Source organism: Bos taurus, chromosome 10 (assembly GCF_002263795.3).
Source record: "Bos taurus isolate L1 Dominette 01449 registration number 42190680 breed Hereford chromosome 10, ARS-UCD2.0, whole genome shotgun sequence".
In the NCBI taxonomy this organism is placed as follows: domain Eukaryota; kingdom Metazoa; phylum Chordata; class Mammalia; order Artiodactyla; family Bovidae; genus Bos; species Bos taurus.
In genome coordinates this window covers 54,571,317-54,799,581 of record NC_037337.1, presented here as the reverse complement: position 1 = coordinate 54,799,581, position 228,265 = coordinate 54,571,317, and the positions used below count along the sequence as shown (strand labels likewise).

Sequence of the window (228,265 nt, the reverse complement as noted above, 5' to 3'; positions counted from 1 at the left end):
AATCTCATCTTGTCATCACTTTACATAAAACTTCTCAATGGCTTCCCACTGCTATTACAATTAAGGCTAGATTTTTTTTTTCTGAACACAAACTATAAGGCTTATACAATAATTTCCACTGATTTCTCCAGCTTCATCCTATACCACTGCCCTTGCTCTTACTGTTCACAGACCTTTTAAAAGTTTCTTGCAACATTCTCCTGCCACAGGGGCTTTACAAATGCTGTTTTCTATTTCAGGAATGCTCTTCTCCCTACTCCTAGTCCAATTAACTCAAACTCATTCATTCTCAAGTATCTTTCTCCTCAGGGAAGCCTCCCTGTAGTCTACCTCAGATGCTGTTTTTTCATGTACTTTCCTTCTTAACTTCTCTCAGTTTGAAACTACATATTAATTTTTGTGACTATCTGATTACATTTTGTCTTTATTGCCAGACTTCAAAATTCATGAGAAAAGGGTTGTCTTGATTTTTATTTATTATTATCTGGCACATATTATGTGCTAAACAAACATTTTTTGGAATGAATGAATGAATTATATACTTGCTGAGAATTCAGTGTCAAAGTTTTAACCTTCTATAATTTTGTCTATTGATTACTTACGTTATACTAACTACTCTAAGCTTCCCTGGTAGCTCCATGGTAAAAAATCTGCCTACCAATGCAGGAGACATGGGTTTGATCCCTGGGTTGGAAAGATTCCCTGGAGAAGGAAATGGCAACTCACTCCAGTATTCTTGCCTGGGAAATTCCATGGACAGAGGAGCCTGGTGGATTATAGTTTATGGAGTCATAAAAGAGTTAGACAGCATCTTCTCTGGCAGTCTAGTGGTGACGACTCTGCTCTTCCACTGCAGAGGACACACGTTCGATTGCTGGTTATTGAACTAAGATCCCACATGCTGCACTTGGCAGCCAAAAGAAAAAAAAAAAAGAAGAGTCAGACAGGACTTAGTGACTAAACAAACTACTCTAAAGCTGGGGGGAAAAGATACATTAACTACTCATGTTTAAAGTGGTCAACTAAGTAATAGATTCCTTTAGCCAAATTTCTGCTTCCCTGATGGCTCAGTTTGTAAAGAATCTGCCTGCAATGCAGGAGACCCTGATTCAATTCATGGGTTGGGAAGATCCCCTGAAGAAGGGGAAGGCTACCCACTCCAGTATTCTAGCCTGGAGAATTCCATGGACTATATAGTCCATGGGGTCACAGAGAGTCAGACACAACCGAGCGACTTTCAGACAGAGACAAATTTCAGTCATATACAGTTTAGATGAATACATTATGAAATATATTATTTCAGACCAAGCATTTTCTCAGGATTCCTCCTGGATAATTGTTACTGAAAAATAACAAAGAAAACGATTGACTGGGCATATGTACTCCTTTTAACATATTCAGGAGTTTAGCAATACAAGAAAGGGGCAAGTGTCTCTGTAACTGTTCATCTTGATCATTGTCATAAAAACTTGACATACCCTTTGTAATAACCACAGACTTGAATTTAAGATAATCAAGGAAGGTCCTCAGAATCTTTCCTGGGACAGTGTGGTTAAAGAATTCATGGTTAAATGAGGTGCCTCCAGTGGGATGCCTGTGTCTGTGTCTGATCTTTGATTCTAAAGACATAGTGAGTCATGTACTTATGTGACAGCTGATAAAGCAATATGGCAAAGTAATATGGGAGTTTTGCCTTGTTTTGCTCTGTTTCTTACAGCAAAATGGGAAAAGAGGCAGATTTTTTTGAGGATATAAATACTGCCAACATAGGCAGACTGCAACACTGTGGGTGCTTGAGAAATTTTTTAAGAGCATGTGGGAATGAGAAAGATATGTGCATATTTGTGAATGAAACACAGCACAGCAGGACTACCTAAGGAACATGACAAATCTGGGTGTTAAAACAACAAACTGTAAATATGGAACAATTGTCATTTTTAATGAAATCTCTTTTAAAAGGCAGAAAATGTGCCAATTTTAAGCCTTTTTAGTTTGTGTGTGTGTTGGCAGGGAAAGATTGGGAAAGGGGAGGTAAGACAATGACAAGTTGGCACAGGAACATTTCGTTGAGTTCCCCCAGTTTTTGTACATTGAGATTTTTTTATGAAGATATAATTTATGTCATAAAATTCACCCTTGAAATATGTACCATTTAGCATATAGTATAATTCACTTTTTAGTGTGTATTAGTATATTCAGAGTTGTGCCAACCATCACCACGATCTAAATCTGAATATTTTTATCACCCCAAATAGAAACTCTGTGCTGATCAGCAGTCACCCCCTATTGTATTCATTGGTGATTCTTACCTGAATCAGTTATTACTGTCATAGGTGCAAAATGGTCATTTCTAACTCTGCCACTCCTCTACACTTCTTACTCGACATTCTAGTATAAGAAAGAGCTTGCCTTTCTCCTTTTTTTCCTCTCTCCCTCCTATCTTTCCTTCCTGTCAGAATTAACTTATTTTAGTCAAGGAATTATAATAGTAATTCATTATTCATTATACTATTCAATTTGTTCTAGATTTGCTAGTTGGAGCCCTTTGGGTGATTCCTGTAATCTTTTAAACATATCCCATAATTTCTTGAACAATTACTTTCCTTCTGACACAAGATGTTCCAGGATGAAATACTGTCTCTGCCCCAGCCCTAGATTTAGCAATTTTCCTCAAGAACCCCTGGTTCCTTTTCGTGGGAAATGGTATTTAAAAAACAGAGTGCTTAACGCACTCATTGCCAGTAAGTGTCATTGTTTATAGACCCTGGAAAAACGCAGTTTCATATGGTGCACCTACATACAGTAAATCATGAATTCATATCAATACATATGAATGCCTCCAATTCCAAGCCAATTTCACATGGTTCTTGGCTTTACCCCTTCCATCCTAGTATCTTTCTTCTCCTGAATTGAGAACCCTGGCTCCCAGAGTTCCCATATTTATTGTAGCTTTTGTTATAAAATAAGCAAAATGTAAAAGTACAGGTTTTCATATTCAAATGTCTATTAACAATGCATACAGATTATAAGTATATACACTCATGTATACATGCACAGTTTGAGAGTATATGGTCATTCGTTTGAATTTTAGTCAGGCTCTTTTTTCCCCAAAGTGTCAACCTCACCACTTGTTCCTCCACTATTATTTTGATGTCACTTCACCATGCTTTTGGATTGTAAAATTTTTGCCCTGGTTTTAAAGAATTATCTATTAAAGATGTATACTACCTAGCTCTAACCACTTTATAGTTTACACCTTACAAAGAAATTAGTAGATAGCTCTTATAAGACTGAACTGGAAGGAACTCGAAATGAAGAATGGTGAGAAAGAGAGCAGTAAGAATTGGAGGAAGTCAGGGAGGGTCTAATAGAGCAAAAGGCTGTTTTACTAATTATTAAAGAGGAGAGTGAAAAAGTTGGCTTAAAGCTCAACATTCAGTAAACGAAGATCATGGCATCTGGTCCCATCACTTCATGGCAAATAGATGGGGAAACAGTGGAAACAGTGTCAGATTTTACTTTTCTGGGCTCCAAAATCACTGCAGATGGTGACTGCAGCCATGAAATTAAAAGACGATTACTCCTTGGAAGGAAAGTTATGACCAACCTAGATAGCATATTCAAAAGCAGAGACATTACTTTGCCAACAAAGGTCCGTCTAGTCAAGGCTATGGTTTTTCTAGTGGTCATGTATGGATGTGAGAGTTGGACTGTGAAGAAAGCTGAGCACCGAAGAATTGATGCTTTTGAAGTGTGGTGTTGGAGAAGACTCTTGAGAGTCCCTTGGACTGCAAGGAGATCCAACCAGTCCATTCTGAAGGAGATCAGCCCTGGGTGTTCTTTGGAAGGAATGATGCTAAAGCTGAAACTCCAGTACTTTGGCCACCTCATGCGAAGAGGTGACTCATTGGAAAAGACTCTGATGCTGGGAGGGATTGGGGGGAGGAAAAGGGGAGGACAGAGGATGAGATGGCTGGATGGCATCACTGACTCGATGGATGTGAGTCTGAGTGAACTCTGGGAGTTGGTGATGGACAGGGAAGCCTGGCGTGCTGCGATTCATGGGGTCGCAAAGAGTCGGACACGACTGAGCAACTGAACTGAACTGAATTTTCTTTATGCTGATCTGAATATATGTATAAATACATGTAAAATAAATCAGTATGTATACTGGCTAAGTACCAAGACACCTGGATCCAGGTTGCCTGACTTCAAATCCTGCTTCTGCATTTGTTGTGTAATCCTGGGAGTTCCTTGATCTTTCTGTGCCTCACCACTCTCATCTACAATAGGGACAATTATAGCATCTACTTCAAGGGGCTGTTTTGAGGATTAAATGAGTCAATGTACATCAAGTGCTTAGAATAGTAGCAAGTGTATATAGGATTCTGCTGGGCTTTTTACAATAAGGTCTTTAATGTTTTGTTCATTTATCTGTGGTTTTGTTCATTTAGATTATATAGGTGTCCAAAATTATCTTTTTCATGTGGAAATTTCTGTGAGAAATCTTCTTAGGATTTTTATTTGAATTGCCTTAAGTATATAGACTTATTTGGGGATTTTGAAATTTTAAAAATAATGAATGTTCCTATCCATTAACTTGGGCTCTCTCCTTCTGTAAATAGTTCTTCAAATATGTCCTTCATCAGAGCTTTATAATTTTCTCTGTAAAAGGCTTACATGTTTGGTATGATATTTTTAATCCTTAATTACTGTTGATATGGTAAATTATACCTTTAAAAATTACACATTGTAGGGGTTTCTTGCTGATAAATGAGAACTCTATTGTATTTTGTATTTTGATCCTATACCCAAGAATCTTGCTTAAATCTTCTGTTTGGACCAGTGGTTTGTCTATAGACTTCTCTTGGATTTCCTATGTAGACAGTTGTCATATGCATGTAATGATAGTTTCTTCATTTACAATTCTACCCACCTAGTTCATGTGAGCTGGTATTGTTTTCAAGGTTCATCAATGCTGTAACATGTATGAGAACTTAATGTCTTTTTATGGGTGAATAATATTTCATATTCTGGACACACTGCATTTTGTTTACCTATTCATCCGTTGATGGACATTCGGGTTGTTTCTAACTTTAGTTATTGTGAATAAACCTGCAGTTAACACTGGTGTACAAGTATGTGTTTCAGTCTTTGTTTTTATTTTGGGGGGTATGTACCTAGAAGTAGAATAGGTGGCCCACATGGTAACTCTTTTTTTTTTTCATATGGTAATTGTACATTTAGCTTTTTGAGGAACCCAAATGGTTTTCCACATTGCTTCACCATTTTGTGTTCCTACTAGCCATGTGTGAGGGCTCATTATAGCCACTGTAGTAGATATGAAGTGGCATCTCATGGTAGTCTGATTTGCATTTCTCCTGTGACTCAGGATGTTGAACATCTTTTCATATTCTTGTTAGCCATTTGCCTACTTCTTTGGAGTAATGCTGAGCTGTTTGTATATTTTGGAAATTAAGTCCTTATTGGCTAAATCATTCACAAATATTTTGACCCAGTCCACAGGTTGTCTGTTTCATTTATGGTTTCCTTTGCCGTGCAAATACTTTTAAGTTTAACTAGGTTCCATTTGTTTATTTTTGCTTTTATTTCTATTGCCTTGGGAGACTGGGATCACTATGTTTTAAGTGGCAACAACATACAGGAAGATTTTTTCATCCAACCCTTAAAGTAGGAGTAATTTGTTTACTACAGATATAATTGTCTTTTTCCTACCATATTACTCTATTCTTTTTCTCAGGGTTATCTTTGCTTTTTTTTCCCCCTACTTCATTGTCTTCTCTTAAATTGATTGTGTCTTCATGTCCTTTTCTACCTAAATTAGTAGACTTAGAAATGGTAACTTCTGTATTATTTTAGCACTTAAATTTTTAACATAATTATTTTTTTAAAGAATGGTAGAATACTTTGGCTCTGCTCAGTTTTCTTTTAGCCTTATGGTTTACTCTTTCTAGTATTTTAGTTTAACCTTGTTTTAATATAAAATTCTAGTAGTATTTTGGTTTTATATAGTCAATGTTGATTTAGATTCACCCACGTTTCTCTCTTTGCTCATCATGAGTTTTTTTTAAGTTTTACTGAGATGTAACTTGTGTACCAGGGACTTCCGTGGTGTCCAGCAGTAAAGGCTCTGTTTCCACTGCAGGGGGCACAGGTTCGATCCCTGGTCAGGGAACTAATATCCCACATACCATGTGGTGTGGCCAAAAAAAGAAAAAAGGTAGTTCATATACCATGCCAATTAAATTATACAATTCAATAGTTTTTTTTTTTTTAGCATATTCACAGAATTGTTCAACCATCATCACAATCAATTTCAGAACATTCTCCATCTCTCCAAAAGAAACCTCATACCCATCAGTGATCATTTCCCATTCACTACGAGCTTCCAGTCCTTTGCAACCACTAATCTACCTTCTGTCTCTATAGATACATGTTGCTCTTTTAGACTGCCTTCATTCACTTAGTATTAAAAAAAAACCTCATGCTTGCTATAGCATTTAACAGTACTTAATTCCTTTATATTGCTGAATAAAGTCCATTGAGTTAATATACCACATTCCATTCATCCAGTCATGAGTTGGTAGATATTTGGTTTTTTTTCCACTTTGGAGCTATTATAAATACTGCTGCTGTGATTATGCCTGTACAAGTTTTTGTATGAACATGTTTTATTTCTTTTGGGTATATATATATAAGGACTGAATTGCTGGGTCATATGATAACACTATGTTACTTTCTGAGGAACTGCTAAACTAAGTAGTTTAGAGGCTATACCTTTTACATTCCCACCAGCAGTCTGAAAGGGTCCTAATTTCTCCACATTCTTGTCAACACTTGTTATGATCTCTTTAGTCATCCTAGTAGATATCGGGTAGTAGCTCATTATCTTTTTGATTGGTATCTCCTGCTTATTGTAGCTTTTTCTCATATACACTTCTCTACAGTGTGTAGTTCTATAACTCCACACTGTAGTTATTTTTTGTGTGTGATGTCTTAAAGATATTATCCCACCATCCTCTTGCTTCTTTTATTGAGAAATCTTCTTAGTGAAATCTATTAATCATTTTTTCCCTCTAACTTCCTTTAAATTCTTATCTTTGTCTTGGATGTTCTGCAGTTCACCAAATTCACATCTTGATGTGGGAGAAGAAAATGGCAATCCACTCAAGTATTCCTGCCTGGAAAACCCCATGGACTAGAGCCTGGAAGGTTACAGTCTATGGGGTTGCAAAAAGTCGGAAACAACTTAGCAACTAAACAGCAGCAGTAGAGACTCCTTTGCCTAGAAAAGCTTTTTTTATTGTTTGTTTTGTCCAGAGTTCTAGGTTCAGTTCAGTTCAGTCACTCAGTCATGTCCGAATCTTTGCTACCCCATGAATCGCAGCACGCCAGACCTCCCTGTCCATCACCAACTCCCGGAGTTCACTCAAACTCACGTCCATCGAGTCAGTGATGCCATCCAGCCATCTCATCCTCTGTCCTCCCCTTTTCCTCCTCCCCTCAATCCCTCCCAGCATCAGAGTCTTTTCCAATGAGTCACCTCTTCGCATGAGGTGGCCAAAGTACTGGAGTTTCAGCTTTAGCATCATTCCTTCCAAAGAACACCCAGGGCTGATCTCCTTCAGAATGGACTGGTTGGATCTCCTTGCAGTCCAAGGGACTCTCAAGAGTCTTCTCCAACACCACACTTCAAAAGTATCAATTCTTTGGCGCTCAGCTTTCTTCACAGTCCAATTCTCACATCCATACATGACCACTGGAAAAACCATAGCCTTGACTAGACGGACCTTTGTTGGCAAAGTAATGTCTCTGCTTTTGAATATGCTATCTAGGTTGGTCATAACTTTCTTTCCAAGGAGTAAGCGTCTTTTAATTTCATGGCTGCAGTCACCATCTGCAGTGATTTTGGAGCCCCAAAAAATAGTCTGACACTGTTTCCACTGTTTCCCCATCTATTTCCCATGAAGTGATGGGACCAGATGCCATGGTCTTCGTTTTCTGAATGTTGAGCTTCAAGCCAACTTTTTCACTCTCCTCTTTAACTTTCATCAAGAGGCTTTTTAGTTCCTCTTCACTTTCTGCCATAAGGGTGGTGTCATCTGCATATCTGAGGTTATTGATATTTCTCCTGGCCATCTTGATGCCAGCTTGTGCTTCTTCCATCCCAGCGTTTCTCATGATGTACTCTGCATTTAAGTGAAATAAGCAGGGTAACAATATACAGCCTTGATGTACTCCTTTTCCTATTTGGAACCAGTCTGTTGTTCCATGTCCAGTTCTACCTGTTGCTTCCTGACCTGCATATAGGTTTCTTAAGAGGCAGGTCAGGTGGTCTGGTATTCCTATCTCTTTCAGAATTTTCCAGTTTATTGTGACCCACACAATCAAAGGCTTTGGCATAGTCAATAAAGCAGAAATAGATGTTTTTCTGGAACTCTCTTGCTTTTTTGATGATCTAGTGGATGTTGGCAATTTGATCTCTGGTTCCTCTGCCTTTTCTAAAACCAGCTTGAACATCTGGAAGTTCACGGTTCACGTATTGCTGAAGCCTGGCTTGGAGAATTTTGAGCATTACTTTACTAGCGTGTGAGATGAGTCCAATTGTGCAGTAGTTTGAGCATTCTTTGGCATTGCCTTTCTTTGGGATTGGAATGAAAACTGACCTTTTCCAGTCCTGTGGCTACTGCTGAGTTTTCCAAATTTGCTGGCATATTGAGTGCAGAACTTTCACAGCATCATCTTTCAAGAGTTCTAGTTTAGAATTGCGGAAAACAGAACAATGACTACTGGAGTCATTGGACTGGAGAGACTTTGCAGATATTCAGACTATCTCCTTTTGATACAAAACCTTTATGGTATTTTTGTGTATTGTAAACAATGCATTTCATACATTCAAGATTGTTATAGTCTGTGTGCTTTCACTATTGCAAGAGTCCTTAAAATTGAATGTGAGATAATCATTTTCTTCTTTTACTCTCATTAGAGCCTTTGATAAAATTCTGAATACAACTCAAGACTTTCTTAATATGAAAAGAAAGACATCTTGGTGTAGATTTTTTTATTTTTAGACTAAGGATTATGCTTCCTGAATCCAAGGATTTCATAAATTTAGTCATATTCTTTTTGAAAATTGCTTAGCCTTCATTCTTTCACTTTAGAATGACTGTCAGATATATGCTGAATCTTCTGTTTATTTCTATTTTCTATTTATCTGTTGTGTTGCATCCTAGACAATTTCCTTACATCTTCCAGTTTTAGAATATTCAATGTAGTTGATACACTGTTAAATGGATTTTCAAAAATTCAACAACTTTTTTTTTTTTGTAATTTCTGGGAAATCTATTCATTTATGTTTTTAATGTACTTGTTCCCTTGTGGCTGAGCTGGTAAAGAACCTGCCTACAACGCAGGATACCTGGGTTCAGTCCCTGGGTTGGGAAGATCCCCTGGAGAAGGGAATGGCTACCCACTCCAGTATGGCCTGGAGAATTCCATGGACTGTATAGGCCATGGGGTTGCAAAGAGTCAGACACGACTGAGTGACTTTCACTTTTCTTATTTTTTGATATAGTTTCTTGTTCTCTTATGTTTTCTTTCTTTCATGTCCTCCACAGTCAGCACAATGTCATTTCGATAAGCTGCTGCTGCTGCTGCTGCCGCCGCTGCTGCCGCCAAGTCGCTTCAGTCATGTCCGACTCTGTGCGACCCCATAGACGGCAGCCCAGCAAGGTTCCCCATCCCTGGGATTCTCCAGGCAAGAACACTGGAGTGGGTTGCCATTTCCTTCGATAAGCTACTATTCTATTTTTCAGTTCCCCTTTCATTACCCAAATTGGGAGATTTTTTAAAAAATAATTCAGCTATCTTACAAAGTTTGTTTGGGTCATATTTTACCTGTTATTTCTAGATTTTTTAAGTGGAAGGACTTTCAATATTTCTCAATCATTTTTTATAATATTAAGAAACAATTTTAACTGAGTTAGAAATGTGTCTATCTGGATGAATCATAGCTTTTAGGCTATTTATTTCTAAGGTAAGCAGTCATCTACTGGAAAGGGAAAATTGCTCTTTCCTTGTTGCTATTCAATAAATGCCAGATGAAAACAATTCTAAGATGCCTTGCTGCTGTTGTTCAGTTGCTAAGTCATATCCGACTCTTTATGACCCTATGGACTGCAGCATGCCAGGTTCCCTGTCCTTCACTATCTCCAGAAGTTTGCTCAAACTCATGTCCAATGAGTCGGTGATACTATCCAAACATCTTGTCCTCTGATGCCCCCTTATCCTCCTATCCTCAATGTTTCCCAGCATCAGGGTCTTTTCCAGTCAGCTCTTCGCATCAGGTAGCCAAAGTATTGGAGCTTCAGCATCAGTCCTTCAAATGAGTATTTAGGGCTGATTTCCTTTAGGATTGACTGGTTGGATCTCCTTGTAGTCCAAGGGATCTGAAGAGTCTTCCCCAAGGCCACAGTTCAAAAGCATCAATTTTTTGGCACTCAGCTTTCTTTATAGTCCAGTTCTCACATCCACACATGACTACTGGAAAAACCACAGCTTTGACTATATGGATCTTTGTCAACAAAGTAATGTCTTTGCTTTTTAATATTCCGTCTGGGTTTGTTATAGCTTTTCTTCCAAGGAACAAGCGTCTTTTAATGTCATGGCTGCAGTCACCATCTGTAGTGATTTTGGAGCCCAAGAAAATAAAATCTGTCACTGTTTCCCCCTTTCCCCATCTACTTGCCATGAAGTGATGGGATCAGATGCCATGATCTTTGGTTTTTTAATGCTGAGTTTAAGCCAGCTTTTTCACTCTCTTCTTTCACCCTCATTAAGAGGCTCTTTAGTTTCTCTTTGCTTTCTCCCATTAGAGTGGTATAATCTGCATATCTGAGGTTATTGATATTTCTCCCAGCTCTATTCCTACTGCTTGGAGTTGACTCTATAATCATCCCATCGGAGGATATGAAAGCCATCACTTCATAAACTCAAAGTTTTCATTCTCTATCACCCAAAAGAAAAGTGAAAAGTAAAAGAAAACATGTCTTTTTTTCTTTTATTAACTAAGAAAAATTTTTATTTAAACTGTGCAATCAATCAGTATTTAGACAGCAGTTTCATAAACATTTTGACATTTAAACTTTTATTCATTTTTGGCATGACCTGTAGGATAGTATATAAACTATCCTGAGGATGGGAAAAGTAGTAGGCAATATTTACTATGATGCTAGAAAAAGAAAACAGACCCACATTATTAAGCAAAATATGTTTTAAGAAGACATTAAAAAGGTACATTCAAAATCAAGGCAAACATTTGCTTTCTTCATGCAATGGAATTCACAGAGCTGATCCCCTGAGTCAAGTATAAAATTAAAATAGCTCAGCTCTAGAGTCCATTAGCTAGTCTGCAAATGCTGCCCTTACAAGAAAATGGTATACAGAGTGAAAGGATCCAGAACACCCATGATATGAAACAATATACAGCTGGCTCCCACACTTTCATTTAATTCACATCTTTGAAGAAAATAGAAAAAAAAATCGCACATACATAGACATAAAATATTGTCCAACAACAGCAACAGAAAGACAAACTTTATATATGTCCTCTAGTCTACTGACAGGCTAAGACAATGTGTGTGAATTAAGGCTTTGCAAACTTCTTTATCAGGCTCATGTTAAATCATTGGTAATCATTTTCATTTGCAAAAAGAATACAGAATGTGGTAAAAGGGAGAAAAATGTTTCAGGTAAAAATTTTTAAGTATTCTTTGCTGTTATTTTTAAAGATAGTCCTGAGTTCTGATAGTTTTAAATAAAAACAAACTTATGTAACATAAATTTTAAAGATAAAATCTGTAAATTAAGACTATGTCTATATACCATGAACTACTTACAAGATACAAACGAGTAAATCAAGAAAGGTGTTCAGAATCTCATGGATTATACTGAGTGATATTTGCTGGTTCAAGAAAGTTAGGGGAAATATTTTCTTTCTCTAAAAAAAGGTAATCATGTAATTCTTGTCAATAAGCCTTAAAGGTTGACTTGAATAAACTAGAATTAGATGCCAGTATGTCTTACCCTAAAATTTATTCCAAACAGTTTAAAGAAATTTGGAAATGCCCCATAATCTTGAAAAAGTAGATCTGTTAGAGAAGAATCCTAAAAATGCACTCTGTCCTTACCCATCTATCCCTCTGGGGATATTTGACTCTCTCCCTAAATCTTTAAAAGCCAAGATATCAAAAAATAAAAGATTTAAATTAGGGTAAGACAATTTCATGTTTAGTACTTTCAAAAGCACTGTAAATCCCCCTGCTCAGCATATAGATTTACCTACATTAAAGATGAGTGTTCAAATCCCTGTCTACATCTTTTATCCCCTGCTTTCTTCTGGTAGGTTTTTTTGTGTTTTTTTTGGTGAGTATACAGAAAACGAAAGCATTTTTCATTTTAGCAAAGGCAAATGTAATTGGAAAGGCTGCCAGGTAAAGAAAGAAAAAGCTATTATGTTTCATAGCTGAATAGAAATGACTTTAGGGTTCTAATTATTTATACTTTTAAGTTTTCAAAGTACCACTGTTTCATTCTGCACAACAAAGTATGGAATAAAAGGAACAAAAAATGAGTTAAGGATTTTTTTTCCTACCAATTTTCAAAATGGTCAAGGACTAGAATTTAGGTGTGCCAAAGACTAACATTATACTTGTTCTACTATATGATTCTCCTTCAACTTTTCTCCCTCCTATATTAATTAGGTTGAATTCAAATAACACCTATGCTTTTCAGATCTAACAAAACAGGGATGACTGGTTACAGGTCTGGCTTTTTCCAGTTAATAAATTTCTACTTAGATTTGCGGACAACAGGAAAATTACAAAAAATAAAAATTTAATTCTGAACACCTAGTCTAATAAAGAAGTGCTTGAATAGTTAAGGGCTCCAAAAAACCGCTCCCAAAAAACCATATCAGCTTTCACACTCAGTTCTGATTGAAGGTTTCAAGGAGAAAAGAAGGGTGGTTAGGAGATGACAAAGAGTGAGTTATAGCCCCTCTAAACTCCTGTGAATAAATGGATGTAAGTAAGACAGAGTTCTCTCTGTTGGTTGGCTATGACTATGTGGACAGGTTGTGTTGACAGAGTGGAAGGTACCATGAGCCTAGGTAATTAAATATCATGTCTTAGCTGAGATAATGTATCACAGTACAAATACTGTAAATGATGCAGTTGGACCAACTTGGGTTTGTGTCTTGGCTAAGCACCACACTAGCTGTGATCTTTGGCAAGTCAGACATTTTAAACTACTTCCTGATCTCTAAAATGGGGATACTATTTACTCTGTAGAATGTAGCAATATGCATGGCCGAAGCATGTTTATGGCACATCACATATGCTCAGTAAATGGCACATCCCATATGCTCAGTAAATGGCACATCCCTTTCTAAGGAATAGAATCAAAAGTGGCTGAAAAATGACCAGCACTCTTAACCTTACTCATAATATCATCACGGGCTCTACCTCTTAAAGGAGAAAGCTTTATCTTGTTCATTGAAGAAGTGCTAAAACTTAGAATTATAAATTATCCTTCATATCTGAAAGAAGGCTTGATTGACATGACCTAGGAATCAGAACAAACTACAGCAGTGGAATCTAAAGCTTTCTAGGAAAAGGAACAACTGACATCAAAGAAGAATTACAAGAAAGATAAAATTTCCCAGGAGTTGTACCTGCTGATAAGGTTAAGTGGAGGCTCTAGCTGAGGCTCATGGAAAATCAAGAAGCTGTATCAAATTGAAAACCAAACAGTGGCTTGTGAAACTGAAGAAATAAGCCTGACTTAAAAGTCAGAAGGTGTGCATGTTGCAAAATGCTTTTAAAAGAACATGAAGAATGAATTTGAGCATAATTCTGTTCATCTACTCTGAATTCCTATGTTTGAGGTGTTTTCCTCCACTCTACCCTAACAATCACTCAAGAGAAAAGGACAAAGCTCAACTATAATAAGAACAGGTTTCAAAAATTTCTGATGAAATTCTGTAAAGTTAAAGCCAAATATTAGGAAACTTTGCTGTTAAACAGATGGAACTGAGATGTTAATTCACATATTCAAAAAGTTTAAAGTTGAATTGCTTTTGCAAGTGATTTGGAGAGAAAGCTTAATGTGTACATTTGATAGGCGATAAGCCAAGGTTTTCATACCTTTGAAATACTGAAGATCCCCAAGGGACACATGACTTCACACTTCCAATCTCTGTAATGCAATAGACATTTTATGGGGATCAGAGTTCTACAGAAATAATGTACCTGTTGTAAGCAAAATAATGGCCACCCACAGAAGTCCATGCTTAAATCCCAGGACTCTGAGTATGTTACCAGACAGGGCAAAAAAAGACACTAAGAATGTGATTAAGTTAAGAATTTTCAGATGGAGAGAGTACCCTGCTTTATCCAAATGGGCCCCATCTTATCAAGTGAGTTCTTAACATTCAAGAGCCTTTCCTGGTTAGGGTCAGAAAAAGAGATATGTTAATGGAAGTGGGTCAAGAGAGCTGCTATGTAGCTGACTTTGAAGACAGAGGGTGGGATCTACAACTTCTAAAAGCCAGAAAAGACAAGGAAATGAACTTTGATTTTATCCCATTGAGACCTGTGTCAGACTTCTGACCCACAGAACTGTAAGATAATAAATCTGTGTTGCTTTAAGGCCTTCTTTGTGGTAATTTATTATAGCGGTAGCAAGAAAATAATACAGTATTTGTCTGGTAAAAATGCAAGACTGTCATGTTAATCTTAAACACCTTCAAAAGCTTACCAGGGGAAATCGCCTGAGAAGATTAAAGCCTGCAAACATACACATTGCATTAGCCTGCAATCTTACGTCCTGAGCATAAATCAGCTTCACACAATTCTATGTATGTGTCCTTCTAAACATCAACAAAATTCACAATTAGACAACTGATTGTGTTTGGTGATCTCCAGAACCCTTTATTCTGTGCTCACAGAAATTATGTCCATTAAACCAAAGCAGTTTTATCAGAGACCCACGTGGCAAACTGTCAGAAACAAAATCTACAGAATACATGTTTAGTCTTAAATCATGACTCTTTCAATATTCTGGAACTTTTTTTTTTTTACATTCACTATTAAAATTTTACATTCAATGAAATACAAATGTATATGTGAATCATGACAACCACTGCTGAGGTGGAACCACATCTGGATATTCTAGCATAAAAAAAAAAACAAACCTTTCAAATCCATCTTTTTTGTGAGACTCAATTGTCTCCAAAGGTGTCTTCATGGACCTGAACAATGACCCTGAGTCGTCAACATGGGCAAGCACGATGTCCTTAACAAAGCCAAGACAAACCAATGCAAATCACCGTCATTGTTCCCAAGGTTGGCACCACTATTGTTTGAAGCTAAGGCAAATAAAAAGCACTTCCCCAAGGATCTAATTTCCCTGATGTGCCAAAGCTAATTTTTTAAAGCCACTTAGTGGATAAAGTTGTGTTCTTACTTTTAAGCTAATCAAAATATACAACTCTGTATTTCATGAACAAGATATTTGTTTTACCCATGGTTCCACTGAAGTTTGAAATAGCAAGCTCCCTTGCTGCAATTAAAATATGTCAATTTACGAACAACTTCAAAGAGCACATCTATCAAAGAACAGCCACTTGAAAATTGAAATGATTCATTTCCTTGTTATATCCCATTGCTCCCCAGACATGAGAACATCCTTGTTATTAAGTGACTGCCTCAAGCCTTCAGAGTAAACCAGAGTAAATGCTTTAAGCAGGAGGAAGGCTACACAGGCTGATTCAGGGGTTGCCACAATGCCCCGCAATCGAAGAGCCTGCTGATATTTCTGTTGACATCTCACACTCAAGGTGCTTAGGAAAGTATCACATCATTTGGCAAAAACATCCTGTGGTTGAATCAGCAGATTCAATGGAAAGTCCCTTTGTATGCTGTTTGTATACAGACTGAGTTCTGGAGAAAGAAGTTTGGTTGACATAGAAACAAGAAACAAATGTTAAATGTACAACTAAATCTGCCTATATGTGGAGGAAACCTTAAATTTATCTTTGGTTTTTTAAAAACTTGCTGATAAAAAGCACATGAATTAAAACACTGATAAATACCAATATAACTGTATTGCTTTTAATTATGTAAACTTAGCCTTTTGATACCCTTTGCTACTAAAGCTAGAGTCTCTATCAGCCTCTAAATAAATTTATCTCATATCTGCTCATCTTTACTTACTTACAGGCTAATCTATATACTTAAACGGTCTTTGGTATGAAAATACTGATGAGCAGAATCTTGTAATATTTGGCATAAAAATGACATGCATGTATTAGTATTTATAGCAAATAAGTCTTTGGAAAAGAAAATAGTTACTATTTGCATATTAGCCCCTTCAGAGTGAAACACCATGAAGTAACACCACTGTGAAAGATGAATGAGAACCTTCACATTTCAGTTACAATTTCATACTTAAGACTTCAAAGAAGCTAGCTTTGGCCAAGTAAAAAGAAGTCTTTGGTGTATACTAAATATCTTATTCAATGATACTAAAATATTTGTCTTTGGTGAAAAGATTTTTTTTCCTCTCCAACAAGTAGTTTCAACAATTTCAAAATACCATAATACTGTATAGCTGAAGATTTACTTGCTGAAGAAAAAAAATTACACTTGAAATTCTTTGGAACTATCTGCTGGTGAAGAACTTTTAAATGCTCTGGTAACAATAAGGTAGTTAAAATACTAGTCTAATTAACTATAATGATCAATATATCCCCTATTATTCTGGGTTAGTAACTACTTGTATAAGCTTCATACCTATAGATGTTTCTAGTTAATTCAATTTGGAGGGAAATCATAGTTGAATTTTCACTCTCTACTGAAACTTCTTTGGTAACAAGATTATTATGAAAAAATCTTATACAAGAACAAAATGAAAAGGTGAAAGAGTAAAAAACATACTGGTAAATAATTAGCGAATAGTTACAGCCTAAAGATCTACAATAACTATGGGCCTATTTATCAAAAACAAAACAAAACACTTTCCTTAAGGACTTCAAATTATCAATTTTAGGCTTTTAAAATGACTCAAATGAATAGCCTCCTAAACAGGATGGATGATGTTTCAACTTTATAGATTTTGTTTGCCTTTTAAGAAAAGTTAAAAAAAAATAAAATGAACTCATTGTACTCCTTCGTTTTAGATACTGATAAAAGTTGGCCCCACATACTTTCTACTTACAAGCCCACAAAGATATACCCTGTCAATGTGCCCATGCTTCCATGAGGCAGCTCAAAAGTAACAAAATGTTCCCTGAGTACAGGAAAAAAAAAATAACACTAGAATAACTTTAAAAGGAGGTAGTATAAACAGGAGCTATAAAGGCAGGAGCAGCATTTTTCCTTGCCTCAGATTGTTCACCTAAAGCTCTGCTTTTTTGTTTCGCCACGAAGCCCATACTTAGATAACTAAATGGAGGACTGTGAATTTAGTTCAGAACTGCATTAACTGGCACTTAATGGTGGTCTGCTTCTGAGCACATCCAATTTGGCACAAAACTACAGATTGGAAAACAACCAAAAAATGTTGTATCACCAGATACTGGGAAAGAAGATGACAGAGATGGGACTATTATCCAATAATATTTTTTGTCTTTAGAACACCATTTAACATGACCTCATCCCAGTCTATAAACAAAGGTTTCAAGGGGGGTAAAGATTCCTTTTAAAAAGAGGCTCAAAAGTCAGTTCCAGATAATTTGAAGAAATATTTTTTAAAGGATAAGGGGATCCCCTCTCTACACCATGGGTTTAATTCTTTTTCATCTCCCACTGCTGGGCACCTAATAGGTTACAGTCTTAAAACTCAGAGAAGGCCTATTCTGTGTGGCTAAGTAAACAGTTTATGGATTTCAAACCAGCAAGAGGATTAACTTACTACTGGAGTTAGCATTCCTCCTTCACAGCATCAACACTGAAGGAAGATTAAACAGAGTACCAAATTCTCTTAAGAATTCAAGAAAATACAAACAAGTTAGTAGAGCTCAGAATACTTATCCCTAAACAAAACCTGTACGAAAACAAACCCAAATACTTTTATAAAATACTGTACATTAAAACAGTTATTGATGAAATCCAAGAAACTCTTAAGGCAACTTTTGGTACTCTTATCCTGAACAACTTCATGAATATTAAAAAAGTATAAGGCAAAGAACTTCGTAATATATAATGGAAGGCACTGTTGCCGTGATAACCTCAAGTTCATTTTACTGTCTACTGTTGCATTTACCCTCATTATTAATATTTAATGAAACTTTTTTTTTTTTTTTTTACCCCTTTTGGGCTTCCCTGTTGGCTCAGATGCTAAAGAATCCGCCTGCAATGCAGGAGACCTGGGTCACCAAGCTGGGATTTATACAAAAGAAAACCATAAACTCTAACTTATTTTCTTTAAAAATCTGTTTTCTGCAAGGCGTTTTGCAACTAATTCTGAAAATGTTGAGGATGCTTTGCAAACTAAGACAGTGCAGACTTTGGCCAACCGTCAGGCAAAGGAACAGGTTGAAAAGGCACGGCTTCCAGGCAGGCTGAGGTGTGGGACACAGCAGATATAGCAGTCGGACTCTAATGCCCACAACACAGAAGCCCTTGATATAAGAGGGTTCCCTGTATGCTACTGAACAGTTCTGTTCTCAGAAGAGAGAGACTTTTTTCTGTGCTGGTCATTCAGTAGAGTCAACAGCCCACTTTTCTCTTCTCAGTGGTTTCAGTCCTTATAGCTAAAGGTGTTAAATGATCCAAACCCCATGCAAAGGTCAGTTTCTTGTTATTGTTTTAACTCAGAGCTTCAGATAAACATTCTTACTCACCTACCTATATGACTCCTTGGATCACACACATGACACATACAGCAACTGAAAACAAAACGCTACTAGGAAGTATCATCGTTTATGCAGCTGAGATCAACTACCACAACGAATGAGGTAACCAAGTTGTCTTCTGAGTTTGCCCTCTGGCAAACTGAGGTAGATAGTCAGCAAAGGGGCTTTCAAAAGTCTTCCCTTTGCTCCAGTGATATATTTTATAATCCAGTCAAACACCTTGACTGTCTTTTCACATTGCTGACAATGAAACATTCAAAATACGTGAGCTTAAAGATTAAAAAAAAAAAAACATTCAAAAAGGTGAGATACCCAATAAGATACCAAGATACCAAGAGTTTCACAAAAGGCTTTGGCTCCCTGTTCATTGTCCTTCGAACAGACTTAAAGGTGAGAATACCTGGATGTGGCTTTTCTAGATTGGAAAATCCTTTTTCTCAAAGCAAAGCCTGGCAGGGGCTGGCTGAGAAACTGAAGAGGAAGTTTGCTCAGCACCCGACCACACTGCAGTCTCTTCACACTTTCTCACCAAGGGGTCCCCACCCAAATCGCTGCCGGTGAAGGAACTTGGGGTTAGGGGTGTGGTACTTATAACTGAGGACAGGTGTATTTCATCATTGGACTCATGGGAGAACCTTCCAGAATCCCCAGTTTCGTGGCTGCCTTCACTGTTGGCTGAATGCTCAGTATCAGCTGCAACAACAAAGGGTCTTGGGAAGCTGGCTGTCTGACCTGGGGAGCTGGGGGAGTCTTCATCGCTGATTAGTATGGTAGTGCCTGGCTGGTAAAGGCAGACCGCTTGAGTAAATCTTCTTTGAGGCTAGGTAAAAATACATAAAACACCATCAGTGATAACAGAGTGCTCTGAAAACTAATAAATCTGGTTTTACATATTTCATATATTCTGAGATAGCAAATTGATGGAGTATGTGGGTGAAAAGTTCATCATCACGAAGGAACTGTCAATGGTTCTCCGAGCAGTGGGAACACATCAGAGTTACTGGGGCAAGTGAAGTGTCAGAAGGCTTCTTCAGTGGTTTGGATGCAGGCTCCTGCCTCATCCCTTTCTCCACTATCCCCCAGCTCCCACTGAAAACCACAGCTCTGATTACAATTCCAACTGTCATGTCAATCATCAATCCCCATGGCTTTCCATAGAGTCATGCCCCAAATTAATAAAATCATATCCAGAAAGAATACTGAAGTTAAAAAAAAAAAACATTTACATTTTCCTCTTTTTAAAATTATCATCTTACACACCATGAGTATTGAAAGAGTTTCCCCATTTAGGGGAGTTACCTGCTCAGCTTTTATCTTCTTAGAATCTTGGAAAAAGAGCCATTTTTTCTTAGGGGTGTTTTTAATTATAGGACCATAGCTATTAATTATCAGGTCAGTTCCTCCCTGTAGATATAAAAGGAAAATTTCAGTTTATTACAAGTACACAAAATTTTAAAATGTTAAAAGAAAAATATGATCACAGATATTATTATTTCTTCTTTTACACAGTGGCACACAACAAATATGGGGTATTTGTTAGTGATAAAAAAGATATAATAAGTTTATTCCTAAGAGAGAGATGCTGAAGTATTTGGAGTGAAGTGTAATAATCCCAAAATTTATTTTCAAATGACAGGAAGAACAAAAATATATAGAAGAGATACAGAATTATGAAAAGATACTGACAATTATTTGTGCATTTATTATTTTTCAAATTTTCCACATGACTGAAAAATTTATAAAGTATTTAGGCAATAAAAATAGACTCATAGGGCTTCCCTAGTGGTCCAGTGGCTAAGAATCTGCCTGCCAATGCAGGGGACACAGGTTTGATTCCTGGTCTGGGAAGATCCCACATGCTGCAGAACAACTACTGAGCCTGTGCTCTAGGGCCTGCGAGCCACAACTCCTGAAGCCTGTGAGCGAGCCTTGAGCCTATGCTCTGCAACAAGAAAAGCTACCACAATGAGAAGCCCACACACCACAACCAGAGAGCAGCCCCTGCTTGCTACAACTAGAGGAAGCCCACACGCAGCAATGGAGATCCAGAGCAGTCAAAAATAATCAATTTTTTAAAGTGCTATAAAAAAAATTTTTTTTTAATGAACCTGCATACCCTCAACAAAATGACAATAAACAGGGGATCAACTCTTGGGCTAATAATCCAAGGGAAGTCAGAGACCTGGCCTCTAAACTGACCTCTGCTTCACTCAGGCCCCCAACTGTGCTCTGCCTCCTTCACTTTAGATTCTCTCTTTCCCATGTCTTCCTTCCCTTTTCACTTCTCCTCAATCCTTTCTCATGTCTAGTTCTGAGTTAATAATAACAGAACAATAGTGTATTTTAGTAGTTTTGTGCTTATTTAAAGTTTTAGGTTCTGATGTTCTAGATTAGTTTGAAATAAGTTAAATGGCTTATGTTTGTATCAGATAATAAAAGCTAAATTAAGTTGTAACAAAACAGAAAACAGGAATAGCAACAATCAATTCACTATTATTTACCCATTGTATGTATCATATATAGCACCATGATAGCTAAATACATGTAAACTGCATTTGTTAAATTTAATTGTATAAAATTTAATATTGAAACTTCCTAAAATTCTGTTATATTTTTGATATTCTAGATTTTGGGGAAGGGTTAGATAAGAAGAATGTATGACAGGATTTGGCAAACTTTTTCCATAAAAGGGCAGATAGTAAATGTCTTAGGTTTTGCAGAACACACATGGCCTCTGCTTCATTTTCTCTTCCTCCTTTTTTGTCATCCCCAAACTATCCTTTAAAAATGTAGAAATTATACTTAGCTCAGGATGGCCATACAAAAACAGGCCACGGACTGGCTTGAGCTGGGTTACAGTCTGCAGATACTTTATTTATAACATGCTGGTTATGAGAACTATTTAATAATGCACAATATCTAATGCTGCAATGTGACTAAAAATAATTCTCAGTTGGTGTTCATAATGCTTATCACTGTACCACTACTACCCGCAGTGGGAAGGACATGAAATGACATCCTCCAATGACATTTCTTTACTGTATCCAACTTCCTAAGGCCATGAAGAGAAGGATCTTAAAACACCTATTCAGATACTTCATATTTTTTTAAATGTAATTTACATCTGGAATATTCTGATGCTCCATTTAGTTCTAAAATCAAATAAACTAAATTTAGAATGGATTAATAAAAAATGTTCCATCCAGTATACCCAGAACAATCCAAATTATAGTAAATATGGACTGATAACCTTGGTGCCCTTATTTGCAATATCTCAGCTCAATATGATCCAAACTAACTGAATTTAGGCTACTTGCTCATTTTTTATTTATCTTTTTCATCTTTTATTCTTTTATTTGCCCTATCTTCTTCTCCCCAAATTTTATGCAAGGAAGAATCTGAGTGAAATGGTTTCACATTTCATTATGTGGCCTATGGACATAATACATTTAACATATAATTTTTTGTTAAGATTTTACACATAAAGAGAAGATGAATGGTGGGAAAGATTATGCAGCACAACAGCCTGTTAGCTCAGAGTACCTTGGCATCGATGAAGCTATTTGGCATAATCATTGGCATCAATGACTCTTCATTTTCTATGGCTCCTTCCAGGTTCTTCCCCACTTCATTTCCACTGGCTCGGGAGGCACTGATACGAGGTAACTGCTGAGTTCCATTCTGGCCTGTCTTGGAGACAGTTGATTTCCTGAAATATTGAATGAAAAGGAAATCTTTTAAGTCCACAAGAAGAGAAAGGCAAATGTAACAAACTTGGTGAAATCTGGGACATTCACAACTTTGCAAACAATGGACTTCCTTAATGCTTGTTTATCAAATATCCTTAGAAATGATTAGATTTTAACTCCAACTCACTGATGCAAACTTTTATGATGGAAGAAAGATTCTTATTGTTTTTTGGCCCCAATGTCTGTATATATAAAATTACTTTTTACAAATACTTAGTAAAAACCTTAATATTTATTTACAAAGTACTATTAATTATTGTTGCTTATTTATAATTTATGTAGAAATTATAAATTTTAAAATCTACATGTTCTCCTTCAGGTCTGCAGATTTTCACACTAACAGAACAATTAATGATGACAAATTTATAGCAGCACTTCTGCAAGATCCGGGCATCACTAAAAAGATGTGTACAGAAGGATTTCATTAAAAAGTTCTTGGGAAACAAGAAAATTGAACAGTAAAATGAAACACACTTGTGCATAGTGCGTTTCTATGCACAAGTACCAAAAACATATAGAATAAACTCTGAAAAACCTCTAACAATAGAGAGTCTAGTGATGGAGATTACCTAAAAACGATGTGTATTTGACTTCAGTTTTTTAAATTTAATAGAGAACTTTAAGAAAATAAATGAAGGCAAAAGTCAAAATATAAAAGTTTAGAAACAGACAAATTCCCTGAATGCTGAGAATTTAGCTGAAGTCAAAATCACAGATAAAACTGCCCGACAAAGTTTATAGAGAACTAATCCCCAGGTATTACATTTCTTTTAATCCACGTCTGGAGAATCCCAACCATGTGTCCTGTGGTGGTGAGGGTAGAGCTCTCAAGTGACTCAGACATTTCAGGCTACTTAAATATGAAAATAGTCCAGGCAGTAAGGAATTCTCCAATCAGGAGATACATCAGATTAAGCATGTCATTAAAAAAAAAAAAAAAAGCCAAAGGATATACTTTGTGTTTCTCAAAATACCAAGAAAATGAAGAAACTAGGTCTTCATTTAAGAATATTTTGTTGGCACAGCAATTTTTTTCAAATGGTGAGAGAATAATCTTCCAAAGTAAGCACATCTCTCTAGCTGTAAGAACTCAAGTAATAAAACATTCATTTTTAAGTGGGAAAATCCCAGTTCCTCTAACAGGCACTTGATTTTGTTTCTGTGGTTACTGTAATTTAAATGTTAATCACCTCAACATCTCTAGCAATGGAAACACACCTGGCTTTACTTCGGTATATCAAGATGAGACCACAGATGAGGATGCAGGTCAAGGCTATACCAACACCTACAGCAATGCCGGTCATTGATTTTTGGTCCAGATGGTAATAGCCTGAATAAACTAGAAGGGGAAGTACATGTATCAGAATCAATCAAAAAAATAAATGACCCCATATATCATAATTCTTAGATATTACCTTTTCAATAATTTGTCTTCCTCTCATAGAAAACTTTTGACAGTATCCGTGTCTAACCAAAAAAGATGTATTACTCTTTTATCAGGGAACTTAAAATTGGCCTACCTTCTCATATTGAAGATTCTAAATATGAGTTCTAGATATTATATCAAATATGAACATCAGTTCAAAATTTATAATGCTAAAAGGCACAAGGCAAAGATGTTCCTTGATGGGTCAAAGATACCTTTCATGTCATATTACCTTAAAAGCAGAGCTGTATATTGAAGATAAGTTTTCATTATGTATTTTCATATAACAGTGCTTCTCAAACTTTAATGTGCACAAAAGTCACTAAAGGATACGTTAAAATGCAGATTCTGATTCACGAGGTCTAGGGTAAAGCCCATATGCAATCCTGCATGTCTGACAAGTTCCTGGGAGATAGTCACGCTGCTGGTCCCTGGACACTGACTAGCAAGGTATCTGAGAGCACATATGAGCTTTGCCCTCGGCTTTCCCTGATGATATGGCAGCTACTATGGCTACCTCCTTCCTGAGCTTAAATCTGACTGCCCTTCCTTTCTCTGTCTCTCTCCTCCCCAGTGTTCCCCTTAAGACATACACATTACTGAATGGCTATTCTCTGAAGAACTAAGTGCCCTTAATCCTGCCCAGTTCAGTTGGTATTTCCTCCATTAAAGCTGTCCCTGCCACACCCCGCATTACCACACAGGCACACCTCCCCAGGGAGGAAGAAAAGGAAGCATCTAGTCCTGTGTCACAGGGGCTCCTGCTGCTGCTGCTAAGTCACTTCAGTCGTTTCCGACTCTGTGCGACCCCATAGACGGCAGCCCACCAGGCTTCCCTGTCCCTGGGATTCTCCAGGCAAGAACACTGGAGTGGGTTGCCATTTCCTTCTCCAGTGCATGAAAGTGAAAAGTAAAAGTGAAGTCGCTCAGTCGTGTCTGACTCTTCGAAACCCCATGGACTGCAGCCTACCAGGCTGCTCCGTCCATGGGATTTTCCAGGCAAGAGTACTGGAGTGGGGTGCTATTGCCTTCTCCCACAGGGGCCCCAGTTTCCTTCAAAACAGAAGGACGATGCCCTGACTGGAGCGACAATGGCTCTTTAAAGATACTTTTTCCAACTATTTTCTGGAGACAAACAACTTTCTCTCTGGAAAGGTTGTTGTTGGTTTGTGTGTGTGTGTGTGCGCGCGCGCGCGTGTGTGTGTGTGTGTGTGTGTGGTGAAAACTCTTGATGAAAATCATGCTCCCTTCGCTTGAACACCGCAACTACCACTGCTGTTTATTTCCATGGACCTCCCTGGACGCCTACTCCCATCAGTTCACGGGTGGTATGGTTCATCTGTTTTGGTGGGTGCACAGCTGGAAGGAGAAGTTACTGGGACATAGTGATCCGAAAACTGCGGGAAATTCCGAGGTAAGTGTGTCTGCATGTAGGAGTGCAGACAGAGCCATGCAGCTTCACATCATGTGAACCTCACGAGCAACAATTCAAGGAGCTGAGTGTGGGTTCAGGGACATGGCCAAAGTAGGAGCAGAAATAAAGCACAAGGGAGCTAGAAAAAAACACGGGTATTTTCTTGTCTTTAGGAAAATCAGTGATTACGGCAGCATACAGACCTTTGGCATCAGCAGAATCTAAACGCTTGGGCCTCTGATTTGACTCAGGTGTTTCCTTTGGAAGAACTGCCAGCTCCACAGAATTTGAAAAAGGTCCTTCTCCTACCTCATTGGATGCAGATATCTTGACAATGTATATATTTCCTGCCACCAGGTTTTCCAGCAGAGCCATGGTTATTGCTCCTATAAATACATCAATTACAAATTAAATAAACTGTATCTTTTATTCGCTCTTTCACACATTCATGATCCTTTATTTTTAAAGTATTTTTCTGATTATAAAAGCACCACATTTATTGTAGAACACCTGTAAAATAATATAAATACAATAACAATCTCCTATTGTTAACATTTTGGTGTATTTGTGTGTGTGTATGTGTGTACCATACATGTGTGAGTACATATCTACTACACATATTTTTTTATCCTAGAGTTTCATTTAACACTGTGCCCATATATAATCCTTCTCTGTAATTTTAAGAGTAGCTTGTAAAAGCTGCATATATTTTTGTTTGTAATTTTAAAAGCAGCTTGAAAAGCAGCACTTTTTTTTTACTAAAAAATATAAACATATATATATATATAAAATGTTTTACTCTCCACACAGGTATGGATACAAATAGCATTGAAAGCATTTTATTATGGAATATTTCAAACATAGGTAAAGAGAAAATGACACAAAAAATTCAGATTCCACAATTATATTTTTAAAATCCAATATGAAGGACTTCCTTGGTGGTCCAGTGGTTAAGAATCTGCCTTGCAATGGAGGGGATGTGGTTCCATCTCTGGTTGGGGAACTAAGATCCCCACATGCCACAGAGCAACTGAGCCACCACAACTACTGAAGCCTGTCCGCTCTGGAGCTTGAGTTTCACAACTAGAGAGTCCAAGCAGTGCAGTGGAAGATGCTGCATGATGTCACAGAGATCCTGCGTGCTGCAACTAACACTCAGCACAGTCAAAAATATAAACATCCACTTTAAAAAAAATCCAATGTGAGACTTCTTGGTTTTTTCTTTTTTGGCCACACCTGTGGCTTGCTGAATCTTAATTCCATGACTACTGATTGATCCTAGGCCATGGCAGTGACAGCACTGAGACCTAACCACTGGACTGCCAGGAAGTGGATGAGAGCTGTCTTTTTGTTTCCTTTAGGAAATGTTTAAACCACTTACAGCAACTGTGATAGATGATTTTGTTATTATTTCTTAAATTAGAAACACAATTATTTCTGAAACTATGAATATGCTTTTCATCTTCCTCATTATTTTTTCAGATTTCTTGAATATAAACAGGTCAGAAAATGCCAAAGCTATGTATGAACCTCAGAGGGTTGAAGATCTAGATTAACTAGATTAACCCCAGATTAACTATCAAAATTACCACTAGCAACATGGCTGGCATCTACTTTTCTCCAGAAGTAGTTATCATTTGAATTTATATATAATCTTTGGTATTGAAGGGTATCTCCTCTGATGGCATGACTGCCAAGGATTCCTATCTGCTGCTGAGTCACTTCAGTCATGTCCGACTCTGTGCGACCCCATAGACGGTAGCCCACCAGGCTCCCCCATCCCTAGGATTCTCCAGGCAAGAACACTGGAGTGGGCTGCCATTGCCTTCTCCAATGCATGAAAGTGAAAAGTGAAAGTGAAGTCGCTCAGTTGTGTCCGACCCTCAGCGACGCTATGGACTGCAGCCTACCAGGCTCCTCCATCCACGGGATTTTCCAGGCAAGAGTACTGGGGTGGGGTGCCATTGCCTTCTCCGAGGATTCCTATCTGGGCACTCCTATTTCTTGAGGGGTCTTTCTGCTCTTGTCCTGTCATGGCATTTAAGTATTTTCTTACAAAGGGGCTCTCACCTTAGGAACTAGCCCTAATGTTAAGAAAACAGATATAAGAGAAATTCAGCCAGGAAGCTATTCCAGCACTGCATTGGTGGGTGGATATTCACAGGGAAACCTAGCTTCCTTATGGTGCTTTCTTCTCATTTTTTGTGATGCAGGGCACCCTTAAAATAGTTTCAGAGAGCTTACAACTGCTGGTAGTCCTCACTCACCACCAGCTCAGAGCTGGCTCCTCTAGTGCACTTGCTACAGTAGTATATTTCATTATGCAAGTGAAATGCGCCTGATCTTAGAGCTGAGGTCATGATTCAGAGGCTGCCTCTGCAGGTCACATGGAGGGAGGCAGCTGTACCAAGTGGAAATTTGAGGAGCTAAAGGTGGTTTGTTTTCCTGTGCTCTGGTTTCAACTTGGCCTGGAGAGAGTGTGAGCTACTTGAGCGCACAACTGTTGAATAAACAAACCAACCTCTATTTAGAATCAGGAAGAGTCTTTCCACTGTTAGTATTCTTAGGCAGGTGAATTAAAAAACAACAATGTTTGGGACATGTTACTATTAGCTAGGAGGAAGAAAATTTCAATTTCTTCACAGATAGACATGTAAGTAAATTGCTTCCAATTTATCATTATCATACATTTAATTTTAGAGAGCGTCTGGCAAAACCAATCACTACCTGAAATTAAAATTCACTTAATTTAAACATTGCAAGCGGATGAGCTGTGTGTGTATGTGTGTGTTGTGTGTATGTGTGTACACATGTTCCCCTTTCTTCCACAGAAAGTCTTCCTTATGAGCCAGTCAAGCCCAAGTACTAAAGTAATCTGACTGTCCCTGTATTCTTTCAGCAAACAGTCCCAATTCTAGTTGGCATGATTATTTCAATCTCTAGCCTTTTATATGCATCTGAATCTTTAACTCGACTAGGAGCTTCACAAACCAGACAGTGTAATGGGCTCAGCGCTGGATCAATGTTGATCAAATCCTGGCATGTTACCAACTAAGTAATTTGCAACTTGGGACATGTCACTGAACTATACTTTCCTCATGGGGGCAATAATTCCCACCTCATATAATTACTATCAGTTCAGTTCAGTTCAGTCGCTCAGTCATGTCCGACTCTGCAACCCCATGAATCTCAGCATGCCAGGCCTCCCTGTCCATCACCATCTCCCGGAGTTCACTCAGACTCACGTCCATCAAGTCGGTGATGCCATCCAGCCATCTCATTCTCTGTCGACCCCTTTTCCTCCTGCCCCCAATCCCTCCCAGCGTCAGAGTCTTTTCCAATGAGTCAACTCTTCGCATGAAGGTGGCCAAAGTGCTGGAGTTTCAGCTTTAGCATCATTCCTTCCAAAGAACACTCAGGGCTGATCGCCTTTAGAATGGACTGGTTGGATCTCCTTGCAGTCCAGGATTAAATAAACTACCATGGACAAGCGTCTGACACAAGTGTATATCATCAATGAAAGTAAGTCTTTTTCCTCACCTCTGATATTCCCTTTCCTTTCTGGAGGACAGAAAATTTTTTTCACATTTGCACAATTGAAGGTGGCTAGCATGATGCTTTGTTCACGATAACTCTCAGTAAATACCAATTGAACTTACATTAGAATATGAGCCATTTGTTATTAAAGGAATGTTCATTTAAAATATAAAAGCAAAGGGTAAGATTTTGTGGATGAAGAAAAGCCTCAGAATGCAATCTCATACCTTTCTCTCTTCTGTCAACACTAAGTGATTTTTTTCAATTCCAGAGTCTTAACATCATCTCCATACAGATGACTTCTAAGTTATATCCCTAGTCCATACCTCTCCTATGAACTTAACTCTCCCTGCTTACCCAACCTCTCTTACATCTAACAGGCATCTCCAATGTACTATGCTCAAAACTAAACCTGTGATTTCCTCCATCAACTTTGTTTCTCTTTTTTTTACTTACACACCACATCAACCTGTGGCAAACTGAGGAGACCGTTCTTTCAAAATATGTTCTAATAGCTTCTTACTACCTTCCTTCTTAATATCACTGTGAACTTGCCTGACAATGCAGGAGACATAAAAGACGTGGGTTCGATCCCTGGGTTGGGAAGATCCCCTGGAGGCGGGCATGGCAACTTACTCCAGTATTTTTGCCTGGAGAATCCCATGGAGAGAGGAGCCTGGCAGGCTACAGTCCATAGAGTTGCAAAGAGTCAGACACGACTGAAGCAACTTAGCACGCAAACCCCTACTAACTCTCACACGGACACCTGAGTATTAAATGGTCTCCCAATTTCAACTCTTACCTCTCTAGAGTCCATTTTTCAGGTGGGCTGTTAGGAGGCTGACAAAGAAATCCTTTCAAAATGTCAACGATATCAATGTCTTCCATCCCTCTTAGAAAAAGTCTATGGTCCAAAAAGTCTGCCTACAAGATCTTCTCTCGGCTACCTCCCCATCTCATTTCCCACTTCCTACGCTTCCCTTCACTCTAGCCTCCCTGGCCTCCTTGTTGTTCCTCTAAAATGTCAAGCACACCTCTATCTCAGGGTCTCTGCACTTCCCCCAGATATCCATATGGCTATGCTCAGATGCCATTTCTTTCAAAAGAACTTACTCACCAACTCCATCGCTTTGTTCTTTTCACTACTGTAGCTTTCTTCATAGCACTTATGACACTACCTGAACATATCTGTTATCTGACACATACACTCTAATAAGAAAGGGCCATTGTTCTGTTCATTGTGGTACTGCCGATGCCTAGAAGAGACCCTGACACATAGCAATCCCTCAATATTTAACAATTCAATAGGTTCTTAATATCAGTAGTCCAATTTATTCAGTAAATATTAAGTTAGATGAACTCCTTTATTGAAGGAAAGGAATTCTTCTTAATAGGAAATAGTGCATAATGTTTCTCAAACTTATTTAGTTATGGAACTTTTTTTTGGAAGCAAGGTATCTTTATCATCTTGGGAAACTAATCTATGAAGAAACTGCTGTAGTAGATAGTAGAGAATGATTTCTTACAGTGCCTTGTAGATTTTAAAATAACTGAGTACTCTGTGCTAATCTACCGCGTATCGGGAAGGTGAAGGCTGTCATTTCTGACCCACTTTACATTATCCACAAGCATACTTTCACCCTGCATTTGTTCTACACCATTTTACCACGTCCCATTTTAGCCACAAATATATGGTCACCAGGAACACTTTTTAAATGTTTGACTAACGAAAAAAACTTGTTCTACTTGGTAATAAATATGTGAATTACACATAAATGTGTAAAAACATAATATGTATAAGATGATTAATAGGTATATATGAAAGAGATACTGATATTCTTCCCTTTCCCCTCATATTTTTTTACACCATTACCTTTTCCCAAAGTTGCCATAATTGGGTACTACAAGACTACTTTGCTTTCTTTTTCTGTAAATGCCATGTTATATTCTTTGCTTTTTGTTTAGAAGTAGGCAACTCAAACTCTTTGTATTTTTCTCTCTGAAAAAAAAACCTCAATTACATTTTACTTATATTGTTTTTTTGTTCACTACAAATTACTAGCATTAGCTATGAAAAAGGTTCCCTACATTTAACAAAAAAGTTTTTCACTGATAACGTTTCTTAAAATTACAGAAGCAGCATAATGGCAAAAATGGATTCTCTCCTCTCCATGCACTATTATATAGTTAGAAGAAGTAAAAACCTCCAATTACAATCCATTGATGGTTATTGGGCCATCAGTGAGACAAAAATACTGCTTTCTGAGCCTTGTCTGAAACTGTCAAATGAATGCAATAAAAAGTACCAAAACAAAGTACTGTTTCTTTTCAGGTAGGTACATACAAAAAGGTAAAGGAAGTATGTGCTCATGAGATTAAAATTCTTCTATTAGTACTTACAAATAACACTCATTACATCAAGTTAGTCACTTGGACAAATGTGTCAAGAAATCATTTTGGAATTAATTTATAAAACTGAATTATGTATTTTAAGAATATGGTAGCCAGCTGTAGGATGAAGAGTCCTGCACAAATTACGCCTCTATCTCTCCATACCTGTGGGCAGTCTCTACCCACACTAAGCTAAGTATGGGCTTGCCTGCCAGTGGGATGTTAGCAAATGTGAATCAGGCAGAGGTCTGATTCTTTGTACGTGGAACATCCTACTCCCTCGCTCCCTGACTTTGGAAATCTCTTGATGTTTTTTATGTTACCCGCACTCCGTTGAAACTCTGAGATGGTTAGAGCCTCATGAGTGACCTCAGGAGAGACCAACACAAGAACTGCCCAGCTAATCCCAGGCTTAATTGCTGACTCCCAGAGTGTGAGAAAATCAAGTGGCTGAATTTTAGAGTGGTGTGCTATTTAGCAATAGATAACTGGAGAAGGCAATGGCACCCCATTCCAGTACTCTTGCCTGGAAAATCCCATGGACGGAGGAGCCTGGTAGGCTGCAGACCATGGGGTCTCGAAGAGTCGGACACAACTGAGCGACTTCACTTTCACTTTTCCCTTTCATGCACTGGAGAAGGAAATGGCAACCCACTCCAGTGTTCTTGCCTGGAGAATCCCAGGGACGGGGGAGCCTGGTGGGCCGCCATCTATGGGGTTGCACAAAGTCGGACACGACTGAAGCCACTTAGCAGCAGCAGCAGCAATGGATAAAATACAAAACTGTATTGTTAGCAGGTACTTATTACTTTCCAGGCTGTTCAGTAACTAGGAAATCATTACTTATTGGGGCATGTGCTTAGTGTATGAATATACAACTACTAGCTACAGTTACCCGGAGAAGGCAATGGCACCCCACTCCAGTACTCTTGCCTGGAAAATTCCATGGATGGAGGAGCCTGGTGGGCTGCAGTCCATGGGGTCGTTAAGAGTCGGACACGACTGAGCGACTTCACTTTCACTTTTCACTTTCATGCATTGGAGGAGGAAATGGCAAACCCCTCTAGTGTTCTTGCATGGAGAATCCCAGGGATGGCAGGGCCTGGTGGGCTGCCATCTTCGGGGTCACACAGAATCAGACACGACTGAAGTGACTTAGCAGCAGCAGCAGCAGCTACAGTTACCATTTATATGTTTTATAGTTACAAAAGTGTTATATATTAATTAATCCACATAAGTGATCTTAAAGTATATTCTCTTAATTGGGTAAATATTCCCCTTAAAAGGTAAAATGTATGTGGAAGTACTTGGCACTGTAAAGTGTTAGATAGCCAACAAATTTCCTTCTCAAAATTCTTCTTAAGCTTTTAATTGCTTGGAAAACTGTTCTTTTCCTAGCATGCATGTCTGAATTAAGAAAGTATCAAAATCAACTATGAGTGAGTGAAAGTCACTCAGTTGTGTCCAACTCTCTGCGACTCCATGAATACACAGTCCATGGGATTCTCCAGGCCAGGATACTGGAGTGGGTAGCTGTTCCCTTCTCCAAGGGATCTTCCCAAGTCTCCCACATTACAGGCAGATTCTTTACCAGCTGAGCTATATCTGAATTTAAAAAATTTTAAGTATCAAAATAATGAAACTATAATATTTATGTGATGACCCATCCAAAAACTTGTGGGACTTGTCCAAATGAAAAATTTTAAAAGGACATACTATAACAGCATGAAATAAGAATACTGAGTTCTAGAATTCATTTTTTTCTCAGGCAAAATACAGTTGGTATGAAAAAATTTAAATTCAATGTTCCTAAGCCTTAATCAACTTTTCCCTGTACTTAAGTAGACACTGTCTGGTATTCATATGGGTCAATTTATTTGCACATGGACCATTTTAGTAGTTGTACAAAGGTCTTCTCCATTAAACCAGGTTTTCTACCATTGTTTGCTACTCTAGTGCAAGACACACAACCACAGGAAATACAGTAGTATCTGTAACAATTCTTTCTTTCTTATCCTCTCTCTCCCTCTTTAGCTACCAAGTCCTGTTAATTTTATCTCCTCAGTGTCTTTCAACCTCTCTCTCCTTTCCATCTCAATCCTCACCACCTAATCTAGGCTTCTCTCTTTCCTGGACCACAGCAATCATTTTCTAGTCTGCTTGCATTACTCTTACCCCTACTTCTCCTCTACCAAACCTCTTCTATTCACAATACTCAGAGTGAGCTTTCTGAAGCATGAATTATGCTCATGCTTAAAGTATGTCAATGGCTTCCCAATGTCCCTAGAATAAAACCAAAATCCTTAGTCATTTGTTACTTCATAAATATAAATTCAAAATGAACTCGAGATCCCTCTTTCCCTTTGTTTCCTTATCATTAATAGTCTTACTTCTCATGCCCTTTGGTAAATTCTGGTCATACTTACCTTCTCGATGGAGGACCTGCCACTCCCCTGCAATCCAGGCCTTCCTGGATGCGTACAATATAGTATAACGCGTCACAACTGTTTCTGGCCCATCAGGAGGTCTCCATGAAACCAGAGCAGTGTCGTCCTCTATCAATGTCACTTTCACTCCAACTGGTGGGCCTGCTGGTGCTGTGTGCACATGCAGAAAATATTGTATTATTAGGAGAGAATGGTCACTAAGTTACTCAAATACCTGGATAGGTACAGATGAGAGTTAGAAACACTAGCAGCTGCTATAAAAACATCTCAAAATCACAGCTTGCACAGACCATTAGTGATACAACAAAATATGATGTTTCTCTTCTTTACCACAAGGCTAATTTTATTTTTATTATGTTTAAAGCATTAAAAAGAATATAAAGGACGTGGTAGATTCCTAGATGAGGAACTGCTGAGTCAAAAGTTGTCAGCATTTTTAGGGCTCTTCATACTGTTTTGCCACAATGACAACTAGAAAGGTTTACAGTTCTACACTTACTACTAAAATGCATATAATGTATACTTAACCTGATCTAGGAAGCCACTCCAGAGAAGGCAATGGCACCCCACTCCAGTACTCTTGCCTGGAAAATCCCATGGACGGAGGAGCCTGGTAGGCTGCAGTCCATGGGGTCGCAAAGAGTCAGACATGACTGAGCGACTTCACTTTCACTTTTCACTTTCATGCATTGGAGAGGAAATGGCAACCCACTCCAGTGTTCTTGCCTGGAGAATCCCAGGGACGGTGGAGCCTGATGGGCTGCCGTCTATGGGGTCGCACTGAAGCGACTTAGCAGCAGCAGTAGCAGCAGGAAGCCACTCAAGAAAATACTTTTGAGACTGAAATATTCAGTTATTCTCCAAATGCTGTGAATCAGTGAGTTTACAGAACAGACTTTAGACTAACACCTTATATCTACAGAAGGTAGGGAAGTCTTGGGATTTCAGCTGATCCCATGTTCACTATGAGCTAAAGATGTGAAGAGCTGGATTTGAGCAACATGTCTATATGGAATATTGTCAAAACCATAGCAAAACAGCCCAGTGCTCACTTAAATAAATATCCACTGTTTTCTCTCAACATCATTAAAAAAAGAGCTGCAATGGTTCTTAGAGATCATCTACACATTCACCCTCATTCTAGAGAAAAGGAAAAGCATGGAGAGATACACCATGTTCTTCAATTGGAAGAATCAATATTGTGAAAATGATAATAGTACCCAAAGCAATCTACAGATTCAATATAATCCCTATTAAATTACCAATGGTATTTTTCAAAGAATTAGAACAAAATGTTTTACAATTTGTATGGAAACAAAAGATTCCAAACAGCCACAGCAATCTTGAGAAAGAAAAACAGAACTGGAGGAATCAGGCTCCCTGACTTCAGACTATACTACAAAGCTACAGTAATCAAGACAGTATGGTACTGGCACAGAGATAGAAATATAGATCAGTGGAACAGGAGAGAAAACCTGGAAATAAATCCATGTACCAATGGTCAATTAATTTATGACAAAGGAGGCAAGACTACAAATTCTTGTAAAGACAGTCTCTTCAATGAATGGTGCTGGGAAACCTGGACAGCTACATGTAAAAAATGAAATTAGATAATTCTTTAATACCATACACAAACATACGCTCAAAATCAATTAAAGATGGAAATGTGAGACCAGACACTGTAAAACTCTTAGAGGAAAACATAGGCAGAACAGTCTCTGACATAAATCACAGCAGTATGTTTTTCAATCTGTCTCCCAGAATAATGGAAATAAATACAAAAATAAACAAATGGGACCTACTTAAACTCAAAAAAGTTTTTGCATAGCAAAGGAAACAATAAACAAACCAAAACACAGCCCACAGACTGGGAGAAAATATTTGCAAATAATGTGACTGACAAGGGATTAGTTTCCAAAGTTTATAAACAGCTCATGATGCTTAACATCATCAAAACAAACAACCCAATTAATGAATAAGCAGAAGACTTATAATAAACATCTCTCCAAAGAAGACATACAGGTGGCCAAGAGGCACATGAAAAGATGTTCAACAGTGCTATTAGAGAAATGCAAATCAAAACTACAATGAGATATCATCTAACACCAGTCAAAATGACTATTGTCAAAAAATCCACAGACGATAAATGCTGGAGAGGATATGGAGAGAAGGGAACATTCCTACCCTGTTGTTAGGAATGTAAATTGGTACAGCCACTATGTAGAACAGTATGGAGGTTCCTTGAAAAACTAAAAACAGAGCTATCATATGACCCTGCAATCCCACTCCTGGGCATATACCCAGAGAAAAACATGATCTGAAAGGATACATGCACTCCAGTGTTCACTGTAGTACTGTTTACAATAGTCAAGACATGGAAGCAACCTAAATGTGCATTGACAGAGGAACGGATAAAGAAGATGTGGTACGTGGAATATTACTCAGCCATTAAAAAGAATGAAGTAACGCCATCTGCAGCAACATGGATGGACCTAGAGACTGTCATACAGTGAAGTCAGTCAGACAGAGAAAGAGAAATATCATATGATATCCCTTACATATGGAATCTAAAAAGAAATGATACAAATGAACTCACTTACAGAACAGAAAGAGATTCACAGGGTTAAAGAATGAACTTGTGGTTGCTGCGGGGGAAGGATGGGAAAATTAGGATAGGAAAATTAGGGAGCTGGGTTATTTACACTGCTATAGTTAAAATGGATAACCAACAAGGACCTACTGTATAGCACATGGAACTCTGTTCAACGTTATGTGGCAGCCTAGATGGGAGGGGAGTTTGGAGGGGAATGGATATATGTATATGTATGGTTGAATCCCTTTGCTCTTCACCTGAAACTATCACAACATTGTTTGCTAATCAGCTATACCCCAGTACAAACTAAGAAGTTAAATTTTTTAAAAAAGAGTATGGCACTGGCACAAAAATAGAAATACAGATCAATGGGACAGGATAGAAAGTTGAGAGATAAACCCATGCACCTATGGTTACCTAGTCTATGACAAAGGAGGCAAGTATGTACAATGGAGAAAAGGCAGTCTCTTCAGTAAGTGGTGCTGGGAAAACTGAACCAGTACACGTAGAAGAATGAAATTAGAACACTCCCTAACACCACACACAAAAATAAATTCAAAGTGGACTAAAGACCTAAATGTATGGCCAGACACTATAAAACTCTTAGGAGAAAACATAGACAGGGACTTCCCTGGTGGTTCAGTGACTAAGACACTATGCTCCCAACGCAGGGGGCCTGGGTTCAATCCCCGGTGGGGTAAACTGGATCCCGCATCCCACAACTAAGACCCCAGCACAGCCACATAAATAAATAAAAATAATATAAAAATACATAGGCAGAACACTTACATAAATCACAGCAAGATCTCTTTTGACCCGCTTCTTAGAGTAACAAAAATAAAAACAAAAATAAACAAATGGGACCTGATTAAACTTAAAAGCTTTTCCACAACAAAGGAAATCATAAGATGAAAAGACAACTTAGAAGGAGAGAAAATACTTGCTAATGAAGGAACTGACAAGAGATTAATCTCCAAAATATATAAACAGCTCATGCAACTCAATATCAAAACAGACAACCCAATCAAAAAATGAGCAAAGACCTAAACAGACATTTCTCCAAAGAAGATATACAGATGGCCAACAAACACATGAAAAGATGCTCAACAGTACTGATTATTAGAGAAATGCAAGTCAAAACTACAATGAGGTATCTCTTTACACCAGTCAGAATGGCCATGATCAAAAAAATCTACAAACAATAAATGCTGGAGAGGGTTTGGAGAAAAGGGAACCCTCTTACACTGTTTGTTTGTGCTGCTGCTGCTGCTAAGTCGCTTCAGTCGTGTCTGACTCTGTGCGACCCCATAGACAGCAGCCCATCAGGCTCCACCGTCCCTGGGATTCTCCAGGCAAGAACATTGGAGTGGGCTGCCATTTCCTTCTCCAACACATGAAAGTGAAGAGTGAAAGTGAAGTCGCTCAGTCATGTCCGACTCTTAGCGACCCCATGGACTACAGCCTACCAGGCTCCTCCGTCCATGGGATTTTCCAGGCAAGAGTACTGGAGTGGGGTGCCATTTCCTTCTCCGTACACTGTTGGTAGTAAATGTAAATTATACAGCCACTATGGAGAACAGTATGGAGGTTCCTTAAAAAACCTAAAAACAGAACGACTATATAACCCAGTAATCTCACCCTTGGGCTTATACTCAGAGAAAATCATAATTCAAAAAAAATACATGCACCCCAATGTTCACTGTAACACTACTTACATAGCCAGGACATGGAAGCAGTCTAAATGTCCACTGACAGAAGAATGGTACATATATACAATGTGGTACATATAGACAATGGAATATTACTCAAAGATAAAGAGGAATGAAATTATGCCATTTGCAGAGATGTGGATGGACCTAAAGACTGTCATACAGTGTGAAGTAAATCAGAAAAACAAATATCATATAACATTGCCTATATGTGAAATCTAGAAAAAGAATACAGATAAACTTGTTTGCAAACCAGAATAAAGACAACGACGTAGAGAACAAACGTACGGATACCAAGCAGCAAGAGGGGGTAGGATGAATTGGGAGACGGGGACTGACATATATACACTAACTAGGTATAAAATAGGTAACTAGTAAGATTCTACTGTGTAGCACAGGGAACTCTACTCAATGCTCTGTGGTGACCTAAATGGGAAGAAAATTAAAGAAGAGGGGATATATGTATATGTAGAGCCGGTTCATTTTGCTGTACAATAGGAACTAACACAACATTGTAAAGCAACTATATCCCAAGAAAAGTTAATTTTTTTAAAAAAAGGAAATGCTGGGACTTCCTTGGTGGTCCAGTGGTTAAGAATCCACTTTGCAATGCAGGAGATGTGGGTTAGATTCCTGGTCAGGGAACTAAGATCCCACATGCAGCAGAGCAACTAAGCCCATATGCCAAAACTAGAGAGCCTGCGAGTTCTGGAGCCCACACCACAACTAGAGAGCCCTGCACTGGAACGAAAGAGCCTACATGCTGCAACTAAGACTCAAATGCAGCCAAATAAATAAATAATTTAAAAAAAATTTTTTTTCCAGAAAAAGGAAATGCAGGTTTAGAGACATGAAACATTTTAGCAAGTGCTATAGGTAAGCTACAGAATTGGTGCTCAGTCAGGTATCATGTATACTGTACTATGCACAGCATCAAGCTACTACTCACATTAGGTTCTAATATGGCCTCCTAATATCATTAAATTGAAGAAGCAAATGGCAACCCACTTCAATATTCTTGCCTGGGAAATCCCATGGACAGAGGAGCCTGGCAGGCTACAGTCCATGGGTTCGCAAGAGTTGGACATGACTTAGCAACTAAACAACAACATCATTAAATACATTATTTACTTACTTCCATTTTAAATTGCCTGGGTGCAGCCTTGTACATTATACTTGTTCTTAGAAAATGTAGCACCCCCTAAAATGACCCTAAATTTAAGTTCACTTGCTTGTGCAACACATTGAGAGGAAAAATGTTTTTACTATAATAAAGGAAAAGAAACTTCAAAAGTTAAGAAGCAACACAAATATATACAGGTAGACTGGTAGGTGGCAACCAGGGTAGATTCTTCTTCAAAGTGAGACACACACACACACACACACACATCAAATATGTAGGTAAAACCCACAAGGAGTTGCTTTCTTTACCTTCCGGAAGTGTAGAGTGGTAGACAACGGGGCTCCAGGGACTGGAAAGTTGATCCACATGCAGTCGAACAGCAAATTCATATTTGGTGTTTGGTTCTAGACCTTGAACCAACATGTGAGTTTCTGATCTATAATAAGTAGTAATAAAATTGTTAGTACGTTGTTTCTAAAAGATTGTATTTCCAATCAATATAGGTTATTGTTATTATTACCTCTTCATTTTCTTTTTAAAAAAATTAGGAATCTAATTTGACTGTTAAAATGCTATATTTGATATTATAGAAATAAGCCTAAAAGTGGCCTCTCCAAGAGGAAACTAGGAAATTAAGAGTATAAATATGTCCCAAATCAAAGGGATTTCCTCTGAAATACTGGAAGTCAAATCATTCCTTTAAAGCATTTTATGGGTTTCTAACTATAACCTAGCAAACAGAATAACTAGGTTTATTTTTTGATGTAATCTGAAAATTGTCTCGTTTCCTTCTTTAAAAATGCTAAGTTTAGCTGATTGAAGGTCATTAATATTGATAGTTTCTTGTCTAATTTTGCTGTGTGAGTCTAGGGAAACAAAAAAAAATCATTTTTGAAAATTCAGTTTCAAAAAATATGGTTCTCAGATTGAATATGTAAAGATGAAATCTCCCACCACTGTATACATAAAACAGGTCCTGAGACAACTGCTTACAGCTGAAGCTCAAGCTGGCTCAAGATGGTAAAGAAGGAAGTGTGAGTGGGGAGGAGAGCAAAGAAAACAACCATTAATAGAAGTTACATACGTTTGAAGGTACAGAACCAAAGAAGCATTCTGCAGGCCAACAGGGTTACAGCGGATGGTGTAGTTAATCATCTGTGCAGTGGTGAATGCAGGCCTCCTCCAATGCAGAAAAATGGAAGATGAGGTGTTAGCCTTCGCATAGAGATGGTGGGGTGGTGGTGGAGGAGGAACCATGCGATCACGAACAGCTATTGAAAAAGACAATATTACTTTGGCACATGGCGTAATATTTAATACAGAAAGTCGTAAAATGGTAAAATCGTAACACCCCTCCCTTTAGGTCTTCATTCCATCAAAGGTTCACAGTGGTCTAGAGATACATCGTTCAAACCTGAGCGACTCTTCCATGAGTTAGATAAGGAATTAAATATTATCAATACTTAAAATGTAAAACAGAAGCACAGAGGAGTCAAGCTACCAGCCAAAAATATTCAGAAAGCCAGCAGTAGACTTAAAAACTAGACTGACATCCTCTTTAGTAGCAATAAAACCAAACAGCTTTCAGTAGCAATAAAACTGAACAGCAACTGGAAGGAAACAATTAGCCTCAAGGTTAAAGGAGATAAAAGAAAATATATGTAGGTATTCAGGGTTATTTTCCTAGTTTAATTTCTAATGATCTCTTGCATGCAAAACTAAAACAGGTTCTTATGATTAAACAAGTCTCAAATAGTTACTGAGTATGTACTTGGTTCCAAATTCTATGTTGAGTATCCTGGAAGATACAAAAGTAATAAAACCATCAAGGTATCCAAGTAGTAAAGACACTTAAATTTAAAGAAAGAAGAGGAGAAAAAAAGAGGATGAGTCTTACACAGTGAAACAAGCTAGTGCAGCTCTTACTTACACACGCATCCCGGTGTACTAACTGTCTGATCCGCCTGGTAGCCATCTTCTATGCTGTTGTAAGCCAGCAGCCTCACATGATACTTTCTTCTCGGGTCTGTAAAGAAACCAACAGGTAATAATTAGTTCCAGTTTTCTAGATGGAAACAAGGGTTCTATAGATATTCTAGATTTTGGTTTTAAAATATTCTGAATGAGTAAAAGCTCTAAATAAAATGAAAATTTTCTCTCTCCTTGTCCTACACAATGACTCAGCAATTCACCTTTGCTACTGTGACTAGACAGTCACAATAATACCAATTAATAAAATTTTACTTTATTTAACCTTACTTCAAACAAAAACATTACCACCACTGTTTTCTCCCTTCCTCAAATGACCAGACATAGATTCTTGATTTTAAAAGCCTTGGGCTGACTGATGGATTCCTTACAAGTGGTTAAGCTACATAGTTTTCTGTTTAGTTATTTGATGGTAGTTAAGTTAAAAGCATGGAAATCAAACTGAGATTGTTTTCCCCCTAAGAATTACAGCTGTCATTCTTTAGTACCTTTGAAAATGTTTACACCCGTGTGTTAACTTTATTTCATCCTATGCCCTTTCCTCACACTCACATTTCAGGTGAGAGCTGTATTTATTAAGAAAGATGAGTTGGAGCTCCCTCTACTGGAGATCATTAACTATCACAATACAGAAACTAAAAGTCTGCTGCTGCTGCTGCTGCTAAGTCGCTTCAGTCGTGTCCGACTCTGTGAGACCCCATAGACGGCAGCCCACCAGGCTCCCCCAACCCTGGGATTCTCATACATATTAAACAAAAAATTTTTTCAGGTTTTTGAGGAATTAAGTGGTTAAAAATTTTTAAAAATATACTTTAGGAGATATTTATGAAGCTTAATGATATAAATACATTTAAATGTTAGTGTTTATGGTAACACCTATAGAATAATACTTGCTTAAGGCAAAAATAAACATTATTCAGAAATAATGTAATTCTTTCTTCCCCACATCTTCATTGAGGTATAGTTGTTTAATATACAAATAAAATTTATACATTATATATATTTAAAGTATATAACCTTGATGTTTGATATGGGTATACATTGTGAAATGATCACTATAATCAAGTGAATTAACAGATAGACCCATTACTTCACTATTTAACCATCTGTGTGTGTATGTATATATGTGGTAAAAACATTTAAGATTTATACTCAGTAAATTTCAAGTATACATCATTGAGAACTACAATCACCATGCTGTACATCAGACCTCCAGAACTTACTCATCCTGCATAACTGAAACTCGAGCCATCTCCCCATTTTCCCCACCCCTGGTAACCACCATTCCACTTTCTGCTTCTGAGAGTTTAAGTATTTTAGATTCCATATATAAATGAAATCATGTCATATTTGTCTTTCTGGCTTATTTCATTTAGCATAATGTCCTCTATTTCATTTAAGTCATGAAAATGGTAAAATTTCTTTTTAAAAGCTGAATAACATTCCATTGTGTGTGTGTGTGTGTGTGTGTGTGTGCCCCATTTTATTTTTCTATTTACCTGCTAACAGGCATTCAGGTTGTTTTCACAGCTTGTCTACTGTGACTAATTCTGCAAAGAACATGAGGATGTAGATAACTCTTTGAGGTACTGATCTCATTTCCTTTTGATATATACCCAGAAGAGGGACCGCTGGGTCATATGGCAAGTCTATTTCTAATGTATTTCTACATTATAATTCTCTAAATAATAATAACATATATAAATAAATCCATAGGAATTTCACAAAGGAAAACAATTATCCTTAGTAGATATATCAAATGCGAAAAAAACCTTAGAATAATATAATAAAAATAATTCTACACTGAATTCAAACATTTAAAATCCAAAAACAAGATGTGAAGTTTACTAAATTTTCCAATGTAATTTAAGACTTTGTATAAATATTTTTGAAATGGATGCATTTTAATATTTAATATTAAATGCATTAAAAGGATATCCTAAAACATAAAATTTTTCTGTTCTGACAAAATTACACAAGAAAAATGTATACAACTTAGAACATTTCTGTACTTTCTAGATAGAAAGGTAAGAAGACTAACATTTCACCATCCTATAGAGAATCTCTTTTAAACAAAACACTGTAAGACATATGTTTGTTATTCCTATTTTATAAACCATCATACAAAAGTGTTAAGTAGCATGTCCAATGTCACACAAAACTGAACCAAGAACTTGTGGATATTTCTATGACAAAAATACAGGGCATTTAAATTTACACAAATACAAGTGCCTTTGTCACAGTAAGTATGTCTTCTGATAATGCATTTTAAAACAGAAATTTTCAAATTTTATAAGATAATTATCAGAAAACATAAACACATTTGAGTTTCATCACTGAAATGATCTCTAATATTCAGCCCTGAAATTCTAAGATTCAAAAGGCTTCTGTTCAGATCAGTGGCTACTTAATTTGAATCTGTTTTCTTCTTTCTTTCTTCCTATTGCTGTATTCATTAGTCAACTGAATCCAGAGACCCACATTACAAATTCTCCCTGTGAATGGGTACAAATGTAACTCAATCACCTCTCTGCAGAAGTTCTTCAAACATATTGCTTTATCCTATCTCTATTCAATTAGAAGAGTACCTTTAGGACAGCCTCCTGAGTGTGATGTGTTATGCCAGAAGTTACGAGACATAGAAAAGGAAGGATGAAACAGCATTTGATGAACGCAGCTCACGTTCTCCCAGAGCCAGACACAGATACAGCTAACTCGCCTAGAAAGCTGATTTTTTTGAGGGTTATGAGTAGAGGTAGAGAGATTAAGCTTTTTTCCACTGTGCAAACAGTCAACCAACACTTCATAAACACCTCTCCGGAATGGTTACTTATTTTTAGCCCTAAAATTGATTCTTCATTTTCCTCTTTTAAAAAAGTGAGCTGCTTACCCCAAGTTTTAAACCCAGAATTAACCTTTTTTGTTGCTGCCGATCAGACAGAAGCAGCTTAAATGTCCTAAGAAGATGAGAGAACACAGTTGGTTCCTCAACATGCCCCACGCCTGGCTATTACCCACTCAGCACAGACGCCAGCAAGCCCTACACCAGAAGAGGCAGCTCTTCTGAGGCCCCCTGGAAACCATCCACGTGGCCAGAGCAACCATCTCCAGCGCTGGGCTCCTTCCCCTTCAAGACCATGTGAGGTCAGGTAAAGGTAAACCACAGACAGGCAAATAAGTATTCAATACACTGAGTAAATGAGATTCCTTTCTCTCCACACAAAAAAGATAAAACATGAACCAGGATAATTTTGGAAATTATTTTAGTAGAAAAAATTTTTTTAAGATATACTGTGTGTGTTAATCATTCAGTCGTGCCCAACTCTCTGCAATCCCATGGACCGTAGCTCACCAGACTCCTCTGTCCATGGAATTCTCCAGGTTAGAATACTGGAGTCGGTTGCCATTCCCTTCTCCAGGGGATCTTCCCAACCCAGGGACTGAACCCGGGTTTCCCCCACTGCTGGCTGATTCTTTACTGTCTGAGCCACTAGGACATACTATGCTACGCTAAGTCACTTCAGTCGTGTCCGACTCTTAGCGACCCCATGGACTGCAGCCCACCAGGCTCCTCCATCCGTGGGATTTTCCAGGCAAAAGTACCGGAGTGGGGTGCTATTGTCTTCTCCGAGGACATACTAGGTAGGAAAAATAATGTAAAGGAAAGGGAAAATCCATTCACATTTGTTCACATGTGATCTATTCTTCATGCTCTATAAAGAATCTTACTTTAAAAAATAAAAAATACCAGGCTGGGGACCAAGCTGAGCTGTGGGCCGCTTGCATTTGCCATGTATTCCTCTCTCTTAGGCTATAAAAATATGACTCCAATTTTAAAATCTAGTCGCTGTATTATTTTGGTTTGTGAATCCAGAGACCCCAGGAAAAACCTGGCTCATTCTTGTTTGTCAATTCGCTAGAAATTTCATTTCATCTACTTTTGTAAATTTAAGAGGGGACCCAAGGACCAGAAGACCTCAAATAACATTAAGATGAGCACTGTTGGTGTTTAGCCATTAAGTCATGTCCAACTGTTTGCGACTCCATGGACTATAGCCCACCAGGCTCCTCTGTTCATGGGATTTCCCAGGCAAGAATACTGGAGTGAGTTGCCATTTCCTTCTCCAAGGGATCTTTCCAACCCAGGGATCAAATCCACGTCTCCTGCTTGGCAGGCAAATTCATCATTAAACACCAGGGAAGCCCATAAGATGACCATAACCAGGCAACAAGTTACCAGCTAAGAAAGAAAACAGAGAACAGTTGCACAATTAACAAAATTAAAGATACAGAATAAAAAAATAAAATTTAGGACCAACATGTTAAGTACAGTTAAGTGCACACATAATGAACCTCAGCAAAGTAGCACAAGTCATAAAACTCTACAGTTCTGCAAAGACCCTGTGATGATACAAAAGGGACAAAGCAGAGACTTAGGATCAATGTTGTGAAATGCCCTGGGGAGCGAGTTTCCAGGGCCTGTTAGAGGCCTTCTTGAGTCAAGCACTGCCACGTATGTGGTGCTTGGTTACAAAAGACTCAGCAGACTTAAACTCTGTGGTTTCAGGGGAAACCAGCAGAGTCAGGAAGAGCAGCCACAAAGAACAGCACAGGCCTCCTCAAAACCCAGTGAGGGAAGGAAAATGAGAAATGGGGGAGAGAGCTGGTCCCACTTCCTTCAAAACTCAATACAAGGGGCATAGAAATCACTCCTCAACAGGGCTAATTTCTTAACTGATCCCAGGGGTGATAGGTAGCATATGGATTTATGGTTAAACTTGTCTAAAGCTTTAGCAATATGTAAAGATGAAGGGTCAGGAAAGGAAGCCCAAATTAATTTAACACATATCTGGCTAAACATTTTGATACTTAACTCTGGAGTGTCAGTTTAAGTTAATGTGCTCAAGATCTCAGCCAAATTAACCTGTCTTTATTAGGGAGTCAACTTGTGGCCAAAATTGAAGCTCTCCTTTCTAAAACACGACTACGGTTCTACCTTTTATTTTTTCTCCACTGGTCCTAGGACCCACCTCTCTTTCTTCGCTTTGTTTCATTCTTACTATCAGTTCTTCTATATGAGTTTGTTTCACATAAGGGAGAATCAGAACCAGAAGTCTAGCTGGCCAAGAAAGAGTTCACAGGTATCAAATACACATCTATCAAGTGTCTACTAAAAGTCAGGCACTTTACAGAAGACTCAAGGATTAGAAAACTCTTAATTTCAATCTGCCAACAGGGATAGACTAGGAAATGAATATGTGTACTGTTTACCAACTGTATAACCTTGAGTAAGTTTCTTAGTTTTCTAAGCTTTATTTTCATTTGGAAAACAGGGATATAATCACTTATAGGAATTTCGACAGTATTAAATGAAATCATGCCTATTAAGGGCTTTGTACAGTTCCTATAATTAGTAAAGACAACATTACTGCTGTCATTATGTGAGTAAAGTTGCCTGGGATAACAGAAAAGGCACTACCAAAAGTAGGGTGCACTTAAATTTGGGGATCATCTTGCTGAAGGCAAATGGATATGAAGGCTATTCGTTCATACAAGCAAGGTTCAGACTCCAGAATATCAGCAAATCAGCAATTAGCAGACAATGAAGCTGAGCTCTAACTACCCTCTGTCCTCATGAACATTCCCAGGTTTGCAGAGCTGGCAAAAGCCCTCAAATGTGTATCAGAGTTGTACACATATTGAAGGAGCTGTGTTTTATGTTTATGGCCACTAAGAATGCTTGCTGTTGTGGCAACCACGTCACATGGTGTATAGTCCTCTTAGTGTCAAATCCACCTTCACCTATGTCTTCTATATTAATTGAGTACGTTATCATGTGTTAACAAAGAAACTACCTGATGAAGATAAATGCTTAGGAAAGCGACTTAATAGATTTCTTCCCTAATGGAAGAACAGTAGATTGTTTCATATAAATGAAGTATGGGAAAATCTGAGGACTAGCATTAGATACATCAAGCAGATGGACACAACAAATTGATTTATTGTTAATTATATCCAGTTTTAACAGTTAGGTGTTTATTACCTTTCAGCGACAACAACTTGGAGCAAAAAAAAACAAAAACAAAGATCAGTACAATGAGACTCCTTGTAATGCACAGGTCTTTTAAAGATGCACAAAGATTAAAACAGAACCTGCTTTAATTCTATTCTAAAACCATATGATTTAACAACCATGCATTAATTGTATCTTGACACAAAATCTTAAGTAACCTACTGAAAGTGTTGGTAAAATATCACCCACTTTTCACTGCAACAGGTTTTCAAAGACCACAAAACAACAAAAAACCCCTGCCTTCTTCCAGGGTTTTACTTAAAATAACTTGCATTTCTCTTCTCTATCACTAGATGGCATCTGTGTGCCTGTAAGGACAAGGATGACTCATCTAGCTATTAAGGTGGGAGATACTCTGATACCCACTGAAACTGATGAAAGAGCAATTCAAGTCCAGGAAATGCGATACTGCTTTGACTGTGCATGCTAAGTTGCTCAGTCGTGTCCGACTCTTTGCAACCCCATAGACTGTAGCCGGCCAGGCTCCTCTGTCCATGCGATTATCCCAGCAAGAATACTGGAGTGGGTTGCCGTTTTCTCCTCCAGGGCAACTGCTTTAGTTTCACCATATTATAAAGACTTGATGAAATGCAAAGCTGGAGAAAAGGGAATGGGCTGCCCTGGATCAGTTTTTGTCATACCCAGAAGTATTTCATGTGAACGTTAAAAACCCTGTGAGCGAGGTGCTGCTTTTGTCACTTGTCCTCTACAGGGTGCTGAGACAAACAGAAGACAACTTATCTAATGGCTCAGCACTACTAGGAAGCTAAGAGATGGTTTAGCAAAAGGGTTAAGGGCTGAGATGTCAGACCCAGACAGCCTGGATTCCAATTTACCTTGGTCATTACTGTGTAACTTGGGAAGTTTATTTTCTCTCTCTTTACCTTTGTTAAAGTAATCTATATGATGGATGTGATGATGATAAAGCATCTCTCTTGAGGCGGTGAGAGGAGGACAGAAACTGATTCACTTGAAGTACTTAAAGTAGTGACAGTGTATAACATCAACAATAATAATAACCTACAAATAAAAATGATATACAGATAAAAATACCGATAGTAATAAACTAATTATTAGAAACAACAGCACTGACTATTCACTGGAAGGACTAACACTGAAGCTGAAGCTCCAACACTTTGGCCTGAAGCAAAGAGCCGACTCACTGGAAAAGACCCTGATGTTGGAAAAGACTGAGGGCAGGAGGAGAAGGGTGAACAGAAGATGAGATGGTTGGATGGCATCACCAACTCAATTGTCATGAAGCTGAGCCAACTCCAGGAGATAGTGAAGGACAGGGAGGCCTGTCATGCTCCAGTCCATGGGGTTGCAAAGAGTCAGACACAACTTAGTGACTGAATGACAACGAGAAGCATCTTATGACCCCTAATCCCTCTTCCCTCTCATGTAGAAGGGCAGAATGGTATAATGGTGAAAGGACAGACCCTGGGAGCAGATAAGACTACTTGGGTTCAGATTGAGTTTCCTCCTCTATAAAATGGGGATTAAATGAATTTATATACATAAAATGATTTGGAAAATGTCTGGCACTGAGTAGGTGCTTTTTAGTTCTAAATAAATAAATGCAGAGGAGGGGGCTGGTTTGAGAATTTGGGGATTTGGATTTTAATCTTGGATTTAGTAGCAGTGTGGCTGCAAAGGTAGTCTCCATCCTGGCATTCAGTTTCCTTGTCTTTAAGATTACGAAATTGAAATACTTCAGTTGCTCTCAAATTTGTTTAGGTAATAATGTACTAGGGGAGTTAAGACAAAGATACAAATAAGCACCATGCAAGATAGGAGTAACTGGTGCAAAGAGATTTGTTGGAACTCTAAGGGAATTAAAAAAGAGGGGAAGCTTACTAGTAGTTTGGGGCATGGAGAGGACACCACAGAAGTGCATCTGATCAGAATTTGACCTTTTAGTAGGCATGGGGAAAAAAGAGATGGAGGCAATAGAGTATAAACAAAGGTTTGGGGACAGGAACACTAGGATCAAGGATGAGTGATAAAGAAGTGCTCAGTATAGGGTGCATGAGTGAGGGTCACAAAGAAAAGTTGGGCTGGGGGTGAGATCTCAGAGGGCTTTGAGAGCCAGGCTAGACATTGCAGATTTTATTACATATACTTGGGAAATAGCTGACTAAATGAGACTGTTGAGAGAAAGGATGAATAAGAAGGAGTATGCAAGTTCCCGAGTTTCCAGCCTGGGTTGACCAACAGAAATAGAAGAGGATATGCTCGGTGGAGCCAGTGACATGCCAAATCCGAGATGCCAGAGAAGCACTGGAGTGGAGCTGACCAGCAGGTGACTGGAAGTGTGGACTGGAGCCAACAGTTAGGATGAAGAACCACATTCAGCAGTCATTCACACCGAAGAAGGGGTGTTACAGGACAGAAAAGACAGCAACGACTAGAAACTGAGGGCAGGGAGGGAGGTGGACTTGAAGACTCATGAGAAGAACGAGGAAAGTAAAATACCATGGAAACCAAGAGAAGGCTGGTTGACAATATCCAAAGCTGCAGAGAGAGCATCAAGGGTAAGAATGACATTTGGTTATCTAGGTCCTTTAACAGAATAAATTCATCAGAAAGGGGTGAGGTTAGAGGCAGCAGGAAACATGGAGTTAAGGAGCAAGGAAGTGGTGGGACATCTGAGGCAGAGTTACGAAGGGAATGAAAATGCATTATTATTATGATGTGTAACAATGTTAATAGTGGTATCTGGCTCTATATGGCAAAATTTTAATTACTTTGCTTCCTGTAACTGTTCTACAATAAATATGAACTGCTGTGATAATAATATTAAAGAATTGTTGGGAAAATGTAGTACCTTTTATATGTCAACAAACTGCTACTGCTAAGTCACTTCAGTCGTGTCTGACTCTGTGCGACCCCATAGATGGCAGCCCACCAGGCCCCTCCGTCCCTGGGATTCTCCAGGCAAGAACACTGGAGTGGGTTGCCATTTCCTTCTCCAGTGCATGAAAGTGAAAAGTGAAAGTGAAGTCGCTCAGTCAAGTCCGACTCTTAGCGACCCCATGGACTGCAGCCCACCAGGCTCCTCCGTCCATGGGATTTTCCAGGCAAGAGTACTGGAGTGGGGTGCCATTGCCTTCTCCGATATGCCAACAAACTACTATATGTTTATTTGCATTTATCTTAAATAATACTTACAACAACCCTATAAAATAAGAATTATTATTTTTATTTTATAAATATACTTCTATATAAGTAAACTGACTTCCCTCAAAAAATTAACCCTGAAGGATGGGATGGGAAGGGAGGTGAGAGGGGGGGTTCAGGATGGGGAACACATGTACACCCATGGCGGATTCATGTCTATGTATGGCAAAACCAATACAATATTGTAAAGTAAAATAAATAAATAAAACTGGGGAAAAAATTAACCATTTTTTTCTATATAAAATACCCGCCATCTATTTCAAATCTCTTTGATTCTTTAGTATGCTAAAAATAAGCTGGGCTTACTGTAAGTTCACTTAGTATATCTTCTACAACATAGAGTAGTTGGGCTTTTTAAAACTTGCTTTTATTGTCCTTTGGCTTCAATACTGTGCTTATGGGATATGTGATAAAATCAGGGGTCCGTGGTTTTATAATCACGGGTGTTTAAGAAATCAGAGAGCAAAATTTGAGTACAAGTGTAAAATTAAGAGAACACATTCTAAAGAATGTCATCCTCTCTACTGAGTGGTTTTATGACTTCAACCCTTTTTCTGGCTTGATTCCGGGTTTAGGTTATCTCTAAAATAGGCTCTGAATAAGTGGGTGATATTAATATACATTCAAAGTAATCAAATACACAATTAGGAAAAAAAAAAAAACAAATAATCATACATTTAACCAGTAAGGAATAAAATTTACTTTGAGGAGAAAACATTTACAGAGTTTCAATTCTTCTGGATTTTGATCACTATTCTACCCTTGGGGCTTCCACTGGCACAGATGGTGCCAGTGATAAAGAACCTGCCTGCCAATGCAGGGGACGTAAGAGACACAGGTTCGAAAGTAAAAACTAGAAGACTCACTTTGTAGGAAGCTCTTACACCAATACTTTCCCCAAAATGCTATAAAGACCAAGTGCTCTCTGACTGGTGATAAAGACAGATGGTAAAACTAATGGACACCATTTATGGATTCTTTCCGATGGTACTGACATTTCTAGAAGTTTGGCTTCCTGGACAATGCATACTAGAAGACAATTATTTACAAAGTATTTAGCTGGGGACAATAATAAGAGATAACATCAGGGTCATGAAAACCAAGCCTCTGTTTCTTCTGGCTGGGGCTTGCTGGTGAGGCTCCAGAAGCCTTGACAAGAGCCAGGCCCATGTGGACAGATCAGAGGTGGACAAAATTAAGGGAAAACCTGAGATCAGGACCATGAGAAAACTCATACTCCACAGCAGTGAGTCCATCTCTGACATTTCTAACATTTAAACCTCATGAAGACAATGAGTTTTATTACCCATCCTTCAATGGAAACTTATCAGGTGGTGGGAAAAATAATCCTCCTAGGGCCAGAGTAAGGTAAAGCAATCACGTCTCCTCTGGACAGCCCCCTGCCACTTGTTCAATTTACAGACAGCTTAATAAAACATCTTAAGAGGACAAAAAGGGTTACCTTAAAAATCACTATGTATTACTTTAAAATACTTACTTAAACCACTGCTAAAGAAAGCTTTGCTTATACTAGCAACAGTGTAACAAGATATCCTCAAAGGATTAAAAATAATCAAATAAATTAGAATACACATGCAAAGGTAATCTGAAAGTAGCAATCTGAAAATCTGCTGCTAGAAGGTCAATATATGAACACTGTATAAGTATGAAATGCTCAGAATAAGTGAGAAAGGTGACATTTTCAGGGATGAAACTAGTGTCTGGCCAAATGTCCATTTTTAATTTAATCTTTTGTGCTACAAGGTTTTGTGTGAGCCTTTTCAGACCCATTGTTCCCCTGTGGTTGGACTGGAGAGCTCCTTGGTCTGGATAGCCAGGGTGACTGCACTGCCCCCAAGCCTGTCCTTCTAACACAATACCCCCATATAATTATTCAGAGAAGAGGCCAGCAGTACGGACCACTGTGACACCTGGGTCATGGCCTCTGACACAGAATCTGGGGCCAGACCAAGTCTGGTCCAACAGCAGAGGAGCAGAAAAAATGCTAAGGGGGATGGGTGGGAACAGAAAGCAGAGTGAAATAACTCTAAAACGCCATGTTTAAGCAAAGTAACAAAAACACAAATCACATTTGAATGATGTGGTTTGCCTTCAAGTTATCTAAACTGTGAAAGACTAGTGTTTCTCTTCTCTCTAAACCATGTTGCAAATTAGGAGAGCAAGTCTCTTCTAAGAGGGGTTTCTTTGTCTTGTATTATCAGATTTATGTTAAGCATGGAAAAAGCTAGTTCACGAAGGTTGAAATAATGCCTTACATAAACGTGCTAGTGTTCTGATAAAAGCAAAGGACTTTTAGCTAAAACAATGCAAATTTTAAACCTATATTAAAAGTTTATTCTTTTGTTAAATTGAATTTCTGTAAGGGACTGTTAATCACAAACATAATTCACTTCATTTGAATTTAAATTTAAAGAAAAGGTTTCTTTTTGTATGATCACCATGCCAAGAATGTTATAAATTTGTTCTGTGATAATACAGAATATTTATTTGAGTGTAAAATGGATAGAATGGCAGATGGAGTGGGAAATCCCCCTCTCTCCCAACTTTCCTTAAGTGTTCTGCAGAATAGCTCTCTACGGAAGCTGTTGGTTGAGTATTTGTCTAAACTTGAAATGACTCAGTTCCTTTTGTTCTGTACCTCCTCGCTCCAAGGGCCTGAAGACAAATAACACCTCTCACTCCCAGTAAAAACATCCCCTCTCCTACTGCGTTTAGGATAATTTGGAAGAAAGTTCTTTGTATATGACGTGTGAGAATTAGTTTCCTACCAAAGTAAGTATCCCCTATTGTTCACCTCTATTTTAAAAACCTTCCCCAAAAGACTGGGATTGTTTAGCAAAATCCAGAAGTATAAGGCTTTCCCAATTATACTGTGATACTGATATTTCTTTCTTAATTATGTGATTTCATTTTTATATATCTATTAGATTTTCAAGACTTTAAAAATCTATTTAAAAAAATCTACTTTTCATTTTTGATAAATGTATTACTTAGGGCTCTCTGGATAAGAAATATTTGGGGTTGAAGATTTCTACTTCAATATTGCCATGAGTGAATCTGATTTACATCCAAACACTGAGAAAACAAATCTGAAAATGATACTGGAGACTCCAACAAACACAGTTTTTGATCTTTTATCTTCTTTTTATGGCATTCCTTTCCCTTTGGGAATTTCTGTGGAAGAAAATCACCTCAACTGTCTAATTTTGACTGCCACTGAACCTCTCTTACCAAACCATCAATTCATGGAATTATGCCCGTGGTTGATAATTCCTACAGGCTGGGAGGAGAAACAGAAAGACTCCAAAAGAGCAGGGGCTTACCTGCTCTGTCAGTTTCAAAATTGATAACATCCTTATAGGAGGAGTGTTAATAAGGCTAGCCCGACCTATATGTTCCTGAATAATTTAAAATGAATAAATGAATGAATAAAAATGAATAAAACAGAGCAATTGCCAATGACAAGAATTTCAAACACCAGAAAAGTGTCAGAATTTGGGGGGGAGCATTTTAAGAGGCTATAAAATTTTCAAAGGAAGTTTACTTAAAGTTGTTACAGAAAATGAAGTAAATTCCTTTATGTTGATATTTCTATCAAGAGCAATCCTTACCCCTACAAACATCCAAAGTACTTGACTTATGCTACTATACTTGGCTTAGCATTTGTTTAAGTAGCTGCTCTGTCTGCCAACACACAGACACTGTCTGTCTGACATACATCATTGCCTTACAAACAATATTTTTATAGACTGACAGAGAGAGCCTATTCATGACAACCACATTTCCCCTGAAGCCATGAAATAAATTTCCTTCCAGGACTAACATTTCTCCCTTTCACTGTCATGGGCTCACCATGCCATTTTGACCTTTTTGTGAGGCAACATGAAAATACAATCTATCATCTCCTGAACCACGGTGACTTGGTTGGAGGTGCAGAGTTTCATGGCAAAAACATCTGTGGCTTGATAACCATTCCTCCAAATCTCAGCCCTCGGCAATTAAAAGCATGCTTACAGGATGGGAGAGAAGCAGGTAGACAGCTTGAAACCAGTCTAAAATTTCTTCTCAAGTATGAAATGCAAGCTGGTGAAATATAAGCTTCATCAGTGATAGTGATAAAACATTATTGTGTTATTTATTTATACCTCCTTTAGAACTCACAAAAAGCACTGTTACAGCAATTTATTTCATCTTTGCTGAATTTATCACTTTGAAATTGATTTTGATGTTAACAGATAAGAGAATTCTGAGAGTTTTTTGATACAAGCAGGTGCAGGTCATTACCATGTTACTTGGCTATAAGTGGTCCACCCAAATTTTATATAAATCTTAAGTCTTTCAGGTACTGAAAGACACTGAAAATGTTTGAGAGTGCTTGGCAGTTATTCAATAAGTCTTTAAATAGTTTTCAACACATATGATAGAGAATTAGAAACAATTTAAGCATGAGGAATTAAACTAAAAATATTTTCTGGTAAATAAAATATTCAACAGAAGACCTAAGTTTTCTTACATTCAACCTGAACTATATTATTATAGGGAATTCCTTGGCGGTCCAGTGGTAGGATGCAGCGCTTTCACTGCCGTGGCTTGGGTTCAATTCCCAGTTGGGAAACTAAGGTCCTACAAGCCATTGGTGGACCACCCCCCCACACACAAAAGAGATACATGATTATAAATATCATTTTATAAATATTCCATGGATAGAAGAAACATTTAGTTGTTTAAAGAAATAATTTTTTTTTTTTAGTTCCTCAAATATGCTTTAACTGGAGGGGCTACTCTGCAGGATAATAAAGAATCTGATTTTCTGAACTTTATTTCTCAGTAGGTAAAATTATATTACAATGTATACCACTTGACATAACTTTTAAATATCCCACATATCACTAGAAAACTGTTTTATATAATCTGTTATTTCATAAGTGCTTTTGTTTTAACCATGTGCATAATCATTGCATAACCACTCTCAATTTGAAGGAACTGATTAACCACACAGCACAGGGCATTTTGTAAAGAATCTGTCTGCAATGCAGGGGACATGGGTTCAATTTCTGGGTTGGGAAGAGCCCCTGGAAGAGGGCATGGCAACCCATTCCAGTATTCTTGCTTAGAGAATCCCATGGACAGAGGAGCCTGGTAGGCTACAGCCTGTAGGGTCACAAAGAGGTGGACACAGTGAAGCAACTGAACACACACAGTGCTTTTTTAACCTTTTAAATTATTTTTTAAACATTTTGATGTATTTTTCTTATTTATTATTCTCTTATTTGTATGTGCATATGTACAAGTATACATATACACAGTTTTTCTTTTGTAATCAGTATACTTTCCACCTAAATACTTGAACGTGATTCCCCTGAGAACAAAGACATCCTCGCTTATATAACTACAATACCATTATTACATCCAGTAGATTTAACAAAAACACGATTTTATCTGATATATAGTTTGTTTTTAAATTTCCTACTGATAATACCCTTTACACCCCTCATCTGCAATTCCTAAATCCAACTAAGGATCACTGCTTCTTCATCTAGAACTGTTCCCTGTCCTTTTCCTATCTTTCGTAACAATGACATTCTTTGAAGAATCCTGTCCAGATGTTTTACAGACTATCTCACATCTGGATTTATCTATAATAATTGTTTCCTCATTGTCAGATTCAGACTAAATGTTTTTGGAAAGACTATTATACAGGTCAGACTATGACTTTAACATAGGGTTTTGGTTTTATTAAGGGAAATAAATCTTAAAATCCACATTTTTTGTAACTGCAAATTTGTTAGATTTCATAGTTTCACATAGGGCTTTCATAGTTTGAAATTTCATAGAGCTTCCCTCGTGGCTCAGCTGGTAAAAGAATCCACCTGCAATGCAGGAGATCTGGGTTCAATCCCTGGGTTGGGGAAGATACCCTGGAGAAGGGAATGGCTACCCACACCAGTATTCTGGCCTGGAGAACTCCATGGACTGTAGAGCCCATGGGGTTGCAAAGAGTCGGACACAACTAGTCGGACACAGGAGCGACTTTCACACACTCACATAGTTTCAAAAGCTTTCCTAACTCCAGAACAGTGTAATTTTCTTAGTGGGCAATTTTATCTCTATTATCTATTTATCTACGTTTATCCATATGAATGTCTGTAATGAACTCTAGCCTGACAAGACAATGCAAAGTACCAATACGGTTTTAGGTTCTTAAAAGATTTCCAGAAATATCTGAGATTCTGTGTATAAGTAATGCAAATACAGATTCTTTCCTTAACTCTCAACGACTCACAATGGAATGCCAATTTGTAATACACACAGCTTGAGAACAGCGTAAACGAAGAAATCATGGCCATAAAGTGTGCAATTCAGTCAACATGGGAAAGAGAATTAATATGATTGAAAGAAAATTAATACAATTGAAACAATCACTGTAATTTCTCAGAGTGGATATGTGCATAGAGAAATGGGCCCTTGAAAAAGAGTGTTCCAAAGTAGTTTCTATAGTTTTGTAGGGTCAGAATTAAGGCCCATCTGCCATGATTTTTCTTCTGAGACAAAAGGCCATTTTTATGAAAAGAGTGGGAGTGTATTCAAGAAAGGGAAACCATACTAAAAATCATCATACTTGGTCATCCAGATGAAGTACTGTTTTTTCTCATTATGATAAAATATATCTATTACAGAAAATTTATATAACTCAGACAAGCCAAAAGAAGAAATAAAAATAAAATATTCTTAAAACTAGCACCTAGAGATAAGCACTGTGAACACTAGTGTTATGTTTTTCCTTCCATTTCCTATCCATATGCACCCATATTCAGTATATTTTGTACTTTATAATTTTTTTCAGTTAATATACTATGGATAACTATTCATATTATTACATATTATCCTAAAAAATTCTTTCTAATGTCTACATTTATTCAAACTGTATGGATGTACCATAGCTTATTTTATTAAACCTCTGTAGTGCTTCCCAGGTGGCTCAGCGGTATAGAATCTGCCTGCCAAGCAGGAGACACCAATTCGGTCCCTGAATCGGGAAGATTCCCTGGAGGAGGAAATGGCAACCTACTCCAGGATTCTTGCCAGGGAAATTCCAGAGACAGAGGAGCCAGGAGGGTTACAGTCTATGGGGTCGCAAAGAGTCACAACTTAGCGACTAAACAACAACAAAAAACTGACTATTTCAGTTTTCTCCAGATTTTCACAGTTATAAATGACCCCATATACTACAGTGAGCATCTCTGTGGTTAAATGTTTGTGCATGTTTAGAATACCTTTTTATGGCAGGTTCTGTTAATGGAGTTGTTGGGTAAAAGAGTGTGTATTTATTATTCTACCCGCTTTTGGAGTTGCCTAATTATCTCTAGAAAAGCTGTGTATCAATTTATACTCCCACTATTAATATGAGTGGTTCTTTAATCCAAAACCCTCACTAACTCTGGCCTTATATCACCTATTTCTTTTTAATTTTGTTGAATTCTGTGTTTCTATATTGAGTTACTTCAAATCTCCCTTAGAAGGAAGTTAGGAGGTACATAAATTTTCAATAATGTCAAGCTAGATATATTTACATATTATACCAGGAAAGATGTATCAACTGTGATAAACAGGCAAAATGTGATGCCTACTGTCTGCACAGATTTCCTAAGTTATTGTTAACGTCTGGCATGCTGAGAAAGCTAAGATGCCGTTTTCACCTTCAGCTGAAGTATCCACTCTAGTTTCTATAATAAGTAAGTGTCAATAGAGTTATGCTATCTTAAGAAGCCTCTGCTTATAAGGCAGCCTACATTCTGAGATATTATACAAAATCTTTCAAGAGTTCAAACATCTCAAAATGGAAAAGTACAATATCAATAAACTCTGTCAGGATTATGATATCACAGCAGCTTATCCAAATCAAATGATAAGTCAAGTTGTTTAAATAGGAATATACCAGTATTTAGCCTGTTTTGATTCTCAGTCTATGACTATGGTTTATGCCATGCCTCCTTTAAATCTTTCATTATCCCATCCGGGTCTTTCACCTAGTTAACTTCTGTTATCCTTTAATCTTAATTCATTATCAATTTCTCAGGGAAATGTAACCAGATCCTTACTAGCAAACTATATAGTGTTCCCTATAACTTACAACTCTGTATACTTTTCTACCACAGCACCTACAAAAGCTTACAATTATTAATATAATTCATATGGTGATTTGATTATAATGTCTATTTCCTCTTCTTGTTGTAAAGCTTCATAATTTGGGTAGTTACTTAGAAATAACCAATTCTCTATTTTAGAATAGTGGTCTCCACATTTTTTTCATTTTACTCATTAATAATTTTTTCTAGCAAGCATACTCATATACACCCTTTATAATATATACATATGTGACTGTCCTTTTATATACATTATGAAACATACAAAAATACTTTTAAAGCGTTAAGATATAAAAATATTTTCCTACAGCAATGCCTGTCTTATAGCTCCCCTCTACCTCACGGTGTGTGTAATTGGTACAAAGCTTAACATTTCATTTGCACTAAGTTTTTTTAAGAACAAGCTTAAAACAAAAAACAAAACCCTCAAGTATAATTACTGCTATGCAGCAAATGTTTTTTTCTCTTCACTCTGAAGTTTCTTTCATGTGCTAATGTGGTATTTAAAAAACCTTCTCTCCTTTAACTTACTTAGATTTTTAAAGACCTCACACATCTAAAGATTCTTTACATTGACCAGAAATTTCCAGAGTGGTCTGAAGGTTGACAATTAATGGATAGCCCTAATTTAATTTCCTACAACAAGAGTTTTCCCTTCTGGAAGGAAAACTGTTTGCAATTCATGTAAAGCATTTTATCATGCTTTACATATTTTTAAAAATAAGAAGAAAAGGCTTACTGAAGTTTTTCCTTCATTCATAAAATTACCACTGGGAATGTTCTGCACTATAAAACAGTCAAGAGTTGATCAAAAATTATGAGTGTCTTCCTAATACCAAGGAAACATGGCTTTCATTTGTTACCATTTTAATGAGGTTTTATTAGCACATGTAGAAAGGAAGCAGAAAAGGTAACAGAAGATAAACTTAACAACCTTCAAAATATAAATACAAAGGGTTATAGAGAGTACTGGAATATTTTAGGAGAGAGATACATAAAGATTCAATGTAAAGAAGCTAGTTAATTATTAAATAGATGTAAACATCATTAGATAGTAAAAGTTTCTTCAAAGATCTTAATTTGTGTCATTTGGAATGAAGTTAAAAATTCTTTTTCTGTGGGGAGGGATAGATTGGGAATTTGGGATTAGCAGACACAAACTATTATATACAGGATGGATAAACAACAAGGTCCTAACTGTATAGCACAGGGAACTATATTCAGTACCCTGTGATAAACCATAACGAAAAAGAATATTTTAAAAAAGAATGACAAAGTGATATATAAAACTGAATCACTTTGCCATTCAGCAGAAATTAACACAACAGTGTAAATCAACTATACTTGAATAAAATAAAGTTTTAAGAATACTTTTTCGGGAGACAAACCATGGAACTAATTTTGTTCTCATACACTTTTTATATTTGATATCTGAAATAAAACTCGAGCACTTAACATACAGAGAAAGAAACAACTGGCAATTCCCATTCTCATCTGTATTTCAATAGCGCATTTTTTTTTAAAGCTTTCTGTTGTTCTGCTTTCCCTAAAGAAGAGATATCGCCCTAAAGAAATTTCAGGTGGAAATTTACTTTGAGGAAGGCAGCAGGAAGGGATATTTGCTGAGAATGAAGGAAATGGAGAAAGACACTTTGCTTCCTGCATCCCCAACTCTTTAACTACTGTAACATCAGACCTCATACTTAAGTGACATAAGACTCAAAACCGGAAACATATCACAATTGGTATTTCACTTCATAAACTGGTTAAAAAAAAAAAACAAAACAGAGCTACTTGAAATAATGGAACTTCCTTACCCTGCTAATTTTCTCCATCTCCACAGGGGCCTTACTTTATTTAGGATTCTTTTCAGTCAGGCATGAGAAGTGAGGCTCCACAAGTACTGTAAATCTTTACCCAGTGCCAAAGGTCAAAGGGTTATCTGTGCTATGCAGTTTTAGGGTAGATGATTTTCTTTATTCTTTTCTTTCTCTCCCCATTTTTTTTTTTTTTTTAAGAAAACAAAACATAGGCATATGAAACACACCAAGCTAATTTAGGTACTAAAAAAGTTCTTCTACCAATGAACCTCTTTCTCAAGAAAAGTACTAAATATCAACTTTTCAGGCATTTTACAAAGAGAAACCAGATGCAACCGAGTCCCCCCTTCCCACCACTATTGTCTGCTAGAAAACTTACACACAGCTGCTAAAGCAGTAAAACAACTTCAAACCTACAAAAGTGATGACCATTTAGGCAAATGCACCAATTTTGTTCCTGGAAAAAAAACAACTTTGCTTTATCTTTAAAAAAAAAAAAAAAAGGAGTAAGGTTTTTGTTCACAAATTACACCTCATTTAATAACAAGACAGATGTTTTTCACAGAGCTTTTCATGTTTTAGAGTATTTCGAAAGGTGATGACTATTCAAGATTAAGCATATAAAAGTCCAGGAAAAACCATCAAAATTCTTTTCCCAATTATTTTTTTTTGGTTTTGATACGGAAAGTTGAACCTTAATTTTTAAACAAGGAGAAAAATATTTAAGAAAATATAAGCATTTATTGCTCCCTTTCTTTTCTCTCACCAAAATGATCTTTTCTAAAGTGGGAAATAAAATTGAATGTAACATCCCATAAGGTGCCACTGATACAATTTTAAGATAATGCAATATACAGCACAAGAGTAAAAGGCATTTGTTCTTTAATGGGGCATTGTCATTTTAACACTCTCTGCAGTCCTCTGAATTTAAGAGGCAGAAATACAAATTATAACAGTATTGCTATTGCATTCAACTGAGTTACCAAAAAAATTAAAAAATGGCTTTCAAACACTGAAGAGCGCAAAATATCCTCTGTGATCTGCTACAATTCAAAATACAATTTGGAATTTGCTAGCTATATTTCTCCCATAATAAAGCAGCAATGATTTGCCTGATCCCTTTTGCTTCCTTCTTAATCAAAATTCCTTTATCTTTTGCAGCAAGTAAAAAACTGATAAATGTTTAGAATTATACCAAATTAAGAATATAGATATGATCTCATCTGAAATTTCAATGAGATTTGTTGAAAGTGCCTTACTTTCCTGAAAATGACCTTTCAGGAAAAACATTTCCTGAAAATGTCTTTCATTTTACAATTATGCTGACAAGTGGTTTCTTCCACTCAAATCTTTGTAGCTCAGACAAAAAATGTTGGGTCCCTTGGAGCAGGACAGCATCAGTGCGTAGGCTTAACTCCAAACTGTACAGCAGTGATTCACTATCTCAGATCTTCTGAAATCAAAACCATATATTAAGCTCCTAGAGACATCTCCACCAGAATATCAAACTTTTCAACCCAATACAAGCAAAACTGAACTAAATAATCTCCCACTTTTCCAAACCTGGTCTTACTCCTGAAGCTCTACTGCAGTGAGGTATCATCCATTCAGGACTCTTGAGAAATCAGTCCAACTTCCTCTTCACCTAATTAGATTTATAAGCAGCTAACAGCTACTAAGCACTTACTATGTACAAGAGCACTGTGTTGAGGGTTCAGCACGTTCTAGTACACTTAATCCTCAATATCCTGGACACTGTGCAAATTGAGGTTTATGGAGGTACAGTAACTTAACCAAGATCACACCAAGTGTGAGGACAGCTAGAATTCAAACCCTGGCCATCTCGTCTCAAGACCCTCATTCTTCTATTTTAAATTGAAAAAACTGACCTTTTGGTGGTGTATGGTTCTACTCAACACATGTACAGGTTTATGCAACCACCACCACAATCAGAAAACAGAACAATTTCATAGTATCAATGGCTCGTGCTGCATCTTTGTAGTTAACCCCGCTCCCACCCCTAATTTATGTCCATCACTGATCTGTTCTCCATCCCTATAGTTTTGACTTCTCAAGAATGTCATATAATTGGAATAATACAGAGTGTATTTTGAGAATGGATTCTTTCACTCAGCATGATGCCAGTGATATCCATCAACAAACTACTGCAAGTAGCCATAGAGTTCATTGCTTTCCTCTGCTGAGGAGTAACTCAACTATATGGCTATATCACAGTTTATTTACTCACCCAGTGAAGGACAACTGCTGTTTCCAGTTTGTGGGAACAGTAAATTGAGCTATACATTTTGTGTATAGGTTCTTGTGTGAACATGCATTTTCATTTTTCTAGGGTAAACATGTAGGATGGGACGGCTGAGTCACATGGCACAGGCATATTTAACTTCATTAAGACACACTGAACTGTTTTCCCGAGTGGCTGTACCATTTTGCATTCCTACAATAATGCATGAGTTCTAGGTGTTCTGTATCCATGTCAGCATTTGTTATTGGCAGTTTTGACATTTACAAATTTTTTAGTCATTCTAATGTGTACGCAGTGGTATCCTACTACAGTTAAAATTTTTTACTTTGCATTTCTGTAATGGCTAATGATGTTGTACATCTTTTCATAGATCCCTTAGGCATAATAGCTATACATGAAGGTCTTCCATCAGGCCCACATGTAATGAGTCAAGTTCTAAGCCCCCAAAATTTCACACCTGCCTTCTCTCCAATGAACTGTTTTAGTTTATCTTATTATTTTAGATTATTTCAACAACCATTTCATTGATTTCCTGTCTTTGGTAGCCCTCTCCTGGGCCCATGCTCACTGATTCTCTAAATCTATCCTTTACAGTATCATTACCAGTTATGTGTCTAAACAAGGCATGTCATTTTCTCACTTCAAAATTTGATGGCTCTTCACTATTTATTATACAATATAAGACAAAGACTAAATAACTTTTTATGGTATGCAGGGTCCTTAAAACACCAGCCCTAGTTAATTCCATGGTTTTAGTCTCCACAACTCCCACCCATGCAACCCATGATTTAGCCGTAACAAACCAATGAAGCTACTTCTTTTAATCTTTTTGTACATTTTGAGCTCCTATGATTGGAATGATTTTCCTCCACTTTTCAACTGGGGAAGTTCTCGTCATATAGTAAAATTAGTCATTTATCCTTCATGCTTACCAAATACTCTGATCACATCTCAATTTTATCAGCACATTTTCCTATAAACGCTGATAGGGCCTCTAGGCTGAAGTTAAACACTTTGGAGGCAGACATGCCATCTTACATTCAGGTTCCTTATGTCCAATCCAGCGCCTGGTGAGTATGTGCATTAGATTAATATATCCTAATTTTTTCATTTTAAAAGTAATAGGGAGTAACAGAGAACACACACAGAAACTTCTGAGAAAAATGTGTATTGTATTAACCTTAACATCAGAAAATTTGCATTTCTAACTGGCACTATCTTCCAGGCAATGTCTTCATGAGGAGTTATAAGAACTCACACAAGTCAAAACTGAATGTTGTGGGGATGGTTTCAATTTTGCAACTGATTTGCTGGTAATTAATTTACACTAATTTAATGGTAACTGCAGCTCATTTTCAGTAATTTCTAAATGGAGTTCAACTGATATGCAAAGCCAAAGAGCTTCTGTGTTATAAGCCTCCTAGTAGAGCCCAAGAGACCAGCCCCAAGAAAGCATCAGATCAGATCAGATCAGTCGCTCAGTCGTGTCTGACTCTTTGCGACCCCATGAATTGCAGCACACCGGGCCTCCCTGTCCATCACCAACTCCCAGAGTTCACTCAGAATCACGTCCATCGAGTCAGTGATGCCATCCAGCCATCTCATCCTCTGTCGTCCCCTTCTCCTCCTGCCCCCAATCCCTCCCAGCATCAGGGTTTTTTCCAATGAGTCAACTCTTCGCACGAGGTGGACAAAGTACCGGAGTTTCAGCTTTAGCATCATTCCTTCCAAAGAAATCCCAGGGCTGATCTCCTTCAGAATGGACTGGTTGGATCTCCTTGCAGTCCAAGGGACTCTCAAGAGTCTTCTCCAACACCACACTTCAAAAGCATCAATTCTTCGGTGCTCAGCCTTCTTCACAGTCCAACTCTCACATCCATACATGACCACTGGAAAAACCATAGCCTTGACTAGATGAACCTTTGTTGGCAAAGTAATGTCTCTGCTTTTGAATATGCTATCTAGGTTGGTCATAACTTTCCTTCCAAGGAGTAAGCGTCTTTTAATTTCATGGCTGCAGTCACCATCTGCAGTGATTTTGGAGCCCAGGAAAAATAAAGTCTGACACTGTTTCCACTGTTTCCCCATCTATTTGCCATGAAGTGGTGGGACCGGATGCCATGATCTTCGTTTTCTGAATGTTGAGCTTTAAGCCAACTTTTTCACTCTCCACTTTCATCAAGAGGCTTTTTAGTTCCTCTTCACTTTCTGCCATAAGGGTGGTGTCATCTGCATATCTGAGGTTATTGATATTTCTCCCGCCAATCTTGATTCCAGCTTGTGCTTCTTCCAGTCCAGCGTTTCTCATGATGTACTCTGCATATAAGTTAAATAAACAGGGTGACAATATACAGCCTTGACGAACTCCTTTTCCTATTTGGAACCCGTCTGTTGTTCCATGTCCAGTTCTACCTGTTGCTTCCTGACCTGCATACAAATTTCTCAAGAGGCAGATCAGCTGGTCTGGTATTCCCATCTCTTTCAGAATTTTCCACAGTTGATTGTGATCCACACAGTCAAAGGCTTTGGCATAGTCAATAAAGCAGAAATAGATGCTTTTCTGGAACTCTCTTGCTTTTTCTATGATCCAGCAGATGTTGGCAATTTGATCTCTGATTCCTCTGCCTTTTCTAAAACCAGCTTGAACATCAGGAAGTTCACGGTTCACATATTGCTGAAACCTGGCTTGGAGAATTTTGAGCATTACTTTACTAGCATGTGAGAGAGTGTAATTGTGCAGTAGTTTGAGCATTCTTTGGCATTGCCTTTCTTTGGGATTGGAATGAAAACGGACCTTTTCCAGTCCTGTGGCCACTGCTGAGTTTTCCAAATTTGCTGGCCTATTGAGTGCAGCACCTTCACAGCATCATCTTTCAGGATTTGGAATAGCTCAACTGGAATTCTATCACCTCCACTAGCTTTGTTCATAGTGATGCTTTCTAAGGCCCACTTGACTTCACATTCCAGGATGTCTGGCTCTAGGTCAGTGATCACACCATTGTGATTATCTGGGTCATGAAGAGCTTTTTTGTACAGTTCTTCTGTGTATTCTTCCCATCTCTTCTTAATATCTTCTGCTTCTGTTAGGTCCATACCATTTCTGTCCTTTACCGAGCTCATCTTTGCATGAAATGTTCCTTTGGTATCTCTGATTTTCTTAAAGAGATCCCTAGTCTTTCCCATTCTGTTGTTTTCGTCTATTTCTTTGCATTGATCGCTGAAGAAGGCTTTATTATCTCTTCTTGCTATTCTTTGGAACTCTGCATTCAGATGTGTATATCTTTCCTTTTCTCCTTTGCTTTTCGCTTCTCTTCTTTTCACAGCTATTTGTAAGGCCTCCCCAGCCATTTTTGCTTTTTTGCTTTTCTTTTCTATGGGAATGGTCTTGATCCCTGTTCTCCTGTACAATGTCACGAACCTCATTCCATAGCTCATAGGAGCCTCTTTATCCAAGACCTAATAAGTTCCATAAAACACTGTACTCACTGTATTCACACAGTGCTAAAATGAATGCTTTACAAAGAGTACTGCAACTCTCAGGGCCCATAATAAAGCTCAATAATAGCAGCTGAGTGAGTTAAAAAATATTCTCCATTTGAGTGACTACTAAATGCTCCTGGCTTCATGCTGTGGATTCAAAGAACAGTTTGTGTAATGGGTTTATGGAATCCATGGTTGTATTTCCTTTATTTCTCTGATCATCTAATTGGCACTGTAACAGTTACTGACCAAATCAAGACTAGGCTTTCTCAGGGGACAGAATATGTCATTAGATTTATGACAAGATGTCTCCTGAGTTTCCTCAATCAAAACGAAGGATAAATTAGAACACTTTAAGACAGTTATGGAACTGGCTTAAAGACAGGCATGAGCCAAAGGTTCAAATACCTTCCCCCTTATATGTTAAAATAGTTTGTTTTTCAGATATGTGATCAATATTACCTAATATTTTGTAAATGACTTTTGAAGAGGGTCTGCACAGTAAAAATTTCCAAATTTGCTGATCTGGTGAATATCAGATTTTTACAATTGTTGCTTGTTGTTGTTACAGCTGTTGCTTGTTGTTCAGTCACTAAGTAGAAGGCAATGGCACCCCAGTGCAGTACTCTTGCCTGGAAAATCCCATGGACAGAGGAGCCTGGCAGGCTGCAGTCCATGGGGTCGCTAAGAGTCGGACACGACTGAGCAACTTCACTTTCACTTTTCACTTTCATGCACTGGAGAAGGAAATGGCGACCCACTCCAGTGTTCTTGCCTGGAGAATCCCAGGGATGGGGGAGCCTGGTGGGCTGCTGTCTATGGGGTCGCACAGAGTGGGACATGACTGAAGAGACTTAGCAGCAGTGTCTGACTCTTTTATGATCCTGTGGACTATAGCTCTCCAGGCTCCTCTATTCATGGGATTTCCCAGGCAAGAATATTGGAGTGGGTTGTCATTTCCTTCTCCAGGGGATCTTCCTGACCCAGAGATCAAACCTGAGTCTCCTGCATTAGCAGGCAGATTCTTGACCACTGAACCTTGTGTAAAGTGATTTAAAGCAACAGAATAAGCTGTTTTCTAAAGGAATTTTAATTTACTGTTTGTGTACATGAAAATTGCCATGTATAGTAGGGTCTAGAGCAAACTTGGGAGTACAGATATTTATAACATTTCCGAATCAGAAAGTGAAAAGAAAGTTCACAAAATTTCCTCTTTAAGGGAAGAAGTAAGTTCTAAGCTGATTTGTGTCTCATTTCTCTATATTATATTCCACACACTGCAACAGAAAGATATTTCTAAACATGAACCTAATCAGGCCACTTGCTTACTTAAAATCATTTCATGGCTTCACACTGCCCTAAGGATAAAGCTGGAATTCCCTCACATGCCTTACCAGGAGCTTTCCTCTCCCATTTCACTCTGGTCATAGTAACATTTTAGTTCCTCCAGAACACATTTAGTTCCTCCTCACCTCCTGGCTAACCCACATAAACTCCAGCATTCCTTGAGTACTTCCAGGGTTCTGCTATCCCCTCTTTGCAAAGGTAACTTTACCCAGAAGCTATGAAGCTGGAGTTTCAGAACCCTTTATTTGCATGGGACTTCCTTGGTGGCTCAGATGGTAAAGCATCTGTCTACAATGTGGGAGACCTGGGTTCGATCCCTGGGTCAGGAAGATTCCCTGGAGAGGGAAATGGCAACCCACTCCAGTACTCTTGGCTAGAAAATCCCATGGACAGAGGAGCCTGGTGTCCATGGGGTCACAAGAGGTCTATTAAAGACCCTGTATCTATAGTATATTTTTATATTGCTTTAACCTATTTTATATTATTTTATCAGACCCCCATGAACTGTATCTGCCCCAGCACCTTTGCCTGGCTGAGATCTTCCTTTAGATCTCAACACAAATGTTCTCTTACTGAAAGCCATCCCCATTTTATCCCTCAATTAGGTCTGAGGTTCCTGTCAAATGCCATAGCAGCGATCTGACTTCCGCTATCAAGGAGTTCATCACACCTTATTTTAATTGCGTATGTAATTATTATTCTTCCTCCTAAGTTCCCCAAATGTATGATCTGTCTACATTAAATATGGTTGGGTTCTAACGTAGGGACCACCACATGGTGAACTTGGTAAATATTTGAGAATCAGAAAATGAATCTGTGAAGGAGTACTCAGTGGCAAACAAAATATAGGAATATAGGGCTCAAACTACAAGATTATACGTGAGAGCCTGTGACTCATCCACTCCTTGGATGTTTGGGAAGAAATGTACTGACTGAACGATGATAACCATGAAGGTCACATTTTCCTTATTATATAAAGGAAATCAACCCTGAATATTCATTGGAAGGACTCATGCTGAAGCTGAAGCTCCAATATTTTGGCCACTTGATGCAAAGAGCCGACTCACTGGAAAAGACCTTGATGCTGGGAAAAACTGAGGGCAGGAGAAGAAGGGGCAACAGCGGATGAGATGGTTAGATGGCATTACTGACTCAATGGACATGAGTCTGAGCAAACTCCAGGAGATAGTGAAGGACAGGGAAGCCTGGAGAGCTGCAGTTCATGAGCTGCAGCTGAAGAGTTGCTGTTGCGACCCACAAACAGTCGGACGTAACTCAGCAACTGAACAACATCAACAAGCTGAGAAGTATGGGGAAATGTGACTGGAAACAAGGTAAACAATAAAAAGCACAATAAACATGGACTAAACAGAGGTTCAGCAGTAACAAAATTAAAAACTATCATTGGCCTGACAATTATAGGCATCTAGAAGGCACAAAAATAAATTTATGAAGATTTCCAACAAGAATAACAAACTAGAACTAAGAGTTATTAAGTTATAAAAAACTAACATGGCTATTTAAGAAAAATATTACTGTACTAGGTACCAGTGTTTCCACTTTTATGTACATACTAGTCACCTAGTAATTGTGTTAAAGTGGAGACTCTGATTCAGTAGATCTGGGGAAGGGATGGGGAACCTGAAATTCAACATTTAAATAAAATTTCAAATTATGCTGCTGATCCTGGGACCACATTTTGAAGAGCAAAGACTATCAAGTCTACACCTGGAATTGCCAAACCATAGCAACATGGCCTACTGCCTCTGGGTAACCTGCCAGCTAAAAAATGGTTTTCACATTTTTGAGTGGTCAGAAAAAAATTTTAAACAATATTTTATGACACATCAAAGATTACATGAAACTCGAATTTAAGTCTCCAGGGACTTCCTTGGTGGTCCAGTGGCTAAGATGCTCCCAATGCAGGGGGCCCGGGTTTGATCCTTAGTTGGGGAATTAGACTCCACATATCCCAACTAAGAGTTCGCATGCAACAACTAAGAGTTTGAATGCAGCAACTAGAAAGTCTGCATGCTGCAATGAAGACCAAAGATCCCAGGTGCCACAACTAAGACCCACTACAGACAAATAAATATTTTTTAAAAATTTCAGTTTCCATAAATAAACCTTTATTGGACCACAACCAACATCCATACGTTTATGACTTTTCTGTGCTGCTTTGTGCTATAGTGCCAGAGTCAGGCATTTGTGGAAGAGACCATATGGCCCACTGTATTCATCTGTGTAGGCTGCCATGACAAAATGCCATGGACTGGATGGCTCAAACAATAGAAATTATATTCTCAAGGTTCTGGAGACTGGGAAGTCCAAGATCAACGTGTGGCAGGAGTCTATGTCTGATAAGAAGTCTCTTCCTGGCTTCTAGACTGTTACTTTCTCACTATCTCCTGATGGAGAGAGCACTCTGGTATTTCTTCCTCTTCTTATAAGGACACCAGCCTTATTAGATTAGGGCCTCACACTCATGACCTCATTCAACATTTATCACACTTTCAAAGGCTATGTCTTCAAATATAGTCACATTAGGGATTAGAGTTTCACCATATGAATTTGGTGGGAACATAAAACATTCAGCTCATAGCACCCACAAAGCCTAAAATATTTACTATCTGGCTCATTACAGAGAAAATCTGCCTAGTCCTGGTCTAGACCCTTGCTTCTCAAAATGGGCAGAAATACAAAAATTTCCAGCTTCACCCAGACATAGTAAATTTTAACAAGGTTCCTGGGTAAATTCATACACATATTAAAGCTCAAGAAGTAGTGGTTTCCACATCTAATGATCATGGAAGGTAACATGGGAAAAAATTTTTTTTAAATCCAGATTTTCAGACTCTATCCTAGGAGAAGATTTAAAATGGGAGAAGAACCATTTTAAAAACAGTTATGACAGCTAACATTTGTTGAGGACCTACAATGCAATTTACAATGCAATGTTAACTCTTATGTGTATTATGTTACTTAATCTTCCTAACATTCTAAAACAACTATTATTATTATCTCTATTGAGGCAAACAACCAGGATCTGTTAATAAACTGTGGAACTTGTAAGTTAAATTGAGGCAGTAGACACGAAACTTTGTCATCTGATGCTTTTCCTCTGTCAGTGCCAAGTGCTTCTGTACCAGTGTATTGTACATGATGTACTACTGGAAAGCCTGATTCCATTTGGGATCACAAAAATACTCCCAGAAGAGTTAAGACTTAACAGCTGAGCAAGATTTTTTCCAAACAGAAAGTATAGGTCTCTAATTTTGTCCAGAGAGTATAAAAAATATTTTAAAATGGAAGATTACCTTTCATCCAAGAAAAAGAATTTAAGAAAAGATAAACAGATGATTAACTGTAACTTTTGTATAGTTTTTACAGTTTCATTAACCTACAAACATTCTGTCTTTAGTTAGAGGTAGTTGCAAATTGTCAAACAAAAATCTTTTTTATTGTCTTAATGAAACAGTATTTTTTTTAGTAATGGGATGTTTTAGACGTGGAAGCTCCCATTTCTTTTGAGCAACAGGTTTTTTTAAGTTTTTTTTTTTTTTAATTTAAGTATTAAGGTTCTAAAATGTGATCTGAGTATCAATCATATGTGGCATTATTGGACAGTACAGAGAAGGAAATTTTTAAGATTTTCACTCTCAGTAAATTAGGAAAAAATATTTCACTATTCCCTAAAGTCTCTAACTGTCAACATGTTTTGTCTTGATAACAAATTAAACACAAAATTAAAAAATGATAACTTAAGAGATACTTAACAATGAAGGAAGTGAAATGCAACACTTTTAAATGTTCCCTTTAATTTGTACTCATAGTCAATTTTATGGCCTACATAGTAGGTGGTTTCCAAAGATCATTCCTTTAAGAAGTCTACTGACTTCAGTTAAATGAACTTATTTTGTAATTATTTGAAAAGAAACAATAAAAGAATGTAATCAGATACTGTTCAGAGCAACTTTTTCTACTAAAAGTGAGAATTACCTGTGGTAAAGCACAGGAAGAACTGAAGAGAGACAAAAAATGCGAGGCTATGTCCTCAAAGATCTTGCCTGTGGTAAATGACAGCAATAATGTTAATGGAATGTTTACACCAATCCTAAACATGGTCTGTTAACAAATAAAAGCAAAATGATCTCATAGAAACGAGTGCTGCATTACGAAGTCAAAGCTAATCTGGACAGAATAGTTAATGATATTTATGTTGTTGTTGATACATTACTTCAGCAGTGAAAGACTCCTGACATCTGTAACGGTATTTGGGCTAGTAGTTGGTATCAAAGCACCATATTATCTGAAATGAATTTATACACTAAAAGTCAGTACAGAATTATACAACTGAAATTATTCACCATTAGGAAGATTTTGTTATACAATATCATGTCTTTTTTACTCCATCTTAAGTGATGCAGTCAGAAACATGCAGACCAACCACATCATACGGATTTTCACCTGGAGCATACTTTTAAAGATTTTCTGAGTGTTATCTAAGCCTTCCTTGGCTGAGAGGGGTGAGGGAATACAGTCTCTGAAAAGACTTAGGCTTGCTTTAAAAATGTGACTTCCATATGTCATAAATTGCTGCTGCTGCTGCTAAGTCACTTCAGTCGTGACCAACTCTGTGCAACCCCATAAAGAGCAGCCTACCAGGCTCCCCGGTCCCTGGGATTCTTCAGGCAAGAACACTGGAGTGGGTTGCCATTTCCTTCTCCAATACATGAAAGTGAAAAGTGAAAGTGAAGTCACTCAGTCGTGTCCTACTTCTAGCGACCGCATGGACTGCAGCCCACCAGGCTCCTTCATCCATGGGATTTTCCAGGCACAAGTACTGGAGTGGGGTGCCATTTAATGATTCTAATTCTCCTAAAAACAAAATCTCTATTATAGTAAGGTTCACAATGAACTGTCTCTGATCATCATGCCACAAAATCTTGTTCTGCCTTGATGAAAGGAAAGATTACAACTTCCTCTGGTTAGATCAATTTGGCTCACTAGTGCTAGTTCTCTATTTTCTTTCATGAGATATGTAGCCCCACAACCAAACCCTGTTCTATCAGTACCATAGGGCAAGATAACACCCAGAAATCTAACTTAATTTTATCATGCTTCTACAAAAAATGGCTAATGGACTTGAAAACTACATTTGTGTTGCTGTATGGTAGAAACCATCACAACACTGTACAGCAAATTTCCTACAATTAAAAAAATTACATCATTAACCAGGGACTGTTTCTGGAGACTCCTACTCCTAGAGTTGGCAGTTCTAACTTTCAGTTCAGTTCAGCCGCTCAGTAGTGTCCGACTCTTTGTGACCCCATGAATCGCAGCACGCCAAGCCTCCCTGTCCATCACCAACTCCGGGAGTTCACTCAGACTCAAGTCCATCGAGTCGGTGATGCCATCCAGCCATCTCATCCTCTGTCGTCCCCTTCTCCTCCTGCCCCCAATCCCTCCCAGTTTCAGAGTCTTTCCAATGAGTCAACTCTTTGCATGAGGTGGCCGAAGTATTGGAGTTTCAGCTTTAGCATCAGTCCTTCCAAAGAACACCCAGGACTGATCTCCTTTAGAATGGACTGGTTGGATCTCCTTGCAGTCCAAGGGACTCTCAAGAGTCTTCTCCAACACCACAGTTCAAAAAAATCAATTCTTCAGCGCTCAGCTTTCTTTACAGTCCAACTCTCGCATCCATACATGACCACTGGAAAAACCATAGCCTTGACTAGACGGACCTTTGTTGGCAAAGTAATGTCTCTGCTTTTGAATATGCTATCTAGGTTGGTCATAACTTTCCTTCCAAGGAGTAAGCGTCTTTTAATTTCATGGCTGCAGTCACCATCTGCAGTGATTTTGGAGCCCAGAAAAATAAAGTCTGACACTGTTTCCACTGTTTCCCCATCCTTTTCCCATGAAGTTATTTCCCATAAAGTTCTAACTTTAGATTTCTCAAAAAGAGATCTCTAAGTTTTGAAGGTGTGATTTTGAATATTTTAGATCTTTACAATTGGTGTAAAAAACCTGCTCACTAATCAGGCTTGCTGTGAAATATTTAATAGCACAAATTCTTTGACAAAATAGAAGCTAAAGATGATCTAGTATCAGTGTCCTAAATGCTAAACTAAAATAGCACTATATAAGTAATCCTCCCCTTTTCAATTTCTTCTACACAGACAAAACAATTAAGAACAGTTTCTGACAATCAGCTTATAAAAAGTCCTCTTGTGATTAGAAACTCTAACTTCAGAATGTGAAGCCAATTTCTGAAATAAACAGACAATAAAAGAGGAACAAATTATTCCAATCAGCCTATTATCAGGGAGCACAACTGTGCTATTAATTTTGCTTCGGTTTATTGTATGATGAATGAAACAAACATTTTAAAATTCTATTTAAAACTAACTAAACACTGAAAGTGCCAAGGGGGTAAAAAACCGAAGTGAAAATAATCACTACAAAGATAACAAAATCTTGAAGAAAACCACAAACCACAATTTAGAACAAATCACATAAACGTTTAATCACAAGCCCAGTGCTTTTTATCCAACTCCCCCAAAGTAAACCAATTCCAATAAAATCAAACTGTGTATCTTAAAACCATTAAACCAGAACAAACTAGCAACATTAAAATACTTCCACTGCTCTGACAAAATTTATATCACACTAACAAATATACAAGAATCTTTTTAGCCGCTTTAAAAAGAAAACATTCTACATTTCAGGGAATGGAGCTTTGAGGGTTTAGAGTAAAATGTTCTAAAATAACTTTCAATATTAAGTACAATTAAATTTAGTTAATCAGATTTGGGAAAAAATTGAGGAGAAAATTAGACAAGTCAACTGAATCTTGGTTTAATCCTTCTTGTTTTAGGCAGTGGTCACATTCGCTACATTTTTTTAATCTAGTGCTATAATGCCTTACATAAAAAAGAATTTTAAATGACTGTTACAGCAACTGAAATACATGAACTCCTTCACCTATTTCTTTTTTTCAGAAACAAAGAACTATATATATTACTACGGACAGAATGTCCCAGTAACATACTTTTTTAATGAAAACTTAATTATCAGAAATTGAACAAAAAGGGCATCAGAAAGGGGATTAGTATGAAAATGAAATTTTGAGACCTTAGTTTGCTACTCAAACTGACATTGAATCAGCAAACAAAAGCATTTAAATTTCATTTCCAAGCCCACTTAGTAAATCTAGTTCCAGTTAGAGTATCTTTAATGTGCAGAAGCTCAATAAAAGCAAGTATTTGCCATGTAAGACATAGATAGTGTTCCCTTAACCTACTGCCCTTTAGACATCTCACTAGCTGTTAAACAGGCAGCTACTGCCAGATGCTCACGCTAAAAATGATCACAGATGGTCAGCTGTCCAGTTAACAGAAGATACTGCCCACCCCCAACAGCCAAAAGTAAGAAGGAAAGGAGTGAAAGCTGTTAACACTTGGTTGCTTAGTTGGGTAAACCCATTCGCTTGCTATAAGCTGGGCTAGGCCCCACGGTGACTTTTAAGAAAAGGAAAATGGGATCCCAGGACTCTAAAAATTAGAAGGCATCTTAAAGGTGATCTAGTTAACAGCTGTACAATGTGTGAATCTGTACAACTGCATCCCTGGCAGTCAACCATTCCAGCTCTGTCCCTGAAACTCCAGGGGTATGGAACGTGCCTCTAACAAGAAAGCTCTAAAGCTATGACAAAGTCCTCTGCCACCCTGCACTGCAATTACTCCAGCTACTCAGTCTAACTCCAGTCGGGAAACATGGGGCTATTTTAACAGATGGGGTATATGGACTATAACAGAATCATTTCCTATTTTTATACACTATAAAATGATTTTAACTGAATTACCCCAAATGGCATATGCAAAGGATCATACCATAAAAAAACGCAGGCAGTAAACATATGCAATTTATTTTTAAAACACAGGAAGAAATAAAGGTTTATAGGACGAAAGCTATTATATAGAGATTATAAAAGATTTTAACAAAAATCAATGGATCTTATATATATATATAAATGTATGCTATCTGCAGAAAAAAATTAAATTTTAAAGAACTGTTTTTAATTGGCAAAGTTTTAATAAAATGTTTCTTTAAACTTTTCACAAGCAGAGCATTACTTTTTTTTCCAATAAATTACTCATCTGTTTAGAATAAGCTACTAATATGTTCAAGAAGATTGCTCTAAGAATCTCCTGTTTTGTATCTTCAGTGTATTTATATTTCTAAACTATCAGTGAAGAAATTGGAGGTATTAAGCTTGATGTATGATTTTTCATCAACAATTGTCTCAAAGCCCGTTTCTTACTTGATACTGACTAAAGTTTTCCAGATGAAATGACATGCCTACGGAAAGGGAAGGCACCCTGAGAAAGCATGGCTAGAGATAACTGCTTCTGAGTGCTTGGCAGTAGGTTGGGCTAATGTCATCTGAGCATCAATGGCTTAAGGAAGGTCACCCCTGGAACATATGTAACTTCTCATCCTTTATAAAGCTGCATGACAGGGATCAACTGTGAAACTTATTTAACCTAATACAGATTCAATTAAAATCCAAAACAACAAGATTACAAGCAAAATGCCATCTGGGAAACTACTGCCAAGAACTGGAGGGTGGGGTTCTGTGTCCTTGGGTCTGAAAAGAGATTTGCACCACTGCTTCTTACTCACAGGGACTCTGGTCTAATGCTGCAAGGCCAGGGAAATGAAGCCTTCCTGGATGGGACCACTATGCCTCCTTCCTGCCCGCACACCAAAGGGTGGTCTGTGATGGGGAAAGCCAGAGTGCTTGTAAATGTCCAGTATGTGCAGAAGGGGCTGTAATAATCCAGTAGGAATTCAGCTGATGATCATAAACTTGCTGCTTTGTGCTTAAGGGTAAAAATCTACTCATGAGCAACAAACAGCTAAGTGTGCAGTCTACACCTTGAGTATCTGTTTATACTCATGCATTTATTGTAGTTGTAAGTGTCTTTATTATACCATCTACTAAACATGTTTACATAACAAAACCCTTTCACTGTGCAAAGATAGGATGAATAGCGAATAAAACAGTATCTTTCAGAACTCTGATGAACCCAAACATAAAATTAAGGGTTTTTTTCTTGAGTGTTTCTGTGTTAGAACTACATACAATAAATATTTACAGTTACATGATTCATATGTAACAGCGTTATTTTGTACATAATTTACATATTTTTTACACATGCAAAATAATATAGAGAACTCTTAGGCAATTTCTTTTTTTTTTTTAATTTGGTTATTTATTTGTTAATACAATTTTAAATCTTATAGTCCATTTACAATTATTACAGAATATTGGCTATATTCCCCATGTTGTACCATAATACTAGAGCCTGTCTTACACCCAATAATTTTTATACCCTTCTCTCCCCTACCCCATAGTGCCTCTCCCCACCACACTGGTAACCATTAATTTGCTCTTTATGTCTCTCAGGCAATTTCTAAGTTAATCTGATCATCTGGCATAACAATATTGCTATTTTCACATTTCTATTCTACATCCACCATACAGTCACAAGAATAGATCACAAGAGTGAGATCAGTATATCACTCCACCAGAAGTGAACTTCAGAAAGAAAGTCAGATGCCCAGTGCTGGCGAGAAGATAGAAAGATACATTGGCTCAGATGGTAAAGAATCTGCCTGCAATGCGGGAGACCCAGGTTCGATCCCTGGGTTGGGAGGATCCCCTGGAGGAGGAAATGGCAACCCACTCCAGTATTCTTGCCTGGAGAATCCCATGGACAGAGGAGCCTGACGGGCTGCAGTCCATGGGATTGCAAAGAGTCAGACACGACTGAATGACTGAGCACTTGTGACATTGTGCTGAGTCACTCAGCGGTGAGTCAAGGACCACTGAATGACTTATGCAGTAGAATACACACAGTGAGGTAGTAAAGTCACTTCTTTTCTTTTTATCACTAAGTCAGTGATTCTGCCTTATATCCAATAACTTTTTCTCCCAAATGGTCAGAGAGGAAGGAAAAAAGGAAAAGCACTATACAGGTTCACTCACCTAAACCACTGAGAGTGTAGAGAAGGCCACTGGTATCTAAGAAAATGGGTCCGTGCTCCTGCTGCCCCTCCTCTTTGTAGTACAGCTTGTAGCCTTGAATGGTTGCTGTATCCTCAGCATCTTGCTGCCACTTCACAGAAATGGTGGTACAGTTCAGAGGTTCCAAATGTAACTCTGGAGATTTAGGGGCTACAAAAATTCACCAGATGTGTATGTGTAAGAAAACTCCTAATTCACATGAAAACACAGGAGAGTGGAGAGCTCTCCATTCTAAATCAACAACTGCATAAAAGTTCAATTCCAATAATTACATTTGCCCTTCATATTAAAAATTACACAACGATATTAAACTTTGAGACAGAATTAAAAGTATAAGATACTACAGAAAAAAAAACTAAGGTATGGGGTTGGCCAAAAAGTTTGGGTTTTTCCATAACAGTGTATGAAAACCCAAATGAACTTTTTGGCCAATCCAATATATAAATAAGAACAAAATTATATTTGTGGATTTTAAGTTTTTTCAAAGAAGCAATATGTATTTTGTAATTTTATAAAATTTATTTTTTATTTGATGGATAATTACTTTACAGAATTTTGTTGTTTTTGCCAAATATCAAAATGAATCAGTCATACGTATTTCCTAATTTTGACCATCTAATTGTGATTAATCAATTAACAACAAAAAGCCCAGTCACATTACACTCCACATTAGTAAAAGAGGAAAAGGGTCTGGAACTTCCTAGTACTATGATCTTTCTATTAAATTGATGATTTGTTTAAAAATATATGATAGTGATACTGATTCATTTCAGTTCAGTCACTCAGTCATGTCCGACTCTTTGAGACCCCATGAACTGCATCACGCCAGGCCTCCCTGTCCATCACCAACTCCCGGAGTTTACCCAAACTCATGTCCATTGAGTTGGTGATGCCATCCAACCATCTCATCCTCTGTGTCCCTTCTCCTTCTGCCCCCAATCTTTCCCAGAATCAGGGTCTTTTCAAATGAGTCAGCTCTTCGCATCAGGTGGCCAAAGCACTGGAGTTTCAGCTTCAACATCAGTTCCTCCCATGAACACCCAGGACTGATTTCCTTTAGGATGGACTGGTTGGATCTCCTTGCAGTCCAAGGGACTCTCAAGAGTCTTCTCCAACACCATAGTTCAAAAGCATCGATTCTTCGGTGCTCAGCTTTCTTTATAGTCCAACTCTCACATCCATACATGACCACTGGAAAAACCACATCCTTGACTACTTTGTTGACAAAGTGATGTCTCTGCTTTTTAATATGCTGTCTAGGTTGGTCATAACTTTCCTTCCAAGGAGTAAGCGTCTTTTAATTTCATGGCTACAATCACCATCTGCAGTGATTTTGGAGCCCAGAAAAATTGACTGTTCTATTTCTTTGCATTGAGTGTGGCGGCTGTGCCAGCACAGGAGTTAATTAGGCCTCTATTAATAAATAACTTGGTAATTCAATTTGATTTAGACCCATGTATCTTCCTTTAATTCATTTTTTAATTGAAGTAATTGCTTTACAGAATTTTGCTGTTTTCTGTCAAATCTCAACATGAATCAGACATAGGTATACATATATTCCCTCTCTCTTACCTCCCTCGCATCTCACTCCCCATCCCACCCCTCTAGGTTGATACAGAGCTCCTGTTTCAAGTTACCCGAGACATATAGCAAATTGCTGCTGGTTATCTATTTTACATATGGTAATGTAAGTTTCCATGTTACTCTCTCCATACAGCTCATTCTCTCCTCCCCTTTCCCCACGTCCCTAAGTCTGTGTTCTATGTCTGTTTCTCCACTGTTGCCCTGCAAATAAATTATTCCATACCATCTTTCTGGATTCCATATGTATGTGTTAATATACAATATTTATCTTTCTCTTTCTGACTTACTTCACTCTGTATAATATGGACCCATGTATCTTTGAAGGATGTGCAAATTAAGCATAGATATGCAGAGTACATCATGAGAAACGTTGGACTGGAAGAAATACAAGCTGGAATCAAGATTGCCAGGAGAAATATCAATAACCTCAGATATGCAGATGACACCACCCTTATGGCAGAAAGTGAAGAGGAACTAAAAAGCCTCTTGATGAAAGTGAAAGAGGAGAGTGAAAAAGTTGGCTTAAAGCTCAACATTCAGAAAACAAAGATCATGGCATCTGGTCCCATCACTTCATGGCAAGTAGATGGGGAAACAGTGGAAACAGTGTCAGACTTTATTTTTCTGGGCTCCAAAATCACTGCAGATGGTGACTGCAGCCATGAAATTAAAAGACGCTTACTCCTTGGAAGGAAAGTTATGACCAACCTAGATAGCATATTCAAAAGCAGAGACATTACTTTGCCAACAAAGGTTCGTCTAGTCATGGCTATGGTTTTTCCTGTGGTCAGGTATGGATGTGAGAGTTGGACTGTGAAGAAGGCTGAGCACAAGAATTGATGCTTTTGAAGTGTGGTGTTGGAGAAGACTCTTGAGAGTCCCTTGGACTGCAAGGAGATCCAACCAGTCCATTCTGAAGGAGATCAGCCCTGGGATTTCTTTGGAAGGAATGATGCTAAAGCTGAAACTCCAGTACTTTGGCCACCTCACGCGAAGAGTTGACTCATTGGAAAAGACTCTGATGCTGGGAGGGATTGGGGGCAAGAGGAGAAGGGGATGACAGAGGATGAGATAGCTGGATGGCATCACTGACTCGATGGATGTGAGTCTCAGTGAACTCCAGAAGTTGGTGATGGACAGGGAGGCCTGGCGTGCTGAGATTCATGGGGTCGCAAAGAGTCGGACACAACTGAGCGACTGATCTGATCTGAACCAAAAGTTTAAATTGTTTTCAATTAAACCCATGATCTATGGAATATTTTAATTTTTGAGACAAAATTTAAAAATATAAACCTAAGTTAGATAAGACAAAGAAGAAAGATACTGTGTTATTCTTCCTTAATAGTCCACATTTACCTTTCACACTTGTAGCTTTGGGTGTCCTGTGTGAGGTCCACACTGAAGACTCTCCCAGCCCCACTCTGGTGGCAGCAGTAATCCTCACCAGGTAGACACTATCAGGTTTCAGGCCTTCCAAGAGGTGCTCATGAGTGGTCCCTGGGAGCTCCAGAACTTGGATGGAGTTTTCAGTGCTCAGGCGGAAGGAGAGACGGTACAGGACCACCTGGCCCCGCCGGTACTTGGCTGGGATGGGCAGCCAGGAGACGAGGATATCAGTGGGACTTCGACTTGTCAAACTAATTTCAGGAGGTCTCAGGGGAACTAGTCATAAAAGAAGGCAGATTGCTTATCAATATTTAGGATCAAAATGATCAACTAGCACACTAGTATTTACTGAAGTATCTTAGCAGCAGCACATCATATAATAAAGAACAGGTCCTTTCAACCCTGGCTGAGGCTTCCAGTCAAGCAGAGTGCAAACCAGAAAAAGGAAGGAAAAAATATTGAAGGGAGGATCCAGTGTGGAGAACCAAAGAAAGCAAGATTTTCATCAATGTTGCTGTGACTGTTTTGATGTTGTCTGGGATGAATATGAGCTTACTTAATACTCATAAAAAACATGAGAATATTTCACAATAACTTCACCAAGATGCCTTAAAACATAGAAAAGAGAATTACACAAGAATGGAGAAGCTGAGGACAGCAGGGTTAAAACCTGACAAATAATTTGAAGTGTTTAACAGCTGTATCTTAAAAATTAGTGTGACTTTTTTTATCCCCAACTATATCTCCATGCTGCTTAATATGAACACAATGATTTTCCTGTAAATAATCTGAATATAACTGGCACTCCAGGAAAATGGGTCAAGAATACTGGGAAGCAGTCTAATATTAAAAGTTAAGATGAGTTCTGGAGTTAGCCTCTGAGTTACTGAGTCCTCGTTATACCAATTTCTACTGTGTGTGATCTTAGCCAAATTAATTTCTCTGTGTCTAGGTTTCTTCATATACAAAATGGGTATGAAAACAATAGTTTCTTCTACAGGCTTTCCTACCTCAAGTGATGGAAACTATTTGTCCAACCGCAAAAGATGAAAACCCTGGTGTCACTCTTGACTCCTCCACACACTCCCCACATTCAATCCCGTGGCTCTATGACTTACATGGCCACCCCCATGGTCCCTGCACCATCACCCTCAGCCTGTATTGTCCCAATAGCCTCCTAACAGATCTCCCTGCCTTTGTCCTCATCTCTACCATTTAGTCTCAACACATTTGCTATTAAATTCCAGGTCAGATCTTGTCATTATTCTCCTCAAAATAGCTCCCATTTTACTCACAGGAAAAGCTAAAGTCCTCATTGAAGCTTCACACGAAACCCTATCCACTGATACTTGTATGGTTGGCTCCTCATTCTATGCCTCATCTCCTACTACTTTCTGCTTGTTCCCTCCACTGTAGCCATGCTTGTGCTTCAGGCCCTTAGCAATTTCTGTTTCCTCTCCTAGAATGCACATCTTTCAGTCATTTGCTTAGCCAGTCCCCATTTTCATTTCCTTTGTGTGTGTGTTAGTCGCTCAGTCGTGTCCGACTCTTTGCGACCCCATGGACTGTAGTCCATCAGGCTCCTCTGTTCTTGGAATTCTCCAGGCAAGGATACTGGAGTGGGTAGCCATTCCCTTCTTCAGAGGATCGAACCCAGTTCTCCTGCTTTGCAGGCAGATTCTTTACCATTTGAGCCACCAGGGAAGCCCCTTCATTTCCTTTAGGTCTTCAAATGTAACCCATGACAAGAGGTATCTCTGTCTGAAGACTTACTCCCCTTTCCTGCTTTCTTCCTTCTTCTCAACACTTACTACTATCTAACTTAGTATATATCACTGGGTGTTCATCTTATTTATTGTTCCTCTCCCTCTTCTCCCACAGTAGAAAGTAATAGTTTCTTCTTCCACAAGTTATAGGCCAATTTTTCATCTCTTTCATTCACTACTGAATACTGAATAACACATAGCAGGTACTCAATAAATATTTGTTGAATTAATGAAATAATAGGTAGAAAAGGGAAAACTAAGCATTTCTGAGTCCTTTACATGAACTCATGAATTCTCACAAAAACCCAGTGAAGAGAGCGTCCCTATTATTTATACTTTATAGCTAAGAAAACTGAGGTAGAGAGGTGAAATCACTTATCCAAGGTCACACAGCTTGGAAGTAAGGAAGTAGATCTAGAGCCTACATCCTCACGCCTATACTTTACTACTCTTATATAACAATGGTTCTTCTATCATAGGGCTAGGTCGGGATTAAATGAGCCACTGGAAGAAAGGTTTTTAGAACAGGCAGTGGTAAACATTTCACAAATATTAGCTGTGTCTGCTGTGTACCCTAGGAGACCCACACAGAGTAGAATGGCAACCCACTCCAGTATCTTGCCTGAAGCCTGACAAGCACAGGCTGAGGAAATGGGGGCAGGATACTGATGTGGAAACTGAAAAAGCAGTGTCAGAAGTCTGTATGTTATCCAGAAAACAAAATGAAATTTAATTAAACAAAAAAGTTGCAAAATAAGGAAAGGTTTAAAGGAGAAAACTTTGAGATCATAACTGAACTGGAACTGGCAAGTTTAACCAGTGGCTTGCTATGCTTTAGACACATTTTCTTCTATGGGGCAATACCTCATATACCTCATAAACCCAAAGCAACAGCAGCAGCAAACACCAGCCTGTGTTTCACTTTAGTTATACATGTCAGAGGCTGTTAAACATAATGAGATAACTAGAGAGGTAGGTCATGGTTCACCCTAAAACGGAATAAACTCAAATGTGGAATTCAGCGTCCAGATCAGTGATAATTTTTCCTCTAGTAAAAGTCTGAATTTATAAATAAACAGTTACACAAGTGGCATTACACAAATATAAGAGATGTAGGACTAAATGGATGAAGAGAAAGATTTGAGAATCATTTATATTAAAATGCTTTGAAAACTCAAGGAGGACCATTTCTTGAGGATGGATGAGAAAACATTTGTAAAGGGGGAACAGTGTAATTAAGTATATTTTAAATAATCCCCCTTTCACACTGTAGAGTACAAAAAATGGGCTATGGAGAGGCCCTGAAGAGCAAGATGAAGAGTCAGAGGAGGAGAATCAGTTCTATCAGGACTATTTTAACAGACAGAATTTCCCACCATTATAAGAATATATGGGCTTCCCCTGTGGTTCAGATGGTAAAGAATCAGCCTGTAATTCAGGAGATCTGGGTTTAATCCCTGGGTCGGGAAGATCCTCTGGAGAAGGAAATGGCAACCCACTCCAGTATTCTTGCCTGGAGAATTTCAGGGACAGAGAAGCCTGGCGGGCTACATACAGTCCATAGGATCACAAAGAGTTGGACATGACTGAACGATTAACATTTTCACTTTCATAAGAGTACATGGAGGCCAGCCCTCAAACGCACAGCAGTTCAACTTCCAATAGGAGATAACAAACTGAACAAGTAATACTTTCCTCCTTAAGCAGAATAAACACAAATTTTTCTAAAAATAAGCTATCTGATTTTATAAGAATATTTTAATTGATAGTACTAAATTTTATAAACTTTCAGTTTCAGAAATTCAATTCCTCTGGCCTCCAGTCTTTACAGACACTCAATGTAATTGTCATTACATTTATTCCTGCCTAGAGAATCTCACATTTTGTTTCACTCAGTAAAGAAAATAAAAAATTCTGCAATGCATTTACAATTTAAACTAGGAACTTGAAGAAATACAATGACAATTTTGCTATTAAAATTTGCATTATGTGTCTGAATTTGTTCAATATTTATAGCTCATGAAATTTAAAATTATTACTAAATCAGATGACCAATTAAAAACTGTATGAATTATAAACAAAAGTGCTCTTTATCCTTATCATATCCTGTTACTGTCAAAAATTGAGGGTAAGATCTAAAACGGTAAATTAGCCTGCTAGTTATCACATCTGGTTTTTTTTTTTTTAAACCAAAACCAGGATATTTTCTCTTAAAACACATATTCCTCTAAAGTTGTAAGAAACATATTAATGTTCATGCTTAGATATCTTAGAATCACGTTTTCTTACCATCCTCTAAAGTGTTCTGTATCACATGGTCGGACATCTGACTGGCCCCCATTGGCATATATGCCACAATGTAGAAAGTATAATTGCTGGCAGGTTCCAAGTCATCAATAATATAATGAGTGGTGTCGTTTCCAATGACTACTTGATACTCTTCATTATTTAAACCTAGATTAAATAATTGGTGTTTAAAAATTATGAATATTCAAAATTAAATTAACAAGATCATTACCATTTAACAAGACTACATACAGTCTTGTTATACACTGATCCTTGGATCTCTGTTATTTTTGTGACTCTGAAAAATGTGAATAGGAAGGTTTTTATTTTCTAAAAGTAACCATGTTTTGCTACAAGTTTTTAGCTTGAATTTTTCCTGAAGAAATCAAACCGAAAACAATTAATCTTCTCTAAACTTCATTTAACATCTAGTCAAAACCCATATCAGAGACAATGTACAGCAGTAACACAACAGAGTTTAATACTACAGAACACTGTAGTTCATAACAGTGTAAATCTTACTTGCTTAAATCACGGTTTCTTTTTTCTTTTAAACATAAATGGAGAGACAGTAGGGAACGTAATGGCTCGACTCTTTATAAAAATAAACCAAACCAAAAGTTGTCCTGCAAAAGGTCTCATTTTGCCCCTAGAGCTTCTATTAAATTTGACTGACACAAGTTGTTCTTTTATTTATACTAAAAGCAAAAGAACTGGGAGGCACAGAATGTGCTTCAAAACGTTTTGTTCCACTATGAGGTACCCACCCCCCCACGCCCAAAGAGGAAAAATACTCTCAGCAATTCTTAATAAAATATGCATGGCAAGATATAGAAGAGGATTTGTCTTTGTGGGATTTAATTCCTACAGAGCAAACCTGTAAAGTGGAACAAGAGCGCTGGCAGCTACTGTGTTTTGTGAACAATTCACAGTAAATGCACGTCAACTTAATCAAAACTCTCTAAGGACAGAGCCCCTTCTCTCCACACTGGATTTATAAACAAAACAGAAGGCAAATTCCACTATTAAGTTTTCCCACATTTCTGAATTAACTTGATAGCATTTTAATTAGACAAGATTACAGGCATTTCACAACAGACTAGCTAATGGCTCGTTAATTAGGAACGGCATAGTATGATTTCTGACCTACCAAACAAGGTCCTTGAGTTCAAATTAAAAAGCCTTGTGCTGCCTATGAATAGACCACTGAGCTGCATGTGGAGGCTCTAATGAAACAGCCATAATAGCGAACAAGAGTGGTCTCCACCAAAGCCAGCATTCCTTTTACCTTCTTAAATCACTAAAAAGGGTATTAACATACTCCAACATGCTTAGTTATCAGATTTTCATTCTTCTTGCTACTATGACCTCTGATTTAAATTCAAAATACTACTTCAAAATACAAAAAACAAACAACAACAAACCACCTGTTTCTACAGACAATTTTATTAGAGCACTATTCTTTGAAATTTGTTTGGAATGTCTACTGCATAAAAAGCAGACTTTGTGTAAACAACTAAAATTTGTAAACCTCTGCTATGGTTTCCACAAGAAATCAATAGTGAAATCTCTAGGATTTACAACTAGTTTTTCCATTTCCTCTACATTTTTTTGCTAAAAGAAAATATGAGGATAAAAAGGATTCCAGATATGGAACTGAATAAAAATTTAAAGACAGATTTGATTTCTATTTTTATATAATAAATGAGATATCAATAAAGAGTATCCTGCTCAATTTTTAAAGAGTTCTATGAGATTTCAGAAAACATTCAAAATATACAAAATCATATTATGGGGAATTTGAAAATGTTTACTTTCCCCCTTGAAAATAACATGCTGCAGTGACTAGAGTTCACCTTATTTTATTAAGTATTTACACCATTGTTCCTATGTGATTGCATACTTAAATTGGTATACTAAGTCTTAAGCAATTGATACCTTGGCTGAAATGAAATTCATAAAGTACACCACTCTAACTTTTGAGCAGGCAAAGATGGTACTTATTTCTAAACAGAAAAATCTTAAACTATCCTTAAACACGTAAAGAATCCACTCCAATATTCTTGCCTGGAGAATCCCATTAACAGAGAAGCCTGGCAGGCTATACAGTCCAGAGGGTTGCAAAGAGTCAAACGGGACTGAAGGGACTGAGCAGGCATGCATACACATAAGGTATACAATAATACAAAATTTAGCAAAAAACTGATACACAGATCATATAGTAATTATTTTTATTAAAAGAGGTAAATGCCACAGAACTTCAAAAATATTTTGTGGATTATGTAAAACATCATTTATATTGAAAACAAAGCCGTGACAGTAAGTAGCACTTAAAAATAAACACTTCTCAAATTGCTTACCTTCTGCTTTCATGTAGTGTACAGAATAAGCGATGACTTTGTCTGAATTGTAAAGTGGCCTCTCCCAAGCTAAAAGGATGGCTGAACTCGACATGGTTTCAGCATGCACATTATAGGGAGCACTGGGTCTGTCTTCTGACATTACTACAGTCAGTCTGGCTCTAGATAAAATTGATCCTTGGCTGTTCTCAGCCATGCACTGATAAATAGCATCATCTTCAGGAATAATCTGGTTAATTACCAATTTACTGAAGGAAGAAAAAAATTATTTCAATGAAACGTCTAAGGATGACATAAAAATAAAATTATGCTAAGTGCACTCTAAACTTTAAATAACAAGTTACTAAGAGCAACCTGTGTAACCAGCCCTACTAAAGAAAAACCTATATTAATTGTTTAAAATTACTCTTGTTTTTTGAGTCTATATAAGTAAGTATGTGTGATATCCAAATCCTTTTGTCTTGAGGTGACAGCTTGATCTCTTTTTTAAATTTGGCTTTTATTAAGGAAGTATATTAACATTAATCATTAATAGCATCTAATTTCTATAATGTTGCAATGTTACATAAATTCAGGTCAATAAAAATGTTCAGAAGTTTTGTTCAACATATGAGAACGGTACAAGAAGAGTCCTATTTACACTAATGAATTCTTAAAATCATTAAGTTTGAACTGTGGAGGAATGCTTAGAGACTTAACTATTTCCTTCTAAATTCTTCACTTTATGGAGCAAGGAACTAAGACTCCAAAGGGTTTACATGCTGCTAAAAATTTAGCTGGTGGCTTACCAGTACCAGAAGCCAGGTCTGGAGAACCATTCCAACTTTTATTATAATCTACCATGATCCACATATAAAATACAAATGGATTCTGGCATGCTGATATTACAGTCTTAAGTTAATTTCTTATTGTTACTTCAGTTTAAAATACCAATTTAGGTATTTGATGTTATAATTATAACCATTTCACATAAGAATTACTAAATCATTATGTTTTATCTAAAACAGTAGCAAAGTGACTTAGCCCACCTGTTGTACATTTTAATTCTACCATTTGAATGTATCTTCCTTCCATTTTTCAACCATGACATTTTGGGTGAGGGTATTCCTTCTGCCTGACATACAAATCGAGCAGTACCAGCTCGAGGCCTCGTTAAACTTTCTGGCCATTCAACAAATGAAGGAGGAGCTATTTAAAAAAAAAAAAAGAAAATATTTTTGTGGTACAAACACAAATCAGACAGTCAAGGAAGAGAACAGCAAATGATACAAGTCCCATCCCTGAAAATATCTGACATTCTAAGCTTCCTGCCTGCACTCTACATCTATTAAAATCTCTCTCTCTCTGGATGCCTTTCCTCTGCATTGCTCAGTTAGATGTCCACTTCCCACAGGCTTTCCCCATTGACACCAAACATACAAACACACTAAAAATATGTGTGCCATGATCCTAACTTAACTAAGCCCAACATACAGCCCTTGTGAATGCACATAGACAATAAATTAAAATTGTAGACTGGTCAATGTGTTTATGAATTTGTAGGTGGGTGAGAAAATAAAAGGGAAGCTTAACTAAGAAGGACCATGATGTTATAAAAGCAAACATGATGAATACTTCAGAGTGATCCTAGCCATATTTTAACACAAGGCTTTGATTTCCTCCTAAAATTCATTACTGGATTATAATATTTCATATCAACTTTCACATAAATGCTACAGAATTAAAGAAAAGTGGAAATAAGCTCTGAGGTAAAACAGCAAGTGTTAAAATGTAAGATTCTCCTAATTGCAGAAAGAAAGGAAACATACCCAATACAGTTAAAGTTGCCGTGGCAACTGTAAAGTTGCGTGTGCCCGGGGTAGTGGCCCGACAAACATACACTCCAGCATGTTGCAGCCTGATGTCAGATATCATGAGGTTACCGTTTCCAAGTACCCGAGTATTAAAGACATCAATGGACTTGTGATCTATTTCAAAGAGAATACTTGAGTTAAAACAATGTAATATACGATCTAAAATTTGACAGAAGATCACTATCCAAACAATCATTATCACAAAAGGTCTAAAATTTTCTATACTAAAACCTTTCATCTACACTCTGTAACTGCAGAAAGTTAAAAGCCATGTAACTGCCAAACATGCGTGTTGTATATAAACACGTTATCAATTTCACTAGTATGAACAAAGTTGAAGGAAAGTATTTTTTTTCCTCAGAAGACTTACCAAGACGGCTCCAAGAAATGATTGGTTTGGGATTTCCCGTGGCCACACATTCTAAAACAACAGTCTGATGAAGGGATGTTGTTATGTTTTGTGGACCTGCTACAATGGTCGGTGTGTGGAAGGACTTAGACTCCTTACCTTTAAGAGGGAAAAGGCAGGAAATGCGAAAATATTATAAATAAGATATAATAAATGAATTAAAATATCTATTCTGAAGTCACTTTTTTCCTTTTCTAAAACAACTTAATTGAGATATAACTCACCCGTTTGAAGCACAATTCAACTGCGTTTAGTACTTTTGGAGTTGTACAATTATTACCATAACCAATTTTAAAGCATTTTCATTACCCCAAAAACAAATTCCACTCTATCAATAGTCACTCTCAAAGCTCCCCATAGGCTGATAATCACTGATCTACTTTCTGCCTCTGGGTTTGCCTATTCCAGATATTTAATAAAAAAGGAATCACATCTTACATGGTCTTTTGGAACTGGCTTCTTTTCATTTAAACATTAGTTTAAGGTTCATTTAAGTTGTACCATGTACCACTACTTCATTTCTTTTTATTGAATAATAATAATAGATTAAATACTTAATTAAATGGATAAGATACATTTTATTTATTCATTCATCGGTTGATGGACACCTAGGTTGTTTCCGTAGAGATTCAAACATTGACTTAATACTTTCACAATCTTGTTGGGAATTAATGTGACAGTGTGGGGAATGAAGAAGTGAGAGAGTGCTTTTGTCTTTATGCTTCATACCAAGAAGCTAATAGATACCACCTCAAATTAAAATATGGCATCAAAAATTTAATTTCAGTTTCGATGTTTCTTAAAAAATTTTTTTAATCTTAAAGGATCTTTTAGGAAGTAATATCTCTTGTGAAGAGTAAACATTCATTTGAAGTTCAACAGTGTCTTTAGGACAGGTTTTTTCCCCACAACATTCAAGTAAATTTAATTATTTAAAAATAAAAAACTAGCATCTGTAATTCCATTTTAATAAAACACATTTCTTCATATTCATCTCTCTAGCTAGTTTCCCTTCTAACTATATTCATGTATGGCAAAATACATGAAATTATATACACTCAATGTTAACAATGATCACCTCTGGATATGGACTAGGGACATTTTAAAACATATCTTTGTACTTTTCAAGTTGTTTAATGTAAAAAAATGTATTTTACTTTCATAGACATTACTCTTTATAATAAAGCATGCATCATTTCTACAAAGGATAATTTTTCCTAAAACAACAGACAGAAAAACCCAAACTGGAAACAAATACATTTTTATTGACAATGGAAAAATTTGGTAGAACTAGATGATTATTATTCTTTTTTAAGTCGTTCTGCATTTTATATTTTAAAAACAAAAGTATTTATAAAACAAAAATTCAGTCTTTCTTAAAGATGTTGATATTAACGTATAAAGCAAGTTAGAGGAAGAAGGTTGCTTAAATATATAAAAATGATCATTTTCCAACTAGATTACAATAAAATTTAAGTGAAATTAAAGTACTACTTTAGAGCATACTATTATAACCAGAGAAGGAAAATTAAAACCTGGGCCAATTAAAGCTTGAAAAATAAACTTCTATGTGGTACCTGGAATCACTGTGAGAGAGGCCTCCATACTTTTACGTCTGTGGGCTATAGTAGCAGCAACACAACGGTAATTTCCAGCATCCCTCTGGTCAACATCATATATCTGCAGTACTCCTGTTGGCAGGGCAGTTATCCTGTCACTAGAAGAAACGTGATTAAACTCTTTGTAGTAGATTTTACATTCTATTTTAACATTTATCCTATGGTAAGAACTAATATAGTCAATCTTTTAAAAATGCCAGATGCAATACTTTCAAGACTAAAAATACTAGCTTGATTCAGTTGTTTTCATTTGGGCTATAACTCTGTAAAACACAAGTAATTATGCTGTATGTGACTTGTGAAATCTATTGGTGTAATTTTACACAGAATCTCACTTGACATGAAAACTTACATTTAGAGCTCAGTATGATTAGTACTTTTAGTACTTAGTACATTTAGAACTTACAATCTAGAGCTTAGTATGATTTTTTTCCCAAATTCCTGACTTTTTGCCTGTTAGTATCTAGGTATTTGTCAAGATTTATCTGAATGTAAATTTTTTTTAAAGCTCTTCCTTGAATAAGTTTGTCCATCTTAGTGCTCTTTACCATTTCAGCAAGCAATTTGAGCCTGCTAAGGAATATTGCTACTCATTAGGACAGGAACCAAACTTTTGAAGTTGCTGCCAAGTTCCTGACCCCTAAACTCTGACCACCTCAGAGGACTAGGTATATGCATGCATGCAGGCACGTGACTGTGTGTGTGTGTGTGTGTGTGTGTGTGGTGTGTGGTGTAGAGGGGGCTGCTAAGCAATTGGCAAAGATGGAAGTGGGCAACCATTATTGTATATATGGGAAACCCTTAAACCTTTAAAACAGCACTGCTATTCTCAGTAGTCAAAGTGTAATTTAGTTTCCTAAATTCTTGGGCTGCAATCCAGGTGCCCAGGGGGTCCCATGGTTAGAAAAGATGTTTGAGGAAAAGAACAAAGCACTAAGAGAATCTGAATTCTGATCTGAACCAAGAGGCCAGGAACTATGCCCCATGTACCAGAGACTGATAATCTAATTCTTTGCCTATGTTTGAGATGTCTTAAAGCGTCTGCCTACAATGCGGGAGACCTGGGTTCGATCCCTGGGTCGGGAAGATCCCCTGGAGAAGGAAATGGCAACCCACTCCAGTACTCTTGCCTGGAGAATCCCATGGATGGAGGAGCCTGGTAGGCTACTGTCCATGGGGTCGCAAAGAGTCGGACACGACTCAGCGACTTCACTTTAAGAAATTAGTTATCGCTATCATAAACAAAAATCAGTTTCACCGTGATCTTTCTCCATATACAGTTTTATGATGAAATCTTTGGTCCTTCTGTATCATCTTCAAAGACAAAAGCTGCATTTACCTGTCCATAGTTACAGATAGAGTTGTCCGATTTAATTCCCATGTTATGGCAGCAGGAGGGTTTGATGAAATCTTGCATGCAAATCTAGCAACTCCACCTTCTCGGACCTCAATAGAAATTGGCTGAACTTCAAATGCAGAAATAGCTATAAGATAAAGTTTTTCATATTCAGAATAAGTATATGCACTATTATATAATGCTTGGAAATAAAATTATGCTAGGTATTACTTATCAAACTTGAACTTCTGCTCAAACATAAGGCCAACTCAACGTAACAAGCACAGAGAGAAATTAAAAGATAATTTTAGAAAAACCACTGGGCAGTTACCCTACTAAAGGACTTTAGTCTTTCCCAAAATGAAATTCTCAAGAATCTTAGATTTCAGAAAAAAATGAACATAACTGAAACAAAAAACAGCAATTATTAATGGTAGATAATGATACATTAAGCTGTGCAGTAAAAATCTCAAATACTAGTGTATTTCAGAGGACAGGGAAATCAGTAAAGACAAACTAGTCAGGTAAAAACCTTTCACAAGGATTGTTTTTTAAAATTAATTATTATTATTGGCTGTATTGGGTCTTTGTTGCTTTTGTGCAGGCTTTTCTCTAGTTGTGGCGAGTAGGGACTACTTTTTGCTGCAGTGCGTAGGCTTCTCATTGCGATGGCTTCTCTAGTTGCAGAGTACAGGCTCTAGGGTGCGTGGGCTTCAGTAATTAATTGCAGCAAATGGGCTCAGTAGTTGCAGCTTTTGGGCTCTACAGCACAGGCTCAACAGCTGTGATGCATGGGCTTAGTTGCTCTGTGGCACATGGGATATTCCCTGACCAGGGATCAAACTTGTGTCTCCAACATGGCAGAAGGATTATTATCCACTGTTTCATCACGGAAGTCCCAACAGGGGCTGGTTTTAAACTGAGATTTGAAGAACCCATTGGGTTTAGATGGAAGGAGAAAAATAAGACATTTCAGATGAAAGGAGTAATACGAAGGCAAGCACAGAAGTAAGAAATGTACAGCCTGTGTTCACAGGATTGTGAGGCAACAGCCAGGGTTAACTACTGTAGAATAAATCAGATTAAATGTTCATGGCAGAGTGGAAGGAGAGTAGAGATAAAACAGGTTTGTACCACGGTACAAAATAAGGCATCACTGAAAAGCTTTAAGCAAAGGAGTATCATGGTAAGAGTAGTGTGTGGGAAAATTAATCAGGTACTGTTAGGATGGATTGAAGAAAAAGAGCCTTAAGTCAAAAGACCAACAGGCTGTTTAAATAAAAATGACAAAACCGGGTGGCGGCAGTGAGAACAGAGAGATTCTGCAGATATTGTAATGAAAACAGACTTGGTTTTTATTGGACACAGATATGTCATTCCATGTTTGGAATAAAATGAGGTTGGTATTGATGGAGCAGAATGAGAGTGGAAAAAGTGAAGACAAATGATGTGCCTGAAAAATAAACGCACACAGATTCAAGAGACTATTTTTAGACTTAAGTCTTCAAATGTTGATATTTTCTAGAGATAATTCTTCTTTACTCTTGTAGACAAGCCTCCAAGTTTTACATTTTGATGGAGCCCAGACTCCAGGTAATAGTGTAGCTTGCCTTTCCTCTACTAAGTCTTCCAGGATATAAAGAAAGGGCCACAATAATAGTCTTACTCTCCATCCTCAAACCCCAGTTCAAAAAATAAATATGCATATATACAATTTTCAACAAAATGAGAAATTATGAAGAAATATAGAAGTAATAAGGGCTGGATGACTTATGCCTCATTGCACTGGGAAGTGTGAGAGGTTACAGAAGACTAACGAATTCTGCCTTGGACGTGACTTCATTAATCTGTAAATGGATCATGGGCCTTTAGAGGTACAGAACAAAGTCAGTGAGTAATAACGAAAATACTCTTAGGAATATCTCCTTCCAAAAAGGATGGAGTTGGGGTAAATTAATATTTTGTGTATGTAACAAAAAATACTTACTACTTCAAAACAGCAGTTTCAAACTGCTGTTGTCAATAGACTCAGAAGGTTAAAAGCATTTTTACGATAATCATCCTTTGCCTTTTTCACCTTCATTTCTCTTGAGTATACAGTACTTCCAGAAGCTACTTGATGGGTGATATAAAGCAACAAATCTAATTCACTGTGAGAATCCAACTGTCTTCTACTAAGCTAATTTAAAAGATTTGGACAAATGTAAAAAAAAGTGTCACTCATCTTACTAAAATTTTTTGGAAAACAGTTATTTTTCATTAAATGTGCTATGTTAATATGTAATTGATCTGTGTTTTCATTTCAAAATTAATATTTTTAAAATTTCTCAGTTTTAATTTCTAATAATAAAGTATTATTAAATATAACCTACCTAAACAAAAGCTCTTTGGAGTCCTCAAGATTTAAGCATATAAAGAGTGAGACTAAAATGTTTAAGGATCACAATTCAAGAACACTGGACTCTCTCTGTGATTCAGGTCCTTATCACCAACTGCCTGGAAGTCTTAAAGGAGTGTCTTTAGGTGAGATCTGTCCTGATATCAGAGTTACCTTCGAGAGTGATGGTCATAAAAAACAAATTTGATTTGTGTTACTGATGAATTATTTAGTCCCTATAAAACTCTATCACTTTGCATTCAACCACTTGAAATTATGTCTCACAGACACTGAACTATTTATGATTCTCTGAATATACTGTATTTCACATCTCTGAACAATATACACGCTTTCCTTCTCTTTCAAATATTGTAGATCCCTTTGTCCACCTGATGAAATCCTGTTATCATTTAAAACCTAGTTCTCTTGTCTTACCCTTTGGGAAGCTGTTCCTGATTTTTTTCTTCTATAAGACTCCTGTAGAATGAAGACCTTTATTGCTACTTTTATCCCACAGTATTATAGTCACATATTCACAAGACTGTCTCCCATTCCACATTCTGAGCTCAATAAGGACAAGTAGTGGGTCATAACTTTGCAGGATCCCTTAAGCCAGTAAATGGTACAGACTTGGCACTAAAACAATACCTGTTGAATTAAACTGAAAATTTTAAAATGTTCTCTAATTCTACCCCAAGGCAGATGGGTCATGGTGGAGAGTTTTGACAAAACGTGGTTCACTGGAGAAGGGAATGGCAAACCACTTCAGTATTGTTGCCTTGAGAACCCTATGAACAGTATAAAAAGGCCAAAAGATATGACACTGAAAGATGAACTCCCCCACTCAGTAAGTGCCCAATAGGCTACTAGAGAAGAGTGGAGAAATAACTCCAGAAAGAATGAAGAGATGGAGCCAAAGCAAAAACAATGCCTAGTTGTGGATACGATGGGGGTTGGAAGTAAAGTCCAATGCTGTAAAGAACAGTATTGTGTAGGAACCTGGAATGTGAGGTCCATGAATCAAGGTAAATTGGAAGTGGTCAAACAAAAGGGGGCAAGAGTGAACGTTGACATTCTAGGAATCAGTGAACTAAAATGGACTGGAATGGGTGAATGTAACTCAAATGACCATTATATGTACTACTGTGGGCAAGAATCCCTTAGAAAAAATGGAGTAGCCATCATAGTCAACAAAAGAGTCTGAAATGCAATACTTTGGGGCAATCTCAAAAATGACATAATGATCTCGGTTTATTTCCAAGGCAAACAATTCAATATCACAGTAATCCAAGTCTATACCAAACCACTAAGGCCGAAGAAGCTGAAGTTGAATGGTTCTATGATGACCTAGAAAATCTTCTAGAACTAACACCAAACAAAAGATGTCCTTTCCATTATAGGGGACTGGAATGCAAAAGTAGGAAGTCAAGAGATACCTGGAGTAACAGGCAAGTTTGGCCTTAAGAGTACAAAATAAAGTAGGCCTAAGGCTAACAGTTTTGCCAAGAGAACACACTGGTCATAGCAAACACCCTCTTCCAACAACACAAGAGATGACTCTACACATGGCCAATAGTGATATCAGATTGATTATGTTCTTTGCAGCTGAAGATGGAGAAGCTCTATACCACCAGCAAAAACAAGACTGGGAGCTGATTGTGGCTCAGATCATGAACTCCTTATTGCAAAATTTAGATTAAATTGAAGAAAGTAGGGAAAACCACTAGACCATCCAAGCATGACCTAATCAAATCCCTTATGATTATACAGTGGAAGTGACAAATAGATTCAAGGGATTAGATCTGATGGAGGGAGTGCCTGAAGAACTATAGACAGAGGTTCGTAACATTGTACAGGAGGCAGTGATCAAGACCATCCCCAAGAAAAACAAAAGCAAAATGGTTGTGTGAGGAAGCCTTACAAGCAGCTGAGAAAGAGAGAGGCTAAAGGCAAAGGAGAAAAGGAAAAATATACCCATCTGAATGAAGAGTTCTGAAGAACAGCAAGGAGAGATAAGAAAGCCTTTATTAGCAATCAGTGCAAAAAAAAAAAAAAGAGGAAAAAAACAGAATGGGAAAGACTAAAGATCTCTTCAAGAAACTACAGATACCAAGGGAACATTCCATGCAAAGATGCGCACAATAAACAACAGAAACAGTATGGACCTAACAGAAGCAAAAGATATTAACAAAAGGTGGCAAGAATACATAGAAAATTATACAAAAAAGATCTTAAGACCCAGATAACCACAATGGTATGAATACTCACCTAGAGTCATATATCCTAGAATGTGAAGACAAGTGGGCCTTACAAAGCATCACTACAAACAAAGCTAGTGAAGGTGATGGAATTCCAGTTGAGATATTTCAAATCCTAAAAGATGATGCTGTGAAAGTGCTCCATTCAATATGCCAGCAAATCTGGAAAACTCGGCAGTGGCCACAGGCCTGGAAAAGGTCAGTTTTCATTCCAATCCCAGAGAAAGGCAATGCCAAAGAATGCTCAAACTACAGCACAATTGCACTCGTCTCACATGCTAGCAAAGTAATGCTCAAAATTCTTCAAGCCAGGCTTCAACAGTACATAAATCATGAACTTCCAGATGTTCAAGTTGGATTTAGAAATGGCAGAGGAACCAGATCAAGTTACCAACATCCGCTGGATCACCAAAAAAGCAAGAGAGTTTCAGAAAAACATCTACTTCTGCTTTATTGATATGCCAAAGCCTTTGACTGTGTGGATCACAACAAACTGTGGAAAATTCTTTAAGAGATGGGAATACCAGACCACCTTACTTGACTCCTGAGAAATTTGTATGCAGGTCAAGAAGCAACAGTTAGAACCAGACATGGAACAACAGATTGGTTCCAAATAGGAAAAGGAGTACATCAAGGCTATGTACCGTCACCCTGCTTATTTAACTTATATGCAGAGTACATCATGAGAAACACTGGGCTGGATGAAGCACAAGCTGGAATCAAGACTGCTGGGAGAAATCAATAACCTCAGATATGCAGATGACACCACCCTTATGGCAGAAAGTGAACAGCCTTTTGATAAAAGTGAAAGAGGAGAGTGAAAAAATTGGCTTAAAACTCAACATTCAGAAAACTAAGATCATGCCATCTGGTCCCATCATTTCATGGGAAATAGATGGTAAACAATGAAAACAGTAAGAGACTTTATTTTCTTTGGATCCAAAATCACTGCAGATGGTGATTGCAGCCATGAAATTAAAAGACACTTGATCCTTGGAAGAAAAGCTATGACCAACCTAGACACCATATTAAATAGCAGACATTACTTTACCAACAAAGGTCCATCTAGTCAAACCTATGGTTTTCTCAGTAGTCATTTATGGATGTGAGAGGTGGACCATAAAGAAAGCTGAGTGCCAAAGAATTGATGCTTTTGAACTGTGTGTGGTATTGGAGAAGACTCTTGAGAGTTCCTTGGACTGCAAGGAGATCCAACCAGTACATTCTTCTAAAGGCGATCAGTCCTGGGTGTTCATTGGAAGTACGGATGCTAAAGCTGAAACTCCAATACTTAGGGCATCTCATGCGAAGAGTTGACTCACTGGAAAAGACCCTGATGCTGGGATGGAATGGGGGCAGGAGGAGAAGGGGATGACAGAGGACGAGATGGCTGGATGGCATCACAGACTCAATGGACAGGAGTTTGAGTAAACTCCAGGAGTTGGTGATGGACAGGGAGGCCTGGCATGCTGCAATTCATGGGGTCACAAAGATTCGGTCACGACTGAGCAACTGAACCGAATCTTTTCTAAATTCATTCATTCATTCATCAACACTTGTTTATTCTGTGCCTAGCATGTTCAACATGTCAAGGATCCAATGATAAACAAAACTAAGGCTCTACCCTCAGGGATTTTTGTCTAGCAATGGAGAAAGATTTAACTAAAATTACCATGCAGTTTACTTCAGTTCAGTCTCTCAGTCGGGTCCGACTCTTTGCAACCCCATGGACTGCAGCATGGCAGGCTTCCCTGTCCATCACCAACTCCTGGAGCATGCTCAAACTCCTGTCCATCAAGTCGGTGATGGCACCCAACCATCTCATTCTCTGTCATCCCCTTCCTCTGCCTTCAATTCTTTCCCAGCATGAGGGTCTTTTCTAATGAGTCAGTTCTTTGCATCAGATGGCCAATGTATTGGAGCTTCAACTTCAGCATCAGTCCTTCCAATGAATATTCAGGACTGATTTCCTTTAGGATGGACTGGTTGGATCGCCTTGCAGTCCAACGGACTCTGAAGAGTCTTCTCCAACACCACAGTTCAAAAGCATCAATTTTTCGGCACTTAGCCTTCTTTATGGTCCAACTCTCACATCCATATATGACTACTGGAAAAACCATAGCTTTGACTAGACGGACTTTTGTGTATACACTATTCAAGTATATAGCAATTTTAAACTGTGATAAATATTACGAAGGAAAATTATGGAGTATTATGAAAGCATAGGACAGAGGATATCTTGCTATGAATACACTAGTTTTGCTTCCAGAATGTTATACAATAAAATAAATTTTAAAGCCCTAACAAAGGTAGAGATATTCTAAGATTTAATTTTTTTCTTTTTTCCTACTAAGCCAGACTATGTAGTTTTCACATAAAGGTATATATAAAGTGTAGAGAAATAGAAATAATTTTCTCATTTTTAATGTGATAGACAAATTATTTAAAGAGCATAAAATCCCCTACTTCAATGATGAAATACTAAGGGCTAGATTACAAGAGGATCTCTATAAATTATGTACTTTTATTTTTTCCTACAAAATTATATAATTTTTAAAAAGTAATTATATTTAAAAATAAACTTTGTATGTGTGACTCCAACAGTAAAGAAATTGCCTGCACTGTGAGAGAGCTGAGTTCAACCCCTGGGTCAGGAAGATTCCCTGGATGAGGAAATGGCAACCCACTCCTGTATTCTTGCCTGGAGAACTCCATGGACAGAGGAGCCTGGTGCGCTATAGTCCATGGAGTCACAAAGAGTCAGACATGACTAAGCTTTATGCTGAATGGATTGAAAGAGGAATTTGCATAAATTTTCTACCACTGCTCCACTGACTTATAAAATCGTTCATCCTGGAACTTCCATTGAAGCCCAGTGGTTAAAACTCTGAGCTTCTCCTGCAGGGGGGTAAACTTTCAATTCCTGGTCAGGAAACTAAGATTCTGCATGACATGCAGTGCAGCCAAAAGAAAGATCCCTCATTCTTAATTTTTATTTGCCTTTTTAGTACTTTGACCTTATCATTCTTTGGGTAGCTATCATCTATATGGATGTTTGATTCCCTCCCTAGTCAGTGCCTTCAATGTGAAAAACAATAAGAAAAAGAACATCTGAATAAAAATTACTTTTCAACAAAAAGATAAATTACATGAAAATTTGAATCAAAACTTAGAAACTTCAGAAAAGCATGCACAAATATCATATATCATGATAGTCAAACTTTCTCAGCAAATATTTTTCTATTTTAACTTTTTAACTGTGGTATTAAACTGAGTAAATGAATAGGTCCTTTAAAATGAGTGTTAGAATCCCCATCCCCCCCCAGAACACCCACGTTTGACAAACTGTTTTAGGCATCATCAAAACATCGTGCACTTATTTATATGGCAAAATATCTTGTGTTATGAAAATCTTGCTTTCTCCTTAAAGTAGACTTCATTTCTGCCAGTTGGGTATGATTTTACAAGTCCACAGCCTCCTTGTGAAACCTGACCTCTTTCTTCCCTCCATAGTCAGTGCTAACATAAACCGAGAGCCTCACAAGAAGTCATTAAAGCAGTGCTGTTAAGAGGCCAGAGCTCTATAAAACAGGCAAGAAACAAGGTCTCAAGAAACATGCACCATCCTCAAAAACAACCTCGCAAACACAATAAATGTAAGTGCCTATTTTATTTGTGATTTCCTCTTCTTCACCTGTCTACTTAAGCATTTGCTTCTATGATTTATAGTCAGAGAAAAAGGATCAGAAAGGCTAAGAGGAAAAAAAAATGCTAAGAGGATAATGTTCTTCAAAGTTTTATTTGAAGAACAGAAAGCAACACATTCATGTTTCCACCATGGAAATGTATGACTATAATGTTAAACTAACATGCTATTCATGCTTCTTGAGTTGCGATGAATGAAATAACTTAATACGTGTTACAAAGAATGGAAGTTGCAATGAATGAAATACTTAACACATTTTGATTTTAAAACCAACTAAAAATTGTGAATGATTGTTGTCATTCAGTCATGTCTGACTCTTTGAGACCCCATGGACTGGAGCCACCAGGCTCTTCTATCTATCAGATTTCCCAGGCAAGAATATTGGAGTGGGTTGCCATTTTCTTCTCTAGGGGCTCTTCCTGACCCAGGGATCGAATTCTTGTCTCCTGCACTGCAAGCGAATTCTTTACTGCTGAACCACCAAGGAAGCCCAAAAGTTATGAATACACAATCTGAAATGACAACTCATAAGTTCAGGAACTATTCCCTAATCTAAGAAAATATAATTTTCTTGTGTAAATTACATTTAAAATATTCTTTCACTAAAAAGGAAATACTTCAGTTGGTGAGAACCTGAACACAGGATTTACACTGGTGATTCTGACACTGCACAGCAGCCAGAGGATCTGGAGTCTCAACTGGTCAAGGAATGTACCAGTTGCTAGTGCCTCACCTCTCCTTGGGGAGTCCTAAGTACCAAGATATGGTGGCCAGCAGTCATGCTCCAATACTTCTTGCTGTTTCCATGGTTCTAAGTCACCAATCAGTAACTTTGGAGAATTCTTTTATTTTTTATTGAAGGATAATTGCTTTACAGAATTTTGTTGTTTTCTATCAAACCTCAACATGAATCAGCCATAGGTATACACATATCCCCTCCCTTTCATTTCCTTCCCCATCACACCCCTCTAGGTTGATACAGAGCTCCCTGTTTCGAGTTACCTGAGCCATACAGCAAATTCCCCTTGGCTATCTATTTTACATGTGGTAATGTAAGTTTCCACGTTACTCTTTTCATACATCTTACCCTGCCCTCCCCTCTCCCCATGTCCATAAGTCTATTCTCTGTTTCTCCACTGCTGCCCTATAAATAAATTCTTCAGTACCATTTTTCTATATTCCGTAATGTGTGTTAGAATACGATATTAATCTTTCTCTTTCTGACTCACTTTACTCTGTATAATAGGTTCTAGGTTCATCCACCTCATCAGAACTGACTCAAATGTGCTTCTTTTTATGGCTGAGTAATATTCCATTACTTTGCCAACAAAGGTTTGTCTAGTCAAGGCTATGGTTTTTCCAGTAGCCATGTATGGATGTGAGAGCTGGACTGTGAAAAAAGCTGAGCACCAAAGAATTGATGCTTTTGAACTGTGGTGTTGGAGAAGACTCTTGAGAGTCCCTTGGACTGCAAGGAGATCCAGCCAGTCCATCCTAAAAGAGATCAGTCCTGGGTGTTCATTGGAAGGACTGACGTTGAAGCTGAAGATCCAATACTTTGGCCACCTGATGCAAAGAGATGACTCATTTGAAAAGACTCTGATGTTGGGAGGGATTGAGGACAGGAGGAGAAGGGGACAACAGAGGATGAGATGGTTGGATGGCATCACCAACTCAATGGACATGGGTTTGGGTAGACTCTGGGAGTTGGTGATGGACAGGAAGCCTGTTGTGCTGCAGTTCATGGGGTCACAAAGAGTCGGACACGACTGAGTGACTGAACTGAAGTGAACTGAATATTCCTTTGTGTATATGTATCACAACTTCTTTATGCATTTATCTGTCAATGGACATCTAGGTTGCTTCCATGTTCTAGCTATTGTAAATGATGCTGCAATGAACAATGGGATACATGCGTTTCTTTCAACACTGGTTTCCTCAGGGTATATGCCTAGAAGTGGGATTGCTGGGTCATATGCTGGTTTTTTCTTAGTTTTTTAAGGAATCTCCATACCATCTTCCATAGTGGCTATATCAATTTACATTCCTACCAACAGTGTAAGAGCATGCCCTCTTCTTCACACCCTCTCCAGCATTTACTGTTTGTAGACTTTTTGATGAGGGCCATTCTGACCAGTGTAGGGGAATATTTCATTGTAGTTTTGATTTGCATTTCTCTAATAATGAGTGATGTTGAGCATCTTTTCATGTGTTTGTTAGCCATCTGTATGTCTTTGGAGAAATGTCTGTTTATGTCCTTTTCCCACTTTTTAATTGGGTTGTTTGTTTTTCTAGCATTGAGTTGTATGAGCTACTTATGTATTTTGGAAATTAATCCTTTGTCAGTTGTTTCATTTGCTATTATTTTCTCCCATACTGAGGGTTGTCTTCTCAACTTGCTTATAGTTTCCTTTGTTGTGCAAAAGCTTTTAAGTTTAATCAGGACCCATTTCTTTACTTCTGCTTTTATTTCCATTACTCTAGGAGGTGGATCATAGAGGATCTTGCTTTGATTTATGTCATCAAGTGTTCTGCCTATGTTTTCCTCTAAGAGTTTTATAGTTTCTGGTCTTACATTTAGGTCTTTAATCCATTTTGAGTTTATCTTTGTGTATGTTGTTAGGAAGTGTTCCAATTTCATTCTTTTATATGCAGTTGTCCTGTTTTCCCAGCACTATTTACTGAAGAGGTTGTCTTTGCCCCATTGTATATTCTTGCATCCTTGGTCAGAAATAAGGTATCCATAGGTGCATGGGTTTATTTCTGGGCTTTCTATCCTGTTACATTGGTCTATATTTCTGTTTTTGTGCCAGTACCATACTGTCTTGATAATTGTAGCTTTGTAGTATAATCTGAAGTCAGGAAGGTTGATTCCTCCAGCTCCATTCTTTCTGAAGACTGCTTTGGCTATTCAGGGTCTTTTGTGTTTCCATATGACTTGTGAAAATTTTTGTTCCATTTCTGTGAAAAATGCCATTTGTAATTGGATAGAGGTCATACTGAATCTGTACACTGCACTTGGTAGTATAGTCATTTTCACAATATTGATTCTTCCTACCCAGGAACATGGAATATCTCTCCATCTGTTTATGTCATCTTTGATTTCTTTCATCAGTGTCTTATAATTTTCTGTGTACAGTTCTTTCGTCTCCTTAGGTAAGGTTATTCCTAGATATTTAATTCTTTTTGTTGCAATGGAATTGCATTGCAATGGAATTGATTCCTTAATTTCTCTTTCTGATTTTTCATTGTTAGTGCATAGAAATCCAAGTGATTTCTGTGTATTGATTTTGTATCCTGCAACCTTGCTAAACTCACTGATTAGCTCTAGTAATTTTCTGATACTATCTTTAGGGTTTTCTATGTTCAGTATCATGTCATCTGCAAACAGTGAGAGCTTTACCTCTTCTTTTCCAATCTGGATTCATTTCTTTTTCTTCTCTGATTGCTGTAGCTAGGACTTCCAGAACTATGTTGAATAGTGGTGATTAAAGTGGACACCCTTGTCTTCTTCCTGATCACAGGGGGACTGCTTTCAGTTTTTCACCATTGAGAATAATGTTTGCTGTAGGCTTATCATATGTGGCCTTTATTATATTGAGGTAGGTTCCTTCCATGCCCATTTTTTTAAAGAGTTTTAATCATAAAACTCCAGTACTTTGGCCATCTCATGCGAAGAGTTGACTCATTGGAAAAGACTCTGATGCTGGGAGGGATTGGGGGCAGGAGGAGAAGGGGACGACAGAGGATGAGATGGCTGGATGGCATCACTGACTCGATGGACGTGAGTCTGAGTGAACTCTGGGAGTTGGTGATGGACAGGGAGGCCTGGCGTGCTGCGATTCATGGGGTCACAAAGAGTTGGACACGATTGAGTGACTGAACTGAACTGAATCATAAATGGGTGCTTAATTTTGTCAAAGGCTTTTTCTGTATCTATTTAGATTATCATATGGTTTTTATCTTACAATTTGTTAATATGATGTACCACACTGATTGATTTGTGTATATTGAAGAATCTTTGCATTCCTGGAATAAATCCAACTTGATCATGGTGTATGAGCTTTTTGATGTGTTGCTGAATTCTGTTTGCTAAATTTTGTTGAGAATTTTTGCATCTATGTTCATCAATGATATTGGCCTGTAGTTTTCTTTTTTTGTGTTGTCTTTGTCTGGTTTTGGTATCAGGGTGATGATGGCCTTATAGAATGAGTTTGTAAGTGTTCCTTTCTCTACAATTTTTTGAAAGAGTTTTAGAAGGATAGGCATTAGCTCTTCTCTAAATGTTTGACAGAATTTTCCTGTGAAGCCATCTGGTCCTGGGCTTTTGTTTTTTGGGAGATTTTTTATCACAGCTTCTGTTTCAGTGCTTGTAATTGGGTTGTTCATAATTTCTATTTCTTCCTGATTCAGTCTTGGAAGATTGAACTTTTCTAAGAACCTGTCCATTTCATCCAGGTTATCTATTTTATTGCCATATAGTTGTTCATAATAATCCTTTGTATTTCTTCATTGTCTGTTGTAACCTCTCCTTTTTCATTTCTAATTTTATTTGATTCTTCTTTTTTTCTTGATGAGTCTGGCTAAAGGTTTGTCAATTTTATCTTCTCAAAGAACCAGCTTTTAGTTTTATTAATCTTTACTACTGTTTCTTTCATTTTTTTTTTCATTTATTTCTGCTCAGTTCTCTATGTTTCTTTCCTTCTACTAATTTTGGTGTGTTTTTTTGTGTGTGTTCCTTTTCCAGTTATTTTAGATATAAAATTAGGTTGTCCGATGTTTTTCTTGTTTTTTGAGGTAGGAATGTATTGCTATACACTTCCCACTTAGGACTGCTTTTGCTGCATCCCATAGGTTTTGAATTGTTGTGTTTTCATTGTCTTTGTTTCTACAAATTTTCTGATTTCCCTTTTGATCTCTCCAGTAACCTGTTGGTTATTTAGAAATGTGTTGTTTAATGTCCCTGTGTTTGTGTTTCTTACAGTTTTTTTGTTTTTTGTTTTTGTAATTGATATCTAGTCTCATAGTGTTGTGGTCAGAGAAGATGCTTACCACGATTTCAATTTTCTTAAATTTACAGAGGTTTGATTTGTGACCCACGATGTGGTCTATCCTGGAGAATGTTCCATGTGCACTTGAGAAGAAGGTGTATTCTTCTGCATTTGGATGGAATGTCCTGATGATATCAATGAGATCCATCTCATCTAATGTATCATTTAAGACTTTGTTTCCTTATTAATTTTGTTTTAATGATCTGTTCATTGGTGTGAGTGGGGTGTTAAAGTCTCCTACTATTAGTGTGCTACTGTCAATTTCTCCTTTTATTCTGCTGGTGTTTGTCTTAGGTATTGAGGTGCTCCTATGTTGGGTGCTTAAATATTTACAACTGTTATGTCTTCCTCTTGGATTGATCCCTTGATCATTATGTAGTGCCCTTTCTTATCTCCTGTAAACTTCTTTACTTTAATTTTGTCTGATATGAGGACTGCTCCTCCAGCTTTCTTTTGCTTTCCATTTGCATGGAATATATTTTTCCATCTCTCACTTTAGTCTATATGTGTCTTGAGGTTTGAAGTTGGTTTCTTGTAGATAGCATATATATGGGTCTTGTTTTTGTATCCATTCAGCCAATCTGTATCTTTTGGTTGAGCATTTAATCCACTTACATTTAAAGTACTTATTGATACATATGTTCCTACTGCCATTTTCTTAATTGTTTGGGGTTGATTTTGTATATCTTTTCTCTTCTTTTGTATTTCTGGACTATAGAAGTCTGTTTAACATTTGTTGTAATGCTGGTTTGGTGGTATTGAATTCTCTTAAATGTTGCTTGTCTGAAAAGCTTTTTATTTCTCCATCAATTTTGAATGAGATCCTTGCCGGGAACAGTAATCTTGCTTGTAAATTCTTTCCTTTCAGTACTTTAAATATATCCTCCCATTCCCTTCTGGCCTGCAGAGTCTCTGCTGAAAGATCAGCTGTTAAGCATATGGGGCTTCCCTTGTATGTTACTTGTTGCTTCTCCCTTGCTGCTTTTAATATTCTTTTTGTGTTTAGTCTTTGTTAGTTTGATTAGTATGTGATGTGTCTTTCCATGTTTCTCCTCAGGTTTATCCTGTATGGGATTCTTTGTGCCTCTTGGACTTGATTGACTATTTTCTTTTCCATGTTGGGGAAATCTCAACTCTAATCTCTTCAAAAATTTTCTCATACCCTTTCTTTTTCTAGTCTTCTTCTGGGACCTCTATAATTTGAATATTGGTGCATTTGATATGATCCCAGAGGTCTCTGAGACTATCCTCAGTTCTTTTCATTCTTTTTACTTTATTCTGCTCTTCAGAATTTATTTCCACCATTTTATCCTCCAGCTCACTGATTTGTTCTTCTGCTTCAGATATTCTGTTGTTGATTCCTTCTAGAGTATTTTTAATTTCAGTAATTGTGCTGTTTGTCTCTGTATGTTTATCCTTTAATTCTTCTAGGTCTTTGTTAATTTATTCTTGCATTGTCTCCATTTTGTTTTCAAGGTTCTTGATCATCTTTACTATCATTATTCTGAATTCTTTTTCAGGTAGTTTGCCTATTTTTTCTTCATTTATTTGGACTTCTGTGTTTCTAGTTTGTTCCTTCACTTATATAGTATTTCTCTACCTTTTCATTATTATTACTTTTTTAACTTATTGTGTTTGAGGTCTCCTTTTGCCAGGCTTCAACGTTGAATTCTTTCTTCCTTTTGGTTTCTGCCCTCCTAAGGTTGGTTCGGAGAAGGCAATGGCACCCCACTCCAGTACTCCTGCCTGGAAAATCCCATGGACAGAGGAGCTTGGAAGGCTGCAGTCCCTGGAGTCGCTGAGGGTCAGACACGACTGAGTGACTTCACTTTCACTTTTCACTTTCATGCATTGGAAGAAGGAAATGGCAACCCACTCCAGTGTTCTTGCCTGGAGAATCCCAGGGACGGGGGAGCCTGGTGGGCTTCCGTCTGTGGGGTCACACAGAGTCGGACATGACTGAAGTGACTTAGCAGCAGCAGCAGCAGCAAGGTTGGTTCAGTGGTTTATGTAAGCTTCTTATAGGGTGAGATTTGTGCTGAGTTTTTGTTTGTTTTTCCTCTGATGGACAGGTCTGAGTGAGGTGGTAATCCTATCTGCTGATGATTGGGTTTGTATTTTTGTTTTGTTTGTTGTTTAGATGAGGCGTCCTGCACAGGGTGCTACTGGTGTTTGGGTGTTGCTGGGTCTTGTATTCCAGTGGTTTCCTTTGTATGAGTTCTCACTATTTGATACCCCCGAGGGTTAGTTCTCTGGTAGTCTAGAGTCTTGGAGTCAATGTTCCCACTCCAAAGGCTCAGGGCTTGATCTCTTAAGTATGTAAGACAAGAAATTACTACAATAAATATCTCAACTCCATGGACAATTTCCTAGTGTCGTCAAAAGATGGAAGCAATTCAATAGTTTAGCAGTCCATCCAATACAGTGACAATCATTCAGATCAACCAGGGCCCCACTGCTACCGCAAGGGCAAGGAAGTTGGGGGGAGACCCACAAGCCTCTGACTCTGGGCGGAAAATGGCTGCGGCTGTATCCAGAGTGGGATGGAGGGACAGCTCTTGCCTGCCAAACCCCAGACAGTTCCCGAGACCTCAAGGAACCCCGGCTCTCAGTAGCACCCTCTTTGTACCTGCACGGGTCAGCCCAACTCTGGAGAATTCTATAACTAGCTCATCAAAGAAACAGGAAGATTCCTATCTCAGACTCTCAAATAGCCACAATTCCAGAGTCAGTTACAGAATTTTATGCATATAAAGTTTAGCTTAAAGTTTATTTCTATGATGCTGGTCATTCAAATCATGCATTTGCCTACTCCAGGATTTACTAATCAAAACACAGTTGTAACTTCTTACCTCAACAGGTTCAACTCATTTCAAGTCTTCAAACCTTGAAGACTGACCTGCAACTGAATAGGAAGTAAGCAAGAGACCCTGATCCAGCATTTCATCAAACCAGGGTAACTCAAGCTTTAGCTACTTAGGTAAAAAAATCAACCAAGGTACAAGTTTCAAACAAAAGCTGAAAATTTATTATAGCCTTAAGACTAGACAAGTAGCTATTTAAACTTTTTTAAAAGTTATTTTACAGAAAAATACTCATCTGTTTAATAAAAACAATGTAACACAATCACGACATCTTGGGCATTGACTTCTTTTTGAAAATCTATATTGAGTATGCAACAGCTATTTTATAAGTGGCTTATTACCCAACTTCTAGTGAATTTAGTATCCTGCTTGAATATGTGGCAACTCTAAAATCCATTTGCTAAGCTGTATACGTTTGCTTTTCAAAGGAAAGATCTGGATCAAAATGTGTCCACAGACATATAAACAAAATGAAGGCTAGAAACTTTATAATGAAGTTAGGAACCAGGACCTTTCAGAAATAGATCCTATATGCAAATTTCCCACAGATGACATTATTTTTCAGTCTATTCTTACTGTATCCATATTGAAAGACATCTTTAATAACATCTGAGAATTTGCTTCTTTGATATTTTATCAACCCTATCCTGCCAAATGCCAGACTTGGCAGTCCCCAAACTCAATTTCTTTGGCTGGAAAGACTGACACAAAGCTTTTCATGTTGCCACTCAATGGTACTCAACAATTCTCTTCTTAACTCATACTAATAACTGGTTTCAGAAATTCTCTACCTTTCCTATTTATTCAAATTCCCAGCCACTTTTAACCAAAAGTTTAAATGACTTGAAGTTTAGAGATATGTCTTACTTGTCTGCAGATTGCTAGAATGGTGGCCTGTGTACAACAGGCACTCAGTAATGGTTACTTAAAGAAACCATTAAGTAAACTCAGTGAACCACATCACCATTCACTCCGTATTTACAACAAAACCTCTGCCTCTTATGTCCTTGAGAAGATTACCATAATTTTGGCTACATCACTCCCTATTGCATAACCCTGGGCAGGGATTGAGCCTGGCCCCACAACAGTGAAAGCACCTGAGTCCTAACCACTGGACCACCAAGAAATTCCCTACTTATTCTTCATAAGCATATTTTGTTATATAAAATAGGATTTTTTTAAGTTTTTATGAATTCATAAGATAATGAGTGTAAAGTGCTTAGCACAGTGCCTGTAACATAAAAAAGCACCTTGATCTACACCTTATATAAAAATGGGTCATAGAACTAAATGTGAAACACAAAACAGTAAAACTTTTGCAAGAAAACACAGACAAATCTTTATGATCTGTTTAGATATGACATAAAAACACAATCCATAAAGGAAAAACATTGATAAAAACACTTTCATCAAAACAAAAAAGATTCTACTCTTGAAAAAATAAACTTAAGAGAAGGAAAAGGCAAGCCATCAACTGGAAGAAAACTTGCAAATCACATATCTGAGGGACGATTTGTATCAATAATACATAAAAAAATCTCAGAATTTAATAGTTAGAAAACCAACAAAAAATTTGGCAAAAGATTTGAACAGATACTTTACGAAACAAGATTAAGGATGGAAACTAAACACATATAAAGATGATTTACTTCATTAGTTACAGTAATCAGTTCAGTTCAGTCGCTCAGTCGTGTCCAACTCTTTGCGACCCTATGAATTGCAGCACGCCAGGCCTCCCTGTCCATCACCAACTCCTGAAGTTCATTCAAACTCACGTCCATCGAGTTGGTGATGCCGTCCAACCATCTCATCCTCTGTTATCCCCTTCTCCTCCTGCCCCCAATCCCTCCCAGCATCAGAGTCTTTTCCAATGAGTCAACTCTTTGCATGAGGTGGCCAAAATACTAGAGTTTCAGCTTTAGCATCATTCCTTCCAAAGAACACCCAGGGCTGATCTCCTTCAGAATGGACTGGTTGGATCTCCTTGCAGTCCAAGGGACTCTCAAGAGTCTTCTCCAACACCACACTTCAAAAGCATCAATTCTTCAGCGCTCAGCTTTCTTCACAGTCCAGCTCTCACATCCATACATGACCACTGGAAAAACCATAGCCTTGACTAGACGGACCTTTGTTGGCAAAGTAATGTCTCTGCTTTTGAATATGCTATCTAGGTTGGTCATAACTTTCCTTCCAAGGAGCAAGCGTCTTTTAATTTCATGGCTGCAATCACCATCTGCAGTGATTCTGAAGCCCAGAAAAATAAAGTCTGACACTGTTTCCACTGTTTCCCCATCTATTTCCCATGAAGTGATGGGACCAGATGACATGATCTTAGTTTTCTGAATGTTGAGCTTTAAGCCAACTTTTTTACTCTCCTCTTTCACTTCATCAAGAGGCTTTTTAGTTCTTTTTCACTTTCTGCCATAAGGGTGGTATCATCTGCATATCTGAGGTTATTGATATTTCTCTCCGCAATCTTGATTCCAGCTTGTGCTTCTTCCAGCCCAGCGTTCTCATGATGTATAAGTTAAATAAGCAAGGTGACAATATACAGCCTTGACGTACTCCTTTTCCTATTTGGAACCACCTATTGGTGTAGCTCAAATAAAAAAACTGACAATACCAAGTGCTGGGGAGGGTGTGGGGTACCTGGAACTTCATAACTTGCTGGTGGGAATGCAAACTGGTACAGTCACTTTGGAAAATAACTTAGCAATTTCTTATAAAGTTAAATACATATTGATTGCACTGTCACCTTAAAGGAACACCAGAAGTAGATGCAGAAATTGGAGGCTATAAGAGAAATGGTCTGGCTCCGTAGGAATTTAAGGAAGAAATTAGGAAGAAGGAAAAATCACACACCTCAGCAAATAAACAAAGTATACATGCTCGGTCTCAATGGAAATTAAAACTTCTGTTTAGGCAAAAACCTGTACAAGAAAATTTATCAAAGCTGTATTTATAACTGCCCAAAATGTAAACAACTAAAATGTCCTTCAACTTTAACAGGTGAATGGATAAACAATAGTAAATTTATACTATGGAACAGTACTCAGCAATAAAAAAGAGAACTACTGAAACACTCAATATAGACAAATTTCAGCATATCATGCTAAGTGGAAGAAGCAAGACCCAGAAGGCTACATAATGTATAATCTCATTTATATGATGTATTGGAGAATGCAAAATATAGTAGGTACTAGGAGTCAGGAGGAGGGAAGGCACACGAGAGAAGGTTTGGGTGATTATTCTGTATCCTGATCATAGTGAAGGTTACATAACTCTGCATATGTTAAAACTCATAGAACTGTGGACCCAAATCACTAAGTTTCACTGTATGTAAATTTAAAAATAAGTTTCAATAAGACTGTATTCCTTACAAAGCAGAAAGACTTGTTAATTTTCAAATCATTCTTAACAAAGAACTATAAACCAAATTGACAGCATGGATAAATTTTAATTTATGTGTGGTCTGCTGACTCCTGCAAACCATTTCATTTCTTCTGTGAGGATACACCTGATCTTCCCAAATAAAACTACACAACTCTTACATGCTCCCAGGAGTTTGGAGTACACTGTTTGTCTGTTTGGTTTTTTTTTTTTAATATCTTTAATTAGAGGATAGTTGCTTTACAATATTGTATTCGTTTCTGCCATGTAGCAACATGAATCAGCCACAGGTATATATATGTCCCCTCCCTCCTGAACCTACCTTCCACCCCATCCCACTGTTCTCTAAGCTCTACTTTCTGCTTCTACCCACAGGACAAAACCTGTCTTTTCAGCTTTATGTTCCTGGCATTAATACCATAAATATAAAAAGCCCTCGATAGATATCTAATAAACACATGAATAAAATACGTCCTAGGGTGCATATACATTCAGTTCAGTCACTGCATCTTAAGTACACACAGTATAGTATGCACACAATAATAATCTGCAGGAGTATAACGCGATGAATCTAAGTTTACATTTTCTTTAGAATACTACACATGAGACATATAGATATAACTATAAATGAATATATGTGCCTGAGGAACAGAAGAAGTAAGGAACCTACAGTCCTCCTATCCTTTCACATAGTGAAGCGGTGCAAAATCAGTAACACCTCTGCAGAGAGGCTGGAAGAGTGGGGAGTCACTGAGGCAACACACACAGAGGCAAACAACTGAACAACCAGTCTTTCCTGAGTAGCCCAGCTCAGTTCCCCGCCTCTTGATGCCAGAAGCACACTGCAGGGCTCCAACTTCTGCACAAACCTTTTACACAGGCTGCTGACCCAGCGTATCCTGCAGACACTGGTCAGCTCTAGGACCCCTGGCATTCTGAACCCAACTTAAGGAGTTTCATAATATTCACCTGTTTCAGGTTCCATCAGGCCAGGCTTGAAATTAGTTAGAATTTGGTCCTAGAACCAAACGGTTTGATCCAAGGTATCTCATGTGAGAAACAGATTTTCTAGATTGGCTACTGGGTTTTTTGAATTCTTGTATAAAATAGATAACTAATAAGAACATACATTATAGCATAGGGAATTCTACTTAATTCACTGTGGTGACCTGAATGGGAAAGAAGTCCAAAAGGGAGGGGACGGCTGATTCATTTTGCTGCACAGTGGAAACACAACACTGCAAAACAACTATACTCTAATAAAAAATAATTTTAAAAAGACTGCTATGTATCTGAGACCTGCACATCACATTCAGGATTAAACTGCCCCACTGCATGCTAAAATAAAGGTGCAGTTTTACACATGCATCTGTACCACATTTGCACTTACACTCTCCTAACGTAGAGGTGAAGAGAGTGAAGTTACTTATGCTTCCAACATCCTCACCTACAGCTATCATACAGTTAGATCTCCTCAGCTGCACCTTGACTTACGTTCTGTTGCATTGATGCTGTTCCCTCCTGCAGAGATCAGCAGTAAGTAGAGAATAGCAGGCAATTAGAGTGGCTTCTGAGGGCCAAATCATAAAGAGCACCAGAAGCAGATATGGAAATGTGATGCTATAAGAGAAACGGTCTGTCTTGGCAGGAATTTAAGGAAGAGGTTAGGAAGAAGGAAAAACCACACACCTCAGCAAATAAACAAACAGGAGCAAACACATGCTCAGCTGTTCAGTCATGTCTGACTCTTTGCGACCCCATGGAATGTAGCCCACCAGGCTCCTCTGTCCATGGGATTTCCCAGGCAAGAATACTGGAGTGGGTTGCCATTTCCTTCTCCAGGGGATCTACCCAACCCAGGGATCGAACTCACGTCTCCTGTGTCACCTGCACTGGCAGGCGGATTCTTTACCACTGGGCCACCTGGGAAGACCTTCACTGCCAACAGGAAAAATCCAAGGAAATAAAAACAGCTTTCTATAATTGTTAAAACATCATAAAATTAATACCAACATTTCTGTCTTCCATTCTAAAGCTGATAAAATGAAAATAAACCACTGTTCACTTTGCCTTTCATCTTTCCCAACTGTTACTTAATCTTGAGTTAAAAATTTTGTTTTAAATAATCAGTCTCCATATGGTACTCTCATAATCTAGACAGGATCCTGTTAGTTTGGGAGTAAAATCTGATCTCACTTTGAAAGACATCCCCAACTGGGATTTTCCTCTTCTCAAATTATCTGTCTTCCCAGCAACAGTGTGTGGTCACAGAAGTGTATGAGACATGCTAATGCATTTATCAAGTGATTATTCTTGGCCCCTCTGCTGGCAAAAACAAGCAGGAAATGGCACAGAAAAAACATGCATAGTAAGCCACATTAACCAGCTTCAAAGCTGTTCAACTTGTGTGGTTCCTATGAATTCAGAGGGAAGAGAAAAAGCGCTGTTGCTTTGTCTTCTCCAAGACCACTTCCCCTTCAGCGTTTGCCAAGTGATTGCCTTATATTGCCTAACCCAAGAGATGCCTTTCTTACGCCTTGTTGTCATTCCATAAAGAATTAGTTCTGCTTAATAGCTCAACTGTGCAGGAAGAACATTCCATGCAATTTTACACTTTGCAGCAGTCAGAGAAACAGAAGGATCAAAAAGCATTAAGGGAGTGAGGTTTTGTAACAAAATTCATGTTATTTAGCAACTTCATCCATGTACAAATTTAGAATGAGAAAAATCACGAAATCCACCAAAATAAAAGCAGAAATATTTCTACTAGGATTACTTTTGCTTTTCCAAATAACTATTTAAAGGACATTCAAAACAATTCAAGAATTGCAGTATATTATTTGTTGATAAACTTTACTATATTCTTTTCCACTATTGTTTTACATGTTGCTTTATCAGATTATAAAAAACCTGGTTTTCCTTTCTTTTTCACATAATAACCTGACACTCAGTGGATATTTAATAAATGTCTGTTAATACAACTCATTAAAGTTTGCATAATCATAATTTATTAATTAAATGGTCTATGTATGAAACAATTCATAAACTGGACATCAATCACTATGAAATGTCTGGGTATTTTTTTCATCTTCTAATAACTGTTAAAGACAAGCCTATATAGCTGATAACAGGAAAAATATGGATATACACACACATCAGGTGACCTTGTTAAAGTGAATTCATATAGTAGACTCTGAGTTCTAAGCTACCCGTCTATAATACAATGGAGTTTTTTTAACGATACTAGAGCTCCCTTCTTTTCTTTTGGCTTGACCACCCAGTACTAAAAAGGACAAGATTAATCTACCACACATTTTATATGTATCAATTCATTTAATATTCATGAAACCTTAACAGATAAATACTACTACTTCTACTTATAGGCCAAAATTCTAAGAAGTTAAGCCATTTGCTCAGTTCAGTTCAGTCACTCAGTCATGTCGGACTCTTTGTGACCTCATGAACCGCAGCACACCAGGACTCCCTGTCCATCACCAACTCCTGGAATCCATCCAAACTCATGTCCATTGAGTCGGTGATACCATCCAACCATCTCATCCTCTGTCGTCCCCTTCTCCTCCTGCTCTCACTCTTTCCCAGCATCAGGGTCTTTTCAAATGAGTCAGCTCTTCGCATCAGGTGGCCAAAGCATTGGAGTTTCAGCTTCAACATCAGTCCTTCCAATGAACACCCAGGACTGATCTCCTTTACGATGGACTGGCTGGATCTCCTTGCAGTCCAAGGCACTCTCAAGAGTCTTCTCCAACACCACACTTAAAAAGCATCAATTCTTCTGTGCTCAGCTTTCTTTATAGTCCAACTCTCACATCCATACATGACTACTGGAAAAACCATAGCCTTGACTAGACAGACCTTTGTTGACAAAGTAACGTCTCTGCTTTTTAATATGCGTCTAGGTTGGTCATAACTTTCCTTCCAAGGAGTAAGCGTCTTTTAATTTCATGGCTGCAGTCACCATCTGCAGTGATTTTGGAGCCCCCAAAAATAAACTCAGCCACTGTTTCCACTGTTTCCCCATCTATTTGTCATGAAGTGATGGGACCAGATGCCATGGTCTTAGTTTTCAGAATGTTGAGCTTTAAACCAACTTTTTCACTCTCCTTTTTCACTTTCATCAAGAGATTCTTTAGTTCTTCACTTTCTGCCATAAGGGTGGTGTCATGTACATATCTGAGGTTATTGATATTTCTCCCAGCACTTGCTCAGGGTCATAGAATTAGTAAATAGCAGAGACATGAGTCAAAATGGTGCTTTTTATTTTTTTAATTACACCAACCTGCAGCCCTAGAGACATAAGGAGTCCACCCAAGAAGTTCATCATGGCACTTTAGAGAAGGATTCACAAATCTGGACTTGTGAATCTTTTCTCCTGACAGGAAACAGACATGCATGCCCAGAAGACAAGCAGTTTCCCTTCCCCCAATTTTCTCTCCTTTAAAGCTTCCTAGAAGTAACAGCAAAAACATACTTCCCCAACCCTTCAGTTGATTAAATCACTCTCAAAATCATCAGTGAGAACTTTTAGGATCTTCTGTCAGCAATTCTTTCTCCCTCTTCTTATTTTTTAGCAACATCAATTTAATTGTGCAATTCATTATCTTAATTCCATATTATTCTCCAATACAGATTTGTCTATTACAAGTGAATCACTTGCCATTCTTTAAAGAACACTCAGAATCAGGCTCTGTAGTATGGCTGGGAAGGGTGGGAAGTGGGAGGAAGACTCAGGGAGCAGACATATGTATACCTATGGTTGATTCATTTTGATGTGTGGCAGAAACCAACACAATATTGTAAAGCTATTATCCTTCATTTAAAAATAAATAATTTTTTAAAAAATGAAAGAGGGAGAAAAAAAAAAAAAGAACACTCAGAACCTAAGAACATTAAACTGATAAAGTCCTCCATAAAAGGACAACCCACAGGATGCTTTCACATCCCCCAGCCATCAAATCAAGCTTGAGAATCAGGGAAGGCTTCTCAGAAGAGCTGGTATGTGTAGTTGAGGATTTAAGAACTACTAAGCAGCCAGAGTTGGTGATGACAGGGAAGCCTGGTGTGCCGCAATTCATGGGGTCACAAAGAGTCAGACACAACTGAGCGACTGAACTGAAATGAACTGAAGCAGCCAGAGATTATCAAGAGTAGTCCTGGCAAAGGGTAGAGAGTGGGCAAAGGCACAGAGCAGCAAGAGAGTATAATGCATTCACAGAACTGAAATTCCACGCAATAGGAATTTAAGGCATGTAGGAGAGTCAGAGGGCGAGGTAGGGTGGAGACAGAATAGTAAAGGGTACAGCTGCCAAGTGGGCAGGGTTGGGATAACGAAGAGCCTTGCCTATTAGTGCTCTAATGCTTTGCTACTCTAAGTGTGGTCCCTGGAAAAGCCTTAGAATTTATTTGAAATACACAATATCAAGCTGAACCTCAGACTTATCAAATGCCAATCAGCATTTTTTAAAGATACTCAGGTAACTTATATGTGCTTTAACAATTTGAGAAGCAAGGCTCTAAGCATTTGGGTTGCATCTTGAAGGCAATGAGAAGCTACTGAAACGTCTTTTTTTTTTTTTAACGTTGTCAACCACTTTCTTCATACATTGGTCTGTTTTTTTAGTCGCTAAGTCGTGTCCAACTCTTTTGAGACCCCACGGACTGTAGCCTGCCAGGCTCCTCTGTCCACAGAATTTTCCACACAAGAATACTACAGTGAGTTGCCATTTCCTTCTTCAGGGGATCTTCCCAACCCAGGTATCAAACCTGTGTCTCCTGAGTCTCCTGTATTGGCAGACAGATTCTTTATCACTGAGCCATCACAGAAGCCCACCACTGAAACATTTTAAGTAAAAGATATATATGATCATATTTGAAAGCAATATGGGAAATTTACTATGAGTAACCAAAAATGCAAATGTGTTTTTTGTTATGGTGTAACTGCTTTGGATTCTGATGTTTGAGAATGATTGTTTCATAAAAACGCTTTCCACGTTTCTACTCTCTTTTTCTATGTTTGTCAGGACCTGGGGAGTAAGGGAGATATGTGAGAGGATGGCAAAAGAATACCAACTCTCAGCTATACAATAAGGTCTGAAGGTCTAATTGAGAACATGGAAGCTAAAGTTAATAACAATAAATTGTATAACTGAAATTTGCTAAGGGGGCAGAACTTAATGTTTTCACACATGCACAAACATGTGAGGTGATGGATTTGCTAAGTAGCTAGATGAAGGGAATTCTTTCACAATGTATATCAAGTCACTGTGACATACACTTTAGATATCTAGATATCTTACAATTTATGCCAATTATACCCCAGTAGAGCTGACATTTTTTATGAAGTACTTCCTTACCTATACAAAGGCTCCCAGTGATAAGACATTTAATATTATCTCAAACACCAAGAATGCACTTTTTGTAGGATAAAAGCACCATATCCATATATTAACTATATACAACTAATGATTTAAATCAAATTTATGAAACCATGCTTCCTAAACAATTTCTTTAACTCAAAATCTTATCTGGCCTGTTAACAGCTTTTGAATTACCTGGGTAGGGCAGCTTAAGGCTGGATCTGCTCTTCAGAAACCAGTTTTTAAATGAAGAAAGCATACACTCTTATAGAATTTTTTTTTCTAAATTATATGCAATCTTAAGCTAAGAAGGGTAAGAGCACAGAATTCTGAACAATAGTCATAAAGAAATCTCCTATAATGTGTTCAAAGAGCCATATCAAAAGAATCCATAGTTTACAGAAATGGGGTCAAAGAAACTTACAGCTCATATCTCATCTGTTGTCAAGTGTCACATTCATTCAAGCAAAGGAAAGTTAACTGATAAAAAAATCTGCTTTTAAATGCCTGTTATTGGCAGTGGAGAGAGCTAGAAACCCGATTTTTGTGTGTGTGTGTGTGTGTGTGTGTGTGTGTTTTTTCCCATGGCTTACAGTGAATGTCATAGAAAAGATTTTGTACTTAAATAAACATGATCCTGCTGAAAAAAATAAAATGGATTTTCTTAATAACAGTAGCAAAAATGTACTAAAAGTTACATTTGACTACATAATGCATCTTTCATAGTGACACAAAAATTACGATGCTACCCACGTTCAGTCCTCACAGTCCTCTGGTCTGGACAGATACCCCAATAGAATCGTGACTGATATAAACGTAACTACATTCAGATGTTGTCGTTCAGTTGCTAAGTTGTGTCCGACTCTTTGAGCCCCCAGAGACTGCAGCATGCCAGGCTCCTCTCTCCTTCACTATTTCCTGGAGTTTGTTCAAACTCATGTCCATTAAGTCAGTGATGCTATCTAACCATCTCATCCTCTGCTGCTCCCTTCTCCTTTTGCCTTCAATCTTTCCCAGCATCAGGGTCTTTTTCAGTGAGTCAGCTCTTCGCATCAGATGGCCAAAGTACTGGAGCTTCAGCATCGGTATACCAATGAAATACTGATCAGGGTTGATTTCCTTTAGGATTGACTGATTTGATCTCCTTACGGTGCAAGGGACTCTCAAGGGTCTTCTCAAGCACCACAGTTCAAAAGCATCAATTCTTCAGTACCTTCTTTATGGTCCAATTCTCACATCCATACATGACTACTGGAAAAACTACATTCAGAGCCAGTCATAAAGCTGGATTCCCCAACTTGGTGTGGAGTGCTATTCATAGCCTAATGCAAAATTTCCACATGGCTTAATAGAAACTCTGGGTTTTTTTCAAAAAAATGACCATCAGTGGCATCAGGTAATTTGAATGATTTGAGGGCATGTACCAGTGCTCAGAAGTCACTAAAGCAGCAGTTTTCAACTCCTATTCCATGACAGGCAGCCCTTTAGAAGTTTCCTTTCCCACAAACACAAATTTGTTGATAGGAGTCTGTGTGTATATCTATGGAAAGGTGGAGTAAGATGGCAAAGAAAACTGAGGCAAAAGAATTAGTGAGAAAGAGAGTAAAGAGAAAGAGGAAAATGGAAAAAATACAGGAGAAAATATTCCATGACAAGTAAAAAGACAACAAGAAGGAACAGATCAAGAATGAATGGTGTAAATAAAGGGAAACAAAAAAAAATTTGTAAGGGATAATGATGGCTCTACCAATCCCTGCTAAGCAACTATGACAATAGCTTCTAGAACATTTTAATTTGGTGATAGAATACTGGAGTTGACTACACTAGTAAATACATTTAGCCAGGATTATTTTCAAAGTGATCACTGCTGGGGCTATGAAATCGATTTTTTTTTTTTAATTTCTAGTTATCTTGGAAAAAGAGTAGTTAACAAAACTGTAGAACTTTTTATATGCTCTAAGAGACCTCAAAGATGGTTTAATTAAATTTCTTTATGGCTGTAGTTATGGATGTAAGGACACAATAATGATTCAACAGTGTTAAGGAGGCCAGTAACAAAAATAAAATGTTTGTTAAGTGAGAAAAAAAGCTGAAGAATAATTAGTGCTCATACTATGGGATTACAACCATTGGCAGTTTCTTAAAAAAAAATGAACAAATACGTAAAATACAACCCAGCCATTTCACCTGCAAGTATCTAACCAGGAGAAATGAACTTATCCACAAAAAGACTTGTATATGAATGTACAAGGATATCTACCACAGGTATGTTTAAATACTTTAAGTTTGTCCTTAAAACATTCTTCTATTTTTAACAGATGCAAAGATCTTCTCTATCTATAAGCTAAAATGTTACACCTCTTCAAATGCATTCATTAAATTCCTGATCAATTTAAACACAGATAATCTAAGCTAATAAAACTTGTCAATCAAAAATATAGTAAACCCTCAAATTTTATCTATGACACAGTGGGAGAAGAAAAAGTGAAACTTATACCTGCCCTCAGTAGACTTGCCTCTTCCCCTCCAAAAATAGATATACTTTTATTAAATATGCACAAATAAAAAACAATACAAAAAGAGTGAAGTTAAGGGAAAAAACAGTAATTTTAGAGCCACTAATTGAATAGCTGTGTGACTTTGTAATTTAATGTTTCTATGTCTTAGTTTACTTTTTTAAGATTTTTTTTTTAATGTGGATCATTTTTAAAGTCTTTATTGAACTTGTTACAATACTGCTTCTGTTTCACGTTGTGGGGTTTTTGGCCGAGAGGCATGTGGGATCTCAGCTCCCCAACCAGGGATCGAACCCACAACCCCTGCACTGGAGAGTGAAGTCTTAACCACTGAACCACCTGGAAGTCCCCATGTCTTAGTTTCTTAATCTATAAAAGGGTAAGAAATTTATTTCATAGGGTCATAGAGAGAATTAAATGAAATATTCTAATAAAGGATTTTAATTCTGTCCTTTCCCTCCCACTGCTCCATAATACTGATTTGTTACAACTTCTGTCTTCCAGCTCTTCCTCATCCCTCAGGACCACTAGCTTACAAATATATTCTTGTCTTTCCTATTCTATAGGGATGGTCTCTTGGGCTTCTGTCTAAAGCCCTTTGCCTTTTTCTCACTTCATCCCTCTACCACTACATCTCCTACTTCTCAACCCCACCATGACCATCAGTGATGAACCAAATGGTTTCTCCTCAATGCTCAGCTTATTCAAACTCTGTAGTATCCACAAAAGTGGAATACACTCAGTTTCAGACTTTCTCCTTTTGACTCCCGCATCACTATTTTCTTTCCTGCTTCCTAACCTACTTTGATGACTCTTCTTTTACTCACTCCTTAAACATTAAGGCTGACTGTGTCTGCAGCCTTCTTACTGTTATTTTTGTATACCCCACTCTTTCCTTAGCAACCCCATCAACTTTCAGCACCTAATGTGTTAATGACGGCCAAATCTATACATTTCTAGACTTCAACTTTGCTCTTAGAAAATCTTCAGTTCTACCAACAATACGGCTAAATGTCTAAACAAGAAGTCCCAAAGACACCTAAAGCTTGGTACGATAAGACTAAATTCACTCTCTCTCTCATTCATTCATGTTCTTTCCTCTACTTTCCCCTTTCTATCTCTACCACCTCTTAACTCTTTCTTTCTGCCTACCAATCCCTTCTTTCTTTCCACCTACCAATCCCTTCTTTTTTTCCAATGTGACCTAATGACGTCACCATCTAAAAACAAAGCCATAAATCTTCAAGTTATCTTCAAGGGTAGAGATCAACAAATCTTCCTTTCCACACTTTCTCTTATATCTTTTCCATCTGTAGTATACTGATGCTTCACTCTTCCAAATCCATGTTCTTTCCATTGTAAAGAAAGAGCTCCATTCCCACCTCTAGAATCCGGGCTGCCCCTGAGAATTGCTTTTGGCCAGCAGAATGGAATGGAAATAACAGCCTGCTAATTCCACGAGAGCACCTTGAGAAGGTTTGCGTGATTCCCCCCACTCTCTTGGAACTTGCCACGATAACGTGAATAAATTCAGGACAATCTGGTGGGTGATGAAAACCATGTGGTCCAATCTCTTCCATCATTCCAACCAACAGGCAGCCACATCGGCTGACATAATCCTAGACCAACCAGCACCCCTCCTCCCAGCAGACCTGCCTGCTCACTGTAAACACATGTGTGAGCCCAGATAAGATCACCCAAATATGGCTCACGTCAGCAGAGCCACCCACCTGATCCATAGACTTGTGAGCGATAATATTTACAGTTTTAAGCCACCATGTTTAGGAGTAGTTTGGTATGTGTGATAGCTAACTGATAAACTGTCTTTTTTGTTCTCATGGTTATGTATGCAACCATCTCTGAGTTGGCTATTGGAAATGTGCCATAATCGGTTTCGTTGCTTTGTCTCTTACCCTGTAATCATTTATGTATATTTACAGGTGTGCGTTGGAGAAGGCAATGGCACCCCACTCCAGTACTCTTGCCTGGAAAATCCCATGGACGGAGAAGCCTGGAAAGCTGCAGTCGATGGGGTCGCTGAGGGTCGGACATGACTGAGCGACTTCACTTTCACTTTTCACTTTCATGCATTTGAGAAGGAAATGGCAACCCACTCCAGTGTTCTTGCCTGGAGAATCCCAGGGACGGGGGAGCCTGATAGGCTGCCGTCTTATGGGGTAGCACAGAGTCAGACACGACTAAAGTGACTCAGCACAGGTGTGTGTATATATATTATAAAAATAATTTTAGTATTTGTGTGTATACCTATAAAGTGAGTGAAGTCACTCAGTCGTGTCCAACTCTTTGCAACCCCATGGACTACAGCCTACCAGGCTTCTCTGTCCATGGGATTTTACATGCCAGAGTACTGGAGTGGGTTGCCATTTGCTTCTCCAGGAGATCTTCCCAACCCAGGGATTGAACCTGGGTCTCCCATATTAATAGGCAGACACTTTACTGTCTGAGCCACCAGGGAAGTCCTGTGTATATATGTGTATCTATGTCCTGTGTATCTATGTATATGTGTATATATGTATGTGTATGTCTATGTATCTATACACAAAAACATTTACTAATCAATGCAGATATAAGTTGTAAGTAAAAAACAGATGACAGCTGTCAGATGAATGTTACACAGAGGGAAGTTCACAGAAGAGATAGATAACTGATGAAATGTTTAAGAAAACAGTAAATGATTCTGGGTGTTAGACTTGAATTGGGTCAAATTAAAATGGAGCAATGAAGGCATTCTCAGGCCTTGGAGTAACCTCCTCGATCACACAGCTCATCGTAGCCTTTTAAATCAAATGAATAACCTCACATGGAACCTTTCCCCCTATATTGATGTCTTTGACATAAGAATGTGAACACTAGAGGGTTAATGAATCAATCACTGGCAACCCACACCATGGTCAAGATGGTGAAATGAAATGTGCGGTCAGAGTTCACTGACCACTGGTCAAAGACAGACAAAGAGTCCTGTCTTAAATAATAGCTTTAGTCTTCAGAGATAGGGGGTTGTCTTCTATACTTGCAAAGATTTTCCAGAATGTAGCTTTGTGTCTGTATGTTTTAACCAAATCCACAAATCTCAGGTGGCTTTGCTTTCTTTGGATACTATAATAGATAACTGAAAAACAGCTGATCCAACCCATAATTGTTGATCCACTTTGATCATTAAGACAACCAAAATAATGGTTTATGGTCTGGTCATTATAATTGTGCTCTCAAAATGAATTAAATATACGGCAATACAACTGATAACTTAAAGGACATACTGAAACAACTTAAGACAATTTGGTGCCAAGCAGTTATGGCTTTAATTTTTGAACATATACCAGGGTAGATGTTATTTTGGATTATTAATATCCTTTTATATCATAAATTTATACACAAATTCAAGTTATTTTCAAGACTTAGAAGAAAGATAGTAAAAATACAATAAAGATAAAACTTTAAATAAGCTGTCAAATAACTTAAGCAAATAAAGTATTTACAGCAATATAAGATAATCTAATTTCAGAAAGGCATTAAAAGGACACTATCTCTGACAAAACAGGAAAATGTATTTAAAACCACTTATCTAAAGAGTGTTTATTCAAAATATTTCATACAGATGTAAGAGGGAGTAATGTAAGTGCTTATAACAAGCAATGATGTACACTCCACCAAGCTTTATCAAATATTAACTTTATCAGATTTGTTCCAGAAGTTTCTTAAAGAATATAGAATACTACTGATTTGGTTGAAGTTCTTTGTATACCTTTCTCTGACCTGATCATCTTCCTTCCCTCTCCAGAAGTAACTACTAACCTGAATTTAGCGTTTATTAGTCCCATGGGTATTTTTACTAAATATCTATGTATTTATAAACAAAAAGTATACATGGTTCTACATACTTTCAATCTATATACAAAGTCATCATATTCTATGCTGTAATTAATTTCTATGCTCAACTTTTTTTTGACCATTTATCTATATTGAGATGTATAATAACTAATCATTTTAATGGATTATTTCACTATACAGAGTATGCCACGATTTATTAACCATTTTATTATTGAGGGACATGTAAGCCGTTTCCGGGTGCGCTAAAGCACAGGTGGCTGCGACAGACTCGCTAAGCACGGCTGAAGGTGCCACCCCAAGTCCGAGGTCAGAGCCAGAAGCAGGGAGGACCCCATGCCCGAAGGGCGGTGGCCAAGAGGAGTTACCCCACGTCCGAGGTCAGGGGCAGCGGCCGAGAGTACAACTGCGACGGCGCAGGAACGGCCGAGAGGAGCTACCCCGCGTCCGAGGTCAGGGGGGGCGGCCGAGAGGAGATACCCAGCGTACGAGGTCAGGGGCAGCGATGAGAGGAGGTACCCCCCCCCATCCGAGGCAGGCAGGAGGAGCTACCCCACACCCCCACGCCTGAGGCCAAGGGCAGCAGCCGGGAGGACCAACCCCACGTCCAAGGAGCCGTGGCTGAACCGGCGCAGGAGGGCCTAGTGGAGCTATCCCACGTTGAAGGTCAAGAAAGGCGGTGGTGAGGAGATACCCCTCGTCCAAGGTAAGGAGCATTGGCTGCGCTTTGCTGGAGCAGCCGTGAAGACATATCCCACGCCCAAGGTAAGAGAAACCCAAATAAGACGGTAGGTGTTGCAAGAGGGCATCAAAGGGCAAACACACTGAAACAATACTCACAGAAAACTAGTCAATCTAATCACACTAGGACCACAGCCTTGTCTAACTCAATGAAACTAAGCCATGCACGTAGGGCAACCCAAGATGGGCGGGTCATGGTGAAGAGATCTGACAGAATGTGGTCCACTGGAGAAGGGAATGGCAAACCACTTCAGTATTCTTGCCTTGAGAAGCCCATGAACATTATGAAAAGGCAAAATGGTAGGATACTGAAAGAGAAACTCCCCAGGTCAGTAGGTGCCCAATATGCTACTGGAGATCAGTGGAGAAATAACTCCAGAAAGAATGAAGGGATGGAGCCAAAGCAAAAAGAATACCCAGCTGCAGATGTGACTGGTGATAGAAGTCGATGCTATAAAGAGCAATATTGCATAGGAACCTGAAATGTCAGGTCCATGAATCAAGGCAAATTGGAAGTGGTCAAACAAGAGATGGCAAGAGTGAATGTCAACATTCTAGGAATCAGCGAACTGAAATGGACTGGAATGGGTGAATTTAATTCAGATGACCATTATATCTACTACTGCGAGCAGGAATCCCTCAGAAGAAATGGAGTGGCCATCATGGTCAACAAAAGAGTCTGAAATGCAGTACTTGGATACAATCTCAAAAACAACAGAACGATCTCTATTCATTTCCAAGGCAAACCATTCAATATCACAGTAATCCAAGTCTATGCCCCAACCAGTAACGCTGAAGAAGCTGAAGTTGAACAGTTCTATTAAGACCTACAAGACCTTTTAGATTAACACACAAAAAAGATGTTCTTTTCATTATAGGGGACTGGAATGCAAAAGTAGGAAGTCAAGAAACACCTGGAGTAACAGGCAAATTTGGCCTTGGAATACGGAATGAAGCAGGGCAAAGGCTAATAAGAGTTTTGCCAAGAAAATGCACTGGTCATAACAAACAACACAAGAGAAGACTCTGCATATGGACATCACCAGATGGTCAACACCGAAATCAGATTGATTATATTCTTTGTAGCCAAAGATGGAGAAGCTCTATACAGTCAGCAAAAACAAGACCAGGAGCTGACTGTGGCTCAGACCATGAACTCCTTATTGCCAAATTCAGACTTAAATTGAAGAAAGTAGGGAAAACCACTAGACCATTCAGGTATGACCTAAATCAAATCCCTTATGATTATATAGTGGAAGTGAGAAATAGATATAAGGGCCTAGATCTGATAGATAGAGTGCCTGATGAACTATGGAATGAGGTTCGTGACATTGTACAGGAGACAGGGATCAAGACCATCCCCATGGAAAAGAAATGCAAAAAAGCAAAATGGCTGTCTGGGGAGGCCTTACAAATAGCTGTGAAAAGAAGAGAAGTGAAAAGCAAAGGAGAAAGGAAAGATATAAACATCTGAATGCAGAGTTCCAAAAAATAGCAAGAGATAAGAAAGCCTTCTTCAGTGATCAATGCAAAGAAATAGAGGAAAACAACAGAATGGGAAAGACTAGAGATCTCTTCAAGAAAATCAGAGATACCAAAGGAACATTTCATGCAAAGATGAGCTCGATAAAGGACAGAAATGGTATGGACCTAACAGAAGCAGAAGATATTAAGAAGAGATGGCAAGAATACACAGAAGAACTGTACAAAAAAGATCTTCACGACCCAGATAATCACGATGGTGTGATCACTGACCTAGAGCCAGACATCCTGGAATGTGAAGTCAAGTGGGCCTTAGAAAGCATCACTACGAACAAAGCTAGTGGAGATGATGGAATTTCAGTGGAGCTATTCCAAATCCTGAAAGATGATGCTGTGAAAGTGCTGCCCTCAATATGCCAGCAAATTTGGAAAACTCAGCAGTGGCCACAGGACTGGAAAAGGTCCGTTTTCATTCCAATCCCAAAGAAAGGCAATGCCAAAGAATGCTCAAACTACTGCACAATTGCACTCATCTCACACGCTAGTAAAGTAATGCTCAAAATTCTCCAAGCCAGGTTTCAGCAATATGTGAACCGTGAACTTCCTGATGTTCAAGCTGGTTTTAGAAAAGGCAGAGGAACCAGAGATCAAATTGCCAACATCTGCTGGATCATGGAAAAAGCAAGAGAGTTCCAGAAAAGCATCTATTTCTGCTTTATTGACTATGCCAAAGCCTTTGACTGTGTGGATCACAATAAACTGTGGAAAATTCTGAAAGAGATGGGAATACCAGACCAGCTGATCTGCCTCTTGAGAAATTTGTATGCAGGTCAGGAAGCAACAGGTAGAACTGGACATGGAACAATAGACTGGTTCCAAATAGGAAAAGGAGTTCATCAAGGCTGTATATTGTCACCCTGTTTATTTAACTTATATGCAGAGTACATCATGAGAAACGCTGGACTGGAAGCAGCACAAGCTGGAATCAAGATTGGCGGGAGAAATATCAATAATCTTAGATATGCAGATGACACCACCCTTATGGCAGAAAGTGAAGAAGAACTAAAAAGCCTCTTGATGAAAGTGGAGAGTGAAAAAGTTGGCTTAAAGCTCAACATTCAGAAAACTAAGATCATGTCATCTGGTCCCATCACTTCATGGGAAATAGATGGGGAAACAGTGGAAACAGTGTCAGACTTTATTTTTCTGGGCTCCAAAATCACTGCAGATGGTGACTGCAGCCATGAAATTAAAAGACGCTTGCTCCTTGGAAGGAAAGTTATGACCAACCTAGATAGCATATTCAAAAGCAGAGATATTACTTTGCCAACAAAGGTTCATCTAGTCAAGGCTATGGTTTGTCCTGTGGTCATGTATGGATGTGAGAGTTGGACTGTGAAGAAGGCTGAGCGCCGAAGAATTGATGCTTTTGAAGTGTGGTGTTGGAGAAGACTCTTGAGAGTCCCTCGGACTGCAAGGAGATCCAACCAGTCCATTCCAAAGGAGATCAGCCCTGGGATTTCTTTGGAAGGAATGATGCTAAAGCTGAAACTCCAGTACTTTGGCCACCTCATGCGAAGAGTTGACTCATTGGAAAAGACTCTGATGCTGGGAGGGATTGGGGGCAAGAGGAGAAGGGGACGACAGAGGATGAGATGGCTGGATGGCATCACTGACTCGATGGACGTGAGTCTCAGTGAACTCCGGGAGTTGGTGATGGACAGGGAGGCCTGGCGTGCTGCGATTCATGGGGTCACAAAGAGTCGGACACGACTGAGCAACTGATCTGGTCTGAAGCTGTTCCCAACTTTTTATTATTACAAAGGATGCTTCAAGAAGCATTCTTATATAAGTTGTCTTATATATATGGGCAAGAGTTGTCCTATGACATTTACCTAGAAATGAAATTAGTGATTCAAAGGGCATAAACATTTTCAAATTTTCCAGATATTCCCAAATTACTCTCTAAAATAGTTCTACCAATTAAGATTACCATCAGCATTCTTTTCCATCAGTTGGAAATACCACTTTTTTTATGAATCTATTAGATGTAAAACAGTATCATTTAAAAACGTTTTTTCATTTCTCTGATTTCGAGTGAAGCACAGTTTTATACATTTATCAGCTATCTGTGAACTGTCTCCTGTTCATATTTTTTTCCACTATGACATGTCTTTTTCTATTGATTTGCAGGAGTTATTTATATACTTTGGTTATGAATCCTTTGTCATTTAGATTCACTACGCATTTCTTATTTTCGGTGTGGCTTGTCATTTTACTCCTGGTTTATATTAATTGTCAAAATTCATAAGTTTAAAATTTTTCTTTAGGGTGTTTGTCAATTATTTTTAAACCCTTCTGTATCCAGAACTAATGGCAAGTCTATAACTTCAGACCACACAACCCTCTACATTTCTCTTCTGTTTTGGTCTCTCTATATCTTTCTTATTTTTGAGCCAGGATGTCTTTCAGTTTTCTGTTATTATATTTAAACTACCATTTCTATGTATATGGAGCAGAGAGAATATGCCAAAGCATCAGCTCACTGCTCCATGACCACTAAAAGTGACACTTCTTTTATTTTTAACTAGAGAAAAAAGCTTTAAGTAAGGTTAAGTTTCTAAATAAAGGCTATTTCCCATGTTTATGCACCATATCAGCTTTGAAATATTGTTTCAGGTATCATGATCTAGTCCAGATTGTGACTATTTAAATCTCCTAACCACTTAAAAAATAAACCTACATAAAATAGCTTTAAGAAATGATATACATTTTTTCCCTACCTAAAACATATGTTTTTATGAATCAAAATTAAGCAGACACTTCTTAAAGAAATACATAAGTATCTTTTGATGTTGCTGAAAGTTTAAATTTGGAAATAATCTTTAAAAATCTCTGTGCTTAGGGAATTTCCTGGTGGTCCAGGTTAGTAACTGGTGCTTTCACTGCAGTGGCCTGAGTTCAATCCTTGCTGGTGAAACTAACATCCTGCAAGGCACAGGACACACAGCCAAAAAACAAACAAAAACTACTCTGTGTTTAGCGAATTCAAATGGCAACTTCACAATGGAGACAACTGAGGAAAGTCCATTTACAGAGTTCCTTAACCTTTTAGGAGTAGAGCTTTATAATAACAGATAAAACATTATCATGATAATACTGAATATAATTAACTTTTAATCTAATATTTCTATTTATTCAAATGGTAAGGTATTTTTCAAATTATCTAATACCAAAACACTTGATAACATCAGCTACCTTTATATATTTATGTGTCTACTGTTTAACTGAGGCTACAATGACAGACTATGAGCTAAAACAAAATACTTTCATCCTAAAACCTCAATGCCAAAGCTTTCACATTTGTTTCTGGTCTAGTGAATCAGTTTCTACCACATCCGTGGCAAAACCGTAGGAAAATCTGAAGTTTCAAGCTAATCAGGATATTTTCCATTTGCCTTCAGGAATAAGAACACTTTCTTTAGATAATCCCAAATATATTTTTAACCTGATTGATTTACTGATCCTATGCACAAATCTATTAAGACTATTAGGAATTTTACCCCTTACCCATAAAAGCAAGATCATGAAGCTGGGAGCTGACCTCAGGCCTTGAGAGTATTCAAAGCATTTGTAAAAGTGACCTTAGGGCAACTCCAAGCCCTGAAGGATGCTTTTAGTGTTTACAAAAGCAGCAGGAAGTTCCTAATCCCTTTTTCTTTAAAAAGGGGGATAAATGTCTTTGATTTGGAATCACAGCATCCTGGGTCCTTTGGAATTATCCAAAAAATTCTTTTGAGTATTGGGGATTCAAGCTGGAAATTTGCAGGGAAAATACCATTTTTAACATCAAAAAGTGCTCATCTTTAAGCCAAAAAGGCAGTGAAAGAAACTCAAAAAGCTATTTAACTACTGTTGGCTTGGTCTATCAATTAACACACCAAGAGAGAGGAAAATTCAGGGAGAACTTTTTGATATAACATTTAGATAAACATTTCTATCTAAACTAGCACAAGTTGATGAAGAGGCATAGGTAAATTATTCAGCAAGTGCACAGATATTAAAATGCTCAACATTTGTTCACATTAACTTGTTTTTCAGATACATCCAAAAGCTATTTACTATCAGTCAGAATATAGCACTCTGCTTGAAAGTAAAAATTATTTGCCACCAATGTATAAGTCAATTTGGATATTTAGCTGATTCTCCAAATAAATTTTTATATCAATCACAGCAGCCCTATTTGTTGTTAACAAAGACTGATTTTTTATTCAGAATAAATAATCAATGGGCTGAAGAATGACAAGTCCTTTGCCAAATACATATGCTTTCCCTACCTCTCTAATCCTTATGACAAACTGGTAGTCAGTTAACCCTTAGTTGCATGGGAGTCCAGGATTCATTGGAGAAGTTTGGGAATTTAAGAGCATTTCAATAGGGTGTTACAAAATCTTCAGAATATGAAAATCATCTTAAAGTCAAGGGATAAGAAGATCTACTCTTGAAGAAAACAGTATAATTAAGTTTTAAATTTCTTTCTAAATGTCCAGGCCACTAAGGAGGAAGAAAATAGTTTCTTTCACCTCTCTTTTTTTGTTTGTATCTATATAGACGAAACATACAATGAAGAATTCTTAGGATTATGATTGCCAAGTTTATCACAGCAGTAAGTAGTTTTAAGTAAGTAATTTTATAGATATATATATATAAGAAAAATATAGATTACATAAAACATACTATGTGTAATAGAGTATCTATGTATACACAGACACCACACGCGTACACACACAGGTATACCTCATTTTATTGTGATTTCCTTTATTGTGCTCTGCAGACCTTACTGACAAGTAGAAAGTTTGTAGCCATTCTATATCAAGCAAGTCTCTTTGTGCCATTTTTCTAACATTTGCTCACTTTGTATCTCTGTTGTCACATTTTGGTAATTCCCACAACATTTCAAACTTTTCATTATTCTGATATTTGTTCTTGTGATCTGTTATCAGGGTTCTTTGACCTTACTACCGCAAAAAGATTATGACTTGCTGAAGGTGCAGCTGACGGTTAGCATTTTTTAGTAATAAAGTGTTTAATGAAGATACGGACATTTTTTAGACATTACGTTATTGCACACTTAACAGACTATGGTACAGTGTAAGCTGAACTTTGCACCAGGAAACCAGAAAATTAATGTGATTCAATTTATTGTGATATTCACTACACTGCAGTGGTCTGGAAACAAACTTGTAATACTGCCATGGTATGCCTGTGTATCTTTATAAACTTGCTAATCCCTAAAACTCAAGCTGCCCTTATGAAACTGAAAGAGCTTTTTTATTCTCCAATATGATCCATGTCTAGTAACATCCTCATGTGCACAGTGATGTGCCAGTTATGTAAAAACTGTGGTTTTAGCTGCTGCTGCTGCTGCTGCTAAGTCGCTTCAGTCGTATCCAACTCTGTGCAACCCCATAGATGGCAGCCCACCAGGCTCCCCCGTCCCTGGGATTCTCCAGGCAAGAACACTGGAGTGGGGTTGCCATTGCCTTCTCCAGTGCATGAAAGTGAAAAGTGAAAAGTGAAGTCGCTCAGTCGTGTCCAACTCTCAGCAACCCCATAGACTGCAGCCCACCAGGCTCCTCAGTCCATGGGATTTTCCAGGCAAGACTACTGGAGTGGGGTGCCACTGCCTTCTCCCGTGGTTTTAGCTACATGATACCAAAACAACTTGACGCAAAGTAGAAAAAACAGCCATGGATGCAAGAGCTTTGGTTACATGACCCAGTTAAGTGATGGAAACATCCAAATGCCTTTTTTTTTTTTTTTTTTTTTGAGTTTGCTGTGCAGCTTGTGGAATTTTAGTTCCCCAACCAAGTATTGGACCTGGTCCCCCAGCAGTGAAAGCACTGAACCCCAATCACCAGGCTGCCAGGGAATTCCCAAACCCCTAACTCTATACTGGTCCATTCTGATGTCATGGAGACCTGGTTTCTATAGGAAAGTAGAAAACGTATAAATTTAACACAGACTCAATAGTCTAACGTTTCATACTGAACGCTCTGCTAAAAATCAAAGTATTTCCCATAAGCCATGTGGCTCAGTTGGTAAAGAATCCATCTGTAATACAGGATACCCAGGTTCAATCCCTGGGTTGGGAAGATCCCCTGGAGAAGGAAATGGCAACTCACTCCAGTATTCTTGCCTGGGAAATCCCATGGGCAGAGGAGTCTGGCGAGCTACAGTCCACAGGGTCACACAGAGTCGGACGTGAATTAGCAACAAAACCACCATCACTCATAAAGTAGAGGACACAATGAGGCATGTTACGACAAACCATTTCCTACTGCAAACTATCAAAATCTGGGTAAAGCACAATATTATCCTGTAGTGGAATTCTACTAGTCATCAATGATTTTAAGAAGCCTCACAGGGTAAAGGCTCTCTCCTGCTGATTTATGAGATGTCTCTTTGAATCATGCCTCTCAAGTAATTCTATGCAAGAGAGAAAAAGCAAAAGGCCACCGTGAAGGTTTCTGGGAGTTGCCATCTGAAAGCTTTTATTCTCCCAAAGAAAGAAAGTTATGACCTTTGACACACAGCTGTGGTGCCAAAGAAACTGCTCATAAATGTATGTCAGTAATGAAGCAGAAATCAATAATTTCATTTAATCTAGTGAACTATTATGTAGTGGGACAATATGCTTGAAGAGCCGAATGTCCTTCTCTTATTAACACCTATGCTGCTGTTTCATTAGGACGAAATTTTGTTTGCCTGTTTTGCAGTTTTAAAAACCACTGTAATTGTCACTGTATATGGAAAGTGTCCAGCATTTTAAAGTTAACATGACATCTCTTTTCTTAAAAAAAAAAAAAGCTTTGTAAAAATTTCAAGTTTTTAATGCAATATTTTCATTTGGCCTTCTCAAATATGGCTATGTCATGTTTATAATAATAGGTCTAAGACTCAAATTACTTTATATAAAGTACACATACACATGTAACCGGTTTTTATAAATACATACACTTTCAAACCAGTATCTCAGTTGGGTTCCTTACTAGAACAGAGTAACTCAGTTACTTAGAAAAGCCACAGTACAAGGTACACAGTAGTACAGGAGTTGTGGGATTAATTGTTTTCCTTAACTGGTTTTCTAAAATATTTTAAAGATTTACAAGTTATTGAGAAATGGCTACATCTGTTATACCACATGAACGTTATCTGTAAAGTTGATACTAGAAGATAAAGAACAGGGAAGTTTGTTTATAAATCAAGCTTTTCCTTTTCAAGTTCAAGACTTGGTATGCTAAAATTTTAGAAGTGAATATTTTGAGGGAACACCAATTTAATGGATGGCACAAAGCACTTTAATAAATAAATGATGAATGGCTATTAATAGTTTCATATACTCACTAATCATTACTTTTATTTTTATTTATTTTTAAAATGTTGGCTGTGCTGGGTCTTCGTTGCAGTGCACAAGCTTTCTCTAGTTGCCGTGAGTGGTCACTTCTCTCTAATTACAGAGTGACTAGAGGCACAGAGTTATAGTACAGGGGCTTCTCTAGTTGTGGTGCATGGGCTTGGCTGCTCTGCTGCACGTGGGATCTTAGTTTCCTGATCAGGGATCAAACCCATGCTCCCTGCACTGGAAGTCAGATTATTATCTGGACCATCAGGGAAGTCCCTGATCATTATTTTTAAAGAGCATGTCCCCCAAAACAGAACTATGTAAGTGTAATAGTTATTTCAGGTAAAATACAATAGCAATTTTACCATTTACACTACTTAAGCAAAAGGCAAAGGAGGAAAGGAAAGATACACCCACGTGAATGCAGAGTTCCAAAGAACAGCAAGGACAGATAAGAAAACCTTTTTAAGTGATCAATGCACAGAAATAGAGGAAAATAATAGAATGGGAAAGACTCTCACGTCAAGAAAATTTGCATTTTACACAAAGATGGGCACAATAAAGGACAGAAATGGTATGGACCTAACAGAAGTAAAAGATATTAAGAAGAAGTGGCAAGAATACACAGAAAAACTGTACAAAAAAGATCTTCATGACCCGGATAATCACAATGGTGTGATCACTCACCTACAGCCAGACATCCTGGAGTGTGAAGTGGGCCTTAGGAAGCATTACTATGAACAATGCCAGTGGAAGTGATGGAATTTCAGCTGATCTATTTCAAATCCTAAAAGATGAGGCTGTTTAAGTGCTGCACTCAATATGCCAGCAAATTTGGAAAACTCAGCAGTGGTCACAAGACTGGAAAAGGTCAGTTTTCATTCCAACTCCAGAGAAGAGCAAGGCCAAAGAATATTCAAACTACCACACAACTGCACTCATTTCACATGCTAGCAAGGTAACATTCAAAATCCTTCAAGCTAGAGTCAATAGTACTTGAACTGAGAACTTCCAGATGTACAAGCTGGTTTAGAAAAGGCAGAGGAAGAAGAGATCAAATGGCCAATAACCACTGGATCACAGAAAAAGCAAGGGAATTCCAGAGAAACATCTACTTCTGCTTCATTGACTATGCTAAAACCTTTGACTGTGTGGATCACAACAAACTGTGGCAAATTCTTCAAGAGATGGGAATACCAGACCCTTACCTGCTTTCCTGGGAAACCTGTATTCAGGTCAAGAAGCAACAGTGGAACAACAGACTTACTGGTTCTAAATTGAGAAAGGAATATGTCAAGGCTATATACTGTCACCCTGCTTATATAACTTTTATGCAGAGTACATCATGCAAAATGCCTGGCTGGATGAAACACAAACTGGAATCAAGATTGCTGGGAGAAATACCAATAACCTCAGATACAAGGATGACATCACACTAATGGCAGAAAGCAAAGAGAAAATAAAGAGCCTCTTGATGAAGATGAAAGAGGAGAGTGAAAAAACTGGCTGAAAACTCAACATTCAGAAAACTAATAAGATCATGGCATCTGGTCCCATCACTTCATGGCAAGCAGATGAGGAAAAAATGGAAACAGTGACAGCCCTTATCTTCTCGGGTTCCAAAATCACTGCAGATGGTGACTGCAGCCATGAAATTAAAAGACACTTGCTTCTTGGAGGAAAAGCTATGATGAACCTAGACAGCATATTTAAAAGCAGAGACATCATTTTGCTGACAAAGGTCCATAGAGTCAAAGCTATGGTTCTTCCAGTAGTCATGTACGGATGTGATAGTTGGACCATGAAGAAGGCTGAGCACCAAAGAATTAATGCTTTCGAACTGTGGTGCTGGAGAAGACTCTTGAGACTTCCACAGACAGCAAAGAGATGGAACCAGTTAATCCTAAAGGAAATCAATCCTGAATATTCATTGAAAGGACTAATGCTGAAGCCAAAGCTCCAGTACTTTGGCCACCTGATGCAAAGACCCGACTCATTGGAAAAGATCCTGACGGTGGGAAAGACTGAGGGTAGGAGAAGAAGGGGGTGACAGAGGATGAGATGGTTGGATGGCAACATCAACTCAACGGACATGAGTTTGTGCAAACTCTGGGAAACAGTGAAGGACAGGGAATTCTGGCGTGCTGCAGTTCATGGGGTCACAAAGAGTCAGACAGGACTGGGTGACTGAACAACAAATACTATTTAAATAACTCAACTTTTTGGTATCAACCATGACACTGATTTGAGTTTCAGTAAAATAAAAAATGGCATTACTTTACTAAATCATAACATAAGAGTATTATTTATAATTTGAAAATCATGTTGGACAATATTAAAAAAATGAGAAATTATCCCAATTTAAGGTTTAGGGAAAATTCTGTGTTCCTAAAAACTGTGCTCATTTTCACTCTCCCAAAATGGCTCAAAGACTTTAATGACCTATTAATAGTCTGCAGCAAAGGGTATTTTTCAAGTCTTGTCTTATTGAAACTCTTTATTCCATCTAATCTTGTTTCATAAACTCTTTGAAACTTCACCCTTGGCTTCTGTGCTTGTACATCCTCCTGGTTTTCCACCTACGTTCCTGACAACTGCTTCTGTCTCTGGTGGTTGCCCATGCTTCTTGCACTGCACACCCATCCTGCTCAAAAGTACCCACAACTTGGGCTCCACCTAAGTTCTGGTGATGCTCAACTCAGCATCTTTAGGCCATGTCTCTCCTGACTCCAATCACTCTCTTGGACCACACAGGCATCTCACAGACACCAAAAATGAACTTATTCCAAGCCAAACTCATACTCTTGCTCCATCTGTCAGCTCCTCCTCCTGTGATCTATCTCAGTTTGACATGACCATTCACCAAGGCCCCCAAAATAGAAATATCAACATCATTCTGAACTTTTTCCTCTCTTCTCCCTTATTCCCCACATCTAACAAGCACCGCAGATTTTTAATCCTAACAATAACCTAAACTCTGTCTTCCCCATATCCCTTTACTGGTGCTCTAGTCCAGGCCCTTAGGAGCTCTCACTGCGTTACTGCCACAGCCTCCGTCCCTGTTCACCTGACGCTGTTCTCACAGACTCCAGTGTAATCAATGTGAAACACAAACTGGCCAGTCCAATCCCCTGCAGCTCCTCATCATTCACAGGTTAAGTTCCTTAAAATGGCATGTGGTACATAAGAAACAGGTCTTTTTTTTTTTTTTTTTGAGTGGATCCTGCCCACATCTCCAATTCCATTTCTGAGCATCATTTCCTTAAAATCTGTTCTCTAGCAACACCAAACAGTTTATTAATGCACACATAATATGCTATTACTTACTGTTGCACCTTATTGGACTAACCCTCTTCCTCATTTAACTAAACTCTAGTTTTCCTTGAAAATTTAAGCTTTGGCATCACTTCCACAAATTATCTCTCCCTAAGTACCTTCCACCCTTCCTACTACCTCCACCTACTTAGAGATGCACACGTAAGTATTCAGAGGCAAAATTTTATGATGCCTGCAACTTACATTTTTACAGAGAATGAGGATGAAGCAACTGTGGCAAAATTTTAATAAACAGCTAAGAATCTAGGTGAAAGGTATTCATGTATTCATTATACTACCCTGCCACTTTTCTACAGATTTAAACTTTTTCAATATAAAGTTAGAAAAAATAATATTACACATGCAATTCTATCAAAAACACACTCTATTACTGCACAATCATAGTACTCTAAAAATTATGTATTTATTAATTCCTTTCCCCCACTAACCCATCACTGAGGTCAGGGGTTTTTATAATTAAATTGTGGCATTCTTAGGATCTAACAACAGAGCAGGCTTTCAATCAGTATTTGTTGAAGCAAAGAATGACAATGTCAAGTCAGAAATAAGTCTAAACACAGAATTCTCAAGAAGCCAGTAAGTGATTTAGTGTCTACAATATGCCAAGCATTTTCTTGAATGTTCTGGCAGTGGAAGGGAATATATGTCAAGGTCACTGAAAAATCCCATTAACTAGGACTGGACTGAAATAATAAGGAAAGACAGAAATATAACTGGAAGAGGTGTTGAGAAATAAAATGAAGATAGCTAGGATTATACAGAGATGTGACATTAAGAGAAGTTAGAAACTAAGTCCTCAAAGATCAGCTGTATAGTTTCTGAGGTAAGAACAGATTCTTCAAGACTCCATATCCTTTTCATTTCCTGCAAAACAATAGGCTGAGTAAATATAGATGTTCTCTCCTATTAAAAACACACTGAAATGTTGTACAAAACTTATTCAAAACAACATCACCACCACTAACAAAATTTTAAGGGCAAGGACAGAATAGTAAACTTTGGCCTGATGCAGTGACAGTCGGCTATAGGCACTACAGGCTTCTAGAAGTGGTTTTGTTCCATCACAACATAACTAACTAAGACCTGAGGCTGAAATCTCTAAAACAATGGAAGAGTCAGTAGAAACACTCAACCACCAGTAAGTTCAGCAACAAGGAGGCTTTAATTCTAGATGAGAAGAAATGATTTCCATGACAAACATAAACCCCTGGACTTTACCACACACTTGTGTAGATTACAAAATTATACAAATAATGTAGAGCAGCCAAAAAGTAATCCCCAGTTGGTCCATGACCAGTGAAACTGTAGGGCACCAAACAAAAGCAAACACTTCCATATATTAAGCCCTAGTAAAGATGAGTTCATAATAAAAGATTACAAGTCACGTAAGTAAACAATCTGCCCTGAGGAAAATCACCAGACAGTAAACAAGGAATTTGGTACCTCAAGCACTCTGATTAACAGTAAAGTTGAAGAAAACTGCAAGATAAGGATTTAAAATGTTTAAAGATATGAAAGAAAAGGCAAAAATAAAACACATAAAGAAAAAAAACATAATGATTTGCAAAACCAAAGATGGGTAAACAGAACCTAAAGGACACATGGGATACACTAAGCCAATCAGCATATTCATTGTGGGAGTTCTACAAGTAAGAGAGAGAGAAAATGGGGCACAAAGACTATCTGAGGACATAATAGCTGAAAAATTTACAAATTTGATGAAAGCCCAAGAAGCTCTATGAACTTCAAGAGAATGAATTAAGAAAGATAGGCACCTAAATATAATCCAAATGTTGCAAGACAAAGGCAAACAGAAAACCTTGAAAGCAACAAGAGAGAAGAGACTGGTCATATACTCATTATTCCTCAATAAAATTAATGGTTAATTTCTCACCAGAGACCACAGAGGCCAGAAGACAGTGGAATGACATAGTTACAGTGACAGAAAACACTGTAAACCAAGAATTGTATATCCAATAAAACTATCTTTCAGAAATGAGACAGAAATTAAAACATTTGTAGATCGACGAAAGCTAAGGAAGCTCATTACCATGAGACTGGCCCTGTAAGAAATACTAAAAGAAATCCTTCATGTTGAAATGAAAGGATACTGCTGCTGCTGCTAAGTCGCTTCAGTAGTGTCCAACTCTCTGTGACCCCATAGACAGCAGCCCACCAGGCTCCCCTGTCCCTGGAATTCACCAGGCAAGAACACTGGAGTGGGTTGCCATTTCCAATGCATGAAAGTGAAAACTGAAAGTGAAGTCGCTCAGTCGTGTCTGACTCTTCGAGACCCCATGGACTGCAACCTACCAGGCTCCTCCACCCATGGGATTCTCCAGGCAAGAGTACTGGAGTAGGCTGCCATTGCCTTCTCCAGAAAGGATACTACTAGTCAGTAACTCAAAGCCATATGAAGAAATAAAGATCTCCAGTAAATGTAACTAAATAGGAAAACATTAAGGTCAGAATTAATATATTTTTGGTTTGTACCTCCACTTTTTATTTCCTACATAATTTAAAGAAAAACCATAGAAGAATTATAAATCTATTTTACTGGGGACATACCACAGAAAGATGCAATTTATCACAGTTTAATATAAAAGGCTAGACTCAGGGTACAAGGGTTCGATTCCTGGTCTGGGGAAATTCCACATGCCATGGGACAACTAAGCCCATGGGCTGTATCTATTGAAGCCCCTTTGCCTAGAGCCTGTGCTCCACAACAAAAGAAGCCACTGCAAGGAGAAGCCCACACAGTGCAATAAAGAGTAGCCTCCATTTGCTGCAACTAGGGAAAGGCCATGTGTAGCAATGAAGACCCAGCATAACCAAAAATAATAATACTAAATAAATATATAAATTATTTTTTAAAGGCTAGACTGAGCTGCATAGGAACAGAGTTTTACATGCTACTGAAGTTAGGTTGGCATCAATTCAAACTAGATAGTTATAAATTTAGAATGTTAAATATAATCCCTATGATAACCACAAAGAAATATCTAAAAAATACACACCAAAGGAAATGAGAAGGGAGTCAAATGGTTCATTACAAAAAAAAATACACTAGTGGAGAAAATGAGACAAGAAGAAATACACAGGACATATAAAAATAATATAAAAATGGCAGAAATTCTTCTTTATCAGGAATTAAATTAAATATAAGTAGGTTAAACACTTCATCAAAAGGCAGAAGTTGGTGAAATGGATTAAAAAGTGATTAATTAACTATATGCTATCTTCAAGAGAGTCATTTTATATCCAAGAAACAAACAGGTTGAAAGTCAAAGAATGGAAAAAGGTATTCCATGTTAATGGTAACTAGGGAAAGCTGAGGGGCTAGACTAGTATCAGACAAAATAGACTCTTAAGTCAAAAACTGTTATAAGAGATGAGAGGACATTAAATACAACTAAACAGGTCAATTCATCAAGAAAATAAAACAATTATAAACACATGAACACCAAACAACAGAGTCCCAAAATACATGAAGCAAACACTGACAAAATTGAAGGGAAAAACAGATAGTTCTATAATAACAGAGACTTCAATATAAGACATTCAATAATGAACAGAACATCTAGACAGATGATCAACAGGGAAATAGTGGATTTAAAGAACACTATAAACCAATTAAACCTAATAAGACATACAAAGACACTTTAACCAAAAGAGCTGCTGCTGCTGCTAAGTCACTTCAGTGGTGTCTGACTCTGTGCAATCCCACCGACAGCAGCCCACCAGGATCCTCCGTCCTTGGGGTTCTCCAGACAAGAATACTGGAGTAGACTGCCATTTCCTTCTCCAATGCATGTATGCATGCTAAGTCGCTTCAGTCGTGTCCAACTCTGTGCGACCCTATGGACAGCAGCCCTCCAGGCTCCTCTGTCCACAGGATTCCCTAGACAAGAATACTGGAGTGGGTTGCCATTTCCCTCTCCAACAACCAAAAGAGCAGAACATACATTTTCCTCAAATATACAAGAAACATTCTCCAGGATAGACCATACGTTGGGCCATGAAACAAATCTCAATACATTTTAAGTATTAAGCTTATACAAAATATTTTCTCCAATCACAATGGAATGAAACTAGAAGTAAAAGCACAGAAGGAAACCTAGAAGACACATATATGTAGAAATTAAACAACACACTCTTAACCAATGGGTCAAGGAAAAAATCACCAAAATAAAAATTTGAAAATATTTTGACAAATAAAAATAAAACATACCAAAACTCATGGGGGTTTTGATGAAAACAGTACTCAGAGGGAGATATATATATATATATAAGTAAATGTGAACATTTAATAAAAAAGAAAGATCTCAAAACAATAATCTAAACTATACCTTGAGGAAATAGGAAAAAAAGTAAATAGTAAATCTAAACTAGCATAAAAAGGAAACAAATACTGAAAGAGAAATATATGAAATAGATGGTAGCAAAGTATAAACATTTTAATGTAAATATATAAGCACTTTATATATATATATATATATATATATATATATATATATATATATATATTTACATTAGACTCTGAATAGCAGGTTAAGAAAATACTCTTCCATAATGCACGTGAGATAAGTTTCAAAAGAGGTTAACAAAACCAAGATTTGCAAGAGCAGAAGGAAACATTCACTAAGGTCTCACTTTCCTAGCTGAATATTATTTCTACAACTCCTACCTAAGAAATCAAAACCTAAGGTCATTGGGAACCTAGCCTCTTTCAGAAAATACACTCAAGAAAATACACTAAGACCTGCTGCTGCTGCTAAGTCGCTTCAGTCATGTCCAACTCTGTGCAACCGCATAGACAGCAGCCCACCAGGCTCCCCCATCCCTGGGATTCTCCAGGCAAGAACACTGGAGTGGGTTGCCATTTCCTTCTCCAATCCATGAAAGTGAAAAGTGAAAGTGAAGTCGCTCAGTCATGTCTGACTCTTCACAACCCTATGGACTGCAGCCTACCAGGCTCCCCCGTCCCTGGGATCCTCCAGGCAAGAGTACTGGAGTGGGGTGCCATTGCCTTCTCTGCTAAGATCTTCTACCACCAACAAATTCAGACACAAAACGCAAACCCATGATTTACATGATAGGTGATATTCTCCACTTGGTAAGGGTTATAAGACTTCTGACAAGTTCTGCAAAACTGCTTAAAGTAAACCTTGTAAGAACCCTGTAGATACCACACATAAGCACTTTCCCATAATATGCTGCAGTCCTTGCAGTAGTAATAGCCATATTTCTGTTTTGATAACTGGAAGGAGAACTTATTCAACATAGAAGTTCTAGCCAGAGCAATTAGATAATAAAAAGATATAAAAGGCATACAATGGAGAAAAATAAGTAAAACTATATCATTCACAGATGACATGATTATATATGATTTCAAAGAATCTGTAAGAAAACTACTAAAGCTAATAAGTGAATTCAGTAGAGTTTCAGGGTACAAGATGACACATATAAAGCCATCGTGTATATATACACCCATAATAAACTATTTCATTTACAAGAACATCTAAAAGAATAAAATAGTGAGAAATAAAGTTCACCAAAAGATGTAATATTTATATACTGAAAACTGTAAAATACTGCAGGAAGAAAATAAAGACAAAAATAAATGGAAAGATACACTGCTTATGAACTGGAAGACTTAATATTAAGATATCAATACTACCCAAAGCCATCTATAGATTTAATGCAATCCATATCAAAATTCCACATTCTTTTATTTAGAAATGGAAAAGCCAATCCTAAAATTCATATGGAATTGTAAAGAGCCATGAATAGCCAAAACAGTCTTAGGAAAAGAACAACAAAGTTGAATGACTCACATTTCCTGATTTAAAAACTTTGCAAAGCCACAATAATCAAAATAGCATGGTTCTATAAAGGCAGGGATATAGGCCAATGGAATAGAATTGAGAGTTTAGAAACAAACCCTATGTATCTATGGCAAATTGATTTCAACAAGGATGCCAAGTTCATTCAAGAGGGAATCAACAGTCTCTTCAACAAGTGGTGCCAGGACAACTGGATTTCCAAATGCAAAAGTGTGAAGCTGGACTCCTACCACTGGATTTGGTAATGGATTCTTAGATACAACACCAAAAGCACAAGCAACAAAAGAAAAAAATCAACTGGACCTCATCAAAATTATAAACTTTTGAGGATCAAAGGATATTAACAAGAAAGTGAAATGACAAAACTACAGAACCGGAGAAAATATTTGTGAATCAGATAATTTACAAGGGTTTAATGTCCAAGATATATAAAGAACTCCTACAACTCAACAACAGAAAGATGAATAACCCAATTTTTTAAAATGAGCAAAGAATTTGAAAAGATATTTCTTCAAAGAAAATATACAAATGGCCAATAAGCACATAAAAGATGTTTGGTGTCTCCTCAAAAGGTTAAATGTAGAATTTTCAGATGACATTGCTAGGTACGTGCCCAAAAGAATTGAAAAGAGGGACGCAGAAAACAATTACTTATGTGCTAATGTCCACTGCAGAATTATTCAAGATTGCCTAAAGATATAAATAATCCAAGTGACCATCAGCAGATGGCTAGATAAATAAAATGTGGTATGTCACACAACAGAATCTTAAACAGGCCCCCAAAAGGAATGAAGTACTGATGCATGCTAATACATGGAGGAACCTTGAAAACATATGGCTAGTTGGTTAGTGAAAGAAGCAAGACACAGAAGTCCACATACTGTATGATCCTATTTTTATAATATATCCAGAAGAGGCAAATCTGCAGAGACAGAAACAGGATTAGTTGTTTCAGCGATAGGGGAGGGGAGAATTGGGAGGTGTGGATTTTCTTTCTGGATATAATCTAGAATTTGATAGTGGTGATAGATGCACAAACATCTACTGACTTGTACACTTTACCAGGGTAAACTTTGTGGTATGTTAATTCTATCTCAATAAAAATCTTATTATAAATCCATTTCCATGCTAGATATAGATTATCACTATGTCACTCTTCCCATAAGATAATGACACATGCTAGATCATTTATTTAAAATCCAATCCCTGGTGGCCCAGTAGTTACCACTGCACTTTCACTGCTGAGGGTCCGAGTCTAATCCCACACAGTTTAAGGAACTAAGATCCCACAAGCTGTGTGGCACTGGGGCCAATAAACGAAAGTAGTTTTCATTTAAAAAAAAAAAAAAAAACCCTCAACCTTTTGATTACAAAAGTGTTTCAGTCCACTGGAGGTTCTTCAAAGACACACTGAAAATCACTGCTTCAGTCAAACTTCCATTTGGACAGATGTATCAACAAACGCTGAGCCTCTAAAAGGACAAGAGCTCAATATCCCTACATAGACATTATCCGCAAGAAAGAAGTTCTGTGAAGTGCCACACGACTGATAAAAATATAAGCACAATTTATAAATGAAATAAAATAGTGATTTTATTTCAAATTAACCGATTCACTGCACCAACAAAAATAATACCTCATATAAGTACAGTAAAGGGTAAGCTGCACAATGATAAAATAATTTTAATATAAATATTAAGAAATTATCTTTAACTTCAGGCTCAGTTCCACTATCATTCACTTTTCTATATTCTGCACTTGATGAGATATATGTGAATACAGTAAGACACACTTCCACACATTAGCAAGCCTGAGCTCTGCTCTCAGATCTAGTAGCTGTGTCATTGGACAAAGCAGTTACCTCCTTCCAGCTTTATATTTATTATTTGCAAAATGGAAATGTCTAAGACTACAAATTATGATCCTTACTCATGTTAGAGAAAGGCAGAATGATACTGCAAGTCAAATTAGGAAGCAAGGACTCACTACTGACTGTAGTATAAGTTTTATGGGATCTTAAGGTTCTCTCTTTAAAATGTTCATAGCTAGTATCTAAACAAGTCTTCAAAAGTTTGGACATCAGTGGAAAATAATAATGCGTTTTCTATGTCTTATTTTATTTTCTAAAAATGTCATCCCCTTTTGAAAGTTGTCTAACAGGAAAAAAATCTTTGATTACTCACTTTCTTTCTGTTATGATAAAGAATGGTAGAGCAGAAACCATAAACTCCTAGCATAGAACACAGGCAGAACACTCTGACATAAATTGTAGCAATGTTTTTTTGGATCTGTCTCCTAAAGCAAAGGAAATAAAAGCAAAAATAAACAAATGGGACCTAATTAAACTTCAAAGCTTCTAAGCAGCAAAGGAAACCACTGACAAAATGAAGAGACAACCTACTGAATGGCAGAAAATATTTGCGAATGGTATTACCAATAAAGGTTAATATCCAAAATATATAAATAGCTCATACAACTTAATATAAAGAATACAAACAACCTGATTTTTAAAATGGCAAAATACCTGAATAGACATTTTTCCAAAGAAGACATACAGATGGCCTACAGGCACATGAAAAGATGCTCAGTATTGTTAATCATCAGAGAAATACAAATTAAAACCACAATGAGCTATCACCACCCACGTGTAAAAATGGCTATCATCAAAACCAACAAAAATAACAACGTTGGAGATGATGTGGAGAAAAGAGAACCTGTGCACACTGTTGGTGTAACTATAAATTGGAAAACAGTAAGGTGGTTTTTCTCAAAAAACTAAAAACAGAACTATCATCAGTTCAGTTCAGTTCAGTTCAGTCGCTCAGTCGTGTCCGACCCTTTGTGACCCCATGAATCGCAGCACGCCAGGCCTCCCTGTCCATCACCAACTCCCGGAGTTCACTCAGACTCACGTCCATAGAGTCAATGATGCCATCCAGCCATCTCATCCTCTGTCGTCCCCTTCTCCTCCTGCCCCCAATCCCTCCCAGCATCAGAGTCCTTTCCAATGAGTCAACTCTTCGCATGAGGTGGCCAAAGGACTGGAGTTTCAGCATTAGCATCATTCCTTCCAAAGAAATCCCAGGGCTGATCTCCTTCAGAATGGACTGGTTGGATCTCCTTGCAGTCCAAGGGACTCTCAAGAGTCTTCTCCAACACCACACTTCAAAAGCATCAATTCTTCGGCGCTCAGCCTTCTTCACAGTCCAACTCTCACATCCATACATGACCACAGGAAAAACCATAGCCTTGACTAGACGAACCTTTGTTGGCAAAGTAATGTCTCTGCTTTTGAATATGCTATCTAGGTTGGCCATAACTTTTCTTCCAAGGAGTAAACGTCTTTTAATTTCATGGCTGCAGTCACCATCTGCAGTGATTTTGGAGCCCAAAAAAATAAAGTCTGACACTGTTTCCACTGTTTCCCCATCTATTTCCCATGAAGTGATGGGACCAGATCTTTGTTTTCTGAATGTTGAGTTTTAAGAACTACCATATGACCCAGCAATTCCATCCCTGGTATGTATATGTGTATATATATATATATGTTGATAGCAGCATTATTTACAAGATATGGCAGCAACATAAGTGTCTGCCAACAGATGAATGGTTTAATTGAATATGTGGTATACACACACATACACACAATGCAATTCTACTCATCCATAAAAAAGAATGAAATTTTGCCATTTGCAACAACACAGATGGACTTGGAGAATTTTTTGCTAAGTGAAATAAGTCAGACAGAGAAAGACAAATATTGTATGATACCACTTATACGTGGAATCTAAAAACTACGATAAACTAGTGACTATAATAAAAGGAAATGATCTTATGGAGAATTAGTGATTACTAGTGGGTGGGTGGGGAAAGGGAATCAGGGAGTGGTAAAATAGTGGTAAGAGATTAAGACGTACAAACCACTAAGTGTAAAATAAACAATCGGCAATATATATTGTAAACACAAGGAATAAAGCCAATATTTTATAACTGTAAATGGAGTATAACCTTTAAAATTTGTGAATCACTATGTTGTACACATACAACTTATGTAATATTGTACATTAACTATTCCTCAATTAGGAAAAAAAAAGAATGGCACAGTCGATTCAAGTATGATAAGAAACTGATAACCTTTCTACTGACCAACTGTGAATCCACTTATACTTTCTCATTATTCCACCTGCTAAGCAGTAAAATTCTCTCCCTTAATATTAGAACTTCCGAGTTGACATTCGATAGATTCAAATTTCACAAAGTTTCTTCTGTCTGTATATTTTCTTTCAAGTGTTATTAGTTCTAAAAACTAACAGGCTTTGAAGAAACATTACTCCATCATTAGGATAATTTTAATAATCCTTTTGGTGAAACTTTTGGTAACCTTACTACTTTATTGAATGAAGCTGCTTCCTCAATTAAAATTATATTAAACTTATTACTAAGTCAGAGCATGAAAATACAGCTTTCTAAAACATATAAAAATGAATTCTTTTTAAGAAAATAGTGAACACTTTTAGCTGGTAAAATTATTCAAGAAAATTAGTAATCTCCCTTTTAAAAAGAACTACCAAAATGCAATACCAACATCAAAGCATTTTTTCTTGTTATCTGTCCAGTTTGAGGTCACTACTTTAATCGAAATTACTTTAAGTCCAATCAGAGGGATTCAAGCTAATTCAGTTTGAAAGCTGGGGGAAAAATTAAACCTTATCATTCTTAACAGGAATTGGTGGTCACAGCAGGAAGCCAGTTTAATCTATTTCTATTAAAACACTAGCAAAAATCTCTTAAGATGAAATCGGTACTACTTTTTTCAAACACCAAGTCAATAAACATTAGAATACACTATTAATTACTGGCAGAGCCAGACACATATTTGTAAAGTTATACCTCTCTTACACTATGTCAGCCTTCAAAGCAGCACAACTATTCTGAACTGTCCAATCTCAGGCAAGGTAATCTACTTTTCTAGACTCCTAAAAATAATACTAGTTCAAATGATCAGTACAGCTTTAAGGCTTCCCCTCTCCAAAATCAGATCTTCCCAAGGTCTATGGCAAGAGTATGAATTCTTAAAAGTACCAAATAACTGACAAGCTACTTTAAGTTTTTCTCCATGACTTAAATTGTTCTCTTGCAATGTCACTGGACTCAGCCTTACAAAAACATAATCTCTTGGCCATTTACTTAGAATTATAATAAAAGAATTACAAAACTAAGGGCACTGTGTTTCTCAATATCCATCCCTCCTCCTTTTTCTCCCCAGATACCTGTTTTTACAGATAAGACAAGTATCTGTCCAGGATCTGACAATGATCAGAATGATAAAGTGATTTGTCTAAAGTTGTGTACATCACCAATAATGGAGAAGGCATTAATGTTTGGCTCTTCTGCCTTTCTATCAATCTTCCTGCCTTCCCACCTCACCCCTCCCAGTAACTGAGTAAAAAACACAGAAACGCTAAGAGCATTTACCAGCTATTGGAAACTGTCAACTCCATCATCTCTTTATGAATGACTACAAGGACAGGAAAATAAGAACTCAACAAAATTAAAATTCTGCTTTGACCCAAATACTATTTTCCTCAAATATAATGAAAATGTGCATTCTTCTATTTTGAACTCATCAGTGATTTGTTCCACTCCGAGCACATTTTTGGCATAGAACACACGGTACCAAAAACATTTACCCACCCTTGCTCAGCACTAGAGCAACTTTAAAATATTCTGGTTCCTTCTTCGTCTATCTCCCTTGAGTCACCAGTGGCTACTGGCCTCTATGGGTGATTAACTCCATGTAGCAATAATCATAACTTTTACTAGCATAAACAGCTTAACCAAAACTGAGGCATACACAAAGAGTAATATCCTGCAGAAGATTAAAAACTACGAAATCCCTGCCCACTGCTACTAAGTAATGTAAAACAAATATTTCAAAATGGATGACCAACAAGTACCTACTGTACAGAAGATGGATTCTGCTCAATCTTATGTGGATGAAAGGGAAGTCTGGGGGAGAATGGATACATGTATATATATGGTGGAGTCCGTTCACTGTTCACCTGAAACTATCACAACATTGTTAATCGGCTAACCCCAATACAAAATAAGAAGTTTTTAAAAAATAACATAAAACAAATATTTCAATAACAATCACTCAAAATTTTCCATGTGACTTTCTGTGTACTAGTTAAATATTATATTGTCTAATTCTTTTTCTTTTAATAACCCTTTGATACCCTCAGAAGATGCTACCATCTTTACATTATTATCTATAAAAGTTAAATTACTTCTGCCCAAAATAAGTCTATGGTACCAATGAATGAGTTGAAAGACTTCTGTTAACAATTTACCCAATGAACCACCTACTACACAGCAAACGTTATTCTATGGTTGTTAACCTCATACAGTTTTACTTATCATCATGTTCAGTTCAGTTCAGTCGCTCAGTTGTGTGTAACTCTTTGCGACCCCATGGACTGCAGCACACCAGGCCTCCCTGTCTATCACCAACTCTCGGAGCCTACTCAAACCCATCTCCATCATGTCACTGATGCCATTCAACCATCTCATCCTCTGTTGTCCCCTTCTCCTCCCACCTTCAATCTTTCCCAGCATCAGGGTCCTTTCAAATCAGTCAGCTCTTCACATCAGGGGGCCAAGTATTGTAGTTTCTGCTTCAGCATCAGTCCTTCCAATGAATATTCAGGACTGATTTCCTTTAGGATAGACTTGTTGGATCTCCTTGCAGTACAAGGGACTCTCAAGAGTCTTCTCCAACACCACAGTTCAAAAGCATCAATTCTTCAGCACTCAGCTTTCTTTATAGTCCAACTCTCACATCCATACATGACTAATGGAAAAACCACTGCTTTGACTAGACAGACCTTTGCTGGTTAAGTAATGTCTCTGCTATTTAATATGCTGTCTGGGTTGGTCATAGCTTTTCTTCCAAGGAGCAAGCGTCTTTTTATTTCATGGCCACAGTCACCATCTGCAGTGATTCTGGAGCCCAAGAAAATAAAGTCTCTCACTGTTTCCACTGTTTCCCCATCTATTTGCCATGAAGTGATGGGACTGGATGCCATGATCTTCGTTTTCTGAATGTTGAGTTTTAAGCCAACTTTTTCACTCTCCTCTTTCATCAAGAGGATCTTTAGTTCTTTTTCGCTTTCTGCCATAATGGTGGTGTCATCTGTGTATCTGAGGTTATTGATATTTCTCCTGACAATCCTGATTCCACCTTGGGCTTCATCCAGCCTGGCATTTCACATGATGTACTCTGCATAGAAATAAGCAGGGTGACAATATACAGCCTTAACGTACTCCTTTCCCAATTTGGAACCAGTCTGTTGTTCCATGTTCAGTTCTAACTGTTGTTTCTTGACATGCATACAGATTTCTTAAAAGGCAGGTCAGGTGGTCTGGTATTCCCATCTCTTTAGGAATTTTCCACAGTTTGTTGTGACCCACACAGTCAAAGGCTTTGGCATAGACAATAAAGCAGATGTTTTTCTGGAACTCTCTTGCTTTTTTGATGATCCAGTGGATATTGGTAATTTGATCTGATTCCTCTGCCATTTCTAAATCCAACTTGAACATCTGGAGTTCATGGTTTATGTACCGTTGAAGCCTGGCTTGGAGAATTTTGAGCATTACTTTGCCAGCATGTGAGATGAGTGCAATTGTGCAGTAGTTTGAACATTCTTTGGCACTGCCTTTCTTTGGGATTGGAATGAAAACTGACCTTTTCCAGTCCTCTGGCCACAGCTGAGTTGTCCAGATGTGCTGACATATTGAATGCTGCACTTTCACAACATCATCTTTTAGGATTTGAAGTAGCTCACCTGGAATTCCATCACCTCCACTACCTTTGTTCATAATGATGATTCCTAAGGCCCACTTGACTTTACATTCCAGGCTGTCTGGGTCTAGGTGAGTGATCACACCATCATGCTTATCCAGGTCAAGATCTGTTTTGTACAGTTTTGTGCATTCTTGCCACCTCTTCTTAGTATCTTCTGCTGCTGTAAGGTCCATACCATTTCTGTCCTTTATCGAGCCCAACTTTGCATGAAATGTTCCCTTGGTATCTCTAATTTTCTTGAAGAGATCTCTAGTCTTTCCCATTCTATTGTTTTCCTCTATTTCTCTGCACTGATCACTGAGGAAGGTTTTCTTATCTCTCTTCGCTATTCTTTGAAACTCTGCATTCAGATGGGTATATCTTTCCTTTTCTCCTTTGCTTTTAGCTTCTCTTTCTTTCTCAGCTATTTGTAAGGCTTCCTCAGACAACCATTTTGCCTTTTTGCATTTCTTTTTCTTGGGGGTGGTCTTGATCCCTGCCTCCTGTACAATGTCATGGACCTCTGTCCATAGTTCATCAGGTACTCTGTCTATCAGATCTAGTCCCTTGAATCTATTTCTCACTTTTACTGTATCATTGTAAAGGATTTGATTTAAGTCATACCTGAATGGTCTAGTGGTTTTCCCTACTTTCTTCAGTTTAAGTCTGAATTTGGCAATAAGGAGTTCATGATCTGAGCCACAGTCGGCTCCTGCTCTTGTTTTTGCTGTCTATATAGAGCTTCTCCATCTTTGGCTGCAAAGAATATAATCAATTTGATTTCAGTATTGACCATTTGGTCATGTACGTGTAACGTCTTCTCTTGTGTTGTTGGAAGAGGGTGCTTGCTATGACCAGTGCATTCTCTTGGCAAAACTCTGTTAGCCTTTGACCTGCTTTGTTTTGTATTCCAAGGCCAAATTTGCCCGTTACTCCATGTATCTCTTGGCTTCCTACTTTTGCATTCCAATCCCCTATAATGAAGAGGACATCTTTTTTGGATGTTAGTTCTAGAAGGTCTTGTAGGTCTTCATTTGAAAGTGAAAGTGGCTCAGTCATGTCCAACTCTTTGTGACCCCATGGACTGTCCATGGAATTCTCTAGGACAGAATACTGGAGTGGGTAGCCTTTCTCTTCTCCAGGGGATCATCCTGACCCAGGAATCGAACTCGGGTCTCCTGCATTGCAGGCGGATTCTTTACCAACTGAGCTATAGGACTGTTCAGCTACTTCAGCATTACTGGTAGGGGCACAGACTTGGATTACTGTGATACTGAATGGTTTGCCTTGGAAACAAATGAGATCATTCTGTCATTTTTGAGATTGCATCCAAGTACAGAATTTTGGACTCTTTTGTTGACTATGATGGCTACTCCATTTCTTCTAAGGGATTCTTGCCCACAGTAATAGATATAATGGTCATCTGAGTTAAATTCATCCATTCCAGTCCATTTTAGTTCACTGATATCTAAAATGTCAACGTTCACTCTTGCCATCTCCTGTCTGACCACTTCCAATTTGCCTTGATTCATGGACCTATGCAATATTGCTCTTTACAGCCGGACTTTACTTCTACCACCTATCACAGCCACAACTGGGTGTTATTTTTGCTTTGGCTCTGTTTCTTCATTCTTTCTGGAGTTATTTTTCCACTCTTCTCCAGTAGCATAGTGGGCACCTACCGACCTAGGGAGTTCATCTTTCAGTGTCCTATCTTTTTGCCTTTTCATACTGTACCTGGGGTTCTCAAGGCAAGAATACTGAAGTGGTTTGCCATTCCCTTCTCCAATGGACCACATTATGTCAGAACTCTCCACCATGACCCGTCCATCTTGGGTGGCCTTATAAGGCATGGCTCATAGTTTCATTCAGTTAGACAAGGCTGTGGTCCATTTGATCAGATTGGTTAGTTTTCTGTGATTGTGGTTTTCAGCCTGTCTGCCCTCTGATGGAGAAGGATAAGAGGCTTATGGAAGCTTCCTGATGGGAGAGACTGAATGAGGGGGAAACTGGGTCTTGTTCTGATAGGCAGGGCCATGCTCAGTAAATCTTTAATCCAGTTTTCTGTGGATGGGTGGAGCTGTGTTCCCTCCCTATTATTTACCTGGGAGCCAAACTATGGTGGAGGTAATGAAGATAATGGCAACCTCCTTCAAAACGCCCCATGCACACACTGCTACACTCAGTGCCCCTGACACTGCAGCAGGCCACCACCGACCCACGCCTCTGCCAGAGACTCCTAGACACTCAGCGGCAAGTCTGAGTCAGTCTCTTATGGGGTCACTGCTCCTTTCTCCTGGGTCCTGGTGCACACAAGGTTCTGTTTGTGCCCTCCAAGAGTCTATTTCCCCAGTCCTGTGTAAGTTCTGGCAGTTCTGTGGTGGGGTTAATGGTGACCTCCTCCAAGAGGGCTTAAGCCATACCCGAGTCTGCTGCACCCAGAGCCCCTGCCTCTGCAGCAGTCCACTGCTAACCCATACCACCACAGGAGACACTCAAACACAGTTCTGCCTCAGTCTGTGTGTTGTCTCTGAGTCTTGGTGCACACAAGGTTTGTTCGAGCCCTCTGAGTGTCTCTGGCAGGTACAGGGTTTGATTCTAAACATGATTTCGCCCCTCCTACCATCTTTCTAGGGCTTCTCTGTGATTTCGCCCCTCCTACCATCTTTCTAGGGCTTCTCCTTTGCCCTTAGACATGGGGTACCTCCTCAAAGTTGCTCCAGTGCTGTGCAGCTGCCGCTCCAGTGCCTATGGTTTTGCTGGGGCTTCTCTGCCCTTGGACGTAGGGCTATCTCCTTATCCAAACTATGGGGGAGGTAATGAAGATAATGGCGACCTCCTTCAAAAGGTCCCTTGCACGCACTGCTGCACTCACAAAAGATGTTCTCTAACATTCTCTAACATTTACCACACATGGCGATTTCTCATCTCTTCAACTACAGTGTCCATCACATTAAGAAAAAAAAAGTGTTACATAAACATGACTAAATGAAATTTGTGTTTACTCTTGGACTAGATATTCCCAAGAAAAGATCTAAAATACCGAAATCAAAATGAATGAACCTACAGGAGGATAAACTCTTAATAGCAGTTGTCAATATACTCGAGTGTGAAAAGGGATGGAAAGGAGTCTTCAATCAATAAATTTAACACCAAGAAAAGTTGAATATCAAGTTAAGACAAAAACAGTTAAAAAAACTAATAACCAAGTATTACTTGGATTGAAGTTTGCCACTATTTTCAGAAACATCAGTGGCTCTCCACCAGGGGTGATTTTGCCTCCCAAAACATATTCTTTCATCAACACAGCTAGAAAACGGTGCCATTGGCATCTGGTATCTAGAAGCTACACATCCTATGTTATACAAGTCAGCATCTGCAATGAAGAATTACCGAGCCCCAAATTTCAACTGAACCAAGGCTGAGAAACCCTGAGAAATGTAATCAATTAACTCTCTCTCTATATATATATATTTGGTATACTGGTGGAGTTGAAGATCCATTCTAAATACTACTAAATCATATTCTCAGTAGTACTAAAAAGACTACCAAAAGAAGGTGGGGGGGACATTTGGGGGGATTATCCCGAAGGAATATGATTTACTTAGAGAAAGATGTCTATATAAAGCAACATCATTTTTTTTAAATGTCACATTGTTCCAAACAGGGATTTACTATAGTTTCATAAAACAAAAATTTTAAAGAAAATTTTATTTTCATCAGTCTTAAAAATTAAGTCCAGCAAGGATACAAGTTTGAAACCAGGACCATGAACAATGATTGCACTCCCCAATAGTTACTTGATTAATCTAATCACTACACATATTAAAGCTATAAAATACACACACACATACACACAGAAAAGGCAAACACTCCAGAAACTAAAAAAAAAAAAAAATTTAATTCATACCTTCTGTTCAGTCTGTAAGAATTTGGCTTTTAAAGCTCATCAAAAGCAGTTTCTGAGAACCAGAGGTTTAAAAAAAGAAAAAAACAAGAAATGTAGAAGTCAGGAAAGTATTTGTCAGATTAGTGTCAGAGACCTTTGTGAGGATGACGCCTTTATCCTCTGTAATACATATCCCCAAAGCAGTTCACTTGGCTTCAGAATTATAGCCACTGAAGGTAATTTGGTACAGTTTTACCTTTTTTGTACATCACTATTGTCCATTGTTGACTGTGAACTTCCTCTGTGCCAATTATCATGTTAGGGTAACTGTCAATTCTGCTTCAATGATTACAACCATATCTTCTTCCTCTCTTATGTACTAAGATATATAGGAAATGATGAGTTTTTAAAATGTTTTAATAAAGAGTCTGAACACCATAAACTGTCAGAAGTACTAAGATAGCCCTGATTGACAGGAAAAAGCTTATATTTGTGGTATAATTTTTAGAATTTTTCTTAAAACATCAATAATCAGATGATTGTAAAATGCAAGTATAATCCTCAGCAAAATGCTTGACTTAACATTATTGATTATTTTCACATTAATAGTAATTGCCAGTTTAAAAGCTGAAAGTAAATAACCTTAATTGAGCACCTCTGCCAATGAGAGAGAAAAAATCATGTCTCAAAATTGTAGTCAAGAATATAAAAGTTTTCAAAAAAAGTAACCTCAAATACATTCATTTATTAATTGAAATACTCATTCAACCTAACACGGCTGCTTAAGAGATTTGTTTTCTGCTATTCTTTTAAACTGCTCTGGACTTCATCAATAAGCCCAGCTGTTAAATTCAGGGGAAATGACAACAAATGCTCAGACAAACAAGTGCTGAGAGTGAGGGCCTTTCTTTAGAATAATCAGAGCTAGTTGACACAGCAGGGCCATACCAAATGCCCGTCAAAATTCCATTAAGAAGCTTGACAGAAATAAACAAACACATTTATACATCTTAAACCAAATTATATTTCTATCCCTCAGTGGACTCTGCTTCACTGAAAAATAAAAACTCCGACAACTTTGAAAAATAGTGAGATAGTATTACAGGTTTCTGAAAATGAGAAATGATCCTCAATAATCAAGTGCAAAGTGGGAAAAACTGGTTTCATCACCCAGAGATTACAGGTACCTGATAAACCTTTTAGGCAGACAGACTTTAAGAACCAAGTGTTATTGTAAATAAGCCTGTAGAACTACATGTGCTTTTACTTCCCTGCCTTAACTTAGACAATTTTAGGATGGTCAGTTTTTAATTTAAACATGTACTTTTCAACCATACCACCCTCTCTTCTATTTAAAGATGATTTTTCTTGGATCCCAGAAAGCACCATCTGAACCTTATCTACAATGCTGGCAGATTAGGCTCTCTAAATATCTCAGTTTGTCTTATTTTTCCAAAATCAAACAACTTTTGCTTTTGTGCTAGCACTCTAGAGTTAGGACAAGTAACTGTTAACAGCTTGATTTGAAGTGAACATGCACACAGGTAAGAGATGTTATCCTTTTTACAGCATCTACAAATCTCACTAAGTGTCAATGAAGCAAATTCTTGCCCATCTGGGGTCGAGGATGATGAATAAAATTCAAAATTTAGGCTAACAGGTTCATAGTTCTTATCTTTCTCTTTTCAATATACCACCCACCTTCTTTTCTTTCTAACAAGACTTCCAATGTTTTGAATGTATTTTACCTTCACATTTCAAAGATCAGCTTTGAGTGATAATTTATGTATTACTCTTTAAAATAGAAACCACACTCATAGAACAGTTTTTCATTAATCTCACCAAAAAAATGTCATTTCATCTGAACTTAAACTGAAATGATAAACATGTTATTCATTGAAAACAACCTACAGTCTTTAAAGAAAAACAACTACTGCTATTAGTTTTATGGATGCTAAAACTAATCTCAAAATTTGGGGTGGGGGGTGAAATCCATCATAAAGTTGTAATAATTCCTATGGTCTTCCAGCTACAAATGCTCACTTAAAATTTATTTCACACCCAAGTGAACAGTCGTGAAAAACCCAGCAAATATAAGTCAGCTTTATGTCAGCTCTTTCCCTCCATCCTAAGACTCAATTTCCACCTTTTATGGAAAGGAAATAAACAACCAGCTTCCTGTTCAATCACTAGCTTACCGCCAGTCTCTTAAACATCACAGAACACAACCCGCCTCCTCCTTTACTTCTCTCAAATGTCTCTTATCTTAATTTAAACTTGTTGAAATATGAGACCGTTTTACCACACTAATGCTTTTCTATGAAATTTATCTTACTTACTTCAACATTTAGAATGTAAGAAATGTCAAGATGTCATAGATTATTTCTTACTCCTAAAATATTTAAATTAAATTATTTATATAGTGAAGACTTAGCACCTATGAAAGTGAAAATTTGATCTGCCAAAAGTTAAAAATACTGAAATTTATAGGTAAAGGTTGAATCTCCTGTTCCTACTATTGTATACAACTGGAAAAAGAGCCCTCCACATCACTCCCTTTTCTATTCTAATTACATGAAAATGTAAAATGGCTAAAATAGCTATCAATAAAAAGGATTAACTTAAAAAAAAAAAAACTAAATATTACTTTAACCCTATACTTTCCTTTAAAAATGGGATGCTTTAGAAAAGCTAAGTTAGACAAATTCTTTTGTGCTTGGATGAACAGGAAAGCAAAGCCTCCAGGCCTTAGGGGAGGAACCTTGTCCCCACAGCAGGCTCTGATGTGCCTGGGAGATAAGGCTCCACAGTGACACTTAAGGAAAGGCCTGCTCACATTTGAATTTCTGCATTCCTCAAGAACAATTCCTGGCAATAACTAACTTTGCAGAAGAGCTACATGAAAGCTTCGGCCAATGAATGAGGGTCATCTGCTCTTTATCACAAGGGTAAACCTCATCCTGGCCAGTTTCTAACCTTTTAACCCTGTGAATTCCTAATTTACACATGAATAATGGAATTCTTGCCTAGAGTGCAACTTTCAGCCTCTAGTTCCTAAGTTTAGAAACCAAGACTTTATTGCCTGTGTTAAAAATCTAAAACTTGTACCGATTAAAGTTTTAGATTTCCAGGTGCTATATTTATTACACTTCAGAACTAAATGATATGCTTGGCAACAAAACCCTTGACCAGAAAATAAAAAGAACATACTTGCACCCCGCTGCTATCAATAGCTAGGAGAGAGCCAGCCTTAAAAAAAAAAAAAACAGAATGTCCACTTAATGCCTATTCTCTTCTTGTTTAATATGTATTACATCTTCACCCTAAACACAGGATAAAGTCATCCAAGCCTACAATGTCATTGGACACTGCTTCTCAGATATCAGAACTGACTTCGTAAATTTTAAATCTCTAAGAAATTTCATATTTTAAGGAAAAATCTAAACTCACTAGGCATATCTTACTTTAAATCTATAATAACGTAATGCACTTTCTGAGCAGAGTACCTCCTCCAAGTTAATAAGATGTGTACATATGAAAAGTGTGGTTCCTATAACTAACATATTATAGTTGATATTTAATAGCAAAGCAATGTTCTACATAGTTTAACTAGAAAGGTTTTTTTGATACTTAAAATATCAAAACTACTTCACCACCAAATCCTTCAAAATATTTACAAAATATTTGTCATTAATAATTTTTATAAAGATAAAAACCTAAGGCTACTCAAAAGCCAATACAAACCTTCGTTTCACTGTTACTAACACTGTTAGTTACTGTTGTTAATACTATTGAGACTATTTATGAAACCTGAAAGCTCTGCATGTTTTCAAAGCATTTCTAAGTGTCCTAGAATTGGCAGGCTGCTAAGGAGGTCCTGATACAGAGTGGTCATGACAAATCTTTCAGAGCCATCAGTCCCCCTCCACCTTTCCACCCTGCCCCTTCTCCTTAGCAAAGTAATACAAGTTACAGTTTTTGGACATGAAAACACAAGATTCCACAAACCCAAAAAGGTGAAAAAAATTACAACTTTATGGAACAATTAGACAAAATTTAAATGAATAAGACATAGGCATAAAAAGCACACTATCCTGAAAACAATATGGTAGTGAAAAACCATTACTCAACAACAACAGCAGCAACAAATGATGATTGACCAATGATCACAGCAAAAAAAAAAAAAGGCAAGTTTATCAGACATTCTCTCAGGCTTATTAGAATTGGAAATGTCTCTACTTTCCTGACATATTTCAATACAAAAAGATCTTCGCTTACAATTTATTTTCTACTATTAATTATTATTGCGCAAATAAGTTACTAAAATAAAGGTGGCATAAATACGGACTATTACAATAAAGTCACCTAGGAAACCCCCACCAATAGCTTCCTAAATTTCAACTTGTGGAGACCTTGAAGAAACTATTTCCTGAAGATTATGACTTTATCTCAAGAGCTCCCTCCTTCTAGTGTTCATCTTGTAAATGATCAATTTGTAGGTGTAGAGCAAAATCTATCTTTTGTGGATTAACAAAAACATGTGGATACTATGCCTGTAAAACTGTTTTTAAGATACAGTTGTGTTTTAAATTCTGTCTATTGTAATCTTGAGTACTGGGTGTGGGATCACCTGAAGAGATGGAAAGCTTCGGTGAAAACAAGGAGTTCTCTAACTATCGTAGGCCCACGTTTACACTCAACGGTTATCAGGGCAACCACCAAGCAGTGGGTCACTTGGACAAATGGTTGATCTGATGGGGTTGTTAATACAAAGGAAATCATTAGACAGCAAACTTTATGACAACTGAGAAAAAGTGGGCAGATCTGGTTTAAGTCCACTAGGCATAATATGGAAATGGCCTTAATCTCTTTCTCTCCCAGCAGGAAAAGCCTACGAATACTTCAAAGGCTTGAGAGTTACTGACCAGTGCCCTCTCTTTCAATTAAAAAGCAACATGGGTGATCTTAAAGCAGTCAGAGAACTGAAAGGTTGGGTTATATGGAAGATTTAGGGTTTAAGGACCATTTACAAAGCAGAAAACACTGTTTATGATTTTCAAAATTTAATTATTAATTTTAAAAATGAGATTTTAGACAACCTTTGTTGTGTTGACCAAATTTTCACCAACTCTTTTCAGAGTTTGAAGTGTTTATTCATATAAAGTCACCTCTACAAGTTCTGGTGTTCTAAACGTAAATGTGACTTTTGTTCTCACTCATTCAAATTTATACACGCATATATATTTTCCCCTCAGATTTTTTTGCAGGCCTTAGCATCAACTATCTCCAGGAAAATTCCTAATGTATGATTTTTCAGGTTAGCATATTAATGAAAATCAAAAAAACATCAAAATGTAGCAGTGAAAAACATCACAACAATCAAGAACTTAAGCACTTACTTGATAAAGTAAGATGAGCTTTTTGACTAAGAATGGCTCCATGTCTGTTCATGGCCAAGCACTGATAAAATCCTTCATCATACTGCTCTCCTCGCTTGCCTTCCACCTCACTGATGTATAAAGAGCCGTTGGACAGAACCTGGATCCGCTTATTTTCAGACACTTTGGCTCCATTTTTCAACCAAGTGACCTTAATAGGAACTTCTCCATGAGCCTGGCAATCTAAAACGACTGGATCCTTTCTTGTAACAGTTATATCCTGTGGTTCTTTTATAAAAACCAGTTCACTAAAGCACCATACTCCTACGAAGAAAAGGGGGGAAAGTCATATCCAGAATTACAGGTGTAAAATCATTTCTTAACACAATTGTAAAACACATATTCAGAGTGTCATGGGTCACAGTTTAACAAACCAGATTAGTTAACTGACAAACACCTTAATAAACCAATCTAAGTTTCAGCAAACCTTTTCAACAAATCAGATAAATCTTTTTACAACATCTTACACTAAAAACCTCGGGAAGATTTCAATAACTTTTCATCCCTTTTAAGAATTCTGTTCTCAAGTGCCCTGCTAGAGTTTCAAAATCATCAGGAAAGCTCTTGAGCAAAAGCTGTTTGCTACTTTTACAAGCTTGTCAAAAAGATCTTGAACAGAGTAAGTCGTAAAAGTCTAATTTTACAAGAAATCATTAGCAAAACTCCAACTCTGTGAACAAGCAAGTTTATTTCCTTGTCCCTTGAAGAGTTTTTGAAACCCTTGGCACCTAGTCCTTTGGGAAGTGCGTTTTATCTTTTGCGACAAATTACAAGTTCGCACTTTTATACCTGCCCTTTAACAGCAAAGATTCTGTCTCTTCTTGAAAGAGACCCATTTACTTAATTTCTGCAGAGTATGGTAAGGTATTTAAAGGACAAACAGTTGACTCTGAAATGCTGGTAACTCTTGCTGCTTGTACTCAGTGGGTGATCGGATTAGGAACCTTCTATTTTTTTTTTTTAGAACTACCAACTGTTGGGGGGGGGGGGGAAGTGTGACTAATTGGTCCTTACTGTCTAATAGAGAGAGGAGATTGCTTAATCAACCAATACACATTTTTATCAGAGCAGAGGAAAGGCTTTATTCTAAGTATACACATCGGCCCAGGTCCCCGCCAGAATAAAGCATCCGATGACCAACTAATACCCTGTCACCTCCTTCATTTAGCGCAAAGGTCAACTAAAGTCTTGCATACTGACTGGGGCCGAGTAGAGTATTAGCGCCCTGGAGCAGGGTCGGGCTGGGGAGGGGTGGGTGTGCATTTCATATTCCTTCTGATTGTCTTGATTTCACAGTACCAATCTACGGACTGATCTGTTTCTCATCAAGGCAGGTCCTCCAAACCTCACACACCAGTCACGCTCCCACGCCCGGGCTGCTGACTTCTCCTAATGGATGCCCAGGGCGACAAGAGCGACCCTAACAGCCCCGCGCAGCGAGGACCACTCCGGAAGGCGCCCGTTGTGTTTCCGAGTCACATCTGACTTTGATCCTTTTCTCATGCTAAAAGAAAACTAACTCCTCCTGGAGAAGAGGGGTGTGGTTAGAACACCAAAGTCTGGGGTTTGTAACCTGTAAATAAATAAAAGAACCCATTCTTCTGAACACCTCTTCTCCCCGCCCACCCCCCTCCACTTTACACTTCTTAACCGTTTGGGGATAAAGCAACCCGGACACACACACACACACACACACACACACACACACACACAGCCAAAAATTAGTTCATTCAAGTTTGCGCAAGGCTAACCCGGAGTTTGGAGGGATCTTTACATTCGTGCACACCTCAGATCCTGCCCCCAAATACCTAGCTGAGAGAAGTAAATCCTACTTTGATACCTTCCTCCTCAGCTTCGGGACACTTCTTCCTCCCCTCCGGGGCACAAATGGGCCACAAAACTTCCACTCTTCTCTTTCCAATGCCACCCTTCCCGTCTCCTCCTCATTCGATCCGGTTCCGGGAAAGTGGGAGCACTTAGGGGTATGACCTGGGCGCTGAGTTCACCTAGTTTTTCCCCCGCCCTAAAATGTGAAGCAGCCCCCACTACAAACCCGGGAGCCGCGCGGAAAAGCGGCGCCCCCCTGCGCGGCGAGGCTGCCACTAAGGAAACAATATAAATAAAGCCACGTGCGGCTGCTGCGGCCCAGGCAGACAGGCAGGCGGGCGGGCGGGCGCGCGGTGCCCGGGCTGGGCGCGGAAGCGAGGACACGGCCGGAGCGCGGACAATGGCACGAAGAGACAGGGGCGACAGTGGACAGCGGGCGCCGGCCCCCAGCGCGCGGCCGGGGGAGCGCAGCGAGGAGGGGCGGGCGCTGCGAGAGGCGGCCACCGTCGCCCGCGCCCCAGCAGAACCCGCGCGCACCTCGCGTCCCAGGGGCTCCCGACTGGCTGCAGGGAGGGGGCAGAGGCCGGGGGTCAGCACTCCCGCAGAGGACCCCGCCGCCTCCCAACGCACGCACCCCTTTGCCTCCTTCCCCAGCCCGCTCGCGCCCGCTCACTCCCCACCGCCGCAGAAGAAAGCGCGCCCACCTGGAACGCGGCCGAGGAGCGGCAGGAGCAGGAGCGCGCCGAGCAGCATCCCTGGCGGCCGCGGCCGGGCGAGGGGTCGCAGGGAAGGCGCCATTCAGCGGGGCTGCGCGGGCATGCTCCCCCGGCGTCCCTCAGCCTCTGTCCGCCTGCCAGCCCCCAACTCCGAGCCCTCTTGGCGCGGCGGCTGGACACACGCAGCGTGCGTTTCCCGCTCGGGTACCGGCGTGGCGTGGCGTGGCGTGGCGTGGCGCGGCGCGGCCGGTGTCTGCTCTCTGCGGGAGCGCGAGGCCGGCGCACGGACACCCGCTCGCAGGAGGCGGGGGGCCCGAGCGTCCGGCCCGGGGGCGGAGTGAGGCGACGGCTGGAGGGGGCGGGGGCGGTGGAGTGGACAGCGCCGCTGCTGCTGGCCTGGGGACTACTTTCTACATCTGGCCCCTGGTCTGAGGACCGCGAGGTCGGTGCGGCCGCGGAGGGAGACGCTCCCTAGGAGGGGGCCCCGTGGCCGCCGGGTCGTGGCCCCGGGGGGAGGGGACGGGCCCCGCCGGACAATGCACCTGGGGGTCAAGCCCCGGCTGAGGGTCTCAGGCCCGCTTCCCCGCCCCCTCTGGCTTTCCCCACCACCGTCGAGGACAGAGCCATAAAGGCCAAGCCTCCCGGCCGGGGCCAGGCCCAACCCAGGGCCCCTCTTTCCTCCCCAGACCACCCCCCTTCACTCCTGGGCTTGTTTAGGATTCGGGGAAGGAGGAGGCGGGGTGGCGGAGGGATGGTGTTGAGAGACGTGGAAAGGCCGGAGACTTCTCCCCTGATGGCCCCTGCCCATCCCCCTCCATCCCTCACACGCCGAGGCCCTGCGGAGGGAAAACTATTTCCCACTTCAGAGATTTGTCAGCTCCACTGGAGGCATCTCCGGGAGATAAGCCCCCACATTTGGGGACGGTTCCTGTCCCCCCCGTCCCCATCAGAAGCAGCGCTGGCTTAAAAACATCTCTGAGAAGTGCCCTGAAATGAACAATTGCCGTTTGGGGAGATGTTTTATTATCTCTCAACTCAAGTTCTTTAATTCGTCAGAACTGTGCACACAAAAGGCCCTGTCCTGAGAGGTGAGGCCAGATGAGATTTCTAGATTCTCCAAGCTGGGTCTGTGGGACTAGGCGTGGATAGACTACCTGGCTACAAGTTAAACTGACTTGGAAAGACACAAATGTTGTGAATTTGTTCACATCTCTTAAAAGTAATTAAGGATAACAACAGGCGTTAAAAGGTACATTAAAAATGTAATCAGATTGCTAACCATGTGTGGATCACGGAGAATATTTACATGTGGATTAGGGTTTCCTAATCCAAAATGAAATCCACGGCTATGATTAGGGCACAGGCTAAAAGCTAACCTTAATGAAAGCTGCTGACAGAAATCTAGCTTTTTTCAGTAGGAGAGCAACACATTCACTGCTAAAGCATATTCCAAAAGTCCTCCTTACAGGGGAAAAAGGCGGGGAGCGGATCAACAGTTTTAGAACATCTGCTGGGAGTAACCTTCCCCGGAAGCTTACTATATAATAGGGATCAGTCTACATAACAATTTCACCTTAACTTCATGTAAAACAGTAATATCCTGGGCTCTATTGCCTCCCAAAATTTACTTAAAATTTAGATGAATTTCAAGTATTTCTAAGCATCAGAATAAAGGTCTATGGAAAGGGAAAATGTTTAGAGGTGATGAAACATTTGCGAGGATGTTCTAAACATCTGATAAATAACACACAAAATGATACTCTTAACTGTGTGCCAACTAGATTTTTTTATTGTATGACATCCTTCTTCTTGACTCCCCTTTCTCCCAGTTCCCTTTCAGTAGATCCTAAGTGCTCATATTTCCTGGATAAGAATTGCTAACAAGATGCTTTTATGCTCTCCTTTTTGAATAAATCGGAAGAATAAAGATTGGGGGAGGGAAGAGATAAGCTAAAAAGCAAAGGAAGAACTTTTTTTTTTAAACTGCTACTTCGCCCTTTCGTTAACATTTCAATTAATCATAGGAGCCTTTGATCCTAAGATGACTTTGGACCTTGACTTGTTCTGGGGAGGATCACAGCACTGCATCTAATATGAAATAATATAAGTGATACGTATATAGATATATAATGTGATGAGATTAAATAACCCAAATTAAACTTTTCTGATATATTTATGGTCCCATGTTTGGCAGCAATAAACTTATCCTGATGATGTAATTATACAATATCATAAAATTTACAGTATACCCAAAGTCATTTATTAGTAAGTGATAACTGGAAACCAAAATCTATGCCTTCTGATTTGTTTGTTGCCCTTTCTACCGTATAATCCTTTATGTCTTAAATTTAAACTTTTTTTCTTTCCCTCCTCCCTTCCTGCCATCTCTCCTCTCCCTCTTCCTCCCTTCCTCCCGTCCCTTCTATTCTTGTGGACTTCAGAATTGATAGCATGTGTCTTTAAATAACACAGTACATGTCTTCTTGGACAGTTACACTTTCTTTCCTGTAAAATATTTGCCTTATATCATGATGTAGTCTGCATAAGCTACCAAAGGACTTGCTACCCAGTTCTTGAATGCCCCCCAGATTCCACCACAGTGCCTTGCACATAGTAGGTAACAATGCAGTGGCTAAGGGTGTAGTTTTGAGTGTCTGACAGACTAGAGTTCAAATTTCAATTTAATGTAGACAAGTTATGCTCTCAAACTTCATCCATTTAATGGCAATATGTATATATAATACCAATGGAGTGCTGTGATAGAATGCATGGATAGTAGTGCACAGCTCTATAAATAATCGCTATTATTATTTTGTGAGTCAATATTCCCAGTAGTGCCAAATCTGTGTCCTCTCTGAGTGGGCTTAATTTAGCAATACTCAGGTTTTTTAACAGTAAAATCTGATTCATTTGTTTGGTGATTACACTGATGGTGACACTACTGACTTATTGGAAAGGTTCCTAAGCTGGTCCTGAGAAAGATAAGAAATGCCTAGGTGTTTAATGTCCCAAATACCCTTTTGAAGGAAAAATCTCAAACAAATACAATTACCTAAGCCCTATTCTGCTTTCATATTCTAAAACAAGGACAATTATTTTCAGGCCAAAGAGGGTAGAGTCTATATAGTTAAAAAAGAATTGAAATCTGATGATGGTAGGTTAAAAAAAAAAAAATCAGATTTCTCTAAATAAAATCAAGACTCCTAGCCTTTCAGGGGGGAAAATGACATAACTTCTCCCAGCAAGTTATGGAGTTGTACAAAATGATCTTCTAGGCCTCTGACCTCTAAGTGTTATCTGTTTCTGTGGAATCATAGGCCCATTTGTATACGCTTATGAAGCACAGCAAATGAGAAAACACAGTGAAAGTCTGCAGTTGTTCACTTTTTTTCCCCCTGGAATTGAGCTCCTACTATGTTGGTTAGCTGGCCAGGGCCTGGATGAGTATCACATGCTATGATCTTCCTGTGATTTAAGAACTGACTCTCTGATAAGCTTAATAGTTTGCCATCAGAAACATTCTGAAATGATTATTTTAAAAGTGGTGATGACTCTTCATGGGATTGAAAAATGGTATGGCTGCTATGGAAAACAGTGTGGAGGTTCCTCAAAAAATTGAAATAGAACTATAATATGATCCAGCAATCCCACATCTGGGTATACATAACTGAAAATAGAATCCTGAAGAGATACTTGCACATCTATGTTCATTGTGACACTATTCATAATAGCCAAGATGTGGAAGCAACCTAAAAGTTAATCAACGGATGAATGGATAAAGAAAAATATATATATATCACAACACATATTATGAAATATTATTCAGCCCTAAAAGAAGAATGAAGTCCTGTCGTGTTCCAGAATATAGATAAACCTGGAGGGAGTTACACTAAGCAAAGTAAGTCAACTGCAAAAAGACAAGTAATGCATGATTCCACTAATATGAGGTATTTAAGGTAATCAGATTTATAGAAACAGAAAATAGAATGGTGGTTGCCAGGGCCTGCAGGGAGGAGAAAGTGGAGAGTTGAGGTTCCATGGTTATAGTGTTTGTTACGCAATGTGAGAAAGTTCTAGAAATCTGTTGTACAATGATGTGCATATAGTTGATACTATATTTCACACCTAAAATTGTCAAGAGTAAATTTACATTGTTTTTTCTAACCACAATTTTTAAAAAGCAGGTTGTAAATATACAGTAAAAGCAGTGATAATAACACAGCAGAAGGCCATGTTTGCTAAGAATATATCAGAGTAGGTCAAGGAAAATGGAAAAGCAAAACATCTTCATTTCAACAAGACATTTGACCACCCCCATCTCATGATATGAACAAAGTTGACTGGATGTTAAGGGGATTATACAAAATAACATTCAACTGAAGCATCTGCTCCCACTCAAGAGCTCCACGTTGTCAAGTTTCTCTCTGAAGCCTTTTAAAATCTGTTCTACACTCAGTATCCTGCCCATGTTCCTGCTCTCAGTACCTCACTTCACATTAGAATGGGCTATCAGGAGACTTCCTCTCAAATATTCCAATCTTTCCATACTCCAACCCATTTCTACAATGACTACTAGATTAATTTGTCTGTAATCAAGGTTTTCTTCTGATCAAAAACCTTTCACTTCCCTCTCATGGCCTGTAAAATGCCAAATGATCATTAAACAATAAACTCCTTATTCCTAATGGCCCCTGATCTGGCCCCAATCTACCATTACAAACTTACTGTCCATTTTTTCCTAAATATAGTTGACACTCAGGCCCAAGTGAACCATCTGGTGATTGCCCAATAGCACTTGAACCGTCCTGACTCTAAGCCTTTGTAGGATCTCTCCCTAAACCTACATTACTTTCTTTACCCTTCACTCCCACACTGTAATTGAGACTTTTCCAAATATTATTTATATTTCTAGGGGCAGCACAGATGTTATTTTGTCTGAAACCTTATAGTATTTTTGTGACACAAAAATGTGCTGCTGCTGCTGCTGCTGCTAAATCGCTTCAGTCGTGTCCGACTCTGTGTGACCCCATAGACGGCAACCCACCAGGCTCCCCCGTCCCTGGGATTCTCCAGGCAAGAACACTGGAGTGGGTTGCCATTTCCTTCTCCAATGCATGAAAGTGGAAAGTGAAAGTAGGAAGTCACTTGGTTGTGTCTCTCAGCGACCCCTTGGACTGCATGCAGCCTACCTGGCTCCTCTGTCCATGAGATTTTCCAGGCAAGAGTAGTGGAGTGGGATGCCATTGCATAACTCATATTACTAGCATTTTGTACGCACAAATTATATCTTATTCATCTTGTGTTCTCCATAGTGAGAAGGACACTACCATGAAGAGGAAATGAATAGGTATTTCCTGACTGAAGAAATAATGAATTCATATACTGAAATACTGATTAAATGTATGGAAAGCAATTAGGAGAAAGTTCTCTAGGAGAATATTGCAAAGTCATATATTTGGAGTTGACTTTTATTTTTTTGACTGTGCATGTGGCATCTTAGTTCCCTGACCAGGGATCGAACCCATGCTCCCTGCAACGGAAGCAAGGAGTCTTAAGCACTGGACCACCAGGGAAGTCCCCAGGGTTGACCTTGTCTAGTCTATATTAAATACCTTTGGCTTGGATAAAAAGTACAGTGGACACATTTATCTTAATTTTCATGTAACAAGTGCACAACCTAATATGATAGAATGAGAATGTTTTTCCAATCCTGGTAGTTGTCTTAGAAGGTGAAAACTCAGAAGAGGTGTCCTGGGGGTCTTTTCAAGTGAAAATTTGTTACTGTTTAGTACAGAATTTCCAAGGGAACAGAAGAGAGTCAGGAAACAGGAACCAGAAGCAACTCATCAACCACCACCTGGAATGAATGGGTCATTCCAGGGCCAGAAAGGGGAGATGATCAAGGGTTTGTAGAAGAGCACAGGGCATTTAGAACTGAGGACAAGAGCACTGAGCATCCCCTTGGATACAAATTAGCCATGTGAAGAGTCTTGAGAAACTGCAGAGAGCTGGCTACATTCACTCACTCAATAAAGTACTGAGCATCCAACGTGTTATAGGACTGATAGATGTTGCAGATACAGTTATCAGAAAATGATGCAGATACTGAATATTGTGATAAAGTCTGCAATGTTCATGATAATTTGAAAATGGAATTTAAGGAGCAATTGCAGGCCTACAGAGGGATGAAATAGGAAGGAGGGAGCATGCTACCAAGAAGTCAGAAGGTCTCAGATTTTACCCTGCTTGCAAGCTAACAAATCAGCCTGCCACTGTTTCATGGATTCTGGTAGAAGACACACAACTCCTGTATCAGAGATGATGGGCAGTTTATTAAGCATAGTGATAGCAGTAGCTAGAATACCAGCAATTCTGCATCAGCCTCAATTTTTCCCCTAAGCCTAAAATTCCACAGAGCAGAACAAAGAGAACCAGATGTCACCTGCACATACAGTGGGTTGTATTACAGAAGAGGAGCCCTGGCCTTTAGGAACCCAATCTTTATGGTAGGCATGCCTGCCCTTTGCTTCAGCAGGAGGCACCATTTCTGTCTTCCATGGCTACATGCTACACAAACATTGTTGAAGAGATAGTCCAGAATAAAGTGCAGCTGGTTTCTCTCTTGCAAGATGTACAGAAATGCAAGAGAACCATGAAGGATTGTCTCCTAACGTGTGCTTGCCTGTGGAGCTGACATCTTTAGTGAATCTGGAGGATGAGTGGAAGTTTTCTAGTTGGACTGGATTGGGGTGAGCCTTCCAGAGAATGGTATGAATATGAGACTGAAGTACCAAACAAAAGAGCAAGGTTTATTCAGGATGCTGACCTTTAGCTGTAGGTCAGCAATCTGAAATGCAGACCACCTTGGAGAGTGGAGGGAAAAGAGGCAGGACCAAGTCTAAAGAGGCCTTTAGCATGCCATGCTAAGGAGACTGACCTTTGTCCCAGGGGTGATGATTTCCCAAAAAGCTGCCCTTTGGATGGGTTACCTGTGGAGCATTCTTTTCTATGATCCCCATGCCAGGTGCTACAGCAATTTATCTCAACCAATCTTTACAGGATTAGGTTAGGTATTGCTGTCCTCATTTTATAGATGAACAGAGGCTCAGAGAGGCTAAGCAGCTTAGTCGATTTCCCATAGCAGATATGTGACAAAAGCATGCTTCTCCTCTAAGTCTACTTGACTCAGAGTCCCTTGTTCTTAGCTCTCTGAGCGTTTTGTGAAAAGTAAAAGGGAAAGAGGAATAATAGCTAGAAGTGGACAGTTAGAACTACAGACAGATCTAACATGGTAGTTTTTTTTTTAAAGTACTATTTAGTCATTCAATATTTACATTTATTTTGGGTGCAGTGAGTCTTCATTGAAGCACTGGTGCTTCTCTTGTTGCAGTGCACGGGCTCCAAAATGTGCCAGCTTCTCAAGTTGTGGCACAGGCTTAGTTGTTCCATATGGGATATTAGCTCCCCAACAGGGATTGAACCCATGTCCCCTGCTTTGGAAGGTGAATTCTTAACCACTGGACCACCAAGGTACTTTTACTAGCCAAGAATTGTGTCTCTATTACTGAAGCTCTGAAATAACACAATTCACTGGTTCTTGCTGGCACATTCTCCCTTCTTCTTTCACAGTCTACCTAAGACCACTTTTTTCTGCTTTACCTGGACCAGTAAACACATATACAGTTGGTACTGTTGGGCTATGTGACAGGTGAGAAACATCTTTGTTTTTCAAATAGCATGTAACTGAACTGTGATAAATATAACCTTGTACTTTTTGGTTAATTTAATTGCACTTGATGGACAGACATCAAGGGTAGTCATGGGGAAACCTGATTGATCTGTAGATTGTGAGAAAATGACCTGAAGATATTGATCACAATTGAGGCAACATTGTGTGTGGTTGCAGCTGTGCCAGTGCAAATCTGTGTTGTGTTCGTGGATGCACACTGACCAGAATAAGGAAGAATGAGTCTCATTATGTCCCTTTGGTCCTACTAGGTTTAGTGTATTATAGTCATCTTTGAATTCCATATTTTAAGAGTCAAGGCCTAGAATACAAGCAGAGAATAACCCAAGAGGATAAATGTTTGGAGGCCAAAATAATATCAGCCATGGAAATAGCTAATCTATTCCACAGAGGTTAAAGAACTTGGTTTGGAGAGGTTAAAAAAACGTACTCAAGGTCTTACAACCAGTTAAGTGGCAATGCAAAATTCAAAGTTGGGCTCATCTCATCCATGCTTCATTGCTTTGTACTTTTTTTCCTAATTTATTTGGCTGTGTTGGGTCTTAGGTGCATCATGTGGGCTCTTCATTGTGGTCACAGGCTCCAGAATGTATGGGCTAAATACTTGCAGTGTGCACTTCCTTGCCCCACGGCATGTGGGATCTTAGTTCCTTGACCAGGGATTGAACCCTTATTTCCAGCATTGGAAGGCAGATTCTTAACCACTGGACCATGTGAGAAATTCCCTGTATTTGTTTTTTTAACCACAACAAGAGTGGCTTTATTATTGGATTCATATTTGTCTTTGATTATGTTCAAGACAAATGTCTACTATTTACAGTAGACAAGATTTAATTTATTTCAGAGATTTTACTTCAATACATCTAAGAAATAACAAACAAAGTACACACATGCATGAACAATGGCAGTGGGAGGCCTAAGTATAACTTCAGCACCTGAAAGTTAATCTTTTCCCTTCTTTCTAACAATGAGCTTTTCCTCACGTAAGAGTTCTGTGTCCAGCTCTGCTTGATACAACTCCAGGGGAAGAAAAACAATTAGAAAATGGGAAGTTTGAGGATGCTGAAGCGAAGTGGAGAACTGTAAAGTGAGATCAACAAAAAGAGGTGAAAAAAGTGTTTTGACCAAAGTAAAAGTTGGGGAATAAATTCACAACATAACTGCAGGATTTAGAAATTCTCCATCTTCCAGCCAGTCCTGTCATAGGTCTCCTAAACCACTAAAGAGGTGAGTGTTCCTACTCATGCTCTGTTTGGTGGAGGAGAAAAAGAGAAAAGTGGCGGTGAGAGGGAATGCTGTGGACTGATATTGGCCCCAACACCTTCATGCTTCATTAGAGACATGCCAGGGGTCTAAAGGGACTTCAGCACTCCATTTCTAGACACACCCATGCTAAGCTTTTATTTAGTACATTCATAAATCTTTTATGACTGTCCTCAAATAGTGCACCATCCCGCAACACCTTTACATAGCACCTAGCAAAGGGCTTTGCACACAGTGGACCGAGGGGTCCCCAGGTTTTCCAAGGGAGAAATAAACTGCTTTTCACTTTGTCTTCTGATGAGTGGAGTGGTGCTGATAGTCTCCAGTCAGTGGTTGGTATGTGTGTGGTGGGACTGAAGTAGAAGTAGGGAAAGGAATATAATTCACAATTGAAAGCCTCTGATTGTGTCCCCCGCTCCCCACCCTCCACTCAGCTGGCTAGTGTTTCAAACCTCAAGCTTTGAGCCTCAACCTGTCTCCACTCCCTGTTATGGAAATGTTGATGACCCACATAAAGAGAGAGAGTAGCAACTTCTAGCCCATCATTTACTGAGTTACATTTTATAAACCAATAATTTTCTTGATCAGCCCTTCAAAGACCTCTATAAATTAGAAGGGATTTAATGTCACATTGAAAATGCATTTTGTATCAGTGGGAAATTTTATGCCTGTCACTATACATTGATTTGCTGTTACTCCTCCTATCTACCATAAATAAGAGCACTAGTCCTATTTAGTCATTTCTGTTTACTGTCTGCTGGGTGGCTGTATCCAAATGGTTCACCAGCTCTATCTAAGAGCTCATAAACCTGTAGATCCTTGACATTAAGCACACATTCTTTCAGCTAACAAACGTGTAGATACATTCCCTAGTTTGCAGATTGTGTGGCTATCATTGGCAAGGGATAGATGATATATGAAGGTGATTAGGAGAGAATAGTTTAATTATACTGATAGACATAGAATCTTTAAAGTAGGTATTAAGATTTTAAAAGATTTTTGAATCCTTGCAAGGTGTTTTTTAGACCTTTTGTCTACAAGAGTTAGAGAAGAAAAGGTAAATAAATGCAAGGACATAGATAACTATACAGATTATAATTTGTTTGCTTCAGCTAGTATTTTTCAGGAAATGTACATTCTGCAAATTCAAATTTATCACTAAAATAACTAAGACTGATGACAACAAGTTAGTAGCTGCCTTCTATTTATTTTTTTTAAATAGCCTACCGATAAAGATCCATTTTGTAATGGAGAGCAACTTTCTTTTGTAGCATGTTTAGTGATAACTGCGGAGAAGGCAATGGCAACCCACTCCAGTACTCTTGCCTGGAAAATCGCATGGACAGAGGAGCCTGGTGGGCTGCAGTCCATGGGGTCGTGACTGAGCGACTTTACTTTCACTTTTCACTTTCATGCACTGGAGAAGGAAATGGCAACCCACTCCAGTGTTCTTGCCTGGAGAGTCCCAGGGACGGCAGAGCCTGGTGGGCTGCTGTCTATGGGGTCGCACAGAGTCGGACACGACTGAAGCAATTTAGCAGCAGCAGAACAAAGAGTGAGTAATCTGATATGTGTTTATTTTCCAGAATGAAAATCTATGACTATATATTTTGGGAGTGGTAGATACAACTTCGGAGAAGGCAATGGCACCCCACTCCAGTACTCTTGCTTGGAAAATCCCATGGACGGAGGAGCCTGTTAGGCTGCAATCCATGGGGTCGCTAAGAGTCGGACATGACTAAGCGACTTCACTTTCACTTTTCACTTTCATGCATTGGAGAAGGAAATGGCAACCCACTCCAGTGTTCTTGCCTGGAGAATCCCAGGGACAGGGGAGCCTGGTGGGCTGCCGTCTATGGGGTTGCACAGAGTCGGACACGACTGAAGTGACTTAGCATAGCAGATACAATTTATAACATGTGCTGACAAAAATTGATCCTCCTTAATTATGAATGTTTTAGGAATTAGGAGAGACTGTCATTTTCAAGCTTGATGCTCGAAATTTCCCTTAGGTTTGATGTCAGCTAAGCAATCATACTCTCATCATACCAGTCCAATCCCATTTATCACCAAATGGCAGCAGCTAAGGTAGAATGGTACCTTGGATACTTGCTTTCAGTTCAAAGCTCTTATACTAGTAAAAGAGTGTTAATTTCTTCCAAGATTTCACAGTGGCTCCTTCACAACTTTTGAGGATGCAAGAAAGCCTTTTCCAAGTCCCTTAGAGGTTGTTCTGCTTTATCACCTTAAATGCAGGGAAGGAGAGGAAAGCTGCCCTCTCTTTTTCCATCTCTACTTAAAGAATTGGACTTAGCTCAGGGCAGTCCTGATTAAAACCTCACTGTGTGTTTTCTAAGACTGCCCCACTTTCTAATAAGGTGGAGGGAAACAGAGTAAGAACAAGGACAAAAGAAGGGCTTCCCTGGCCACCCCATCTAAAAGAGTACTCCATTCTCCTCCACTGTCATTCTCTGTTCCCTTACCCACCACAGCATTATTGTATGTATTTCTTTGTACTTTATTTATTTACTCATTCTTCCACTAGAGGATTTTACCTGACTCAGAGCAAGCTGAAGATTTTCTGGCATAAAATGGACATAATATCTATTCAATGAATGAATTAGTGCATTTGGTAGATATAATCATTTCATCTGTTGATGGCTTAATAGTAATGTTGGGAGAATGTTAAAGGTCTGAAATAGACTTTTTCCTCTGATTTAAAATCCTATCATGTCAACATAAAGTGCTCTTTTTGAGGGATTTCTCTCAGGCAACTAGCTTAATCAGTATTTGGTTTAATTGGGCAAACACATACTCAGGCACTCTGTTAGAGGCTGAGAAAATCAAGATGAAATGACACAGTCCCAACCTTCATAAAACTCACATCATAACTCTGGAGACAGACGTATAAACAAATGCTGATAAGGCTCCATGATACATGCTGTATAACAGCAGTGAGTAACAGTGCTAGGACGACTGGACTGGGGAGGAATGTGTTTAAGTGGTGGAGAGGATAATCCAAGACAGGACATAATTTAAAAGTTATTAAAGTAACACATGGACATAAAGAGTCATGATGAGAATGAGCAGTTCTGTGCACCCACCACCACATCAGAGCCACCATCTCCCTCCTCCATCTGGGCTCAGAAAAATCTATCAGATGCTGCATAGTTCTTGTTCTGGAACTTTCCTATCTAGTTCTCCAGAGTTGGAGTCATGTTTCCCGGGTCCCATATCTTCTTTCTTATTCCTTTATTTTGCTAATGTATATTCTGTAGTAGATTTCCAAGAAAGGGTGCTTGGGAGGTATTAAGTCCTTGAATATCTGAAAATGCTTTTGCTTGACTCTCATGCTTGAATGGCAATGTGGCAAGATACAGAATTCTCAATTGAAAATCACCATTCTGCAAAATTTTAAAGGCATTCACTGTCTTCTGGCATTAGTTTGTATTGAAGAGTCCTTTAAAGTAATTGATTCCTGATTCTTTGTGGCTTGATTTTTCTTTCCAGATGTGCTCTGAAAGTTGTTCTGAAATTTCATGTAACTTGGTGTGGATTTTTTTTTTAATTGAAGTATAGTTGATTTACAATATTGTATTAGTTTCAGATATACAACAAAATGATTCAGTTTTATATATATATATATATATATATATATATATATATATATATATAGTTTTATATATAAAACCCCACCAGAGCTTCACTGGTTGCTCAGTGGTAAAGAATCCGCCTGCCAATGCAGAAGACACGAGTTCCAACCCTAGGTCAGGAAGATCCCCTGGAGAAGGAAATGGCAACACACTCCAGTATTCTTACCTGGGAAATCCCATGGACAGAGGAGCATGGCAAACTACAGTCCATGGGGTCACAGACTAATCAGACATGACTTAGTAAACTAAGCAACTATAAATAAATAGCATAAATATAAATATAGATGTAAATAGCAACTATATACATCTATAAACACTTTTGTCAGATTCTCTTCCATCATAGATTATTACAAGATATTGAATATAGTTAGTTCCCTGTGCTATACAATAAATCCCTGTTTATTTTGTTTGTAGTATATATCTGTTAATCCCATAGTCCTAATTTATCCCTCCCTCACTCCTTTGATAACCATGTTTGTTTTCTATGTCTGTAAGTCTGTTTCTATTTTATAAATAAGTTTATTTGTATTCTTTTTCAGACTCCACAAATAAGTGATATAATATTTGTCTTTCTCTGATTTCACTTAATATGGTTATCTCTAGACCCATTCATGTTACTGCAAATGGCAATATTTCATTCTTTTTTTATGGCTGAGTAACAGTCCATTGTTTGTACATACCACATCTTCTTTATCCATTCATCTGTCAATGGACATTTAGGTTGCTTTCATGTCTTAGCTATTGTAAATAGTACTGCTATGAACATTGGGGTGCAAGCATCATTTTGAGTTACAGTTTTTGTCTTTTTCAGATCTATACCCAGTAGTGGAATTGCTAAATCATAATTTTATTTTTAGTTTTTTAAATAAATGCCATAACGTTTTCCACAGTGGCTACACCAATTTACATTTGGTGTGGGTTATTTTTCATTTGTTATTCCAAAAACTTGTGGGATCTTTCTGAGCTACAAATTTCTCAAGAGAAAAAGTAATTTTACTGGCTTTTATCAGCTTGAAAGATGCTCTGATCTTGACTTCAAAACTTTAGAAAGAAATTTGTATTATGAATAGTTACTTTCAGTTGTTTGCCTGAAACACCTGATTTGGAACTAACTATATAAGTGAAGTTTTCTTTCCTAATTTTCATTTTTATTTTCATAATCATTGTAGTTATCAAGAATGAATTCTCTAATCTTGAATCTGACCACTTGATTTCAAATTGTTTTCCTTCATGATATTGGGCAAATTATTTAATCCCCTGAACTATAGTTTCCCTACTTGTGGTAAATAGATAATTAGTACCTAAATCACAAAGCTGTTATAAATGCTAAATGAGATGGTACATATAAAACAGTTTGACAGAGTGCCTGGCATACAGCAAATAAGTGCCCAATAAATGTAAACCATATTATATTTGCATACATAATGTGCATCTGAGCTCCACGTTCAGTTAACCATTTCGCACTTTTGTTCATTTGAGATTTTTGTTCTAGATGAATATAATGAGAATTCTTGTCTTACAAGGGTCAAAACAATATCTGATGCAAGCTTTCCTGCGAACTATTGAAATCAATGCACAAGTATCCAATCCCATGTCTATAATGACCAAGAAGCTTCAAATCCACCTGCTCTAACAACAAGGGTTACTTATTGATTTGTAGAGTATACTTAGATGAATCTCTTCTAGATATCCACGTTGTGTATGACAGTCACTTTAGGTTATAGGAATTTGACTCTAAAGTAATTTATTAATACTTGCAGCAACTGTTAGCAGACAGAAAGGTACTTCATATAAGGAAGATGCTGAGCAATTTATGATATGAATAGATCAAGTTTCATTTCTGCATGCTCTTCTGGGAGGCCCATGTTTTATGTGTAATAAAGAACAATAACTGCTGTAAAACTCCACAGTTTAACATAATAAAAGTTTATTTCATGCTATTCTATGTCCAGTGTAAATCCTGGTTAGTGGATGAAGATCCACATGGTCATGTAGGGACCCAGGATCTGCCATCAGATAGGGCTGCACAGTCCTCTGCTGAGGAGTCTACATCTGGCCAACAGACTGAGAGACAGAGTAGAGGACCTTGCAGAAGGTATTTATGGGTCAGTTTTGGAAATAGGGTACATCATTGTAGCCCATTTTTTTCAGTGGCCAGAACTCAACCCCTGACCCAAACTTTCTACGTGGGGGTGGGGAGATGTAGTCTAGATGGGTTCCCATGAGTAAAAGAAATAGGTTTTAATGAACACATGTCTCTACCAGAGGCTAGATCAGAAAGAAAGCCAACAGATACCCTGGGAAGCTATCACAGAGTAAGAAGTCAACAATAGGGCTTCCCTGGTGGTCTAGTGGTTAAGAACCTGCCTGCTGATGCAGGGGACATGGGTTTGATCCCTGGTCCTGGAAGATTCCACATGCCTCGGAGCAACTAAGCCCATGTGCCACAACTGTTGAGCCTGTGCTCTAGAACCCAGGAGCCACAACCGCTGAGCCCACATGCTGCAGCTACTGAACCCAGTGTGCCTGGATCCTGTGCTCTACAACAGAAACCACTGCAATGAGAAGCCCGAGCACCACAACTAGAGAAAAGTCTGTGCAGCAACGAATATCCAGCACAGCCAAAAATAAATAAGTACAATTATTTAAAAAAAAACACATTTGCCAACATCCAAGTCCCCCTCAGTGTCTCACCCCATTGGTAAGGGATAGCATCCAAACTTTCTAAGTTTCTTAGAAGCCCAATTTTTTAAAACTGAAAGGTTCTCTGAAGCATCGTCTTGAATTTTTATGAGATTTTTAACAAAGGACTCTACAGCTAACTTCATCCTTGCATATACCATGTTTTCCAGCAAATGCCTTTGATTTTATTTTCCTCCAAAAACTCCTTTTCTTCATTTTAGTACACATCACAGTACATGTGTCATCTGGAAAGGCCGGGCATCCTCAAACCTAATAAGTCCTGGGATCTTTCTGTTGAACAGTCCTTTCTTTGCTTTCACTCCTCTCACATTTTATCTAAAGTAGCAAAGGGAAACCAGTGGCGCCTGCAATACTGGGCCTGGAAATCTCTTTAGCTAGAACACTTAGTTCTTTAGACACATTTTTTACTTTCCTGTTACTACAAGCAACAGCATTGCTAAAGTTTCTGCCATTGCATAATGAGTATCACCTTTCCTTCAGTTTCTAATAAAAATATCCTAACTTTCCTCTAAGACCTTAGTGTCAGCTTTCTCAAAGGCCACCAGGCTTCAATGGACAGTCTCTTCAGAGCCCTTTAGGTTTTTACTAATGCTCTCCTGAAAGTCCTTCCAGTTTCTTCCCACTGTCTGGCTCCAAATTTCACATTCTGTTTTTTATTTTGGTAGCAGCCCACTTCAAGGCATCAACATCTGTACTGGTTATCTATTGATGCATAACAAATTATGCATCAATAAATAACCCCCCTTTAGTGTCTGAAAATAACATCAAACAGTTTTTTTATCCTTATATTCAAGTTACTGTATTATTTTTGTGTGGTTGTTGTAACAAATTCCCACACACACAGTGGCTTAAAACAACAGGTTTATTATCTTCCTACTCTGGAGGTCAGAAGTCTGACATAGGTTTCCCTGGGCTAACATCAGGGTGTTGGATGGGCTGTCTTCCTTTCTGGAACCTCTACTGAGAATCTTCCTTTCTTGCACTTTCCAGCTTCTAGAGACCACAGCATTCCTTTTCTCATGCCCGTTTCTCCATCCTCAAAGCCAGCAATAGTGGCTGAGTTCTCACATTGCTCTGACCTCTTCTCCTTTCTTCCTCTTCCACATTTAATGAGACTTGTGATGACACGGGATCCACATGGATAACCCAGGATAAACTCTGCATTTCAAGATCAGATGATTAAAAATCTTAATTCCAACTGCTACCTTTTCCTCCGGTGTCATGTAATATTCCATATTTATAGGTTCTGGGGATTATGACATGGAAATCTTAAAAGAAGAGGTCTTATTATGCCTACAACAATGGATTAGAAATTCAGCAGCATCTTAACTCTGGGTCACTCACAAGGTTGCAGTCAAGATATCAACTGGGCTTGGAGGATGCTCTTCCCAGGTGACTCATCAAGTTGATGTCAGCTCTTGGTGAAAGTTCCTTCCCATGGAGGCTCTCTTCTGCTGCCTGGGAGTCCTCCAGTCATGACTAGTAATATCTCACAGAATGATCGATCCAAAACAGCAAGGCAGAAGCAGCCATGTCTTTTATGATCCAGCCTCAGAGTCACACACTAACACTTCTACTGTATTTACAGTCATAGAGAGTAATTGATATGATGTGGGAGAGACCACACAGAGCAGGAATTCCCTGTATAGCGGGTGAGTACCCTGTACTAGGAGGCCATATAGGAGGCAAGCTTACCACACTAACCTTTGTCCTGCCCTCACCATACTCGTGTGTGTGTGTGTGTGTGTGTGTGTGTGTGTGTGTATGTGTATTCTCTGCCCTCTTCTGAAATACTGCTCTTTCATTTGTTTACTAGTCAGGTTCCCTGTCCCTCGTTTTGAGCTCACCGAGGTCAGGAGTTTTACTTTATTTAGTTCTAAATCCCTAACATCCGGCACACTGTGGTTGGATTAAATTTAGTTAAGGAAAAAGGGTCTAAAAACCAGAACTTGGACGCCAACTCCACTCTAACAAGGAAGTCTTACTGAATTTGGAATGTACTTTAAATGAATTGGAAGATCAGCCAGAGAGAATCCTGTGATGGAAAATCCCTTGAGTAATAATATATCTTTACAATAAATGTATGGGATTCCCGGGCTCAGTTGGTAAGGCGTCCATCCACAATGCAGGAGACTCAGGTTCGATCCCTGGGTTGGGAAGATTCCCCTGGAGAAGGAAATGGCAACCCAATCCAGTAATCTTGCCTGGAAAATCCCATGGACAGGGAAGCCTGGCAGGCTTCAGTCCATGGGGTCGCAAAGAGTTGGACATGACTCAGCGACTATAAGTTGCTTATACACATAATAAATGTAAGGAATTTGAAGGCTGGGGACTAAGTATAATTTTTTTTAAGAGAGGAATTTTTTTGGTCACACTGTGCAGCATGTGGGATCTTAGTTTTCCAACAAGGGATTGAACCCACACCTCCTGCATTGGAAATGTGGAGGCTTAACCACTGGGCTGTCGTCCCTTAGGTATAACTTTTGATTGTTCTCCTGCCTTGAAAAAATTGAAACTTGATTAAAACAGAAGCTGGGTTGAATAGCTGTAGTCATTTAAATTGTCTATTTGCACATGGAAACCCCTCACTCTAAATAGGTTGTTCTTGATCTTTCAACATTTGACAATGTCATGAGAATAGTTGATGATTGTTTATTTAGGCCCCTGTTCTTTTTCTCTAAGTATCTCTATGAACCAGAGAGACTACTGACAATTCATCCAAAGACAAGACTTATTTGGACCCTTAAAATGCAAGTTTCCTGCCATCCTGTGCTCTCTTGTCTTGAACAGCACATGAAAGTTTACAGGGACATACACTATGGTTGTTCTCTGAGTGTCGCTGTGAAATGTACTCATTTTACCAAAGTGTGTATTGGTATGTTGACTCTCTAGAGAATTTTGAGTTAGTGACAATTACTACAGCATCCTGTGTTAGTGAAAAAGGTTTCAAATTAGACAGCTTGAATTTCCTAATAGAAACCAAAGAGACTTTGAGATAATATGTGAATTGAAAGGAAAGAATCTGCAAGGTGACCTCTGTAAAGACATATTTGTTAGTTGTGAGTGACAGAGGTTACAGAGCCAGCCAGGACCATTTCTAAAGTGTTAAGCTGACCTTAGGTAACAAGGTCACGAGGTTGGTTGGGGTCAGGATTGGTTGAGGAGAACTCTTGGCCTTTTGTGAAGAGCTTTTAAAAGGCCTTAACTTTTGGTTCCTCCCTGCTTGGCCATTTTCTAAAAGCCAGCACTATTTGGAAACTGACTTACTCGCTGACCTCCCTAGGCTAAGGGCACATGGACCACCAGATGCTGGCATTCAAATCTCTTCCCATTTGGTGGGATAGCCAAGACCATGGAGGGGACATGGGGACTCTCCCATCTCTCATGCTATAAGAATCATTTAATATCTTGGCATTATTTCCCTTTGGAAAGCCCTTTGGCTTCTCTGAGATTATGAGTTTAAATCAGTGTCTTTGATGATCTTGAGCAAGTCATTCAACCATTTAGAGACTCATTTTTTTCTCATCAACAAGATGAGACAGTGAGAATGCATGACACAGTATTGCTTTTTGTTATTCTTACTTTTATTTTGTTAGTCTGGGTAGTTAAAACACCAGGGCTGTTTTTGTCCCTGATAAACAAAGAATTAAGGACAGGACCCATTTTGTTGTTCATAGTCTCTCTCTAGGAATGAAGACGTTGGATTACTCTTGTTCTTGCAAACTATTCTTTATGTGTAATTGTTTGTATTCTAGAAGGTGGAATAAGACATTTTGAGCACCCTTCCCAAGGGCTAACCCTCTGCCTTCATCCCCAAACTACTTAAGGACGTTAAGCTTCTAAGACTATGCACATGAGATATGCTCAGCATATGGTTGGATTTGGTTTCTCTGGCATCTAACTTGTCCATTGCTTATGTTGTACTTCAGACAAGGACTTCTTATTAAAAGAACTTTGCCTTTCCCCCTTGTGAACATTTTAAAGCACATTTGGACAGACATCTTTTGAAGAGGAATTCAGTGATTTGCTCATGTGTAACTTAACTGACACAGGGACATTTCCTCCTTGTTAACCTCTCTCCATCAATCTGAAAAGGAAATCAGCAAGACCTCACCACGAGTCCTCTCTACCTCTGCACTTCATTTTTTGCTTTCTTTTGAAAATCTGCTGGAATCTGGGTCTGACTTTTGAGTATTTTCCAGGCTTCCCGTCACAGGGATCTCAGCTCCCTGAAACAGTTGCCCCCAGCATTAGGGTCCCCCCAGAGGAGGCTACTCCAATGGCTAGACGTCCAGAGCCTCTCCCTCACTCTACACCCCCCACACCATGGTGTCTGCCTGTTGAGGACTCGGGCATGCCTAGGGCACTTCTGGCTGCCAGATGCTCATCTAGTTCCTTCCGCCTCCACTTTAGGACAAAATGACCAGGGAAGAAGAGGAAATGATTGTGTTAATGATCATGGCCTCACAAAAATCTAGGGTATATGCTGGAAGGACAGAATATGGGAAGGCTCAGAACACCTGATGGAGAAATCTGGATTTGTCTCTGATTCAATTCAACAAATATTTATATGAGTAAAAATCAGTAAAATATGAACAATGGGGATGCATAAGACAAACAAGAAATAAGATGTGGGTGCACAATCTAGTGAAAGAGGAAGAAAAATATACACATATAGGACCAAACTTGCGCCTCTTGCCTTGGCAGGTGGGCTTTTTACCACTAGCACCACCAGGGAAGCCCTACAATTTAAATACAACCATGTAAATACAGACACAATGCTCGCAGGGACAGAGAGGAGGAAAGGAGTTATTCTTTTTTTTTAACTTAAAAAATATGTAGGTATTTATTGCAGATCTCCTGATGAGGTGGCAAAGAGGAAATTACACTGTGTCATACACAGCGAAACTTTTAACTTTTTATTTTATACTGGAGTATACCCAATTAACAATGTTGTGATAGCTTCAGGTGTATAGCAGAGTGACTCAGCCATACATATATATGTGTCCTTTCTCCCCCTAAAAAGGGAATTATTTTGATGGGAAGACTTCCTGAAGCCTGCCTGTAGGAGGCAGCATGTTAGCCTGTTTTTGAAGAATAGGAATGATTTAATGAATGGGTTTTGTTAGGGGGACAGAGGTCAGGGAGGATATTCCAGGAAAAGGGAAAAGGAAACAGCTTGAATGAAATCCTAGCAGAGGAAGCAAATGGTGAGAGGCATACAGGTAGGAGTGAGGGAGTAGGTTTTTTAAAAATTAAATATTAGTATGAAATTGCATTGAGGAAGAGAAATATGAAATTATAGTAGCTGGATGAAGAACAGGAAGAAAATTAAAAGACAATACGTTTTAGAGAATTAGTTTAAAATTGGAAAAATCCTAGTTATTTAGACACTATTAAGATTAGGGTAGAGCTTAGAAAAGGAAAGATAATATTCCCACATGGGATAATTTTTATGTTTAGGATTATTGTAAGGATAAAGAAGATAATTTAGGTTAAGAGTTTAGTATTATGACAAATCCCTAAATGACAGTTGATACTGTTTTAAATTTATGTTTATTGCTATTATTATAGTTATATGAAACTCAAGTTCAAAAAACCAAGACTTGAAAGTGCTTGCCCCCAAGAAGAGAGGGAAGGAAAGTATCAAAAAACAACTCTAAGGATTTAAAGAGGGAACTTCCCTGGTGGTCCAGTGGTTAAGAGTCCACCTTCCAATGCAGGGAACACAGTTCGATTCCTGGTAGGGGAACTAGGGTCCCACATGCCTCCAAGCAACTAAGCCCAGGCACCACAACTACTGAGCCTGCACGCTCTAGAGCCATTCTCTGGAACAAGAGAAGTCCGTGCGCTGCAACAAAGAACCACCTCAGCCCCCACCCCCCAAAATATGGATTACGGATTTAGAGAACAGAAGTGCCAGTGCATCAGAAGTGAGGACAGGATCTGGGACATTTAGTGCTCTGTGGCCCTTTCCTCCAGCCTTGTGCTCTAAACACAAATGCGGCCAGCTTCTTCACAGTAGAAACCACTGCTGCTTCCCTATCAATTTCCTACCCCTGACTCTAGTCTCCCAGCCAATGCCAGCCCCTTCCTCAAGGCTCTGCCCTCCTGCCAGCCAGAACGCAGGAGTATTTCTCTGTGCACTCACAATGTGTTGCTTGTCCCTTGAGTCCGAGCACATTTGGGTGTCTGTCCCCTCCGCTGGGACTCCTTCAAGTGCCCTGCAATTAGTGGATGCCCAAGAGGCATTTATTGAAATAAAAGGACACAAGGTGAGTTTAAAGTTTACCATAGTTAAGTTTTTTTAGATGGGTGTTGGGGATATTCCCCAAACCCTAGACGTGGGGGCGCAGGCGGGGGGGGGAGTAAATTTACTTTTCTATAAGTCCTATTCCCTCAGGGTGACAGAAATTTAGGGGCCGTCTCCCACTTTTCCTTAGCACTACGTGTAGGACCTGGAGGGCTCACAGCTATCTTGTCCTCGGTCTCCCATCTACATAGCTCACAGTTGAGTTGTCTCTCATTCCTTGACTCTGCCTCTGAGGCACAAGGGAGCTCATCCTACCACCCTGGTGCCTTGGGGGCCAGCTGCTCAGATACTCAGAGAGACATACCTGCTCTGTGCTGGGCTGTCTCTGGGGTTATCCAAAGGACAAGAGGACGACTGTTCTCTGCTCTCAGCCTCCCCAAACCCATCTGGGGTTTTCCTGTTTCCCAACACCACATCCCAGGCCAAGTTAGAAGAGGCCAGCGGGCGCAAGTATCCTTTCTCAGGGAACTGCCTGTAGTGATTTTTATCACTGTCTCCCAACCCAGCCTGGACTTTCCCCCTCCTTCCAAAGCAGATCGTCTTCTTGGCTCGAGAGTGGGGAAACTTGCTTTGATATATGCATCAGAATTTTTTATGTTATTGTTGTTGTTTTCTGTGTTCTGAGGGTCCCTCCAAGACCTGAACATTTTTTCTCCCTAAGCAACTTAAGAAAGTTTGTTTTCAAAGGAATAAATGAAAATTTCTCATGATTAAGATGAGCAACTCCAATGCTTCTTTTCCTGTGACTTCTAAATTTTTTGATGCCTATGTATAACTGCTTTGTTATTTTATTTCTACACCTAGCAAATCTACATCTTGGTATTTACCCCAGAGAAATACTCACACTTATCTGAAAGAGCTGAATCCGAGGATTTACAAAATAAAAAATACTGGTGACTAGTTGAATTTCTGTCGATATGAGGACTAGTTAAATAATTTATGAATAGCTACAATGGAATAACATGCAGCTGTTAAAAGATTTGTTGGAACTTTGTGTGCTGACGTGGAAAAATATTCATAACATAGTTTTAAGCAAAATTTTGCTTTGATATTGTAAAAATAAAACTTTATGTATGAAGATATATCAATATCACAGCAAAAAACTAATGATAATTATCTTTTTGGTCCTAGGAGATTAAGTATAGATTTAATTTTCTGATGTGGACTTTTCTATTTTTCCATATTTTTCTATAATAACCACATATTACTTTGGAATAAGAAAAAAATTTAAGTTGATACAGGTAAATACAAATAATAAAGAGTAAATAAAGGATCTCTAAATATTATTTTAATATTTTAATAACATTAATAGACAAAAATTGTAATTTCAATTCAAAATCAAACAGGAGTGCCTGTTACATCTTGTGAAAAATATATAACACTTGGAGAAGCCTATGTATATGGTTTTAGAAACTGAAATCTATTATCATTAATTAAATAACAGGCCAAAAATGGCTTGAACTTTGAAGTGTCAAAAGTTTTTCCTCTACTAATTGAGGCATCGAATATCCTCTGGTCTCAGTTCAGTTGCTCAGTTGTGTCCGACCTTTTGTGACCCCATGGACTGCAGCATGCCAGGCTTCCCTGTCTGTCACTAACTCCCAGATCTTGCTCAAACTCATGTCAATTGAGTCGGTGATGCCATCCAGCCATCTCATCCTCTGTCATCCCCTTCTCCTCCTGCCTTCAATCTTTTCCAGCATCAGGGTCTTTTCCAATGAGTCAGCCCTTTGCGTCAGGTGGCCAAAGTATTGGAGCTTCAGCATCACTCCTGCCAATGAATATTCAGGATTGATTTCCTTTAGGATTGACTGGTTGGATCTCCTTACAGTCCAAAGGACTCTCAAGAGTCTTCTTCAACACCACAGTTCAAAAACATCAATTGTTCGGCACTCAGCTTTCTTTATGGTACAACTCTGACATCCATACATGACTACTGGAAAACCAATAGCTTTGACTATACAGACCTTTGTCAGCAAAGTAACATCTCTGCTTTTTAATATGCTGTCTAGGTTTGTCATACCCTTCCTTCGAAAGAGCAAGTGTCTTTTTATTTCATAGCTGCAGTCATTCTGGTGCCCAAGAAAGTAAAGTCTGTCACTCTTTCCACTGTTTCCCCATCTATTTGCCATGAAATAGACATCTATTCATCCTCTGGTCTAGCTGCCTGATTAAGGGAAGAGTGGGGGGTGGTTATGGGAAATAGTGGGATATAGGAATCTTAAATGTTTCAACTACAAAGGTATCTGGCCATATGGTAGAGAAAAGAGAAGAGGAAATGCATATTGAGGAATCAAAAACAGTGTGGTGATAACGGAAGCTGAGAATGAATCCATTTTCTCCATGTGTGTCTACAGGGAAAAAAGAAATCAATCAAGTCATTTTTTGAATTAAGCACCATGCTAATTACCCCTAAGGGACAGACAGGAAGCTTGCAATTTACTTATAAGAACCTTTCTGCATTGTGGTCTCTTTTCTTACCACTGCCTCCCTTGCTTTTCAGCTCTTAGTCTCTGCCAGGATATTCCCTGAGGCTGGAATGCCTGTGAGGCTGTCTCCCTCCTCATCCCCAGCCCGCCAACTGATCCTTTAAGAAGATCAAATGTCTTCTCTTGAAAGCTTTCCTGCAGCCAGCCGGCAGCACTGTTCTCCCGGAGCTCTCTCCTGGTCCGCATTGTGCCAGCAATCAGTGACCTGTGAAATAGTTGAGGGCAGGGTCTAACTCTACCCTTAGCACCTAGCACAGTGTTTGGCACATGGTGGATACTCACTAAGTATGCATGGACTGAATGGGGAAATTACTCATACATTCAAAGCCATGATACAACAATAATGATGTCTGAGCAGTTAATAATAGTAATAGCCGACATTTGTTCTCTGCTTCAGATACTATTCTCAGCACTCTATCTTCACAGTCTTATTTAATCTAAGCTATAGCTCTATGAAAAAAAAGCATGATTTGTATTTCTATCTACAGATGAAAACGCTGAGAACCAGAGAGGTCAAGTTATCTGCTTGGGTTTTTTTTGTTAACATAGCAAAAATTAATGTGTTTTTTTTTTGACATGGAAAAATGCACTCACTTTACTTTTTGAATTTTTTTTTTGTATTGGAGTATAGCCAATTAACAATATTGTGATAGTTTCAGGTGCACAGCAAAGGAACTCAGCCATACATATACATGTATCCATTCTCCCCCAGGTGGCGTAATGGTAAAGAATCCACCTGCCAATGCAGGAGACACAAAAAAACGAGGGTTTGATTCTGGGGTTGGGAAGATCCCCTGGAGTAGGAAATGGCAACCTTCTCCAGCATTCTTAACTAGAAAACTCCATGGACAGAGGAACCTGGCGGGCTACAGTCCATGGGGTCACAAAGAGTCGGACATAACTGAGTGACATGGCACGCATTCTCCCCCAAACTCCCCTTCCATTCAGGCTGCCATTTAACAGTAGGCAGAGTTCCCTGTGTTATACAATAGGTAAAGGCAGGCTTCTTAATTTCTCTGGATTCCAGTCTCCTCAGATGTGAATGAGGGCACTTGATGCTATGATCTACAAGATCACCTTCAGTTTGGAAAATCTGTGACTTAATAGTCAGGGATGTGATTAAAATGCAAGGCATGTAAATGGTGGAATAGTGACAGATGGCTTAGCCCTTCTTTCCCTTTTTTAAGGCTGTATGACTTGTTGCTGACTTGTACCAGCGAGATTCTGCTAAGGATACACACTCTGAGATAGTCTGAGGCCCCACATCTTTCTGGACACAGGCCAGGCCAGCCCTGGTGGCTCAGAGGAGAGGTGGAGCCCTCTGAGATTACAAAGCACAGCAGATCACCAGGGCTAGAAAGGGTGTGGGGTGAAGAAAGGCATGGGTAGAGGTAGACCCATCTCTGCCTTTTGTCCCCTTGGTGTGCACACGTCCAGTTAGTGAGTCTCACCTGCCACACAGCTTGTGTCTGTCTCTCCTTCCCATAGTTTCCATCTAGTTTCGGTTTCAAGAACTTCTCTGATGTACTTCAGTGACCTCCCTCAGCATCTCTCCTCTTTCTAGTTCACCTTACCGCAAGATGTCAAATTTATTACATTCATCAGTCTGATCCCACAACTCCAGGCCTGCACATCGATTTCAGTCCCTTCCCATTCTTTTTTTTTAATTGGCAGATAATTGCTTTACAATATTGTATTGGTTTCTGCCATATATCAACATGAATCAGCCATAGGTATACATAAGTCCCCTCCGTCTTAAACCTCCCTCCCACTCCTCTAGGCTGTCACAGAGCACTGAGTTGAGCTCCCTGCATCCTACAGCAAATTTCCACTGGCTATTTATTTTACACATGGTAACATATATGCTTTCATGCTACTCTCTCAATTCACTCCACCCTCTCCTTTCCCCCTTTTGTAACAAGTCTGTTCTCTATGTCTGCATGCCCATTCTTTATCCTTCGTGTTCTGGTTCTAAACTCTGCATTTTCATTTCCATCCACTTACAAGAAAACCATCACACCACTATCTGTGTCTGTTGAAACCAGACCCAGTTCAACGTCATTTGCTTTGCAAAAGCTTTCCCAAATATTCACAAGCTTAAATTCCCATAGCACTTCCCGGTGCCTCTGCTTTAGCAGATCACAACCAAACTTGTACTTAACATTAATTTTGTAAATTTGCTTCCGATTGGTTGTGAGTTCCAGGAGAGAAGGAATCCCATATTTTCACAGTTCTCATCAGGGCTGGTACCAATCTTTTACCCAGTGGGCACCTGTTAGCTTTGACTATGTGAAAGAATGTAGAAATGTCTAGGCCATGTTCATCAGAGTTGAACACTGATGAACAGGAGCCAACACTGTCTATCTTAAACTAAGGAAAAGAATGTATAGGGTCTGTCTTGCTGAAAGCCAGATGTCAGTGCCAGGTAAAAGGAAACTGGCAGTGGTTGCTGCAGAGTTTTCTGCTTTGGGGCTTCTACCCTGATTACTAGTATTTCTCTGTATCCTACTGTGTATCTCTGCAATTTGGGGGGCAGGAGTTTGCCCTGTGACCTCAGTTCTCTAATGGATTTAAGAAGACATTTATTTTCCATTTGTTTAGGATTTTTCTTTTTTGTGTGGATGGAAGCGACAACTCCTTACACATGGGACAGGAGACTGGAAGTGTCTGTAGGGTCTACTTTGGAATAAGAAAGAATCTGATGACAGGTTCATTCGTGTCATATTTTAGATTCCACACAGAAGTGATATGACATAGTATTTGTCTTTCTCTTTCTAGCTTACTTCACTTAGTACGATAATCTCTAGTTCCATTCATATTGCTGCAAATGGCATTATTTTGTTCTTTTTTATGGCTGAGAATTATCCCACTGAATATATGTACCACACAAAGGAAGGCATTTATGAAACAGAAACAGACTCACAGACACAGAACAAACTTGTGGTTGCCAAGGGAGAGACAGTTGGGGAAGGGATGGAGTGGAAGGTTAGCAGATTTAAGCTATTATATAGAGAGACAACAGAATGGATAAACAACAAGGTCTTACTATATAACACAGGGAACTATATTCAATACCCTGTGATAAACCATAACGCCAAAGAATAAAAAAAAAGAATGTATATATACATATATAACTGAATCACTTTTCTGTATAGCAGAAATTAACACAACATTGTAAATCAACTATACTTCGATTTTTAAAAATTAAAAAAGAAAGGAAAAATCAGATGAAAGAAAGGAAAGGACCCAGGACATCTCTGGGTGCTTGTGCAGTAGACATTGATCTTTTAGGCATCCTTCCATTGACATGACTTAGCCTCAACAAGGCCCAGGATCCCTCCTCTCTCCCTTCCAACTTCATGTCCCAAGGAGGAATTAGCACACCTATGGCCAAGGTCACTGGGTTACATAGTAAGGACGTGGCCTCTGGGGCCCAGGTCTGTCTGGTAGGGCTGCCTCTCGAAGGAGGAGGAGTCCGTGAACTGCGCAGAATCACAAGCAGCATCTACCTCACAGTCAGAAGTCCATTTGGAAAGTCTGGCAGAAAGAGGAAGGATAAATTCACCTCTAGAAAAGGCAAATAATGGGTAAGAAAAGAGTTATCATTGACCAACCCCTATAAGTTGGAGAATGAAAACATGTCTTTATTTTCAAAATAAAAATGTTGCTCTCATTCTTAGTAGTCTGTTGTATCTTGTAGACTATAGAGGTAGAGGCTGGAGGGGGGAAAAGCACATACAGCAAAGAAGCTGATCTTAAACCCACTGCTGATTTGAATCATATAATTGAAGAGTCAGTTGCAATGGAAAGAGAAAATTTCTGTAAATTCCAGGGACTGTTCTCTTTTCATGTTGGTGGACACTTAAAGACCCTGGTGCTGGGAAATATTGAAGGCAGGAGGAGAAGGGGACGACAGAGAATGAGATGGTTGGATGGCATCACCGACTCAATGGACATGAGTTTGAGCAAGCTCCAGGAGTTGGTGATGGACAGGGAAGCCTGGCCTGCTGCAGTCCATGGGTCACAAAGAGCTGGACACGACTGAGTGGATGAACTGAACTGAGGATGTGATTGAAGGTAAGTTGGTCAGCAGGATAAATGAGTGGGAAGAGAGGGTCAAGTAAGAAGGTGTGTGGGATGGGGTGGAGGGGCATCTAGCTATCATGGCAGCTTCTGAAAGCAGACCCACTGCTGGCAGGATTTTGTGGAGTAAAGAAGAGGTCAGGACTAGAGTTGGGGTAGGCGGTTATTATGTGTTCAAGCAGAGGAAGGACATCTTCCTCCCTTTGGGACCATGGTGAAGATAACAGTTGGGCTGCAAAGGCAGACAACATGGACCCCAGAAGAGTGGGGCAGGGATGATCCCATACCAACACCCTAACACTTAGTCTTTGGTCTCTTCTCTGATGAGCATTGTTCCTGTATCAGTTTCCCAGGATTGCTGTAATAAGGTGTCACAAACTACGAGGTTTAAACAACAGAAATTCATTGCCTCCCAGTCTGGAAGCTGGAACTCTGAAACTAGGGACTTGGCAGGATTGGTTCTTCCTAAGGTCTCTAAGGAAGAACCTGCCCCACACCTCTCTCCTAGCTTCTGCTGGTTTGCTGACAGTCTTTGGTATTCCTAGCTTGTAGGTTCATCACTCCAATTTCTGCCTTCACCTTCATATGGTGTTTTCCCTGTAACTTCACGCAGCCCTCTTATTATAAGGACACTAATGCAGGAGACACGGGCTCAATCGCTGGGGAAGATCCACCAGAGGAGAAAATGACAACCCACTCCAGTATTCTTGCCTGGGAAATCCCATGGACAAAGAAGCCTGGCACGTTACAGTCCATATGGTCAAAAAAGAGTCAGGCACAATTTAGTGACTAAACAATGACAACAATAATAATGGACTGGGGTCCTTCCTACTATAGTATGACACCATTCTAATTTTTTAAAAAATCATCTTTGGTTATGCCATATGGCATGCGGAACTTCCCTGAACAGGGATCAAACTTGTGCCCCACACATTGTAAGCACAGAGTCTTAACTACTGGACCACAAGGGAAGTCCTGACACCATCTTAATTAATTACATCTGGAACCACACTATTTCCATATAAGACCATACCCTGAGTTACTGGATTACATTCTGAGTCACATATTTGTTTTCAGTTCAGTTCAGTCGCTCAGTCATGTTTGATTCTTTGTGACCCCATGAACTGCAGCACGCCAGGACTCCCTGTCCATCACCAACTCCTGGAGTCCACCCAAACCCATGTCCATTGAGTTGGTGATGCCATCCAACCATCTCATTCTCTGTTGTCCCCTTCTCCTCCTGCCCTCAATCTTTCCCAGCATCAGGGTCTTTTCAAATGAGTCAGCTCTTCACATCAGGTGGCCAAAATACTGGAGTTTCAGCTTCAACATCAGTCCTTCCAGTGAACACCCAGGACTGATCTCCTTTAGGATGGACTGGTTGGATCTCCTTGCAGTCCAAGGGACTCTCAAGAGTCTTCTCCAACACCACAGTTCAAAAGCATCAATTCTTCGGCACTCAGCTTTCTTTATAATCCAACTCTCACATCCATACATGACCACTGGAGAAACCATAGCCTTGACTAGACAGACCTTTGTTGGCAAAGTTGCGTCTCTGCTTTTTAATATGCTGTCTAGGTTCAGTTCAGTTCAGTTGCTCAGTCGTGTCCGACTCTTTGCGACCCCATGAATCACAGCACGCCAGGCCTCCCTGTCCATCACCAACTCCCGGAGTTCACTCAGACTCATGTCCATCGAGTCAGTTACACCATCCAGCCATCTCATCCTCTGTCATCCCCTTTTCCTCCTGCCCCCAATCCCTCCCAGCATTAGAGTCTTTTCCAATGAGTCAACTCTTTGCATGGGGTGGCCAAAGTACTGGAGTTTCAGCTTCAGCATCATTCCCTCTGAAGAAATCCCAGGGCTGATCTCCTTAGAATGGACTGGTTGGATCTCCTTGCAGTCCAAGGGACTCTCAAGAGTCTTCTCCAACACCACAGTTCACAAGCATCAATTCTTCAGCGCTCAGCCTTCTTCACAGTCCAACTCTCACATCCACACATGACCACAGGAAAAACCATAGCTTTGACTAGACGGACCTTTGTTGGCAAAGTTGTGTCTCTGCTTTTTAATATGCTGTCTAGGTTAGGGAAACACTATTCAACCATTCACAGTTTCCTTTTTATAAATCAGCAGATTGGGGTTCAGGAAGCCAAATCCATTGCCATGGTCATCAAGCTTGTGAGAGTCAGAGTCAGAATTTAAACCAAAGACTGAAATGCCTTCTCTGTGAACTGAGGGTTGATGAAGAGAACATGGAAAGTTCTGGTTGCAAGAAAGTTAGCAGCAATCAGTGTGGGCACTGAACTTATCAAGTAGTAGTAGCGTTATTGCCAAGTGGCCAAGGGCTTAGTCAAGCTGGCAACATAAAATTCTCATGACAGATTTACACCATTAAATGTCAGTTGATGTATTTTAATAACTCACAATATTTATGCACCTTGGGATGGGAATGGCAGTTTGGGGAGTTGAAAAGTCCTGCTCCAATTTTGGGGGAAAAGTCAGTGAGTGCTATTTTTAGAGCAGAAGGTGAGAAAAAAAAGATTATGACACTAACAATAGCTAGTATCTCCCCAGTGCTTTACAGTTTGTACAGGATGCTCCTGTGCAGTACCTAGGGCCATCCTTAACTTACTGATGAGGAAAAGTGAGGCACAAAAGCACTTATGTGACCTTCCCAAGATTTCCCAGAATCCCCTTAGATGTCTTCTTCACAGACAACAGCTGAAGCAGTGACAACTACAAGACATCACTAAAAGAGCACAGGGTAGAGAAAAGAGAGAAGAGGCAGAAGCCTAGTCCACCAAGACCATGTTTTGACCACATGGAAGAGACAAGGTGTGAGTGGATTCGCACAGTACAGAACCACAAATCGAGGGAGAAAAAAATGATGATAAACAGCATCAGATGCTGGGGGAAGGTTGAGAGAATGAAGATGGAAAAAATGTCACAGGATTTGGAAATGAGCAGTCAGTTCACTGGTGACCCCTTCAAGGTTTCAGGAGAGCAGTGGGAGGAAGCCGGAGTGCAGGGGGTGGGGTTGAGGAAACGGGATGATGAGTGGCTCCATTTTTCATTCAGAAAGTTTGGCAGGGCAAGGGAAGAGAGAACAGGCTCATAGCTGGAGGGCACAGCAGGACCCAGCAAAGGTTTTTCCAAGGGGGATGCAGGGGGACTTGTGCATGTCTGGAATACATCTGATTTCAAGGCTGGCCTCTATTTCCAGATGTGCCACACTCCGTGATGACTACAATAATGTCTCCATCTGTCAGCCGAGCCATGGTCCTTCTGCTCCCACAAAGGTTTCCATGTTTACTGACATATGTTATTCATTTTGTTGCACTGTCGTGGACAGTGTGTTGCCTAACTCTTCTCAGAGGAGTCCTTGCACTGGATTTATATCTACATTACCATTCAGCACCATTTATTGCAGAGTGACCAAGACCTGGGGGTTTGAAGTGGGACAGAGCTGGGTGTGAACACTGGCTCCACCAGCCAGGCAGTCTTGGGTCAGTTCATGTCCCTTAACCTCAGTTTCCTCATCTGGAAATCAGGGGTTGGCTCTATCACAGAGTGTGGTCAGTAGCAATAAATGAGCTAATTTGTGGACAGTGCTGAACACATTGCCTGGAACATCCTCAACACAGTTCCTGGAATATAAACACTCAGTCCATGGCAGCTGTCAGGAGTCTTGGGTGAAGCAATAAAAAAGTAACACTACTACTGAATGGTCTGGGAGCATTTGTTTTTACTTTTTGCACCTCCACACTGTCCAGCAATCATACACAGTCTCCTTTTACCAGGCTCTTCTTTAGCTCAGAGATTGGGGGTGCTGAGTCGGCTCCACTCCACACCAGCACAGACCCCTCCCCCCTCATTCCTCCACTATCAGTTCGGCCTGTGTGTGTGTGGGAAAAGAGATCCAAGTCCTTTCAAACTGATCTGAGATGAAGGGGGGAGGGGAAGGAAAGGAGAGAAAGGACACCAAAGGAAACTCTTTGATCTAAAAAAAAAAAAATGCCTCTGCAACACACACACACACACACACACACACACACACGCATTTGGTTTCTCTCTGACCAGTCTGTGTCCACAAGCCTTCCTTTCTGAGGCCTTGGAGACAAAGATAAGAACATTCCTGAGAGTTTCTACTTTTTTACCTAGTAAAAATTGTAAAATCAGAGTGAACTCTCACGACTCCTCCTTAGCCTCTAAAATCATGAATGGATTAGGTTCTTGGAAAAATGACAGAATTGTAAGAAATGATGTACCTTTCAGAAAAGCTCTCTGTTTAGGGGAATAAATGGGGTGAGCGGTGGAGAGATGAAGCGAGGGCAGAGCCACTGAATGGCTGCAGGCCAGACTGCCCCAGAAACCCAGACAAATATAAACAAATATCCATGCCCACTGTGATTTTCTTTCAAGTTTTCTCAGCTCTTCACAAATACTACTTCTCCTTTGATCAAAGTTTCTTCTGAAGACCTAGGGGGAAAGATGGAACAGGCTTCCTGCTGCTCTCACCCCATTTTATCTCATGGAGACCTACTGATGATGAGGAAAAGGGCCACTTGGCCAGGGAGCCCACACATCTCTGCTCCTGGAATGTGCTCCCTACAGTACTCTCTGCTGTCAGGGGAAGAGTGATTGCCTCTCCAGAGTGTGAAGATAAACAGATTTCTCTGTCTGTGAAGCTTGTTCCCAGCACCACCTACCCACCCCTGCTCTGGAAGGACCCTTCAGGCCATCTCCCTGCTTTAAAAACACCCCAAATATGACTGCTCTGCACCCAGTCACATGTTCCTGCCATCTCAGGATCCCCTGGGGCAGGTAGCACAACTTGGGCTTTTAGGAGGCGGCAATGCCAAGACAAACTGGTTCAAAAATAGGTGAGCAGGGACTTCCCTGGTGGTCCAGTGCTTGAGACTTTGCCTTCCAATGCAGAGGGTTTGAGTTCAATCCCTGGTCAGGGAACTAAGATCTCACATTCCTGGCAGCCAAAAACCAAAGCATAAAACAGAAGCAGTACTGTAGCAAATTTAATAAAGACTTTTAAAATGGTCCACATTAAAAAAAAAAGTCTTTAAAACAAAAGCACTGCCTCCCTCCAAATAGGTGAGCAAACAGAAAAATGGGAAAGAGAAGGGTATTAACACACAGTGGTTCTCTGATGCTACATCTGCCACCTGAGAATAGCTGCTTGAATTTCTGGGGATGCCTATCCATCTTGCCAGTATGTCTGCAGCAACTCCTGTTTCTGTTATCTTTAAGCTGGCTGTGGACCCAGGTGTTCAAGGCAGCCACCTCCCCCTCCACCAGAGGAGATTCTCTGAAGCCCCAGTGCATCTTATTTGCTTGCCGTCTGATTCAGTAGTACAGGGTGGGTGTGGAGCATGGTTACTTCTGGAAGGGATGCAAGTAGTCATGCAACTAAATACTTAAAATAGTTCAGTAAAAAGCCTGACAGGTGAGTATTTCCATCAGTGAATAATTGTGGGAGGTGGGAGGGTAGGGAGCAGTTTGGTCACCAGAAGCCATGGAAAAGCCTACTCTCAAAATTCTTCTTCCTTTTCAGGGCAAAAGCAATAGACTTTGTTGTCAGGACACTGACAGTTACCTACTGGCATGATTTGCAAGCCTGGATTTAGCTTTTCAAAGAGAAGGCCCCACATAAATCGAAGAAGTAAACACTGTCCCCTAATGGACTCACACATGCAAATCTCACGTCTGGTGGTAGGAATGAAACACAGAAAAACACAGTCCCCAGGCCAGGCAGGAATGTTAAACCGATAACCTTTCAGAATTGACAATTGGGTCAATAATCCCCCAGCAGCAGGTAACAAAAGGCTGCTTGATGAGTTGCAGACAGAGCTCCCCGCCAGAGGCCCCTAGTGGTCAGAAGTCCGTTCTCTGGTGTCTTCCTGCTTTTGTCCCAGAGAAATCTTTCCAGGCTCTGAGTTCCCTTCTGGCGCCAGCTCTTGGGGCACGTGAGGGAGGGAGGGAGGAAAGGCTTCTCTATCCCCCCTGGCAGCAAGGGAAGAAATTGGGTCTGCCTCTGTCCTTGGAGCTGCATCCCTGGGCTGTGGGTGAAGGGCTGTCCCGAGGAAAATGGAGAAGATTTAATACCCTCAGCTCGATTCCCAATGGCCTACAGGATCGTGGGCTTTGGGGGCCTGGCACCCGTTCTCCTTGGGAGCCTAAGAAAGGAGCAGCTGTCTGTCTGATCTCAGCAGAAGGGGAGAGCACTCAACCCCCAGCCAAAGTTGCAGGCATGAAAGTTCAGTGCTGGCACCCATGGATGTGTCTCCTTTCTTTCGCACCAGTTCTTCCACACACCCCGACCCTACCCCAGCATCCATCCTTAAATTCTTAGCTTGAATTCACCTTTCTGAGGTATCTATGTGATGTTGCTCCCCTCCCACCTCCTCTTTTGTGCTTTAATCTCAATCCCTTTCCTGGACTTGGTCCGATTTGTGATGTGTGTATACTTGTCTCATCTAGACCTGAGGGCCCCTAGGGTTGGGAGGATGTCTATCTGGCTGGCCTGGTTGCTATGTATTCAGTGTGAGTGAATGGAGAAATGAACAAATCACACCCAGGACATCTCTCCCAAGTGTCCCTTTCATTGTTCCAAAATGCTTTTCTCCTTTTCAACTAACTTTCACAAAGGGTCTTTTAGGTATCTGGTGCCCTAGTGGAGGACACAGGGAATAAATGCTAACAAGTAACAATGCTCACGTGCACGCTCAGTCATATCTGACTTTCTGTGACCCCACGGACTGTAGCCGCCAGGCCCCTCTGCCCATGGGATTTCCCAGGCAAGAATAATGGAGTGGGCAGCCACTTCCTTCTCCAGAGGATCTTCCCAACCCAGGGACTGACCCTGAGTCTCTGGCACCTCCTGCACTGGCAGGTGGGTTCTTTAACTGCACCACCTGGGAAGCTCGCCACGGGCTAGTCTCTCTGCTGAGCACTTTTATTTATTTGTCTAGACCTCACAACTTTGTAAGTGAGCATCATTACTATAAGTTCCATTTGATGGATAAAGAAATTGAGTTTTTGTGGCTTGCCTGAAATTGCACAGCTAGGAAATGGCAGTGGCAGAGCAAGGATCCTGAGAGGCCATCTGAAGAGCCCACCCCAGGTCATTCTGTCAATCGTTCTATAGCAGCCAACGGGCACTGCTCCATAAAGGGAGTGCTCAAAAGCTCGAGGGCCTCCAGTGGATGTGCTACTAGACTAAGAAAGAAATGTTAGGTAAAAATGTACCCATTAGCTTGGAAAGGCTGGTTCCCACTTCTGTTTAGTAAGCTGTCATAGTCAGAATGGCAAACAGCTTGAGTAGCCCCCTTTAGAAATCCCCTCCTCTCAGACTTTAATAGAAAGGCAAAGTTTATGACAATTCACATTAAGATGTAAAAGGCAAGTGGCTTAATTTTCCTTCCTAACTTCTAGAAAGGAGCTTGTTAACACAAAAGAGCCCCTGAATAACTTCAGGTTTTGGGATGAGGGACAGCAGCCCGGGGCTACCCAGACAGGCATCTGCAGACTCTGGCTGCAGTTACAGGAGAATTGGAGGGCGTGGGTGGGCGGTGGAGGGCTGCTGTCCCAACCACGCTGCAATCTGTCACAAAGGGAAGCCAGTCCATAGATGTCCCCTTCCCAATGGGGCTCCCTTCCAGGGTCTGACCTTCTATTTTCTGTAAAACATTCACTTTTCTTATTCTGTAGGATCCCCACCAACAATCCTGTGATTGAATAAATATGAAAAAAAGACAGGAGCAGCTTTTCCTTTCAGAAAATTGTGCTAACAAACGGATGGCTGGAGGAAGGATCAGGTAATAGCCTTGAAGGAAGGGTGGGAGTGGGCCCTGCAGGCTGGCAGCAGAGAGAAGGAAGTCAAGTGGTCCTAGGAAGCATCACTATGGACAAAGCCAGTGGAGGTCATGGAATTTCAGTTCAGCTATTTCAAATCCTAAAAGCTGATGCTATGAAAGTGCTGCACTCAATATGCCAGCAAATTTGGAAAACTCAGTCCTGTGGCCACAGACTGGAAAAGGTCAGTTTTCATTCCAATCCCAAAGAAAGGAAATGCCAAAGAATGCTCAAACTACCACACAACTGTGCTCATCTCACTCACTAGCAAAGTAATGCTCAAAATTCTCCAAGCAAGGCTTCAACAATATGTGAACTAAGAATTTCCAGATGTTCAAGCTGGATTTAGAAAAGGTAGAGGAACTAGAGGTCAAACTGCCAACATGTGTTGGATCATAGAAAAAGCAAGCACGTTCCAGAAAAACATCTACTTCTGCTTCATTGACTACACTAGAGCCTTTGACTACGTGGATCACAACAAAGTATGGAAAATTCTTAAAGAGATGGGAATACTAGACCACCTTACTTGCCTCCTGAGACATCTGTATGCAGGTCAAAAAGCAACAGAGCTGAAAAGGGAACTACGGACTGGTTCCAAATTGGGAAATGAGTACATCAAGGCTGTATATTGTCACCCTGCTTATTTAACTATTATGCAGAGTACATCATGTGAAATGCCTGGCTGGATGAAACACAAGGTGAAATCAAGATTGCCAGGAGAAATACCAATAACCTCAGACATGCAGATGACACCACCCTTATGGCAGAAAGTGAAGAGGAACTAAAGAGCCTCTTGATGAAAGGGAAAGAGGAGAGTGAAAAAGCTGTCTTAAAACTCAACATTCAAAAAATGAAGATCACGGTATCTGGTCCCATCACTTCATGGCAAATAGATGGGGAAACAATGGAAACAGTGAGAAACTTTATTTTCTTTGGCTCCAAAATCACTTTGGATGGTGACTGCCGCCATGAAATTAAAAGACACTTGCTCCTTGGAAGAAAAGCTATGACCCACCTACATAGCATATTAAATAGAGACATTACTTTACCAACAAAGATCCATATAGTCAAATCTATGGTTTTCCCAGTAGTCATGTATTGTATGTGAGAGCTGGACCATAAAGAAAGCTGAGTGCTGAAGAACTGATGCTTTTGAACTGTGGTGTTGGAGAAGACTCTTGAGAGTCCCTTGGACTGCAAGGTGATCTAAGCAGTCAATCCTAAAGGAAATCAATCCTGGATATTCATTGGCAGGACAGATGCTGAAGCTCCAATACTTTGGCCACTGGATAGGAAGAACTGACTCATTGGAAAAGACCCTGATGCTGGGAAAGATTGAAGACAGGAGAAGGGGACAACAGAAGATGAGATGATTGGATGGCATCACCAACCTGATGGATGTGAGTTTGAGCAAGCTCCAGGAGTTGGTGATGGATAGGGAAGCCAGGCATGCTGTAGTCCATGGGGTCGTAAAGAGTCAGACATGACTGAGCGACCAAACTGAACTGATAGATGTATACATAAAACTGAGGATGCCCTACATGGATGTAATTGAACACAACATACTGCTGGTAAAATGATGGAGTGTAGAATAAAGAACCTTTAACTTAAAAATGGTGGGATTAAAGGTCAAGTTACCTAGTAACTGGAGAACTTTGCCTCAAACAAGTATGGAGTTGACCCCAAACAAATCAGATAAAAAGTGAGTACAGTCATCCAGTTTGTGTTTCTGATTACCCAGCACCATGGCAGGAGCAGGGGAGTAGAGACTCGGAAGAAGAGCAAGGGGGCCAGCAGCAAAGTCCACCCTCAACAGGCACTGAGCTCATTTCAGCCAAGAACAGCCCAGAAAGGTCACCCTTGCATTCTCTTGAGCCCAGCTGTAGTGCCAACTTAATGACAATTAGCATTATTCTGTTTACATTTTCAAAATATTTCTGGGGGAAGACAGTACCATAACACTTAGACATTTAAAAAAATACTAGAGACTGGACTGAACTCCTCTTACTGCAGCAAGCTACCAGATCAGAGAGACCATGTGTTCTCTCTGATCTTGCTGACCCAAAGCTCTTGCTCTTGACCGTCCTACTGCAGTGGAACCACTTGAGCTTTAAAGGGCACAGTATCCAAGACCCATAGCTTGTAGAGTGGGATTAACGCTAGGACATATCTATCTCAGTTCAGTTCAGTCGCTCAGTAGTGTCCGACTCTTTGCAACCCCTTGAACTGCAGCACGCCAGGACTCCCTGTCCATCACCAACTCCAGGAGTCCACCCAAACCCATGTCCATCGAGTCAGTGATGCCATCCAACTGTCTCATCTTCTGTCGTCCCCTTCTCCTCCTGCCCTCAATCTTTCCCAGCATCAGGGTCTTTTCAAATGAGTCAGCTCTTCACATCAGGTGGCCAAAGTATTCGCATTTTAGCTTCAACATCAGTCCTTCCAATGAACACCCAGGACTGATCTCCTTTAGGATGGACTGGTTGGATCTCCTTGTAGTCCAAGGGACTCTCAAAAGTCTTCTCCAACACCACATATCTATCTAAGACTGTGGAAAACTGAAAGAAGTCATCCGACGAGTTCAGCATAATCCCAGTGTCTTCTAGAAACTGCCCCTCATCACTGCAACTTCAGAGATTCTCCTCCCAGCCCCTACTAGTTCTATAACACATAGCTAGCGATGGCACCCCACTCCAGTACTCTTGCCTGGCAAATCCCATGGACAGAGGATCCTGGTGGGCTGCAGTCTATGGGGTCGTGAAGAGTCGGACACGACTGAGTGACTTCACTTTCACTTTTCTCTCTCATGCATTGGAGAAGGAAATGGCAACCCACTCCAGTGTTCTTGCCTGGAGAATCCCAGGGATGGGGGAGCCTGGTGGGCTGCCGTCTATGGGGTCGCACAGAGTCGGACACGACTGAAGTGACCTAGCAGCAGCAGCAGCATGTAGTCGCTACTTAGTATTTCACTATGTTTTTTACCTGTTGTTCTCATATTTTTTTCTTGCACTTTTTAATTGCTATTTAACATTTCTCATGTAATAGCTTGTTGTTCTTAGACTGTAAGCTAGGTCTCTGCTCTCAGTGTTATTCTCTATCTTATTCTTCCCATTGTACCCAACATAGGGCTAAGACAAAACAGGGCTTTATTCAGTTTAACATGAGTGAAAGGCTTATTATAAAACCCTCCATGGGCAGGATCTCTGTAGTCAGTCATTCAAGGTCATGTCCTCTTCTTTCCACCATTAGCTCTTTCTTTTAAGAAAAAAATTTTAAATTAAGTCATTTTTTTTTTTTTGTCCATGCCATACAGAATGTAGGATCTTAGTTCCCCAACCAGGATTCAAACTTGTGCCCCCTGCACTGAAAGTGTGGAGTTCTAACCACTGGACCACCAGGGAAGTCCCTAGTTCTTTCAAATGGCCTATTTGCATTACCTGATTGTATAGGCTGAGTACAAGAGGAAGATGAGGAAAAAGCGCAGTTCCTGCCATCAGACAGTATAAATGTAGCAGGTGACACAGATATGGTTATAATGAACCATAACTCAAAACTGAAAGAGTTCCATTAGAGAAGCACAGATAAAGCTTAGTTCAGCATGTCAGAGGAGAGGAGGAGATTGTTTCCAGCTGTTGAGATCAGGGAAGATGGCTTCCGGGATGTTCACTGTCTTATGCCACTCACCCTCATCAAAGAGACATGACCTCAGAAGACTTCAAAGGATACTGCTAACCAAGTAGATAAGTTAGAAACTGGAGAGCCTAGCCTTGTCTGTGTCCTCTGGAGTACTTTCGGATTTGCTTCACTATACTCCAAAGTAGATTAAAGACTTGCAGTCATTAGGGAGAGCTCAGAGACAAGAGGGTGAAGAGACAAGCCCTGATTTTGGTAATTAAGTCAGAGGTAATTTTGGAAAGAGAAGTTTAAGAAGAGTGGTGAGACAAGCAGCTATATTGCAAGGATACAAGTTGGGAATGAAGAAATGGAGGCAGTCAGTTATTCATTCAGCAAATATTTGAGTGCCAGCTACATGCCAGGCACTTCGCTAGACACAGGGATTCAGACATATGCAATAGTCATGTCTCTACTTTTTGGAACCAGCAGCCCATGAGTCCTCTTTTAAGAAAACTGGAAAAAAGCTATATGTCAATTATACCTCTATAATTAAAAAAAAAAAAAGGAGGATGATTGGAGAACAACCAGGAGAACTAGGAGGGTAGCACCACAAAGCAATGGAGAGAAAATCTGTTTGGTTTGTTGTTGTTTTGGTATTAAGATGAAGATCTGCATATGGTCTCAGACTGAGGGGAGACAGAGATGGAGTTTGGAAATGCCAGGAAAGGGGGATAGACAGGAAAGTGAAATCCCAGAGGTGCTATGTATAATATGCAGAACTCAGGCCAGCACTGAACCAAGAGCATCTTATAAATGATATCACTGGATCCTTACCATAACCCTAAAAGGCAGCTATTATTGGAGATAAGGAAACGGAGGTGCAAGGTCACATATCAAATAAGTAAGCATGGAAATGTGAAGCCAGCTTTTAACTGCGAAAGCCAGACTCGAGAACTTCACTGCTTCAAGGGAATGTGGCCAAGACAACATTCAGCTGGGCCTAAAACTCACTTCAGCTGGTCTACACATCTATGTTTTACATTCCTCTGGGCCAATATTTTCTTGAACCTTTTGCAAAGCTTAGAGCCTGAGGAAGGGGGATCATCTTCCTCAACCTCAGGGTACTCTGAGTTCATCTGAAATAATGTTCTGGTACAGATCCAACCCTGGCACCAAAACTGACTGCTCGCTCCTTACCTCAGACCCCACGATGGATCATCCTTGGGTGCTACTAATGCTTCCTTTGACAACTCCCCTGAACCCATTTCTCCAGCCCATTCCTGCAAGTTCTGGCAGTCACTCTCCCCCCAGCCACCCCAGTTCAGGCTCTAACTCAAAACAGTGCTTAGTATAAAATATGTGCTATAGAAATGATTGACAAATAACATTTTGCATTTCTATAGCAATCTACTTACATGGAACATCAAAACAGCACCAGAGTTGGTCAGACAAACCTAGATTTCAACTCCCCTTTTGGAGCCTACATGCAAGGTGACTCAGAACAAATTACTCCTTCTCTCTGAACCTGTTTCCTTACCTAAGAAAAGAGATGGCAAAACCTTCTTTATACACTGAAGTGAGGACTAAATGAGAGAATTCATATCATGTGTTAAATGTCTTCCTTTACAGTGTGTTTCTAGCAAATGCTGGTTTCTTCTCATTTCAAATGCATTTTAATAGAGCACCACCCCCTCAGAACAGCCTGTAGAATTGGCCCCCTACTCATTATTTGACACTCTGGGAAAGTCCCCAAAAAGGAAATAGGACCTAAAGCATCTTCCAGTTTGTCAGAAATCTGACTGGATATGCTTCTCAAAATAGAAAATTCTCTGCTTTTTATATGCTGTCACATAAGTCAGTAGCACACGAGAAGTATGACTTTCAAGCAAGAGAAAGGAAATGCGTTTTGCAAGGACGCAGCATGGTACTGATGATATTTTTTAAAGTTGCTGCAAAATCCTCTAACAGAGTTCATTTGTTGGTGGCACCGTGAGAGGCTGATCTTAGAGTAGGACTCATTCATTAGACAGGAGAAAGCCAAAACCTCAACAGGAAGGCTCTCCTCCCGTAAGCAACAACAAATGAAACCATGCTAGTGTTCTCAACCACACACCACCTGCTCCACTCTGCAGATGGTATGGGGGAAAGAGCAGAAGGGACTGTTCTAGGATGAAGCAACCCCTCCTGTCCCAGCCCAGTGAAAAAAACAAGCCTCCACTCAAGTCCACATGATACTGGACACTGCAGAACCATCATTCTCACATCTCCTGCCCCATTCCACCTCTCCAAACTCAACAGACTTTCAGTCTTTCAAGACATGGGTTCTTTAATGTAAATTTCAAACACACACACAAAGCACTTGGTAGTAATGAAGAAAAATGATTGCTTCACAAGATTTACACCCCCCTACCATGAGACTTGACAGTGTGTGATGTGATTTCTCTAGCAACCTAATGTAATCAGTTTAGCTCTAACAGAAGAGGATTAATCTCCAAAATATACAAACAGCTTATGTAGCTCCAAAAAAAAAAAATCAACCCAATTGAAAAAATGGGCAGAAGACCTAAATAGATATTTCTCCAAAGAGGACATACAAATGGCCAAAAAGCACATGAAGAGATGCTCAACATCATTAATTATTAGAGAAACGCAAGTAAAAAATACAATGAGGTTATCACTTCACACTGGTCAGAATGGCCATCATCAAAAAATCTACAAATAATATATACTAGGAAGGGTGTGGAGAAAAGGAACCCTTTGACACTGTTGTTGGGAATGTAAATTGGTGCAGCCACTGTGAAGAGCCGTACAGAGGTTCCTTAAAAAATTAAGAATAGAACTACCATATGATCCAGTAATCCCACTCCTGAATATATATCCAGAGAAAACCATAATTCAAAAATACATATGCATCCCAATGTTCACTGCAGCACTATTTACAATAGCCAGGGCATGGAAGCAATCAAAATATTCATCAACAGGTGAATGGATAAAGAAGATGTGGTACATATATACAATGGAATACTGTTGTGCTTGTTGTTGAGTCACTAAGTCATGTCCAACTCTTTGTGACCCCATGGAATATACAGCCTGTTAGGCTCCTCTGTCCATGGGATTTCCCAGACAAGAATACTGAAGTGGGTTGCCATTTCCTTCTCCAGGGGACCTTCCCAATCCAGGGTTCAAACCTGTGTCTTCTGTATTAGCAGGCTGATTCTTTACCACTGAGCTATGAGGGAAGCCCACGATGGAATATTACTCAGCCATAAAAAGAATGAAATAATGCCATTTTCAGTAACATGAACGTATACCATACTAAGAGAAAGACAAATATAATATCACTTATATATGGAATATAAAAAATGATACAAGTGAACTTATTTACAAAACAGACACAGACTCATTCTTTGAAAACAAACTTATGGTTTCCAAAGGTGGCAAGTATGGGTGGGGAGAGAGAAATCAGGAGTTTGGGATTAACATATACACACTGCTACTGCTGCTAAGTCGCTTCAGTCGTGTCCAACTCTGCAACCCCATGGACTGCAGCCTACCAGGCTCCTCCGTTCATGGGAGTTTCCAGGCAAGAGTACTGGAGTAGGGTGCCATTGCCTTCTCCAATACACACTACTATATATAAAATAATAATCAACAAGGACCTCCTGTACAGTACAGGGAACTCTACTCAATATTCTGTAATAATCTATATGGCAAAAGAATCTGATAAAGAATGGACATATGTATGTGTATAACTGACACGTGAACCTAATACAACGTTGTAAATCAACTGTACCCCAATATAAAATAAAACCTAAATTTAAAAAATGTTAAAAAAGAGAGAACAGAGAGACACCTGTTGTGGTTGCACCACTTCCTTTGCCATAAATGAGAAATCATCATATCTTTTTAAAATGATAAAAGAATCTTGTATGGGGTCTGAAAGTAATTTTTTCCTTTTCAAAATGAATGCATCCTAAATGTTCAGTTGAGGCTAGTACCCCAGAAAAGCAAGTTTTGACAACCTAACATTCAAAAGGTCAAAACCAGTCCAAATGATAATTTGATTTAGCCTGTTAATTTTCCAGCCTGCCAACCAAATACATGTTTAGTGCTCACATATGTACAAGAGACAGGAAGAGCTCAAAGCAAAGACCAAATAATACATTTATATATCTTCTACTTTCTAAAGCTTAAAGTTATGCACTTCTTAAGAGGGAAAAGGCAGGATAATCTAATTAAACATTAACTGTTTCACATAACTAATCTTTCTTTTCACTCCACCTCCCATGCAGTCTCTTTTCTTCCTTCCTCTTTCTTCTCTTGAGAAATGTCACAGAGTGGAAGAGAGTTGGGGAATTCCCTCTTCAATTCACTTAACAAACCCAGGACAAATTTAAGACTTCAGCCCTGGTGACTCTATGCAACCCTATGAACTGTAGCCCATCAGGCTCCCCTGACCAGGACCCTGGGATTCTCCAGGCAAGAACATTGGAGTGGGTTGCTATTTCCTCCTCCAGGGGATCTTCCCCACTTAGGGATCCAATCTGGCCTCTTACATCTCCTGCATTGGCAAGCAGGTCCTTTACCACTAGCCTCACCTGGGAAGCCTAGACTTTGGCCCTATTTGCCTCTAGTTCAAGTCCTCCTCAGTCTTCACAACACTGATCCTGCTCACAGGAACCCAAGAAGACCCCCTTAACCACTTTTTCTGGACCTCTCCAGCCTAGCCACTGCTAGAGTTGTGAGGCTTCAAAATCCTATCTGTGATCTTCTATGTGACAATGAGGCAACCGCCAGCATCAGTGGCCATTTGTGCTCCTGAATAGCATGCAAATGGCTTATTATAGGTGTGATTCCACAGTACATGCTCCCTGGAGTCTGTAGTTGTGCTTCTGAGCACAGGGAAAGACCACAGCAGGGAAGCTGGCCTTGCCACATTCTCTCTCTTTACCCCTTTCGTAAATACTGAGGACAGTTGGCAGGAAGATGATTTTGATCTTCTGGAAGCAAGCAGAAGAGTGGAAAATCCAATCACACCATCAGTACCGTGATTAAAAATCTGTGTAGAGGCAGCTATTAAATAGGCGAGTTTTCGGGCTCCTTGCAATGCTGAGGGACGATTACCAAATGGTCAGACACGTCTCTGCCCGAAACATGAGCTCGTGGTGCCACCTCCTGGCAGAGATGCCCTCCCGGCCGAGGAGGGGGAAGCGCGGTGGCCATTTTGTTTGAGGACCAGCCAGTTCAGCCCTGGGGGGAATCCCGGGGCTTTTTCCAGCCCAACCTGGCCGCGATGTAAAGGACAGGATACCCACGTCTGCAAAAGTGACCGGACAAAATCAGTGACAGAGCTGAGGAACGACATGAACCACATCTGTTGAATCCTTACCAAGGACTGAGCACTATGCAAAGCCCAGAACTTCCTCACAGCAAATCTGGGAGGAAGATACTCTTCTCTCCCATGTTCCAGGTAGGAAAAGCGAGGGCAAGAAAGCCTGGAGAGATGGCAGATGAGTGACTGAGCTCCCCACTACCTTTCTGATACTTCCCAGCTGTCTTGCAGACACGTGGGCATCTCGTGCGACACAGAGCAAACCCAGGCTCCAGCCTATCTGGAAAAAATGCTGCTACTGAACTACGCATCTGGCCCTGTTCATCCGCCCTGAGAGTCTGGATGGAAACAGCCGGTTCCCTGGAGAGGGAGGGGATACTGGGAGCCCTGGCATCTGGAGGAACCAAGTGGTTCCGGAGAAGACAGTATGTAACACTCATCAGACACCCTGTTCTCTTCGTTAGCTTTTTCGTAAATGTCAGACCAGCTTCTTATTTGGAAAATATGGTTCCTCTGTGGAACACAGTAGAAACTCAACAGATCCTTGCTAAATGGATTGTTCCAAAAGGGAATTTGGAGACCATGTGCCCATTCAGTGCTGTTAACTTCCCTCTCCCTCCTAAGCTCTCCTTCATTCCCCCCATCCAACATGCAGCATCCAACACCCCCACCCCCCTCCAATTCCATGAATGTCTCTAAGAAACTGTTTTCAGAGGCAGATAATTTTCGGTAAGTGCTTATCATTAAAACTATGCCTGGCACTTCACTGGTGGTCCAGTGGTCAAGAATCTGCCTTCTAATGCAGGGAAACTTAGGTTCCATCCCTGCTGCGGCAGCTAAGCCCTCCTGCTACAACTCCTGAGCTTGAGTACCACAACTGCAGAGAAGCCCATGTGCCACATGAGGGTCCCACATGCCACACCTGAGACCCAATGCAGTCAAATAAAAAATATTTAAAAAATTATTCCCGTTGTCCAATCCTGTTGGTCATCTAACAGTTACACTATTGGTCTTAATTCTGACCTCTTGGGCAATACAGGGCCTGTTCTCTCAAGCTTCCATGGTTCCTCCTCTTCAAGTTAAAATTCCTTGGTTAATCTCATCATTTAACAAGGCCACCCTTCTTTGGTCACACTGCAACCTAGAACTCCACCCAGCCTCTGGGCAAATCAGCTGCTGACGTGCAAGGCTCAATTTTCTCGTTTAGGACCCAAACAGCCAGGCCATGCACTCCTACTTCTAGACTCATGTTGAAAAAAACCAACTTGTAAAGCCAATTCTCTACCGTTTGCAACTGAACACATTTCCAAATGGATATAAGTACTTGCTTTGTATCCAGCCCTGTGCTGGCTACTGTACTAATACTGCTGCTGCTGCTGCTGCTAAGTCACTTCAGTCATGTCCGACTCTGTGAGACCCCATGGACGGCAGCCCACCAGGCTCCCCCGTCCCTGGGATTCTCCAGGCAACAACACTGGAGTGGGTTGCCATTTCCTTCTCCAATGCATGAAAGTGAAAAGTGAAAGTGAAGTCGCTCAGTCGTGTCTGACTCTTAGCGACCCCATGGACTGCAGCCTACCAGGCTCCTCCGTCCATAGGATTTTCCAGGCAAGAGTACTGGAGTGGGATGCCATTGCCTTCTCCATACTAATGCTATCTCGTTGTTGGGAAAATTTACTAACCATCTCTGCCTCAGTGTTCTCATCTGTAAAATGAGGGATCTGGACTGGATTATCTCTGTGGTCCTACCCTATCTGATGTCAGCTCCGTTGGCCTCATGACCAGTAGTCCTCAATGCTTACACTGGACTCTTAAAACAGTGCTGGCATTTTTATTCAGTAATTTACAGTCACAACTGTATTTAATTTGCATTTTAATATTTTCCTTTCTGAAAATATTTTTCATAATTGCTCTTTGGGGTCAGGGTAGAGAGAGAGAAAGAGGGAAAAAAAAGTTTTGCAGAATCTGTTCCTGCTGAGTTGGAGAATTTTTAACATTCCAAATCCTTTCTCTCCTTCTCTTTTTTGTCATCTATACCTCAGGCCAGTACAGGAACAAGCACCCTCAACACCAGCCTTCATCACTTGGCGCAGAGAGCACTGGGAGGTGTATAACGTGGGCTCTTGTCCACTGGCCACCAAGCCCGAGGGAGACAGACTACGCAGAGCATTTGACATCTAATAAGCCTAATACAGAACTGATTACTAAGTTTTGCTAGAACTTCTCTAGGTCTCTGTGTATTCAGCTGTATGGGGCGGGGCAGGGAGGGGGGTGGTGGTAATGACACCTGTCTAGCCTGCCCTGTGTGGATGCTCTGAGGAGTTAATCACGATTTTGAACACTGAAGAGGCTGCTTGTGTCAGGGTCATTTTTAAGAGTATGACAGCTACTCTTTCCACATGATGATAATTTTTATGACCAGGATAATCAGCATTATTTGCTATTCAGAGCTATTAGATGTGGCACATCGTATTTACCTAAATATTTCCACATGCTCTGAACATACATTTATTTGAACAAAGACTACTTTTATTGGGGTTTCCTGGCGGCTCAGCAGTAAAGAATCCGTCTGCGATCCAGGAGACACAGAAGATTCAGGTTCGATCCTTGGATTGGGAAAATCCTCTGGAGAAGGAAATGGCAACCCACTCCAGTATTCTTGATAGGAAAATCCCACAGACAGAGGAGCCTTGCAGGCTACAGTCCATCAGGTTGCAAAGAGTTGGACACAACTGAGCGATTGAGCACACAGGCACATACTACATTTATCAGACTGAAGAACAGACAGTTTTGAGCATCTAATCACTCTAGCACAAGAAGTATTTACTCTGTTCCTGAAGGACCTAATCCTATTCCTACAGGAGAAAAACATCCTTAAAATAAGTGGCAGTTGCCTGCCTATTGGAATTAGACACATCACTAGTTTCTTTATTATTTTTTTTAATATGGACCATTTTTTAAAGTTTTTATTGAATTTGTTACAATATTACTTCTGTTTTATGGTTTTTGGTTTTGTTTTTGTTTTTTGGCCATGATGCATGTGGGATCTTAACTCCTCAGCCAGGGATCAAACCTACACCCCCTGCACTGGAAGGCAAAGTCTTAACCACTGGACCACCAGGGAAGTCCCAGAGACATCACTATTTCTGACTTTTACTTCAAAATCTCTGAAAACCAAGGGAAGGTTTCAGGCTAAGACTCTCAATTCTAGCCCGGCTTGCTGCTGCATTGTCGAGTTCCTCGTGGGTAACGGAGGCAGGAATACTCTAGTGGCTGCCACCACATGGGGATAATCATCACAGGACAGAAGAGCCAAAAATATTTTAATTGCCTTGTAACCTCTCCTTAGCTGTGAAACAAGGTGGCCTTTATAGTTACCCCCTGGAGAGACTAAACAAGGGGGCCAGAACTGTTTTGAATGGAAAGCTATAAAGTCCAAGCATATAAAAGGAGTGTTACTCTGTAATCACCGTGGCTATTTATAGAGCTGGCCTCCAGGCTTACTGCCACACAGAGAAGGCTTCTCTGAGACTGCACTTACCATCTGACCTTGCTGAGGTTGAAGGTAATGTCCTAGACAGACCTGCAGTAGGAAGAAGCCTGGGCCCTATGATGTTGCAGTCACTCACCAAGGTTGCCCAGGAAGGGGACCAGGACTTGAACCCAGGTTGGAGACTTGTGCTGCACCAAGCCGTGTGAGGAGGAAGGTGAGTCCTACCATCTCTCCCCTGTCTATACACACAACTCTTGGAAGTTGCAATCTGTTCCCTAGTGGGGAAAAAGTTTAAAAAGTTTAAATGAGAGGTTCTCTTCTAATGAAGTTGAGCAGCTCTAGATTTAGCATTTAGGGACTGCCCAGTGGACAGCTGGTTTCCTGCTCACTCACTTGCTGGTTGACAAGCCTCTCCCATTCACACAATTTAAGTCTCCTTCTTAAACAAGAACAGAAATACAAGGATTGCCAGATAGTTGGCTCAAATTACAACATGAACAAAAGAGCCAAACAAATAGAGAAACTGGTTCCAGAGGAAACAAAAGTAATTCAGGGAACAGAAGAGAACTTGGGGGGAAAAATCTGTAAATAATATCCTCAGAAAAATGTGAGAAGAAACCATGCCTTAAAAGCAAGGATAGGATGCTGTTTTAAAAGGAATAAAACATGAAAGAGACCTTGGAAATTAAAATATGATTGTGGAAATAGATATTCAATAGAGATTATAGAAATAAAAAGAACTCTCCCAGAAAGTAAGATGAAGCCAACAACATGAAGACACAAAAATAAGACACAAGGACATTAAGATGCAAAAATGAGGGGGAAAGACAACTAATTAAGGTCCAAATTGTCTTCTGAGTCTCTGAAAGAACAAACTGAGAACACAGAAGGGGGCAAATTATGAAAGGAAGAACATAAGAAAAATGTTTAAGCCTGAATGATGTTACCATGTAAATGAACAATGTAATTAAAATGGTCCACTGAGTGCCTGGTACAATAAGCTTAAAAAATAGATTCAGATCTAGATATAACATTAAAGTGCACCATAATGAGAATGAAAAAGATGCTGAATGCTTCAAGGGCAAATAGAACATCAACAAAAGTGCAAAAATCAGAATGACAATATTAACAATAAATACGAGAAGACAGTGGAACAAAGATCTTAAAATCCTCAGGGAAAAAGAATGATCAACTTCTATATACTCAACAAAACCATCATTTGAATACAAGGGTAGAAACCACAGTATTTTCAGACATGCAAGGACTCAAGAAATTTATTTCACACAATCTCTAAGGAATTTACTAAGACAGGCTCTCAAAAAAGGAGGTAGTAAACTGAGGTAAAAATAAGACCTAAGAAGGTACTGGAACCAGTCTAGGAGAGGAGTCAAGGGATACCAGAGATTTCTAGAGCAAGCATTTCCAACCTGAGCAGGAAGCCAGAAATCCCTGAAGAGAGGTCTCCAGGGAAAATGGAGACTTAATACTTAAGCTAGGAAGAGCTTGGAAATAATTGGGAATATGATAAAGACAACTAATGGAACAGAAAAGAAAGCTACTGAGAAATTCCAGGAACAACAGAAAGCTGCACAAAAAGAAGTTCAATTATGATGCATACACTGTGTGACTCAGCAGTGAACAGTATTTACCTGGTCATAATAATATAATTGTTGCATACTGGTTTTCACTTACTGGACTTAACAGGCAGTTCAAAGAAGACTAAATTATGGTTAACTGTTAGGAAATGACAAAATACAAAACTAAAAGTTAGGTGAACTGGGTTAGGAGAAAGGAAAAGAAGAAGCCAAGCTGGAGACAAAAGCAGGGATGTTGATGGGAAGCCAAGATGGAACAGATAAAGACATTATTGTATTTAAAGGTTTAAGTATGGCTGCCCTAGTCTGTCTGGCTCTTATAACAAAATACCATAGACTGAGTGGCTTATGTACAGCAGAAATTTACTGCTCACGGTTTTGGAGGATACATGTCTCAGATCAGGGTGCCATCCTAGTCGGGTGAGAGCCCTCTTCCAGGTGTGGACTTCTCCTTGTATCCTCATGTGATAGGGCAAGGGAGCTCTGTGGGATAGTTTTTAATAAGAGCAAATTCTATTCATGAGGTCTCCACTCTCATGACCTAATCACCTCCCAAAGAACCCACCTATTAACACCATCATCTCTGGTTAGGATTTCAACATGTGAATTTGGCGGGGCACAGACATTTGGGCCATAGCTATGGGTCAACAGAGAAACTGAAAATTGGAATATAACTATTCCTAGGATTTTATAGTGGTAGGAGCTATATCACTTATTAAATGAGCTATATCATTTATTATAGCAGGAACCAGGTGAAGTGTAAAATTGGTAAATCAAGGAATACAAGCAGGAATGTTCTTTATACATATCATGAGAAATAACTAAAACTTCGGGGGTAAGATTGAGGATAAACATTTCAAACTACATCATTTTCCTTAAATATTTTGAAATAATTTTAAACTTAGTTGTAAAAAATAGTACAAATATTTTGCATATACTTTTAATCTGGCCATTTTATATCACCATGGCACATGATCAAAACCAGCAAGTTAACACTGATATGATGCTATTAACTAAAATAGAGACCTTATCGGAATTTCACCAGTTTTTCCACTTTTGTCCTTTTTCTTTCTGTCCTAGGAACCCATCCAGGATCCCATAATTCATTTATTAGTCATGCACCCTTGCTTTCTGCCAATCTGTGACAGTTCAGTCTTGCCTGGTCTTTCATGACTTTGACTCTTTGAAAGGGTTATTTTGTAGTGTTTTGCAGGGGTTTGTGTGATGTTTTCTCATTATATTAGGTTGAAGCTATGCATTTGAAGATCATGAGTGATACTGTGCCCCTCTCACTACCTTGAATCAGAGGTACCTGATATCAACATGACTTATCAATTGGTGATGTTAACCCTGGTGATGTTAAGGTGGTGTATGCAGGGCTTCTCCAAAAGTTACTATTTTCCTCTTGGTAACTACTCTCTCCAAGGAAATACTTTTAAGAATATGCAAATGTCCATTTCTCTTTAAACTCCAGAATCAACTAGTGTGAGCCTTGCCTGCAACAATTATTACTATGATGTTTACCTAACCAAGTTTTTATTTTCTAAATCCTCTCACATTAATTCATTGGAATTCTTTTGTGAGGAAGAGCTGTCCCCTGCTACCACTGTTTTACTTACTCAATTATTTTTATCAGTACAGACTCATGGATATTTTTTCTATAGATTGTAAGACAATACTATCGGTTTCTTGCTCAATTTGTTCCACTCTTACTGTTGAGAGACCCATGAGGTCGGCTCCTTGGTTCTTCTGATGTTTTGAGAATTTATTTTCTGTAACTGCAAGATGGTCCAGGCTCATTTTTTAATTTTCCCTGCCCCAACCCTGGATTCAACTTTTTCTCTAAGGAACCTTGGTTCTTTTTAGTAGAGAAGGATGGCTCTATCTATATTTATATATATTACAAACCATGATTCATTAGAATTCCTCCAAATTTAACCCACTCACTCCTTTAGAGCCTCTTCTAGCCTTGATAAATGTGGCTTTCAATATTTACAATATATTTACTTATTTGTTCAATCCTGAATATATACCTACAGTAGTTTCAGAATTGCTAACTCATACCACTGTGAAAAAAACTTAAAAACCAGAGTACAAAGTTTGTATGTAGTTTGTCTTTAACCTTATTATATCCAACCACAATATTGTTCTACAAAGTCATTTAAGTTATTCCTTTTCTCCCTTACTCTCCTCAGTGGAGTTGTGTTATTTTTACCTCAGTCAGGTTTGGTTTTTACTGTCTGAATGCCACATTGTGTTCCCCCACATCTTGACTGATTTTTAAATGTTTATTTTGGGGTGGTATGTGAAACATTACAACCGTTCTGAGTTAGAGCTCCAAAAAAAGATCCATTCAGGAACTTCCCTGAATGTGGCTAAGACTCTACACTCCCAATGCAGGAGCCCAGGTTTGATCCCTGGTCATGGAACTAGATCCCACATGCCACAACTAAGAGTTCACATGCTGCCAACTACAACTAAAGATCCCCATGCTACAATTAAGACCCGACACAGCCAAATAAATTAAATATATATATATATATATATATATATATATATAGTAAAAAGGTCTATTCAGAGAAGTATGCTCTCTCCTTATTCCCATGACCCCAATCCAGTTCCTCCCTTCTTTCAACCCTTTTCCCACCTATAGCCTGTCAGTTCAGTTCAGTCACTCAGTCGTGTCCGACCCTTTGCGACCCCATGAATCGCAGCACGCCAGGCCTCCCTGTCCATCACCAACTCCCAGAGTTCACTCAGACTCACGTCCATCGAGTCAGTGATGCCATCCAGCCATCTCATCCTCTGTCGTCCCCTTCTCCTCCTGCCCCCAATCCCTCCCAGCATCAGAGTCTTTTCCAATGAGTCAACTCTTTGCATGAGGTGGCCAAAGTACTGGAGTTTCAGCTTTGGCATCATTCCTTCCAAAGAAGTCCCAGGGCTTATTTCCTTCACAAGGGACTGGTTGGATCTCCTTCTGTAGGGAACTGTAATTCCTAAGGCTGCCATGCGAAATGCCATGAAGTGACTGGTTTAATACAATAAAAAGTTATCTTTACAGTTCTGGAGGCTCTGAGTCCAAAATGGAGATTATGGCAGGGGCAAACTCCCTCTGAATACCTTTTGTTGTTTCCTAGCCTCTGATGGTCTGCTGGTGATCTTTGGTGCTCCTTAGCTCATAGACACATTACCCTTATCAATGCTCCAGATGCTTATCATCTCCACAGGCTGCTTTCTCTTTGTTCCTCTCTTCACATGATCATCATTTTAGAAGGACACCAGTCACACTGGATTAGGGGCCCACCTTGCTCCAGCATGACCCCATCTTAACTAGTTACATCTGGGAGGACCTTGTTTCCAAATATCACATTCTGAGGTCCTAGGAGTTAGGACTTTGACATATCTTTTCAGGAGTGGGAGTCCAGGGAATCACAACTGAACTTGTAACAGTAACCTATCTCCTCAATTTTTGGTTTCTCCTCAGATTTTGTATGAAAGAACAAATATTTATATATTTTCCCTATCTCCCTTCTTTCTCACATGTAGGATAACATACTAAAAATGCTCTTGGGCATGTTATTTTTTTCACTTAACAGTATAGCCTGGAAATCATATCAGTTTCATAGAGATCTTCCTCATTCTTTTCTAGAGTGCTTAGTATTTTCATTTTCTAGATGAATCATAGCTGATTCAATTCATCTTTCAAATGAGCATTTAGATGTGTAATTACCAGGAGTGTTGCAATGAGTAACCTTGTGCATATATATTCTCATACTGTTAGAGGTGTGTCTGCAAGATGTATTCCTAAAAGTGGTGTTGCCGGGTCAAACTCCTTGTGTAGTTTTGTTAGATTATTGCCTAATTCTCTTTGCAGTTTGGATTTCCACCAGTAATGTGTGAGAATGCCTGTTTCCCACAGCCCACAGAACATATCATACTTTTTGATATTTTGCCAATATGATGGATTAAAACTGTATCTCTGTGTTGCTTAATTTGCATTTCTGAGTGAGTTTGAACATTTTTTCATATATTTGAAAAATATCTTTACCATTTTTTGTATTGATTGTTGGATCATTTGTCCCTTTTAAAAGCACCCTTTCTGAGATAAATTCATATAGAATAGAATTTACCCTCTATGTGTACAATTCAATGGTTTTAGTATATTAAGGGACTTTTGTAACCATTAACATAGTCTAAGTTTGGAATGTTTTTATCACCCCCAAAAGAAACCTTGCATCCACTCTTATTCTTCCCCATCCCCAGCCCTAGGCATCCACTAACCAACTTCAGTCTCTATGGATTTGCCTACAGTAGACATTTCAGATAAATGGAATCATAAAATAATGGTCTTTTGTGACTGGCTTCTTTCACTTAGCATAATGTTTTCAAGGTTTATCAGTTATAGAAGATATCAATATCTCATTTTTACTGAATGATACTCCATTGTATGAGCACACAACATTTTGTTTGTCCATCCATTACATGGACATTTGGGCTTTTTTCACTTTTTGGTTTTTGTAAATAGTGTCCTTTAATAAAATGTCCATCTTCACCCCATGATTTGAGATGCCATCTTTAATGTCTAACGTTCCATATGTTTTTGGATCTATTTCTAGGCATTCTATTTTACTAGTCAATGTATCTTTTCATGTGGTACTACTACACTTTTAATCACACAGGATTTAGAGTATACTTTAATATCCGGTAGGGTAAGTCATCTCTAGTAGTTGGTATTTTTCAAGTGTTTTCCTGGCTATTGATGCCTTTGTTTTTTCACGTGAACTTCATTATCAACTTGCGTAAAAAAGCTTGTCAGTATGCATTAGCTTTTTAAATTAACCTAGGAGAAAATGACATCTTTATAATGTTGTATCATCCTATGCAAAAACAGGGAGGTGTCTGTTTAAGAATACTTTTGTGTCTGTCAGGAGTGTCAAATTCTATTTTAAAAATCACTTTTCAATTACTGTAGGGGCTATATTGAATTTTTAGCAATCTGATAACATTAAAAATAGAGATATGTCATATTCCCTGCAGAAAAAGGACCAATATCTTAAATGCTAATATGACATTATAAAAGCCAGTAGCCCGATCGACTAATATCCTTGAAATTTTATCAATGTCAGCTGTAGAGGAAAGCTCTGGGCCAGCCAGGAAATGCCAGAAATACAAGGTTATTTTCTTTCTTGGATCTTCCTCTCAGAGCTCTGCAGGGAGCAAGATCTTTCTCACCCAAACCATAAAATTTCTTGGGAAACATAAACAGCGTCTATCTGTTGAAGAGAGGGAGGCTGGTATAACCAATGGAGTCAATGATCTGAGGCAAAAATTTGCTGAACAGAGTGGAGGAGAGAAAGAACTGTGTAGGGATATGCAAGCAGGACAGCAAAGCCCTCATAATAGATCAGGCACGGTATATACTGCGGCAAATTTATACATATCCATCTACCCTTTCTGTCCTCATGCACAAACATACCCACAGAGGACAGAGAATGACAGAATTGATCAAGACACAAAACAAAGGTCTGAGAGGGACAGAACAGAGACCCTGACTCTGCCACCGTGGCCACAGGATGATTAACAAAGCCCCTGTGAATCAAGTGTCATGTTCTAAGTCTGAAGCACCTTGACACATTAATTTCTAATTAACAGTATGTTTTACTATTTAGAAAATTTTGTCTATCACTGACATGTTGTTTGGAGATTACTGTTCACTACAAGTTCCACTTTAAGAACCTTACCTGAACAAATGCAGACCTCCTCCTGCCCTAATCCCTGGCTCAGGGTTGACCCCCATCCTATCTGGAGGGAGGAGGGTGCTGGCTGGATGATTGACAACCTAGTGGAGGGGGTACCTCCGCAGCTCACCTGACTCAGGCCTAGTGAGATTCAGGTGAGCTCATGAGTCCTGGATACAAGGGTCTGAAGTTGTGTGAAGCTGGGGTCAGGAGACCACCCAATGTGGCCGACCTCACTTCTAGATCCGGGTCTGCTCCTAATTTACTCTGAGAGGAAAGCAAACCCTTGCCCTGTCATGTTTTATCTTTCTGGTCTGTCAAGTGAACAGAATGACACATACCCTGCCTACTTTACTAGCATTGAATCAAAGCAGACAATGAACATGGAAATACATTAAAGACAAAAAGTGCTGTCTGAATGGAAGGGCCTCCCTAGACTGCTCCAATGAACTGTTCCAGAACTTTTCAGTGTCCTAATTAGGAAGTGAGGAAACAATTAGATAATTTTCAGACGTGTTTGTCATGGATGAAAAGATATCCACTCACTTAGTGGCTGAGTCACTATTTTAACCACGTCTGTATGTACCTTAAATCATTTTTAAAGGGCTGAGGAATCTGTGCCCCACTGCTAAAAAGACTTCCAAGCCCCATAACCCGACAGACAGTTCTGGGAATGAGGCCATCCCCGCACCGCTGGCAGGGGACGCGGAGGAAACGCAGAAAGAGGTTAAATCAAACAGGAAAAGTTACTGTCACTCTGGAAAAGATTCTCTAGACACTCGGAGAAGCAGTGTCTGTTATATTTAACTAGGAACCAATATAATTAAAGAAAACCCAACATTTATGTCTGTCCCTTTTGGAGTGAGCATATTTGTTCTCTGAGTTCATGCCCATGAATAGTAAGCATCTTTTGAGTAACTTAATACTTGGAAGCATTCTGCAGTGCAGCGATTTGTGCAATGTTTCTCTAACACAGGAGTTCTGAGCTCGATCTCATGCAGATGAAATGACTCAAGTAGCGACGCTATTACAGCTGACAACACGGCCACCCACCCCGGGGGGCTCCGCACCCCTACACTCGCCTCGCCCCCGTTTGTCCTGGACTCGGATTGATTTCAGGTTAACAGCCCAAGGGAACAGGAGAGACTGTGAATACCGGTCTTTTCCAACCCCAGCCTCCCTTTTCAGAGCTTTTCCACTCAGGGGAGGCGTGCCATTTCCCAATCTCCATCATTACTGAACAGGCCTCACCCTAGTCCCCTATACTTCGCTACGAACTCATTTGGTGAGGAAATATTTGTCCTTTGTATTGTAATTCAATTCTTTTAAGTACAGAAGTGAAAGGTCTTATTTGCTGTTAAAATAATTTCAGGCATCAGCAAACAGGTGTGTGGGGGGGGGTGGTGCGGGGGGGAGGGTGTTGGAGGGCTCATCCAATTGCCTTGACTCCTACCCTGAGGAAGGCCAGTCCCAAGGGAACTAAATTTACTCACTTGGGGTGCTGCGGGCTCACTCGAGTCACGAGGTAAAAGGGGAGAGGGGGGGCTTTCTTCCTCCAGGACTGCTATCTTATCTGCTCTCCGTCCAGATCACCTGGTGACCACGGCGCCTGCTCTCGGGCCCCTCGTCCTCTGCCAGGCCCTCCTTCCTCTCCAGCGTCTTTCTTTGGTTGGAGAGCGCATGCTCACTACTCCTCACCTTTCTGGCCCATCTGGCTCTCGTCATTAGGAGGGAAGGGGGTCTCGCCCACCCTCGCGAGATTTCAGGTGGCTCCCATCAGCGACATTATCCGCAAGTGCCAGGGCTCCAGGGAAGAGGGCCATAAATGGCCTCAGAGGGAAGCAAGCAAAGAGTAATGTGGCCTGACTGAGGGACAACTGGGACCCAGGTCACCAGTATGCATTAGGTTCTTGCCTGCCAGGAGGAGGAAGATCAACACCAAGTACAAAAACTGTTGGCAATAATTACAAGTCTTGGAATACCTAGCAAAAAGTGAAGAAAAACCTAAAAATTTGGTTTTGGCTAGATATACACTACCGATTGGGGCTTCTCTTGTGGCTCAGCTGGTAAAGAATCCTCCTTCAATGCGGGAGACCTGGGTTCAATCCCTGGGTTGGGAAGATCCCCGGGAGAAGGGAAAGACTACCCACTCCAGTATTCTGGCCTAGAGAATCCCATGTACTGTGTAGTCCACGGGGTCACAAAGAGTCGGACACAACGGAGCGACTCTCACTTTCACACTACGGATTGTATTGTTTATAATCTTCCCCCAATCACCACTTATTCCATTAAACACAAAGTATAATAAAAATTAACTTATCAGAAGTGATGTTTGACAAAGAAACTTATTCTTAGGGAAAAATTATAATCATATTAAACATCTGTATGGTTAATTTTGCTTGGATGACACCAGTGGCCAGTGTTTTTTCTTGGTATAACCTAAAATATAATAAACTGATGTTTTAAATACAACATATATAGCATTAGCTGTAGACTTTTCCTCTGCTTTGTTAGCTTATGTTAGCCCAATAAAATCTGACACTGGAATTTAAAAATAATGTTTGAGTTCCCTGGGTCATACAGCAAATTTCCACTGGCTATCTATTTTACATATGTTAGCATATATACTTTGATGCTACTCTCGCCCTTCATCTCCCCCTCTCCTTCCTCTCCCCTGCACTTGTCCACAAATCTGTTCTCCTAGAGGGGTGGGGTGGGAGGGAGGTTCAAGAGGGAGGTGACATATGTACACCTATGGCTAATTCATGTTGATGTATGACAAAAATCAAACCAATATTGTAAAGCAATCATCAATTAAAAATGAATGTAATTTTTTTTAAAGTGATGTTTGATCATTTGTACCAGCTTTCTTAGTTTGCTGCACATGTAATATGATCCCCTCACAGGCTCCCAATTATTTGCTGATAACCTCCAAATCTTTACCCACCTTTAGATCCACAAGTGCCTACCAGCAGCTGCCCCTCTGATGTCACCACATGGAAAGTCAATGTGGTAGACCAATGGGGGCACCGGCACCCATTCAGGTGTAAGAGTAGGTGTCAGCGTACTGACAGGATCCTTCCTGCCCAACAACAGCACCACCTCACTCCATACACCTGAAGCCTTGGCTATTGTCTCTCATCTGCATCTGTGAACTGCTGTCCACATTAGCACTGGACCCCAGGCTTGCTACCCTTAAAAAGGCAGAGCTAGCTTTCTAAAGTTCATACTAGAGCATACATAATTTACATGTAACTTCTGAATAGCTTCCTCAGTGTTAATCAACTTCTTTAGCATCAAACAAGAGTCCTTTCACAATCAAACCCCTACTTTTTCTCCAGCCCAGTATCGTCTCTGTTGTTTTATCCGCTAGGAATAACTAATTATCTCCGGCGAGTCTCTTTCTTTACTTCACTCTCTTTTTCACAGGCCACACGCACTGCTGAAAATGAGAGGGCTGGTTCCAGTTCAAAGCCTTTCACCGACCTGAGCGCTCAGCCAGAAGTTCTGCATCTGCAGCCTATTAGCTCTCCCGATAGCATTTTGTTATTCTCCTTGCAGCAGGAAAAACAAACAGCTGTCCCTCCCACAGTCTCTGCCTTCCTCCCAAGGTCAAAGAGGCTCTCCCCCAGGTGACCCCCTGCGACCCCATGGAGTTCCTTCCTCTGCAGTGGCCTTGTCCTCCCAGTTGTCTAGTCTGGTCACCACCCTCCCGTTTCTGGCAGTTTCTGATAAACTACCTCATTCCCCATCCCCCTCTCCCTGTTCTGTCACGCTCTTTCCACGTCCTAGACCCAGTGCTTCACAATGGATGCCGGTTGCCAGTGATTTCCACGTTTGCTTTCTCCCACAGCATGTAGAACATTCATTGTGGGCCACTTTCAGCATCACTGTCAGGGGGCAGCTTCAGCTTTAGGTAGGAGGTTGCAGGTGTGATTTGGGGCTTTGGCTTCTCTCCCTATAATCTGCATTGGATCTCTCCCAAGCCATCCCCAGCAGACAGAATCGATGTGGAGACTGTGTTCACAGTGCAGATACAGCTCCCCTTTCAACCAGACTGCCATCCTTAAGCTCCTATCTGGCACAGATCTGGAATGCTGCTTAGTTTTTGGCATTGGGCTGTCTTAGAGGAATTTATTCCAAGACTAGAGTTGCCTATAGGAAGTAAGCTAATTTAGCACCTCCCTGGGTGAGCCACTCTTAGCTGCTTCTTCATTCCTTTTTGTGATGTCGAAGCATGACCCAGGCCCATTGATTCCAGTGGTGTCTGATACGTAGCACCAGCCCTTTGTGGCTATGTGAAATATGGTTGTTGTTAATTGAGATGTGCTGGAAGCATAAAATACACACTGTATATTGAAGACTTGGTATCAGATGATAAAAAACATTGTTAATTACATGTTGAAATGTTAATATTTTAGATATACTTCATTAAAATATCTTACTACTGCCAAATTCACTTACCTCTTTTTACTTTTAAAAATGTGCTACTAGAAAATTTAAAATTATATGTCACCTGCATTATATATTTTTTTATTTCTTAAAAATTTTTTAATTGAAGTATAATTGCTTTACCATGCTAAGTTTCTGCTGTATAATAATGTGAACTGTATTATATTTCTATTGGACAATGCTGGACTAGACCTTGGCTCAGTCTTAAATGTCTTAATATACCTTCCAAAGGCCTGCAGTGTATGCTGTGTGTTCCCTTTTTTCCATCCCTGGCAATGCTTAAATGAGTAATTAGATGTCTTGCTGATATACCCCAAATTTCTATCCACATTGTCCCCAGATGGCAATGGGGAAAGTATGTAAACTGACTCACAGGGCAACCACAGATATTCAGAGCTCTAGTAGGGACTGAGTTAACAGAGCTTTCTTTTTTCCCTTCTCACACTTCTTTTGAAGAATAAAACACTGAATTCCTCATAGCTTAAAATCACACATCATCAACACTTATTCATAAGCATTACAGCATTACAACACAGAGAAATACTGAAAAAGCAAACGTACTTGGCTACTCAGTCTTCATCACTGAGACTCTGGTCATCCCACTGGAGCTATTTCACTGTCTTCAAGTCTAGAAGTTTATGCTACACTTTGGCCTAATGCCCAGTGATGTAGTATTAACCACATCATTGATCTGGATTCTGTTTTTAAGTATAGCATTCATGAAAATCCTGTTTGTTTAAACAGATTATCCTTAGCACACTGTGCTCATTACCTGTTACTAACTGGAGAGAATATACTTGAGTTTCTGATTTATAAAATATATATATTAAAGAAAAAACAACTCTCAGGCAGGTATGAGGGTGTGCCTTGATAGTCATTATTCTTCATAAGAGAACTTAAATCAGAATCTGAACAATGAATTCAGATCAGCCTACAGCTGATCCTCAACAGCCTACAGTTATGGCTTTAACAACTGGTTAGCTTCCCAAGGAGAACACTCTGCTCCAGAGTTTTGTGCCTGCTCTTGGCCTTTCAGTCCCCGGGGCATCTGAAGGTTCTCCCACCCCTCTCCTCTCTGGAGACTGAGAGCCAGCAAATAATCAACAGCTCTGGGCTGCAAACAGCTTTCTCTGCTTTTGGCTAGGGCTTATCTGGTGGCTCAGATGTTAAAGAATCCACCTGCAATGCGGGAGACCTATGTTCGACCCCTGCGTTGGGAAGATTCCCTGGAGAAGGAAATGGCAACCCACTCCAGTATTCTGACCTGGAGAATTTCATGGACAGAGGAGCCTGGCAGACTACAGTCCGTGGGGCCACAAAGAGTTGGACGGGACTGAGCAAATTTCACTTTCACTTGATTTGCACCCACATGGTGCTAGTGGTCAAGAACCCACCTGCAGGAGACTTAAAGAGATGCAGGTTCTATCCCTGAATCAGGAATATCCCCTGGAGGACGGCATGGCAACCCACTCCAGTATTCGTGCCTGGAGAATTCCATGGACAGAGGAGCCTGGTGGGCTACAGTCCATGGGGTTGCAAAAGTTGGACATGACCTAAGAGACTTTGCATGCACACACACACTATCCTGAACATAACTTCACTGGAAGGAATACCAATTCTTCAAACAAACAAAAAGATCAGTGATGGTCTGTTTATATAATAAGGAAGCTTCTAAGGATGCATATGTATATGCTCAGCCAGTGTTTGTTTTTATGTATTCTTTGTGTAAAAAGTACTATAAACCTATTACAATACAGTGTATATATAGCTCATTGTGTTAGCTGGGTACCTAGGCTAACTTGTTGGACTTATGAACAAATTGTGAACTTACGAATGTGCTCTCAGAACAGAACTCGTTTGCATGTAGGGAACTTACTGTAGTCATGTTTGTCAAGTATTTACGTATTGGGAAGTGAACATATTAAAAATGTATACAAAGTCCCTGTTCTCAAACTGCCTACGTGTGTAGGAGAGAATTATGTAAACAAAGCAGAGCGAAAGAATGCAATTCATGCTGCTGCTGCTGCTAAGTTGCTTCAGTCGTGTCTGACTGTGCGACCCCATAGACAGCAGCCTACCAAGCTCCTCCGTCCCTGGGATTCTCCAGGCAAGAACACTGGAGTGGGTTGCCATTTCCTTCTACAATGCATGAAAGTGAAAAGTGAAAATGAAGTCGCTCAGTCATGTCTGACTCTTCAAGACCCCATGCACTGCAGCCTACCACGCTCCTCCATCCATGAGAGTTTCCAGGCAAGCGTACTGGAGTGGGTTGCCATTGCCTTCTCCAGCAATTCATGCTACTATGTACCAAAGGCCAAGGCCACAGAACCCTTGTACTGGTCCAAAAGGAGGAGTGATTTTGCAAGTGGACATTAGCAGTTGCAGAGAAACTTTCAGTGATTAGGGACTGGAGGGTGTCCTGGTTTGGGGGGAGAGGAGGGTGCCTGAGTGGGGTACGATGGAAGGTGGAACTCACGCATTAAGCTGGGGACAGACTGCATTTCATGCCAATGGGTTTGGGCTCCTTGCTTCTGCCTCTGGGGAGCTTTCAAAGGGTTTTTGGCACAGTAACCTGATCAGATTTGTCTACTAGAAAGGAAGCACAGGTGTGGGAGGGATGGATTGCATAGGATGGATAGCAGATGAAGAGACTGGGAGAACCCAAACACACGGCTGATTTAGTGGTAAGTTTTAATGCTCAAGAAAAATACACAGGAATCTACTGAAGCCCACTATTCAGAATGAGGTCCTGACATTCTAACATTTAGTTTGTGTGCGTTAGTTGCTCAGTTGTGTCCGACTCTTTGTGATCCCATCGACTGTAGCCCACCAGGCTCTCTCTATGGGATTCCCCAGGCATGAATACTGGAGGGGGTTGCCATTTCATTCTCCAGGGAATCCTCCAGACCCAGGGATCAAACCCGGGTCTCCTGAACTGCAGGCAGATTCTTTACCACTAGACCATCTGGGAAGCCCACAACACAGTTCAATATCCTTTATAAGAGGAATGTGTCTGCCATGTTGGACAGCAAAGCAAGGACTTCCCGTACAGGGAGACATGGTGAGGGCTAGCTACTGCCTGAGCTGGTAAGCACTGGAAGGGTGGGAGCAGGGAGGAAAGGGGTCTGCACCCCATAGATTAAAACTACAGTCTTGATTTTAATAGAAACAGAGCTAGAACAATACATTCCCAGCACTGATAGGGGTTGGGGTGTTGGATTCCCTTCTATCTGGGAAACTTCCAGGTATCCAGAGGAAGGATGAAAAGACACTTAGTTCTGAATTAAAACCTGGAACTCCTTTTATATAGAAACAATGTTATAAATGCATTATATGGCAGGCCTCTTGAATGAATTGTTCTTCAGTTGCTCAGTCAGGTCTGACTCTTTGCAACCCCATGGACTACAGCACACTAGGCTTCCCTGTCCTTCACTATCTCCCAGAATTTGATCAAACTCATGTTCATTGAGTCACTGAAGCCATCCAACCATCTCATCCTCTGTTGCCACCTTCTCCGCCTGCTCTCAATTTTTCCTAGCATCACTGTCTTTTCCAATGAGTTGACTCTTCGCATCAGGTAGCCAAAGTGTTGGACCTTCAGCATCAGTCCTTCCAATGAATATTCAAGGTTGATTTCCTTTAGGATTGACTGGTTTGATCTCCTTGCTGTCCAAGGGACTCTTGAGAGTCTTCTCCAGCATCACAGTCAGAAAGCATCAGTTCTTCGGTGCTCAGCTTTCTTTATAGTCCAACTCTCACATCCATACATGACTATTGGAAAAACAATAGCTTTGACTAGATGGACCTTTGTCGGCAAAGTAGTGTTTCTGCCTTTTAATATGCTAGGTTGGTCATAACTTTTCTTCCAAGGAGCAAGTGTCTTTTAATTTCATGGCTGCAGTAACTGTCCACAGTGATTTTGGAGCCCAAGAAAATAAAGTCTGTCACTGTTTCCATTTTTTCTCCATCTATTTGTCATGAAATGATGGGACCAGATGCCATGATCTTTATTTTTTGAATGCCGAGTTTTAAGCCAGCTTTTCCACTCTACTCTTTCACCTTTATCAAGGGGCTCTTTAGTTACTCTTTGCTTTCTGCCATTAGGATGGTGTCATCTGCATATCTGAGGTTATTGATATTTCTCCCAGCAGTCTTGATTCCAGCTTGTGCTTCATCCAGCCCGGCATTTCGCATGGTGTACTCTGCACATAAGTTAAATAAGCAGGGTAACAATATACAGCCTTAACGTACTCCTTTCTCAATTTGGAACCAGTCCATTGTTCCATGTCCAGTTCTAACTGTTACTTCTTAACCCGCATACAGGTTTCTCAAGAGGCAGGTAAGGTGGCCTGGTATTCCCATCTTTCTAAGAATTTTCCACAATTTGTTGTGATCCACACAGTAAAAGGCTTTAGCATAGTCAGTGAAGCAGAAGTAGATGTTTTTTCTGGAATTCCCTTGCTTTTTCTATGATTTAGCAATATTAGTAATTTGATCTGTGGTTCCTCTGCCTTCTAAATTCAGCTTGCTGGAAGTTCCTGGTTCATGTACTGTTGAAGCCTAGCTTGAAGGATTTTGAGCATAATCTTACTAGCATGTGAAATGAGCACAATTGTATGGTAGTTTGAACATTCTTTGGCATTGCCCTTATTTGGAGTTGGAATGAAA

At 39.3% G+C, this 228,265-nt stretch overlaps 1 protein-coding gene and 1 long non-coding RNA gene across 3 annotated transcripts; one reads left to right on the top strand and one right to left on the bottom strand.

Moving 5' to 3' along the window:
• Positions 1-11,075: 11,075 nt before the first annotated feature.
• PRTG (protogenin) lies at positions 11,076-163,574 on the bottom strand. The gene is made up of 20 exons (XM_005211772.5): positions 163,238-163,574; positions 160,668-160,970; positions 92,345-92,489; positions 90,964-91,103; positions 89,348-89,485; positions 88,933-89,091; positions 88,153-88,312; positions 87,125-87,372; positions 84,768-84,932; positions 80,683-80,988; positions 77,704-77,892; positions 41,257-41,352; positions 40,411-40,597; positions 39,635-39,762; positions 33,881-34,051; positions 25,730-25,912; positions 23,905-24,025; positions 22,481-22,646; positions 20,237-20,341; positions 11,076-19,757 (listed from the first exon to the last, which is right to left on the bottom strand). The coding sequence occupies exons 1-20, from the start codon at positions 163,329-163,331 to the stop codon at positions 19,353-19,355; spliced, it is 3,609 nt and encodes a 1,202-aa protein (XP_005211829.1). The 5' UTR covers positions 163,332-163,574; the 3' UTR covers positions 11,076-19,352.
• On the top strand, positions 28,762-109,166 carry LOC104973164 (uncharacterized). 2 transcript variants are annotated; one of them, XR_809314.4, is made up of 4 exons: positions 28,762-29,048; positions 100,490-100,632; positions 107,436-107,725; positions 108,594-109,166. It is a non-coding gene; the product is annotated as an uncharacterized lncRNA (long non-coding RNA). The 2 variants fall into 2 exon arrangements; XR_809313.4 differs by lacking the exon at positions 28,762-29,048 and adding an exon at positions 48,778-49,925.
• Positions 163,575-228,265: the final 64,691 nt, after the last annotated feature.

What these genes read in the sequence shown, in the direction of transcription:
- PRTG (XM_005211772.5), bottom strand. Translation starts at nt 163,331, where the DNA reads ATGGCGCCTTCCCTGCGACCCCTCGCCCGGCCGCGGCCGCCAGGGATG. An exon ending in CTATCTGTAACTATGGACAG is followed by an intron (nt 91,104 to 92,344) that starts GTAAATGCAGCT and finishes CGTTTCTTCTAG; the next exon opens with TGACAGGATAACTGCCCTGC. An exon ending in TAGTACACCGGGATGCGTGT is followed by an intron (nt 40,598 to 41,256) that starts GTAAGTAAGAGC and finishes CTTTTTCAATAG; the next exon opens with CTGTTCGTGATCGCATGGTT.